The sequence below is a fragment of the Hippoglossus hippoglossus genome, chromosome 7 (assembly GCF_009819705.1).
Source record: "Hippoglossus hippoglossus isolate fHipHip1 chromosome 7, fHipHip1.pri, whole genome shotgun sequence".
Classification (NCBI taxonomy): Eukaryota; Metazoa; Chordata; class Actinopteri; order Pleuronectiformes; family Pleuronectidae; genus Hippoglossus; species Hippoglossus hippoglossus.
Window position 1 is genome coordinate 4,295,052 of NC_047157.1, and position 287,553 is coordinate 4,582,604.

Here is a 287,553-nt window from a genome sequence, read left to right on the forward strand (position 1 = left end):
TCCTTTCTTACTTTATAAACAAACGTAATTATGTAATTTCTACATCACTTTTACACACATGGGTCAAAAATGACCCATACAGTATGTATTCAGTACGGAACACCTACCATTCATTTCACACAGCTGCTTTTGCACATCTGATGCATGTAAGACTTATTTCAACAATCGATTACTAGTGAGAAAGAGAAATATGTACAATACTAACTAGCTGTTAGCTGGCTAGCTTAATTTCTGGCTAGCTAACCATAGCTAGATCAACAAAATAAAACTCGAAATATAGCAGTATATACTTAATAGACTGATTGATATGTATTTGAAAATATGCTTTTGATTGTCTTTATCCAGTGTTAGTATGGCATGTCACAATCATTTCAGACTTATGGTTTAATGGTCATAAAAATGCTGCATGAAGAACAGGATGAAGAAGATGAGGAGACAATTCTTGGCCTTGATTCTGAGTCGGAAATCAGGACCTAGACTGTGTTCTACAGGATCAACCTGGAGTTATGGGTGTTGTCTTGGAATCCAGCTCTCCTAAATGAAGATGGCTCCTTTGATGACATTGAAGACTCAAGGCTCATCTTCTAAGTCATCAAAGGATCAAAGGAGCCTTCTTCTAAATAAGCTATGAAAGAATATAGCAAAGAAACACCCAGTCATGCATGAAATAATACAGGAAATGAATACGGGGCATTTTTACCCATGTTGTTCATTAGAAGGGGTTTGCATAGCTTGTGTATGATATTAACCATTTTAAAGGGTTAGCATATTCAGAGTAATCACTTCAACAACTAAACTCAACAGTGCAGTAAATCGAGGAAGAGACCATAATGGCACACAAGATGATTGACCAACAGCTGATACATTTTCCGCTGTATCTTGCAGAACTGAGGGCAAAGGAGAATGAAGTGAAGAGCAGACAAGAACTGCAGAAGATGAAGGTGATGGTGGACTGTTATCAGTGGGCCGCGGATTGTTGATTATGATCACTACTAGATTTCTTAGATGTACAATTATGCCAAGTCACATATTCCACTATTACTGAAAATACCTCTATTATTACAATTGCCACTAACCCTTCATCTCCTGTCAGACTTTTTCTTTTGAATGAATACTTAAAACTTGTGATTTGTGAATATTAATTATACAAAGTTGATTGATCAGCAAACATGCAGACTGGCCTTAGTGCCCTTAAGCAACTCTCATTTTGATTTGAGGAAAGAGTTCAAGTAGAACTAATGACTGCTCCTTCCAGCCACAGAAAGCTTTACCAGCCAGCATGCACATCATCTCAGTCCTGGGACTGGAAAACATTGATTGCAGCGATTATTAATGTTATTACACAATTTTAAAACTGAATCAATAGTCACTGGACTGGATCAGAATTCAGGTTTATTGATTACTTCACCAAATGCTTGAAAGATTACATCACAATATTATGTATAGAACTGTATAGCACTTTCTTTTCTCTGTATCTTACACTGAAAACTTTACAGTCGGCATTTTTTCCCATTTACTGTATATATAATATTTATATATTCCCTAGCTTAAGGGAAGAAAAGTACATCCATAGTTGCGCGGACAGGAATGCTTCTCAAAAAAATATTTAAATGCACTTAAAATAATTACATACATCCTTCTTTTAAAAAAAGGCATGGAATAAACTACCAAGGATCCAGGGTGCAGAGATTCCAGTGCCTCTGTAGATGCGAGCTTTGGTTTTGCTCCGGTCCCAATTCTTCTGTTGAATCTGACAAAACACTGATGAGCATTCCAACCAGTGGTCGGTCCACTGGGTGGTGTTCATACATGAGCACACTGTCTGCAGCAGGCGAGGGTGGAGTAGAGCTGACTGATGGATTAGTGGGAGGGTTTGCAAACCAGGAGGAGTTGACTCCATGTTAAATCCTTCAGCGTTAAGGCTTAGTGGGTCAACACATGAAGGAATGTATGATAAGAGTCCTTCTACCATCATTTCATTGTAAACCAGCAATTATCCCGGAAACATTTTCATAAAACAAATGAAAGAAAATGAGCAAAAATAAATAAGTAAAATCTCATTGACAGGCAAGAATGATAAAGATGACAGGACGGTTGTGTCACAGAGAGCAAGACGTCCCAAACAAAGCTGCATTTGACCTCTGATAATGTTGTTAAGAAATGCAGATGAGAGTTTCAGTCTCTCCTACATGGAAAGAGCCCGCAACCAAATAACACACAAATAACAAGGAACATAAACATTAAAGTGACAAACAATGCTTTGGGTTCTGGTACACGATGGATATCACAACATTTTTGATTCGATCACCAAAAATCACAAGAAGGGCGACACTGATGGTGTCATCATTTTCTAACAGGCACAGGCGGCCAACAGAGATTTTTCGCAAAGAGCAAATAAAAGATTCATCAAATTCATGGTGTACCTCACTTGCTTTCAGCATGTAGATATACTTTCTTTTGTTGAGTATTAAATAAAGAAAAATCAGGTACAGGGTTCGCAACAATATCAATAAATTATCTGTTTACACTTCTTTTCTAGTCATCACAGTTTGAGATGAGTCAGGGGATGATGAATGACAACAGTCAGCAGAGAGTGCTGGTCACAGTGCTGTTCATCCCCGAGAGAAAGAAGGGAGGAGTACAGGGTGAAGACTTTTCTACAAGCCGAGTGTGGTAGAAAAGCTGAACACTTTAATGCCGAGTCCTGAACTGAGACGGAAAAGCTACGGTCTTTGTTATCTTCCTGCGGACATTGTAGCCCCTCTGTAATCTGTCTCCAGCCCAAGAGAGAAGAGGGGAAAAGTCTCTTATATGTTATGTCCACCTCCATCATTTCCATTTCCCCCATCCACCCCCTACACTCCTTTCTGCATCCACCAAATCTAGGATGCAGGAGACCGAGCAGACGCCCCCTCTGGAGCGGCGATGTGGAAGACGGAGCCGATGCGCAGGAAGAAACGCCTGAGGACGGCCCGCAGTTCAGGGATCAGGTCAAACTGCATCATTTCACACAGCTGGGGATAGTAGCAGGAAGCATGGGGCTTGAACTGGAAATAAAGGAGAAAATGAAAAAAATGTAAATTAGCAGCACGTTGAACCCCTGCTAATTATTTTTCAAAAAATGTCACCACCAAAAAAAACAGGCGGTTGCTCTGGGATGTGTGGGCCCTGCTGGGACGACAGCGTTCACAGTACGGAGTTTAAATCTATGTGTTATAAGAAAAGGCAAATTCACTCAACAACACACACCTTGCACAAGAGAATGGTGCAGACCAGTCTACTTTAACAATAGTGTATTAATTTTTGTTGATGCAGTGTTTTGTATGGCACGTTCTTTCTGTAGCTGGCAGCACTGTGCCAATATTTCCTGCTGCTTCAAGCTACGTTTTCTGACTGAAAACAAGTTTTGGCCTAAAATTCCCTGAAAAAAAAAAAAATACACTGAGTCATGGGCTGCCATGACTCATCCATGAATCATGCACTCACACAGAGAGTGACACATACAGGTGTCAGCTCGCTTGTGTGTTTACAATCACAAAATATGAAATTAAAAGAGGACATATAATTACCTCATACAATTTAAATCCCGTTAGTTTTTCCACAGAGAGCCGTGAGTCTCTTTCATTTCTGATCCTAGTTCAGATTTAATCACAGCTGGACATGTGTAGTTGAAAGTATACTGTGTGTGTCTTTATCTGAATGTGTGTGTGCATGTTCCTGCCTTGTCATCGGGCAGCCGTAGCGTCCTGGTGAGCAGCAGCATGAGCAGGCTGTTCCAAGCCTCTCTGTGGCTCTCTGAGGTCAGACTGATGAAGTAGGCCAGAGCTTCGCTACACACCCTGACAGAGACGAAACAAGGCCCATATTATTTCCAACATCATAATGACATATTTCAAACACTTAACAGACAGAGGGATTCTGTCTCTATCACCACTGCTTCTCTACAAGTATTATTATTGTAGAAAAGCAGATCGAGGCTACACATCCTGGACTAAGGCACCAACACCTTAATGATTAACACCACATAAATGCATTCCTGATGTAATAAATGAGTCAACGAGTGCAGCTGCTCAGCGACAAACACAACACAGTGATTTGTGCCACACTCTCACATGTCAGTAAATTCTACCAAGTACAGTTCATAAATCTATAATGAAGTATGAGCCGTGTGTCAAAACACAGCCAACACAACACGGAACAACACCAGTGCTGCACTTTACACAGGTTAAGTACGATATATTATATCTTGGAGTATTGTGTATCCAAAGCTTAAGATATCTTGTTCTTTTGTTGTCTACTGAAAAGACATTAGGGATCCTTCATTAAAGTGAGAATGGGCAATCCAATTTCTTACAGCTCACATACACTGTGCTGCTGCTGTAAATACTCACTAGTGAACCAAGCATGTAGGAATCGCTGCCATTATTTCTGTTTGAGTAATTTTATGTAGGAACTACAGCCCCCAACTGTTTTAGGAAATTTGTAGCTTTATGAAAAAATTCTACTTATTCGTTTGTGACAAATTTGTGGTGGTACTGAAAAGTACTGAAAGATATCGCTGTTTTGGTATCTCATCTTGAAAAAATAACAATACAGTTTTGCCAGCTTTATCTTGTACTGAAATGTTGGTCGTTTTAACAAAGACTAGATGATGGTGTTGTAGGTGGTTCTCACAGCAGCAGGCGTGTCTGGATGTCAGGCCACGAGTCCTTCAGCTGAGGGTCAGAGTACATCTTGAACAAGATCCTCAGGCTGCATGCAAGACTGCTGGTTTCCTGCTTCAACAAGTTGGGTTTGGATTTCCCTTTAAACCCTGATGGCAAAGAGAAAGGTGATTGAAAAAAAGAAACCCAGAACAACTAAAAGGGGGCAGTGCATTGCCTGAGATCCAACACTGTGACTGCAACATCATGGATCTATGTTATATCAGTGTGGAGAGCACTGACCACTGTCATACACTTACTGCTGTTGTCTGATTTTTGAATTGAAAACCTCATTTCATGTTTGTCTGACTGATTGTATTAATTGATGAAAAAGCAGCCATCAGCAGTAATATAGAAAATTGTGGATGTTTCATCATTGAAATGCATCGATGTGAATCAAATCGTTGACTACTGAATTGCAATCGAATCATGAGGCTAGTGAAGATGCACACCTCTAATGATGTCCCCCCCATTATTTCCTGGCATCTCTCTTCTGTTAACTTTCCAATAAAGACACAAAATGACCTCAAAATGACTGAAAAAAAACAAATCCCCCCCCAACAACAATAGAGGAAGAGCCAAATTCAACAAGACAGTTTTCCAATAAGAGTGATGTATTTATCTGTGTTTTAATGACATCAAAAAACCTCTGACCTATCAGAGTCACCCAGTCACTCAACAATATAAAGATTTCAGTCCAGATGAAAACAGATTTTACATTTCATGCAACAGTAAATCATTTTAGAAATGTGATTAAAGGCCCTTCAAGGTGTTGACCGTAGAAAATGTGTTGATATGTGAAGGTATTTAGACAAGACACAGTCACATAACCTCATACAGAAGAAGTGCACAATATAAAGACATGATTATATGATTCTATTTACCTGCCCTCCAGAGTGCCGTCCTCTGTTCGTTGTTGGAGTTGAAGTCCTTGGCGAAGGTGTGTGACTCCAGCAGACAGTCTAGCAGCTTGAAGAGGTGTGCAGAGGTCATGTGTCTGTACATACCCTGATCTGGACCCTGGTCTCCACCGTCCGACTCTTCCAGAGCATCTCTCTGAAGGGAGGGAAGTGTTGGGACAACTTAGGCTATAGGCATAACTGAGGATTGTATAAGCGTCATTAGACCTGATCTGATATTTAATCAAAGCTTGATTGTCTCCTCATTTATCCCTTTTCCAACGGATGTGTGTATATACACCTCTAAGACTGGCGTTTATGTGCTTTTCCCTTTAGAGCCAGATAAGATGTGTGTCTTATCCTCCATGTAAGAATTTTCACGACATGTGATGGATGAAATACATCATGATTGTCTTCAATACTTGTGGAAAAGGCAAAATAAATGAAGGGAAATGTAGTTTGTTTGTTCGTGCTCTTGGCCAGTTTGCCGGCTTAAGTTTAGGGAAAAGGCAATTATTTACAAATGTTTAAGCTATCCAATGTTTTTATTTCATGTTTCTCATGTCTCAGAGGCTGAGAAAAAAAGGTTTTTGTAAACCCTCAGGTTTTAGGTGGTTGTTTTCAAACAATGCTTAAGTTTTGGAGTGCATTTTTATGCGACACTTAAGGTCTTAATTCAGATTAGAGAGCAGCATTTCACAGAAGCCGTCGTGACCAACCTGTGCAGCAGCCATGTTCTCAGCATCTTCCTTCTTGCTGGTTGCTGGGTAGAAGACTATGTTGTCTATGGTCTGGATTAGTTCGAGCTGTACCACACATTTGATCAGCAGCCCAGCAAACAGTTTCTGGTCTGAAACTCATGTAGCACAAAAACAGCTACATCAACAAATATGATTTGAGTTTAAAACTCATATTTTCAGATTTACAGGTTCGTTTTGAATATGGGTTGGATACAGACATAAATTAGTGTGTGCTTGTGTGATCCATGTACTCACGAGCATTGGACTTTCCCTTCCAGGTGTCATCGCTGGACATCTGACTGTGTCCTCTCTCTGACAGAGCTCTGTCGTAGCTGCTCTGGGACTGACTGTCGAAATCCGCATCCTGCAGATTTAGAGTAGCAAAAACATTCAGTGCCATCCTTCAGATACATCATGGAAATAAAACATTCCTTTCATTAGCCAACAGTTGTTTATCATGTTCCAGGCCAAGTAGGCAGCATCTGCAAAGCAGATGTTAAATGGAATCGTTGTATACTCTGTGAGTGAATTTATTTGTTTTCTTACAAAGTGCTTCCCATCAGCAGTTTCCTCATCCTGTCCAGCCGGTCTCCAAGTCAACAAACTGATGTGAAAAGCAAACGCAATGATTTGAGAATCAGGTGTTGTAACTTACATCCTGTCACAGCATTAAACAACAGCAACGTAAATACAACAGCCATAAGTCCTAAATTCCCATTAACTCTGCAGTGCTTGTTTTCATAATAACAGTTAAATGTACCTTCAATGAATCAAACACGGGACTGAATTTCATTCTAACATCAACATTGTTCAGCAGCTGTAATAGAAACCGAGCTGACCTGAATCTACAACAGTGGTTGAGGACTTACGCGTGAGGGCTGGTGTTTTGGAAGATCTCCAACATACAGGAACAGGTGATTTTCCAGACCTCTGGGCTGAACTTCTCCCCGTTCAGAATCACCAGGTTCTCCAGACAGTTAGTTCCTGATCGAGCCAGTTGCTCGTTGTCTGTAAAAGAAAGAGAATGACTTCACAGCTGCTTCGTACGAGCACTGAACGCTTTGGGTTGAGACAAAGGGAGATAGTTGTGTCTTTAAGTAATATAAACTGTTGGAAGCTCAGGCTGATTAACGCAGTGACTGTATACTGTGGATAAGAGACTCTCACAGGTTTTTGAACCATCTCGTTAATTCAGAAAAAGAGCAGATATATCTTTCTTGTGGAAACAAGAAAAATATATCCGTTAACAGATTTTTTTCTCAATTGAATACAACAAAATTTCAAGCACACTGCTCATTACAAAACTACATTTTTTCATCAATAATTTATGGCACAGTTCAAAGTAGAATTGTGCTTTGTTTAAATTGAAATCTAATTCTTTTTTTGGTAATTAAATGGATTGATCAATTACACTGTCCTGCCTGGTGGCCTGGGGGTCAAAGCTGGGGACCGTTGTTGCATTACACTCTCCCTCTTCTTTGCCGGTTTTCCTGGCAGCTAATCTTTAGGTGGGAAAGATTACGCATTTTTTCTTTTGCTGAAGGGAGGGTAGCTTGAATAGTTGGAGAGGAGACACCCAACTTTTTCTTATCTGATTTATATTATATTTAATTTATTTTCATAAATATTATATGATTTTACAATCTGGGGTGGGGCAACAGAAATAGCAGAGTTTCAGCCTCAGGGTGGCCCATGTCATTCACTAACTGGTTACCAAGACAAAGCATTTTACTATATTTGCAGAAACTCTGAAGAGTGACTTGAACCTCTGCTACTGTTTCCATTAACAGAGAACTACAACACCTTTAATTATTAATGCACCTTTAGTCACTAATGACGAGACTGCAACTGACATTTCAAGAAGTCGTAATATTATATGAATATTACAAGACAAATGTCATAATTTTTCAAGACAAGGGGTGTAATATTACAAGAACAAAAAAAAAGTTTGAAAGAAAAGTCTAAATTTAAGACCACATGTCATGTTAGAGGTGGAATATCAGAAGATAAAATCTGATGTAATTACATAGTTACATGTTCCTTTTCTGCCGTAGGAGCACGAAAAGAATGTGTTTCTGCTCTACTCCACATTGAATTTAAACACCCACCTTGTCTGACACACCACTGTAGCTGTGTGAAAATGTCAACCAGCAGGATTTCACTGAGAGGCTCATAAAACTGAGTGAACACGTCACAGATGGCGTACAGTGCGTGGTTGCATGTTGTTGTCATCCACTCGGTTTTCTGGAAGCAAACAACAAACAAACATGAGCAGGTGTTTTATAAAGTGCATAAAACTGTTGACAGTAACTGCATCTCCAAATCCCAGAGGAGCATATCCTTCAAATATTTCAGCTGCTTGTTAAAACATGAACAACCAGTGAGCTCTGACCTCTGTTTGCTGCTCAGGGAGCTTCATGTTGTCAAAGATGCGGAAGACGATTCTGAAGAGGTCATGCCACCAGTGGTTCTCGAAGGTGTGGCCGTAACTCTTCATGATCTCAACATGACTGTGAGACCTCTGTCAAACCAAAGAAAGAGTTAAAGCCTCATCAGACTGATGAGCGGCAAGGAGAAACATGACTAGCACTACAATGCTACATCCTTTGTGATATCATGCTACATTCTACATGCATGTAGATTTCAGTCAAAATGTACTATTGTATCAAGGAAACAACTGGAACAGTTTCTTTTTTAAATGTGCATGCTATTTGTGTGGAGAACACTATCTATGTGTCTGTTTTTTCATCTTTCATATATTACAAATTACATATATCATATTTCTTTATTTTGTGTGTGTTCATTACGGAGCTGCATTAAATATTGACGATTTGACAATCGTCAATGACAAATCAGAGGGTCTATTCTAATCTATTCTGACTAACAACTGATACAGGGGGTAGAATGAGTTAGTTGTTAGTTGCTTAATTGTTAACTAAAGATAAATATTATTGATTAATCTGTCATTTATTTTTTTTAAATAATTGATTGATTGTGAAAATGTCAACACTGGGTCTGAGAGTTGAAGATAAAGACTTCAAAGGTCTTTTTCCCCTCTGTGTAGTAGGTCCCAAACCACAAGATACTTTTTTTCAAAAAAATAATACATACAGTAAAGCAGCAAAATCCTCACATTAAGGACTAACTGGAACCACTCAGTATCTTCTTGTATGATTAAGCAAATGAAACAATAATTAAAATAGTTACAGAATAATGCTCTGTCAATTATGCTAATAATCAAGTAATCGTCGTCACTTCCATTGATGAGTCCCATCATACACGAGCGCTGGTCGCCTGTTTATCGTTTAATCTTATTAATAATGAATGTATCACATGTCCAAATCACACCAATTTCAGCACTGCACTTCCTTGTGCCCCTAACAATACACACACACCAAGTGTGAAGCTTATAAGACAGAAGGTTCTTGCGATATGCGTTCCACAGACAGACTGACAGATTTCTGGAATTAGTATATGGAAATAAGTGAACACCGTTAAGAATAACAGTGTGAGCTACACTCCACTGATGAACTGTTTATGTACCTGGTCCGAACATCCAGCTTGCAGCGGTTGATGATACAAGAAAGCTCGAACAGAATGGGAAACCAGCCACGAACCCACACCCCGATCGCCCGGGGCAACATTCATGTCATCACTAGTGTATTCCCTCAGAGCCTGGGCAGAGACACAGTACGACACAAAATCATCAAGTGAAATATTACATCATAAGTCTTGAAGAAACCACATAGTGAGTGATATTATTTTGTCACAGTTGCCATTTTATTGAACCGGTATTGTCACAAGTCAGCTGCTCCTACCTGTGGTCTTTCTGAGACGTATTTAGCACAGTGCCGGAATGAGTCTGATAGCCTCCATGCTGGTGTCAGGAAAAGCTGCGTTGCACACAAACTCTGACAAGCACTTCACTGCATCTTGAACGAATCTATAGCAGCTGCAAAGTGCCTCCTGGAAAGTGTTTGCTGAGGGAGGAGTGATGAAGAGAAGGAAAGTAAGAAATCAAAAACAGACTAGTCCTATAAAAGCTAAAGCAAACTGACAGTGTGTCTCACTGTCAGCTGAGCGCTTTGACACATCACAACCTCTGTTAGTTGGCTTTTAGGCATCTGAGCCAAAATGGACAATGTACATCTAAATTCAAATAAATTAAATTTTTTCACAAGTTACATACATTCCAATCACAAGAGGTTTAGTAATGGTATCAGTTTTATCATTTCCTGAACAGGAAGTAGTGTTCACTGTGGATCTGAACGCAGCTGTACTCACTGACAATGTGCCCCAGTGGTCTGGAAGGCCAGCTCCACTATAGTCTCGTCATGGTCGGACGGCTGCCTGGTGAAACACTGAGAAGATGTTCTTCCAGCCTGAACGGATGTTGGCTGCTTGGAGTGACCATCTGAGCCACACACCTAATCACCATGTCTCTGATAGTGGGGGACCTGTTCACATGGGGCAGAACATCAAATTCATATTTTATTAACAAACCTCTACTTTATTTCACATATCTAGTGTAAATAACGCACACGTATGTATTGAGAAAGAACAGTTTTTCATCAGAGCCACCAATAATATATATAAAAAAGTCCTATTATCTTACCTGGTCTTCCTTCATGATGTGCTCAAACGGCCTGAGGAAGTCTTTCTGGAAGCGGAAAATTGGCCAGCTCTCCTTTCTCCAAGAAACTTCATGGAGAGCTGTCTCAGTGAGTCCACGGCAAAAATGGCTACATCCTCATTGGGGTTGCAACCCACCTGTAAGAGACACATAAATCAGCCATGGATTAAATGGACTTATAATGTTTTTTTGTTACTTTCAGAGTTTACAATCATGTTTAAACCTGCGCTACTTAAATGTTTTGGGCCCATCTACGGGCACAACAAAGTTGTTAAATACAACACTTAGAGCTGATATGGCTGGTGATTTAAAGCATTTATCTGGAGTTGTGTTTCTGGTGAAGTTATGTCCAATACTCACTCACCTTTAGTTGTTTGTGTCTACACCAGCCGCTGAGGAAGATTATCAGGCTCTTTAGCAACTAACCACTCTGTTATGTTCACTGGCTATTATCTGACTATTTGTGCTGATTGGTGCTCGGAAAGTAGCAGACAGTGAAAACAACACTAATGAGACAAAACACAGACCAACATAAATATACAACTTCAAGACCGAAACATGTCCTACCTAAGTACATTTTAAAATAAATGTTTCCCACCTGGATACTGCAAACACGCTGAGTAGACAGAATTACAGAGCTCTCACACCACTGTTATAAATCTGATTCCTCAGGGGGCACTACAGGACAACAGTAAGTGCACAGAGCGGCAGGGAGCACCAACAAAAGAAAACCTCATCACCCCTGCTACTGTCTGCTACACCACTCACTAAAAGCAGCTCCTACTTGTGCCTGATTAACAATTCTCCAAACTTTGTTTCACTGACCTTGTTAAAGTGGTCTCCTATGACCTGCCAAATTCGAGACCACTGCAGCCTGATGCGGTTCATGTTGTAGTAGGAAATTTCCACGATCTTTTGCAAGCTGAACATTCTCGGCTGGTGTGTCGAGGCCAGCTCATCCATAGACACCGCACACAACCACCGCGACAAAGTCCACTGGAAACACATAGCAACACTTGTGAATAACTTCTGTTACTTTTAAAAGATGCACAGAGATGTGAGATAAAAGAATGACACACTTACCGATTGCATTTCCATCTAGTCTGGTCGAACCAGTGAAGATCCTGCAAATATAAAAAAAAACACCTTCAGTATTTGTAGGGAATAGAAAGGCTCATTCATTACAAAGGACATAGTGTATACAGATCATGCACTTATGGTATTGATATTCTGTGTGTGGGCTCCCTTGTGAGTATTTTGTCTCACCTGTCCACAGCCACCACCACACTCTGAGAGCTGGTCTCTCCTACCGACTCCTGGATATGAGCCATCTGTCTCTTGTCCTGACTTCCCACCAGGTTTCCTGCAGCACCAAACCCATTGAACGCAGGTTAATGTTCAGTCAGGCATCAGACACAGACGAAAGGTTTATCAGACTTTTAAAAGCACACTGAACAAGGCATTAGTGCAGAATGATTGTGTTTGCTGTTTTAATTCATTAGACTGGATGCAAAATATATGGTATTTACATTTTAGACCCTGTGTGACATTTGCGCTTGTCCCTTTAGAACCGGATGATATGTGCTGAAAGGTTAATTACATTATGGGAAATGTAGTTTGTTATCGCTCTTCGTTATTAGTGTTTCAGACAATGGCTGACGATCTGAGCTAAGTGAGCGAAGTTGAAGCGGTGTATAGTAGAGTTTCATTGAGGAAAACAACAATGAAAATAACAATGAAGAAGACTCAGACCCAGACGATGTTCCTGCTGACCTGAGACTCAGTTGGTAAGAGACATGCTTGAGGAGGAGGAAAAAGGGGAATCAGAGTTTGCCTGGTTTATTGCTTTTTTTTTATGTTCACGAACTTTGGGGAAACGATGATGATTTACAATGAAAGCCAAATGTTTAAGATATAAAATGTTTGTTTAGTTAATTTCATGTCTCTATCTGCTTCAGAAAACCCTCAGGTTTTAGGTGGATGTTCAAACAATGCTTAAGTTTTAGATTGCGTTGTTATTCAGCACCTTACGTCTCAAGTTAGTTTCAGAAACAGTGTAGTTGTTTTTGCATAAACGATGAACACTGGAGATATTATGTTAAGGGTTAAATTTAGAGTAGAAGTTGTGTGTGTGTCTTACCCAGGCCCAATGGCATGAACTCCTCTGTGCCGGAGGGTAAGCCCTTAATGCCGCCCTCTTTGTCCCGCACCACCCCTGAGATGTAGCGCGTCTTCACCCCTGTGCCGATCACTGGGCGAGCTCCAGCTGACCTGATACATCTCAGAATCTATAACAAGGGGAGAAACCACAGATAACTTTATGTTACTCAAACTGCTGTGATGAATAAAGAACATTTTGGATGCAGCTTATATGAGACATGTCCTCGTATTTTAGAAGGAATCTGTAGCAGTTCGAAATATTAGGGAAGAGGAGGGAAGAGAACAGTGGGAAGATTAAACAATTTTGAAAAACAGCTGTGTAACAATAAGTGACAAAATATCTAGGTTGCAAAAATGAGACATATAATGATACTGGTATGATATTTCATTAAAATTCATTTGCAATAGGCCATAAGAAAAACACTGGTACAACTATTTGTGTTGTGCGGATTAAAAATTAATGTATAAACAAATTAAAGAAATGATCATTTTTCATGCTCTATCCAATCAACTTTTGTTTTGTAATTTAAATTTATTTAAAAATACATATTAAATACTGAATGAATGAACGACCCTGCAATGACCAGAGCTTGTTTTCCACAGCTTTCATTCCTGCAAATTACATGAGGAGCAGTAGCTGTGATGTTTCGTTATCAAATCATTACTGTTGGAGGACCTCTGCTTTTAGAGAAAGCCACAACAGAATATATTATAAGCTAAATGACATGAATACACCTGCATATCTCTACCTGGACGCCATCTACTGGCAAATCCTAACAAGTTAAGAAATCTTTGGAGCTCTCTTGAATATCAGCACAAATATCTGACATTTCCTAACTTAAGAGAGCTGAAAATGCAATTAAAAAGTAGACCGAAAATGTAATGTAATGTTTTGGCCAGTTAGGAGTTATTCCCTACTATGATTTTATTTAATAAATAAGGGTTATGCAGTGCCCCACTGCTTGAAATTATTCTTTCTGACAAGTTTCAGAATAAAACAGACAATCATGGATTTACTTTCTGTGGGTGGGAAGCTTTCTTCTCTTTTTCCCATTTTAAGAAAAAATTCAATGTGCCACTTAACTATATTCGATCAATCCTTTACAAAGGTTGTTATCTTTGAGATTCAAGAAAACTTTATCTCACCTCGTGCCAGGAGTTGCCCAGGTAGTTTCCATCTGTGTGAGCCACAGTGATCAGGGTCTTGATGGTGTCAATGTTCTTCTGCTTCATCTCCGTGATGCTGGAGCTGGCCGTCAGCAGGGTGAATCGGGCAAGGCCTGGACGTACGCATCGTCGCTCCAACTACAGACACAGGGGCCAGTTACTACATAGTCTGTTGTTATCACTGAGTCGCTTTAAAAAATGATGTATAAGTAAATTATGATGTGACTCATGGAAAACAAACAAATGCATCATCTCCTCTACATCCCCAATGTCACCAGACCTGCATGTTGAAGATGCAGGCGATCCTGATGGCACATCGGATGCCCTCCAGACACAGTGAGGCCACCTCTGGGTCGTCACAGTCCTGCAGTCCCACGCTAAATGCTGCAAGCAAGGGGGTCCACGCCAGCTACAACACAGACATTGAAAACTTAATTCTGCTTCTGTTTGTTTCCCCCCCAACTCCTCCTCTTAATGTACAAAGTTACAACAAACAGTTGCTCTGACACTATACCTTGAACATAGGCCTGACATGCTCCAGGTGTGTGGCGCTGAAGAAGGGAGCCTGAGCATGGCTGACGGCCTCCATTAGCGCTTTAGCAGTCTTTGCCATCTGCTCCATCTCCACGTTGTACAGCAGACGACGCTGCTTCTCGCTGGCCACACCTGGAGGGAGGACATAGCTTTGTTTCTCAGCAAACAGGGAGGTAAAGAGACCAAAGGATGCATCACTGTGCTGGTGCTCTCTATTTACCAGCCAATGTGTGACATACTGTTCAAAAAGCTAAATTTCAGAGAAAACCTTTTGTCTGAGAGTAATCCTGATGGAAGGTGCACGAGCTGACACACGAGTACTCACTCTGCTTGGTGGACTTTGGGGTGATTGAAAACTCTTTGCTCTCCTTCATGGCAATCTTCTTGCCTGCGATCTCATCATATATAGAAGATAGATATTCTTCTGGCAAGTCTTTACTGTCATTAATACCACGGTTCATCTTGATGTACTGCTCCTTTGTCATTTTGTTCTTTACCTGCATCGAGAACAAAATTGAGAAAGAGAGTTGGAGTGATTGCTGAAAAAGGGAAGGAATTCTGGACTCTAACAACAAGATGCTGTATGTACTGTATGAACATACACACAAAGCATTACTGTCATATTGTGCTGGACAAGATTGGGATGAAAATGTTTCAGGGTAAAATTCCTGATGATTTGTTAAAACAGTTTCAAATTTAAATGATGATTAAAAACATGGTATATTGCAGTGCTTGGAAAAAATTTGGATAAATACTGTACAGCAACCAAAGTTAGCAACAGTCTCCCTGATGCAGCTGCTAATACAGCGTGGGTTTATATGCATCAATGGCCCTGTTCAGACCTGGTTTTCACAACCCTCTCAGATGATCTGATTACAAGTGGACAGCTTTAAGTAGTCGATCCCCTGCTCTTTATGCAAATAAACTCATACATAATGCATTTGGAAAGACAAAATTATGTCTTTTTCAGTCTGATTACGACAGATGGGTCTGTTGTCAGTGTGTGTACTTGTACAGATATCTTTGTGAGGACAATTTTGAGCCTTACAGAGCGAGGAGATTTCGGGAAAGTGAGGACATTTTGGCCGGTCTTCACTCTCTGACACACTCCTGTAGGTTTATTTGAGGGTTAATACTTGATTCAGCTAAAATCAATATGTGCTGGTTACTGTTAATATTGTGATAGTTGACAAAAATAAGCAATGTATGGAAACAGTGTGTGAAAGTGTGAAAATACTTTCATTACTTTATCAGCTGAGTAGTCTGTCTTTTAATGTGGCCCAGTACACAGGTCTGAACAGGGTCTTTGTTGCTCTTTCTCACTGCTCCTCCCTGGCTTCAGTTTGTGTGTGTCACAGTGTGAAATATTTTACACCTTCTTTTCCCAGACTTTCAATTTCAGATGCAATTTCCTTTGTACAATTCAGAACGTTACAGGCCTATGTGTCCCTGTCATCCGTTTGAATGAAGACACTGTGTTCATACAGTGGGCCTGCCAATGCAGAAGGGTCTGACATAGAGCCTGGTAGATTACTTTGTAATGTGAGCAGTATTTTAATTCATGTTAATTTATTGTGATTATTTTTAAATAGACGACACAAAACACTGTCACTGCTTTGTAAGGATTTGGCATCTGACAGCACTAAAAGCACTAAAAGCTTAAAGATTTGCTTTCCTTTTCTAAACCTTGGGTTGTTTGAGGTCAGAATACTGTAAAATTCATACTGCATAAACAAAAACACAACATTTTTCGCGATGCATAAAAGAACTGTGTAGTTTTGTTTCGTACTTAACAACCATTGAACTCCTGTGTAGCTAAAGAAGGTCTGTTAATCCTTAATAAAAACTCCACATGGACAAAACAATCGACACCAGGAACCGCATACGATGACATGGCGATGCTGGTGACAAGACATAAAACTGAACAGTTCTCACCTGAGGACTGTGCAGGTCTGTGGTGAGCATAATGATGGAGTATGCCAGCACGTAGGCAGTGTCTGCACTGGCAAACAGAGTCTGTCTGCAAAAGAAGTCACATATTAGGGCAACAGATAGCAGCTGCACTGGTCTGATGTTTTAATTTTACAATAACCTAACTCAGGTACAACCTCGGAAACATGGTAAAAACTCTTCAAGCCAGAATATTTTAGTGGGAGATATATTTTACCAGTAAAGATCAAGCCTTACCCCTGGTAGCATTCCAGGTATCGAGCAGCAAACTTCTCCATCAGCCTGTCAATCTTCTGGGCCTCACCAGGAAGTCTGAAGCCTTCCAGGAACGCTCTGAGAGCCGAGACAAAGTCCCGTCCGCAGAAGTCCAGCTGGTCCACGTAGCAGTACATCACTTCTTTATTGAACTTGATATTCTCGCCCAGGAACTCTCCCACCTGGGTCTGTGGATGCAGAGGAAAAAGTGGTTGGAGGATGACTGACCTGACTAAACAGCGTTGTACAATTAAACCTAGTGTAATCGCTCACCGTGTCCAGTCTGTCCTCCTGGTGTAGGAACTGGGCGATGTCCTCAGCTGTGGATCCCAGCATGCCCTGGTCCTGCAGGTACTGTACACCTCGCTTTGGCTTCTTGTTGAACCTATGGAAAGAAGAGAGGAACAAATCTATGCTTGTCTTGCCCAAACAAGAACAAAAGGGAAATCTTACACACTCAGGGAGTGTTCTATTGATAAAGGCCAACATCAAATAAACCATGATACAAATGTTAACCAGACTGAGAAAAAGGGCTCACAGTTCGATTCCGTGCTCGATGATGTCCTTCTGCTGTTTGATGACCTCGTACTGTTCTGGATGGTCGGCCTGAGAAACATTGATGCTGGAGGAGACGGTGGAGTCCAGCGAGCTGATGCTATCTCGACGTCCAACCAGCTGCTCTGGGAGCTTCAACTCTCCTCCGTCACTATCAGACGGATGCTCCTGGCCTGCAAACATCAGTGATTATACGTTAAGACCTGAACATGTCCTGTGCATTGTTCACATTTTTTTTCTCTCCACCACACTTACCCAGGTTAGCTTGAAGGTTTGGATTGATGTACATGTCTTTGCTCCACTCGACCATACACTTGAGGATGGAAACCAGACATTCCAAACCCTTTTTACGTAGACTCAGCTCCTGTGGATATTAAAGAGCCACCTAAGTTTATTTAGGTCACATGCACACTAACACATGTAAGTGATTTTACACACAAAGCATAAGTTAGAAACGATGGCCAGAAGAATCCTGCTTCACCATTCAAAACATTACAAGTAGGCGCTTATGAGCCGATGATGTATTTAGACAACACCCTAAAAACTAGGGTACAAAATATAAGTTATAGAACATTGAATCAAAATGGGGTGCTATGATGTGGATGATGCATCATTGTGAGGCTCAATCACTGTGTACCTGCAGAGGAGTCATCCCAAGCTCCTGACCACTCCTGCCTTGAGCAATCTTAGACAGGTCGTTGACGAGGCGCTCAAAAATGTTTGCCGCGTTCAAGTCACAGTCGTAGTTTACATAGATGTCGACCACGCACTGGGCATCTGAGGGAAAGGAATGTGTTACAAAACTGGTTATCCTTCAAAAACAAAACAGTTTAAATGATACTGACCAAATATATTTCTTTAGATACAAAGGGTGACGACTAAGTGTTGGCTGTGGCGATCAGTTTTTTTAAATGAATAACTTCAACTGCAGTACCTATCAGGGTTTCCCCGTATAAGGATTTAAAGACAACTGCTCAAATTCCAACTTTCAAAGACGTGACCATGCAGCAAATAAACCTCAAGGGTTAAATGCATCACTGTCAGGGTGGCACTAGGTGAAACGATGACATGCGAGCTGATAGATGGTAGTACCAACAAAAAGCCTTTCTGAATCCACTGAGGAATCGAATTATTGGCACAAAAAAAAAAAAAGATTTCACGTAAATGAACAGGGCAAAAGGGTTAAATATAACCTCTGTACAAAGAGAGTAATAATCAGACCAACTGTCTCATCATATATCTCAAGTGGATGGATTAAAACATTAATAGCTAGCATTAAATAAAGGACAGCTAAAAATGTGTCAAAATTCGGTCTATTCTATGCTGGTGTACTGTCAGACAGTATGAATTTTGGAATCACTTGGATCCTCCTATGAATATCCTGCCATGTCTAAATAAAGATGGCAGTAATTTGAACATTTAAGTAAATTTTTCAGAATTAAAAAAAGTTTCTAAATTTTTAGTTAGATTATTCTTCTTCTAGTTTGAGGAAAACTTGTATGAGTGGATTTATACCTGCACAGATGCGTGTCAGTGTCTGGATAACCATCCACTTGTGCTCAAAGGAGCTGGTCGACGTCTCCAGGATAGTCAGAAAAATCTCCCGAAAAAACACCTGAGCCATGGTGGACAAAAAACAGTAAGTGTGACAACTGAACTATGAACTTCCTTAATCAGTCTAAGATTTGTCAAACCAACACTGTTTGCATCCTGTACCTCAATCTGCATCTTCAGGTGGACCTTGAAGTGGGAGAGCAGGGTGAGGAAGATAGCCAGGGACAGCTCAAACACCTCAGGCACTGAGGACACACCATTTTTGGAAAGTGCCACACATAAATACTGTTTGATGGCGTTGACGAACATCTCATGAGTGCGAAACACTGGCCCAGCACCCTGCAGCACAGAGAGCAGCAGCTGTAGGGAGACAATCTTGGACCGCAACTCATGGGACCTGGAGAGGAGAGGAACCGTATGAGCATCAATTATACTACCTTAAGTGCAATATAAAGTGATCCACAAAGACACTTGAGACACTTATAGCAGCATGCTCAATGGAAATTCATGTGTTTTCATGTTTTATCTATAAATACGGTTCTACAGTTTACTCTGAGTTGAGGAGAACAAACAATACAGGGGTATAATGGTGTTTCATGGTATCTAATGTAGGCCAGGCTGACGTCTCAGAGGTTCCTACTTGGCTCAGTTTACTCTGGCCTATTCAGACTGGCTGGCTCAGAGTCTAATGTTACAGTAACTAGAGATGACAGGACTGCACCAGGATGGAAAAGGGCAAGTTAACCTGCAGAGACTGAGCTGAAGCAGTGTGCGTGTGCTGAAGGCAGCTACATTTCTTTTGGCAAGCGTGTCAAAAAGAAGGGACCACATAAAAGACCAAAGGTGCATCAAAGCAGGAGTGTTCATGATTCAGGACTCAAGTTCTGGGTAACCACAGATTGTTTGAGTGTTACAAAAAAATATCTTCACGGTATGATGTAAAAAGACAACTGACTAAACTTGCTTTCAGACATGCACTGAACTCCTGGAGGGGCTGCCAGAATGCAAATATCTGAGTGTGAGGCTCCAGACTTTCTCTGGAGATTCTCCAGCCAGAGTAAAAACTCCGGACATTGTTGAATGAGCCGATGTGCGAAAACAGCAGGAGATCCTCTGCAGGATTCACCGCGAGCAAGTGTGGGTGCTGATGGTGCTTCTAACACGCAACGTACTCCAAAATGAAAAAAGCTAAAAGAATACAAATATCTCAGGATGAATAAGCAGTGAGAACACACAGACAAGGATGTCTAAACAGCTTTTGGTGATAAGGGACTATGCCAGTATCGATGTGCTGTAAACAAAAACATGTGCTCTCCACAGCAGAACTAAAACATTACATTATGCCTCTGCACCACCACTCAGCTGACGCTCCAGAGATTTATGTGTTGTTGAGAACACGTCTGAGAGGAAAATCTCCAGCTGCATTGTTCATGTGTGAAATATAAACTCCAGAACCAATTGTGCGGACACCCTCCGGAGTTCATGCCTGAAAACAGCTCAACTAACACAATGTAAAAATGTACTGGTTATGCAAAGTTATAGAGGTGGGAAAAAAAACCACTCACTTTGGGTCTGGAGGTCCATCAGCAAGTGGCTTCATGGAGAGTTTGCAGAGCGAGCGGAACACCAGAAAAGCGTCCTTCTGGAGGATGTGTGAGAATCGTGCAGCGTTGTTGGCTCCCTGCAGGGTCTCTGCATCCTGGGACAGATGAATAAAGTCAATCCCACTTTATAAAACACATCAGAATCTCACATTTCACACCTGAAAGATTAGACCATGGTCCAAACCAAGTTTGAAGTCTTACACTGTATTAATTTGATCTGGTTTTGGTTTCACATTGCAATTTAAAGAGTAAAGTACCAAAGTATTTCGTATGACATACATACGTCCTGTAATCATAACCTACATTGACCATTGATTGGTTTGAAGATGAGCGTGTGTCTGACGTCGGTGTGTTCTCAGTTCGCAGGGTAGTAGTCTTTCCATTTGAATAGAGAATATTAATGAACCTGCCACTGTAATATCATTATGGTATGTTTACCAGCATCACCAACATCAGGTGCAGTACTCAACACTGGTAACACTATGCAACAAATTGAAAATTACATTTCTGGAGAGACCAGTTAGGCTTGTACTTCATTTTCTTCTTCCAAAAGTCGAAACTATCCCAAAAAGTATTTTCCCACTGCAAACGATCGGAAGCATGCCTCAATTTAATCCAGAACAAGTCCACCTCTTTTGGTGTGCCTTATTTTGCAAGTTTGTAACCAACCCTTCACATCTGTTATTTTGGTTCAGACTTAACTAAAAAGTCTGAAGGTCTGCTGAATGTCCCCTGAATTGTCAGCCTGACCCAAGTTCTGTGTCAGAACCCTTCAATGTTGATGGTTTGTGGCAAAGCTCCACATGTTTCCCTCGCACCAGAGGTTGAAGTCTCAGTTACTCCCTTTGTCTGTTTAGATCAACAACCTTACCAACAGGGTAAACATGCTCCCCACAAGTGTCTCTCATTTTGCCTTACTCATCACATTTGTTTCAATAGTAACTTTACTTTACCATCATATACTGGCGTCCTCTGACCCGCTGCAGTTTCACAATAAACCTTAAGTATTTTAATACTTCTCAGGGTTTTGAAGTATTTTTGTCAACCACCACACAATTAACAATGACCAGTTGACCACAACATACAGGTTTTCTTTTCTTTCTTTTTCTCCAAATGCATAGAAACTTAATTCATAGTAAAGTTGCATATGTGATCTGATGTATTTAGAGCAGGCCACTTGTGATGGGTTCGCTCAGGACAGATGTTAATACCAGGTCTGAACAGGGCCTTAGAATCTGCATCTGTCAATGAGCAGTTCATTTATTGTATCTCCTCCTCTACTCACAGGTAAATATTGAGATTCTGCACTTTTGCACAAGAAGACATTTATTAAAAAACATCTACAAGCACTTTAAGATGAACTGTGAAAAGCTGAATAGTAGGTAATGTTTTTAACACTGCTCACCAGCATATCTGTGGACGACACAGAGGATCGGTCCTCAATGATGCCATTCATATGCTGGCCCTCTGCTCTGACTGTGGTGGGGGCCGCCTCTGTCTGCTCCGTGACAGGGTGGGCTGGGTGCTCGTCTCCTGGGGGCAAGGCAGGAGAAGAGATTTACAGCTCACAACCATGAAAGAAAAACACAAGTGTATTGATGTGATAAGTAAAACAGGTTAAGTTCTGACCTGTTCCACTGTGTATCTGTGTTGGCTGCTGCTCTGCCTCCTCTCCTTCAGTCATCGCTGACTCTGCTGGATCTGCTGGATCTGAATTGCTCTCTGGTTTGTCCCCCTCCACAGCTGGCTGTGATGCAGTAGGAGGCGTCTCTGCACCTTCATCTTCAAAAACAGAGAATGAAGAGTGATTAAGGTGAAAGAAGCTACAACATGAAAGATGCTTCTACCTGAGTTACACCTTCAGACTTTTTTAAGTTGAGAGGAAAAACAAAAAGAAAGATTTACAAGCTTCTCCGAAATTGGAACTTATACTGAAAGCCAGAGTTGACACACACCTCTTGATGGTGTGGCCTGTTCTTCTCCTCCATTCATCATATTGTTGCCGTTCTCAGGTTCTTCATTAATTGATGCTGTGTCTGGTGGTTGATCCTGTTCCACGTCAGGGGCTGATGGTTGGGGTGTTGAGCTGGTGGTATTGGTGGTTGTGAGGTCTGGAGTACTGGTTGCTGGAGAAGGCGAGCCTTGGGGCTCTGGGGTGGGCGTCCGGTCGGACCAGGGGGAGCCAGACCTCTGATTACCAGGGACTGGAGATGGGTTCTGTTGGGGTGGTCGCAGCCTCTCCTTCTCCTGCTCCTGAGCCTCCAGAGCCTGTGGAGTCAGGAGGAGGAGAAGAGGAGTTAGTTTGATAAAGAGAAAATGCAACTCTTTCACTCTGCCTCATGCAATACAGGCAGATGTTAATAGAAACTGAAAGAACATAAATTGTTCATTATAATAAAGTCTCTTCATATTATAAATTCTGACAAGATGATTCACATCAAAGCCCAGTGATGAGCTTATCATCCCCTACCGTTCCAATAAAAATGAAAAATAGAACTGAATCACCACCAGTGTTCAGCAGGCCTTATTATAGGGCTACACCAGCTACATGCAGAGATTGTGCGAGTCCAGTGAACTAACATTGCTCTATTAGTTGGGCACAAACCTGATAATAATAACTTGTGTAGTGTATACTGTTGTAAGAATATATATATATATATATTGAATTTTCAATATTCTCTGTTTTAGCGGCTGAGGTGGGCGGATCTGAAGCAGAGTTTTCTAATGAAAACATGGTGATGTTGATGAGAGTAGTCAGCCTGTGGCAATGCACATTTCATTGGCCTTCTTCTTCATGTTGTTTTGTCATTCAGAAAGTATCTCACAGATATTTTTGATCACTTGCATTCCTTTTGACTTCAATCTCAAAACAGCATGCAGAGAGGAAAACATTACATTTCCCATGTTTTGCCAAAAAGTGCCAAAAGACTGTATGGATAGGTAATAGGTGATAGGTGCGTAAACTAACGGCCTGGTTCTCCATGCGTGTGAAGATAACATTGAGCATCTGTGTGAGCGTGGCCTTGGCGGTGGTCTGGTTGATGAGGTTGCGGCTGGCCAGGTAGATGTTGTAGCAAGTCCTGACGGTGAGGAGCACCGTGCCCTCGTGGATCTCTATGTGCGGGGAGGTCACTGCAGTCAGCAGGGCCTGGGCAGAGAGAAAAGGAAGTCAAGCGTTGTCACACAGGATGTCTTGTTGAGAAGATGCAGCGGCTGCACCTGCTGAGTCACAACTTCACTTCCCTACTTCTGCAAGCCGCAGATATTTAGTTTTCATACTCTGTTGCCATTTTGTTGTTAGACAAACATATTTCAAATGAAAGAATTCAAAATTATTACAACAAATACCTTCAAGGCAGATTAATTTGTTTTACAATATAATTTGTATTAGTCAGAGTTCATGATGTTTATAGTCTGACCTATAAATCTTTGATCAACAGTGATAATACTGCATGCTTCTTACAGGCCAGACTTTGACCTTTATAACCAACCAGGATGTGTTCGTCATTTAAATAAAACTCTGAGTAAACTTCAATACGCACCAGCTGTGAATCAAACCTAATGCATACACAAAGACACTTCTTAAATATGCTCAAGCACTTCTGAACACTGAGATATGAACGTAATCATTGAAATCATTGAAAAAGTCTAAAAAAAACCTTGAAGTGAATTTAATGTTAGATGAGTCAGGCCACAATCACTTAACTGCTGGGTAGGAAGTAAAGGTGACTTTTAAAAGAACATACTTTTTTTTTAAAGCCAGACATTTTTGAGTGATTGTAGAAATCACATATCCAATTAGTCTTAAGTGGTTGATGTGATAAAGATGCACATAACGACAGGGCATATTTAAATATTCAACATTATATAACTTTCCTAAATTCATCACATTAGAATAGATATGACACTAAAGATATAGAAACTCGTCTTTATTGTGAATCATGACTGAATCCTCTCAAATACAGTGGACTCAGTCCTGCCTCATTGACCCAAAGATAAACAAAAAAAATGAAATAAACAATGCCACTGACAGACAGAGGATCTGAAGCCTGCCAGATGTACAGAGAGGAACTGGGGGGGGGGTACCTTGATGATCTGTAGCTGGACTCCCTCATCAGTCTGCGGGCCTTGGAAGCAGTTGCAGATTGTTTCCACCAGGCGATCAATCAGCCTTTTGCCTGGGCTTCTGTTGTCCGGGGCGTTGCCTGTGATGTGGCCGTACGCGATCAGCTTCTACCGTAGAGCAACAGTGCACAGGTTAGAGCAGCAGAAGTGTTTGATTGTGTGTTTGTTTTGAGATGTATGCGAATTTAGGGTTTATATGAGCAGCGTCTTCATTTAATTGTGAATGAGTAAAGTTTCTCATAATGCAATTCAAAGAGTTCTTAATTGGACCCTCCCTGTCTGCTACTGTAAATATTCATAGCTGGGTCTCAATTCTGGGGCTACATCCATCTATGAAAAGCTATAAATAGATTAAAGGATGCAGTGTGTGTGTGTGTGTGTGTGTGTGTGTGTGTGTGTGTGTGTGTGTGTGTGTGTGTGTGTGTGTGTGTGTGTGTGTGTGTGTGTGTGTGTGTGTGTGGTATGTTCTAGGAGCATGTGTGACATTTGAAGCAGGTGTAGATACATTCCCACCAACCCACCCCCAGGTTGTTAATACAAGAAAAACTGCTGTGAGAAAGTGAAATAACAATTTTGACATTAAAAGGGGTTGAGTGGAACTGAGTGCAACTGAATGCATGTGCGTAAACCTGTGTGTGTGTGTGTGGGCGTGTGTGTGTGACAGTGAATAATAACCTGCAGACAGTCCAAAGAGGTGCTAACTATCCGGGGGGACTTTGACTGACAGGCCAACTCAAAGGGCAGCACATATTTGTCGGCCTCAATGTAGTTGGCTCTGGGTGGGACCACTGATCCATCCCTGCAGGAATGAGGAGAGATACAATGACAGCAGCTCTTTCTATTAACACTGCTTGTTCACATACCTAAAAAAAATACTCAAGGTCCTACTAAAAACTAATGGTATGTTAATGAATCAAGTGCTGTGTAAATATTAGAGCTCTGACTTTTACCTTTAAAACCTTGGAAGAGCATAATGGCACGTAATTAAGAAAACAGCTTGCCTATAGAAGCAGACATATGACCTGGAGCCCATCTGAAGTGCTGGTGATATACTACTAAGTAGCAGTTATAAAAGCAGCAAATTGCCGAAGTCACAAATCACAGTGATCACCCGGTGTTTACGACAGACTGCTTCAGGGTAAACCTGAACTCACCTTCTTTCTCTGAAGAAAAGCTTGAACCCACTGCTGATTCATTCAGTGGGTAAAGGTATGTGCAAAAGAATACTTACTTTTGTTTATCAAGCTCTGCCTTGATTTCATCTGTAAAGGGAGACACAGGAGATTAAATGTTATTGAAGTCTTTACTTTGACCATCGCAGCTCACAGCAATGTGATGTGATTGGACAGAAATCTGGCGGTTACACGGCTGATTACAAATCTGACGACAGTAACGTGCGTTTGTTTTTCTGCATTTTTGTTGTTCAGCAAATGTTTTTTCTGCTCAATTTAACTTATTCTATAGGATTTGACTACACCTGTACTTGATCTCACAATTTCAGATCTTTAGTCTCCCTCTTCTTCCCTGCACCACCCTTCCCATCTTTTATGCTTTCTAAAGAATTCTCCTGAACCAATTTCCTATTCTTCATGATTTTCATCCCTCACCGATCAATCGAAAGTTGTATGCGCACTTCCTACCTACTGGGTGTCACATTATTGGCTACAAAGTGAGTAATGGTGTGCATTCAGGCAGATGTGACCGTCCAAATTGATTAGATTCAAACACAACGTGGCAGAGAACGCTACTAGACTCATCTTTCATAACCTCCTCACACAGGAGGACACAGAGGAAATTAGTTTGTGGAATATTCACAGTAATATCAGTCACTGTTAAAGTGAGCATATATTTTAATGCCCTGATATTTTATGTGCACAAGTGCAGTGCTGATCTAAACCTGCCTGTTTGGAATTAGCCATTTGCTTGTCCTGTGTTAAAGAGGGATAGTTCACCGAAAAATGAAGATTCGCTCATTATTTACTCACCACTATGCTGATGGAGGGGGGGGGGGGGGGTGTTTGAGTCCACAAAACACTTTTGGAGTCTCAGGGGTAAACAGCGTTGCAGCCAAATACAATACAATTAAAGTAAGTAAGTAGAAGTGAGTAGATGATGAGTCAATTTTCCTTTTTCGGTGAACCATCCCTTTAATGCTCCAGAGCTACTTGAGAACTGTTCCTTGTCATTAGTGAGTCCTCCTCAAACAGGTCTACACTATACCGTCACTTTTTATTGTTTGTGTTGGACGTTGTGTGCAAAGCTTTCTATAAACAGAGTATGGTACAGAGTGAAGTTGTTCATCCTACCTGGTTTATCAGCAGTTCATATAATGAAACTAAATTTGCTTTATTACTGTTTATTACTACCATTACATGTGTGGCTTATATAGTTTGAATGATTTACTTATTTGCTGCCCACAAGTCCACAACTTTTCAAAGTAAAAGCTCTATAATTCAGCTCAAAATAAAGCATTCTAGCAATTAGGCTTTTGCCACTGTGCTTTTACTTTGAGGACAACTTTCTGAAGAGGATGTGATTCTATGAATTTCCCTGCCACGACCTGTGAATGTGTCAGTCTGACACGGTGAAATAAAAATGATCAGATTATCAAAATCATATGGCAGGACAGATTTTATTGGTTGCAGGTTTCCAGTTGCTGACTGCTGCTGTAGTTTACATAGGACGTGGAATACGTTTCAACTAAGTCCACAGGCTTAAGGCACATTGCCCCACCCCCACTGACTGCTACAGAGCACCGGTCGCTGGTTGTTTTATTCATATTGAACATATCCATGTCTAAATCACACCACACTCTGCACTGCATTTTTGGGGCAATTTACAATACGCATGCCAAATGTGAGGCTAAATAGATAAACAACTCTGGAGATATGCATTCCACAAACAGACACAGAGGTTTATGGAATTAGTAGGTAGATGAAAATGCAAAGCCAGTTGTTTTCTCTACTTTGGAAAAACTCTTATTGGACCAAAGTATATGAAGTTGATAGTACTTGCTCTCTTTATTTTGCCAACTGGCTAAGCTATGGTGTTTAAATAAAAGAAAACAGCCATTAAAATATAATCTCTCTTTCCACCGCATGCCTGATTGATCACAGAGGCAACAGATGAAAAGGCCTGCAGTCCACAGCACAACTTGGATATTTGAACTGAGAAACAAAGATTTGGCACTGGGGACAATCTGATGAAGCTGGGTATAGAATTTACAAAGACACAAGACACACAGGCACTACCACGGTGTGAGGATAACCACAACATGGCCCAAGATGGTGGCACGGGAAGTCGAAAAGCAGTGTTGGGTTCAGCTGGCTTCATGAATAATGAGAGAGTGTCCATGGCAGACAGGAGCAGCTCACACACACACCAACCTGTTTGCCCACCTCTCACATGTGACATGCATTTCGTTGCAGTCGGTCCTGTGGTTCAACAGCCTCACTGTTCTTCAACAAGGAAACACTACCTGTTGTTTGCCATTTCCTCAATCAACAGCTCATTGTACCAGAACGAGTGTCAGACCACTATCTGACTCTCTGGTAGTGGTTATTATAAACATGGTCACATTCACATCAGCAGCTAGGTCGATCACAATGTGTGTGTGTGTAACACTATCAGTGTTGAATGGAGGCGCACACACGTCAGAGTATCCTGGAGTGAGGTAGCCTGTTTGTCTGGGTGCAGAGCAGGACCGGGCAGTCTGGCCGGGTGACAGTGCTACGTACAACACAGGGATTGGTCTGTTTAGCTAGCTAACCTAGCTAACCCTGACGAGCTAACGGCGGCTACCAGCTAGCTGGTTGGCCCGTTGACAGCTGTGCAGACTGTTAGCATTTCAGACACAACATAAAGACATGAGAGTGATAACAAACACACGCCGAGCTGCTGCTGCCCGTGAACGTCAGCGGTTACCTGAGCCGACGACGGGAGGCCACTCGGATGCTAATGCTAACACTAGCTAACTCCGCTGTCTCCCAGACACGAGCGATGAGAGGCACATACAAGCAAAGGCAGCACACAACACAGACACGTACCGAGCGCCACCTGGCAGGCTTTGCGCAGCTGGCTGTGCTGGCTCCTCTTCACCTCCTTGTCGGAGAGGATCTTCTCCAGCGCCCGGGACAGAAACATGCTCTTGGTTTTGCTGTTTTCTGCCTTCGACTGCGAGTAGTGCTGCGGCTGCTGCGGCGGCTGCTGCTGCGGAGGTGCTGGAGCTGGTGGCCGGGGCTGTGGTAGTTGCTGCTGCATCTCTCGGGTCTTGTTGCGGCTCCTCTCTCAGGCCGTCATGTTCGGCCGGGCCCCGCGGTGACAGGAAAGCTAACGAGCGCCAGACTATCGGTGTCAGTCCTGTGGAGTCGCTGCCTCAGCTCAGCGCCGCCATGCTGCCGACACGTCAGGTCACATGACTCTCAGCTGTCTGCGCCTGGTCTGCGCTGACGAGCAGGTCACCTCAGACACCGGGTCACACCCCCCACACGGGTCACTTCTGACACCGGATCACACCTTCTACACCGGGTCACACCTTCTACACCGGGTCACACCTCTAACACCGGATCACACCTTCTACACCGGGTCACACCCCCACACCAGGTCACACCCCCGACACCGGATCACACATTCTACACCGGGTCACACCTTAGACACTGGGTCACTTCAGACACCGGATCACACCTTCTACACCGGGTCACACCTCCGACACCGGGTCACACCCCCGACACCGGGTCACACCTTCTACACCGGGTCACACCTTCTACACCGGGTCACACCTCTGACACCGGGTCACACCCCCCACACCGGGTCACCTCCGACACCGGGTCCCACCCCCGACACCGGATCACACCTTCTACACCGGGTCACACCCCCACACCGGGTCACACCCCCGACACCGGATCACACATTCTACACCGGGTCACACCTTAGACACTGGGTCACTTCAGACACCGGATCACACCTTCTACACCGGGTCACACCTCCGACACCGGGTCACACCTTCTACACCGGGTCACACCTCCGACACCGGATCACACCTTCTACACCGGGTCACACCCCCCACACCGGGTCCCACCCCCGACACCGGATCACACCTTCTACACCGGGTCACACCTCCGACACCGGGTCACACCTTCTACACCGGGTCACACCTCCAACACCGGGTCACCTCAGACACTGGGTCACACCTCCAACACCGGGTCACACCTCCGACACCGGGTCACCTCAGACTGGTGAAGTCATCAGGAACCTGTTCACTGCCCGCTAAAGAGCATCAACTTAAAACTCACAAAAATAGTGATCGTTATTGTCAATAACATCAGTGGTAAAGAGGCTGAGCATTAATTTACACACATTTATGTATATGTTTTCATTCATTTAATTTATTTATTAATTAATTTAATTAATAAATTATTCTCTAAAATGATCAATATTGTTTTATAAGATTCTTCTTCTTTCTTCTCTTTTTCCATTCAATATTTGAGATTTTGTGTTTGCATTTAAATTGTTTTGTTTGGTCGACAAATGAAATAAACTTAGAAACATATAGCATTTTTGTAAGATTCTTAGTTTTTATATATTTTCTTGAACTTCCCTCCTCGTGTTCTCCGCCAAATCATTATTATTATTGTTGATTAAGTTTTATATAGAAAAAAACTCTTCAATGTTTTGTCAATGCTTTGTCTCTTGTCAAATGTATAGCTAAAAATAAATGAATAAAAACCTCACAAGAGAGTAGCTCTGACCGTTTTAACTGCGCCAATTGTACGGGAGAACAACAATGATACCATCTGGGTTTTATCAAGCGCTCCCAGAACCACAGAGGTAGTTCCTGAAATGTCCTGCAGGTGGCGCAGAAGCAGCACGGTGAATCACTGTTAGAATGTGGAAACGGTGCACATGGGATATAATATATATATTTTTAACGAGGACCAAATTAACAGACTTAAAATAACTACGAGGGAGAATCAAGAAGGTGGAAGTGATGCAACACTGGATGCAAGCTGCCGTAAAACTCCAGAGAGGACAAAGTAGGAGGAGAAGGAGATGGTCGGGAAGGAGGAGAAGGACAAGAAGATGGAGGAGGAAAAGAAAGAGAAGAAGGAGGCGAAGAAGGAGAAAAAGGAGGAGGGCAGGTACAGTAGTATCTCAACAATCACACCAAACACTGAGGGTTGCTACACGACTTTATTTTATCCAGCTCCTTAAATCAGAAATTACAGGTGTACATCTATTTAATCATTAGTCTCCAGTTGAATCTTAAAACAGTTTTCATTAAACGTGATAAAAATGTACATCATCATCATATATAGCATCGATATGAAAATACTGACAATCTTCATTATAAATCTATACCATAGGATTTATCTGGCTAGCAAAGAAAAAATCATTGCTCAATCACTTAAAAAAAAAGTAAAGACTCAAAAGCAAAGAACAAGTCGCCTCTTTTAAAATTGTACCGACACAACGGTTTCTTTTCTCCCACAAAATAATAATGATAATTCACAGTTTGGAAAAATAAAAATAATAGTGTCATGTCTTGCACGGATTCTCCTCTTGCTTCAGGAGGAACAGGGAAATCAGCGATTAAAATCGTCTCCTAATGGGCAATATCATCTACTGTACCATGAGATGTACAACCAAAACAATCAATATATAAAATAAAGTCGTACAATGTGAACAGAGGATATGCAAAACACATTAGAGAATAAATAACAAATGCCGCCATGGTTACAATCCCAGTGTCCTGTGGTAAAGAGATAAAGAAAATAAATTAACATTGATTTTTAAAAAACCTTCCTTTCAAGAGTACCATTCATCACTGTGCTTGATGTCGGGAGTGAAAGAAGCCAGAACCTAACCATCACCAGCGCGACTATAAAAAAAGGCCAAAAAAACAGTACCTTGTACATATAGCGTGAAATACAATGGCGGATGCACATACATGTCCTGTGTGTTGGTTTCCAGTCATATACATATATATATTTACTGTGAGAGGCTCAGTGATTTGAATAATAACCAGAAAATAAAAATGAGAAATGGTGTGGTATTGACTATATGGTTATTACAAGTGAGTATTGGCTCAGATGAAACCAATAGACCTTACGGACAGAGACATTGCCGATTTTCAGACATTCACCGAACTCCAGATAATCTCCTGTCATTCTCCGGAGGGGCTGTAGGTGAGAACACAAATGTGCAAGTGACAGGCTCCGGACTTTATCCATCCAGCCAGCCCCCCGAGTAAAAAGTCTGCATAGTGTCCGATTGAACCCATGTGAGAAAACAGCAGGATATCGTCCGCAGGATTCACCACAATTGAGTAGGTGTTTGATGACGGTTTCACAACATTGTATTTTTGCATAAGTGCCATTCATGTAGAAGACACCGACAGAGATGTCATGAGAGCTTTTGGTGATAAGACAACGTCGGTGTTGATGTGCTGTAAACAAAGCACGTGATCGCTGCAGCAAACGTTACATCCTGCCTCAGCATCACTCATCACCTGAACGCTCCGGAGATTCCTGTGTTGTTGTGAACGCGTCTGAGCAGAGAAACTACTGTGCCATTCTCCATGTGTGAAAGGCAAACTGCAGAGAAACTCCGGACCCTGCTGTGCAGACATTCTCCAGAGTTGTCTGAAAATGGCTAATGTTGGGCGTCAACAATGTTTTAATGAGCAATAATGTTAAAGATATCACCTATTACAGGACAGCAAATGCTAATAAAAAGACCATCTGCTTTGACTTCAGAGAGGCAGTGAACAGCCGTATGCAACGGTAATGAATATGAAGTGTTGTGGAGCCGCTTCTCAAACAAGAAGTAATGTCAGCAGCAAATTAATTTGGATTCAAGGACCAATAAATCCCTCACATACAATTTAATGCCATGTGAAAGTTTGTTGGTGGATTCAGATCAACTCTGCGACCTAAAATTCTGCAAATGGAGTCAAGTCAATCAAATTTCTACAGCTCCCAAAATCTGAAATTTGCCTTGAAGGTCACAGGGATTTTCAAACATGGTGTTTGAGAAAGGTTTATGAAAACAGTATTGCATTAAAAAGACATGCAGTACTTTCAGCAGACCAGCCTCACCTTCGACAAACAAAGAAAGTGAATCAGTCTGTGCCCAGTGTACCTGCATGTGTGTTTGTTTCAATGTGACTCAACCGGGCTTTACTTTGAGATACAGGCAGTTTCTCTACTGTCACTGTGTGTGTGTGTACCAGTCCCTTCAACTCATTTCTGTGGTTGTGTTTGTTAAAAGTGTTACAGCCCAACTATCGATGTGAAATTTAGGCCCAGAGTCAACATCAAACATTCGCTCATAGAGTGACGTTAATTGAGTTCAATGAGAACGATGATACACAAAGGAAACGGTGCAGAAACACTGGAGAGATCACTTTTCATATGTGAATGACTCAGGACACATCCAAGTGAACTCAGGGCCTGTAGATAGACAGAGATGAATATACTGTACAGCACTGAGATAAGATATATCGTGTTGTGGCCCAGACAGAACCGAGGGGGAGAGAACAAACAAACAAACAAACAGAAACAAATTTAAATCACATTCACATTTTCTCATTTGTAGACATGCAGCAGGGGAAATAGCCCTTGTCATGGAAAGGAGAGGGAGTGCAAGATTAAGGATATTACTTCTAACATGTCCCATTCCCAGGGAGAAGCAATTTTACGTGAGTGACGTGAAACAGATGGAATATGGTCTATGTCGTAACCTGTGAGATACAATAATATGTTAGGGCTGTCACTTTATATTCAAAATCAAAACTTAAATTCCAACGCGGAAGAGAAGTTAATATTTGACCTTTAATGACATTTCAAATCATCCAGTCTAGAAGCGCATCAGACGATTGCGTTGTTTTGCTACAAAAATGGAGGAACGCTAGCAAGTAAAGCCGTCTTGAGTGGACACTCACGACACCAAAGCATCTGAGAAGCTGCTTGTGAAAGTATTTTAGGTTCTGCATCACGGCAAAGTAATGAACAGAGGAGAGGCTGTTTGTAAACTTTGTACCACGCAATCTGTTGACCCACCTGTTTGCTCTCCACCCGAGTGAGGCAGCGGAGGAGACACCACACCATGTGAAGTGTTCGTCCTCATCTGACTTGTGCGGGGGGGTCATATCGTATTGGTTCGACTTGAATTTTAGAAAAAGTGACAGCCCTATCATGTATTCAAAAAAAATTACATAAACAAAATATGCAAATCATATAAAGATACAGGCCTAATGTTTATGGGAAGAATAATAATTATTAAAAATCATCAACCTTTCAGTCATTAACACAGCAGATAAAGAGGAAAAACAGCTAAAAATTGTGTTTTTAAAAAAAGCATCTGAACCAACACAAAGAGCCCAGACTTGTTTTTGTTTGTAGGTCGTTCGCCCTCTAACAAAAACTAAAAAGTTTTATTGCAGGTCTCAGCTACTGGTCAATTGTTGTAGTAGAATAGAATTCTGTTGAAAGTACCACAGCTGTTGAGCAATGTGGGTGCTGTGGTCACCTGGGGGACGTAGTACAGTGGTGGAGGTGTGGGGAGACAAGGCAAAAAAACAAAACAGTACCAGATTGTCTATAAATGGTTTGATGACAATGTCTCATCTCTGCCCTCTAGTGGAAATTCAGCAGAAATACAGTATTGGGTTAAAAACAAGTGCTTCTAGTGGTTAAAAAAATAAAGTGGAGGGTAGTGGAGAACCAAACTACACTTTTTCTTTCACTTCTGTCTGAGACAATTTTGTGCCTGAAGAACTTGGGATGGGGGCCGGTCACCACTCTGGCACACATGCGTGATTATTGGCATGTAGAAGTGCAAGGTATAGGGTGCAGTGTTTGTTGTGTACATGCTGGGATGTCAAAACAATTCACATCATTGTGCTTCTCAGATACAGTCACTGTACGATGGAACCTGTGTCTGAACTGCCGGTCCATGACTCCCCCAAATGTGTGTGGAAGTATTTGTGTTTGTTTCCAGTGTTTAGTGTGTGAATGTCTACAGAGTTATAACAGTGCCATCTTCCTCCAAGCTCCGCCTCTCCATTGCTCTGTCTGGGGATGGCGTGGTCGAAGTGGCGTTGGCGTAGCTAAGTGATCCACTGCTGCCGCTGGCTGGCAGGGTCCCATTGGCATTGATGGAATGAGCAGAAGCGGAGTTGGTGGTAGTGCGGAGGTTGAGGTGCGGCTCATACCGAGGCAGCGAGGGCATGCTGTAGTTGGAAGGGGAGCGTCTGATTGGCTCGGCCTCGCCTCCCGCCTCGATCACCAGGTCCTCGTCGTCCTCGTCGCTCTCCAGCTCCCCGACAGGGAAGTTCTGGATGATGTGTGACGGCATGGAGGCCGCAGCACCGCCGTGTGATGAGTAGCCATAGTAACTGGCCCCGCTGTCTGATGAGCGTCCTGAGCTACCAGACGTGGCGCCTCCTCCTCCACTGCGAACAACATTGTTCCGCTGGTTAGCAGGCTTCACGGTGATGATGAGGTTGTGGCTGTTGGCAATCATCATGTCCGTCACCTGGTCCAGAGACTTCCCCGCCACCTCAATACCGTTCACTTCCAGCACCTCATCGTTGACTGCTAGCAGGCCGGTGCTCTCCGCCAGCCCACCAGGCACCATGCGAGAGATGAATATCCCCGGCACCTTCTCCAGGCCCTGTGGAGTGACCCGTACGCTGGAACCATCACGGATGTAGAAGCCCAATGGTTTTTCCTGGCCATGCTTGTAGAGGCGTACACGTCGGTGCGTCTCAGGGAGGATGTCCACATCGATGATGGAGGACACAGGGCGAAAGTCCTTAGGGAGGCTGATGATGACAGGTGGTTTTTTCCTGTTGGTGTCAGGCCGTAGAAGAACCGCAGAAAGCACAGTGTTTTTCTTCCTGGTCAGCGAGTTGGTACCAAAGGTTGTGTAATCAGCTTCCTCTGCAAAATAACAAGATAGAGGAAGTAGAGATAGAGAAGAGGAAGACAAAAGGGGGAAGGTTGGCAGGAAGAAGAAGAAGAGAAAAACAAAAGAAGATATTAACAAAAGCTGGTTAATTTTCCATTAATTTCAAGCTGGGCTCATTAAACATGAAGTCATTATTCAGGCTGACATTCTGTTGCATCATGTCGTTTCAGGAGAATGAATAATGTTTTGCGATAGAACAGCTCTGAGCCTGAGGTGTCACTGCAGGGTGCCTGTGTTAAACACACACAAGACGCTGATCCCCACAACTACCCTCAGGTCGTTCTGATGCAAAATGCCACAGCAGCCAAACAGGCGCTCAGCTCCACTCCTTCATCAGCACTCAGTCGTGCTGCGGCCCACAAATTAGACTCCATATGCTGCGCACAGCCTCGCAGGTGCACAGGGTGTACAGGGATGCTGTTTTATTGATTTAATGAGCATATGTTTGGTGTGAATCCTTTTAATCTCAGGATGCATTTTTTATAATGATGACGTTCCTACTAAATAAAAGGACATAAGGCTCAATCCTGTCACTAAGCTACAACTTTTAAAGGACTAGTCTGAAAGTTGGAGAAAATGATTATTGTCATTAGTTTTGTGTGTGTGAGCTAGATAATGATCATATCTGTCCATTGAATGTGAAGATACAACCAGGATCCAGTAAGCTACAGCTAGTATTGACTGGAGGCAGAGGGAAACAGCTGGCCTGGCTCTGTCCTACATAGAAGAACCTCTTAAGATTACTAATTAAAGCTAGGGTTGGTAATCCTTGAAAAGCTAGTAAGAGCAGACTAGACTTGAAATGCAACCGAAACTCCTCCCATCAGTCCTCTCATCAAAGCTACACCCCCAAACACATGACAAAGCACTGACTGACATCCGCCAAGACGACTTTTCTGTGATTCAATCATAAACATCTGGCTGTTGTCTCTGCTTCAGTGGTTTATGTATCTCTGGCTGAAGACGCCTGTCATGCACAGTAAGAGCAGGTGCAAGATGCGCACAGGCAGGCAGGTCAGTTATTGACAGGTATACTGACCATCTTTATTTCATTTGGACTGAATGAAATGATTGGTTGCGTCCATTACGTGAGTTTATTATGTGAGCTGTGGACAGACACAAGTGAGCCATTTTCCCATTGGTTATGTCCATGTAACCATCTCCTGGCTGTAGCTTCATTTTAAGGTGAGAAAGATTTTAGTCTCAGCTGAATTGGCCAAACCTGTAATTACTGGTGGTAATGAATACAATTTAGTTTAATGCCACAGGTCACAGACTTCAATTTATTGTTGTTATAATAAAGAAGTCAGGCAATAATTGTCCATCATTCAGAACAACAGTGATCTGATTTTATGCTGCACACAGCATGAGTCTGGGAACTTGAGGCCACAGTGACAGAAACTGGAAACGTTTGACATAATAAAAGTGAGTTAAATGATTTTAATGTGAAGCTGCAGCAGTAGGAAATGTTTGGTTTGCATCAGCAGTAACTTCATACAACATTTCTTGTGAAAATATCACTTCAGACACTCAATGTGTAATACTGTAAATATTGTTATACTTGTAATCAGTGGTTAAAGGCTCTATCAATATTGTGTTACCTCATTTGTCAATAGGGATTTAGCAGACATTTATTCAAATGAAAATCTTCAACACAGAAACAAGAGTGGTACCAATCTTCTCATCCACCTCTCAGCAAGAAAGCGAATGAGCAAATTCTCAAATGTTAAACTACTCCTGATCCCAGCCTGTTCCCTGTTCAAGGTTTTGAAGTTGCTGCAGATACAATCTGCCAGTATGCAGGAACAACAGACTGAGAAACGCACTTGTCCCAGCTGCTATTTGCATTTTAAATAACTCTGTGTGAGTTTTATGTTGTATTTATTGTCCATTCTTTACTGTTTGTCAGATGATTGTGTGGTTGACTGCTGACCGTACAACAAATTACCCCCATAGCGATAGTAAAGATCCTTGATCCTTGAATATTATGGTCATATCTTAGCTGCATGAGTCACTGAGATGCCACTGAACTATGCATGTTATGTAGATTTTGCACTGGGAGTGTCAACACTGTCATGCTACTCTAGACTTTAACCCAGTGTGGCTCATATTAACACTAGGCCAAGGGCTGGACAAGTAAGGGAGGGAAAACTGGACCTTGGTTCTCTAATAGTTAACCAGCATAATATCAGCAGCTAAACATTAACATGACTTTCAATTTATTTTTATGCTGGTCTCAGCCTGATCAACTCAAGTTTTTGTCTTGTTTCTGATGTTATTTTTAACTTCCTCGCCTTTACAGCACTTTGAAATCTCCATTATTAGATGAAAGTGCTCTATAAATAAAGCTCTGGCAGTCTTACACTGAAAACGTTCCTATTTCTCTGTCCCTCTTCTGTGTGTGTGTGTGTGTGTGTGTGTGTGTATGTGTAATCTAGTAAAATGTCCACTCAGGTGGCTGATAAAGAGTCCAGCTCTCAGGTTCTGACGGGTACGCACCCCACCACTCCCCCCTCCATTCCTAAAAACAAAACAAAGGATCGATTGTCCTGAGCAGTTTCGCATTTCAGTTCCCATGAGGCACGAGTCTAGTGTATACACATTTGCTAGATCTTTTCAAGTCCTGACCTTGGTATGGGCGACAACTACATATGAGGAAAATATAGCAACAGAACTTTCATGAGGTTCCATGACGCCAAAACGCTGAAACATGTGTTTAAATCACTCAATCGCTGTCACTGTTCTTTCTACATGCAAACAAACCTGGCCATAAAAAGGAGCATAAAGGGCATACAGGTGGATGGCTCACAACACGTGGACACACACATGCCTTCTTCCAGCGTTGACACAAAGGGTGCTCTTGCGGTGCAGTCATGCACAGGAGGAGGCAACCCTACACATGTCATGTCACTCGCTCTAGTCTTCTTTTCATCTGAACCATCCCTCCATCTCGAGCGTATGAAGGTATAGGGTTATAGTTGTATGTAATGGTCCCTTAGGGCCACAAACAGGTGCACACACACATGGCCAGGAGATGCTGCTCTAGCGTCAAATGGTATCAGCTTGCAGCTTCTTGACTACAGTGTGTGTACCCACACACAGAAACAACATTTGCAAGCATCTGCAAGCCCACACAAGCCAGCGTTCATTTGAAAACACACACACACACACACGCACGCACATGGTATCTATAAGGTTTATCTGTGGTTAGTGATGATGATGAGAGAAACCTAATACCCTGAAAACACCATCGCTACATTACAGCTCATTAGCCGCAAACAAGCCAAGCTCTCAGTCTAATTGGCTACAAAGACCTATCGGCAAATCACAATACAAACAAACACATACACAGTTCCTCATTTGTTAAAGGACAAATTACCATCTTTTGCTTCCATTTCTTTTGAGAATAACACTACCCCACTGTCCCAGTGATGCAGACATAAAAATCTTTGCACAATACTCTTGTGTGCTTTGAGTGCATATTGTATGTAAAATAGGAAACTTGATGACCTATAAATGGTTGTTCTGTATTTAGAAACACCACAGACTTCATTATCAGACCAGTCATCTAAAAAGGTAATTTCCTATTTTCCAAATGTTGGGACAAAATCTTTGGGATGGTCCTGGGACTGATCTCACAGAGGTTAGTGTGGAGGCCTGTTGCACAAGTAGCGAACAGAAAAAAAACCCTGCTTGTTTAGTGGGATGTTCTACATCATTAAATCAAACTGGCGCCAAATGTTTAAAAACCTGGACAGATTTCATGTTATATCATCATAAACAACCAGCAGTTGGTTTAAGATACTGGTATTTGCCCGTTCATCCATTCTCTCAAGGCTGTCGTCACGTAGCTACAACATTTGATTTGAAATCATTCTAAAGTCTGTCTGGGTTTTTAAATCAGACTGCCTGTTACCACCAACTTACCTTGGTCATTTAGGGCCGATTATAACTTGCATTTGTGATATGCATAGATGCTTTCAGCTTCTCTAAAAGGGACATGTGGAGATATGCCACTATAGGCTTTGGAACCATGTTAAGCTGTTTACAAACACAACCTCTGGAGGATGTCCGGAGAATTGGTTCGGGACTTTCACCAGAGTTTGTCTTTCACACATGAAAAACGCAGAAGGAGATTCTCCGCTCAGACACGTTCACAACAATACAGACATCTCTGGTGACAGTAGCTTTAGTTCTTATCAATATCAACCTTTTAGGTCAAGACAGCACTTTTCACCTGACAATCTGACCTTGGCTACAAGACAGAAACATCTCAACATGAGCCACTGACGAAGCTGCTGGACCAATGGTTAACATACTGCAGCTAATGAGTGTACAGGTATGCGGCTGCTTTAGATAATAATTAATTAAAACAATCAGAGGTCAACTATGACAGAAGGTGATAGAAAACTGTAAAATGTCCAGATTTAAGAGGGTATTCATCACATAGCTGGCGTTTGCAACAAATCCATTTAAACGTGAAGAATTTGTCAGTGAACATTTCACTTCCCCCATGTGAATATGTTACATAAATATATGTCAATTGCTATGACAGAGGTGTATCACAATCTTCATACTTAAGGAATTATTCACAAACCTAGAAGATAAAGGGTAACTACACTTGCCATGGCTCTGCACAGGTTAGGTATCCCAGCTATGCAATGACTGCTTTGCTATTTCCCACGCTGAATGGAGTCAGTGAGGAGCAGAGGAAGCGAAGTAACAGAGGAGAAAATGACAACCCAGCAACACAACGTCACAAGTGAGGACACACAAGGAATTGCCTTGTCATTCTTCTCTGTAGTATGTAACTTTACACACACACACACACACACACACACACACACACACACACACACACACACACACACACACACACACACACACACACACACACACACACACACACACACACACACACACACACACACACACACACACACACACGGGGTGAACAACTAATGCATCTCCTTCCTGACATTGAAGGGACTAATGCAACTCTGCCTAAGGAGAGGCAACTACTTGTGTGTGAACTGGCATGGATTGGTTGAACACATCATCTCCCTCGGTGCTCGGTTCTTCACACACTCTGGATGCATCATGCTCAAACTGTGGACTTTGGCTTTTAAAGAGCCAGTGTCAATAGCTCAGAATAAGTGGAATGTGCAGGCATTCAGAACACGCCCCAGCTTTTTACACCACCAATCTCGGTCCGGAACTGCTTATCTTGACCAAAAGAAATTATGGAAAATATGCTTCTTTTTTTTTTACTTGGGTCACACCCTTTTCTAGTAGCACTTTATCATTACACCCACTTGTCCTCTGGTTACACTGTGTTACAATTATGATGATACAGGATGACAAGCACTGGGTTTCACTGTAATATAATGACTCCTGACGACAACACCATATATCCATGACTTCCTGGTACTTGTTCAGGGGCTGTGTTAGGGAAACCTGATACTGTGTCAGGGTAAAACAACATCATCCGGACTGAGCACTGTGACTGTCAAAAGAGAACTATGACTACTACGATTTGTATTACAACTACTACTGGTAGGAAAAATGAAAAAGTACAATATTTTATTATATGACACAACAACTCACCACTACTGTGGCTACTACTGTGCCTGGGTAATTACAAGTGAGAACAGTGGCAGACGAAACATTATGAACAAGGTCACATAACTTATCTATGGAGGAAAACTAGTAAAACACGATACAAATGCATAAAAGGTTCCGCAGCTAATTTAACAACTTTTAAATTCTTAAAACCAAAAAACTAATGCTGTCAATGAAAGCAGTCTGCAGTATTGAAACAAAACCAGTCTCAACAATCAAAGGAACAAAAACACAGACGAAAGACGAGCAGTTTAAGTGTGTAGTGTTCTGGAAACAGTCAGGTTTGTTGATGACAAGCTCGGATGTTCACCACATGGCCGGTGCCAGGGTGTTCCTGACACAGAACGATACAAGAGGGGGAGGAGAGGGGGAGTGTACAGGGTGTGTGTGTCTGTCAGTGTGAACTTGTGCAGAGAGAAAAACCAGCGGTGGAGGAAAACTAAAGATGTGAAACAGGCAGGAGAGAGAGAAACACAGCAAATACACACAGCGGACAGAGAGAGAGAGAGAGAGAGAGAGAGAGAGAGAGAGAGAGAGAGAGAGAGAGAGAGAGAGAGAGAGGAAAGGAAAGGAAAAGAGAGAGGGAGGAGGTGATTAAAAAAAAAACTTTCAAAGGAGTACATTCCCGGAGGGTTACTATTCCTGGTGTAGTGAACATACCTCCCTGGCACAGCCCAGATAAAAGTGCCTTGTTGCTGCTGATAGGAGCAAGAGAAAGAAATGGAAGGAGTGATGTCAAAGGGAGAGTGCTGAGGAAGGAGAGAAGGACGGAATAGGGACACCAAGAAAAAAAAAAGACACGCAGTCTATACAGTGTACCAATATAAGTCCGGTGTCTGGGAAAGGGAGATGCTGTAGAGGCAGAGGCGGAGACATAGACAAAGCCTTGAACTGACAATTTGAAGAATTACTTGTTAAATCCATAATTAAAAAGAGTCTGGTCATAGACATTAGCCTTTTTCAGGCCTCTTCATATAATCTCACTCATGAATTCTCTATTACACTCATCAGTCCTGCTTTATTACTCTGTCATGGCACGAGTCATTTATCAGGAAATAAAGAAACTAAAATCTACACTGCAGGGAACCCAGCTATAATTTAGCAGTATCTGATGTAGAATTAGCACATCAATGCAGATTTAACACATTTCATTTGCTTGTCTACAACACTTTCCCTGTGTGCATGTTTGTATCTCGTCACTGCGGTATGATGCAACTCTTTTGTGCTGACATAGACACCTCTCTCCCTCCTCTGCAATTCCTTGTCACCTTCCACTCTTTCTCTCCTCTGTAGCTTTACTCATATCTGTCCTGCAGTCACTCTGGTACATCCCTCAGCATGAGTTTTCTGCATCTCCACCTCTGTCTGTCCCTCTTGGTCTTGCAGATTTCAGCCTCTGTTATCCCTCTCTTCCCTTGAACTGTTCTCTCTGTCTGTCCTCCCAATGCTGGGATTTTTAAAGATGCTACCACAGCTAAATCAAACACAGGACTCAATGGTCCTTTGAGGCCAGCATGTGGGAACAAGAGTTTGTCTGGGACAATAAGTTGATGACCACAACTGGGACTGGTAGGACAAGTATGGAGTTGATGAGGTGCTGAATCATGCTGCTAATAGTCAGCATGGGGCATGGAAACGGAGCTGGTAGTGGCAGGACTACAGCTGGTGTGTGGACTCAGGGTACCTAGGAGCAGGGATATGCCTGGGGCTGAGGCTGGATTTGAGCTTGGGACAGGGAAAGGTAGGTGACAGGGGCAGGTCCAGTGGGGAGGATGTAGATTTCAGTACAGTGTTACATGAAGCAGGTGGAGTCATGGGTGTGGTGGCGAGATCTGGGTCTGATAAACCGAGCCTTTTACATAGCCGTGCTGTGGCTAGCCTCCAGGAGGAGAAGGGACATGAAGGAGGAGATATTGGGGAGGATGGAGGAGAGGAAGGGAGGGAGGAGCAGCCACGTGGAGTGGGGGAACCCAAGTCTAGCCTCACAAGCCTGTCACTCATGTGTCTGTATAAGGACTACTCTGGGAGGACAGGCATGGGTACTGCTGACATCAGCTTCTGACTCTGGAAAACAACACAGCCACCTAGTTAGATCTGGCAAATAAGGTAATTTCACACTGTCAAAGTAAACACTGAGCTGAATGCACAGTAGGTGACACAATGAAAATATTTCCAAAAATACACCAGTGGGATCAAGGTATAAAACAGGTTTCTTCATCAGATTCTGCCTTTTTCACAGAAAGCATAGATGTAGGTTATGATGACTGGACTCCGCTTTGTTTCCCAGTCCTGATAAACTGCATACTGTTCCACTGTCACATTGACATGACTTTCTGCTATACTTGAAAACAAAGGAGCGGTCGTTGTTATTGTCATCTGTGCTTTTCTTACTGTGACTGGTCAAAATGTCTGCTGTGAGATGACTACGAATCTGTGCATATTTCAAATAAGGTTGAGTCCAATTGACAATAGGAAGGTCTCAACTCAGGGGCTGCATCCTTTGGAGCCTGCATTTGAAGAGTAATTGTGTCAAAGCTTATCTCACTACTACTTAAACTAAGCAACTAATGTTACAAATATATTGTAAAAAAACAAGGGGCATTAAAGCTTTCACGTTGTGTCCTTCTGCAGCTCTGTAACCATGAAAATCCTCTGTAGATCAGACCGTCTCATTTCAGTTTGGCCTTTGCAGTCTATACGGCCCACAGAGACTGCCTCCTTCATGGACAGTGTAGACCGCATCCTCCAAAGGAGGCAGCCACTGAATTGGGACACGGCTTTTGTATCTAGGGCTGGGCGATACGGAAAAAATATCAGTCGATATGGATATATATCTTCGCCACTGCACTGAGGTGGATTACTCTGCGCAGGTCAACAAGTGACTCTGCTACTTTGATGTTTTCTAATCACTCACACTTAGAACTGATCTTTATAAAAACCTGCTGAATTCATATTTATGTTCCTGGATAAACGGGGTGTCGCTTCTTCTGCAACAATAAAGTTAAAACACAGCGTTGCGTCAAAATCTGTGGAAGGACATTCTGTCTGCAGGAGTGTGTGTGTGTGTTTGTCTCTGTCCCTCTTCAGACGAACTGATAATCACATGTATTCAGTTATTAATCAATGATGTCGGATTATGACTCTGAATCGTTCCAGTCACTTTAACCCTGATGTCCTGAATGTGCGCATCACGTTACGTCTCGTGTTGTGTAGCAGGTTTAAACGTGTGCCTCATAAACTCTAGATCGAATCAAACTTTTGATCAGTGCTGGTGTTTATTGTTAAAGTGTAGAGTGAGCGCAGGTCAGAGGAGTGAGGAGGAAGCAGACTCTGACAGACTCTGACAGACTCTGACACAGGACGACCAGACCTTTTTTGTGTGTCTGTCCTGGTCCTATTCGAGCAACATGATTGGTTTGGCGCGGCGCTATTATCATTATCATTGGCTGTTCTTGTTGTCTGTCAAAACATTGATGGAATGAGTTCTATTGATGTTCTATTGACCACGTCTTCAATTTCTATCAAGGAAAAGTTCTATCGCGTTAATTATCGTTATCGTTTTATCACCCAGCCCTAGATTGTATCATGATCTTAGTTTAAATTACCCTGATTCATAACTCAGAATTTGACCTTGGTAATTACTGAGATGGCAAACACATCCATTGAAATCATTAGGAAGAGATCTTATTACAGGAAGGATGGATAGGAAACAATCACAACAATCAATAACCTTCTCACATTACATACAGGTATGTGAACATCATTTTATTTCAGAGTGTAGAATGTAGTAGGATGAGGAGAAAATTAAGTAAAAACAGTGGCAGAAGTTAAGCAACAGTGTTTGGGAGCAGCATGTCAGAGCCTGCTAGTCTGCTCATATGTAGCCATCCAGGGTAAATAAGCCAGAATGGCGTGCTGAAAGAAATTCACAGATAAGCATATCAGTTATCAAGCTTCATATCAGTATCGCTGTAGCACACAGCCCAAGGGACAAAAACAACAGAAAGAATGTTTCTTTTTAATTAAAGCTCGGCACGAAATACTGCCTGCAAGTCAAAATAAAAAGATGGCACACATTATTACTGAGGTCTAAAATGTGATTTTCCTCATTACTGCCACCAATTCTTAGAATGGGAATAAACTGCTGATCTTCATTTCAGTTCACATCCATGATTTTCATTTTTAGACACAAATAATGACTACACATTCATATCTTTGCTGAGAAAAGCCACTATCCCTGCTCAAAACCAGTGCCGAGCACTAAAACAAGTGTCTTTGTTTCAACTCTTGACACAGTCTGAGGCTTTCTCCAGCAGCAACAACATATCAGCTCACATTTATGACGTGCATGTATTTGACTTCCAAGCTGGTAAAGTTAATTTCCAAAGTCCATTTCCTTCCCTCCCTCCTCTATCCATTCATCTTCCCAAACCAACTGAACTGAGAAATTCGGACAGATTCTTTGACAGAGCGCGTGGGCCACCACCGTTTCCCCCCTTCCATCTAAGCCGCTCTCCCTCCATCTTGTTACAGCCTGTATTAAGTCTTATCGAGCCAGGTTTCAAAGGGCAGAGAGAGCAAGGCTGTGCGCTCTCTCTCGTTTCACCTGTTCTCCTTCACTTTCTCTATCCATCTGTACCCCTTGTTGACTGAGCCCGGCTCTGTAGTCCAGTCTGGCCTGTTGTCCTGTCTAATCTAGCCAGCAGACGTGATCAGAGACTGACCACATTCCACCAAAAAAAGGCCCCCTCCCTCCATTTCTCTCTCTCTCCCACCCTCCCCAGCTTGGGCCTCATTCTGCATTCCTCCCTCACTAATACCTCTCTCTCTCTCTCTCTCTCTCTCTCTCTCTCTCTCTCTCTCTCTCTCTCTCTCTCTCTCTCTCTCTCTCTCTCTCTCTCTCTCTCTCTCTCTCTCTCTCTCTCTCTCTCTCTCTCTCTCTCTCTCTCTCTCGTTGCATTCCTATCACACTTACACTAGTCCCTCTCCTTTCCCCACATCTCTAATTACATGCCTTGCCTAAACAATGACTTATACATTACTCCCTCTTTAATACCGTTTACCCTCCCTCTCTCTTTCATCCTTCCATCTCTCTTATTAGGCCGAAGATATGTTCCTCCTCCACACATTCCTCCACCGGTGCTATGAATTCATCCTTCCCTCTCTCATTACATACTGCATCCCAGGGAATAATCTGTGCTCTGTGGACAACTTGAGATCCACGGGAGGGATGGCTGATTATTATTTTCACAGATCATGCTCTTAAACTTAACCAGCTCTAAAACCAGCACTTTGTCTCTCTTGCATTAATCCCTTCATCATCTCTATAGATCTCCCCTTCCATACTCATTCTGACTTCATGCTTTCTTTTTTACACTTGAAACACTTTGTCCACCATGTCTCCCTTTGTTTCATGTGGCTCACTGTGACTGTCACACTCACCCCATCCTTGTCACTACACAGCTACACCATCTCTCCCCTCCATGACTTCACAGACTTTGTTCAGTACATTGTTTATCACACGTTATCCTGCTCTACTGCTTACTTTGCAGGGTGGGTAGACTGTTGTGTACATTTCCTTTTCTGTGGACGAATGACTCATGTGCTGGTGACTAATTACCAAGACAGTCCCTGCAGGGATATGCAAATAAAAGCATTCCTGTCCCCCTCCATACCTTTCCCCTCTAGTGAAGGGTGAAGACACCGAAACCGCGCAAGCAAATAGAAAATGTCACCAAACAAACTGACTCCCTGAGAGAGACCGAAAGAGAAACTGCTACATGGATGAAGACCTGGAAACTCTGTGTATGTTGTGTTTGTGCAAACTCAAAGAATGTTCTGGACGACTGATACAGGTAAACATGGGAGTCTCTTGAACTGAGGAAAATCTCCTATGACAACCATGTGAACAGTCAATCATTTACAAACTCGGGCGTGACCAACAGTTTCCCTGATGTCGGCTTTGGTTGTATCAGAAACTTCAACTGGAATATGACATTCAACATTTCTCAACAGGCCTATGTAGCCAACTAAAATATCAGAAAAACAACAATACATTTCTACTGAAACTTTCTTGCAAACCAATACAATGTTTTACTGTCTACTGTATGTACAAATACACAAAGATATGTGAAACACATGGACCACACACTGCAAAGATTATCACATCAATCTTGGAATATTTGTGGCAGTTATAACATGTCAGCCAGAGCTGGAGCGCTAATTAAGCAGACAGACCAACTATTGCAGTTGCAGTTGTGTGGAACAGAGGTGCTAGACTATCTCTACACTGTCACTGTATATATATCATACCAGTGGTGACAAAATGCACTCCACATTACCCTGGCTGCTTGTCAAAACCACACTTCAAACAAGTATCCTGTTGTTCAGCAAGAAAGCCATTTTCTGTGGTAAACCTGCATTCCATTGGGCTCTGCTTAAATATATGAACAAAAAAGATTGCACTAAGAATGTTCAGAAGGGTCTTTTCTGTCTCCTGAGATCCAAAGCTAATTAAATCTAGGGTTGGTAATCCAGGCTACTAAATGCTCCTGATACATCCCACATCCCAAAAACTGCTAGAAGCCAACTTTTCTGCTAACTTCTGGCTATCATCTCTCTGCTCTGCGACCAACCGTTTCATTTGGACCAAATTAAATGATTGGTTGCGTTTATTCCTTTCCTGCGAGGGCCACAGACACGGATCTTGTGCTAATATTGTTGGCTATCAAGATGCAAAGAGGATTTGGAAAAATAAGATAAAAACTGTTTCAGAAACAATTTACCAACCCTAACTTTGATTGAATTGTAGACCTCTAAAAAAAAAAAAAAAACGCCTCAGACCTGAACCTTTTACCAACCTTCAGTCAACAAATCTCTCATCTAAAACACTGAGAGAATATATCTATATGACTAAATATGTATTAGTTTAAGGCTTACTTTACATAAGCAACAGGGATTCTATTAACAATAGATGATAAGTAATAAATAACTATGGTATCACTACAAATCAGCCAACTAGTAAGAAGAAAATGCAGTACAGGAATAACAAACTGTGTCTGAGGTTATCTGGAAGCAGATTCACCATTATATAGTGTTTTTTTTTTTATATGTCAATATTGATATTATTAGTGGCTTTAAAAAGCCAATATTTACTGGGCTTTAATCTCAATATACCTTTAATAAATTACTGGATTATTATATATATTTTTTAAAGTTTTTAACCCACTGTGATGGTGTTTTGAAGATCAGTTTTTGTTTATAATGTACTTAAAAGCAAAGTATGTTATTATCACAATACTCCAAACGAAAGCAATGTGGAAGACAAGATGTTAGGACGGCCGACTAGCTGATTAGCAAAAGGCCAGATGTGAAACAGCTGCATTTGTCAGGATTTAAAACAGCAGTCATTGACAAAACAACACTACAGTTTTGTCTTCGGCAGCTGACTAATGAACACCATGTTCTCCATTTACACTGAGCGTAGCAAAAACAGTGTGAACCAGGAAATGGCTCTGAACAGCGATCAGTGAATGATAAAGTGCTGCCTGGAGTGGGTATGAATTCAGATTTATTGATTATCATTGTGTTTATGGACTAAGAGTTTCTGTAGTTAGTCTGACACACATACTACTATACTATTCAATCAGCTGTAGCTCTGTGAGAATATCAACACACTGAAATGACAAATAAAGCTGTAGCAAGACAGCTCAGACAGACCACTTGTGTTTTCAAGTCTGAATGCTAGCGGCCCTGCTCCCAGCATGCTTTGCAGCTCTCATCAGCCTTAAAGAGACTCCAACACTGTTAATCCACCTATGAACAGGCCTCTTCAGAGCTGCCATGACAACCAGTAAACAGTGGACACCTCACTGCCAGCTCAATAGCCATCGACACATTGTTCACGCACGGAGGGCAGGGCTTATAGTTGAGTTGTAGCTGTGTGTGTGCTATGGCAAGTTTAGAAATGATTGGCAGTGACAGAGTCCACACAAGCACAAACACTTAGGCCCTTTTTCAGCAGTGAACAATGGAACACTAATGGCTGATCAGAAATGTAGCAATGATGCAGAAACAACAACAATGTGGGCATTATTCAAGACCAAGACCATAACAATACACCAACAGACACTCACAGCCACATATCCATCCCTCTGTCCATCCACCTAACCACCTGCTCACCAATGAATGTACAAAACCCACAGAGCACCTATCTTAAGATACACACAGCCTGGGATAGTCTTCCAGACAAATAACATAACATGACGCACATGGACTGAACTGTCATCATAGCTGTTTTCAGACATTAACTGTTCACACGGGATGTGGACTTGGTCCAGAATTTGCATTTTATTATGTAAAGGAGGCAGCAGGAGATTCTCGGGTCAGACGCATTTTACAGAACATTCTCCAGAGTGTTCAGGTGAGGGGTGGTGCACCAGGATGTAACATGTAAATTCCACTGTGGAGATCACATGTTTTGCAAACACAGAGACACAGTCATCAGGCCTTATCACCAAAAGCCCTTGGACCATGTTGTCTTTCCAAGTTGGGATCTTTGTAGTTGTCCTCTACATGTACGGCATCTCTTTTTCATCCTGAGATATTTGTATTCTTTTCTTGTTTTGCATCCTTTGCGTGTTAGAAACGTTATCAACACCCCCATGTTCGTAGTGAATCCTCCGGATAATCTCCTATTGATAATCTCCTATTGATAATCTCCCAGATAATGTCTGCAGCAACTGACTCAGACGTATACATTCTCACTTACAGCCCAGTTCAGGGCAGGTCTGAAAGCAGCTCATGTCAACAGAGGCTGTCTCAAAGATACATTTTTATTATCAGTGAGACTAGAGACGCAGCTTTGGTTTTATTACCTCCAAACACATTTCCCAGATATCTGTGCAATTAGACTCCACTGGGCTTTTCTATGAAGTCAAGTAGGAACAAACTTTAGCCCACACTGCTGCCTCATCTCAAGTCCTGCTCTACTGCGACAATAACCAATCTAATTGCATCTGACTACCAGCCATCTAAGACATTTATGGTCTCTAAAGGACATAGTAGTCCGATTGCATTATAATCCAGCTTGTGACTGTAAAACTGAATCACTGTGTTGAACTAAACACAAACTGGTTTGGCGGAATCACTCAGCAGTCAGCAGCTAAAAAGTGTGGTAGGGTTGCACAGGTTAGTGTGGCCGTCCCTTATCACCTTCCTCTTATGCTGCTGGTAACAAACAAGTTTGCTGTTGTCTTGCCTGATTAAACACCATCTCCTCTTGGTGGGGAGTCATCTGTGCAGATAGCACTATATCAACAAACACGGTCATGACAAAACCGATCATCACAAAAACAATTTCTCCACCTCAAAATCATTTGTTTTTCTGTCAGTCTCACATCGTGTTCCAGAGAAAGCAGAATTTAAAGATGTGAAATACTATTCAGATAAACAGCTCTTAGTGCTCAGTGTTAAACATGTTCTGAGTGGGCCCTTGGCCTGACACAGCTCACTTGGCCCCGACATAAAGAAGCCATTACCTTAATACACAACAGAGTCATCACGAGATAATAACTGCAGATATATAATAAATGATCTATAAGCTGCCAATTTGCTGCCTCTGCACAGTGTAGGGCCTTTTAAGCTCGGACCAAATGGTGCTTGAAGGGGGGTTGGCCAAATCAGGAGGGAAACCAGGGTCTGAGGGCAATAGGTCCGGGGGGGGGGGGGGGGGGGGGTTGTGGCTGCATTAGTGTTTGTGTGCGACTCCAGGATTTGCTCTATCTTTTCTAGAAGGCGGCACACGTGTGAGTGCATGACTAATGTGGGATGCCTGCTTGCCTGCTTGCCTGCATGACATGTGTTTTCGTGTTATTTGTGTGTGTGTGCGAGCAGCAGTGAGCCCAGCATGGGGGCTAGTGTCTGGGGCATGTAATTGAAACACGGTCCCATGCAGCGCTACACAGTGACCCCACTAATCTCCTCATGACAACGTGGCTTAGCTTCTATAGGGTCATATGGCACAGGGAGGCGGCTTAAACACAACACTGTGCAGCCCGCCCTGCCCCGGCCAGCAGACCTTAGGGTCCTCCCTGCATTCAACAGGTCACACTCAGAAACTCATGAATTAGGATGCACTTCAAATCAAAAAGAGCAGTTACAATATTATATTTGCACTCTGACAAAAACAGGTTCATGCAATCCCTAAGCATGTGCAAACAATGACAAGTTAAGTTCAGTTATGAGCATTAATTACAGCAAAAAAAACATTTTTCTACCCCCTGAACAGATGAATGACACCATGCAGGACCATCAGTGCAGTAATAATTGGTAATAAGTCAGCGAGGAAGTGAGAGACAATGAGAGTATTGTAACCGAAAGTGTATGTAATGAACTTTAAACCCTCATTTTTCTAGAACTATCAGTCAGCAGGCAAACAGTAAAAAACACACCTCCCGAGTGATTGCCATGCTAAACTACAGGACATCTTATCTGGTTGAGTGCCCCCAGGGGAGTTTTATGAAGGGTGTTCAGAGAGAATTGAAAATATTCCAAGAAACAGCAAAGCATTCATTTATCTCTCTTGCTCTTTATATTACTGATTTCTTTTTTGTCCTGCCCTTGCAGTAAAATTGTCTCTGCAAGGTTGCTGACCTTAAACTATGTGGGACTGAAGGGCAACACCAAAGGGATTTAGTCATTTGTTTGCAATGACACCTCAATGTGGACAAAATACTCTTACGGAATATGCTTACGAATGAAAAGGTAACATGATCCTACAATACTTTTATCTATTATATTAATCTAGAACAAAAAGCACAATAATATATTTTCTATTTAAGGACCTATCCTGTCTTTCTAAACTGCATTTACAAAGCCAACACAAGACTTTCCTTTGTATTTTCATAGAAAAGCAGATTCCACCTGACAGTTAGTGGAAACTAGGCCTCTTTGTTCAAGCACTTCCTCTGTGCTTACCTTTCCTCTGCAGGAACAGCCTGAGCAGAGGGCTGGCAGTGGAGATGGCCTTGTGGTAGTTGTCATCGTTGTTGATGGGCAGCAGGTCGCCGTGCACATCAGCGTAGCCCACCAACAAGTCCACATTGGGGATGCGGTGTACGTGCTGCAGGAGGCCATAGAACTCATCAAATCGGCCCGGCTTGGACCGATCCAGAGAGAACCGACGAAACTCTGCACCAAACTGGGATGGAACAAAAGGATATCCACATGAGGACAAGTGTGCAAACAAAAGCACATATGAATATGAAAGAGACAGAGAAATAGTCTAATTTAAGAACCAGAAAAAAAATTGTGTGAGTTCTAGTTAAAGGCATACATGCAATATTAAGGAGCATCTCTTTAAAGAATCAGAGATTTAAGGCTGTGACTGAGGAGCAGACACTACGCTGCACTGGCAGCATGTTAAGAGTCTGTCTTCCACGTGGACACACTCTGACATGCCACATGTGATGAATTATTCATGCAGACTTTGTGACTTTCTATGCTTGTGGATGTAGCATGTTCACGACTGTAGAATGCTGCCTGTCAGAATGTTTGGTACGCACGTTGTTACATGACAGACTTGTGTTACTACAAAACACTTCGCTGGCTTTTGAGTTACATCTTATTCAGTGGTGATCTGACTGGATCAATGGCTGCTCAGGATGCCTGATCGCTGGCACACTGTCCCATTGGTGGTGTTGATAAGCACCAAGTGTTGTGGTTACTGTTGCCCAGCGCTGACAAAAGATGATACATATTCACTGCCAACTGTGGACACTGGTCAGTGTATCCATTAAGGCAGAGCAGAAATTATATTAATTATAGGTTAGGAAGCCGAACAGGTCACTGGCCTGTGTCTGGGGCATGAGAAGACAAAAGCATTAAAAAAGACCTAGGACTGGAGCTGAGCAAAGTAAGAAGTTATTTGGTGTAAAGTGGTGGTGGTGGGAGGGGGGGGGGGGGGGGGGGGCAAACAAAGAGGCCACAGTTTGTCAACACCTACAACTAGCTCTAAATACTAGTTTGTAGCAGCAAACAGCGCCTTGAGGGGCCCCGCTCCTCAGCATGAGTGTCATCATGCTGCAGGCAGGAGGCAGGCTGCCTGTGGCGGAGGGAGCCGTACGACACCTGCACAGAAGGTCGCTTTTAACAGGCTAATTTGACATGAACGCCTCATGAGTGGAGAAACCTTCCCACTGGGTTCTGCTAAGACAAAGACTTAATTCAAACTTAGACTCAGTATTATCTACATACAAATTTTTACATATGACTGCCCGTCTGTATGTCCGAATGTGGGACACATATCCTGTGAACTGTTTATCTAATCAGCTTTACATTTGGCAGGAGTGTTAGTAATAGCCCAGTATCAAATTTGGTACAATTTGAATACGTTCAATAATAATAAAAAATGTGATCGGTGATCTGAAGCAGTCAGGGAGGGCGGGGCGGGGCAGTGTGCGTTTAGTCTGTGGACCGAGTTGAACGTGTCTTCTTCTATGTCCTCGGATAAACTACAGCTGTGGTCTGCAAATGAGTCAAACCACAGGTCAACATCGCAGCCGGATCGTTTTGATTATTAGTTTATTTTCATTTCACCATATCCGACTGGTTCACAGGAGTCACAGGTGCCGTCATGGCAACAACGGTCATAGAATCACTTCCTCTTAGGAAATTTGTCTTCCAAGTAAATGCACAATGTTCACAGAGCCTGTATTTTGAAAAGCTGTGAACTTGGGTCTGAAGATTGTGTTGATTGCTTAGCAGAGCCCTGAAGTAGCCGACATGTTATGTATGAAAAAATAACTTTATTAAGTAAATCACCCAAAATTTGCCTATATATATATCAACCACACATGTGAACAAAAATAACAGGTTTAGAAAGAGCGGGTTTAGAACAGACGGGTTTAGAACAGTCAGGTTTAGAACAGATGGGTTTAGAACAGATGGGTTTAGAACAGACGGGTTTAGAACAGATGGGTTTAGAACAGATGGGTTTAGAACAGACGGGTTTAGAACAGACGGGTTTAGGACAGACGGGTTTAGAACAGGCAGGTTTAGAACAGGACGTTTAGAACAGGCAGGTTTAGGGTTTAGAACAGGCGGGTTTAGAACAGATGGGTTTAGAACAGATGGGTTTAGAACAGGCGAGTGTAGCACAGACAGGTTTAGAACAGGCAGGTTTAGAACAGGACGTTTAGAACAGGCAGGTTTAGGGTTTAGAACAGGCGGGTTTAGAACAGGACGTTTAGAACAGGCAGGTTTAGGGTTTAGAACAGGCGGGTTTAGGACAGGCGGGTTTAGAACAGATGGGTTTAGAACAGGCGAGTGTAGCACAGACAGGTTTAGAACAGGGAGGTTTAGAACAGGACGTTTAGAACAGGCAGGTTTAAGGTTTAGAACAGGCGATCGTAGCACAGACAGATTTAGTACAGGCAGGTTTAGAACAGGACGTTTAGAACAGGCAGGTTTAGGGTTTAGAACAGGCGGGTTTAGAACAGGCGGGTTTAGAACAGATGGGTTTAGAACAGGCGAGTGTAGCACAGACAGGTTTAGAACAGGCAGGTTTAGTACAGACAGGTTTAGAACAGGTGGGTTTAGAACAGGCAGGTCTAGGGTTTAGACAGACGGGTTGCGAACAGACGGGTTTAGAACAGGCGGGTTTAGAACAGGCGGGTTTAGGGTTTAGGACAAGGGGTTTAGGGTTTAGAACAGGCAGGTCTAGGGTTTAGGACAAGGGGTTTAGGGTTTAGAACAGGCAGGTTTAGAACAGGCGGGTTAAGAACAGGCAGGATTAGGGTTTAGGACAAGGGGTTTAGGGTTTAGAACAGGCAGGTTTAGGGTTTAGAACAGGCGGGTTTAGAACAGGCAGGTTAAGGGTTTAGAACAGTCAGGTTTAGGGTTTAGAACAGACAGGTTTAGAACAGGAAGGTTTAGGGTTTAGAACAGGCAGGTTTAGAACAGGCGGGTTTAGGGTTTAGAACAGACGGGTTTAGAACTTAGTACAGACGGGTTTAGAACTTAGTACAGACGGGTTTAGAACTTAGAACAGACGGGTTTAGAACTTAGGACAGACGGGTTTAGAACAGCCAGGTTTGGCTGGGGCGCTGCATTAGTGAGGTAAACAGCAGGGGAGGAGGGAGCTGTGACAGGTGACACGGACTCACTGTGGCGTCAGCTGACAATAACCTCCACCTTCAAACTTCCTAGCTAGCTTAAACTTATCACTTCTACCTGATATCAAAACTACCACACGGTCGGCGTCAAAGTTTTAAATATGGCGAACAACCAAGAGCTAGTCCGGAGTGACAGGAGCCGCGCAGGCTCGTTAAGCTCGAGCTCGTATGTCGGTCATTTGTGCGACATCATAACTCGCCATCAAGCCACTTAGCAGCTAATTTAGCCTGAAGAGTCGGAGCCAGCGGAGAGTGAGGCTGTGGAATAAAGTGATGAAGAAGAGTCCGCACGCACCTTGCTCTTCACCTCCACGGCACTGAGTGAACGGCTGCTCGGCACTCGGTGGTTCTTGTTCATGTTTCGCTAGCAGCGGGTCCCGCCGCCTCGCCTCACACACTCGCCCTGGTCCTCCTGGCGCCGCCGCCGCTACTGCTGCTGCTGAGTATCCGAGCACCGCGCGTGTCAGAGCGGCTGTTTCTGTCCAGTGTCCCCCGCGACTCCTCGACGTCCCGGGGCTTCACGTCCAGTCTGTGAATGCGACAGCCCAGATCAGCCCGGAAACTTAGCTCCTCTCATGCTGACTGATGTCACAGCAGCTCCAGCGCAACTGCTGTACACTGCGTGTGTGTGTGTGTGTGTTGTCCACCTCTAACTCTACCGCTGAGTGTGTGTGCGTGTGTGTGTGTGCCTGGAGAGCTGGCGACACCACATTTCAAAATAAAAGTCGCAGCCACTGACTTTTCCCACTTCAAAATAAGAGCCCTTTACCTTCCAGTCCCATCACTGTGACCTTCACTTCAGTTCAGTTTACTTAAGTCCACAAAAACATTTTTCTACAAGGAAAGCAATAAGTTTACAAAAATAAATAGAGAAGAAAAAAAACTAATTACTGAGTGAATAGGTGCAGGCTGAAGCATAAGCTTCTCATACCGACCCTGCATACCCTGAAGAATTCAACTAGCACCCTATTAGGTCCTGAACTATTTGCCATGATTTGGTAACAGTCCCACTATAAGCAATACAAAAATGAACAAAAGTAACAAGTCAGTGAAATCATTATAACATAATGAAAATTATCAAATTCATATATTTATGGGTTTGCAGAGTTAAAACAGATACAATGATGCCCACATAAAAACACACAGGAAGCTAAGAGCTCAAACAGAGACCTCTCCTTAAAACTCAAGGCAAAACAAACTGGATAATATGAAACATACACAAATACACATACTGTGCAAATCACAAATAATTCTCACTCCAAATGTCCATCAGTCAGCTGTGGAGTTAGGACATTATACTAGCGTTTGTTCAGGATGTTTCTTAAAGGGAAAAAGATGATAAAAGAGGAACAATATGGAAGTTCGATTTCCACAAAACATTAAAGAATCCTAATTTACCTGATTACCTGAAATCATTATTACATTATGAAAATAAAAGATATGGCTAAAATGCTCTTTGTACCACGTAATGGTTTTTAAAAGATGAGAAACTTTACAATAATCACCTGTAATAATTTTGTCTGAAAATTAAAAAAAAATATCGATATGAATATACATCAATCATGTGCTACAGTTCTAAGGTCTCACCCAGTAAGTAATTTGGGATACACAGGCCCTTACAATTAAGTCAACTTCAGCATTGTTCATACAAGATAAAATATCCTAATAGTGAGCCTAAATCTCAACTTGTAACCGGATGTGCATGTATCACATTATTTATACAATGTGTGGCATTATTTGCATGTTTTCTTGAGTTACAGTGTGTCGCATACTCCAAGTATATAAAAGGAATCGTTACAATGTCAGATATAGCTCCACATACAAAATTTATGAAGGTAATAAAAATAAAATATTTATAGTTGACTGAACCATGTTTCTTATTGTATAGTGACATCTTCTGGCCAAAGCTATATAGGCCCACTGCTGCAGGGCGCTGCACAGGGTATACATGCATTCACAGTTTAGTATGTGTGCACTGCGAGGTAGGTCGTACTCTCCTTCTACTATGTTGTGATAGAAATAGCCGGGAGTCAGTGTCAATGAAAACCAGTTTATCCATGTTCACTTCTCCTTAAAGAAAATATCATTGTACCTTAGATCAGTGTTTTTATCTCGTATTGTAAAATGAATTAGTTTTATCCAAGTCAGTCAAAAGTAGGTGACCGACTAGTTGGTAAAATGATGCTAGTAAATTTTTTTGTGAGGCAGTGGAATTTACATGATTTGCATTTGTGAATATAAATAACATATAATGCCTAAATGCGTAAAAATAATTATTCACCTTTTAAAAAATACAACGATGCCACCTTAAAACACCAAAACATAAATTTAGTCTTATTGCAATAAGATATTTGAACTGTCATTCTGCGGCTTTGTTACATGTTAGGTATTTATAAGGCAATACACCTTTTTAATTTGCCATAACAGAAAAAGCAAAGGTGTTACTATTATCAACAATGGCTCTGTTCTGTTTAAATGTCCCAGTGAACTATGACAGTGACAGTGAGTCAGCATGAACAACAGGACCCTGAAACTGAAGCAGCTAAATGGAATTCAGCCATAATTCATGTTAATATTTACACCTGTGGTTTTCTGCCTGTGTTAAAATGTCTTCTGTTGAAAAATCTCAGTTTCATTTGTTTATTTAAGGAGTAAAGCTCAACAAAATTATAAAGATGGGATTTGACAGGATTCATGATATTATGATTTTATTTTTAATGCACTTTTTCCAAAATAATAGTTACAGCGAGCTTCATTAAGCAATGGAACACGGTCATAAGATCATAATAAACAAAACACAGGATTAAATTGACAAAATGTGACGACATGTTGACATGACGCAGTAGGATTATTCTATTTTATTCTTATTATATATTAACTGATACTGATAGAGCAGGGTCACAGTTGGTGGACAAGAAGTCACGTTTGTAAAAGTCTAAATGTTAATGTCATGCACTGTAGCTGCACATTCACAGTGATTCCCCTCAAGGGAATTAGCACTACACCAGACAAGGCAATCAAATACATGGCAATCAATGTGTTGCCAGCACTGCCATATGAAGGAAGCAAGAAACTAGGTCATTAGGAGATGTGTGATTCGTTCAACAGCTCCTCCATCCACTTTTTTAAAACTTTTTTATACATTGCTCCAAAAGCAGCAAAATGTTTTACAGAAAGTCAACTAGATTGCATTTGTCATTCAGGCCATTGGAAGTTGCAGTTTTAAGCGTGTGCAATAAAACGCTTATGTTCGTCGGTTGTGAAAGAAAAGCACATTTGTTTTCAATTGAAATAACATTGAATTGATCATGTTGTGAATAATAATTGTGATAATAATAACAATGATCAACGATTTTTCATGGAATATCTACAAAGGCGTACAAGGGCTATTTTCAGCCACCATCACCCTGTGTTTCAATTGCAGATAATTTTATTTATTAAAGTAGTCTCTTTCTCCCATGTATGTTAGAGATTATGGGTTTGGCTATAGCCTACATATTGTTCTTGTTCTAACTTCAGATGTGATACCATGGTGTTCACTACTACCTTCAAGAGAAGATGGAGAGCCCACTGCAAAACTGAGAATGACGACAAGCTTAGTCTCTGGATTGAGAAACAGTTGAGGGAGCAGCTGGCAGCTTCATCACATGGCACCCACAGAACACCAGTGTCAACGTCAACACTGAAGAGATGACTCCAGGATACTGGGCCTCTGGGGAGAGTTGAAATCATACCTGAGACTGGAAAGGAAAAGATTAAGATGGGAAAAAGAACACAGTGGCCAGAGGAACATTTAGGAAAAAGGGATATGGATATTATTGAGACATTTGTGAGACATCGAACAAATGAAAAGATGCTGGAGGAGTGCTTGCCCAAATCTGTGAAGAAAGGTGGAGATTTTTACAGAATAGAAGGGTTCTTGAACAAGAACGCCACACCATCTCCTGTGGAAGCTGCTGGATTGGAGCCAGTTTGCTCTGACAACAGGGCAATGACCCAAAGCACAGCTCCAAACTATGCATGAGCTATTTAGACAAGAAGCGGTCAACTGGTGTTGTGTCTATTATGGAGGTGCTAGTCACTGAATCTCTATCATATTGAGCAGCTGTGGGAACAGTTGGTATGGAAGAAGTGCCCATTGAACTGTGCTGTGATGCAGCCAATGGATGGTTCTCCGATGAAAGCAAAGTGTAAAGTTTGAGAGTAAAAAACATAATTATTTCAAAACTTTTCAATGTCTGGACCGGACATTTTTCGGGAGACCCTAAACTCCAGAAACTTTTTCATAAAGATTTTTTGTTGTCATCACTTTGGAGGTTTTATGTCCAATAGTCAATGAAATGTCTTGGCACGAGGACATATTGTATCTTTTGTTCTACTGCAACATCAATGTGCAATGGGTGGCACAGTGGCTGGCAATGTCCCCTCACAGTAAGAAGGTTCTGGGTTTGCACCTGATGACCAGCTGGGAGGAGTTTGCATGTTCTCCCTGTGTCTGTGTAGGTTTTCTCCAGGAACAGCTTCCTCCCAGTCCAAAGACATGCAGCTTACATTCTTTGGAGACTTTGAATTGCTCATATAGGTGTGAAGGTGAGTGTGGTTGTTTGTCTTTGTATGTCGGCCCTGCTGGAGACCTGTCCCGGTTGTATATCCCACCTCTCGCCCAATGTCAGCTGGGATTGGCTCTGGCCCCTCACGACCCTCAAAGAAGTGTCATTGATAATGGATGGATGGATGAACTTTTCATCAAGTCTTGTTTTAGCATCCAGAGTTTTGCAAATGTAATCGTTTACATGGGAATTCTTACGTGAGAATTGGCCATAGGAAGTTTGGTGTGAACAGTTCTCCTGAGATCATTCCGTAGCACCCCTTACTCTGACTGGTCCACTGCAAAAACTGATTGTTTGAAGTTACTCTGTAGATTTACCTTGATATTTTGAGTCATTGTTCTGCTGCATCACCCAACTTCCACTGATCGTCAGCCACTCTGAGATTATCCTGTCAGATACCTGGATAAACATGGGAATTCATTTTCTCCCTGATCATGTTGAGCTCAGCGACACTGCCTTCTTCCCCGTTAGGATGATGTTTTCACGTTGGTATGCAGCAAGCTTCTTACACCATGCAACGTGCTGCATGTTCTTGCCAGACAATTGACCCTTTGTTTCATTAGATTCACCACAAAACATTTTGCACAGTGAAGTATCAAAGTATATGATTTGTGACTGGCAGAGTCGGGACCTGAGATTTGAACCAACTCTGATGATTTGTTGCTTGTAGCTGTTCCTCTGGGGTTGTTTTATGTTTCATGCCTTTTTGGATGTCAATGGAGCCACAGAACTAAATAGTCCTTATTTATTAGAGAACTTGTGGGATGAATACGAAGCTCTTTGAGATCTCTCTTTAAGGCTTTCCAGCTTTATGCAAATAAACAATTCTTCACTCATCATTTTGTGAGGGGTGGTTCACGTCAGCAGATGCTTGTTAAAGTTTGTTGGGCCATGGTTCTTTGTGAAACCACACTTCGGCCTACATGTGCCGTCAAAGCCTGAAGCAGCATGTCCCGCCTACAATCCTTCCACAGGAGGGAAGGCTGTCGAGCCTCTTCTCCAGCTCACATCTTCTCGTCCCATCCAACTCTTCGAGAGGAGCACAAAGGTGCAGCTTCCAGCTCATCTCACCAAGGAAACCTCCTCGCCTTCCAAGCTCTACCAACGTCCTAGCAGCGATGCGATGTCCTGCAGGAAAACTTCAACCAGCAACTGAGCTACACAGCTCAACAGAAACCAGCAAGACGACACAAAACTTCGAACTGCACAGCAACTTCCTTTTTCCCCTTTCCACGGACTGGTAACACATCTGGGCTTAATAATTATACTAGGCTAAGCAAGACTGTTTATTCGATTCTGTGTGAGGTTTGATTTGTGGTGTTGTGATATTTTGGGTACAAGTTATTGAGAAAGTAATGTTAGTCTGTTATGCTCTTCACAGTCTTTCGTTGCATCCAATCTAGTAACTTTCTCTAACTTGGCACACACACAGACACATGCATATCCCTTCACCTCATTATCTCTACAGGTCGTAAACATTCCAATAGGTGGGGGAAGGGTGTTATCTCTTTGGCCAGCCGCCATTTTGGAAGCACACAGACACACACACACCTATCTTTGTTTAGCAATTAGACCGTTAGTAATTTGTGTTTTTATACTTATTCATAATAAATGTTTTTCTTTCACAAATGTTTTTTCATTAATGTTGCATAAGTGAATTTTGCCAACCTCTACACTGTCAAGAACTGTCCTTCTAACTATCTATATGGTAATTTTGGTTATAGTTATTAATTTAATTGTTAATCAGAGTTCCAAATTTGTAGTTAGAACCTTTATGAGACTTATTCAATACATTGGCTATCTTTTCCCTTCCTTTGAAGGGTGGTGCCCCGAGGTAACTTTAATCAATTAAAGTTATTATTTAATATTAATAATAAAATATGAATATTTAATATTTTATTTTGATAACCAAATTTATTGAATACCGAAAGGCACACCATTTTATGGTATCACGTTTGATGAATTATGGCACAACATTTTTCACTCAAACATTTGAGTTGGTCATATGACACTCAAATCCTTAATCCTAACCAGACTTTAATACATTTACACAAATGCAACCACAAAACAAAGTGGCATCAGCACTTCCACGGACACATACAAATGTTATCTCAATCAAAGCGAGAGCATGCAGCTTCATCTGAATTCGGCTCTAATTTCTCTAAATTCACAACAGACCCTTCTTTTCTGAGACATGATAGAATAAAATGTCGTCAAACAGACCCAGAAGTATAGAGTCAGTTAGCAAAGCAAATGTTTAACATGCATGAACTGAAACATGTTTGAGCTGTTTGATGCTCCGCAGGTTAGTTTAGAGTTTTTTTTGCCTTTTCCCCAGAAAACAGCTGCATGTTTCAGGCAGAAGTAATACGAGAGTGAAGCAAAACAGTAAAAGTGGAATAATGACATGAACAACCTGAGGGGAACTTCAGAAATGGTGATGATCTGTGAGTTCATCACAAAGAGCAACACCTTTTGCTAACAAATAGCCATGTAATCCATATGTAATCAATATCAATATTGATTGTAGCTGCTTTAGTCACTTTCACTGCATGTATTTAAAGTTTGTTAACATAACTCACTGTGTTGTTTATAAAACTGAAGAAACTTCTCATTTAGTATGCTGGTCGTTACTGGCCTGCAGCGGTCTGGACCGAATGACTATCACCACAGCTTTTCTTCAGGTGTAAGCTGTACACAACAAACTATTCATCTTGCTCCAAGTTTCATTTTTGTGATGCAGTATTCTTTTCATCCATAAACATAAACATGGTCCTTGTTATTTTACCATTTTAAACTGCATAAACAAAACATTCCTTTCTTCTTTTTTTTTTTTATTGAAAAGGATACAGCTCAGTTCTTTGGCTTTGAAGATTCAGGTAACTGAAGATATGGCCCTAACATCAACTGGCAGTAGGCATTAATTAGTGGGGTAGAATATACAAAGGGTAAATCTCCATCTTGTTCTATGTTATAAAATGGGACAGTGTTTAGTTTAAAAAGGTATTAAGAGGTAATGATGTCTGATCTACTGAGCAACCACATGGCTTACATAGTACTCCCATACAAGCCAGTAGCCAGTCAGATTTACCTTCAGCCTCAGTGTACCCTCAAGTTCAGCCTTTATCATTAATTACAAGGCCAAAACACTTAATGACGCTAAGGTGCACAACTGAAGATACAGATCGCAATCACATCTACTGGTAACTTAAATTGTGCAGAAGACCTTCAAACGTACAAGGGATAAAAAAGTCTGTCCGGTGCTTGGCGTGTGGATCTTCTAGACAGGAAACAACTCCAAGGATCCAAGCAGCAGAGTCACACAGGGACAAAGGAGACCTTCCTTCTGCAAGACACAAGTTCAAACGTCCACCTGACAAAAATCATCTTCCTATAAGGTTTCAAGACTCATATAATATTTATATTCCAGTACTTATTAAGTTTAAACTTGTGCAGTGCTCGTTCTAAACCTGCCTGTCTGGAATTTTCTGTTTTCTTGTCCTGTGTTAAAGCTCTGGAGCTACTCCAGAATTGTTCCTTGTCATTAGTGAGTCCTCCTCAAACAGTTCTACAATATACTGTCACTTTTTATTGTTTGTGTGCTGGTTGTTCTGTCCACAGCTTTTTACAAAGAGTGAAGTAAAAAAACTTGAACCTAAAATGAAACTGAATTTACTTAGTCACTGTTCATGTGTGTGGTTTATATAAGTTTGAATGATTTACTTAACTGCTGTTATTTACTTTACTTTACTTTGAAAATAAATTACTGAAGAGAAAAGTATTCTATGGATATTGTTGCCATGACAGAGATCAGCCCCTGCAGCACCCGTAAAGTCAGTGTCAGTTATGATATGGTGAATGGAAATTTGTTATCACCCATCACACACACATTCATACAGTGAATCTATGTGCTGCACTTTTCTTTATGAGATGGGACAATTTTGGGGTTCAGTATCTTGCCCAAGGACACTTCCGCATGTGTAATGGGGTAGAAAGGGATCGCAATCACAGATTTTCTATGTGCTGCTTTTTATCAATCTAGGAAATGAGTGTACCTTCACAGTTATCAGAAATACTAATGACAGATCACTTCACTGTCCCTCACCAGTTGCTCCAACAGCTCTGAACAGAAGAAGTATCTGGCCTCCCAGCAGACTCCCTCTCTCCCATTTTCCTCCCATCATACGTGCACTTTGATGCAGCAGACATCCTCTCTCCACCTTCAAGGGCAGCCTGCAGCTCCCTCACTGTCACCGTGCAGAGCATATGGGACACTCACTGTCACACTCACAAGAAATAAATGTCATATTAACATGACAATCTAAGGTACAGAGGACGGTGTGCTAGATGGCTGAAAGTTATATCTGTAGAGTTGTCTGCAGTTCTGATATATGACTGTAGCTCTCTGCTGCGTTTTCTTTCACTGTTCGGATCGAGAAGCATAAAAAAAATATGTTGCTCTCTTTTTCCATCTTGGGTAGTAAAGGGAACTGGCTGCTTCTTTGTAAAATGGTGTTGATCTGAGGTTCCCGATTTAAGGGTTGGGACACACCAGGGGGTCCCACGATAGGGGTCACCTCGTGATTAGAGGAAGAAAGATCAAATATTCCACAGAAAATGTTAATTTCTTACTGGACACTTTCCCCCTTTTGGGCTTGACATGAAATCCGGAGATTGCCTGCACAGTTTCTTTCTCCAGAGTTTGTCTTTCACATATGAGCAACGCAGCGGGGTTTTCAAAGCGTTCCCCTCTCTCTCTCTCTCTCCCTGACCAGCTGAAGAGGGTGGAAATAATAGATCCAAGCCGACTCTGTACTGACTCTGTCCAGGTGGATGTTATCACGACGCACTCAGGGTTTCGTAAATGCCTGAGGCCTGGTTTCTTGTCACCTTTTCCATGACTTCCTGTCTAACTTAACATCTCATTCTCATTCTTTTATCACAAACCATTTACTCTCCCATGTTCTCCCTCACTGTTCCTCCCCTCTTACTGTTCACATCACATTCTCTCTTCCTACTGAATGATTCAATTCCACCATATCCTTTCTATGAATCATTTGCACATTGTGTGTGTGTGTGTGCGCCACTGTGTAGTCCCTCAGACTGCAGGAGGCGCTAGTAGCGGGGATAGATCTGCAACCATCTCTCTCTGCCTCCCTCTCTCTCCAGCCCACCCCCCACCACCCTCCAGCCTCTCCCTCTGCTGTGTCTCCCCCCTCAGCCCACCACCTCTCCCCCACTCATCACCCAGCACTGCAGAAGAGGCCTCTTGTCTCCCCCGCAGTCTGCAAGGCCTGTCTTTACCCCCCCCTCTCTCTCTCTCCTATCTCTGTGCTGCTGTTATTGTCCCACTTTGTGTGGCGCCCTGATCTGGATGACCCCTAGCCACATGCGATTTTCTGAGGACGCGAAGCATAAGATACAATGCTGTACCCACAACATCGCAAGCATCTTTTATTGACACACTTGCTGACATTAATTGTTTTTTCATAATTTTGCTGAAAGGAATCTCCCCCCCCCCCCCAATCTGTCTCATCCTCTCTCTCCCCTGTCCTTCCTCCCCCTCTCCTCCCTCTCTCTCACCCGCATCACCTCTGTGGGCCGCAGGTCAGTTTGGGGCAAACACAAAACTGACCTGAGTCCAGTTCAACCAATTATCCTCCCTCCTGTTAAGTACAAGGGCTGTTTTGTCTCTGCAGCCTGTACCTCTTTGTGTCTGACAGCACACGCACACAAACACACACACCAGGGCCTCTCCATCCCTCTCCTCCAGCTGCAGGGGGCGCCAGCCTCTACACCACCATCACCACTGGCTTCACCTCCCCTCCCCCCAATCCCTACCTCTTCCTCTCCCCTCTTTCCGTCTCTCCTCCTCTTCCCTCCCCTCATACCCCTCCTCCTCCCTCCCCTCATACCCCTCCTCCCTCCCCTCATACCCCTCCTCCTCCCTCTGCCCCAAACACTTCCTCCCCTCTCCCCTCCCTGCCTCCTCTCATGGCTTCTCCTCCTTGGCGCCCCTGTCCCTCTCTGACTCCCTTTTTCCTCCCCACTCCTTCGTCTCCCTCTCTCCTCCCCCCTTTGAAAGGCTGTTGGGCGCTCCTTCTACACACAGCACTGCAGATGAGGCCTCTGCCTCCCCCACAGTCTGTCAGGCCTCTCTCTCTCGCTCTCCTTGAGCCTCCCCCACCACTCCTTCCCTCTCTCGCTCTCTCTCCCTCGCTCGCTCCTCACAACAGCATAGCAACACTGACTAGCCAGCCAAGGAGAGTCTTGCCTCTCTCTCTCTCTCTCTCTCTATTGCACTGGGGTAATTTCCCTCCATTTTAGATTTCTTGTCCCTGGGCGCAGAAGGGTGGGATTTTAATGAAATAGGTACATATATACATAGCTAACCTAGGCTTCGACCTCATTCAATTACCCTGGGTTGGTAGAACAGCGTGACTCACTAGATCTCAGTCAGATGTGATTGATCCCCATACTCTGGGAGCGAACCTTTCATCCAACGGTGCACCTCAGCAAAGGGTTAATAATGTAGTGTTCTATTTCTAACCGAGGCTTCTCCACGTCTAATCACAGGTAACACACAGACAGGGTCCATTTGGTGTGGTTTATAAAACCAGAACACAAAGGGACATATTGAAGGTCTCAGAGCGAACGCATCACACATTCTGTTTCATGTTTCCTTTAAGCAGCTCACCCAGAGAGAGGGGCATTCAAACAAGGTTCTACACAGGTGCTGTATTTTGAGCATGGCTATCACAAGTCACAACTCATAACACCTCCATCTGGAGAAGAATCTCTTAGAATGATTTCACAGATATTCAGAGTTACTGATGAGCTTTTATCCAGCTGTGAGATTTACAGTAGAAAACCACACTGGTCTTACGAGGCTTGATTGGTGGCCATCTTCTTTTTGTTACCAAGCAATGTTGGATATTCCTGGAACTATTTTTGGCTTCTTACAGACGCAACTCCTGCATCACTAATTTTAACCTCATATGAGATGAATCAAGGTTCATATCCTTTGCTGGGACGAGAGGGTGAGGGAAAGTATGCTTCACTTTCTAAAAACACTATAACTGCCCAAGATGCTTTTGGTCCTGGCTTTGGTATCTTCATTGTTAATTTAGCTCAGTATTTCCACATACGTGCTCATTTATCGTTTAAAAACATAATTTTCTTGCATTTTTGTGCCATAAATAATCTAAAAATAAATTTGTCTTCCCTGTTGGCCCATTGGTTTACACATTTAAATGACTCCTCCCTCTCTACATCACTGCTAATTCAATGTTAGCTTTGCTGTGTTTTTCTAGCAGAGCAACACATTTCAACAGAGCAGACTGTTTTGTGATAGAGATATATGTTAACATTTGGTTGGTGCTTTGGAGATTAATCTGTTGACCTTTCAGATTTATCTTGGGACTGCTGTGGGGTGTTGAAAAGCACCGCAGCTTTGTATTTCAAACAGCAATCAATGCACCATTAACCATACAACCTCCAGCCTCCACTGAGAAGTGATTTATTGCCCCTTTTTAAACCAAAAGGAGGATCAGCCCATTCACTTCTGCACTACTTAACAGGTACGGACACTCTGTAGCACAATGTTTTAGCTCGTGTGTAGAAAGTTTCATTCTGGTCTCCTAAAGTTTGCAGCATGACGTACATACAGAAGAAGGTTTAAGGAGAAGTGCAAACAGTTGCAGACAAAGCGGATTTACAATAATCTAAAAGAGAGAAAGACAGTCCATCTCTCCAACTACTGCTGTGCATCAACAAGCACACAATCTTCTTTTTGTGTGAAATCTCTCTGTTCCTCACTTTGAACTCAGAAACTGGCACACATTGCCATCAGTTGTGTGAGAAGCACAATTACAGCACTTTATTGTTCATAAATGCTTAAGTGAAAAATGAAAACGTAAAACAAATACACACAATTCAAAGAACACATACTAAACAACTCTTTTTGGAAAAAAATAATTGCTTTCACGTTTATGGATGCCAATGTGGTGGTTACCGTCCACTCTTGTGGGGCAAAGGAACAAAGTTTATGAAAATAGAAAGCAAGTACAGGACAGTAGAGGTTTATTAGCACAAGGCTGCAAAAAGTTGGTGAAACGCTCCTTTATACTGTGAGAGGATGAGAATAGCACAGTGCCACTATTCTTTCAGAACTTAATTCATAGAAAAAAATAAAATTGTCAAATTAAAAAGCGGGAACAAATCAATTCTGTTTTTCATTCATATATAGATATATTATTTTGCAAAAGAAAAACCCTAGGTTTTCGTTAAAAAATAAACTTAAACATACATGAAAATATCAGCCACCAAAGCAACACCTATCGTTAAGCATATCAATATAGAACATATGAGGCTACCTTACGCACAGGTAATAGCAAATATTTAAGGGAACATGTACAGCAACATCTGTCCAAACATGTCTAAAAGACTGTACAAATTTACACTACCTAACTCGGTATAACTACATGAAAAACAATGGATTATCTGGTCAGCCTGAAAGCTTGAACTCACAACAACTCGTTTTAAGCCACACTCAAGTTCAGTGGCTTAATCAACGTTAATCACTCATCATCTCAATGTAATAAAGTATATAAGAAGGCAAAAAACTTTTTGTCTATTCGTTTGGTGTAACTTCACTGTTGTCTTTGAGAAACATTAAAACTTCACAACTCTTTACATCGACCCTAGCTGCTCGTTGAGTCCTGCCTTTAAATGTCATTGAATGGCTTGTTTTGAGTTTCTACTCAAGGAGAGTTCTCTCCTCCTCGCTCCCTCCTTCGCAGATGTCCAATCCAACAACGCGGTGTCCTTCCGTTCAGGCGAGGCAGATTTGTTGGCGTGGATCAAATCTAAAGTGTCTCTCAGATTGTGTGGTTTGGGTTTTTCCAGTCAGACCTGCTGTTTGCCCAGCTGAGCCCCGTCTCTCCGGCTTCGGGCAGATGATGGTACAAACTTGGGAATAATGATCGGCAGAGCGTCTCTTCCTTTAGCAACTGGTCTTCCTGAGCCCTCTGTGGGCCTGAAGCCATTCTCTACATGTTCTCCTTCATACTCATCGTCATCGTCGTCATCGTCATCATCATCCTCGTCATCATCGTCGTCGTCAGACATATCATCCAGATCTGAAACAATCTTTGCCCCTGTCCTCGGCTCCACTTCCTCCTTAGCTCCAGTAAGCTGTTCGTTACCATGGCAATGTAACTCTCCCTCTTGTTCCCTGTCATCTTTCTGCTGCTCTTCCTCATCACTGTCAGAGTCAATAGCAATTGGCTCGGAAAGGTCCAGAGGAAGTTTTTGTGCTGAGGTGCTGTTGATTGTCTTGGCTTGGTCTGTGCTGGCACTGTTGGGTTTGGGAAAAGATGTCGTTGCTCTAGAACCTTCCAAAGTCTCACTGGGCTTTCCCCTTGGTGAGGGGTCCACACCACCATTAGCAGCTACAAGCTCCCTGTGTTTTCGCAGAGCCTGTTCTGACATGCCCCTATGCGTCCTGGATGTCCGCCTTTTGCTATGTCTGTCCTCGTACACACCATCCTGGATGAAAGCAAGCTCGTGACTCACTTTGCTAACCTCCTGCATACTGAAGCCGAGCAACACGCTGGCATTTAGGGTTTCACATTCCTGTGTGCATTTCCTCCTCCTGTTGACAAAGTGGCTGGAGATGTCTGACTTCCACAGCCACAGACTGGCCGCTAGCTTCTCAACCTCCCGCTGTGTGGGATACGGCGCTTGATTGAAATACTGCGTTAGAAATGCCTTCCTAGACTCGTATGACTCAGTTTCATGTCCTTTGGGGTCAAGAGCTAAAAGTACAGGTTCATCTGGATTTTCTACAAACGAAGATGGACCGTTGATATCCCGTGGGTGGGCCCTTTCACCGGGGGGTCCCGGTCTCCTTCGCTTTGGTGCACTAGTGTCTGAGCTATGAAAGCCAGCCCGTTTAAGAGCACTGCTCTGGGCCTGGCTGACCCGAGAAGAAAGAGGTGCTCGACTGTCCTGTCCATTCTGGGATTTCCCTACACCTCGACAGTGCACTAAGTGTAGAGTGATGGTGGAGGCAGTCATGTTACTGGTATACACCCCCAAGCAGTGAATACATTTGTATGTCAGTTTCTTTTCAACAGGATGAACTGTCTGAATCACCTGGTGCCTCTCTCTCAGGTGGTGGGCCAGTGAGTCTGAAATTGGGCCCTTAAGGATAGAGAAGCAAAGAGGACATAGTGTCTTGCCCACATCCCTTTTGTAGGGCACAGATGCCTGTGGAGCAGTCTTGGTTGGCACATTGTCAGCAGCCACTGAAGGTGTTTTGGGTGGGTGCTGGGGCATTAACCTCTTGCTTGATAATAGCGAGGCAGACAAGGCCGATGATACAGGGCTGTTGTTTTGAGCATGAAATGCCACCGATTCCTCTGGAGCGTCCTTCATGTTGTAGGTAGTAACAATCAACTGAACATTCTTGGGATTGCCTTGCTGCAAAGTGAGGTCAAAGGTCAAGGGAGAGTCTGTGCGTGGGCCTACACTCTCATCTGGGTGTGAAAGCCGCATGTGGGCCACCATCTTCTCAACGTCATTGAAGGTTGCCCGGCAGTGTGGGCAAGACAGGCCATGGATCAACATGTGGTTTAACAGCGTGTCACTGGGGAGATAGCGGTTGCAGTAGAGACACTTGCTGGTGAAGTTGTGGATCTTCATGATGTAGTTGGCAACAGCAGGCACCTTCTCTGCTTTGTGTTCTTTTTCAAAGTGAGAACTGTACACATTCTCTGGGAAGAGCTCATTGCAGATAGTGCAGATTTTCCACTTCTGAGTATAGGACGTGCCAAGGACTGAGGAACCACCTTTTTTGGCCGTGAGAGACGCTACAGTTGTGGCTGCTGCCTGGACACGTGAACCCAATGAGTTGGATTTGAGTGAAGAAGAGGCACTGAGCACAACTGGACTCCGCAGGCTGCCGCCAGAAATAAGCTGCTTTGCTGCATGTGACTGCTGGGGCACAGAAACCTGAGCGTTCCCTGGTAAACTAACTCTCACCTGACTGCCAACAGAGAACTGGTGGGTGGTCCCGGCCTTTAATCCGACTGCATCATGCTTCATCGCAGCCAGAAGACTCTGAGAGTTGAAGCCCGTCTTTGATGAAATAATAACCCGACCCAGCTGCTGTGAGCTAGGAGACCTGGTAGTGGCCATTACTGCACCTTTAGGGCCCATCCCAATGATGGTCTTATCTCCTTGGGTTTTGGGGGGGATCATGATGATGGGTTTGGGACGGGGGACTATCACACTGGTGTGCCCAATCATAGCAGTTACCTGGTAGCCAATCCTCTCATGGTCCTCAATGACGTGTTGAACAAGTGCCTCGTATGTCCTTGGAACAAACAGACACTTCTTACAGTGAATCTGATTACTATTAACATTGTTTGTGTTATTACTCTCTGTATTTCCCGTTGCTCCTGCTGTACCGCCATTCTGAGCACTCGTCTTCTCACCTGGTTTTGCGATATAGGGCTGGGCAACTTGCTGGAAGTGTTCCCGGTAGATGTGCTTTCGCACTACATTGTACAATGGGTCCCTATAGGTGCACTTCTTGCAATAGTACACAGCCTGTTCCATACTGTCCCCACTCCTCTTCAGTAACCCATCCTTCATCATGATCCCGCCAGCCCCTGCCACCATTCCACCAGGGCCATGCCGCACAGTGTTGTTAGGCATGTGGAAAAGTTTGATGTGTGTTTCCAGAGTCTTTTTGTTGCCATTGTAAGTGCAGTATGGGCAGTTGAGCAGAATATTGTTCTCAAAGTCCTCACTGTGGACATTGCGGAAGTGGCTCTTGTATGCAGAGAAGTACTTGGATGAAAAGAGGCAGCCAGTGCAGCAGAAAGGCTTCGATCTGTAGTCCTGGAGATACAGAGGTAGAAAAAAGTTTCAACTTTTGTTACATTAGAGATACTCTGTTTTTGTGGTGTAAAAAAAAAACAAAAAAAAAACAAGATTTAAATGGGATATTAATAGGTGTGTATGTGTTTGTGCTTCACACACCTGGCATTTGGTATGCGATGGCTCCCACATGCACACATCTTCCCAGCTAGTGTGCTTTATATACACATCTGGAGGAGTGTAGTCTTTATAGTCCTGAACAACAAGAAATGAAAGATTAATACTTGACAATGAAATATTAGATTTTTTTCTTCTATAATGCATGACATACACATTAATATTAAACTTTAAGTCACTTTTCTTGCTATTGAGTGATGCTTAACTCCAAGCTACAGCTAGCTTAAGTAATGATACAAGTTTACTTGGGGACACAGAGGGTTTGTGGGTAACTGTTGGTAACAAATTTGCTAACATTCATGAATTGTTAGAAGTGTTAGTCAATTGTTATACATGTCCAAGAAAAGCTGATTGAATGAACAAAATACGAAAATGCAGAGATATTAATCATTAGTCAGACATTTCTATTATCATATGGGACACGTGTTTACTTTGCACATTTTTAACTGAAATTGGTCAAATGATAGAAATTGTGACATAATTCCGACAGTTCCCTCTAGTCCCAGTTTAAACCCCATCAACAATTCTTCATGTTTGTGCCTCTATGAAATCCAGAGAACCGAATTCTGAATTATGTAAAGCTCTTGGTTTCTGCTTTTAAGCCTGAGGAGCATCTTTCTCGTATATTGAGTGAGATTTAACAGAATGAGGACATGGTGTCAATGAGGATAATCGCATAATACTGTATGTGTTGTAAGTACAGTTCATAGATTCCCATCATCATATATTATCTGTATTCATGCAGAAGAGCCAGGCTCCCTGCTGCTTAACTCTTATTTCCTGCAGTGAGCCAAACAGAGAAACTATCTAACTAATTCCTAAACTGACCTTATTATCAAACCAAAACAAATGTCCCATATGTACAGCATGTATCCAGACATGATCTGTTCTTAAACCCCAGCAAAGATGAAAATTTAGCTTGGAACGTGATTTTGAAGGTTATTATGGATACACTGAAAGAGAAGTTATCCGCACAGAGTGGTACTTGCTGCATGCTCACCTCTAGGTGATCTCTGCAGAACTCCAAGCCAATGTCTCCCAGCACCTTCTTGACATTTTTCCTTGCTTTCCGCAGACTGACCAGGTTATTGACCGGGAGCTGGAACATGCTGCCCACCTGAACAGAGAAGACATACAGCGTGTGATTAACAGGTGTAGGGGTAATGTATGGAAAGGTGAGTTTCATGAGTCATAAAATCAACAGTTCTCTAAAAAAATACATTTTTAGTCTTTCATTTGAGACAAGATACATAGATTAAAGACCAGAGAAGAAATAATGATGACAGATTCAGTAGTCTGTAAAAGTATTTTTGGAATTTAGACATAGCTGTCTGCTGTGTAAATGTTCACAGGATTTTTTCTGCATAGAGCTGCCTTAGTCAAATTTCGTGCCACCTCCGCCTCCTGACAAAATTCTAGTACAGTGGAAACAACTTATAGTGATCACGTTGTCCGGGGCCACATTCATCACTATAAGCTGTTGATTACTATAAACAAATTGCATAGCTTCTGTATGATCCCGTCCCAGAACTTTAGAGAAAGGTAACGGCGCCAAACAGACAGGAACACTGATTCCGCTGGTCACTTCTCTCTCTCTCTCTCTCACTGACACGCAGACAGCCCTCCCCGACACACACACACACACACACACACACACACACACACAGTGTCCTTTGACACGTGTAAACTCAGACAAACTTTGACAATGTATGCAGAGCTGGAGGAGATGGCGGGGCGCACTCTGTCTGACTTGATTCGGTTGACAGTGCACAGCAAGAATGATAAAGACAAAGAGAGGAGCAGCAAATTACTACAGAGTTGCTAAAAACTGTAAAAGAAAAAAATATTTTTGTATGAAAAGACCCCAAATTAACACAGTCAGCAGACTTAGAGGAGCTGTGCATGGCACCCTGGGTGTCTGCCCCGGACATGGTGGTGCTGTGGCCGGGCTGTGTGCTCTCTGGCCCATGCAGTGGAGCTGTCCGAGGTCCCTGGTCTGTGTCCCGGCGCTGTGTGCTCTGGAGCTGGGCATGGCTCCCTGCGTGTCTGCCCCGGGCTTGGTACATGCCCCCCCCCCCTGTCTGACGGCTCAGTACCACCCCTGCCTAATTTTTGGCCAGGAAAAACCCGGACTTGTTGGCTTTATTCAGACATAAATAGGCTACAGATGTGACAAGCAGTACAGCATCTGCAGCAAGTGTGATATGACAAACAGTGATAAATTATTCCGCAGTAGAGTATCAAGCCTAATCGTGGGGATGGCAGGGATTCATACTGAAAACAAACCGAGTTAAAGTTGTGCAAAGGGCTGCGGTGGTTGGGACATGTTATTTAAAGTGCCCCTGACACGTTGAAAAACGATGCAATAAGTCCAGTGTGAATAACAAATGAATCCAGTTTAAGATTTATCAGGCACCAAAACACTGCACAACACTTTGTGATAGATACGATTTTACAACTCAGGAATGTTACAACAGCAGCAACACTTGTATCTAACAAAACTTTGTATGTATTTAATGTTACGTAATCTACCAAAAATATGTGCTTGTACGTAGGTGATGAGCCAACTCTGTTTGCTGCGTTGCTGCAAAACCTGAACATGGGGCAACTTTTGCCAGATGACCCTACATTGTTTTAAGGTAGTCCTTTGCATTGCTCTGACAGGGTAGATCCATTCACATGACTGAGGGCTGTTTTTGGGGGTTTTTTCCACAATGCTCCAATTGGTTGGAATGCTGCCTTATTTTGGAAAGGGACATTTAGAGAAATTTACTGCCATTATGGATGTTCAATTAGATTACTTTTCTAACTGGTAGCCAACGGCCATCTACAATGAACGAGGGTCTATGAAACATTAAAACACTTTTTTAAGCAGGGGTTATTTTTTTAAGGGTAAACAGCAGTATAGATAGTATTCAGACAACACACCTGCAACTGCAGAGTAAAACAGACCAATAGGCCTAAATAATGTTTCCTATTAAATACCATTACTCTGGCACCAGCCACAGACTCACTTGTCCCACCACAGCTGGCAATTTTTTTGACACAACTCACAACAACAGGTCTTTAACTGTTTTGTGCCATTGCTTCATCGTAGAGCTGTGTGCAACACAGTTTTCCTCTCATTCTCTCAGACAAACATCTGTCAGTCGGACTTACCATTGGCAGCAATCCGGCCATGTTAGTGACCATTAAAACACACAAAGTTTTGACAGGCAGGCAGCACTCGGCACAACACCTGCCAGCTCTTGTCACACACTAGTGAATGAATGTGAATGTCCAGCATGGAATCAAAACAATAAACCCTGTTCAGCAATATGTCAGCATGCTGTGGGGTTAGTCTGAGGTGCAACCTGAGGTAGTTATCTGAGAGAATTCCATCCCAAGTATTACCAATGTACCAGGAATGCAAAGATAGCACATCGCTAGAATGGCCAGTCACTGGAAGAGTCTGATATGTGTCTGATCTATATCATATTTTTAAATTATTCTCAGACATTCTGACTTGTCATAATAGGAAAAGCACATAGGTGTTATGTTTGACAACTCCGTGGTAGCACCCAACCAGACTGCTAGGAACCTGGATGTGACACTCGACTGTCAACTTTCCCTTACTGCCAACATTACTGCAACAACCCGCTCGTGTAGATTCATGCTGCACAACATCAGGAGAATACGTCCCCTTCTCACTCCGAAGGCAGCGCAGGTTCTGGTCCAGGTTCTGGTCAAGGTTCTGGTCATCTTATGCAAAGACTACTACACCTCCCTGCTGGCTGGTCTACCTGCTAGTGCCATCCGACCTCTGCAGCTCATCCAGAATGCAGCAGCTCGATTGGTCTTTAACCTAAGTTCACTCACCCTTCTCCGCTCCTCCGCTCCCTTCACTGGTTACCAGCAGCTGCCCGCATCCGTTTCATAACACTAGTACTTGCGTACCGTGCTGAAAACGGATAGGGTCCAGTCTACATCCAGGACATGGTCAAACCTTACACCCCAGCCTATCCACTCCGCATCTGCCAATCTACCAATTTATGATGTCCCAGTAGACCAGTCAAACTGAATATCTTATTACAACTACTCTTGTACTGTGACATGTCAAAGTACTCTGTAAAAAAGGCCTATTTAGAACGCTTCAATGAAGAGTTTGATAGGCTGAAGACAGTTTAGCAAGTAAACATCCATCCATTTCCATCATATCTTTTAGACACCACACAAATGACTGAGTAAAGACAGACCACATGTCTTCCCTTCCTCCCATTGTACAAAAAGGATGCAAAAAATATCTCAGATACAGCCGTGGCCACTGACAACTGGATTGATGCCGTGTCAACAATAAAGTGGCTGTGGTACCGGACAGTTGTGGTGAAGACGGAGCTGAGTCGAAGGGCAAAGCTTGCAATTTACGAGTTGATTTATATTCTCACCTATGGTCATGAGCGACTGTGAGAGTCTGAGAGCGCGAGTTCATGTATAAAGGGTCAAGAAGAAGTTTCCTCTGCTGGGTGGCTGTGCTCAGCTTTAGAAACCAATCAGAACTATGATGAAATTTAATATATAGCTGCTTTCAGACATGCACTGAAGTCCACAGATACTCTCCGGAGGAGGTGCATGTGTGAATGCAAATGTCAGAGTGAGAGGCTCTGCAGTTTTCCTGCAGACTTTGTCTGCCTGGCCCCCCAAGTATAAAGTCCATAGAATTTCAGGAGAATTTGATGTGAGAACACAGCAGGGGGATCTTGCTTTATTCACCTTGGGGTTTAATGGCGCTTCTAACATGTGACAGACGCAAAAATCCAAATCATTAAAAACTAAAGAAAACAAATATCTCCCAGTGCAAAAGCAGTGTCATACCCATAGAACTCACCGACGAAGATGTCAAGAGAGTTTGTGGTGACAAGAGCCGATGCAGGGGTCAGTGTGTTGTAAATAAAATCACGTGATCTCCGCAGTGGAGTTAATCCGTCACTTCCTGCCTCTGCACCTGGCTGCTACACCTCTCGCCTGAATAATGCAGAGGATTTGTTGCTGTTGTGAACACGTCTGTGTAGCGAACCACCCGCTGTGTTGTGCATGTGTGAAAGACATGCACAAATTCCATTCTCAATTCTCTGGATTTTACCCACAGGTCACATCTGAAAACAGCTTTTCACCAACAAATAAAAACAAAACAATGATGTTAAAGATAAATGAATGGACAAGTTTCAATGCAATCTTATTCAACAGCCTGCATTCTTCCCCTTAGCACACGCTGTATCTCCTAAGTAGTAAATCACTGTTCACAAGATAATTTCACTGCTTGATCTGATGCACTAATAATAATAATAATAATAATAATAAGGATCACCTAACATAGTTATGTGTCTATCAGTTATGTTATCCGAAGAAAGAAACAGATTTATGGACTTCATTCACCCACGATCCAATGAGAATGAGATAAAATGTGGGGAAAAGACAGTTGAGACATTGAGTTCGGCTTAGACATTCCCTGATGCGAGCCAGTCTGTAACACTGCAGAGCCGAGTGGCATGGACAGGCTGCTACAGACACCTGTTACCATGGCAACTGTACACAAAGATGGTGACAGTTGTGGCCTCCAAAAGAATTTAAGACACAACAATTAAAATTATGTCACAAAAACTTGACCAGCTTGTCCCTGAAAATATAACTTAACTTTCTTTAGTTTCCGTCAACTAAAACTAACAAAAACCATATCACTACACTTTAACTAAAACACAATGCAAAACCAGTTGCCTTCTAAAGTTTTTGATCTCTAGTAGAGGTAATACCTATTCCTGATAATGTTAACCCTGACCTTAATGTCCCAAGATACACAGCAATGTGCCGGCAAAGACAGGTTGGACGATATCTAACTTGTAAACATGCCTATAAACAATGCAGGGTTTGATTGCTGAACATAAAAGACAGAGACCCCGCATTTTAGTGAGAAACATGATGTAAACATAACCTTGGATTCTTTGTGAGAAAGGTCAGTGGTTTGTCATTACAACCTCTAACATGCGTTATGATTCAGTGCCATATATTTTGAAGTAGCCTAGTGGTTGTATCAATGTCTGTATGAAATAAAACAACCGCCTGTTAAATAAATTAAAGAATTTAAAATTCAATAGTATTTCAAAAATGTTTATTATTAATTTAAACATTGAACTGGAGGGTACTAACGTAATAAAATAAATGTTCCTTTCTTGTTTCAAGTAAAATAAGATAAAAAAATTATATAAGATCGAGTTTGAGTTTCCCCTTTTCTTCTCTTTTCCTACATGTCACATATGAACAATCTCAACAAATATTAACAAATAGACAGCTTTAACCCTCGTTCCCCACTTTCTCTTGTTCAGTGACAGAAGTAATGCTGCCAGGATTTACTACCGTAAAGAAATAAAACTGGCTAGGTTAAAATAAGACTACCGTAAATGCGAGAAAGGCGCGCAGGTTAAAATAGAAACGCTCCGTCAAAATCTAGTAACAGTTCTGGGTCCGTATCGAACGGCGTCTGGGTCCGGACAACAATCCTCCTATTGGTGACCTTTGCTAGATGATGGTGGGCAATTTGGTTTCGCTTCAGGTTTTTCTCCTGAGGTGAATCCATGCTTTGATGAGGCGCAGCCACCTTCCATACGAAGTGTTTCCCCAGCCCCAGGGGTTTGTATATGGATGTTTCTTCTATTATTAGTAAAAACACCTTTTACCAGAAGAAGTAAGGGCTGTTTGATGCACAGTCCTAATGTGCTCTGGTCAAATATCTCTATTCAAATCAGAGGCAGATACAGTGGGGTCAAAGGTCACTGAAGCATGGCGACGGAAAGGCAAAACAGTCACAACAAACAGCCCTGTCCCAAACAATTCCTGTGAACACCTCAGCTTAATTCCCTTCTAGAAAGCACTAAACAGAAAGGGGGAACTTTGTGTGTGTGAGTGTGTGTGTCTGTGTGTCTGTGTGTGTGTGTGTGTGTCTCTTTGTGGTTCCAGCAACTGTTGGCTGAGTAGAGAGGACCAAAGTCAGTCCTCTTGTTTGTCTGCTGTCTGTCTTACATTTAGAAAAGTGTTTGGGCCAGAGTGGGTGAAAGAGACCCCTACCCAATTCCCCCATCTGCCCCTCTGTCGTGCTTCCTCCCATTACTTGCAGATGGCGCTAGAGAGGACCTCCATTATGTAAGCCTCCCTATACTATGCCTGCCCCCTTTTTTCTCCCTGCCTTGCAATGCTATCACAGAATGGCGCCTCCTATTGAGTCAGCAGCAGCCTCTCCAATATGTCTGCAGTGGAGGGGGAGGGGAGGGGGAGGGAGGGAGGGAGGGATGTGGGGAGGGAGGAAGGGGAGGGACAGAAGGAGCGAGGGACAGAAGGAGCGAGGGAGATCAGGGAAGGGGGAGGGTGAGTGTGAGAGAGAGGATGAGGTGGGGGGTGGGTGAGGGAGGGAGGGAGGGAGGGAGGGTGGGTGAGGGAGGGAGGGAGCTGGGAGGAAGAGAGTGGAGAGGGGGAGGCAGAGCGGGTGAGTGAGTGAGCAAGCCAGGGTAGGAGTGTGAGGGGAGAGATGAGAGGAAAGGAGAGGACAGAGAGTGAGTGACGGAAGTGGAGGGGGGAGGGTAGGGGCTGGGGAGGCATTGAGGTCGGGCGGACAGGCTCAGAGGAGAGGGGTGAGGAGGGAGGGAGGGTGAGGAGGGAGGGAGGGGAAGAGGCTGAGGGGGGAGAGAGAAAATGGGAGAGGGAGAGAGAAAGAGGGGGCGATGGATATGCATGCAGGGGAGAGAGGGGGGGGGGGGGGGGGGGTGTGAGGAAGAAAAGGGAGAGCGAGGGAAAAAAAAAAGCCAAGGAGAAGCTGAGCAGGAGGGAAGGGAGGGAGTGAAGGGAGAGGAGAGGGAGGAAAGGAGATAGGAGGCTGCTCTGCTCGGCTGAGGGCTGCCGGCAGAAGACAGGTTTCTCCTTCCACTGTGGTGAGAATAAAAAGAAAAAAACACGAGGCCTAACAAACCTTCAACCACAGATTCCCTGACGCTCACGCAGTCCTCCACCTCCACTGTTAACCTGTGACACGGCTGTTCACACTCCTCCTTCAGGAGTGTGGGTGAGGAGCAAGGGGGGAGAAGCTCCTGGTGACACCCTTATTCAGAGTGAGCAGAAAAGTTTGAGATGCTTAAAATGCACCAGGGTGAGTTCAGGCTCAACACCTGTCTGCAGCCCACAGCCACGGAGGCAGAGGGCGGTCTGGAATGGGAGGATGCGTGTGCATGTGTGTGTGTGTGCAGCAGGAGGAGATGGATGTAGATGTAGGGACTGTGTCCATCACAGCCCAGAGTCACCTGGCTGGAACCCAAGCACCCTGGTGGCTTTGACTGAAAGGAAAAGTCGCATGATGCAGCTGATGTTTGTAGGATTCGCACACCACGGTCACGGTCTGTAAGGAGTGGAGGTAGGTGGAGGTAGATGTAGTGACCATGTTCATCATCTGACACTTGCTCTGACTGCCCCTCTCTCCGCCCCCCTCCCCTCCGCCGGCTCAAACACGAGGTCTGAGTGCCTCGCAGCCGCACGGTGTCACCTGGCTGGAGCCTGATCACCTCACAAGTGGCTTTGAATAAAAAGAAAACTCAGAATGCAGCCGAGGCTTGTACGAATCCTGTATCGTGTGCCGCCCCCCTCCTCCTCCTCCAAGACAACACTCCATGTACAACAGCTGCACTTTCGGCGCTCGCACTATATTCCTCATATCGAAAACTCGTGGTGTGGTTGTCAGTCCAGCTGATCCACATCTGGCAGTATCCAGACCCATAGCTGTGGCAGGAGGCTGCTGCCACTGACAAAGAATGAGGACACACCGCGCTGAGTTAGCATGCTAAGCTAGCTAACTCGCAACAACAACATTGACTACTGAAGAACTGACGCTGCCATTTGTTTCACTCAATCTCCCGCTGAGCCCGTTTGCCTGGTTGGTTGTTTCTTACCGGGGCTGTGGTGGAAGCAGAGCTGCCGGAGGAGTCGTTCAACTTGACGGTGAATGGAGCAACACAAACACAGCGTCAGCCGTGTTACGGACAAGTTACCTCCGCTGTAGTTCACCGCCACCCGCCGCATCAGCGCAGGTAGCCACCGCACAGCTAGCAGCACACTGTGGCTCCGTGGGGGACATGTCCAACATTATGACAGACAAGTTTACCTGCTTTCACGTCCACTGCTCCCGCCCGAGTCAGAGGTGTCACCCCGGGATGGCTGACACGAAGTACGGCCACTTCTTCTGCTAATATCCCGCTGATATCCTCTCAGGTGATCAGTAGCTCCGTCGCTGCTCTCCCCAACCCTGGCGGTCCCTCGCCGACAGGGGCTATCCTCTCCTCTTCCCTCCGGTCGGGCTCTGAAAGCCTCCGAGCCTCATCAGACTGTTCCAGCCTCCGTTCGGCGGAGCGCAGAGGGCGGACACATGTCCTGCTGTCGGCAGCAACAACCCGGGAGGAGCCGCTCTCTCAGTCAAAAAGCTCGGAGCGCCTGAGTCTGCCGGACAGCGCACAGCGGTGAGACCATTCTCTCTGACAGACAATACACATCCAGCCTAGAAGCTGTCCGATCCAAAATGGCGCAAATAAAAGGGGCGGAAGTGACATCTACTTGATTAGCATAAATAATCTCATTGTGAGGTCCTCGCGAGCCGGGCTCATTGCGACTCCTGATTGGTTTCTCAATCAATTTGGCCAATTAAGAAAATGCCTGATAGAAAACTCACCTATCCGCTCCCTCTCAGGCCGGGGAAGGTCTGTGTTTTCTGTATGCGAGGCTGGGGGGTAAACAACCCGGGGTAGCAGTGGCAGGATCTCACCGCCAGCGGGCGTCCTCCTGGAGTGGGTTTCGCCGATTTGTGCGCATGCGCGGTGTGGCTACATCTGGCGCCCCACTCCTCCTCCTCCTCCTCCTCCTCTTCCTCCCTGCGGAGGGTCCAATGCACACAGTGCCTCAGCACTCAGCTCAGGAGTGGTGTCTCTGGTATCTCCGGTAGGTGGCGCTGTACGGTGCTGTGCTGTTAGTGCCCAGTCAAATCGACCGGAACTACTTTCCTGAGCGGTGCCCGGTGAGGGACAGCTCCCGAACCCAGCGCTGGACACCAGCACTGCAGCCCACGTGACACTGCACTGGTTAGAGTGGCGGTAAAAGTTCTCCATCAGCAGGGGGCGATTCTCATCCTCATCCTCATCATCATCCTCATCATCCTCATCATCCACCACCTATTTTTAAATAGTTCCTCACTGATGTTGCAATGTAGAAATTTAAATAAGCAATATAATAGATTTCGACACTCATCAAGACAAGGCGTGTAAACAGGGTATGTCTAGTAGTGTTTGGAGTGTGGAGCTATCAGGGTGGCCAGGGTCCCTGTTAGAAGAAAAGTGGGACATTTACTGTCCTAACCTCATTCATGCACAGCCTCCATAGACACATACTGCTGTACTTCTGTAATCATTGCCTTTCTTGTCCTGTATGTGGTATTTAAGCTAGGGGATGCCCAAAATTCCTTCGAGATCAATTAAATATACATCTACAGAAACCATCCATCCATCTACCTACGGTATCTATCCATCCATCCAGTTTTGGTATCCTTCTGTCTATCCATTCATCCATCCATCCATCCAGGTTTGACCCCTGGGTGACATTTCCATTCGTGTGTGTGAGATGACTACTACTGTCTCAGCACAAAGAACACAACACTACATACTGGTGAAGACCATAAGACATGGTTGAAAGTCAAACTACGGTGTCCAAGGTCAAGAATCAAGTAGAACTGTGTGTAAGGGAAATGTAACCTTTCGATAATGCACAATGTAATCATGTTCATTTCCCCTATGATTGATCATGTTGAATCTTATACAATGTAACCTTGATCATGTTGAATCCTGTACAACTGAATGAATCTTGACCCGATTTCCTAAACTAAGGTATTGTTGCCTGATGTCATCAGAAGATCCTGACCTTTGGCTTAGAAACAACCTCAGGCAGAGGGGGAGGAACGAGCCAAAGGTATAAAGAGAGAACCGCTTCCCATCGGTGTGCATATTGCAAACCAACCTTTGTCCTGTGCACCATGCTCTGAGCGTTAAAGTGTGATAATACTGTAAGAGATTTGTGTCTCTTCCTCGTTGTCAGAGTGGGATTGCAGAATTGCCACGACACTGTTACAATATTATCATCATGAACATACAGGAGAGGCCTGAGGTCACATCCATACACATTGTAAATGGTCAGTATTTATAAAGCTGCCTGTGTTTAAAATCAACAGCCCCTTACACTTTTTTATCAGTGATATCAATGAGAGAAGCCGGTTGCTCTCTGTGACCCAGTTCAGGTTTGGACTCACTGTAAAACAAGAGCACGGTCAGAGGAAAGAAAGAAGAAGAAGAAACCAGACAACGATACAAACTGTTTAATTGGATAGACACAATGACAGGTGGAGCAGTTCACTGTAAACAGCGTGGAGTCCACTGTCTTGACTGGAAATGACGAGAAACTGTGCTTTGTTCACCATTCATTAAAGAGGATGATGGGAATGTAAAGCACTATGTTCCTTCAGTACTCTGGACAGCTACTGACAAGGAATTACTTTATATTTACAGCTAACAGGGGACAGACATGTCTCCATGTCGTCTAACATCATGTAACTTCTGAACATTAGGCAAGTGGAGCTTGTTTTTCTCCCCTCATTACAATTCTGACATAACTACTGTGCACAGTATGTAAGAAAGCGTCATGGGATATCCACACTTCACACGGGACGTCACTGATCATCATGTTGTGGCAAAGAGTGTGAGCAGTCCTTTCACAAAGGACACAATCTCGTTCCCTCCCAGTTTGGACTCTCCATAAACTCGATCCACAAAGGAGATGGGCACCTGTTTGTTTCAATGCAGAAGAAGAAGATCATTGTTTTTTCAGTTCACACCATAAAGCAGAGTCACAACACTGAAGTTAGCTTCGGATTCTGAGGTTAATGGACAAGTTAAGCTAAATTTAAAACGAATTTCCCCATTTCTCTACTTACATAGTTGTGAAAAAGTATTAAACATCAGTTTCAACCCAATTTCAGAAAACGTACCCAAGAAAGGCTGGTTTCACAGATTTGTTTTCTACACCTGAAGAAATTAGACAATTTTTTTTCTAACTTTCCAATTCTGAACTTGCAGATCCAGCCCAGGTTTGATAAATCTACACAGAGTGTTATAAACCTGCGTTTGAGCTTAGACCTGGTCTATTGTTGTGTTGAGGCAGAAAACGCAGAGAAAAGACCCTTTTTAAAATGAATAAGTAAATCTGAACCTGGGCTTTAAAATGTCTATGGAAGCAACTCGTTCATCTAGTCCACATCTACCTATCTAATCTATATAATATCAATCTACCTAATAATTGCAGGAATCTCTGTCTCTATGTGGAACGCATAACTCAAGAACCCTTTGTCTTATCGGCTTCACACTTGATATGTGTATTGTTAAGGAAGTGCAGCTTTGAATTTGGTGCAATTTGGAGCCTTGTTCAATATTGATAAACTTTAAATAAACAGGAGACCAACGCTCTGTAGCAACGGCTGCTGGAACTCATCAATGTAAGTGAGGTTGGAGATCATGACAGCAGCGCGTTCACAGCAACTGATTCTCCGGGTCAGGGTTCTGCGTTCTGAGTCGAGCTTCACTGAACTTTGAATAAACAGGTCAACAGCTCTTTGTGCAGCAGCGATGGCTTCATGGTTCTGTGGACTCAGTCCTGCAGCTAGTCTTTACTTTCTGCTCAATTACTGCAGGTCACTTTTACAGAAAGCAAACAGCTCATTCCAAACAGGCTGGTTTAGAACTGCACTGCACTTGTTTGACAAATCTTAAGTATCGTGGTTTTTGAGCTTAACCTTGTGGCCATGTGGTCTGGAGGCTGATTGTTTTTATAATACAACACAGGTTTCACTAATCTGAATGTGGGTTTTAAACAGCCTCTCTAATCTATTTGTTAATCTAGTCCTGGCTGATAAATTGAAGTAAAATAGACCCAGAAGAGTAAAGTTTGTAAACTACACCTAGTCTGATGTGGTCTTCAACTCCCACCTCGGTTTTTACAAACAATAAACGCTTTTCAACAGAGTCATTTCACTCAGTTAGGAACCTTCTTAAGCAAATTGGATTATTCAAACACTCCCTACGTCTAGAATTTGTTATGTTTCACTATTGTTTGTTTAAATGGTGTTAAGGCCTTCACTATGATTGCTAATGCTTTCACGTCTATAAATTATGTACAATGATAATCTAGTGAAATAAATAAAAATAAAATTTAAGTTGTCACTGCTAGGTCCTCATTTATGGACGCAGGATTAATGTGAAAAGCTTAAATACAGAAATTAGTGAGAAATTAGGGCCTCACCTCTCCGATTGTGTAGTTGAGCTGTCTGGCGCGGACGATCATCTCCATCTGAAAGACGTAACCTTTGGACACGCACCGCTCAACCAGGTTCTCCAGCACGTTCTTCTTGTACAGCCTGACGGGAATGAGAATAAACGAACAGCAGGGGTGTGAAACATCTCACTTCCATGCACGTTCAGTTCAACAGGCAGCAGCGTTTCACAGCAGCACATACCTGAAGCTGCCTGTGAGGTCTGAAGCATCGGGTCTCAGCAACACTTGCGTCAAAAAGTTGGCTCCTCGGCTGTGAAAGTGAGGGAGACGGAAAGAAAATGAAACCTCAGGACTTGTCCACGTGTACACAAGGAGCATTCATAAAATCCATCCAGGGTGAAGATTTTTCACTGGTAAACATATTGTTGTCTGTCTACAAGAACCAGTTTTTTCTTCCAGACTCCTGATTGGCCATGGTGGCATTACAGATAGTCATATTGTGTCAGTGGAAGACAAATAACAGAAAATTAAGGACAGTGTACCGTCGTTACCTGATTAGTTTCCTGCGCAAGTCCCAGCCGTATACGCCACCATTGCCTCGGTAACGAGTACCAGAAACCAGGTCGTAATTACCCTCCTTCTGCTTTCTGGCAAACAAGGAAAAAAACAATCTTTAACAAAAAGATATATCGACGACTATAGTTTAAATATGGAGATTTTTCACTGTGGATATCAATTACAAAATCAGGAAAAAGATAACACTTACTCAATAAATTCTGGAATAAATTTGGGCTGAAAGAAAAAAAAAAGACAATAAAATCTCAGTCACTGACAAAAAACGAGACACGTACTACTTCTAATACAATTCAGGAATCTGTAAATCCCCCTTTTCCACTGGTATAAAAACCCACTAACACCCACTAATATCTGGCTTCTGTCTGCGATGGGAATGGATACAATCTGTATTAACTCCTGGGTCAAATGACTCTGCAGTAGACACAGATTTTTATCGACTCTGGCCCAGATCAGTAGTGAGAGAAACGAGAAACACGGGTGAAGGTGCTAATTTTGCAAGACAGTGAGGTGAGAGGGCGCCTCAGTTGCCAGTGTTCATGATGTCAGACATGATGTGCCGGGGAAAAAAACAGAAAGGCAAACTCCTCTACTGGCAATCAGTAAGGAGTACCCTATTAAAATAAAATGATATACCCATAATTGTTGTGTAAAAGAGGGATAATAGAATCAGTTAGAGCTAAAATGTGTATTATCTAGTACTAATAGTTAATATAAGAACAACAGTTATAATCGATAGTTTTAAAATAAGTGGTTTCAGCTTCTTGAACATGAGGATTTGTCTCATATCAATTTATAATGTCGCCAGTAACCTGAATCTCTTTGGGCTTTAGAGTAATGTTCAGACAAAACACCAGTTTGAAGACATCATGTTGGGCTGACACATTGTGGATCTATCCCCACTCTCTAACATTATATAAACAAAATAATAAATCCATTTATCAGAAAAGCAACTATTTAGTCACTGTCAGTTTACTGCACAGGCTTCAGCTTCATGTGTTGTGCAGCCATGGACTGTTATCATACACAGGAGAAGCCACACACACCCACAGCATGTGAGGGAACTATGAACATACTGTGTGCACACAATGAAGCAGGCTCCACTCACATGATGGGAGAGATCTGCATCCATTATAAAGATGAAGTTCCCAGTTGCGTGCTTCATGCCATGGATGTAGGCAGTGCCTTGGAAAAGAAACAGGACTTTATCAGAATTTGGCAATGGTTACTAAAGCCATTTTAAGGGATGAACTCCGGAGAATGTCTGCACAATGGGGTCTGTACTTTCTCCGGAGTTCTGCCTTTTATGTATGAAGAATGCAACAGGAGATTCTCCGGTGAGACGCATACAAATCAACACGGAAATCACTAGAGCAGCATACAGGCAGCAGGACGTAGCAGCACATCGACACCAGCGTCACTGCTTGAATCTCTTTGTCTTTCCAAGTTCTAAATTTTGTCTGGGTCTTGTTCGTGTATAGCATCTCTCTTTTATCCGGAGATTTGTATTCTTTTTGTTCTTTCAGTTTTGCATCCGTTGCTGTCTAGAAACATCATCAATGCAAATCCTCCAGAGAATCTCTTGCTGTTTTCTCACATGGGCTCACTCAGACATTATCCAGAGTTTATACTAGGGGGCTGGGAGGAGACACTCCAGAGAAAGTCTGCAGCAAGTGACTTGGACATTTGCGTTCTCACATAAAACCAGACTGCATAATTTAAGGAGATTTTCCCGACTTCAGTGCATGTCTGAAAGCAGCTCAAGATGAAACACAAATTTGTTACAGTCTCAAACTTACCGAGGCCTAATTTCTTCGCTCTAGGTCGTAGGACCTGAAACACAGAACAGAAAGAGTAAGACTGTGCATGTACACAGACATCAGAGGTGGTGCTACAGGGTAGGCAAAGCAGGAAGTAGCCTGGGGCTCCAAGCTAAGAATGGCTGATTACTTCTGTCCACAATTTTGTGAGACGCCCCTTAGATTTTATGATCAGCTTTGTACAGGAGACTGCAACAACATGATGAGAAAAACCCTAACAAGTCCCCAAGTCACTAGTTTTTTAGGTTTTAAGTTTTAATTGTAGAGGTTTGGTGGAAGACAAGAATATCTAAATGTGTGTGCATTATGTGTCTGGGATGATGGTGGGGTTTGCACTTGAACTTTATTATTTTACTATTATTCATGTCTAAGCACTGTATGCACTTTGTTCATAATATTAATAATAAAAGGACAGTTTGAAGTAGGAAATGATGTGGTTTGGTATCATGTGTTTCTCGGGGGGCCCAGTGTCAGATTGCAATTCAACATCTGACCCAGACGATCAGTTCTAGTCTCTACAGTATTTGAAAGACTTCTAATACATTCTTCACACAATTTTATGAATTGCTTGATATGACTCTTCTCAAAGAAAGACAGCAGTGATTCTTCACTTACTATCCTGTCCTCTCCATATATCTTCTGCAGCTGCTCTGCCACCTCCAGTGTTCCATCTGGGCTTCCGTCATCAATCACTATGATCTCATAGTCATATCCACTGTAAAAGCCACACATAAAAATTGCGTTGTGTTTAATGCTCCACACATGAGATCTGCTGCAAATCGTAGGTCTTTTTAATCAATGCTGAAGACTTTCCTGTTTGCCACAGCCTGCTCTCAGATCAATCAATCCCTCACTTCTTACACTGCACTGTTACACTTATTTTCTTATTTATTGACATTTTTCTTCTCAATGCAACTCTTTTTAAATGCTTCTTTTTTTCTACTGTCTTATGTTGCTTTTACAATTTGTCATGATAACTTTGATACTTCATGTAAAGCCCTTTGAGTTGCTTTGTTGTTGAAATTTGCTATAAAAATAAACTTGCCATGCTTTGCTTACTGCATGATGATTAGTATTTAAATAATTATAATCATACGGTAATACCCATTCCTCAATGAAACCGATCTGTAAATACGATCTCAGTGTTATTAGGTTCAGTTTATTTATGCAGCAGCGCTGAAATAGTGACATTAACCACAACTAAATAATAAAATATACCATTTTGACATAGTCAGCCATGTTTTTTGTTTACGTGTGACGTCACCCTGAGAAATCGTGTCCCCAACTTCACAGGAGTTTACATGAATTTAAAGAATTAATCAAGACTCTACAACTTATAGACACATGCACCTAAACCTGCTCTGAAGCTTGAAGCCAGGTCTCTACCGTCAAACAGCCTTCAGGGGTTAGAACGAGCAGCTTCTCTTAGGTGTAGTGACAGCTCCTTTCTGCTTTAGCACTGATGCTAGCTAACGTTAGCAGCAGCCTAGCAGCTCCGCTGGCTGAGAGCTCACCTCTCAGTGAAACACTTCACCAGCAGCCACACGATCAGAGGAAGGTTCTCCCGCTCGTTGTACGTCGGCAATAACACAGAGTATCTGTCTTGTCTGTCCCTGCTCGGCTCTGAGGTCTTTCTGCTCGCCATAGTGACGTGGTCCACTTCCTGTGTAAAGTCACCCACTCAACTTCCTGTTTGTCCTTTTCAAAACAAGTGGGGGATTGGCGCGATAGTATGGGTAAATGATAATGTGTGCCACGACATTTTTACAGTGAAAGTACTTAATACAAGCAATACCTCAGTGATCTGCCACAAAACTCAAATACTCAAGAAATAGCTTACATAGGTTTTTACCATCAATCACAAAATCAATATTGTTGCAGCACCAAAAATGTAAGTACTTAAAAAGAAAATCAGATATTCAGATAATATCATTATTATTATTGTTGTAATTGTCATTAGTATTGATAGTTCTTTATTCATGTCTTTTTTAAGATTCTGAATCTGCAAAATAAATATAGTAGAGTTAAAAGTACAAAGTATTATAAAATTGAACTACTCGAAGAAAGTACCTTAAATTTCTATAGTTGAGTATGTCAACTTAGTAATATTCAACAGCCATATTAAGTAATTTTTACATCAGCTACAATGATTAATCTGATAAAAATCACAGCCCCATTTTCATGTCTTCTATTAATATATCCTTTAAGTGAAAATGTAACATGTGTATTAGCCTAATCATTCATTATACATTAACAAACTGTTTTCCATGTTGCCTACTGTGTTCCTCTATTTTCTTAGAACCTTCAGATTGCTATGAACAGCCATTGTCCACCTTTATTTAAAAAAAACAAACATTTTAAACTAAATTAGAAAAATGATCCCATCACTGAAACTAACCTGACAGGTTGGAACTTCTGTGCTGCTCTTAAAATAAACCCCACTCTCTCTCCAACATGGATATGACTGTGACTCTGTTATCATAAGACCCTTGTTCATTACTTTATCTCCTCTTGCCCTCCACAGAGAACATAGAGCACTTAAGCAGATGACAAATCTGCTGTGTTAGTCCTCCAGGAGGAGAAGGGTTTAACGGTACCACATGATAAAGTTATTTTGGATAAGAAAAATACTACACGAGACACATATCAATGGAATTTTATTAACAAATTAATAAAAAAATATACATAGGAAAAATTCAAACAGACGCGCACACACACACACACACACACACACACACACACACACACACACACACACACACACACAATGTAATGCTTATTAACCAACCCCCAGAAAATCATTAAATGTAAACATTACTTTTCAATGTGAATAGATACAGTATAAAATATTATAACATGAATAACTGTATACAGTAAATATAATAAACACAAAATATACAAATTATTATACATATGGCAACAAACATTCTCACAGTATAATTTCTACCATGCGACAAAGAGGAGCTTTTACACCATGGGTGTTTTTGTTATCCTTGAGGCAGTAAGGGTTAGAATAGCCGATAGAACAGGTAGAAATGAAACACTAAACTAAACTACATCAATACAGTGCATGAGTACATTTACATGGTGTGGATAAGATTACACTTTACTGGTCCCAGTGGGGAAATATTTTCCTTAATTGATGCTATTTGTCCATCAAAACACTGATCTATATGAGGAAGCTCACCACTTGTTCTGTTAACACATCAACAGTCGGACAGAGATCTCCTTCCTGTGTTATTTCCTTTTCTCACATATGATGAAGCGTCTGCATCAGTCAGTGGCAAGTTCAACACGCCGAACCTCGTCAGTGGTGCTTTTCTTAAAGCTCCATACCCGGTCTGTCATTCAGCTCCAAAGGCAGCACGGTCATTTCAGACAGACACCATGCAACCGCTACCTGCTTCTTCATATCAGTGCTCGTAGCCATAATAAGGGTCTTCTGGGTGAAGAGAGCAAACAGAAAATAAAGTCAAGTGGAGGCTAAAAACAGAGCTAAGAGTGTTTCTCCGTGTGTGGTGGGCACAAACACAAGTCTAATACTATATCTTAATATTGCCAGGAGCTGTCCTTGTTGCTTACCTGTTTGCTGGGGAACTCGTTGGCAGCCTCCACTACTGTCGCACATGCCCGGTGGTCCAACTTCGCCTGGCTGCCCAGGATGACCAGGGATCCCCCCTGGTCCTGGTTTACCATCATCTCCTTTGGAACCTGGGACTCCAAGCTTGGACTCACCTAGAGGCCCTGCAGACACACGCAATACACAACACATATGCATCAAAACCAGTTGTCAGTACAAAAGAGTTGTTAACTGATCATTTATCAGACCGTTTTGTGCCCTATTAGTTCAGACATAATTTCTTGCAACTGATCAAATTTGGTGCAGTGTCCGTTCTAAACCTGCCTGTTCTCTTGTCCTGTGTTAAAGCTCTGGAGCTACTTGAGAATTATTCCTCGTCGTGAGTGAGTCCTCATCGAACAGTTCTACAATATACTTTCACTTTACACATGTGCAGAGTGAAGTTAGAAAACTTTTTCTTCATCCTATCTGGTTTGTCTGCAATGAACATTTTATAGTCAATGTTTTTCATAAAATGAAACTGAATTAGTTTGATTGCTGTTCATGAATGGGGTTTATATAGAGATTTGAATAATTTATTGAAGTTATTTTTTCAAACTTTTGATTTATGAGTGTCCACAATCTGAGCCCCAGCTTGCAATACTCAAGCGGGTACGGAAAAAAAAGACCCATGAAGAGATACCTGCAAATCCTTTGAGCCCTGTGGGCCCCTGGACATTGGTCCCTGCATCACCTTTCCCTCCGGGTATACCTCTCTGCCCTGCAGAAAAAGAAGATCCAGATCAGCTTGTAATATTATCATAAAATGAAAAAGAAGGTGACATCATCAAAATGTATAAACGTCAAGCGTCAGAAAAATGTGTTTGGTTTCTATTCGTACAAACCCTCGACTAGATAGAGTCTTACCCTGTTCTCCTGGATATCCAGACCTGCCAGGTCTCCCCCTCTGACCAACGTTACCCTGGTTACCCCTGACACCTGGTGGCCCCTTCGGCCCTGGGATACCCGGTTCTCCTGGGGGCCCCACTGGCTCCTCAATAGGAGCTGGCTTACGACTTATATCGTTCATGAACATGTCGAGCTTCAGCACCTCCTCTGAAAAAGCAAGAGTGTTGATTCATCTGGAGTTTATTCTAAGTTACAGCTGCATAGATAAACACACAGATACCATCACTGTAGAAGATTCCTGTTTTACCTGTGTGCTACAGACAACTTACTGTGCACTAGATGTTCACAGGCCTGTGTGACCAGTTGGAAGATCATGGCCATTGACTGAGGTTCCCCCTGTAAAACAAAAGCAAACTCAACAACTGTGGCTCCAACAAAAAACAGTGTTTCACTTTAAGAAACCTTTAATTCACTAGTGCAGCATTCTAAACCTGCCTGGTTGGAATGGGCTGTTTTCTAGGACCTGTGCTAATGCTGGTTGCAACTTTCTCTCTGAAAGTGACCTGCAGCGATTGAGCTGCGACAAGTCAAGACCGAATGCAGAACCCTAAAGCTGCGCCACCGCTGCTGCACAAAGAGCTGTTCACCTTTTTAATTAAAGTTTGCCATGAATGCGTTGTTGTCGTAGTCTGCTTAAGAAGATAAGTCCCAGCTACCACTGCTACAGAGCGCTGGTTGCCTGTTCATTCAAAGTTAATAAATCTTGAACACATCGCATGTCCAGATCGCACCAAAGTCGACACTGAATTTCCTTTGGTCCTTAACAATACACATGCCAAGTGTGAAGCTGATGAACTGCTGTTGAGATATGCAAACCACATTTAGACAGAGATTTCTGGATTTATTAGGCAGATACAAAGAAACAAGGTAACTGACTGTGCTGATAAGTCATTTTAAAACAATCTCTGTGCTGCAAGAAAAAAAATATAAGAAAAAGACATAAATTATCACCCACCTTCTCTCCTCGTTCCCCTTTATTACCTGACAGACCCTGTAAAATGAAAGACACATGTGTATAGACTATAATAAACAAATGTGAAGACAGATAATGGCTGATGCTGTCATTTGTCCCTCTGGTCTTACCGTAGGTCCCACAGGTCCTGAGCGGCCCCTATCCCCTATAGGCCCTGGGTATCCTGGCATTCCCTGGAAACCCTGCACAATACACACAGATGGATGAGTGGAATGCAGAAAAATGACAAAGCAGACAGATAGATTTAAACTCAGAGATACCAAATCCCCCGGCAACAAGGAGAACTGGGTATAATGCGGAATATGCACAGTGGACGGTACCCCACACACTAACTATTTCAGTTTAATGACATAATGTTAATGTATGTTAATACATTTGGAAACAGTGCATGTCAGAGAGGGGAATCTGTGGCATAATCTTATACTATGAACAATACAGACATTATAAAAAGGCCAGAAGTTTAAATTCCATTTATCATTATTAGTATTATCATTAGTAGGTTGCTATCTTAAAATAGTGCACGTCAATAACAAACAGCATTAAAAAGACAAAATTTAAAAAAACTGCAAACTGTTAAACTGGGCTACATGCAAAGTTTATTTCATGGCAAACTGTGTGAAAAAACGTGAAAACATTTGTGGCCTGAAGGTGGTGCCAGAGGAACGCTCATAACATCCAAAATGAAAAGGCTTCATTTTCAGGACATCTGTGCATGAGTATCATTCCATTCACTTTTAATAGTTGGGGTTGTTAAGTGTAGATTGGGCCCTTATGGTGGCTTGAGACACATATAATATTAGGAATTAGGAAGACAGATATTCACAACAGATTTCATACGATGTTTTAATATTCTGTGTTGTGGACCAAACCGTTAACAAAGGGGAAATTTGTACCCAATGCTGGCACCAAAGTGGAAAACTCTAACATTTGACACATTGATAAGAATAAAATGTAGTCTTACCCTGGGTCCAGTGAGACCAGGTGAACCGATGTTACCTTCGATCCCCCTGATGCCCTGTGACACAGAGAGGAGAACAGACACAGAGGTAGAGAGGGTCACTGCATCAGCTCAGCCAGGCGAAGAACTGCTAACATCTACTGTTCTGTAAAACCTCAGCAAAAATCTAGCTGGGCTCAAACAGCTCACCTGGGGGCCTGGGATCCCCTCTTCCCCTTTCGGGCCTGGAGGTCCCGGTAAACCCTTCAGGAAAAGACAACAATAAGAGTCACATTAGTATTTATCCAACATTACAACATTCTGTGTTTTTTTTGTGTTTTAGTGATTATCTTCCGTTTAAACTCACCTGGACTCCTGGGCGGCCAAGATCCCCCTTTTCCCCACTTGTACCCGGAGGGCCCTGACAAGAAAAACATGAAAACATAAACCAGGTAAATTTTTCACACAAATAATAGATTCATAAGTAACTAGTACAGCGTCTAATGTATCATTGTAATGTATTGAAGCATAAGACATCTCCCCACCGCTTTTCCATGGACAGTCATGCCACGTGGTCCTGTGCTGCCAACAAGTCCAAGGCCTCCCTCAAATCCAGATTTTCCTACAGGACCCACCTCCCCCTGAAACACAGAGAAAAGTAATATGAAGATATCCATTTGGGAATCCAAGCAATCCTCAGAATACAACACAAACTAATGTGTAACTAATGTGTAAAAGCTGAACTGATGTGACATGTTCAAAAAGGTCATGTGATATTTAGTGTTTAGTGTTCTGAAGCAGCAGACTTAACCTTGACGAGACTTCTGCAAGCTCATACGCAGAAATCAGAGGAACAGCTTGATATAACAATCTCTTCTACATTATTAGATGATCAGACACTGTGGTGGTTCTGTTATGGAATACAACCTGTTTAGTGCAACTGGCATTTACTAATGATTTCACTGCATTTTCTTATGTATAAGTACTTAAAATATTGTCACACCTTACATTAAAAACTGTTTCTTTTAATCGATGTTGTTAATATTGTAATTTTGTTGATTTGTTCAGCTACATGCAGCATCTATTCCACCTCTGTCCATCCTGGGAGAGGGATGCCTCTCATGTGGCTCTCTCTGAGGTTTCAGCGTTTTTCCCCGTTAATAGTTTGTTTTTGGTAGTTTTTCCTTACTCCTGTTGAGGGATTGAGGACAGAGGATGTTGCACCTTGTTAAAGCCCTATGAGACAAATTGTTATTTGTGAATATGGGCTATACAAATAAAATCTGATTGATTGATCGACTGCTGATAGGTGAATGCAGAGGTAACATTGGACATTTCATCATTTAGCAGGACTACGATCCTATACATACGGCTGGGGAAACCAAACAGCTTTTCAGGTTCAGGAGGTGGAACATCTTGAACTGCTTGAGTAAGTCACCTGATATCAGTCTAATTGAGCTGCAATCCAGTGAAGCTCTGGGATAGAATCACCAGGGGAGACAGTGTCAGCTGGTGCCCGGGTGTCCAAGACTTCACACAGGCACTGATTTAAAGGATTTCCCACAAAATAATGATATTGTTTGAATACATGTGTTATTGTTTAAACTAGTTGGACTTTTGCTTTTAGGACACTCTGCATGAAAGTGTTTGTATCTCCCCCAGTTTTCTCTGCGTAGATGTTAACCTCAAACCTCAAATTATACCTGAGACATTATACTTTAGTTTAGTATCCATTATTTCAACACATAAATGTTTGCGGAGCTATCCTTGTTAGGGCTTTGCGTTGACTTCCATTCATCGTGGACAGCCTAACCCGAAACCATATCCCTATTTATTTTCATATCACCTTTTGGCCATGCTCTCCCTTCTCGCCTTTTTCTCCCCGAGGACCTGGTTTTCCCTGTAAAAAGAAACAAAAAAAAACACAACCAAAATGAATGTCACCAAGTTATTAAACTAAAAGGTGATTCAACCAACACTTGAATGGTGACGTACATTTGGTCCAGGGGAACCGGCGGCTCCAGGGACGTCAGAGGAACAGGAACAGGTGTAGGCAGGGGCAGGACAGCTCTCCTCATCTCTCTGATGCACCCAACAGACACACAGCAGACAACAAAGACATCAAGTCTGCCCTTGTATAATGTATTAACTGTGCTCTACTACCCCTCACTGTTGCTTAAAAATAATATTCTACAGCTTATGAATAATGGTTTATTTTTGTTCTACAGTGAATTGTCAAGAGGGAAACAAGCAGTGTGATAAGAACTTCCTAAAACAGTGTTTCCCCAAGGATAGTTTACTTCGTGTTTGTTTGATTCGCTCCAGAGTTTATGAGGTCGCATTTAAACAAAATGTCAACAACAACATTTTGTGCTCAGTACAAAACGAGACGTGACACACACAGTCAGGACTCAGTGTTAAAGTGACAGGAGCGACACACATACATTAATAACTAAATGCATGATCGTAAGTTTGTCATCAAAATCATCCCAATAAAAAACGGACAAAATGAACTAGTTAATTTTTGGAACTGTGAACTGTATGAACTGAACTGTGAACTAGTTCTTTTTGAGTGTGAACTGGCACAACACTGTCCATCTTTATGTGTAGTCGATGCTTCAAATACTGTATTCACTCACAATGAGCTTATACCAAGTAAGAATGGTAGGAGAAGGTAAATGTAAACAATAACAGACTGACCACTCCAGGCAGGTCACAGCAGGTGTCCTCTGACGCCCACGTTGTGTTACAGACAATCTCGAAAGACTGCAGCTGGAACTGGATTCAGAGAAGAACACAGGATGGAAGTTGAGAACAGGGCAGAGGAAGAGACCATCAGATGTTTTTAGGCTACAGCCACATTACTACATCCTCATTTGAAAATGCATTAACTCTGCTACAGATAGTTTGGAAACGCTGCTGGCCCAGTTTTACTTTGAAAACTCCAGGGCAGAAACTGAGATGTTTGCAAACTATGATGTAGACACTTGCAACCGCTTGCTGATTGGGTCTTTCCGTTAACGACATACCCTTCGCTGATTCGCCAGGTTCCTATCACATGATCCCTTCCAGAAGAAAACAACAGGCTTTAGCCTTGGGTACCAGTGTAGAATGCAACTTGGATAATCAATTACACTCATTGCTGACCCTGTTGTCTGTGCTCACAGCTGTTGTGCAGTTAAATCCAACAGTGTAGTGTATGTGAGTGGTCACATGATATGCGTTTTCAGGTGTGTTTGAATGGATGAGGAACAAAATTGATATAGAGCCAAATTGCTCTGGTGGACAAAGATCGTTTTAGTTTGAAAATGCCAATTTCAAATGAAAATGTAGTGGTATGGATGTAGCCTTAGAAACGTTCAATGTGTACAACATTACTGACAGACTGAAATAATGAGTACTGAATAGAGAAACGGTACCGGGGCGGATCCACTGTTGGGTCCTCTGGTCTTCACCAGTTTTCCCAGCATTTCAAACCCGTCAGTGGGCAAGGTGCCTAGAGGGCGGGCAGGTCTCTCCCCCACACGCTGGCAGTCCACAGACAGGGAGACACTCACCTGGCTGACAGACAAGTGAACCTGCCGAGTGGAAGAGACAGGACTGATTAAAATGACCGACAAAATTATGTAAAATCCCAGACTGTGTTCTCATATTAGACCAGAATTTCAGATTTACTAGACCAATCCTCAGAGGAAAATGCTCCCAACAACACATTGTAAATCTATTGTTACTGTTAGGATATTTTTTCTTTCTTCATGCTTTGGAATAATTCTCTAAGAGAAAAACATGATCATTGTTAAACTAATCCAGGAGTAATGAACATCTTTTTTGTATGATTTCTAAGTAGCACGTTCATTCCCACTGGATGTGGGTGTTAGTGTAAATCACACTTAATCTCAAAATATGTGCATCATGTTTGTGTTTATATTTGACCGAGCAAATCGGGCGATAGGGTGCCAAGGGCTGGTAAGTAAATAAGTAAAAGGAAAGTAAGCGAAAGAAAGTAAATTGGCTCCATGAGCATAGAGTCACATCTGTCATTTGTGTTCGTATTGATGAAATTATGATGTTTTTACCCAGTCAGAGATTAAAGGTGTGTCTGATCTCACTGTCCTTCTGTGTGTGTGTGTGTGTGTGTGTGTGTGTGTGTGTGTGTGTGTGTGTGTGTGTGTGTGTTGGTGCAAGCAAGATATAATAGATATAGAGAGAAAAAGAGCGAGGTCAGCAGGGGCTGAGTGAATCAATGGGCTGTACACAACTCTACAATGCCTTACGTTTTTTACCCATTTGAAAAAAAGTACAAAAAATGATGTGGCAGTCAGTGTTGACATTGTGGTGGTGACCACAAACCAATCAACATGTGTGTTTATTTTCTGTTATTGCATGTCTTGACATTTCTGTTTTATAACAGTAGGGTTAGTGAGTCATGCAGGAGATAAAAATAACGTCAGTGTTTAATTTCCTGCAAAATGACGGTGGGGTCAGTTCTGTGTATGTTGTCTCTCACCTTGTGAAAGCTGCCGTAGAAGAGTCTGTAGACCTGCGGCTGGTCGAAGGTCAGTTCCTGCACCTCTCCCCTGTAATCCAGACTGAAGTACACCAGGTGCTTTGTAGTAGCTGTGGATAAAATTCACTCATTTATTACGTTATTTCTTACATTAAATCATGGGGGGGCGCTAAAGACAGGAATGTCAGCTATAGTTTGGTTTGATTTTGCTGGGTGCAGGGAGAAACTGTCTGGGTATAATAAAAAGCTTCAATACATAGCTTTTTTCTCAGTGAATTGCTTTGTCTGCAGGATGTTAGAAAATAATGAAAAATACAGCTCCAAACTCCCTAATGCCCGAGGAGACATATTCATTTGTCTTGTTTTGTCTGACCAACAGCTCCGAACCCACAGACACTCAATTTGTTATCACACAAGACAAAGAAAACCAGAAAATCATCCAATTTATTTTATAACTTCCAAGTTATTGGCTTCTTCGCTCGTCTTCACTCTTCCAACAATACAACCCTACGACAGAAGCTGAGACTAGAGGGATGAGAAGAGAAAGATAAGAGAAAGTCAGATGCATACAGTAAATGTTACTCACGGTCTAGCACCACTCCCATCTTGGGCTGGAAGTCATTGTCAGTTAGCTGCCACAGAGCGAAGGGTTCCCTGGGTGTGTCCTGCAACATGCGGAAGGCGATGCTGATGGTGTGTTCTGGAGAGAAACCTGCAGGGTGGATAAACCTGGAGCGATAGAGGGAAAGATTGATCAGTTCATTCCCAAGGTTTTCTCTTCTGAGGAAACCATTAGATGTGTGTGGAATCTGAATGATAAAATAATCATAAATACACTTCAGTCAGACAATTCACATTTAAATGTTTATTGCAACCGTAGAACAGGTTAGTGTTTGGCGTCTACGGTCTGACTTAATCACTCTCCCAGATATGATTTCATAGATATGATGGGAGTGATACGCAATTATTTTTAACCCCCCGTCGGAGCCTACAGGTGGATGCTGGGGGGGTCGAGGGGCTGAAGCAACTGGCAGCAACACTGACGCAGCAGCGGGGGCAAGCAAAGAGATTGATGGGAAATTTTCTCTGCTTAAATAAACCACAGAACCATGAAGCTGCAACAACGCTGCGGCACAAGGAGATGTTCAGTTCAGTTGTTGTCGTGAATGCCCTATTGTCATGATCTACAGCGTCCCTTACGCCGATGAGTGTATGTATCTATTGAACGTGTCACGTATCTAAATCACACCAAATTCAACACCACGCCAAATGAGAAGCTGATAAGATGAACGGTTCTTGAGATGTGTGAGCCACATACAGACAGAGATTTCTGGAATTAGTAGATAGATAAGACAGATGCCTGCATTTTAATGTTGTTCTTTTAATTTTATGAAATACTCACTCACATATATTTTAACTCACTGTTGTGGAAAATAAACCTCTGTAGATTTGTCTTTCTTCCTTCCATACTCACTCATTACACAGATTTGATTGCTCCAGGCGCATTTGGAGGTTGTCATGGCACCAACAATAAATTGCTTGTGCAACTTTTACTTTATACACAGCAAACCTAATGAAAACAGCTGTGATCATAGCACAGATAAAGTATTTAAGTCTGTAATGAAGACTACAGGCTCTGTAAATTGTTCATTGATCGAGGCTGAAGACCAAGGGTGACAGGGTCTTTGCAGGAACTCAGATTGGTGACTTCCCCGTCTGTGCACAAATCATCCCTAAAAACTCACTTTTCCAAACGGCTTTTATAAATTCTTTTATGTGCTATATCCATTGTTGTCTATGAATTTAAATGGTATTGTGTTCTTTTGTTTCCCATTTTTTAATTTCTTGATTTTTATTTGTCCCTCTTTGTGAAGGACTTTGTAACGGATGTTTTGGAAGGTGCTACATAAATAAAGTTATTATCATTATTATTACTTCGGTTAGTTAACGCAGGGCTGCATCAAGACAAGGTCAAATCCACAGTAGAGGGTGAATGAAATGTGTCTCACTTGGTGCTCTGTGTCAGTTGGACGTCTCTGAACAGGGTGTAGGTGGGGACCGTGTTGAAGACAAAAGGCTCGGCTGCCACACCTTCCACGGACGAGTGAGCGCTCTGTGTCAGACCAAATGCTTCCATCATGTCAAACCCTGACACAACACACACACGACAGAAATAAAAGAAGGCACATCATGTCGACAGTTTAAATCTGAGGTTTCAATCATTTTAAACAAGTCTTTTAAGAGACAGTTTGTAGTTCTGAGTGAGGACAGCTGCTCTCACCTTTAACAATGCTGTTTCTGATGGTGACTTCAGGGCACACTGAAGAGAACACAAGAGGGCAGTGTTGAGCTTTCAAAATAAAGGCTGACAAACCATCAGGTGAAGAAATGTTTTTTTCAGCATTTTCACTTCAGACAAAAAACACTCAATCTCACAATGCACTCCAGGTATATTAAGATAAAATTGCTCTTGGCTATTAAATATGATTCATTGAAAACTGTATCATTTTCTTTAGAAAAATATTTCAATGGCCTCAATTACGTTTGAGTGGTCTGAAGTCATGTAAGAAGCAAATTAAATTGAAACTATTAAATAAAGCATGTATCATAACGACAGTACTCGTGATTTCAACCACTTCGCTAAATCTAATTGTTACGCATTTTCTCATTGTAGTAATATTTAGAAAAATAACAAAACTGATGTATTCCTTCTTTTGCAGTGAACCTGCTGTAGTCACCTAAGGACCGCCTGTCAATGTCCATTCAATTTTAGACTGAAATGACACAAATATGCTTATTGTTCTAATCATGAGATAAAGACAATGAGCTGATGAGTGACCTTCGTTGTGGATTGGATACATCCGGGGATGGATGGGAATTCTGGCTGGAGCTGTGGCTGTAAAAGGAACAAGAAAAAAAAACAAGATGCATTCAAGCAACAACAAAAATATAAAATCTTTAATTCATTCTTGTTTAAAGATCATTCACTGTATGTATCTGTCTATAGAAACAGTAACTCAATTCAACACCTACTGATTGATTTTGTACATTATATAGAGGAAAGCAGCCAAGAAATTATGTGTGTAAATCATTTATTTAATAAGAAATTCATGAAAAGCAAATGCCAGCCTTCATGGTAATCTAAAGCTGCTTTCAGACAGGCACCGAACTCTGGACAATCTCAGCACACTCTCTGGAGGGGATGTATGTGAGAACGCAAATGTCAGAGTGAGAGCCTCCGTACTTTCACCAGAGTTTCTCCTGCCAGCTCTCTAGCAACAACTTTGGAGGATTCACCACGAGAGAGTGGGGGTGTTGATAATGTTTCTAACATGTGACAGACAAAAAAAAAAAAAAGTGTCAAAGATATCAAGAGAGCTTTAGGTGATAAGGGCTGACACAGGTGTTGATGTGCTGTAAACAACATGTCATCTCCGCAGCAGAATTATTACGTTACTTCCTTCCTGTCTGCTCAGCACCCTTCACCAGCGGCCTCATTGATAACCGTTGCGTAGGCATAAAACGGGCTCTGAAAAACTGCAAATGTTGGGATCTATAAAAGCAAACTTGACCAGAGAATGTGCGCTCTTGTACACTAACTCTGACCCATGCATATGAACATTTTGGAGACGGAAAAAAAGGATGCAGATGTTTGGAGGTGAACTGAAGCCAGATTATTGATCCACTTCATCATTAACATTAAAACCAACAGCGTTAGTTGTGCAAAACAGTTCCATAAGAACCTTCAATCGAAAAAGATATAAAACAATTTACAGCAATTTACATTCAGACACCATTAAACAGCAATTACAAAAAACTATTCACTTTCAAACTTTTCAAACAACATCCACTGATGTGTGAAGTTATCGGTCTGATTGCTATATATGAAAATATATAAATACTGCAGTGACACTCGTGCGTAAGACTTGGACCTTTGTGCTGAACTGACTCCCACTATAACGACTCGACAGAAACAAACCATCCCAGTACAAAGACAAGTTCTCACCACTCTGGTTTATTAGCCGAGAGGTATGTGTGTGGTATGATTTACACTGTATAATATTTACCTTTCTATGTAGAGCCTCTTTTAATTAATTTAAATATATAATTCTGTCAAATTTTATAGATTGGGGACATCACAGCTGTCTCTGAATTTAATAATCGTGCAGTTTTGGATAATTCAAATAAGTTCATATTCTGACAGTGTAGAGCGGTTATTTTTTTGGCTCCACCTTTGAATTAGATCCTTTATTTAATTTCAGGTTTCGTTCTTTCTATCGTCTTCACTCTAACTCACTGTATTATCCTTACACTGTATCAGTGTGTTTTCTTTATTAATGACATCCAACCAAACACCAAACAATCTGTCTTTCTTGTTGCGCTCCTTCTTCTCATCGCTTGATTTGAATGTGGGCGTGTAGAGGACCCACTTTGATGCAGATCCACGTACGAACGTTTCCAGGTGGACTGGGAGTTATAAAAGCTTTCAGTTGTGCGTGAGCACGGTTTTATAAATCGGAATCTTTTTTTGCGTACGCCATTTTTCGGCTTTTGTGCGCACGTACACTTTTAGTATGAATCCTTCACACTGTTATATACATGAAGCCGTTGAACACTCTGGAGATTCCTGTGTTGTTGTGAACGCACCTGACCGGTGTCTCCTACTGCGTTGTTCATGTGTAAAAGGCAAACTCCAGAGAAAGTCTGGACCCCATTGTGGGGACATCCTGAGGAGTTCATGTCTGAAAATGGCTGAACTAACTTCAAAATATAACACACTGTGGATGTTTGTGAGATCAAACCTGTTGGATGGAGAATGGAGACAGCAGCCCCCTCTGCTGAGCCGAGCAGCGAGTGCACACTGATGCGATACAGAGTCTCTGGTTCCAGATCAGTGAAACAGTGACTGCTGCTGGACTCATCGACACTTTCTTCCTTTGTTTCTTTGTCTACACACACACACAAATAGACATAACACACATATGTTCACACCGATGGGTAAATTAATAGTGGTTACATCAGCTTTACGAGCTGCCAGTTAACAAACTGTAACTGATTTAACTCAAGATTACCTTTGACAGAATGGATGACAATACGATATCCATCGACAGCAGACACGGGTCTCCAAGACACACAGATGCTGGAGTGGTCTGACCTGACCACGCTCACACTGCTCACCCGCAGACTGGCTGGAGAGAGAGAGTGTGAGAGAGAGAGAGCTAAAACTATCTTTCAACATGAGATCTTTTCCAGCAGGTGATGATTTCAAAAAGTCATGTGTATCTCTTCAGAGTGTTTGACTCACTGGTTTTTCCCTGAGCTGAACTGCTGCCTCCTTCTCTGTTGCGGTACTCGGCGGTGACCAGGATGCTGTAACGTGTATCTGGTTGTAATGACTCGAGCACCACCCGCTTTTCATCACCTGGGACCAGTACCTGAGGACAAGAAACTTACAGCTAAGCTTTAAAACAAAACACACATCTGTCAATACAATCACAGAGATTTTTTACAGTGAGCTCAGAGCAGCAGAATGATTAAAATGACAAAGGATGAAGGACAAAGCAGAGGAGGAGGAGGAGGAGGGGACGATTACAGTCCACTTACAGTGCTGTCCTGTGTTTCAGCTCCAGTGAGTGCAGTGTAAGACACACGATACTGGAGGACGTGAGCGTTGGGAGGTACCCAGTTGACCACCAAGCTGACCGCAGTCTCCTCAGAGACTGTTGCGCTGGACGGGCCTCCACCTGACACTGCAGTGAAGATACTTATTATTATATTATTATAAGATTAAATCAGTTCAACATATATTATATATAATATTCATATTTAATCTCTATTGTCCCACAAGAGGAAATGATGCAATAATTTTTGGCAACAATTTGGCACAATAAAACATCTGCAGAGCTGCCGTTCCCTAAATGTTTTTCACCCTGCACCCCAATGCTTGGGTGGAATTTGACCAAACTTGGTGGGAAAAGTATTTATTATTAATATTCTGGTATCTCCAGATGATTATGTTTTGCAGCTGATAGGTCAAGGGTCAAGGTCAAAATCAACAAAAATATGATCTGAAAAACACATCTATTTCTCTGCAAATAATAGAGAGACAATCTAAAGCTTAACTTGTTTAGAAATGATTCGCCATCATATGATGTCACATTATAAGCAATGTCAGAATGAAGTCAGAAAATAACGTCAACATTTAAAAACAAAATGTATTTTTCAAGTTACCTCTGCAGCCTATAGGACGATAGACACAACCCAAAGCTTCAAACAATAATATATGATCATATGTTAGAAATGACATCAGCATGACCTCACAATGAAGTCAGCAAAATGATTTTATATAGTGTAGTAATGCATTAACTTTAACTGTAACAAGTAAGACCAGAAACACATTCTACAACTTATTACCTCCCTCAAAGTGGGAGAAGCAACAACACTTAGTGGAAGGATGAAGTATGGGTCAAGAAGAACCAATTCAATCTTAGTGCAGTAATTTCTTTTCACTTTATTTAACATTTGAGTTTTTCAATATTTTCCCTTGATTTCTCAGATAATAATTTATGGATCTTGATAAAAAAGAAATCTGGCATGTTTATGACACTAATATGTATGAGTTTGTGCACTTTGGTGCAGATCCAAATAAAAATATGGATCAAATGATGTAGTGGTTTAATAAGGGAACTGTTAGGCCCTTCTTGAGGGTATGCGCTCTACTGAGTGTGGGTTTGACTCACAGGTGCTGTAGCGTATGGCCACAGCTTCACTCTGAGCTCCATCTCCATAAAGTGCAGACAGAGAGATCTGGTATTCCTTATCGTCCTCCACCCCCTCCAGGATCGCTACTTCACTCTCGCCACTAACCCTCAACTGAAACACACAACAGGGACACAACAGAAACTTTTATATTGACCATTATAACATATAATGTGCCGCAACCATCCATTTGTTCATGCTTACCTGTCTCAGGTCTCCTCCACTGAGGGAGATCCACTTGATGAGGTAGGACACTACATCACCGGCTGCAGCCTCCCAGCGGACAGTGATATCACTGCCTGAGAAGTTAGTCACCCTGAGGTCTGAGGATGAAGGCACCTTCACTAGGAGAGAAGGAAAAGGTGGGAGCATTAAAATAAAGGACACTTTATCTGCTCTGAGTTTTTTCATGCAGAATTAATTTTAGGTTATTTTTACACTATGATTATAATTCTGATTACTTTACATATGATTATGCTTGTCTTACGTGTGGTGACGTTACTGGTGAGTGCTGTAGAAAGGCCTTGTGGGTAGTGAGACTGCACTGAAACCAGGTATCTGGACAAAGACGACAGATTCTGCACCAGCACTGAGTTCAGTCCTGCTACCTCCACCTGGAAAGATATTTTGAATGAATGACTGAAACAGACCGTGCTATAGTTACAATACATTTTGGTTCTTTTAGATGTATGTCAGAAAATAAGGAAATAAAAAGAAAAACATAAAAATGTTTTGTGCGTCTGTGTAATAGTTTATTTTAAGTTAAACAAAAATGCATTTTATTCACTTCTGGATATGTGTTACCTTCACATTTCTTTTCTTGTTTTTTTGTTTTGTTTATGTTTCTCTTTGAAAATAAAGACACGCTCTCAGCTCTGAGGATGGTTTTGGAGACAGAAGGTTTAACGTTAGTGTATATTGTTAAATGACCTGCTTGACATCACTGCCGTGGTTGGTGCTGTAGGTGATTCTGTGCCCAGGGACATCCACAGCTCCAGGCACCCAGCTCACCCTCAGCATACTATGGGTCACCATAGGAAAGTAAACACTCACAGGTGACGGCAGAGGGACTGCAGGGAGGCAAAAAGTGAGGCAATAAAACAAAGAAAGACAAATGAGTAGTGAGTGCAGTGACGCAATTATTTTATCTGTGTCATTGTTAAGCTTATATTGTATTTTAATAATAGAAATGGAAGCGAGAATAGTAGGGAAGGTCTGTAAGAAAAGAATAGAGAGAAATGGTAGGAAAGGGAGATGAGAGAGACCCTGTTGAGAACTGGTTATTAACATCCGCCCTGAGAGACCTGATCACAAGTGGAAAATGTTTGTGTTATTGCCCAGTATTAAAATGTGTCCTGAATGTCTCCTGTGACCACTGGTGATAGGATCTCATTTCCCTGCTCTGCAAGCAAATATCACATACGTCATTTGTGTTTGTGAAGTCCAAATGATATTGTATTTAACCAGTCTGGGTTTACAAGTGTGTTCAAGTGGGAGACAGATACAGAGAGAAAGAGAAAGAGAGCAAGGCCAGCAGTTGCTAAATGAATCAACTATATATTGATCTGATCACTCAGGACCGATGTAAATACCACGTCTGAACAGGGTCAAAGAAAAAGAGGAAAAGATGGAATGACAGCAGAGTGAATTATAATGACAGAAGTAAAGGACAAAAATGGGAAGGAGAAATACAAAAATGTGAGATAGAAATGACAAAAGTAAAGAAACGAGGGATGGGGATCTTTTGGCATTGTGGGGGTCTTACATGTGGTGGCTACAGCAGTGACAGGGTCGCTGGGATCCTCATCATAGAGAGCATACAGGGTGACTGAGTAGTCTGTTTCCGACAGTAGCCCGGACAGCTCCACCACTGTCTGGTCTGCACTGAATTTCTCCTGCAATTATACAGATACACAGTACACATGTGGAGTTAGAGGATTACTCACATTAGTGCAGCCTGGAACAGAAATCATGTGGTAATAAACCTGCTACAAGTTCTCACGGTAAAATGACATCACAATGAGTGAAAAGGAAATGAACGATTACTAACAAGAACATGTTAATCTCTGTTAACCAGCTATTTAATTTGGTTTCTAGCAGTAAATACTCTATTGAGATACAATTTCAAGACAATGTTGGCTCTTTTGTTGCATCATATGTGTGAGGACCAAAGACAGGAGGCAGGGAGGAAGTGATAGGAGGATGAAGGGAATGACAAGAAATATATTTCTACTGACACACACATCACTCCTCCGTCTGATGGGACCGATTTTTTCCACATTAAATAAAAACAGCAGTGAGAAGTTTATTTTATGTAACTTTTCTACACATAGAGATCAACATCCATCCATCCATGCTGCTAACAGAGCAAACAGTTATAACTTTCAGTGACTTCCTACAGGCTTTCAGTCATGAGGCACCATCTTACTTCTGCTGGTTCCTAGAGGCTGATTGGTGAATTAAATCCATCTCTGTGTGAATTTCTATTTCCTTTGATTACATTTGTTTGTTGTCTAATACCTCCACACCAGAGGTAATACACCAAAATTAGAAGGTGTACATGGGTTTTTTAAACACGGGTAAACACGCAAAATCTTTTCCAAGGACACTCTGGAATGCAGATATGAGGAGCCGGACATCGAACGATCCCCCATTCAGTTAATGGACAACACTCTCTACCCCCTGAGCCACAGCTGCCCCAATAATGGGGCAGATCCTAAATTTTCTTTCACCTCCTTTAACATTGTACGGGTGTTTTTTTAAGTTCTCACCAATTTACCAAGAAATAATTCATAGATCTTGATGAAAAAAATAGGGCGCATTTAAGGGACTGATTTCTTGAAGTGTGAGCCGTTGGGCTTGATAGAATTTGAAACAGACTGAAATAAACCTTAATGTGCTTTCAACAGAGAGAAATCCATTTCCCACCTCTTTGGCGTCGTCAGGCTCTCCATGGTTGAGAGCTGAGTACAGGATCATATACTGTGTCGCGCCAGGCGTTGCACCCCAGCTTACACGCAGCGTGCTGAAAGAAGAAGGAGTCACCTCCAGGTTGGCAGGCATGACGAGGGGCACTGAGTCATGGAGACAGGAAGACACAGAGGAAATAAGAAGAGAGATGTTTCAGGAATAAGAGCGACTTTGACGAGGGCCAAACTGTGATGGCTCGACAACTGGGTAAGAGCATCTCCAAAATGACAGGTCTCGTGGGGTGTTCGCAGTACGCATCAGTTACTAGCTAGTGACGTCAGTCTTACGTGTAGTGACAGTTCCTCTGAGCGCCAGGCCAATGTTGTTTTCATACACAGGAAAGATGGACACATGGTACAGTGTCTGAGAGGAGAGGCCTTCCAGTAGCACAGTGGACTCTGAGCCAGCCAGTACCACCTGGAAACAAAGCATCGCTTACACTCACAAAAAATCCAACACTTCTAATATTCTGTAAAAATTACAATTTTCTATGAAAAGATTGTTTTCCCATCCCACACGCGAACACCAGTATCAACACAAAAAGTGCAAATGAAGCATATTTCCTCCGAAGTATAAATGTAAGTACAAAGTAGAGGCTGCTTGGAATTATTCACAGTGAAATATGAGTCTGCTTATGCACAACTACCTAATTTGGTAATAATGTGTGCATGGGGAGGTTTCTCACCTCCTGTGGTCTCTGACCCTCTGCACTGTGGTAAACCACCCTGTACTGTTGGACTGGCTGAGCAGGATTGGTCCAGTGCAGCTTCACTTCTCTTGAGCCCAGATCAGAGAAGCGCAGATCAGTAGGACTAGGGTAGGAGAGCACTGGGTCGTCTGTGGGTGCAGGCTCCATTCCTGAGGACACAGCAACAAGGAAATTGCACATTAGACCTCAGTGAGATATCATTAAAAAACAAACGTCTGACAAAATGCTGAGAATAGAAAGACAGGTGGGCAGACAGACACTAGACAGACAGTTGATTGATAGATTACGTTTTGAAATGCCACGGTCCTCTATCCTCCCACACAGGATGTGGACCAGTCGTGCCACCAGTTTACTGAGCAGAGGGAAGTCGTTGACATTGTAGACGTTCAGATCCACAGGCTCTGAAGCCACATGTCTCAACTCAGCTTCATCAGCGTTCTTCACACCTGAATAACACAAAAATATAAATACTTCACACAAAGAGCATTTAGAATACTGTACCTTCAAAAACACTGAAAACATTACAGGAGCTGTGTTACTGGGTAACATCGATGAAACCACATCAGGCATAAATTCATCATATCCCAGAGGCTGAACAAAATAGATGTAGACTACTAACAGTCCCATGGCCACAGAAATATTATATTACATTACATTACATTTAGCTGACGCTTTTATCCAAAGTGACTTACAATAAGTGCATTCAACCATGAGGGTACAGACCCAGAACAACAAGAATCAAGAAAGTACAATTTCTTCAAAAAAGCAAAACTACAAAGTGCTATAAGTAAGTGCCATTTAAGTGCTACTAAATTGTTAGTTTAAAAATGTTATTCAAGGTATAGTTGGAAGAGGTGTGTTTTTAGTTTGTGGCGGAAGATGTGTAAACTTTCTGATGTCCGGATGTCCAAATACAGCAGAAAAACCAAGCAGCCCCAGGAAAATGCAACAAGGTACATCAATCAGCCACAAAATGAAATCCTCTGATGGGTGAAGTGAAGAACACTGATTATCTCAATGCAATGGCACCTGTCAGGGGCTAAGACATATTAGGCAGAAAGTGAACAGTCAGTTCTTGAAATTGATGGATTGGAAGAAAGAAAAATGGGCAAGTGCAAGGATCTAAGTGACTTTGACAGGAGCCAAACAGCTGTAACACTGAGCAAGAGAATTTCTAAAGCTGCTTTTGTTGATGACTGATGTAAAAAAAAAATTAACAAAATATCTCAGGATGAAAAAGACACGAAGATATATAGGTCTTGTGGGATGTTACGAGTAATACAGTTTTCAGGACAACATGAGAACTGATGACAGCACAGGTAGATACTACATCTTCAGGTGTCCTCTGGAGTTCATGCCTCAACGAGTTTGAGCTGTTTCAGTGGCTCCGGGGGAATGACACAATATTAGGAAGCTGGTTTTAATGTTGTAACCCATCAATGTAAAGGCAGTTCGTCTTCACAACACCTCACACTCTCTTCTTTTCAGTCTCACCTACAGCGATGATCTCCACGCCGGCATTCTTTAGCCTGTGGGCCGCAGCAATGGCATCATCCTGAGATTTCCCATCAGTCAACAAAACCAGGAAAAAGGGTGTGTCCGACCTTGCTCCTGCCTCGGCCCTCATGTTATCCTCCATGACGTGGAGCAGCGCCTGGCCTGGGAGATGGATGGATTGGTGACACTGACAGACATGTGGTACATACTGTAGATTGACAAATAGAATTAAAGGTGCATTGTGGGATGTGTTTACCAGTAAATGTGTTTCCTCCTTTATACCTAAAGTTCCTCACTGCCTCCAGCAGTTGATCTTTAGTGGTGAAGTTGTTGAGATGCCACTCAGTGCGAGGATCTCCACTGTACTGGGTGAGACCTGGGACAAAAATATTACTTGTGCTTTATCACAATCTAAAGAAATAATGAGAAAATCCTGACTTGGCTGTTTGAGCAAACAGCAAATTCTGCTCTCTGAGCTCACTTCTTTCGTGAATGAATAAAAAAAAAAAGAAAAAACTTTTCATGTTCCTAATTAGCTCTCAGCATATAGGATTATATAGAGTGGTTGTTAAGAGGCTCCAGTTGGTTGCTACGGCATTTATAAGTTGTTTGATTGGGTGCTCTGTGCTGTTACTAGGGCATAAATAAATGACTATTTTTGATATTTAACTTCCACTTGCAGCTCAGTAACATGCAGTGACATGAATGGAGCAGAAGACAGGAAACCCACTGTGTGGCATTATGTCTACGTGAATGCAAAGAATCCAGAGAGGAAAGTGACCAACGACCTCACCACCACACAGTCTGATTCTCACCGATCTGAATGTTGTTCGGCCCGATGTGAAAAGGTGTCACAAGGCCTTCCAGGAAGTCTCTGACGCGCCTGAAGTTGGTGCGCCCGATGCTCCAGGAGCCATCCACCAACATCATGATGTCCGCCGCTGCGTTGCTGTCGCACTCAAACGGTTTCCTTGGAGAAATGCCTTAATAAAAGGAAGCATTAATGAAATATTTTTGACCTGTTCCAGAAACGTTTTGAATCAAAGCCGAAGAGCATCGAAGCTACTCCGGGGGTGGGGGGGTCATAACACCTTAAAAACACACTTCATGTTGGGTAATCCTTTCATTTGTCACCTATCTGTCTTTTAGAGAGTACAAGAGTAAACATATGGTTTTAAATCAGGAAACAGATGGCCCTCTGCATTTAGGCAGGCACAATGTCTGTGTTTACACGTGTTGACAAATATATGAACATGACTGAGTTTCTATACATGTGTATGTGTGTGTGATCCCTTGGATTATGAGGGAGAGGACATATGTGCCCTGCAGACAACAGGGTGGCCTGTCATTATCCTTTCTTTTACCTGTTCCTCCCTGTGTAAACACTGTCATCACATCTCAAACCAACACTTACTGCTCTAAAGCCGTTTGTTCCCCCTTAACCCATGTGATGATGGCCAGATGTTCCTTAAGATAAGCTGCTAACTTCCTGCTTTATTATTACAATCATGGTTTGGCTCATGAAAGTAATAAATACAAAATTAGCTATTTAGATCTGAGGCTACAGCCACATTACTACGTTTTTGTTAGAAAAGCATCAACTCTGCTGCAGAGTCTTAGAGCCACTAAAATGGAGAACTTTGCAAACGCTGCTGGCCCAGTTTTAGTTTGAAAACTCATGGGCCGCTTTTTAGTCTAGATGAGCATAAATAGAAATATTTGGAAACAATGACCGCTTGCTGATTGGGTCTTTTCAATCATGACGTAGCCTTCACCGATTCGTCAGACTCCTATTACAAGGCCCCATTCTGGAAGTAAACTACTGGCAATAGCTTCGGCTACAGATAATCAATTACAAGCGTTGCTGACCCTGTTGTCTTTGCTAACAGCTGTTGTTCAGTTAAATTCTGGATTTTACTTTTTCGAAATAGCTGCCTCTCGATTGTAGCTTAGCTCTTTCTGCAACTGACAACCAAATGCTTCCTGTGCACACTAGCACACGCATGCCCAGTGTACGTGAGTGGTCACGTGATATGGGTTTTTGGGCATGTTAGTATGGATATGGATTAAAACTGATAAGGAGCGACAACCCTCATGTGGACAGAGATTCTTTAGTTTAAAAATGTTGTTTTCAAATGATAATGTCGTATGGATGTGGACTGAGTTCATCACGTCATGTTTTTTGATACACTGAAGAAAAGAGGTCACCTGTAACTGGCTGGGTAGGGAAGGGTGTCTTCCGGGGTCTCTCCTCAGCTGGTTTACCCTGTGTTGTCCCTTGCTCCTCCTTGTTCTCCGCCTTAGACCGACCCCTATCTTTATCTTTCTTCCTCTTCCTCTTCTCTTTTGCAGTTTTCTCTGTGGCCTCGTCAGGGGGCTCAAAGGGGGTTTCTGTAGCCGGGGACGCTGGAGCAGAGAGGGAATGGCAAGCACATGGGTGAGGTTACAGTAAGATAAGCAAAGATTGTTGTTGAGGCTGTACATGACAGGAAATCTTCTGTTGACGTTACATCAATCTGATTTCCTGTGTATCAAAGAGAAAAGTGAGAGAAAACATGACTTCTTTGTTAACATATAAACATTGTTTTTATGATTAATAGGTTACATCTTTTTTCCTTTTTGTCTCGCCCCTGCTTTCATTGCGTGTCCCCTCTTGTTCTCTCAAGAGAAACACTCCCCCTACTGTTGCTGGGCTGTCATTATTGTGTGTGTATATGTGCCAAAGCCATTTGGTGTAGCCCTGCATAACTACAGTATGCTGTATGTACAGTGCACCTATGAGTTTGCTTGGCTGTTGGTGTGTTGGCAGCTTTTCCGCTTTCCGCGTCCGTCTCTCAGCATTATAATGAGAGAGGCCGTGGAAGATCAGAGCAGACAGGCTTCTGACTAGGACAAAAATAATCTCATAACATCACCGATGGCTTCAGGCTCTTTGCACTGGTTACTTCCTCGTGATAGTGAATCACTCAGTTCGAAGAAGGCTTTGTGTAGCTAGACACAACTCTTTACATGTGATGGGTTAGGCCTGTGAGCTTTTCCAGGTTAACACCAAGGGATACATTAAACTGAGCTGGCAACTTAGATTTGAAAAAGACTATAAGTTAATATTCATATAGTTGCCACTGTCTTAAACCTTAATATACATTTCTATATACTTGCCTTGGACTGACTCGATCACATAATACAGATGTTCTTCATTTATGCTGCTCATGTATTTTTTTTACAAAGTAAAGATTGGTTTTATGAGTAACTGGGGGTTTATGCAGTTTCCCTGGATATCACTTTATGATTTTGCATTATGTAAAAAAATTGTTATTAATATCAGGATACAATATCAATACAGACACCAAAGTGTAAAAAATAACTATCAAAATATAATTTTCATCAATAGCAATATAACAAAAGTTCAGAGTTTAAAACCACAACCTGGAAGAAAAATCTGCCTTTAAACTTAAAATAAATAAAAATGTGAAATTTATCATGACAATATCTACCAAAGGAACATTTTTATCTTGATCTAATTTGTTTAGCTATAGTTAAACACAAGCAACAATGAATGATTTGACAGCTGAGGTGTCCAAGTTCAAGTTTTCATACTGTCGTATTACTAAGATGTGTGTGGGGCGTTATTATCTACTCATCACACTACCTGTCGTAGTAGCAGGAGCAGTGGTGATGAGGTTGGGATAAAGAATTGTCGGCATGCCCAGCACAGCCTCTGTTGCATCGTCCAGGTCTCCTGACCCAGACCCACCTGGCAACAGCTTCTTCCGATGCTCTCGGCTCCCACTGCGAATCACCTCTTCCTCCCGCAGACCCTCCACTGGAAGACAGAAAGTGTATCTACATATGAGTACTCATGATGAAGTCATATCAATGACAATAATATAACACTTAATAATCTCAGAATTTGTAAAAAAACAGCAACTTTACATTTACATTTTTACAAAATTAAATAATTACCAGGTTATTATAACCATATTGCTTTTTAGTACAAATGTAAACCTCAGGGTGGCAAAAGAGGAAAAGTCAGATTCATCCTCTAATCCCCCTCAGATCCCCCTCCCTACAGCCATTCCACTGACGTGGCTAAAAAAACATGCCAGGAAAACATGTCATTTCAGTGTCAGTACCATAGGTCAATACACACAGCACACAACGTGATTAATATGTAACCAAACAACCACCTATGTGCTGGTATCAGTCACATAGTAACTTGACATCATCACTATTGGTAGAAACCTTATGGCAGTGGCCTCTGATTGGTATAATGTATCAATTAATTAACTTTCTGTTATTTTAGTTTCTTCATTTCACATAATTAGCTCAGTCTGATGATGAGTAAATAGACTCTGCATAATAACACAGCTAGTCGTGTTTTCATTGATATTTCAACATTTCTACAGCCATATAAACAAACAAACAAAAGAACTGTTACACCTCTTTCAGTTCATCTATTCTCTCTCTCAGTTTTTATCAAGTACTTCTGTCTTCCCCATAGTCTTTGTGGCTATTGTTGCTTCTGAATTATGTCCATTTCTTGTTTCTTGTAGTCTTATGAGTAAACTTTTCCATGACTTTCCTCTACAATCGCTTACCCCATCTTCTTTTGATTGCTTTCTTACAAGCTATCCGCAGAATTTTAGCCAGGCACCTATCCCCTTTTTGTATCTTCTCTCTGAGATCAAAGGCCCCTGTATTTTGAGTAAAACTACTGTAAAGCCTTCTGGTTTCTGGCAAAATGAGTGGTGTATTTTCAAACTTGGTTTCAGTTTTAGAGAAGTTGGACATTAGAGAGAGAGAGAAAAAAGAAAAAGCTGGAGGTAAAGACAGAGCTGTTTCATATGTTACAATTGTTCACTGGCCTTAACAGGTCTTGTTTGCTAATCCTCGCCTGGAGTGAAGAGACAAGTTCAACAGCAGCAAAGTGAGGGGGACATTTCCAGGGAAGTAAGAACTATCTTATCTCAGTGACCTACTATCACTGGCATGGCTCATAATAAGTACTGGGCCCAGAGGGGCTTTAAGCGATTGGAAAAGGCAAAGCCACATCGGAAAGGAATTCCCAGACTCCAGCTAGACAGTCCCATGTTACAAATTTCCGAGTCGACATGTTTTTCTGGCATGCCTGCACATGTTCGTCTCGACACAGTAACCTACTATCACTGGCACGGTTCGCAAGCAACCACGGGTTAGCTCCACATATTATTCAATCTAATGAGCTGGGGAAGGGTTACCTGTCTAACAGTCTCAAAATAAAATGTCATAAGTGAAAAGGGAAATCAGGGAAAATCTATAGACAAAGTGCTGTGATGAGATTAACTGTCACTGCTTTGGAAAATGACAATGATGGATCCAGCAAGTGTCTGAAATAACCTGAGGAACAATAGGTGACGATCATTTGACGCTGATCGCCAAGCAGAGACAATTACTCCAAACAAAGGTGCAAATTAGCATCCTTCCTTTTTTCCCGTCAGAAATAACCTGTAAACTAAAGACAAACTCTCTGCAAGCTGCTCGTCTGTCATCTCAGTGCAAAAGCCATTACTGAGGGTGTAATTTTGATGGTAAGGTTTCCTTTGTGATCCACAGAGGACCAAATGGTGGGCAGATTTACAACCCTGGAACATGCTTATCGACTCACAGTAAATTCAAACACAACCCACCTTCAGCCTGTAATCCAGCTTCAGTTTGTGTGTGTGTGTGTGTTTGTGTGTGTGCGTAAGAATGTGAAAAATGCACTATCCCCTCCTATATGACTACCCACTGAGTGAACAGCAGGGCTGATGGTATTTCTTTGTGTCTCTCATCAGTGTTGTACATCTCATCGGGCCTGTGGATTCTATGTTCCTCTTTCAACCCCGCAAAAACACTGTGGCGTGTTTTGTGAAATTCCACTGAATCCCAAATAAAAAAATAATAAAAAATCTTACACTATGATATGAGATGGACTATATAGATATGTGGTTTCATGCACATACCATTAACCTAACTTATTTCTCCTTGTTATTCCACACACTGTGTCTATTTCTTTTTCCTGTCAATCCATGGTGAGTAAACAGCAAACCCACAGTGAATAGTTCAACATCAAAGATAAGAACTACATTTACCATCCTTGTCTGACATATTCATATAGTAAGACTGCATTTTCATACCTTCCCACCTGTGATGATTTACCTTAATGGTTCATTTCCGTAAATCACGTTTGAGCCCAGTGGCCTTGATCCCAATAAGCTCAAATCATTTGTTCCCTTTGTGTTCATCTACCTCCCTATGTGCTCTCCCAACCACCTCACTGTGTTACTTACTAGTGAATCGTCTCTTTGCCAGAAGTTTCTCTGTGGTCCCATTGAGCACCAGGATTTGGAGGGCGTATTCCTGGCTGGAGTCCAGTCCTGCCACGGTAGCTCGGCCCCGTGTGGTGGTCAACATCAGCTCTGGCTGTGGGACCTCTGAAAGAGAAGACAAGCATTTTGGGGGATTATTGCCTTGTTTTACGTTTAGAAGGGGAATTCCAGTATTTTCCAACCTGAGCCACATAAATGTGAGTGTGCAAATTAATGGTACAACCTCTTGTCCTGTCTGTTCAGTTTAATCTGGTTTTATTTTGGTTTTGAGACATTTAGAGATACTTGGGTCTTACCTCTGTTGACACCGTACTTGTAACCGTACAGCACTTTTTGAGGATTGCTTATGGGTTGGGCTGATATGCAACAACAACCGTAGTGCTACTCACTCAAACAGCTGTTTTTCTGAAGTAATCGAGATATTTTCTTTAAAAAAAAATCTGCTCTGTTTTTCTGAATTAACAACTTAATTATATTGTTAATTCAGAAAAACAGATTAGATCTTTTTTTCTCAAGTGAATGCAATAGTTTTCCGTAGCAATCTAATGAACCAATTCAAAACGTGTTTGTTAAGTACCATTCCTTTACACACCCACAGTTACGAACAGAGGGCCCAGGTTTAAAAATACCAGAATTGTGGTTCCTGGCACTACCGAAGATCTTTTTTGTTGTTGCTGAAGAAAAAAAATCAATCATTTGCAGGAGAGAGCCTTTATGTTAGTTTAAGGGTGGAGCTGAGCTTCTTTGTATACTTTTTTGTATACTCCTTCATACTTTCTTCTGCTTTGTCAGCAATTCCACATCACATTTTCTCAAGGTTCACTCTCTTAAAACCCTCTCTTCAGTTATGACCATATTAAGTTGAAGGCAGCAGCACAAGATCAGACATCTCCCTCCAATATGCTGATTCATCTGATCCTGTGACTAACACATCCACAGCAAACATAAATTAATCAAATGAGTCATCAGAAGTTGTCCAATCTTTTGCAGTGGAGAGATTATCCCTGTCAGTTAACCACAGCAGCACATCTAGGATTTGTCTAAATCAGGGGCCATAAAGGGGCCACAATTTACACAGAGAGGCCAATTATAGGTCAAACATCCATGCACAATTCCTGATTCAGTAAGGTGCACAGATAAAACAATCCTTGTTTTCTGTTAGCTTTATAGCTTTGAACTGGGGCTGGGCGATAAAAAGATAATTAAATACAACTTTGATAGAACTCATTCCATCCATGTTTTGACAGACAACACAAACAGCCAATGATAATGAGAATAGCACCACGCCGAACCAATCATGTGGCTGGAGTAGAGTTACAGCCAGCTCAGGTTAGGATGACGCACACAACACAGAGCGTAGCAGTAGCAGCCGGCAGCAGCACACGTGCGAATGTTTGGGCTACTGCAGCCGTGCACACCAGTAAGTCAGGAGTGGGAGCGAGATAAAAGAGAATATGACCACGGGAAATGTAACGAAAACTCGAGAGACAGCATTACCGAAGAAGACACCCCAATGGACACAGACCAAGGCTTAAAAGACGGGGACATGGTTGAAAAGAAGGGTCAGAGCCATTCAGTAGTGTGGAGATATGTTGGCTATTTAAAGTCAGACAAGAAGCAGAGTAGCGTGCACTGCAAATTGTGTGGAAAGCATGCCCATCTTTTTTACCATCTTAAGCAGAAATGACAGAAATAATGATTTGATTTATAATGTGACATATATCGATATCGATAAAGAATTATCGTGATGATTTAAAAAAAAGATTTGTTTGCCCTACTTTGAACGAAGCCACACATCATTGAATATATCAAGAAAATTATTCCATATTCAAGCACATTGTGTACTTCAAAATTATTAACAATTTGTCCTATTTATTATATTGTTAGTAAGTTTTTTAAGACTATAAAATACAAGTCTTTTTTATACATTCACCCTGAAGCAAAAGCTTTTCCGTGGCTTGCTGTGTAATCCCTCCTTCCTCTCTATCTACTTTTCTAAATATTCCTCTGCTCTAAACAAAATATACACCACTTCCCCCTCTGTCCTCTAAATCACAGATCTATGTTGCAACCTTCTGCAATTCTTCTCTAATGCATTTCCTACAACTGTACTGCCTAACCTTGCCCTTTAATCTCACCCTCATGCTGCCCCCCTCCCACCTCCTCCCAGACCCTTTACCTCAAGGACCGGCAAGTCTTGTGTGGGACTGAAATCTTCCTCTGAGAGCCCACCCACCCACCCCTGTCTCTGTTTAAGACCTGTCTGGGCTTAGCTGAACAGTGTGGAATGGCAGATAAGACTGTGACAGAAAGAAAACTGTGTAAAGGAAGAAGTTAGAGGGATTGGTGTGAAGAACGACGAGGAGGAGGAGGAGGAGGAGGAGGGGTGGCTGCATTCTTATCCAGACCATCACCTGTGAAGCAAGACAGCTGACACCTTCACTTCAGTCTGGATTACAGAGGCCCTGTTGAGACCTGGTATTAACATTCATATGCAAATGATCATGCACGTTATTTGTGTTCGCGAAGAAATTATGTTGTTTTTGTTGTAATTTGCAGTATTGAGCTATCGCAGAGTGCATGCAGTGACAGTCAGCATCCGTCAGTCAACAGCTACACTACTCAGAGGAAGTTAAAGGGCTCTTTCTTTATTCTAACATTTTTTGCATTTTAGCCACAATTGTAAAAAAAGGTTAAAAAACCATCCTAAATAAATTTAACACCATAAAAATAGGTATCCTTCTGATTTTCTTTTCACCCACAGTTTGTACTGCCCTGCACACTGCCCTCTCCCATCTAGAAAACAAGGACACCTACATCAGAATGCTGTTCACTGACTACAGCTCAGCATTCAACACAGTCATCCCTGCCAAACTAACACAGAAACTGTTCAGCCTAGGACTGAACACCCAACTCTGTGACTGGATCTCAGACTTCCTCATCTGCCGACCACAATCTGTCAGGATTGGAAACACCACTTCCCACCACATCACTCAGCTGATCAGGAAGGCACAGTAGAGGCTGTACTTCCCGAGGAGGCTCAGGAAATTCAAGTTGCCATCAGGACTACTCTGCAACCTCTACCGGTGCCCCATTGAGTCCATTCTGACCAGCAGCATTACAGCATGGTATTGGAACAGCACACAAACAGACCGCAAACGCCTGCAGAGAGTGGTCAAATCCGCCCAGTACATCACTGGAACGAGCCTCCCATCTCTCCTATCAGCAGAGGGTCCTCAGAAGTGCCCGGAACAACAATCAGAGATCCCACACAGTTTCTACCCCCAAGCTTTTACCCCCAAGCCATAAGACTGATTAACATCTCCAAGCCACTGCCCCTGACCCCTCCCCCTCCCACTCTCCACACATAACCAAAAGGACTTAATGCAACTTTTTGCACATTGAACAATTTGCACACAGTGAACATTATGCACCTTGTTGTCTTTTTGCACAAACTTGAATGATTCTGCACTGACTTTTATACTGTCTTTTACTGTTTTCAGCACACCTAAATCACCCTATCTACCTCAGCTGTTATTTATCTCTAATCCCTTTTATTGATGATTAAAACCAGTATGTATATATATTTAAATGTTTCTAGTTTTCTTTGGATGTTTCTAGCTTTTTTATTTATATTTTTTATTTTAATAAACGGCGGCACCAGGCAGAGACAAGAGAACTAAGAATTTCATTGCATTGATAACCCTTATCATGGGTTTTTCCATTAATCTAAATGGCTGCACAAATTCAAAACAAGTTTGTATATCACCTGCTCTGATGTCTTTGCATTGGCTACCAAAGCAAGTGAGAGTTGCTTTCAAAATCCTCTTTTTCACTTTAGCCGCTTTCAGACAGGAACTCCGGAGGATGTCCGCAGAATTGGCTTTGGACTTTCTCCAGAGTTTGCCTTTCTCACATGAACATGATTCTCGGCTCAGACGCGTTCACGAAAACTCCGAACTATCTGGAGCATTCAGGTGAGGGGTGATGCAGCAGGCAGAAGAAGAAAGTAACACATAAATTCTGCTGCGGAGATAACATGTACGGTGGAATTTGTTTATAGTGATCACGTTTGTCCCAGGCCAAATTGATCACTATAAGCGGTTGATTACTATAACTGAATTGTGTCGCTTCTGTATGATAGTCCCGGAACTTGAGGGAAAGGTAACAGCAGATTTTAAGATAAGATATCACGTGCACGCACACACACACACACACACACACACACACACACACACACACACACACACACACCGGCTCAGCTGACTTATCTGACCCCCTATAGTTAAAACACTGATTTGTTTGAAATGACCGCCACATCATCAACACTGATCACAACATAATAATCCATACTTTTCTTAAATGAGTAAAATCTTTCTTCATAGCAGCGCACATTCAGCTTGTCTCTTGCACTGACACACACCAACACACGCACTCACACACACAAACAGTGTCAGCGGACAGATGTTTAAACTCAGACTGGGTAAAAACCACTGAATTTGTAAACTTGTATGGAGAGCGGGAGGAGATGGCAGGGGGCACTCGGTTTGGATCAATTCGGTTGGCAGTGCACAGTGCGAATAATAGAGACACAGAGAGGAGCGGCAAATTACTGATAAAATAACTTTTTTACAGTCCAAACATATATGAAAAGACTCAAAATGAACACTGTAAGCGGATTACCTGATCACTATAACCAAATTATTTAAATAGCATTTGTTAAGGAACTATTCTGTCCCAAGCTTTTTGATCCATATAAATGGTTCATCACTATATCCGGTTTCCACTGTATTTATTTACAGCACATGGAAACCAAGGTTGGCTCTAATTACCAAAATTAGAGCCAACCTTATTTTCAACACACCCACTCGCTCACAGTGAATCCTGCTGAAGATCTCCTGCTGTGCTCTCACATCTGTTCCTTTGGACATTCTAGGGGCTTGCCGGAGAAACGTCAGAGGATCTCACTCTGACATTTACGTTCACACATACAGCTCCTCCAGAGAAACTCCGGAAGATCTCTGGAGTTCAGGGCATATCTGAAAGCTTTACAGTATAAGATCTGAACAGGTATGGCTCCATTCTAAATCTCTTACTCACATCACACCCATCACACCCACTACGTTCTTTTGATGCTGTTTTTTCTTAATTTCCTTTTTATATTTAACAGTTATTACGAATTGACCACGCCCTCTTTCTAATGCACATTTGAGAAGCTGTGTGAGCTGAACTCAATCATTTCTTTCTCTGTATGCTATGGCCTCGTGTACCATACAAGAAATACATTACCACTTTAGAACACGTGAGTGGCAAGGCAGCAGTATATGGGAGAGAACATCATATATGAGCTGTGGGTTTGGAGCAGGGAAACTGATTAAATCATAAATTAAACTATATTTCCAAATACTGCACAGATGTTACTTGCCTTCCCATATGAACATGTATGTAATATTTTCTTGAAACATATGTTGGCATATCCATGATGTATGTATGAGCATTAATGAGCTCAACATACTGAAGGTTTAGGTCATCAAGTAAATTTCTTTGTATAAGTATTCCACAGAGGATTGTATTTAACTCTTCAACAGAGCCAGGATAGTCTCACCTGAGATGGGTTTCACTCGGACCTTGTAGCCCTGAACGGGTCCATCAGCCTCCTTCCATTTCATCTGCAGTCTGTCCTCAGACAGGACCGTCAGTTTCAGACGACCTTGACATTCACAAAAAAGAGGAGCAAAACAAAAAAAAAGTATGAGTGTGTGCAAGTTGCCTAGAGTCAAGGATTTGGGTCAAGAGAAAAGGAAGAGCATAACAGCTGCAGACTTTTCACAGATCAAAGAAACAAGCCCTCTCATTTCCTTCTGCCAAATTCAAATCCACTTCTTGTTTCAACTTCATCTGCATAATTTCCAGCAGGGGTTTTCTAACAAGCAGTGTCTTTCATGTTTCTATCCTCTCATCCTCCATCCCTCTCTCCAGCTGCCTATTCATCCATCAAAGCACGCCCTGTCCTCTTGGCTGGTATAGAATCGGGAACAGGGTGCTGGTTGGGGACTGGAAGGTCGTAGGTCATGTCAGAGGAACGTCACAGACTTTAACTGTGTCAGGGTTTTGTATGTACAATGTGGCGGGGTAAAAGATGGAGAGGAAGATGAGGGGGGAAGGGAAAACGGAAGCAAAGAAGACAAAGGAGTGTAGACATGAACATGAATCATAGAACTTTGTCTTCATGGCTTCTGTGGATGTATGACCCTATGCACTCAACAGATCTTTTTTTGAATCGCATGTATGGAGAACATGCATGTATGTGTGTGTGTGAATGTATGTGTGTGTGTGAATGTACGTGTGTGTGTGTGTGTGTGTGTGTGTGTGTGTGTGTGTGTGTGTGTGTGTGTGTGTGTGTGTGTGTGTGTGTGTGTGTGTGTGGGTGTGTTTGTGTGTGGGCCAGGGTCTTCTGGGGGATCCTCATTTCCCTGGGTGCCTGGTAGAGGATCAGATAGGGTCTAATGGGGATTTAGAGACTGGGGTCAAAGGTCTAACAAAAACAGCTTTTCCAGACAGGCAGACATATCAAGCATGAAGACAAGCACAGTAGCTGTGTTGTACTTCCTGATTTGTGGGGTAAGAGATTTGTGTAATTTGGACTGCTATTTATTAATTCAGCACTGAAACAGTAAGCCCTTTGATTCTTGATTGTTTTATTTTGAATTTTTAATGAAATAAAAATCTGTAATGATTGAAAATCACTGCACTGTGATGTACTCTTCCTCTAATCACAAGATGATACATTTTTTAAGTTAATCAAAAGGCTAGGCAGACTGAATCATATATGTATTATTAATTAGTAGGACTGGCATTTTTATGGTATTTAAATGTTATTACATTGCCAAATCGTAAAATCTCTGTATCAGTGGAGATTGTTCCAGTAGTTTGTTACTGATCTGAATCCTGTAGAACCTTTGGGATGTGGTAGATCAAGAGATTGGCAGTGTGAATGTGCAACTGACAGATCTGCAGAAACGATGTGAAGCAGTCATGTCAACATGGAGCAGAATCTCAGACATGTTGTGGAATCGATGACATGAAGAACAGACGGTTGTTATAGCAAAGGGAGGAATCACCCAGTATCAGTGTGGTGTTCCGAACGGCTTGGTGAGTGAACATGGTAATAGGCTTTGTAAATTGTAATTTTCTCATTTTAAATTTGCTACACAACACAGAAAGTATTTCTGCCATTTCTTTCAGTTATTCTTAGAAATTCACTGTAATTTGAATCAATCACAGAAGTCACTTTACCTTGGCCATGGACCCCTGGGGACAGCAGCAGAAGAACACTGAGCAGGAAACACAGCATTAGCCAGAGAGATGATGATGATGATGATGATGACATGAGACAGGTGGAGCCTGAAAACATGAAAAACAAAGGGATTCATTTATTAATATGCTTGTGTAGGTATATATTAATAGACCCTGAACTGTTATGGATTTTTGGGGGCTGATGCCGATACTGATATTAGGGGATACATTTTTCTGATAGAGCTTTATCAGTCAATATATTCTTAAAAGAAATTCTTGTTCTATTGATTCTTGAGATGTCATCATCAAACCCTTGTGACAAAGAAATGTAATTGATGCTCGATATTTTACAGTTTAACCATACATTTTATTGTGAATAACTTTAGATAAAAAGTAAAAACAAAGACAACCACATATATAGAACCTGAATCGAGAAAATAAACTTGAATTAATATTTTTTCTGCATTGTTTATTCTGTGAAACATTTTGTATCTGCCGACGTCAGCAAACATATGTCTGTGAAAGGCTCATATCTTCGGCCAACCGATATATCAGTCAAACTTTTATTGCTATTGTTACTTTATAAGTGTCTGCTGTGTGAAATCCTAGTATCTCCTGTTGATCATCAGTTTCAGCAACAATTCTGAGTAATCACTGATGTTATTTGTTAAGCTTAAATAAAAAAGAAAGATCTACTTGGTCTAGCTTGTCAGATGTGAAGATTTAAGGGTTTTTATTTCTTTTCAATGATAGCAAACCTAATTTATTTGGCTTTTGGACTGCTGGTCCCACACAATAGTAAATCTGAATATGGTAACTTTCAGCATTTTCACTATATTTTGATACTGAAAACAATAAAATATTGACAGACACTGTGCTTTTCTGTAAAAGTTCACAGCCTTTTGAATTGTTTTCATTCCAACGCAACAGGGAGTAGATAAAATCCTTTTGTAAAAAAAAGCACAATTTCTAAACCTGCCACCAGAAGACCCTGACACATTTTCCCATGGGAACTCTTTTTATGGCTGACTCAGACTACAGGTGCTTCAGTGCTCGTCCCCATTACAGACCCTCAAACTTCACACAGCTAATGACAAGCAAAGGGCTGTAATATTGACAAACACGCAGCACTTTAGGAAATCGTAAACCGAACATGCCTCTGTCTGGTGGCCAGAGCTTAACAGTATACAAAGTGCATCCCAAAGTATCTTCAACCAATTCTGGCTCATTTGATGGAACATATATTGGAAAGTTCTAATGTTTGTGGATTTTATCATGAACAACAGTTGCTATGAGCCTTGAGATCTATTGTTAAACATCTGTATAACATATTGTTTGTATTTGGGGGGTCATAAATCAAAATGTGGAATCACCACAGCTCATTTCTTTTATTTTCATAGGCCTGACTCCAGTATAACGAAGCTAAATGTAAAATTTGAAATACACTTGGAGAGTGTAGGAAAATGAATAAAAGATGTGTAGGCAGGTGCTCTTTAGAAAACAAGGGCTAAAACCCAGACATTGTTCTCTGTGAATAAGATTACTGTTCGACAGAAAACAGACGGGACAAAGCTGCAACTAACTGGCTGGTCGCTGGCAGACTCAGACCAGCCACTGTGCATGAGACAAGTGTTACAAATTAAATTATCTGAGTTCAGAGTAAGTGGCAGTTCAGTGTGTTCACCATGAAACTGTGAAAATGATTAAGGGAATGGGAGAAGCAAGGACATATGGCGAGAAATACAAACATGCACGAGACAGCTCTACTGAATATGAAGCTGAATATTGACAGACACATATTATGTAGTTTGTCACCATGATAGTACTCAACTTTGACTCAATCAAATTAGGAGATTCTTTCCCTAATTTTTAAATCTACATTATTTCATTTCAGAATTGGTTTTCTTTTTTTCTTTCATGAATTCCTGTCAGAGTTTTCTTCCTGGTTTATGGACACACGTCGTGATTAGTCAGGCCACCACTGTACAGTGTAAGAGAAACTTCCAGTCTGCCTAAAGGCTACTCAGTCCACTTGACGTGCAGCCATCATGTCCAGCATGTGATGTTCGCAGATTGCTCTGTTTGTATGTTTTCTCTTGTTACACATGTAGCTGCATGTCGCCAAGTCGGAATTTATACTTCAGTCATATGTCATGCATACCTGCCTGCCTGCCTGTCTGCCTGTCAGACGCTGAGGAAAAGGTGGGTGTTGTTATGCAATGCAGATGACTTGCCAAGAGGATTATCGAGCTTCCTCTTTCTCTGACCCCACTCTCAATTCATTAAGTTGATTTGATTTATATTAAGTTATCGAAGCAATACAAACCAGAACACTTAATCTAATCTTTCACCTAAAACTGTCCTCTTGATTTACGAGATTTTTTTAAGAATACACAGAGGACAATTATTCACTTTGACTGAACGTGTTGCCAAATCTCTGTCTACTTGTAAAGCATCACTTCTCCTTGATGCAAAGGAAAACAAATTTCACTCTTACACTTTTACTACAAATAATAGTGAATCTCTTTATGGAATTACAACATCCAACGTGAAAGGTATTCTATTGATTATTTAATGCTGATATTGTGTTGCTGTGATTCTGTAGATGACCTTACAACAGCAAGCCTGAACAATTCATGTTTTTACTGGCCTTACAGTGACCAGCACAAAATAGCCTGAACCCCAGTTAACCCAGCGAGTGTCCCAGTGGCCCGTGGGCGAGGGGACAGACGATACATCTGCAACACTGGACCATCTCATTCTATTTGGAGCTCGATAATATCATGAATGGGCTTCAGCTGACTTAAACAAGTAGCATTAAAGTGATGATGCTAGCCATCCATTTAGCATCTATGAACATTATAAACTCACTAAATATTTTGAAAACACTGTAACTAAGTTATAAGTACATAAAGTAAGTACATTTAATTGTACTAATTCATAAAAATAATAAAGATATTAAATACGTCTTCACAGGAAAAAGTGCAATTGCAGGAAAAACTTACTTTTATCACTGAAGTATTAGTCTACCAGTAAACAACTACATTATATTGTGTTATAAAACATGATGTATATATATATATGTTTATTGAACTGAGGAGCTTCAGGAACTGCGCACATTAGCTTGTCGCTCAATGTAACAGTCAAATGGAAAGAAATGGAAATGGAATTGTTTTTAAGTGATAATTATGTGAACAGTTATTCATGAAGTACATAAGTTCACAAAATGAAGGCTCGCAGCAGATTAACCTGTGTCCGCTGGCGGAAGTTTAGTTGTTTGTCTATTTTAAAAGGAGAAGCAGTCCGACTTTAGTGGAACAGCTGAGAGAGAAACAGAGAAAGGAGACGGGAGAGGTTTTCTTGGAGCAGCCAGGTGAGCTCTTACCTGGCCGAAGTGGGACTCCTCGTTATTCCTCCACACGGGCTCCGCACTGCAGCAGCGACATACCGCTAAACTGAGGCCAGCTCCCCTCACCGCCAGGTCACCTCCTCGGGGCTGAAACCCGAGAAGAAGGGCCCTCCCGCCGCTCCAGCATGGGCGTGGTGCTCCGGAGGAGGAGAAGGAGAAGGAGAAGGAGAAGAAGAAGGCTGGGAGCTCCGCACAAAACATGTCTGTAGAGAACACGGTCTGATTCAATGTTTCCCAAGCTGCTGTGTTGTCGGGATGTGAACTAGCTGCTACATCAGTCTGGAGGCTGCGAGGTTACACAGGGGCACTGTGGGTAAAAGTGGATGAGACCATAAGTCATAAAGTGCTTCCTGACATGCACTGAACTCTGGATAATCTCCGGACATTCTCCAAAGGGGCTGAACGTGTTAACAAAGTGAGAGGAAGGAGTTTCTCCAGCCAACTCATGTGAGACTCAGGATGAAAAAGTGGTGTCACACACGTAGACGACACAGAGGAAGATGTCAAGAGAGCTTTTGGTGATAAGGGCCGACACCATTGTAGATGTGCTATAAAAAAAACATGTGATCTCCATGGAATTGAAACTTTACATCCTGCCTCTGTCTTCCGCACCTCCACTCACCTGAACCCTCCAGAGATTTCTGTGTGGTTGTGAATGGGACTGAGCGGAGAATCTCCTGCTGCGTTGTTCATGTGTGATGGGGAAACGCCAGGGAGAGTCCGAACCCGTTTGTGCGAACATCCTGCGAAGTTCATGTCTGAAATGGCTCCCCAGTAAAAACTCTGGAGAAAGTCCAGATGTGTAAAACACAGCAGGAGGTCCTCTGGAGGATTCCCCCCCGAGCAGTGGGTGTGTTAGTGACAATTCTAACAAGGAACAGGAGCAAAATTGGAGAAAAAAAACAAAGAAAAAATAATTTAATATCTCTGGATGAAAGAGCGATGACATACATGTAGAAGACACCAATGAAGATGTCAGGAGAGTTTTCAGTGATTTCGGGCCAACACTGGTGTTATTGTCCTGTTAACAAAACATGTGATCTCCACAGCGGAGTTTGTACATTAGTTCAGACAACAACTTGCATTTACAAACTATACAATAACAAAGCAATATTTATGATTTTGCGGGTTCTGCACATGGAAGTAACATGTATCTATAGCTTCTCCATCTATAGGTGCATATTGAAATATTTGAATATCATGGAAAAGTTATTTTTTCGTAATTTAAAGGAAAAAGTCAAACTTTAATGTATTCTAGATTGTGCTTGATTGGCCAGTCAACTCGCCTGAACTGAACCATAGAGAATCTATTAAGTATTGTCAAGAGGAATATGAGAAACACCCGACCCAACAATACGGATAAGCTGAATAACGCTGTCAAAGCAACCTGGGTGTCACTAATGCCTCAGCAGTGCCACACTGCATTGAAGAGTAGTTCATGCTAAAGAACCCTGTATGTTCAACATACTTTTCAGCAGTTGGACATTTCTGTATTATAAATCCTTTTCTGATAGATCTTAGCAAATATATGACTATTTTTTTTTATACTGTAATTATAAAACATTTAAAATAAAAAAGGTGTGAAATATTTCACTTTTCCATTTGATTAAAAAACCTTTCCACGATATTGTAATTTCTGAAATTCACCTGTATTTTAGAGCCACAGCACCAGAGACCTGTGCTCCCTACAGCTCTAACAGGGAACCAAGTGTGTACAAGTTCAGTTTCCTCAGTGATAGTTATCGTTAGCATGGCATCATGGACACATTTGATCAAATGAATGGACAGGAATGCAATAAAAACTAAGTTTATAAGGAAGAATGAGAAAATGACATTTGAAAGTGTGTTTCACGTATAAGTTATCACACATTTATTCTGGAATTAAAAATATTATTTAGACTTCTTTTTCCACATCATTGCAACAATGCTTCATTTTTACAGAAAATCATGATAAAAAACAACATTTAAATGGCTTCAAACTGACAGATTTAAATCATGACAGATTTTAAAAATAGCTCTTTGAAGACATTAAAAAGGCACATAATGGTACAATTGTTTCAGATCCATTACATCCCGCAGCACTTTTTGTGAGTTCTGTTAGATTCTGATTAAAAATGACTACATTGTGATATGTGCCAGTGTTTGGACACACAGCATGGGGACTTCATGCCACCAGACCTGACATCTATCCAACCTTTGTTATGGTGCAGTATGCGTCTATTTTACTCTTAAGACTTTGCGTCTTTTCAGGGATCTCAGTCACAGCTTGACATCGGCCATATTTGAGAATTTATGAAAACATTGAGTGGGCTTGATAAATCAAATTAGTCAATCAATGGATAGCTAATCTGAATTTTAGATAATCAATTAAACATTTGAGCCGCTTTTTCAATCAAATATGCTAAACATTCCCTGCTTTCTTCAAAAGCTTCTCAAATGTGGTGACTGGAGTTGAGTTTTAAGATGAACCTTAAAGCTTTAGGTCAAGTTCTGATGGGCATTTTTTTAGAGCTAAGAATTATTTGATTAGTCAAGAAAACAACCTGCAGATTCAGATTTACTGCTCCTACTCCTGATCACTGTGATACCAATGTTCTTTAAATTCTAGTTGATTCTTCCTCAAACCAAACGCTTAAATTAGAGCATTCCCACAATGGCCTTCACTTTCCTAACAGCTAATTCTGTGCAGGGACATGTGCCACCACATGTATTTAGGTATATATAACAAATTCAGAAGATATTCCCACAGTGTGACAAGTCTATAGCAAAGAAAAAGGACCCACTACAATTCCAGGGGTCAAAGTATCACCTAAAACTTTAGAGCTCTCCTCCCCCATACATCAAACTTTGACACTTGCATGTATTAGCTACATTTCAGAAGCCCCCTAAGGCAATACATCATAACTTGTCTCACGTTCAAAGTCCACAGTTAATGTACAGCTGATTGCCGCCCAGAGACACGATCAGTCGGAGTAAAGAGCTGGAGAGACTGTTCCATCTGTGTCTCCAGAGCAGTTTTTTGGAAGTGCCGAAGCACTTATTTGGTGTGTTATGAGAGAGCTGTAGAGTCATGTGTGGTATGATGGCAGTCAAGACTTCATTGGCTCGTATCCTATGTCAGTGCAGAGTGATTTCTTGTTCCTCGTCTTCGTCGGTGTATCCATCAGCGGCTGAATCCTCTGCATTGTCTCTGTTCTGCTGCAGCAACGGCAACTCAAGCTCTGGGCTTCGACTGTTCAGCTGCCTTAACGTTGGGACCTTATCTGATGGAAAAATACCACAACGTTGACATCATCATCGCTTTTACCTCCATCCAAAAACCTGCCTGATTATTACTACATGAAAGTAGATGTTTGAGCTTTACAGAGCGTTAACGCTAAAGGCTGTTTTTCTCCTTTACCTACTGAGGAGGGAAAGCTTCACTGTGCTCATCGTTTGTCAGTCAGGTTTCTGTTAAATATGCCACTTACATATTATGATTTGGAAACTTGAAGCCTGAGGATAAACTGTGCAGTGAGGTAGGAAACATCTTGTGTACAATGGTTAAACTTACAAAATTTGAAATACTTACATGTGCACATACTGGATTTTACAGTGAAGGAGCAGGAATAGATGTCTTTTTTTTTTTACTTAAAGTACATTTGACGCATCATTAAATTATGTCTGGAGTGGATTTTTTGTAATATTGTTGCTAATACAAATTCAAACCCTATCTTAAGGATAACAATAAAACAAACACTTACTTTTTGAATAGTATGTCTTGAGTCCCACATGCAATGAAATGCCACACAGGCACACAGTGAATCCCAGCCAATTAAGCAAGCTCATTTTGTCTCCCATCAGAGCTGCTGCCAAAAGCAGAGTACACACCTCCTGCAGGAAAACAAGACAACAGAGGGTGACAGAAAGAGTTATGTGTTAGAGAAACCTGAACAAGTCTAGAATGCTGCAGCTGTGATGCTCATTACACAGCAAAAAAACTAAAAGTTATTGGACTGATTAAAAATGGAGACAACTGTTGATGTGTTCAGAACCTCAGCAGTAACAGAGCTGTCTGCATTTCAAAGCTCATCCACAATTAAAGGTTCAGTGTGTTCAGGTTCAGGTTCAGTAGAATGTAGTGACATCTACTGGTGGAGTTGCATGTTGCATCTGAATACCCCTCACCTCACCCTCCCCTCTCAAAAGTGAAAGAGAATCTGTGGTAGACTTCAGTTTTCATAAAAACTCAAAAGGTGTTTGATTTGTCCAGTCTGGACTACTGTAAAAAACATGGCGGCCTCCGTAGAGAGGACCTGCTCCCGATGTAAATATAAAGTATTCAAATATAAAGGATCCATTCTAAGAAAACAGCAATTTTTACAATTTAGATGAAACACACTAATGATTATTTTATATTAAATTTCTGCCAATTAATCCCTTTCACCTAAATCAAACTGAACCTTTAAGTATTTTAAAGCCAACAAAGTTGTGGAGTTAAAAAAACCAACAGAACCCCAAATATGCACCAAAATCAAACATGGTTCTCCCACATAAACTTCTTTTACACCAAAATTACCAAGTATAAGTATATACCAAGTATTAAATGAGGGTGAAGACGCTAAAAGGCGGTTGGCTCCTGTCCCATTGCCAGTAGAGGAGTTAGCCTTTTGTTTTTTTTGTTCGTCATGTTTGACGTCACAAGGGCACCGACAAAAGAAGTGCTCTCTCACTGTCTTGCCAAATTAGCACATTCACCCGGGTGTCACATTTCCATCAGTGCCAATCGGAGCCAATCGGAGCCGGAGTCGATTAAAACTACTGTGTCTACGTCACAGTCATTTGATCCGGGAGTGAATGTGGATTGTATCCATTCCCATTGCAGACAAAACCCAGATGTTAGTGAGTGTTAGTTGGTTTAATTGGGCTATATTAAACTGAAAAGTACCTTAAAGATCCCTGATATTGATAGAGTAAGGCTGGAGGTTCGGGAGACGAGCAGGAACTCTGAGAAGCCTAAACCAAAGGCCAGTGAGCCGCCGATACTCAGTGTGACGAGTGAGTATAGGAGAGGTGAAAGCTCCGTCACCCGGAACAACTTTTCTGAGGTACTGAGGCTCAGCCCTGGAGAGAGACAAAGAGGAGAGAATCAACACAAAGGCATCATTTATAAGACATCAATTCATATCTCGTGTTTTTCAAGGCCAGTTCCCTGTAGAGCTTGTATGAAGATGTTCTCTCAGAGAATGCAGCATAACTTTAAAATGTCACTGCGAGAGCTGCTTGAGCCTGCAGAGGTTTACCTGTAGATTCGGGAGGCAAAGCAATAAAAAGACAGAGTAAAGCATCTAATCAGTGTTAGATCTCTGGCAGGCGATGCCAAGCATCTGGAATGTCACGTGTATCACAAAACACAATCGTATTCACACAGTCAGGGAGCGGTGTTTACTCACTTACTCTCATAACAACCAAAAACCACATTAAGCACATTATGACTGGTTTGTTGGGGTGTGAAACAAATACAGCTAATGAGAAAATATTTCATCTGCAGCTACATGTTACATTGACTATTCAAGCTTAAAAGCAGGAGTGAAGAAATGTAAGAATGTGTGGCATTGAAGGCTCGGTGAAACTATGGGTCTGCCTCAGTGCCCGCACTCATAGACATCAGTAACTACTAAACTGCAATTGGAAGTCTCCGCTAACCAGTGCAGTTGCTGTCGCTCCAGTTGTTCCTGTCACCGTAACCTTGAACTTTGACCACTGAAATTTTATCAGTGAATGTTATCAGTCTAATCTGTACATACATACATCTTATTTTCTTCTTTTCTTCGTTCTTAAGATGACTTGTTCACAAGGCAAAAAAGGAATTTGGGAGGTCACCGTGACCCGACCCTTTGGCCACCAAAATCGAGTCAGTCATGAGTCCAAATTTGAAGAAGTTCCCTAAAGGCAGACTTGAGATATCATCGTCAAGAGGCTAAAAACATGTTTTTTAAAGGGATAGTTCATCCAAAAATGAAAATTCACTCATTATCTACTCACCACTATGCCGATGGGGGGTGGGTGGAAGTACTTTTTTTTTTTACTTTGTTAGAGCAGAATCCGATGCAACGTAATAAAACAACAGAAAAACCATAACATGCCTCCATACTGCTCCTGTGGTGTCATCCAAGTGTCCGCAAGCCCCGACATTCATATTCGACTCAAAGCACGGTTATTTACACCAAGTTTTTAACCACGAGCAGTATGTTATGGTGGTTGGTTATGTTGTTTTATTACGTCTGAAGATAGGTCACTAATCAGCTAAACTGTTTACCCCTGGTGCTCCAAAAGTGTTTTTGGGACTCAAACACTTCACCCAACCCCCCCATCAGCATAGGGGTGAGTAGATAATGAGTGAATTTTCATTTTTGTGTGAACTATCCCTTTAAGTTGTTCTTGAGATGTCATATTCACAAGAATTGGACGAATGGATTGAAAACCCCAAAATACTATGCCTTTCGCCAGCATGGGGGTATAAACACAGAGATGGTAACGTTCTCCATGTGGCAAAGATGCAAATACAGTATTCTTTATTATTTTTATAATCATTATATACACTATTATTTCATTATCATTGGCGGTAACAGGTCGATCAAAGAGTCTCTTTACCTTAAATATACATGTGAAGTATATGCACAGGAATCTAGATAACATCTGTTTCTGAAAACAACTCAAATTCTGTAATTAGGCCTGTGGAGGTTAGTTTGCTGCTTTACTGCAGAGTGAGGAGGACACAGTACAGCTAGAGACTGAATCTCACCTTCATTAAACAGGAAGAGGGGAAAGAGGCCAACGAACATGAGAGGTTGCAGGTGGTACATGGCGTCTATCGGGTTCTGAAGGCCTGAAGGAAGGAACAATATTAAAAATTCATGTTAAAGAGGAGGAAAACCGGTTTAGAGCAGATAACATCAACATTTCATGGCTACTGTAAAACATGAATACAAATTTAGATGTACTGAACAGTGTTGAATGTACTGTTTTGCTTGGGTTGATATTAAATAATTTATTTTTATTAGTATTCTGCAGCGCTTCTTTCAAAGGTTTCACATGACACTATTTATTTATCAATTCATTCAAGGTGAGAAGACTGTGAGGCGAACTGCACAATGATTGTTAACTGACAGAGTCATAGTTAGATTTATAATTACCTCCACCAAGAAGGTTATGTTTTAACCCCTGTCTGGTCGTTTGTTGGTTTGTTTGTAAGCAAGATTACGCAAAAACTACTAGACATATTACCTAAAAAGTGGCTGGAAGGATGTGGTATGGGTCAGGGAAGAACCCATTATACTGTATTTTGGTGCGGATCCGGCCAATCTAGCTTTTTAATTTGAATTCTAAGCTGCCTCTCTTCACAAATAGTGGTTCAACCCACATTTTTACCTAACTCAATTCATTCAGGGACCACTCAACAGAAATTCCTCATTTTCAATCTGACAGTGAATCAACACTGACCCAGCTCTGCCTTCTGCATCAGGACCTGGGTGAGCGTCCAGCGGATCCCCCCTATGAAGGACGCCAGCAGCACCATGACGAACCCCTTCAGGTTGAACTGGGTTGACTCGTATGTAAACATAAACAGACCGCTGGAGATCAGCAGGACCACCAGGATCAGGAATGGGTTCTGATTGAAAGGGACACAAAAAGAGAGAGAGAGAGTAAGGGGTCAGGTATAAGAAAAAAATCTGAATGGACAAACTAACTAAAAACAAAAAGTCAAACTAAATATGAGGAAGATTTTTCAGGAATTAGATTGGAATAACATTTTGGGAATTAAGTCAAAATGTCAAGAAAAATTTCAACTCCTCTGGTCCTTTAAATCCAGTTGTAAGAGTGACTGACAGCGATGTGAGCTGACAGAGTGTTGAAAAATGTATATCCTTGCATTATTCCAGTCCCAGCTATTCCAGTTGCAGAAATGCAGCCACCATTTGCCAGATTGTGTGGTTTCTCCTTTTTAGCAGAAGCAGATTTCTCTTCTCTTTTCTCTACAAAGCCCGGACACTGATTACAACATGTACTAATTTCCTTGTTATCAAAACTGAAGAATAAAATCACCAGTTCATCTGCACAAGGAATTATATACAGGCAGGCATGTGTTAGTAGTTTGATATATTCAAAGTTTGACTTAAATCTCCAAGTTTCTGGAAAGAATTATGTTTTATAATATCTCCAAGTACACTTTCTATCTGTGCTCAGTTTGTATTAAAAGTGAGTGAATTTGGGGTACAACTTATTTCAATATCCAGAAGAAGAATACAGCAGGGATCAGGTTAGAATAAATAATTTGTGATCAACAAAAGGTATCGAGCATGCAAATTATTCTGTTTATGTCATTGTCCTTTGATCGCTTCCTCAAAGTTAGTGAACTTTCTGTTCTTTTTTGTTGTTTTACTAAATCCAGGAAGCAGAGCGTAACTCGAGAAGAAACAATTACACAATTCATATTTTTTGCACAACACATGATTTCCACAAATGTTTGAAGTTGAAACAAAGAAATTCTCACTCACCGGCTCCTCTAGTTTGAACACCAAGGAGAAAAAGAGGATAAAGAGTACTGCTGTGGACTTGGTCATGGTGTACCTGAAAATAATAACAAGAGCCCCGCAGTGGAATGTTATAATCCAATAACGTGTTAAATATAACACTAACAAGCTCAAGTTAGTTTGTCAGTCTAACTTGAGTCATATCTACTATTTAAAACACATAATGTTCAAACTTACAAGCTAATGGTGATAAAGAGTAAGCTCCAGTTGGAAAGTCCAATATCCAGAGCTGTGGCCAAGGCTGGTGAAGACAGAATATAGGACTTTAAGTAAACATACTGAAAACACAAGGATAATAAGGACAACGGTGAAAAGAGATGCTTTGTAGTAGTTTATCAATAACAGAATAGCTTTAATACACAAAACAAATCTGCTTGTTCATGATGGTTAAAAGCCAATTGGTTTGATCAAATCTTCAACTATCCCTGTAGTGATGATGTAATATTTCTATTACTGTGGACTTTAGTCAAATGTTTTCACTCAGTCTGCTTAGTGAGACATGATTAAGATCTGTCATTTCTCTGTATTTCTCTGAATACTTTGCACTGACTTCCCAGCAGATAGGGAAAACTTTCCTAGGGCTCAAACTAAAAACTCACCAGTGGGCGCCACTTTTATGAGGTAATCTGACCAGCTCAGAATAACGCGGGATTTCCCTGTCCAGCACTGCATGGCCCTTCTCGTCAGAGACGACAGGCAGAAGATGATGGTGAGGTGAACCAACGTCATGAAGAGGGGGTAGTGGAAACCCTGAGAGGGGGAGAGAAAAACAGAAAGGGTCATCTCAGACAGGGACGGCCTGGTCCAGGTGGGTCATTTCCCACTGTTCCTACACTTCACTTTCACACATGCAAAACGCAGCGGGAGGTTCTCTGCTCAGACGCGTTCACAACAGCAACAAATCCTCCGCAGGATTCAGGTGAGGGGTGGTGCAGCAGGCAAGAGATATTTGCATTCTTTTAGTTTTTTTCAATTTTGCGTCTTTCACGTGCTAGAAACGTCATCAACACCACCACTCGCTTGCGGTGAATCCTGTGGAGGATCTCCTGCTGTGTTCTCACATGGGCTCAGTCAGATATTCTCCAGAGCCTCTCACTCAGACATTTGTGTTCTCATATACAGCTCCCCTGGGAAATGTCCAGAGATTATCCAGACTTCAGTACATGTCATTAAGCAGCTATAGATTCACTGTATGAATGTGTGTGTGAATGAGTGAATGGTAAAACTGTACTGTTATTATTATTAAAGCACTTTGAGTTGTCATCAAGACGAGGAAACGCTTACATAAATAGACCCTTTACCATTTTTTATTATCTTCTTTAATCACCAGAAGTATAAGCCGATATGTCCTGTGAAGAGGAACAGTTGCATTATAGGAAGCCAGCTGTGCTGTATGAACTCCTTCACTTACCCTCATCAGCCATTTGTTATAGAAGGTGATGCCGATAGAGAAGATATAGTAGAGGAGAACCAATCCAACGTTGCGAAGCCCCCGACAGAGGAACTGGACAGGGCACGCCATGTAGGGGTTGCCAGGATCAGCTGTCCAGCACAGACAGCTACTGCAGGGAGGTCATCTCCTAACTGACTCTGAATCCATCCCTGTTGTCACCCATGTCTGACTGCTTCAGGAGAGAGGGAGAGCCCCCGTGTGGAGGAGGAGAAGGGGGACGATGGGGGGGGGGGGGGGGGGGGGGGGGGGAGAACTAGAATCAGAGTTCGGCTGTTTTACAGTGAGCAGGCATATGGTTTTTAGAGCAGTAAATAATCCCAGTGCAGCGTTAACAGACACCGGTTTGACAACCACAGGGAGCTAGCTGCTAAACCACGTCAGCGAACTGTTAAGCTACAATCAACCTAATGTTAGCCACATTTAACCGACATGAGTTAGTTCAGAGCTATTGATCAGACAGATGTTAGCGACTGAACTCAGCAGAAGCTTAAGACAGAGGTTGCACTCACCAGATGTTGATTGAGTTTGACAGCACGGATGTTTGACTGCTTGTTATCTGCGCTAACTATCCTTTTAGCCCATTCATTCGCCTGCTGTGTAGACCAGTGTCGTGCAGGGGGTGTCAGTAAATCAGCGAGCGTTTAGCTGGACGTTGAGCTTTAACCCCCCCTCACTGTCTTTCTGCAACCTGTGACAGAGCACACAGCGCGATCGCCCCTGAGAGGTGTCATCATCGCACGGCGACACCGACGTAGACCAACCCCCTTATCAATACTTGCAGTGTCCATGTGTCACCCACAAGTCACATGCACGCACACTTAAGGCCTTAAAAGAAATGTCAGGAATCGCCCTTTAATTCGGCGTCCACACAGCCAACCAGGAATGCATACGATTTGATACATGTGTGATTTGTTTTTTTGCTTTGCTTCTGTTCACAGAGCTCGCTGCGCCCCCTTGGAGCACGAAAATCCACATACCAAAACTCCATATTCTATCTCTTTAGCCCAGGGCTGGTGTCACTCGGCCCATCACCACACACACTGTTGTTGGGATAATCCCAGGGCTATACTATTCACTGTGTTTGCACTAGCCCTGGTTCAGAGCTCATGTTGACATCCACTGTCGTGACGCGTCACTCGGCTGCTCTGGCAGGAAGCAGTCCGGTTACACACCCGGCAACTTGTACCACAGCGTTTAGCACATTACTCCAGGGTTAACCCCGCAAACCCGGGTCAGCAGCAGGGCCAGCAAGTCCTGGGCTAAACTTCGGGTCGGTTAGCCGACTTTGAAACGTGGCAGAATGATGCCAATGTAAAAGCTACCTGAGCTTTAGCTTAAGGCTAACACTCTTCTGTCTGACCCAGACAGAAGAGTGTCATATCTTTGCATTAAGCTGGTCCTCGGGTTGACTTGAACGAGGCTTGGGGGAGCGACCGAAGCAGTACAAATAGAATGTGTTAATAAAGCAACCTACCGCCAGTCATGGTGACGGGTCACTATGGTTGAGCAGCATGTGCAAACTTTGAGACGCAACAGCCATGACTTGTGGCAAAAAGCGTTTAGGCGAAACCACCACTAGGGGCAGTATTTATTAAATTGAACGTTTTTCTCCAAGGATCTCTTCCGCAGTCAACAAACCACAGGCGGAAGTAAATACAGGCTGTTGTTCTCCTGGCTGAGAGGAAAGGTAGCGCTTCTTTTTTTTTTGCTGTAAATGATATGTTATGTCTTTAACTGCATATTAGAACAGAGTTAATGTATTAGTCAGCGTCACAGCTCAGCGCCATTAAGTTGCACGCGGTGTTGACCACACGTATCCGTGTTGTTTTCCAGCAGAATGGCGGATGAGGAGGACGAGACCGGCTTCGATGAGGAGTTGGACGACGGCACCGGCGGGCTGGACGCTGGCCACGGGAAGAGGAAGAGGCTCTTCTCCAAGGAGCTGCGGTGCATGATGTACGGCTTCGGGGACGACCAGAACCCGTACACGGAGTCCGTGGACATCCTGGAGGACCTGGTGATCGATTTCATCACGGAAATGACCCACAAGGCCATGTCCATCGGGCGCCAGGGCCGCGTCCAGGTGGAGGATATCGTGTTCCTGATTCGCAAGGACCCGAGGAAGTTCGCCCGAGTCAAAGACCTGCTGACCATGAACGAGGAGCTGAAGAGAGCCCGGAAAGCTTTCGATGAAGCCAACTATGGCTCGTAAAGTCACCCCGGGACACTTCATACACACAATATGGCTGTTTAGTTTGTTTCCATGTGTTTGGACTGCTGTCGGGGACTGTTTTAAAATAAAGTAACCGCTATATTGTTTTATCACAGTCAGTTGTTAAGTTTAATGTGATCAATTTACCAGAATATATCTTAACATTAGACATGTTTACATGGACACCAATATTTTGATATCAACCTGATTAAGACAATAATCTGAATAAGACACTCATGTAAACAGCATTTTCTGATTACCTGAACAAGTATTCAGACATGTTTTCGTATTAATCACATTATAACTTCCGACTGGAGATTTCACAGCATTTTGCGACTTCGACATACATTTCCCAACTGCTTGACGGTGCATGCCCTGAGTAATGTCATGAGTCATAATCAGACTGCTCTGTAACATGTAAGCAGGAGTATGAATAGAATATTCTATTAACAAACTCGGGTAAACATAATCAAAATAATGTCTTATATTGAATGTCAATAGTTGGAATATTGCTGTCCATGTAGATATAGTCAGTGACATTTATGGCCTCAACATCACAGACACAAATAAAGTGAAATATCAGTATCAGCGTAACACTGCACCCACTGTACATGCTTTAACAGAGGCCAAAGGCCAGACAATGTGCAGCCACTGCTTTCACCTCAGCTTGGAGTTATAATGACGTCTAGAGCTGCAAACATAAGTCACTGTTTTAGTCATTGCTTTGAGGTGTTTTGTTACGTAAAAGGATCAAAGGTCTTCAGTTGCAGCTTCTTCAGTGTGACAATTTGCAGGTTTCATCTTGCAATTTTACACAGTTGCCTCGCCAGGAATTCTTGACCTGTAAAATGGATGCCCCTACCATTAATTTAAGTATCTGCAATACGATGGGTTCAGTGCTGTCATCTCAGTGGCCAGATAGATACTTGCCTCCTGCGTGATAGGGATCATGGCAGTGAATCACACCTTCACATAGTCATGAACAGAGCTTTGTTAAGGACACCCTTTCCCAGATGATAAGAGTAATCCCATTCCCATCTGTGGGGCCCTCACACGTGAACAGCTCTGATCACAATCATGACTGTTGAGTCTGAATGTTTGCCACAGAATCAGCTGATAAAGACAAAACAGTGGTTCCAACAGAAATGGACAAAAAGAAGAAACAAACGGATTTTATTGATATTCCTCAAAACCATTTTTTTTTACACTGACCATAAATATGACAGACCAGCTACAAGTGAGCATGTGTTAGTTAATTTATTCTGTTCAAGCAAATTACTTATTTGTAGAGTGAAGTGGTTGAATAAATTGGTCTAAGCAGCAGGTAACAGGCTGCGGTTCTATCTAGATTACATCTCGATCAGAGCTTTACCACCAGAGCGGGGAGGATGGTTGGGCGGGGGGGTCGCTGATGACACGTATACACGCTATGCATACTGCGGAGAATTTTCCCCTCTGTTGCCTTGCCGTCCTGTCACGAAGTACAGTTTCAGCGCAGCATCCATAGGCCGTCTGCATTCACAAACAAGTTGGGGCAGAGTGAAGCCCAGCCAGCGACCCCCCCAACCCGCACCCCAGCTGGGTGCCCGAGCCGTCTGTTGAGGATGTCAATGAGGATGGAGAAGAGAGGCAGTGAACCCGGTGGACAGGGGGGTGTATGAGGGTGGGGCGGTGGTAGAGTGGGGTCAGTAGGATAGTGTGTATTCAGAGTGGGGGGCTGACGGGGAGGAGGAATGTCCATGAGTCTTTCTGGTTTTACTGCACATTCTCCATCATCTTGAGGAATTCTGGGGAAAAAATATATAAAAATAGAACATTTCATTAATACCACGAAATTGTTTGAGGCTGAACTCTAAAATCTGAACTTCAAACTTTAAAAAAAAAAAGTTAAACATAGTCAAATATAACTGTGATTACTGAAATTACGATATTATGGTACTTTAAATTATGTGTAGTGCTTCAAACACTCCCCAGGTCCTTTAGTACTATAATCAATAGCAGATGTTCCGGTAATATTCTAACATCAAACCAACCTAATCATCATCACTACCATGGAGCCTATACATACCATCAAAGTCCAGCATGCCGTCAGCGTTCTTGTCTCCATCCTTCATCAGCTCATCAATCTCCTCCTCTGAGATGGGCTCGCCGGTGCTGCGGATGATGATGGCGAACTCCTCTCTGTCGATGTAGCCGTCGGCGTTCCTGGACAAAACAAACAAAATGTGTATGGCTGTAAATATAAACAAGCATCTATGATAAGAAAATAAGATCCTGTCAACAGAAAATCTGTGTGTATGTATGTTCTGTGGATTTTTGACCCTAATCACTCAACAGATCTTTTTATGGCATGTATGGAGTTAGTGTGTGTGTGGACTCGTGTTGTAGGGGCCTACATCTTTTTACAGTCACACAGTCAGAGTATAAGGACTATTCCTTGTGGTTCCCCATAACGTAAACCATCGCGTTTAACATGAAAGCGTGTTTTAAAGTTAGGTTCAGGTACGTATTAGGAGTGAGAGTCTGCGTGCGTCTGTGTTTGTGTGTGTGCAGCAACAGTGTGACCGTACTTGTCGAACACACGGAAGCACTCTGCCAACTCTTCCTCGCTCTTGCCGGCCTGGTCCTCCTTTAGCAGCCTCACCATCATGACCAAGAACTCCTCGAAGTCGATGGTACCGCTACCTGAGTTTAAACAAGAAGCCACATAACAGATTAACAACGGCCAGCCCGGTGCCACCTCTTCGCCACGTCTTTGTGCGCACCATTTTACGCACGAACAATAAAAGGGAACAATTTAGTAGCACTGAAATGGCACTTACTTATAGCACTTTGTAGTTTTGCTTTTTTGAAGAAATTGTACTTTCTCGATTCTTGTTGTTCTGGGTTTGTACCCTCATGGTTGAATGCACTTATTGTCAGTCGCTTTGGATAAAAGCGTCAGCTAAATGAAATGTAATAATGTAATGTAAAGGAAACACTAAGTTTAGTGAAACCCATTAAGTAAAACACCTCTATAGGTTACTGATGTAATTTGAAGCAGAACCAAGTAGATGAAGCTTTGGTTTCTAATGATGCTGTACCATGTATTTTTGGCTGCTGTGTTGCTTCTGCGTAAAAACGCTCATTGCGCACACCGGGCTTACAGTTTGACTATCACAGATACACTGACACCCGTGGCTCACCATCCTCATCGACCTCCTCGATGATCTCATCCAACTCCTCTCTTGTCGGGTTCTGGCCCAGCATCCTCATCACCTGCCCCAACTCCTTGGTGCTGATATCACCGCCACCGTCAGTGTCGAACATGTCGAAAGCGGCTTTGAACTCTGGGTGAGACAAGAAGACATGGTCAAATTCCGACAGAGATACTAGTGGTGCTGAAAGAAAATTTGAAGATGGAATTATATAACGATTACGCATAAATACCCCCCCCCCCCCTCCACAGACTTCAAATTTAGCTTAAATATACATAATCATCTGTGTGAATGACTGAAGTAAGTCATCCTAAAACTTACTGTGATGTGCCGAGCATCACTAAGTGCTAGGACTGCGCGGACGATCTCATATTGTCTCCCTTTTCTAATGGGACTCATTGTGAAAATGAGTAAAATCATAGGATGTGGAACTGGAATGGTTCCTTTTTACTTCGCCATCAGTTGTGATACCATTGCAGAAACAACTAGGCCGCTTGTCGTTAGTAATCTGATCCACTTCTCGTTCCTGTGCAAAGTAACGCGTTACTGTGGCCTTTTACTCACCAGCCAGCATTTCCTCGCTCAGGTAGGAGCGGGCCTCTTGTTGCGCGTCAGTCTGGAAGAAAACAGGGGACACGATGTCACATCATGATTCACCACAGGCTTCATTCATATAGTCCAGTTAACACCCAGTCACACTGAGTCTCACAGAAACTGTCTCACAGTAGCAACAGTCGCAATTCCCACGGACATTTAAATGCGTAAAAATCAATCCATCAAATGCGCACATGATTCATTAAAAAAACGAATATAATAGAAAACACTCTGTAAATGTTTGAATCAACATTTTAAAGGGTAAACTATATTGTTCCCTACATTTCAGAAAATGTATCTAAAATATTGTTTTATTTAAGATAGTGTATTATTAGAGTTTCTGATTATAACAATCAGTCATGTAGGATTTCTTCGCTGTATCTTAACAGGGTTTTTGTGCCGGCTGTAAATTAGTGCGGCTATTTCAGGCTCAACACATTAGACTCTGCTGTATATGGCCTGCAGACATCCAATCCCTGGGAATTTGTTGCCCAAGCAGAATCCGCAGCTGACACCCACCCGGCACCCACTCTGAACTTTCTACCAGGATTAAAAGAATTAGCAAAAGATAACTGGCTACAACTAACAGGCTGTTTAGTAACAATTCAATTCAAATGCAACTGAAATGTGTCCGAATGCAGAATTTCGGCATTTTCTAATTAGATCTAATTTAAGGGAAGCCAACACATTAACACCTAAGCATCATTTACGAAAGGAAACATGCTCAGTAGATATATTTTTACGCATTCATATTCCACTAATAGTTATTAAATGTCCACTTCACAATCTCTCATTAATATGGTTTAATAACTAATGTCTGCTTGGCCTCAATTTGAAATAGTTCATCTCAGTTGCACAACTGACTGGTCTTACCATGTTTGTGGATTAGCTTTCCCCCCCAAATATCCAAGGATAAAAGAAAAGCCCAAAGGAGTGGTCAATCCGTGTGCACCCCGACAGAGAGACTAGACGTCAAGTGATGGTTCACAGACACTTTAAACGGGGGAGCCAGGTCCCGCCCCCTGCCTCTCACAGGCCTCCAGATTTAGTATCCTGAACTTTTAGGGTTCTGGGGCCAGGGCAGGCCAATCACACTTTAGAGAGGAAAGCTCTTGTTTCTTGAAGTTGCAAGGCTGAGAATGTAAAAGAGGTAAAGCAGGAGCTTTTAGCTCAACTTTGGTTATACATGCCGTGGTACAGAAATGTACACAAAAGAACAGAGATGCAAAATACAGTTTTTTTTGAAGGGGATGACACAAATATGCAAAAGATATTTCAGGCTCTCTCTGACATGGTTTGTTCAAACTCAGACCACGGGAGGTCGGACGTGAGAAACAACTGTGACATACTGTCAAATAATCCAAACTGTAAAGCAACACACATCAAAAAACTAATTACAATTGAATGTATTGGGTTACTCTATAGAAATAGCTCAATAACATTGTTCAGTGTTGACCTCCTAAAATGGTTGAACTAAAATGTAGCCAGTATTTAAAAAGAAATAACAATAAAACCACAGATCGTGCAGCTCATCTGGGTGGTGTTGATTTCCATTTAGGCCTTGTAAATATAAGACAGTGGATGAGAAGGAGGGAGCCAAAGATTTCAAAGTAGATAACAGGTTTTGTGATGATGGCATTTCAATCTGGGTGTGCAACTCAAAACCAAAAGAAAAATGCTGGGGGCTGGACCTAAACTCACGCAACCCCCCCAACACCACCGCCTCCACCCTTTTAGCCGGGCCCTGAATAGCATGCAGGCTTTAGGGCTGAGAGAGAGAACAGGGACGCGGGACATATGCTTCCCATATACACCCGTTGCCGCTTTGCCCGAGAAAAACAACCTGCTGCTCCTTGTATGGTGGGCAGTTCCTGCAGGAGGAGGGCCCCGGGTGAGAGACGGGATAGGAGGGGAGGATGCTGAGGACAGGAGCAGTTGTGGAGAAATGGGGTGGGATGTTGCTTTTGAGAGGTGGTGGGGGGCTTGCAGGCTATATACTCGCGAGGGAGACCTCCATTTTCCAAAGGGAGAATTAACTCATCTGCTCTGAGACTGACTGTCCCAAGCTTCAAATGGCTTCACCTCCTTTCACACCGGGGCCTGGCCACTGGGGGCACTGATTTCTGTGCTGGGAGACGTCTGCGTGAAGATCAGCAACAGAGCGTTACCTATGTGACAGACTTAGGGGGAGTTGCAAGAGATGCAGTTGAAACCAGATCACTGAAAGTTTCTGCAGTGACAGTTTTCTTGTGCTGAATGAGACAGGGAAGTTGGTGCCAGGTATTATCAATGCAAACACTGCTATTTCAAAGTCCAGCATGGAGGATAGTTTGGGTCTGGAACAGAGATAAGAGCAGCTGAACAGTGTGTGTGTGTGTGTGTTTCTGTGTAAAGGGACAGTGTGGCTCGTGGTGCAGAAAGCTAATATGCTCTTATGTCTGTATACATGACCACTTTTCATGTAGTTGTGTGTATGTATGTGTATCTGAGTCTGTGGGGATCTACAAGTCCCACAGAGAGTTGAACAAAAGAATGAAACAGCCAGGAGTTGGACAAGATCAGGCGTGTCAGGCATGCATGGTAGAAAAAATTGGTAAACAATAAGCATGAAGGAAAGAGTTTATTTATTTAAAAAGCACAAGACAAGGGTGGTAGGAGAATCAGTATTGAGGACGGCGAGGGGGTGGGAGGGTGGCAACCTTGGTGGTGTAGCATTTCTGTAGAAATGGCAGCTGCCCAGCCGACAGCTGGGTGGCCCGCGCAAGGAGATGGCAGGACGGCAGGGGGAAAGTGTCTTCGTCTTAAATGGTTTGAAGGGGTATTTATAGATATCGTCACCAAACCCTGGGGCCTCGTATGAGAAGGGGGTAGGGATTAAAGGCACTTGAGTTTCACTTGTATCCTTTAAGATCACTCAGAGAAATCACGTTCATAATTATACAAGGTTATACAGCGTTTAGCTTTTGCTCCGAACAGATTTCCATCAGACAGAGTGCTTTACATTCTCTCCCAGGCAGGGTCACCAAGGAATGCAGAGCTGGTCTCATTACTGGACGTTCTCCATCATTTTCAGAAACTCTGGAGGCACAGAGAGAGGACGGCAACAGTTAATCAACCAACCCACCACCAGCGGTATATTACACTGATATAAATGATGACTGATTTGGTCTAGTGAAAAGCTCAGCGGGCAGACGGAATCTGTGCCATGTCAGGTCCAAGTCAAATGAAGGCGAGCACGTGTTTGTAATGTATATTTGGCAATGATGAACAGTTCTTCATTCCAGTCATTCCATGTCCGCTTATTTCAATTGTAATCATTTTCAAATGACTATTTATATTTCTTCTTCTGCTCTATTTCAGCTCTATTCTATAGTTTGGCATTTTGAGATCTATAAGAATATGTTTATTAGGTTATAAAGTCATGTTTTCTCTAATAAACTGTTTTATACTGGGTTATGTTCTATGTCTTGGCCTGGCAGAGTGAATTCCTGAAGAGGCAGCATTGTTGTCAGAAAAGTTTCACGCAGAATAATAATTTGAACACTTTGGTTTTTGGACAGAAACACCCAGGCTAGCTGTTTCTCCCGTTATCACTCTGAAGGCCGTGCTTAGCTAACAGGTAGAAAGCTGTGATCTGCAGTGGTAATGCTATACATTTGTAAGTTATTTATTTATTAACCTGTGAGCACCAACCAGTGCAAGGAGCCTATTGTTTTTTTCTACTAAATTAAATCACATTTTCACAAAACTCCAAGACTTATAACTGAAATGAGTCTTGCACATGGGCGTGGCTAAAAAGCTTTGTCACACCTAAACACCAACCCCCCACAGCATATTTCACTTAGATGTACGAAAACTGGTAGCCTCTTGAAGTCTTAGCTTTAATCCATCAAGATGTTGGCCATTTTGAACTTTGGGTGATTTACAGGAACTGTCCATTAGCAAAATTCTTCCATATTCAAAATTGTCGTGTAAAATCCAGCCTCTAATTTTGACATTTTCCATGAAACAGTGAGTTGTGTTCAGTGTTCACATGGTCAGATCGACCCCAAGCTCTACATGTCTGTTTCCTGAAGATATCTACATGAAAAAATGTAGTCATAGTCATAGCACCACCTACTGGACACAAGAAATCATATATTAAATAGTTTCACTATTGTACAAAACAAGGGGGAACCACCTGCTTCTTTTCAAAGTTCATAAAATTTGGCAACCAATAAAACTCACTGATGAAGACTTCATGTAAAAGACTTCATGACTTGCTGTAAAAATAGAGGCTTTAATATTGAGACGCAGTGATGTCTGTCTATCTATCTATCTATCTATCTATCTATCTATCTATCTATCTATCTATCTATCTATCTATCCTTCTATCCATCTATCTATCTATCTATCTATCTATCTATCTATCTATCTATCTATCTATCTATCTATCCATCCACATATCCATCTATTCTCCCTCATATAAAAAGGAGTTTTCCTCCTCTGCTGTGAACAAGCTAATTCAGTGAAACTCAACCATAGTCTGTTTTTCCTGCTTTCTCTCTCTCTATTACCAGATTGCGTTATCTACATGAACTCTACAAGTTGCTCACTCTCACCATCAAAATCAATCTTTCCGTCCTTGTTTGTGTCCGATTCTCCGAACATCTCATCAATATCTTCCTCTACGACTGATTCTCCAGTGAGATGGAGGATTTCTCCAAACTCCTCCCGGTCGACGAAACCATCTCCGTTCCTGCGGTGGGGAAAAATAGCAATATTAAAACTCACTGTGAGAAAACTGAACTTTAAAGTTCAAACAATACTAACACTGTATGTTCTATAGAGTCAACCAATATAGATTTTTTTAGGCATATAAAATGTATTATTTCAGGGTTAAAAAGTAAAATCCAACCATATATATACATATATAGACATAAATTTATAACATAAAATATTTTTGATCAAGATCCATTACATTTGATCAAGAATCATGACTGAAGTACCCACTAAGGTGGAAATGAATAATAAATGTTAGTGCTCTCTAGTGGACAAAAGCAAAATCATTTTTAAGGACTCGATCTTGCTGTAAAAAGTGCCTTGAGATATAGTTTGTTATGATATTTTTACAAACAAAATTGAATGGAAATGTAAATATACCATAAACCATAAAAAGTTTCCTTTTTGTTATTGTAATTTAATCTAATTTATTGACTCTTTAGTGTAGCCACAGTGCTAAGCGATTGTCATACTTGTCAAAAATACGGAAGCATTCAGAGAGCTCCTCTTCACTCTTCCCAGTCTGGTCCTCCTTTAACTGTTGCACCATCATGACCAGGAACTCCTCGAAGTCAATGGTACCGCTGCCTGAGGATGGGGGAGGTAAATGAGTGAGGAGGGGGGACATCAGAAGAGCCTAAGCCCCCATTTCCACCTGGAAACATTTTTGAATTCCACCCTCTTGGAGAGAGGCAGTTTTCATTCCCAAATGACACAAAGATGATCAAGAATGAGGGGACTTTTGACCACTTAGTGTTTTGCATGCAGACTAGAGAGACTTGTTTAATCTGACCTCATCCCTTTAGAGACAGGGTTTATCCAACACAGACTCACAAAATAACTCCTCTGCTGTATTGGCTGTATGATGAGTATATAGCTAGATGGATGGAACTTTAATTTTAAATCAGTTCTCATATCCCTCTACAAGCCACCTGTGATGATAGAAGAGAAGACGCTCAATAGGAAGAGAGAAATAACCCCAGGTTAAATCAAGTGGAATCCGAAGTATGTTTAAGCTTTGTAAATGGTGTGTTTATGATACAGAATTTCTTCCCAACAGAGGAGATAACAGATTTAAATACTGGATCGGGAAAGGATCTTATCTCTGATTTACACACAAGAGCACAAGTTTTTAATCTTTTGTTGCTCTCAGGGTAACACTACAGAAAATCATTAGAAGACATGTCATGGTCACACACCAGGGAAAATGTGGTTCAGTGGAGGAAAACCACCTCAGAATATTCTGTGACAGTCCCAAAGCATATATAGGAATTCAGTATTCAAATCTCTGGACACTCTTTTTTGCCACGTTTTGTTCTCCTTTTCAGGGTTTGCAGGGGGCAAATCCCCACTGACACTGGGCGAGAGGTGTTCCCTGGACAAGTCTTCAGTGTAACACAGGGGCCAACACATTAATATCTATTTTAAGTTTCCAAATCATCAAACCCTAATTTTCAAGTCTTTGGACTAAGATAAACCAGCATGTGTTGGAAGGTATTGTTGAATATACACTGGATCTAGTAAGGGCTTACATTGTTTTGGTTAATACGGTACCTTTTTTTGTACATATGCAGATCCACTCTCTGATAAATATTTATCCAGATAAGAATTAAATTATCATATGCAAAGGTGTTGGGGCAAATTTCCAAATGTCAATGCACTGGGGACAAACACTAACTTGCTTTCGGTAGAGACTGGGGCCTCTTCTGTGGTTAAAGAATTGAGTGAGCTGTGTGATCCTGTTAATCATCCTTAAAAGTCTTTGCATTAAGATTTGTCAGATATTATATACAGTCTATGGTCAGATCCCACAATGACCTCACCATCCTCATCCACCTCCTCAATGATGGCGTCCAACTCCTCCCTTGACGGGTTCTGGCCCAGCATCCTCATTACTTGTCCCAACTCCTTTGTGCTGATGTCACCGCCACCGTCGGTGTCGAACATGTCGAAGGCCGCCTTGAACTCTGAAAGGCGCAAAGAAATTGTTCCAACTCAGAAAGTATCAGCTTTAACCGGCAAAACTAAATCAGAGTATAAAATGATCTCTTGTGCTCAAACGTTACATTTGGGAAGCTCAGAATGTCTTGATAAATGCAACCATTTTCAACTGCGGATTCAGTCTCACTGACTTGCCATTCATGATTCATTACAAACATCAGAAGGTTGAAGACAGTCAGAGGAGGACCCTCAGGTAACTAATTCATGAAATAGAGTGGATAGAGAAGGACTGACCTGCAATCATCTCCTCCGTCAGGAAGGAGCGGGCATCACTTTGGGCGTCAGTGGGCTTCAGACAAGGAAATGGAAAAAGGCGGGAGGGGCAGTTGTGGAAGGATGAGAGGGGACATGGAAAGAGAGATAAGTTGATCTTCCTCATCAGCCATAAACAGTACACCTGCAGCTGCATAGTCACATCATTGATCTAATGACCTAACAGAGCAGGATGTGAGGGTGATAGCATCTTCCTCAGTTCTCCACACTCTCAACCGGCTGCTGCAGTTCCACAGGATCACTGGTGTCACATAAGCTGAAACAGCTGTTTTTATGTCTCAAAATCTGTCAGCCTCCTGTGGTGAGACAACTTGTCAATCTGATCTCTTTTGTCTCAGCAGGCGGGTGGTTTCCTCCAAAAAAGCATTTCTGAATCTTCTTGCCCATTTACTGCAAATCATATCTATACTCGTGGTCTTTGTACGAGTGATCATTGTTTTTCCAGACTCACTAAAGTGTTTTTCTATCTTTCAGACAGCGAGACGAAGATTCATAGTCTTAAATATTGTTTGATTTAGTAATCCATCTTTCTCAAGTTTTCACCTTAATAATAATAATAAAAAGAATGTAGTCCAATCTATTAGTACTGCCCACTCATTTGATAATGAGTGCTACTGTAATAATACATCAATGACTGCTGAGTGCCAATGTAATAATGTAGCAATGACTATTGAGTGCTCATTTAATAAAGTGGTACTTAATGCTTGTCTAATAGTGTATCAATCACAATTGAATGCTGGTGTAATAATGTAGAAATGACTATTGAGTATGATAGTGTAGCAATGACTGCTTAGTGCTAATGTAATGATGTAGCAATAACTACTGACTACATATATAATAATGTGGAAATGTAGCACACTTAAATAATCATAATATAGTAGAATAGTATGCTGTGTAGTAATACATAATAAAACATGTATTTCTTTTGCATCCTTAGTGCACTGAAACACTGGTACGATCCCTCCTCTTTCAAGTTGAGCTGTGATTTTCCATCCAGCTTGAACAAACCAAAGGAGAAACCTAAAGCCAGAAGTATTGTTGACCGCCATGGACTTGAAATAGTGTTATAGGTCAGGTAAGATGTCATGTTTAATCCCCCGCCAGCTGTCTGCACCAGCTAATAATGGTTCTTAAAGGGGAACGCAGCTCAGTATAAAAGTCACTCATCACAAATTTACGACTTTTTGCTCATTATCTATGAGGAGACAATAGTTGAGGTTTCATACTGACACTGGTTTTGTTGAGCTCTACTTTTCCAGACTGGACCAACCATTTGAACTTCAACCCGTTGGCTTCTTAATTTGTCCATTAATCCAGACTTGATGAACATAATACTGTAGATCATACTGTGCATGTAATAGGAATCTTTCTTGACAGCGTATGCCATTTTCTCAATGCATTTAATTTTAATTCAGAAACAGCATGAAACACCACTGGGTCTTCTGCGAAGTACTTCTTCAGTTTTCTTAGAAACATTACAGTAATTCAAAGTGTAACAAAAGTAACAGATCCTTAAATTGAGTGCTGGTCCCCTTTAATTGTTATATAAACCATTTTTTGTCAGTAGTTCAGGAGGAGGGTAAGTTATTTTCATCGTTTACTTGACAGAACTTCATCAATATTGTGATAGTTCTCTTTAAAGCTAATTTTAAGGTGACACTTGGGAGAGGATTTGAGAGGGATTTTTCTCAAGGTGATTGTCCTAAGTTAGGACACTCAGGCAAGGCAGCATGTCCTCTCACTTTACTCAGCTGTGAGCGTTCTATATTTAGTATCGCCCCCTCCAATCTAACTATCAATCATATTGAGCTAAGTTACAAAGAGTTGTAACACCAAAGCAGAACGAAATCATATTATGCTGTGAACAAAGGGGGGTTACAGACATTGAACAGAGGTTTCCAACTGCAGGTAAGGTAAATGATTTCTTTTGTCTATAGTGGGCATCATATAATAAAAACTAACAGACAAAATTTGCAAACCACATTAATCTCCCAAAAACATTTCAAGAATCCAAAGAGATAAAGCATCGCTTGCAGTGAAATCCAGCCATGCTGCAGATGAAGACTTGCTGGATGACTGAGGGGGAGCAGAAGATGTAATCATCTCCATCCTCTGTCGTCTGGATTTCAATCCTCATCAATGGAAAACAAAAGCAAATCTCCACAGAACAAACAACATTTCCTTCTTCTCGTGGCCCCTTTTACCTCCCTCTCAGTTGTCGGTCTCTTACCATGGTGGCTGGCTGTGCTGAACAACAGACACCGGTAAAAACAACAGTCTGGGGAATAAGGTCTCCACTCCACACTGTTCAGGTAGCACTGTGGGTTTTTACTCCCCTCCCTAAGTACCCTCTTACCCCTCTATACATTTACTGAAAATGATCAGGATTGGGTAAGAGCCCCCCTCCTCAGACAGGAGCCAGCCAATCAAAACCAACTTTAATTTGCACCCTCTTACAATGTCCTGATGGACATCCCCTTGTGTGGCACACTCTCCAATCCCCCACATTTAGATAACAGACAACCTCAGTGACATTCATGTGAAAAAAAGAAAACAGGCATCACAGGCATTGGGCAGCTGGAGGTTATTTTGGCAGAGGATCAACTGGGCATCACAGTGCAGATGGACACTTGATGTCACATACTGTAGAAGAACCAGAGTTCATGAACGCTTGCGCTTGCACACTCACTCACTCACTCACACTCACACACACACACACACACACGCACACACGCACACACACACACACACACACACACACACACACACACACACACACACACACACACACACACACACACACACACACACAGAGATTAACACCTCGCTGCATGCATGGATTCTCTGACCCCTTCACAGTGTCTGTTAACCCATCTATCTGCCCGCCCTCCTGTCTTCACCGCTGCTGTCTGTCCTTGCACTTATGACATCTGTAACTTAAGAGGTTTGCAAATGGATTCGTGATCTGACACAGCTGTACTCCATCTTGAACCTCGTACTCAATGAAACACTTGCTTATCATGTTATGAAACTGAAGAGGCCGCAGCAAAGCTAGTGACTGTAAAATTAGCTTAAATGCTAACATGCTCCCAATGACAATGCTAATCTATGTGTTAATATTTGCTTATTTGCTAAGTAGCACTAAACACAAATCACAGCTGAGGCTTCGAATGTCATTTGTTCATTGATCATATTTCCCTTTGTCACAAAGTCACTTTGAGAGGAATGTGAGCGCCTACACACACAAAAAAAAAGAATGAGGAGCTTGATTTGTCTGATAAATGCAATCTAATATCAAATGCACCATGTCCATGATTCCTTTCCACTTCACACCACCGAGTCAGCTGATGGAAACTCATGAGTTAATTTGGAGTCCCTGCTGATCTTGGTGTACACTGTGGAATTTTAAGCAGTAAGGCTCCGCAGCCTATCGGATCGCTCTCTGGAAATCTATTTACGCCCAGTGTTCCGTTTCATTGCCATGGAAACGAACGCTGTCCTTGCTAATAATTAATCAGGCTTCTTATCCTGAGATCCAATCATGCACACTGTGTGCTAAATTCATAATTCACAATAGCCTTAAAGGTTAAAAGTAAAGAGGAAAACAACAACTTTTAAAAAGACATCATGGATTGAATAGCTCACATTTTAAACGTCCAGTGTGTAGTAGAAAGATATTAAATATAAATCTACCTAATCCACAATCGTCTGTCTGTCTAAAAATGAACAAAACAACAAATCTGTAGCGGTCAGTTTGCTTTCTGTCTGTGGACTGAGTCGAAGGTGTTTTCTTCTATGTCCTCTGATAAACTACACCAGTGGTCTGCAAATGTGTCAAACCGCAGGTCACAATGGCCGCTAGATCATTGAGATAACTTGATTATTTTTATTTCACCATATCGGACCGACAGACATTCACGGGAGTCACAGGTGCTGATCTCCATCATGACAACAGCCTTTACAGAACCACTTCCTGTTTAACAACCTTTCTTCAAAGTAAAAGTGCACTGCTGTACACACACAACCCATTCCAAATAGGTAGGATAAGAACAGGCACTGCACTAGGGTTCATATTTAGGGTTTTTATTAAGGTATAATCATCTCAATCTGAAAATCATTGTGAAAATCACTTGAGCCTGTGGGCGTGGAAGTGACTCAGAGAGCACGTCCAGCAGTACACTGCCCATCCCTGGAGGGAGAGCTATTCAGCTGGTTGTAATCTGCAATTTCTCCCCTCGATGTCCCTAAATCCAACACACTAAACCTTCTGGCAGCCAGTAGACTGAAAATGAAAAGGAGCTTGAACAGAACATTAAATAATCCTCTCTTATAACAGTAAGATAATCTTTTGTTGACAGATTTGGTCAGTTATAAATTTTTACACCAAATGAGAAGAAAGAATTTTTCTCCAGTCTATTGCTCTTGACCGTCTTCCTTTTCTCACCCATCTTATCAACACTTCCCTGTCAACTGGCTGTTTCCCTAACTCTCTGACGGAGGCAAGAGTAAACCCTCTCCTGAAGAAACCCACCCTCAACCCGTCTGAAGTAAACAACTACAGACCTGTCTCTCTTCTTCCCTTTCTTTCCAAAACTCTCGAGCGAGCTATCTTTAATCAACTCTCTTCCTATCTTCACCATAATAACCTTCTTGACCCTCACCAGTCTGGTTTCAAGGCAGACCACTCAACTGAGACTGCCCTCCTTGCTGTCTCTGAGCAACTTCACACTGCTAGAGCAGCCTCTCTCTCCTCTGTCCTTATTCTTCTCGACCTTTCTGCTGCATTTGACACAGTGAACCACCAGATCCTTATTTCCTCCCTTCAGGACCTGGGTGTCCGAGGCTCTGCAGTCTCCCTGCTCTCATCCTACCTCAACGGCCGCACTAACCGGGTAACTTGGAGAGGATCTGTGTCTGAACCTTGTCCTCTCACTACGGGGGTCCCTCAAGGTTCCGTCCTGGGTCCCCTCCTCTTCTCTCTGTACACCAACTCTCTCGGCTCTGTCATTCACTCACATGGCTTTTCCTACCATAGCTATGCTAATGCCAACTAATCCTCTCTTTTCCCCAATCTGAAACACAGGTAGCAGCACGAATCTCTGCCTGTCTGACTGACATCTCTCAGTGGATGTCCGCACACCACCTGAAAATTAACCTTGACAAGACTGAACTACTTTTCCTTCCAGGGAAAGACTCTCCCACCCACGACCTGACTATTACCTTTGACAAGTCCGTGTTAGCCCCCACCCAGACTGCTAGGAACCTGGGTGTGACACTCGACAGTCAACTCTCCCTTACTGCCAACATTACTGCAACAACACGTTCCTGTAGATACATGCTGCACAACATCACTCAATAGGCGGCGCAGGTTCTGGTCCAGGCTCTGGTCCAGGCCCTGGTCATCTCACGCCTATACTATTGTAACTCCCTCCTGGCAGGTCTACCTGCTAGTGCCATCCGATCTCTGCAGCTCATCCAGAATGCAGCAGCTCGACTGGTCTTTAACCTAAATTCACTCACACTACTCCGCTCCTCTGCTCCCTTCACTACCAGTGGCTTCCCGTATCCGTTTCAAAACATTAGTACTTGCGTACCGTGCTGAGAACGGATCGGGTCCAGTCTACATCCAGGACATGGTCAAACCTTACATCCCAGCCCGTTCACTCCGCTCTGCATCTGCCAATCGGCTTGCTGCTCCCTCACTGCGAGCTAAACACTCAACAAAATCACGACTGTTTGCTGTCCTGGCTCCCAAATGGTGGAATGAGCTCCCCATGGACATCAGGACAGCAGAAAGTCTACACATCTTCCACCGCAAACTAAAAACACACCTCTTCCGACTATACCTTGAATAAAAGTTTAACCTAACACTTTAGTAGCACTTAAATGGCACTTACTTATAGCACATTGTAGTTGGGCTTTCTTGAAGAAATAATACTTTCTTGATTCTTGTTGTTCTGGGTTTGTACCCTCATGGTTGAATGCACTTATTGTAAGGCACTTTGGATAAAAGCGTCAGCTAAATGAAATGTAATGTAATGTAACTAGCAAATACAGGCTTATTGTACTCCATCACAATCTCAGTGTATGACGTTTATGACCTATTCTAATGAACCTGACATGTGGATACGTGGGTGATGTTTTGTGAGTAAAAAGAAACATGACATAACACACATTTCTTTATGTCTTCTGAAGCTCTACTATCTCAGCTCAGGAGCTCAGGTTGATGTTGACGTTGTGGGAAGTGTTGGGTGTCTTGAGATAATGCATTTTAGGATTTGGTGCAATACAAATAAAATTCAATTGAACACACAAGGCGCATAACAAGTTAGTGTGAACTCATTTAAAAAAGGCTGCAGATAAGAGTAGATAAAAGAATAACCAGTCATTGTAGATTAGATTAGATTAGATTTTTTGTTAAAACTCTATATTAGACCTCAATCAATAGATCAGTTTCTTGCTGCTCCTATTAAAGTCATGTAATGAGCTGAAGCCACAGCACACCTTGTATTTTACAAGCACCACTGGTTGTATTCGTAACACGTTTTTCCCTGGCTGGTGCTGGGAGAGGCTTATTGGTTTTCTCAGAATCCAGAACCTTAACGGTGTGTTTATTGTTGTTACCACGAAAACGAAGGGTACACCACCTGCTTCAGCAGGTTGTATTATTGTTACCATAACACAAAGGTTCAGTTAGCCTATCTATGTAATGCTTGAAAGCAACCTATATATATTTAGCTTGGAGGACTTGTACATTTGAAACATGCACAAACAGTTTTGCCTTTAAATTTGAACAAAATAAACCTCAACAAGAGCTTAAGTCTTTCCCAGTCTTAACACACGACATAAAGGCTTTTTGTCTGCCATTCCAAAGACCAAACCATTGTGTTATTAAAGAAGAATTGCAGCCTCACGTTTCTTTGCCTCTGCCAACCAGTCAAGTTGCAGGAAACATGGTCATAAACTCCCCTTGGCCAGAAGTGTTTTTGCAGAGGATAAAGATGTCACAGTGAAGTTGAACTACGCCTGTCATCACTTCATCATTTGTAGACATTTGTGTTAACTATGATCATGATAAGCGTATAAATTCTTGAGTGAAAAAATATTTTTTGTTTGTCACGTAGACCTTTGACCACCAAATTCTAATCCGGTCATCCATGAATCTAAGTGATGTTTGCTTAAATCACACTATTACACTTAACCATCAAACTCTAATCAGTTCATCTTTGAGTCCAAGTGAACTTCTGTGCCAAATCTGAAGAAATTCTCTTGTTCAAGATGTCAATAAACATCATGAAATCACAGAGATCTTGACCTTTGACCACCATAATCTAAACTCTTCACTCATGACTTTGAAGCTTGAGTGGGTAAGTGAACCTTTGTACCAACTTTGAAAGAAATCCGTCACAGTGCTCTTGAGATTTCACATTCATGCGAGAGGGTTAGACAAACAAATGGACGAACAAATGAATGGACAGACAAATGGAAAGTGTACGGATCAATAGACGTATGCACAAACAGACAACACAAAAACACAATGCTACAGGTGGAGCCAGCACTGAGGGAAAAAAATTGCGCCTCTCAAGAAAACAAAAGTTGATGGGAACTATAATTGTTTCCTAAAGTAAAGGACAAACGATAAAGACCAGTCAGTGTGCTTATCGTTTAGCAGGGGCATGCTCAGAGTGATGAAAAAGGACAGTCTCAAGCACCCAACACACCCTTTCTTCAATTCTATCCTTGCTCTTTCAGACAACACTCCTCTTTTTTATCACCCTCCTACTGTTCTCTAAGTTTTGATCCTCACCCGTCTCCTCTTTCCCTCTTAACCTCCTCTCACCCCTCTCAGTCGTCACCCATGCCTCCCCCCAAGGGCCACAGCGCGTTCAGCCTCCATGCCGTTCGACTTATGTCACCTCCTTCATAGAGTGCCTGTTTGCTGCCTGACTGACAGCACCAGCTGATGCTCTGCCCAGCTCAAGATTTTTCAGAGGCACTCTAGTTGGGTGACACAAATAGGCGCAGAAGGGTGAGACAGAATTTTGGTTTAATGAAGAAGAGCAAACAGCAATGAGGAAAATGCTTCTTGACTTTTTTGGTCCTTTTCAGTTTTTCTATCTTTCTTCTCCTTCTTCCACCTTCATCTCTTCCGCCACTCTATTCCTGGACATTCCTGGGGGGGCAGCCGAAGCCTCCAGACAAACACACCCTATATGAGGCTGGAGGTATGCCATCACTCCTCCCCCACTGTCCCAATATCCCTTTATCCTGATCCCTGTTTCGCTACTCTTTTACCTCTGTGCCCTTCTTCTTCCTTCCTTACTGTCGCTTCTAGCCGCCCCCTCTCCTTTTCCTCTACAACAATCTATTTACACCTGATTTAAAAAAAAACACACACAAACAAATACCATATTAATGAGGCCTTGCAATTTTGTATTTGTGTTGAGACTGCGTCAGAGATGTGTTAATGAAACCCTCTATGTATTAGTATTGTATTATTTGCAGTATTGTTATAAAACCCAGGTGTTTGCAGATGTGTTTTCCACAGAATGAGAGGAGAATGCTCATATTTGTTTAAATACTATTATATGTTTCAATTTGAATCATGTTTTAATTACACTTTTTATATTGATGACAATTGGGAAGGCAGAAAACGGTTTGATAACCGGTTATAGATTAGATTACAGTTTACAGCCACTGTGATCTAGTGGTGTGGCTCAGCAGCCCCTAAATTTGACCAGGCCAAAATTTAGTCTAGTCATTGTTTCCAGACTTTACCCAGTGGTGACTTCACCTGACTTTTCCTCTAGCACCACCAACAGGCTCACATATGTGACTTCAGAGGCAAAATGACACTAATTCCCCCCTTCACAGTAAAGTATTATAACTTTTGTGAACCCTAAAATGTCTGTACATTGATAGCCGTTGTGCAGTCTCTGTTCCAGGGTCTAACCACAGCATTTACTGATGTTTTAAGTGAGACTGAGCACCCTCTGTTCCACCCTGTGCAGTCCCACCAAGCAGTAACTGGCCAACCACTGCCATGCAACGGGACGTGCATGAGTTTAGGGGGGGAAGATGTAGCCCACATTGGAAAAGTAGTGAAAATACATTGAGAGAGAGAGAATGTACACTTTATATGACACTGTAGTGGCTCATTGGGTGACCTGCTGTTACATTTTCTAGCCAGTAGGGGGAGGTACCAGCCATCCTCCTAATCTACTCTTTTTTTTTACCTGTCTGCATCCTGTCGGCCATTTTGCCGCTCAAGCTAGAAGCATACTCCCTGCTTTGCTCAGATCGTTATCTGAAATCCCGTGTCGATGTGTGAGGTAACCCTGCTGACCTGTTGAAAGGTGCAGGGATTCTCATTATTCAACGAAGTGTAGTAAGAAATCCGTAGTTGCTGATTAAGAGGAGATTTACAGTAGAACACGGAGCGAAAAAAGTCTGCTAGCCGCTAGGCTAACGGTTACAATGTGAAAAATTCCATTGTCATTCGCTAATAGCGTTAGCATGTGAGATATGGGGAAATAGTTATGTCGCCTCGGATCTTTGTATGTTAATTGTCTATTGTTAAATGTGAATATCAAAAGCTACCTTGCTAGCTATGTTGTTTATAGAGGTTATTAGGGCAGATTTAAAGCACTGCTCCATGTTCATTTACTTTTTGCCTAATAGCTGTGGAGTTTCTACTCATTGAACTTCAGTATTAGCATGTAGCCATTATGTGCCTTGCATAAAAAACCAAAGAACTGATAATATGTGTATGAATGTATGCCTTAAGTCAATGTGATTCTGTTTTGATATTAATACTTGAACTTTATAGTATTCTAATTTAATTTAGCATTGAGTTTGTACTAAAAGATTTATATTTTGTTGTACAACAGAGTCAATTATAGGCCATAACTTGAAGTGGAGACTGTATTGATATGAGCAATTGTTCATGTTAGCAGATATGGTCAAGATATGACTGTGTGTGGATGACATTCCATATACACCTGTGACATGTCTATAGGTCAGGTTTTTGGTGAAGAAAAGAATTCTCCAGTGCCAGAGAGGACATTGAAGAAACAAGATTCCAGTTAACTGGATGGCGAGCCAACCTAAAGATCTTTGAGAGAAAGTTTTGACTTCCACGTTCTTCACTCCATGGTGTGGTAGGACAGACCCTGTACAAAGACGGATTGGGCCCCAACAAACAATCCACAAACTTGACATTTAAGACGGGACTTACGGACTTTGAAGTGACTTTTATGTGCACACTTTAAAAATTTTATTTATTTATGTTTATTATTTTGGGGAAAATTGATGCTGTATTGTAACTGTCCAACAAACTTGAACTGCAGTTTGTGTTCAAATACAAGTTCATTTAAAGCAATCCTGTTGTGTAATTCTCATTACTGATTCTCAGGTCCAGGGCTCCTACTTACCTAGAATCTCCTATCCTGGTCCACATTTACACTCTTTCTAGTGTAACCAAGGGTTACATAATTGGCGAGCCAGCCAGGAGCTCAGGGTAAATTGAGTATCAGTACTGGGAGATTGTAAAATGGACTTCATACAGCAGTCCGTTGTTAAGATTCCCAATGCAGTTATTTTAAGTGGGACAACCAATTCAGAAAGGGATGAAATAGTCCTTGATTTCTTGAAGAGGTATGGTAGTATTCAGAGAATAATACCAGTTGATGATGCTACCTCAGAGTTCTATCAAAACCTGATCGTTGAATATTCAAGCAGCTTGGTTATAGAAGCCCTAGAACCCCTTTTGCCATACAAGCACACACTAGATGATGATCCAAGTGTTGTATACCATATAAGGATACTAGCCAGTGTTTATACTACTAAGGTGGGGGGGGGGGGGGGGGGGGGAGTTTACTAAGTCCTTCCTTGCTGAGTTAAAGGACATAGCCAATCTTAGTGGTAAAGACTTCGAAGAAGTATTAAGGGAGATGATGTCACAGATCAGTGAGACTATTGAGACTGTTGAACCTGTAAAGGAGGCACCTGCAGGTCCATTGCAAACTGATTTAGTTGATGTGCCACACTTGCTCTCAGACCCCTTTCAGAGAGACAAAAGTGGCGCAGTCACGGTTACACCATTTGCTGGACTAAAGTCTCCATCCATTACGATAAGTGATGCGAATCCACCAGAAATTCAAAAGGTCGTGGTTGAGCACATTGTAAGGAGAGAGGACATAGGGGCACACATTCATTCCCCAGTGCGGCTCCTCTCCTTCTTTGGAAAGACCCCCAGGCCCAATAATGAGACAGACTATGATACTTGGCATTCACAAATCAAACTACTCCTCAGTGATCCCAGCATGCCTCCTCTTCAGCTATACAGAAGGATTCTAGAGAGCTTGCTCTCCCCTGCAGCTGACCTATTTAAGGGACTGAGCCCCAAATCCCCCCCGGTAGCCTAACGCTATTAGACTCAGCTTTTGGTGTTGTTGAGGATGGGGAGGAGCTTTTTGCTCAGTTTATGAACACTCTCCAAGATCCTGGTGAAAAACCTTCAACTTTCCTTCATCAACTGCAGTTTGCACTAAACCTAGCTGTAAAGAGGGGAGGGGTTGCACCTGAAGATGTAGACAAACACCTCCTTAAGCAATTCTGTAGGGGGTGCTGGGATAGTGCACTGCTTGGTATACTGCAACTTGAGCAAAGGAAAAGTACTCCACCATCCTTCGCAGACTTTTTGCTGATGCTGCGCACTGAAGAAGACAGACAAGCAGCAAAGGCTAATAGAATGAGAAAGCACATTGGCTCCACAAAACAGCGAGTCAATGTTCACTCTCAGAGGGATTGTAACTGTGTAGAACCAAAAGAGGAGTCAGAGACTCAACCCAGTGCCATCGAAGATCTTAAACGGCAAATGGCAAGTCTGCAGAGCCAGTTAGCTTCCTTTGTATCACAGAAACAGACAAAGGTCTATAACACAAAGGGAAAAGCCTGGGAAGTTTGCTGGTGAACCAAAGCTTAGTGGTGCAAATGCAGAGGTGCTGAGGCAGACAAAGGAGAAGCAGACCAGCAAGCCTAAGCCCTGGTATTGCTTTCATTGCACCAATGCTGCAAACCCCGCTTTAGTGAGTGAAAAGAGGAAGCAGTTGGAGGAAAAGCACCATGCATGGGACAGGCAAAACTATCCCAGGGAGTCCAACCCAACTTTAAACTAGATTCAGTCCCTGTTGTGGGACAAACAAGGGCTGGAGTGACTCAGCAACGTCCCTCAGAAAAAACTATTGAAACCAGAGCTCAACTACAAGTTAATCTAGCACATCAAAGCTGTAAAAGGTATCTTTCCAAACTTCCTGAAAGGTTAGTTGGTACAAAGAGTACAACCCAGGTGACCATTAAAGGTGACCAGTTCAACTGCCTACTTGACACAGGCTCACAAGTGACTACAATTCCCTAATCCTTTTATGAACAACATTTGTCAGAACAAGACATAAAGCCCCTCTATGACCTCCTAGAGGTTGAGGGTGCGAATGGACAAGCTTGACCTTATTTGGGCTACATAGAGACCAGCATCACGTTCCCAAAATAGTTTTTGGGTATGTTCATTGAAGTATCCACGTTGGCTCTAATAGTTCCTGATGTTCGGACCACTTCAGAGTCTTTCTCGCTGATAAGTACAAATACTCTTGATGTGGTGTATGACATTTACCATGAAGCTAGTCTGACAAGTCACCAGCCAGTTCCTCATGGCTACAGAGCAGTAATCAAAGTACTAGAGCTAAGGCGCCAACAGTCCAACATCAATCACCATGGTGTTGTGAAATTGCAAGGCAAGAATTCGCAGTCTATACCAGATAGGACCACTGTAGTGCTAGAGGGAATTGTTATGGCTAATGGCCTTAAGAACAAGAAAGCTGTTATTGTAGAACACCCCTCCCTGTCTTCCTTGCCTGCTTGTCAAAGGTTGCTTGGTAGATTTCCCAAAGCAGTGGCCTTTTAAGCTGCCAGTTGTAGTCAGAAATCAATCAGATCATGACATTGTCATTCCAGCGAAGTGTCAGATTGCAGAAATCAGTGGTTGTCAAAGTGTCTTGTCACAGGAGCATAGTGTGGTCAGCTCGCAGGAGACTGAACCGACCCAAAGGTCAAGCATGAGTGTCAACTTTGGCTAGTCCCCAGTCCCATCAGAGTGGAAAGATCACATCGCTCAGCTCCTTAACGACATGCCAGAGGTGTTCGCACACCACGAACTAGATTTTGGCAGAACAGACAATGTGACCCACAACATAAAGCTTTCGGATGAAACCCCTTTTGAACAGCGTGTACGACCAATACACCCACATGACAGAGAAGCCGTCCGAAAGCACATTCAAGAGCTTCTTCATACAGGGGTCATCAGAGAGTCAGAGTCTCCGTTCTCGTCACCAATCGCGGTCGTACGTAAGAAAAATGGTCCGGTTCGATTGTGCATTGACTATAGGAGACTAAATCTTCAGACCATAAAGGACGCTTATGCACCTCCAAAGCTAGAGGACACCTTCATGGCCCTCTCTGGGTCACAGTGGTTTTCCGTCCTTGATCTAAAATCTGGTTATTACCAGATCGAGGTCGAAGAAGCAGACAAGCCCAAGACCGCTTTTGTGTGTCCCCTCGGCTTCTGGGAGTTCAACCGTATGCCCCAGGGGGTGACCAATGCGCCAAGCACCTTTCAACGGCTTATGGAAAGGTGCATGGAGGATATGCACTTGAAGGAGGTACTAGTCTTTCTCGACAACATAATTGTGTTCTCCAAAGCTTTGGAGGAACATGAGGCAAGGTTAGTGAAGGTACTCACCCGTTTGAGAGAGTTTGGGCTGAAGCTGTCCCCTGAAAAGTGCGTTTTCTTTCAGACATCTGTGCGTTACTTGGGGCATGTCGTCTCCCGAAATGGAGTTGAGACAGATCCTGAGAAAGTTTCTGGTCTCCGAACATGGCCAGTCCCTCAGAACCTGCGAGACTTGAGATCTTTTCTTGGGTTTGCTGGGTACAACCGGAGGTTTGTCATGGGCTATTCCAACATTGTAAAACCCCTCCATAATCTAACTTCTGGTTACCCGCCTTCCAAAAAGGGCCTCAGAAAAAGGGACAACACAGTCCAGTACCACAATCCTAAGGAACCCTTCGGGGGTCGCTGGACACAAGCTTGCCAGCAAGCATTTAACCTGGTTATTGAGAAGCTCACGACCGCTCCTGTTTTAGGGTTTGCTGATCCAGAAAAACCCTATGTGCTCCACAACGATGCAAGCACCATTGGCCTTGGTGCTGTTTTGTATCAAGAGCAGGAGGGGCAGCAGCGGGTCATTGCCTATGCAAGTAGGGGCCTGTCACCGAGCGAGTCTCGCTACCCAGCGCACAAGTTAGAATTCCTGGCACTCAAGTGGTCGGTGACAGAGAAGTTTAGTGACTATCTGTATGGCAACCATTTCACTGTAGTCACTGACAGTAATCCTCGAACGTACTTACTGACATCTGCAAAACTTGATGCAACCAGTTATAGATGGCTTGCAGCTTTGTCCACCTTCACTTTCAATCTTCTGTATCGCCCTGGGAAGCAAAACGCAGATGCAGATGCATTGTCCCGCAGATCTCATGGACCTCTTGTTGATGACCAAAAATCACAAAAAGAGCGAGAACGCATCTATCAGTTTGCAAAGGGTCATCTTTCTGCTCCTGGGAACATTGATGCAGCGGATCATGATGTGGTGCAAGCCATTTGTGAGAAACAACCTGTCTATAGTGTCAGCAATGTCGACCACAGCTGCGCCAGTGGTGTTGCTTTTGTTGAGGCTCTTGCTATGTCCCCTGGTGCTGTGCCTGGCAGCTATGGGGAAGAGGATAAACTTGGAGGATTGCCAGTAATTCCTTATCTAACCGAGGCAGAGTTGATGGTTAAGCAGAGGGCTGACCAATGTCTCAAGCATGTTATACTTCAGATCGAACAGGGAGTGAGCCCACCTCCCACTTTGAGGCATGAGCTTCCAGATCTTCCACTCCTGCTTCGAGAGCTAAGTCGCTTAGAACTCCTTGACAACATCTTGTACAGGAAGCGCCAAGTAGGGTCTCAAACATTGCACCAGCTTGTGTTGCCAGTTGAGCTCCGGTAGACCGTCTTGACCAGCCTGCATGACCACATGGGTCACATGGGGATTGACCGCACGTTGGATCTTGTGCGTACTCGGTTTTACTGGCCAAGAATGGCTTTGGATGTAGAGAGGAATGTAAAGACTTATGGCAGGTGTGTTCGCAGAAAGGCTGCCTGAGAAAGCGGCACCCTTAGTCAATATTAACACCACACGACCCCTTGAGTTAGTCTGTATGGATTTTCTCTCGCTTGAACCAGACAAAAGTGGGACCAAAGACATCCTTGTGATCACAGATCACTTTACCAAGTTTGCGGTTGCTATTCCAACGCCGAACCAGAAGGCCCGCACGGTTGCGAAATGTCTTTGGGACGATATCATTGTGCATTACGGGTTCCCTGAGAGGCTACACAGTGATCAGGCACCAGACTTTGAATCACGCACTATAAAGGAGCTCTGTCAGATGGATAACATACATAAGGTGAGGACTACTCCATACCATCCCCAGGGTAAACCTGTGGAGCGATTTAATCGCACCTTGTTGGATATGTTGGGCACTCTTCAAGAACAGGAAAAATCTCACTGGCATGATTTTGTAAAATCCTTGGTACACGCCTACAATTGCACCAAGAATGAGGTGACAGGATTCACGCCTTATGAGCTAATGTTTGGGCGTCAGCCCCGCTTGCCGGTTGACTTGGCATTTGGGTTGCCTGTGAAAGGGGGGCAACACACATCACACTCCCAATATGTGCAAAACCTCAAGTCCCATATTGAAGAGAGCTACAAGCTAGCCACGGGTAATACTGCCAAGGTAGCAGAAAAGAATAAAACCAGATTTGACAAACGTGTAACTGCTTCAGATTTGGAAGCTGGTGATCGAGTGCTGGTCAGGAATTTTCGTGTTCGAGGAAAGCATAACATTATGGACAAGTGGGAGTCAACTGTCTATGTAGTAGTAAAAAGGGCCGGAACCCTCCCAGTCTACACCATCACACCTGAAAACAGGGATGGCCCACTCAGAACCCTGCATGGGGACCTATTACTCCCTTGTGGCTACCTCTTTCCCTGAAACAAGTAATGAGCCTGTTAAGCAGTCCCAAAAATGCAGACCAGCAACACGACTTAAGCCTGCTGCAGATGTAGAACAGTTCTCAGAAGAGGACGAGAATGGAACGTACTGGTTCAGTGAGTCCCCCAGTGCCGAAACCTCCATGTGAAACCTGGAAACCCATTGATAGCCGTTGTGCAGTCTCTGTTCCAGGGTCTAACCACAGCATTTACTGATGTTTTAAGTGAGACTGAGCACCCTCCGTTCCACCCTGTGCAGTCCCACCAAGCAGTAACTGGCCAACCACTGCCATGCAACGGGACGTGCATGAGTTTAGGGGGGGAAGATGTAGCCCACATTGGAAAAGCAGTGAAAATACATTGAGAGAGAGAGAATGTACACTTTATATGACACTGTAGTGGCTCATTGGGTGACCTGCTGTTACATTTTCTAGCCAGTAGGGGGAGGTACCAGCCATCCTCCTAATCTACTCTGTGTCGAGTTTTTTTTTACCTGTCTGCATCCTGTCGGCCATTTTGCCGACAGGATGCTCCCTGCTTTGCTCAGATCGTTATCTGAAATCCTGTGTCGATGTGTGAGGTAACCCTGCTGACCTGTTGAAAGGTGCAGGGATTCTCATTATTCAACGAAGTGTAGTAAGAAATCCGTAGTTGCTGATTAAGAGGAGATTTACAGTAGAACACGGAGCGAAAAAAGTCTGCTAGCCGCTAGGCTAACGGTTACAATGTGAAAAATTCCATTGTCATTCGCTAATAGCGTTAGCATGTGAGATATGGGGAAATAGTTCTGTCGCCTCGGATCTTTGTATGTTAATTGTCTATTGTTAAATGTGAATATCAAAAGCTACCTTGCTAGCTATGTTGTTTATAGAGGTTATTAGGGAAGATTTAAAGCACTGCTCCATGTTCATTTACTTTTTGCCCAATAGCTGTGGAGTTTCTACTCATTGAACTTCAGTATTAGCATGTAGCCATTATGTGCCTTGCATAAAAAACCAAAGAACTGATAATATGTGTATGAATGTATGCCTTAAGTCAATGTGATTCTGTTTTGATATTAATACTTGAACTTTATAGTATTCTAATTTAATTTAGCATTGAGTTTGAACTAAAATAATTATATTTTGTTGTACAACAGAGCCAATTATAGGCCATAACTTGAAGTGGAGGCTGTATTGATATGAGCAATTGTTCATGTTAGCAGATATGGTCAAGATATGACTGTGTGTGGATGACATTCCATATACATATACACGTGTGACCTGTCTATAGGTCAGGTTTTTGGTGAAGAAAATAATTCTCCGGTGACAGAGAGGACATCGAAGAAACAAGATTCCAGTTAACTGGATAGCGAGCCAACCTAAAGATCTTTGAGAGAAAGTTTTGACTTCCACGTTCTTCACTCCATGGTGTGGTAGGACAGACCCTGTACAAAGACGGATTGGGCCCCAACGAACAATCCACAAACTTGACATTTAAGACGGGACTTACGGACTTTGAAGTGACTTTTATGTGCACACTTTTAAAATTTTATTTATTTATGTTTATTATTTTGGGGAAAATTGATGCTGTATTGTAACTGTCCAACAAACTTGAACTGCAGTTTGTGTTCAAATACAAGTTCATTTAAAGCAATCCTGTTGTGTAATTCTCATTACTGATTCTCAGGTCCAGGGCTCCTACTTACCTAGAATCTCCTATCCTGGTCCACATTTACACTCTTTCTAGTGTAAGCAAGGGTTACAATATCATCCAATGAATGTACACTATCATTCACTCAAAAAAACGTTTTACGTTATGACACAGCCAGAAATAATTGTGCCACCACTGAAACATTTTAGTAACTCAGTAACAGAGATGCGTATCTTTAGTCCAGGTGATCAGGTACTAGCTCTGTTGCCTGTGGTTACCTCTCCTTTTCAGGCCAGGTTTGTGGGGCCCTATACTGTTGTGCGGCAACAGGTCCACCCAGCTTTGCCATATTAATCTTTTGAAACCTTATTTTTCTCGTACGTCCACAGGAGCAGTGGTCAAACCGGCGGCGGTGGCAGTTCCTTTTGGGGTAGTAGACTTTTCCCCAATCCAGGTGGACGGGAAGGCTGATGAACTTGATGTCACCGGCTGCATGACACAAGGCCGTTTGAAAAATTCTGAGGTTCTGAGTAAGCTTGAGTCCTTAAATGGCCACCTGTCAGCAGATAGAATAGTTGAACTTTGCACTTTAATCAGATCATATGACAATCTTTTCTCAGATGTTCCTTCACAGACACATCTGTTAAAGCAACCCAGTCTCATCAGAAAACGTACACCACCTACGTTGGTCCACTTGGAAAAACGTAGTATTCTCACAATTTGGCCTCTCAGATTGTGAGATACCTACGTTTTTGTCTGCCCATTGTTTTGCATTGGCCTGTGCCCACGTCACGTGACTTTCAAGTTCCCGTCTGCGAAAACGAAAACATGGCGGACATTCCTTGTATTTTCAGATAAAAATGTCATTTTATAATATAGTTTGGGCATTAAAATACATTCTGACACCATTTCTAGCGAGAAATATGCTCTTTGCTTCCACAATCTTCAGCCAGTTCATGCTTACGATCTATATTTTATTAGTTATCACGAATATTTTTCAGATCTCGCCAGAAAAATCGTAGTAATGTAACGTTTTTATCGTTGCTATGGTGGTTGCTGTGAACGCTGCCATGCCGTAAACCACGTCGTAGCGTGCTGTTTGAATCATCGTCCGTGCGTTGCGTCGTTCAGTGAGCGTGAACGTTATTCACGTTATTTGATATTAATATTTGATGATAGATTACACCTCTAATTCGAAGGATCTAAGAAGTCCCCGCAACTACATTCATACCGAGGCGGGCCCGAGTGCACATGCGTGAGCGGACCTGTCATCTTGGACGGCTTAGTATAGCGAGTGCACATTTTTACAGTATATATGCCTATTGTGTATTTGATAAATTTGATATGGACTGATGATGAACATTAAGATTATTTTTCGTATATCATTAATACATTTTTTATCTTTACTTTTTTCTTATAACTTTGTATTTGTATTTCTGCTATGTAAAGAGTTGTTTGTACATACTGTTAATCTTCATGTGCTCTGTAATAGCGATGAATAATAACAAATCTGCTGTCTACTTGAATTTTAATTTTTTTATTTTGTATTACTGTATAGAGATGATAGACATACTGTATAAGGCAAGGGCTAAATCAATTATATAATTTATATATAAAATTCAGCAAACAATTCCAGCAGCAAATGGTTTCAGCAGTTCACACAAGGCGTTGGGGTTTGAAGGGTTTTTAATGTACCATACATACAAAACAAATTTGACTACATTCCTAAAATATAAATTAACAGTAAGCTAAAGAAACAGCAAGATAGTCTTTTCAATTAAACAAATACAAATAATAGTAATATTACATTATTAATATATACTGTATATACAGTATATATTGTATATACAGTATATATACTGTATATATATTGACATGCTCTGTTGTAATACATCTATATATCTATCTATATATGTGTATATATATATATATGTGTATATATATATATATATATATATATATATATATATATATATATATATATATATATATATATATATATATATATATATACACATGAGTGTAATATTAACAAAAACTTCTTGAAAAATAAACACTTAACATTGAACCTTTTATGTCACATTTGTGTGCGTGTATGCGTTTTGTGTATATTCATGTTGTGTGTATGTATGTCAACTCCCGGTGTTCTCCTTTGGCACACACTGTAAACATTAAGTAATTTTAGGGACAATCAAATCCAATTAAGAGACATTGTACATACCACATGGAACAGGGCTCCCGCTCCACCAGTTCCATTACGTTCCCCTGAAACACATTAAAACATGTTTACCATTAAAAGCAAACCTATGGTCAGATGACTTTACAGTTTGAAGTTGTGGTGATTGTAAATCCAGTTAGTATCTCTGTAGTACAACATTTTTTTGTATATTACAACTAAATTTTTTTACCTCAAATTACAACAAATAAAACCTTCAACCTTTTGCTTTTCAGTACCTTCTTCACCGGGTAATACTTCTCTCCTCCAGTGATTGAACGGTTGCTTCTGAAAGAGCAAAACAAGAGTACACTTACTCTCAATCTGACCTCATATATTTTAATATTAGCATTGTTGCACAATTTGATAATCAATTGTCAGTGAACATCCTAATACTCCTACCAGAGCTATGTATTTAGCACATGCATCATGGAGATCATGGGAACCTACTGGAAATGCTAAAAAACTGGGTGTGTCAATCTAGGGCTGCAACAACTAATCGATTAACAGTCGACTTCCACTCCAACAAAAAACAATAGTGTTTGGGGTTCCACAGGGCTCCTTCCTGTGCACTTTTAACTTGACATGATTCCCCTTGGCTTTATCATCAGCAAAAATAACATGATTACGTTGATGACCAGCAACATTTCATCTCATTATCCGCTGATGACTTCAAACCCATTAACTATTCAGCTGGTTGGAAAGAAATAACCACTAGATGGCAGCAAACCTTATTTGGCTTTAGAACAGGGAAAAAAACAGATCATGCTTATGGGTTTTAAATCATAGACACTAGGGCTGTACAAGATATCTAAAAATTACGGTCATCGCAATATCAACATGGGCGATGTACATATCACAAAAGACTGCTTGGACTGCGATAAATGGTGTTCAATGTGCCATGTATTCACGCTCTGCATGTCAATATATTTGGCCAATTAGATGGAGCCCTGCTGCCCTAGATAATAAATTAAAGATATTCAGTTCATTGTGCGCCGGCTCTGTCAAATTTCGTACTGCCTCCTTAAAAAATTGTTAGTAATCACGCTTGTCCCGGGCCAAATTGATGTCTATAAATGGATGATTATATAAAAGAATTGCACAGCTTCTTTAATATAGTCCCAGAATCTGAGGGAAAGGTAACGGCACACAAACACAGACTCCGCTGCTTACTTTTCTCACTTTAGTCGCCCTACGACATATGTTTGTGAGTCCAAATCCACTAAAAATATGTGAAAAGATAAAAAATCTAAAGAGTAAACATGAATGATGAGCTCAGTTTTAGGGATCATATCCATTCACACACTCAGATATATATATATGAATATAATACTCCAATTTATTACCACAATATCACAACTCTAGCAAAACAAATTTCCATTTACATAATGTGATGTAGTGTCATGACAATTGTAGAAACAAAGTTCACAAACATCAGTCATCTTTAGGAAGATTTCAAAGGTTAGTTACTCTGACCTACATGTATGTATTATTTACTTGTGTAACACCTTAGTAAAAATACAACGTTATTGTGTTCGTTTTCTAAAAATGTCACCACAACATACCCTGATTCAACATGGCACTGGGAGGCTGCATGTCAGGACTGGTGGAGGGTTGTTTGAGAGGACAAGCGGCCAGTTGGCTGATGGGTGGCTGGTTGGCAGGAATGATGGAGGGTTGGTGAGTGGAGGGATGCTGGTTACTCCAACCTCAATGGAACAAAAACACATTAATATCAGAGTAATGTTTTGTGGTGCATACTAGCATATTCATTATTTTCAATACATATAAATAAAATACATCCATACAACTTAATTTGATCTATGCTTTAAATGTGGTGTTTATGACTTTTGCAGTAGACTGAGCTATATGTTGAGATTTCACATTCAAGTTAGTATACACATACACACTACACTATACTATACATTCCTAACGTTTCACACCAAACTGAAACGTTAGGAACCAATATAAACTCTGCTCCATGGTAATTATTAACAAATGCCTAATACTTTTCAATGCTGAAATATTAAAATTCATAATTGCTCATCCCATACCTGTCCAGGAGCATCAGCTGTTGTGGAGCGTGTCAGGATTCCCGCGATGATGACAATGCCCGCCCCCTACTCTGGTTCTGATTGGCTAACCCCTGACCCTAACTCTGAAGGTCCTCATTCCTAAACACCAATACATAGCTCTGGCGCCAATCAGGATTACTAGCCAATCAGAGGGAGAGTAGGGCGGGTGATGACTTCGTCATCCCACAGGCCCCCCCCACCACCACCACCATCCCTAACTTGCAGCCACCCCTCCCCCACACACACTGTGTACATACTCTCTGGACTACTTATGTATTCTCTCACAACAATATTTATACTTGTGTCCATATATTATGTCCATATACTTACACCAATACTCTTCTGCATGATATATTTTGAATACTTCTGAACATTTTTTATGTGTTCATACTGTATGTATCTTAGTGTATTCATTTTCTACTTTCACTACCAATGACATTGACTCTGTATAAATCTATGGTATCCATCTGACTTGATACATATATCTGCATTCAATTTGGGCAAGTGTAGACCTAATTTTCCTTGTGAAACACTTTTCATATCACAGTCTTCCCTTTGATTTTTAACATTGCTACTCCCTTCCCCTAGACCCCAATGCAGCATGGTCCCTGGTTTTCAGGATTACATTATAGAGTACCTAGTGGGTGCATGTTTTAAGAGGACCCAAATATGAACTACTAAGACGTCACATTGTTTCTCTTGAGCTCATGGAAATGACCTTCAACTTCCACCTACTGTCACCTGAACCATACCGTACTGGGTGTGATTTGAGGTTTTGACTGTTCATACCTGGACTATATCTTCACTCCAAGTGGTGGGACAGCCTCACACTTGGATGTAAACCAATTTTAGAACATATTTGCTTATACTGGAGATCTTTTAAAGTAATGTCCCAGAAATGATTTCTGATAGAAACCCCTGCCTCATTACCGCTTACCAGCTACTGATTTAAAGTGAAACATCTATTGCTGTACTGCTGTGTTCATTTCTTTGATGTTAAGAATGTTTCTCATATGACCTTATCAAATTGCATTGTGAAACATCTGGGTCACCTAATTTTAGTGTAAACAAGAGGGTGGACTCTGACTTATGACTGGATGTATTTAGCACTGATACACAAGCTTGATGTTACACATCTTAAACAATATGATATGGGCGCCACTTAGACAACCAGACCTGTGTGCTTTGCTGTGACTATAAATGACTGAAACCTCAGATAAAGAAAGTAATTTTCTGACTTCAGTAGCTGAGGTACTCTCTACAGAATGTAATGTGCCCATTCTACTTCAAATCCATTTGATCCTTTTGTGTTTATTTTGCTTAAAGCAGAGCATTCACTGCTTTAACTCAATCAGCATCTTATCTGCCAATAACATGGTGTAGAAGTGCAAGGAAATCCCAATATGTTATGATCAATCATTTATTATGCACAAAAATTACATTAAGGCAGTTGCTGGAAATGATATGATCAACAATTCTCATGCAAAAAAATACAAAAATAGTGTTTGGGAGAGGGGGTTTCAGAGGGAGGGGGCAGCTATGGAGAAAGTTCTGTCACTCCAGGTTTGCTGCTTGGTGTGATGGAGACAGGAGGTTAGCATCAGGAGCGGAGGCTGCAGGAGGGAGTGTGGAGCTGGAGCACAGTGGTACAGCTTCACTTGAGAAGAACACAAACAAACCATAGTGTTAAATTCTGAAGATGGTTCCCTCTGATTGTTTTTTTTTTTAAAGATAAACGTCAGACAGGCCACTAAACACTAAATATGCTAAAGCTAACAGCTACCCAACACAAAGCTAAGGCCTTCCTAAGGCTGCCAGGGAGTAGCAACAGTAGCAGTGCAGCAACAGAGTTATTCACACGTTTACCTAATCACAGCACTCGCAGTTCTTGAGCAGCGAAGAAGTAACTCTCCATGTTTTCCTCTTCAGAGGAGGAGTCATCCAAAGACATTGTTGCCGTTCCAGAATATGTCGGACCCACTGCAGCCTGCTGAGCTTGAACTTTGTGCAATCTTCTCTTGAGCACGCAGAGTAGACCCTCATGTCCCGTCTCCGTAAATGCCTCAGTACTGCCTGAGAATATATGATAAAAAACAAAACGTTTTAATAGTGCGTTTGTGTGTATGTATATGTACACACATACAAGGCTTTCTTTTCTACAGAAATCTTTTTCCTGAGTTGATGTCTCTGCTTATTGCCATCTAGAATGTGAAACCAAACACTAACATTTTAATGCCTCTGCAATAGCCAGTTGCCGGAGGCATAACTGTATGTTTTCGGGTTGTCCATCTGACCATTTGCCTTAAAGACAAAAGGTCAAGGCCACAATGACCTCATCTTACGGTATCAGTTGTCAAGAGGTTACAGTGACATTTATATGAGAAAAAGTATGTAGAGATATGTACACAGAAACTGCACTGGTTAGCAGAGTCATACAACCGCAGTGCGGTAATTCTAGTTTTGTTTTTTTTATAAATGGGTTAGCTATTTTTACAATCTACAAATAGTAATCAATACATTTTGTCACAGTATATTACACAAAGAAATTGGCATTAAAGTTGGCATCTTGTTGTCTCACCAGCCTGACGATACAGCTGAAATCTTTGCTGCTTAATGCTCAAATAGAGTCCTCAATGGCGTTCTGTAAGTCATTTTGATTTGTTGGTCCTTGTGAAGAGGAGAATAAAATGAATTAGTGCCAATATCAGTTAACAATCAAACCTTTTTGTGTAGACCTTGTGTAAACAGAGTCAAAGGACATTGTGCAACAATGACATACATTTTTTCCACAGTACCTGTCGTCCACTGCTGAACATCTGACACCCATTACTGGACTGTGTCTTCCTGTAGAGTGGTGATGTTCTCAAGGTCCTTTGCACAGTCTGTCAAAACAAAATCAGAGTTACAAAATGTTAATGCTGCACAACCCTTTGCAGATACGGCTAGTATTTGCACACCACATCGGAGCAAAACAAAACTGCAGTCTGTGAAGCAAGCAGTTTTTGTAGATATAAGGGAAGTGCAAATATTTCTGCACGGAACATATTCAGTCCCTTAAGCAAAAAAACAATGGCCGACAGCAACCTCAACGCCTTCGTCTACTTACAGACTAGTGAGTCTCGTGCTGCCGCCCACTGACCGATACATCGCCCTTTTCTAAAACTAATGAAGGCAAATTCACACATGTAGACAGAAATAAACAGTATAAATTAAAAAGGTGTAAATATTGCTAACATGATGTTTGATGGGGTCATCATTATACATAACAGAGGAAAACTTTGCACATCTATTTCGTGAGACAGGCGACAGGTGCGTAGGAGAAGGATAAATTCAGAAGGTGGTGGGGTTTTTGTTTTCTACTTTCCAAACATCATTATTCATAAATAAAATTGGTAGGGTACAAGAAAACGTTGCGTCGTAAAATAAGGGACAATGTAATATAACTTTACGTGTTTTGTCGTCTCATGGATGTAGTCAACCAAGGAAGACACCTCAGAATCCTTGGCCAGAACAACAAAAAATCAATCAAGTCTCAAACATATAAAAATATATACATATTTACAAATGTACTGTTTATGGCACTCTAAATTTTTTACCCTGGTTGGCTCTTAAAGCCGTATAGTTTACGGATCCCATCCACTGCAAAAGCCAACATGGAGGGTGTGCACGCAGGGCACTGAATGCTGCACCTGAGACAGCCTCTCAACTTCAAATTTGGCATAGGTCTATTCCAGTAATGCATTCTGCATGGTATCCCCACATATCTTAATCTGCTAGAAAAAGACAAAAATCCAACACTATATTATAGTAAATATATGGGAAACATATTGCAAGCAGTGGGTAATTAGTTCCATTTTATACTCACCGACCTAAGACTTTTGTGCGATGTTCAGGCATGCTAACAAAAGCTTGCCGTGACATTCCCAGAGCCGCAATCTTGAGATCCTCATATTTAGTGAACCAATCCACTGCATACAAGGTTTTAAAATTGACTGTTGCTGGCCAGTACCCACTTTCAACTAGATCAGCAATGTCCACTGAAAAAGTCTTTGAGTGTATCGCCCTGAAATTCAAAGACAAAAAGCAATTATTTCAATGCACAAGCAATCTTAAATGACATTACTGCATATATTTTTTTTCCCCAAAAAACATTTAGATTCCTTCCAATCAAATTTACTTGCCTTCCTGTGGAAAAAGTTGTTTTCCCAGTTGAACAATCACAGCAGGGAAGCATGCTTGGTCAAAAATCAACCATTCTAGGAAGCAAGGGAAAAATAATTTGATGTACTAAATTCCAGTAACATCAACATTAGTCAGCGGAGGTATTCTTTCAGTGTGATATTAACTTATATTTCACCCAGCGTACTTTGGGGATTTAATAAAAAAATTATATTTAGTATATTATATAAAATGGTGTTTGTGGTATGTAACTTAAAAGTACCTCTTTAAGGGTAGGAGAATTTCTCTCCCTCATCTTCCTCGATGTATGTGGATGGTGGCAGTGGCTTAAACCCGGCTTCTGTTTCTCTCCAGGTCTCCTTCTCTTTGGGAGAGGCTGCCCTTCCTGTTCCTCATCAAGCAAAACAAACTGTTCGGTCCCAGTTTTTGACATTGCTGAAACTCCTGTACTTGGATCCTCCTTGATTAAAAAACAGAACATACCAATTGTTACTTAAAATGTATCGCAACGCCCGAACATCTTGTTTTGAAAACATTATTGTCATATTGCATACTATAAATTAAACCAAATTGATCTGATATTGTGGAGTAATGGTAGACATCTAAATCTAAAGCATTCATAAATCAAAGTTCAATCATAAACCATCCTTAATTTGAAAGACGAAATCAAACTATCACACTCCAAAAATAGGGAAGCTCTCAAAACTTAGAATGAATGTATAGTGAAGGCCCCACAATGGGCCTTTCACCCTGCACCCTACACTGTATCGTGTAGAACTATTTTATGGGCTGATTCGTGGTTTCTGTTAGTTTCCTTATACCATTACATGATCTGTTTATGTTTATATTTATATTGTAGCGTCCCTCAATGATGAGCTAAGCGTCTGGAACTGGTCTCACCAACCATGTATTCACATCCCAGGTAACACAGGCTACAATGGGCCGTAGCCTGAGTACAAACAATAGAATATTAGCAAATGAATAGCATCCATTGTCTGTATCGACAGACTCCACATTCGCTGTGTCAGCACTCTTCATAACAGTGAAGAAGTCTAATTGAAAATTCAATTAGAAAATTCATAGTATTGCACATCAGATGAATCTGCCTCCAAAAGGCCAACACAACATAGCAATACCAAAATAAATGTACAGTTGACTAAGATTCTGTAAAACAAAAACGACATTTATCTGACTCTCAAACACCACAAATATTTAACGTTTTCCTTGTTTGTAAAAATTATGGATTTTAACTGAAAGGCTCTCATAGATGTATCTATTGTTGTTTTATACATTAATCTAAATACTTGATTTCACGGTAAAGGAAAAAAAAGGTGTACTCCCATCTTCTATATCTTTTATAAAGGATAATGCAGATTCAGAAGTTAAATAAAATTCCCAAGTAAATCTGTTTTTCTTAATTCCTTTTAACCAGCTTGTATTTGTTATAGAAGCTGCTGCAAAGATCATTGCACAATTACACAACTGTAAACAACTTTTATCTTTATATTGCACATTTAAAAACAGCCTGATATTGTATGCAGTAGGCTATTTCTATTTTGTATCTTATTAAATGTTGATTGTGATTCTTATCTTTATTTTCTATCTCTGCAGAGGATCAATAACTTATCATAACTGATGAGGAACAAAAGTGAGGGAAAACATATTAATCTGTGGACGTTATGTCTCCAACACGCAGAGTGTAACCCTCAGCTGAACGGTGTTCAGCATCAGTCGTACAGAGGCTATGGTGCGTAAAAGCGCATTATGGAGCGCTACTTCCACGTACTCAACCAAATACCTGGATGCTAAGCTCACAATGTGGAGGTTGTCACACAGTGTGCGTATGTTTGCATGTTGTGTGTGTGAGTGGTGGGGGGGGGGGGGACGCTGCCAGGTCAGAGTGGATGGAGATGCTGGAGGCTGCGGACCAGAGACGCGCACAACGCTTATGCCGAGAAGGAGGATGATAAGACGAGCGCAGTCTATTTCCCATCATAATGCTATCTGTGATGACGAGCACGGAGGCAGACAACCTCACCGAGCAGTGCGACTGGTTCAGCGAGGAGAACCGAACTGAGCCGCGCGTAACCGGCCAGCTGGACTCGGCTGGCTGCCTCTTTCTGTCCATAATGCCCAACGGAGACGCGATTCCAGCGCTGATATGCATCTTAGTGCTGCTGACCATCTTCTCGTTTCTGGTTAACGGGGTCGCTCTGTTCGGGATCTGGCGGTCCGAGGACCTCTCCTGGGAGCCGCGCTGTGCTTTCCTCAAGAACCTGATTCTGAGCGACCTCATGCAGACTGTCAGCATCAGCCCGGCGGTCATCCACTCGTTAGTCCAGCGCCGGACGATGGAGTTCAGCACCTGGTGTTATGTGCAGTACTTCACAGGAACCGCCAGCATTTTCTGCAGCCTCGTCACCATCACCTGCATGGCGCTGGAGCGCTACTTGTACGTGTGCCACGCCATCCACTACCTGGTCATCGTCACTCAGGTGCGTCTGCGGCACACCCTGAGCCTCATCTGGGTCTTCTCCATCTCCATCGGCACCATCAACATGGTGCTGCTGCACACGGGCCGAGGGCACAAGATCGAAGGGGCCACCAAGGGGCTTCTGTGCGAGCCGGACGTGGTGGAGCAGCACATGGGATTCCCCCGCGCCTCAGCGGTTTTTCGCAAACTCGTGGGCTCCTGCACTCTGCTGCTGTGCCTGTTCGTCTACGCCTTCTCTTACTTGAGGATGTACCGGGATGCGCGCAACGCGGTGATCCCGTTCAACACGGTCAACACCAAGGCGCGTAAAACCGTGCTGTTTCACTGCGGCATGCTGTTCCTGCAGCTGCTGCCGCTGCTCATTAAGACCACCTCGGACGCGGTGTGGGAGGTGGAGGGCACCGTGGCTATGATGGGGCTGTCCTCTCAAGACCAGGGCGCCAGCAGCACGAAGATGACCCCCTCGACCACGGCGGCCAGGCTCCACATGTCCCTGCTGGTCATGCTCATCGTGCCCCCGTGCATCAACCCGCTGGTGTACGTGCTGAGGACCGCGGAGCTCAGGCGGGCGCTTCTGAGACTGTTCCGCCAGTGGACGCAGAAGAGGGGCGCGGGTGTGCGCGAAGTGGAGGGGGTGAGGTTCAGAGAAGTTGTGCCTCTAAACCGAGTTCAGGCGGGTTAGCGTGAGTTCAGTCAAAGTGTTTTTAAGAACAAACTGATACATGGCTCAGACGCAAGGAGAAAAATGAAAACACAAATGTCATTCTGTTCTTATTATTCATCCTGTTTTGATAAATGTGAGACAATCATAATAATCTGTTTGTGTTATAGATTTGATTTCAAATCAGTGTCCAGCAATCTACCACATGCCCGAATGATAAATGGAAAACATGTTTTTTTATTTTTCAAATCAAAACCTGAACCCCTGCTACTACACCTTGCCCCATGATCTCTAAATCCTCTCCAGCTTTAAGCATCAGGAGGTTCATCCCATTCTCTCCCTGGCAGATCCTCTCAACCCCAGATAGGATCTGCTGTCTCCACAGATTATCTGTGTCCCGGTGCAATCAGGAGAAGAGACAGGTTCATTGCTCATCGATTTGGTGGTAATACCTCGGGTCTTCAGTAGGGGGGGATCACGCTCCTGTCGCTGACCTCCAGTGAAGATGAGAGTTGTGTGTCGTCCTCCCTGGTTCCATGGCACCACCACAGACTGTCCCTCACTGAACTGTTGCGCCAGTCTGAGCTCTCTGCACCCTCACATCGAACCAGTGTGCTATAGCACCTCAGAGGCCTCTACTACGAAGCGAGTTCAACAGACCCAGGATATGTTCCCGAGATCCAGCTGAACTTAACCTAAGGAACCCAGTCAGGCTAAACTGTCACTTAGCTAACCCAGGTTTTCCTCCTCAAGATCTGAGCGCGTGCACATGAAAGGGGCGGTGTTTACTGCGTATGACCAATCACAGACATGGATAAGTTTGACTGGCAGCAGAGCCTCACATTTAACAACCAGGAGCAAACTGTTATATTATAAAATATGAGGAGAACAAACACATCATCCAGACTAAAAGAAACACAGTTACAGCTGCGGAATGCAGGAAGAACAGCTGGTAAAACATCTCTGATTGTGTGAATGTGTCAGTTACAGAGCCCTGTGACATTTGGGGAAAATAGATTACGTGACCACGATATAATAACGTGTGGGAAACGAGATAAATAACTCTTTGCCACGAGATATGAATCTGTTCTTTACTAACAAGACCTGTGGAACTGAACAGAAGAAGCCTCTTGATGAGAGATGAAACGTTTCACTTAATCACATGATGTGGCCTCTATAATGAGCATTGGTTTGACACACACTGTCTGCACTGACTCTGAGGTGGAAACCTTTGCCATTACATGTCACTAAACACATGTGGGCCTTTTTTCATGCGTCATGGCGCATGGAACGTGACTGAGCACATTTGGTAACTTGTGACTGGATGCGCATTTGGAAATAGGGAGAGATTGAGATGGTTTTTAGCGGCGGAGATTTAAACCAACCAGACATTGTTTTAAACTTCCCTTATTCATCCCTTTAAGGAGAGTGTGCGCCATCACTTTAGGGAGGACTGACTCAGAGAGAGAGAGAGAGGGAGGGATGGGGGCTGTCACAAGGTGAATCTGTAAACTATCTATCCCTCAGTCCAAATCAATATTTAATTTCACAGGATAAACCTAGTTAAAGGAAAAAAGTATTAAACCATTTCTGGTTATCCCCCCAAAAACACTCCCAGTACATTGATATCAGTAATTTAAGCAAAGAACCGTAGATCGATGCAGACAGTCTGTGTTACTGTGAGCTCCTATGTCAGGTTGGTTATGTTCGGCTCCAGCAGCTGACAAAGGTTTATCATTCCCTCTGATGAGGATCTAGATCTTTCATGAAGACAGTCATCAGAGTAGGTCAAAGGATTTTGTGGGTCTCTGAGGACCCTTGTCCTCCTCAGAGACTTGAACAATCCACACCAGCTCCCAGGATCCTCTAAGAACGCTGATGTCATCTTTCAAAGGAATTGATTGATCAGAGGGCGGAGCTTTTGTACAGGTTGATACTGTACTGACACTATGATTGTCAAACTTTGCTGTGTATTTGCAGTGTTTTGTATTTTGTTGTGTTGTTGGTATTTTCAATGTGTTTTTGTATTTGGTTGTGTTGTGTGTATTTTCAATGTATTTTTGTATTTGGTTGTGTTGTGTGTATTTGCAATGTGTTTTTGTATTTGGTTGTGTTGTGTGTATTTGGATTGGGTATGTTGTCAAACATGATGCTGTGTGTTTTGTGTATTTTCATGTTGTGTTGTACTCTCAGGGCCACCGTACCAGAAGGATTATGTGCTTATGACACCTGAAACACTTTGCACTTTTTTTATTATTATATTGTTTTAGGTTTGTGTATTAATGCTGTAGTCTATGCCTTAAAATTTTAATATATAAATATACACACAAGTTTTACATATAAGTTAAGAGAGCATATACTGAGCAGGGAAAACATCTTGAATCATATCATCATACCTTCAGCCTCTTCGGCGGCAGATGTAAGGTTTGACTGCTAAAATCCTTCAAACTGAAAATGATTAATGATATTTGGCAACCGATGCTTTTTTTTATCACAGTGAGTTCGATAAGAAAATGAATACCTTCTTGCCAGTGTGTTAAACTCAGAGCAAGACCCAGGGAGTCTTTAGCTTAGCTTAGCTTAAAGACTGGAAACTGGGGGAAACAGCTAGCCTGCCAGTGTCTTATTTAAAAACATCAGTGGAGATTTGTCCAAACTTCACATTATTTTCATGTGATCCTTTCACTCACCATTTTTTTTCATATTTTTTGTTGTTCTTGTCATAGAGAGTATATATTATATGGTGAAAAAGAGATGTATTTTTCTGAGCTTTGTACTGTGAATAAAGGTGTCAATCAATCACCGTACACTTCAGTAGTTTATGTTACACATCAGCGGGCCTCACACATCCTGCTGTGATCCTCTGCTTTTCAAACTTCAAACTGTCCCACCAACATCCTCAAACATGTCCAGAGCTGTGGTCGTTTACTGAAGAGTATAAGAGTCGGGCATCAGAAAAAGAATTCGGAGAAGGAATTATTTTTATTAGGGCCCGAGCACCTCCGGTGAGAGGCCCTATTGTATTTCAAAGGATTTGTATTTCCCTTTTGGGGCTTTTTCAGGGCCTAGACATGCTCAAATTGTTACCAAAAGTTTGCAGGGAATTCAAAACCCCAAAAAGTCATTGTATTCTGGAGTAATTTGAAATGGGCGTTGAAAAATTGCTCAACAGCGCCATCTAAGGAAAAGCCCCTCAGTTAGCTTTCACCGATCTTCACAAAAATCGTAGCCCAGGTGTATCATGACCAGACAAACAAAAAAGGTCAGAGGTGCAATTGGAAAAAAGCAACAGGAAGCCCGCCATTTTGACTTTAGTGGCCATTTTGGCCATATTCCACATTTTTTATTTGACGAACTTGTCCCAGGGCTTTCATCTGATCAACTTCAAATTGAGATGAGTGTCATCACAACAAGATGGAGATAAAAATTAACTCAAAGATCGATTTTTCATCACACGGTGTGACCGTGGCGTGGCATCAAAGTTTGATTACACGCCATCAAAACATGAGGTTCTGTACTTCGGACATACAAGGTCCAATCGACTCCAAACTCAGATGGTTTTAAGGAATGGGCGTGGCAAAATAACTGACTAGCGCCCCCTTGGTGCTTGCGAGGTTGCATTTAGGCCATGAATTGTCCTTTTTCCATTTTGCCGTGGAATATGGGCTGCCACATATGGAGTGGTGTATGCTGGAAGCCTGTCCACATCCTCCGCTGCAACAAGGTCGGAGTCTGGATAGAGGTTAGGGACGGCTGGAGCTGCTGCCTGCGCCCTCTGCAGCGGTAGCAGCTGAGTGTCCGACTGGTCATCAGGCTGCACCACTGCTGGCTGTGGTTGTTCTCTTGGTGGAGCTGAGTCCAGATCAGGGTGTAGTCGGAGACACTGAGACTTGGAGATTAGTTCAGTCCCTGATATTCACTTCAGTTAAACAACATTCATACGCTCCCCAATCCGGCACATTGCAGTTTAGTTTTGAGTTGCTATAACTGAGTTAAACTCAGACTTCCCATGCTCGGAAAAACCACAGTCATCCTCTCTATTCTTAAACCTATTTTCTCAAATAAGTTGTCTCAGTAGTTGTGAACCCGACTCTTATTTTTTATGAATTTAAACTCGGTAATGTAATTATTTTTCCATCTTTAAATCTAAATGTGGATGCTTAGGATACTGAATACCTGGGCAATAGAATGTAGAAACCTTAAAGGTTTAGTGTGTAGAATGTACAGGCAGCATAATGTTCCCCATGTGTTCAGTGTGAACCTGCTCTTCAGCTTTTAGTTAGTTACTGGTTGGTACATATGCCACTACTGATATTTCTGTGAAGAGCTCGTATTGTTCAGGTTTTAACTTCTTGGCTTGTGTGATGCTGCGCTAAATCAACTTGCAACACAATCAGAATCAGATTTAGTGTCACTTCTATAATATTCACTCAGCATACACAGGAATGATGAAGAAGAAAATGCCTTTCTCCACAGATCAGTCATACATAGTAAAAACTGACATTTTGAAAAAAGCAATAGAAAACAGGACTCAGAAGTCATTTGTATTTGGAGTTGACAAAGTGCTTTGTTAAATATATGCTTAATACAAACCAAGTTTGGTGTAAAATATAAATATAAAATAGAATATCAAAAATTTAAAATAGAAAATAAAATATATATATCTAAATATATATATACACCTAAAGAAAAAAAACAATAGTGCAATTATGTGCAATAGTGCAAATATGCTAAGGTGCTGGTTTAGTGGAGTTATTGCAGATTGGAGGAGTTTAAAAGTCTTATGGCCTGGGGGATGAAACTGTCTCCGGGTGGTGCGGGCCCGGATGCTGCGGTACCGTCGGCCAGACGGCAGCAGGCAAAACAGTTTATGGTTTCCTTTGATCTATTAGTCACATCATAGTCCTTTAACCCCCTTTGTTTGAATTTCTTAAACCTCCTTTGCTTCAATTCCTTTAACCCCCTTTGCTTCAATTCCTTTAAACTCCTTTGCTTCAATTCCCTTTCTATTCTTTAAAGGTGCTCTTTATCTCAGAAAAATAAGAAGTGAAGAATCAGTCTGCACTAACCAGCGAATTGGTAGAACAAAGAAGATAAGAGATTTTTCATGAGAATTTGGAAAACAGATCTTGAACAGCGAAAATAACAATTCGTAACACACATTGAAACAAACAACAGTCGCAATGGAGATCACTCGGAGAGTGAAACAAATGGATATAGAGGTAGAGACTGTCCGCCCGTACTTCGAGTCCTTTTTTACGAAGATCACTGCAGAGCAGTGGGAGCTGTTGAAGTCATGCAAACCGGATGAAGCTACAACATTTATGTTGGCAGATCTTCTGCTGAAGTTAATGACGACCGTTTCAAATGCCATTGCAAAGCGATGTCCCGATGCACCCTTGTCTGAGGAAGAAGTTCGGTCCATTCTGGGCGACACTCTCAACGACAGTCTTTCACCAGGCACAACAAAGTCTAAGAGTTTGGATAAGCTCACAGACTTGGTTGTAGAGGAGGTGACGAAGACTGTCAACTCCACCTTGTCTGCAAGCTCCACCTGTGTGAGCTCTGAGAAGCCTATACCAACCCGCCTCATTAACCCCGCTAAAGTCCAGAAGATGATCTGTTATGCCTGCGAGACGTTAAAGGCAGATGCAAAAATCCAACTCTTGCTCGAGTGTCAATCGCGCAGGCGAAGTCGGGCCATTTCCTCAGAGGAACAGGACGCTTCAGATGATCCCATTCGGATGTGTAGGACCTCTTCAAGCTCCCACTCTTCAGGAGTCAGCTCCAAGTCAGGTAGTTCCTCAGAGGGAGGTTCAACAACAAGCAGTATGGACAGTGGGAAGATGCTTGTCCAGGAAACAATCAACAATAGTTTGACTGACATCACAGACTTCTTTAATGAGTTCAATGACAGCCTCTTTCTCAATTCATCGTTTTCTCCAGAGATTGATATGGCTTTAGATGAAATTATTGAGTCAATCAATAAGGAAAGCAAAAATGGAAAGGAATCTCCACAGCCAAACCTCTCAATCAGTAAAGGAATGAGGACGATCAATAGTCTTTTCATAAAGACTTTTGCCACAGCAGGGACGCTTCAAATACTGACAGGGGTCGCGAAAAAATTCAAGGAGGAGACCAAAGTCAATAGGAGGCTGACGATACAGTCATTGATGGCTAGTATTGACGCTGTGCTTCTGGAGAAGGAGAAGCCGGGAGGTGGAAATGAAAGTTCTGCATTCCAAACACTGAAAAAGCCTCCATCTGAAAAGGTTCTTGAATTCACAAAACAGCTTTCAGATCTCATCTATGCGCACATCGCACCTGGCAGGAATTCAGACATTAGTTCAGGTCCAGTGAAAAAGGTGGCTGTTCCTAAGGCACACAGGGGCATATATGCAGACATTCAGACCAGGGTGTTTTGTTTTCTGTCCTTGATAAGCTGGTGGCTGAACAACCAAGTTAACTGCCACACAAAAAGGGTGTCAGAGGCTTTTATGGCCATCGACTCACTGGAAAAAAACAAGCAGTCATCATCATCAGAGGTCAGCAGCATTGAGGAGAAAACATCGAAGCAGTCAACATCATCAGAGGTCAGCAGCGGAGGGAATGAAAGACCGAAGAAGTCAACACCAGCAGTGTTCAACAGCATTGAGGAGAAAGGATCGAAGCAGTCAACATCATCAGAGGTCAGCAGCAGTGGGAAGAAAAGATCGAAGCAGTCAACACCAGCAGTGTTCAGCAGCATTGAGGAGAAAGGATCGAAGCAGTCAACATCATCAGAGGTCAGCAGCGGAGGGAAGAAAAGATTGAAGCAGTCAACACCAGCAGTGTTCAGCAGCATTGAGGAGAAAGGATCGAAGCAGACGTCATCATCAGAGGTCAGCAAAGAAAAGGAGAACTCAGCATCATCAGACAGCAACTCCAGGGAGAAGATTGCAAAGATGCTGGCAGCAGACAGATATAAAATGTATGTCAGTGTTCTCTTGGACCAGCTCATCACACGAATCTATAATAAGGCAAAGGTGACCCGGACTGATGTCGACATAACAGACACAAGTCATCATCTGCTGGAGAGAATATGGGCCGAGGTCAAAGACATTGACTCAACTTTCAACCCCAACACAATCCTTGATGAGGTCATTTTCAAGGAGTTGTGTAAGAAGTGGCCTTGTCCAGAGATGCTATTGGTTTCCTTTCTTTTAAGAGATCCAGAACTTGAGATATCAATTAGCTCCTCTTTGAAAAGACGCCTGTGCAAAAAGCCTGGCGTCTTCTCCTCTTTCAGAGCAGGCTTCTCTTCCTTCTTCCGGAGATAAAAGGTGGATGATGTTATTCCGATAGCTTCACTTTCAAATTTAAATATGTTTTCTCCAGGTGCTCCTGTTATCCCCACATTTATAAGAATGAATAAAATGTATAAAATGGAATTATTTGCTCTCAGTATTTATTCCACTCAGACTTAAGTCTTGTTGTGGCTTTTCTCCAGGTGCTCCGGTTCCCTCCCATATTTAAAACAATTATTAAAAGATTCAAAATCGAATCATTTGTTCTCAGGATTTATTCCACTGAGACTAAAGTTTTGCTGTTTTACAAGCTGAAAATTCACTGTTTCACAGGTGCAAGTTTAGTTTCTTCCTTTAATTCATCAGCCATCAGCACGTTCACCTGAACTTAGCTCCAACAAGCTGTATAAGGCAGAGTAGAGTGACCTCATTATGGCTGGTGATCAAATAGCGAGAGTAAGCATCTAACTGTCAGATATTTTCAGAATAAGACACAGTTGCTGCTGACTATCACCGTAAATCGATACAGTGTTACTTGATTGTGTTTGTCTTAATTTTGAAGGAAATTTGAGATCTCAACTAATTCAATTTTGGAGTTAAATTTCTGCAGGAAGATGGAAATATTACAACTGCAACATGTTTTTTATATCTCACTTATGTAAAAAGCAACAAGAGTTTATATGATTTAATATATAGGATAAGATGTAGAATATCCCTTGTACGTCTGAAGGTCTTCTGCACAAATTACCACAAAAAAAACATTCGATGTTAGCAGGTGTTAGGGGCCACCAGCGGATGTTAGGGACATAACTTCAGTTGTGCACCTTAGCGTCATCAAGTGTTTTGACCTTCTGATCAATGATACAGGCCGAACTTGAGGGTACGCTGAGGATAAAGGTAAATCTGACTGGCTGCTGGGTATTATGGCAGTACTATGAAAGCCATGTGGCTGCTCAGTAGATCAGACATCATTACCTCTTCAGCCTTTTTAAACTAAACTCTAGCATCTTAGAACATAGGACACGATGGAGAATATTCCTTGTACGTTCGACCGCAGCAATTAATGCCTATTGCCAGTTGATGTTAGCGGATGTTAGTGACCACCAGCGGATGTTAGGGACATATCTTCAGTTGTGTACCTTAGTGTCATCAGGTGTTTAGGTCTTTTAATCACAAGACTTCCTCTTTTAAGGCAGGCCCACCACAGGTTGATCAGACCTGGGTGCATGTCCCTAGCATATTGGGGCCCAGTTGGGATCTTTCCTCCTGATCCAGAGCCATTGGCTGCAGCGTTCTGCAGTGTGTGATGTTTCTTTTATGGTCCGGTGCAGGGCTTGTCGATGGATCTCCAGATCTTTGTGCAACCTAATGGTGCAGCCAACCTCCACAGGGCAAGCTATTGCTTTCCAGCCACATTGCTGTGCCTCAAATGCAAGGTCTGCATATCACAGCCTTTTCCTCTCATTTGCTTCATCAACATTATCCACCTAGGGTACTGTCAATTCTAAAAAGTAGACGATGCACAGGGTATTAGACCAGATTATCAGGTCAGGTCTTAGGGTGGTAGTGACAATATGTGATGGGACTGTAAGTCGCTGGCCCACATCCACCAGCATCTCCCAGTCTCGGACTTGCTCCAACTGACCACTACTGGCCAGTGGAGGAGGCCCTCTCTTTCCCTGTTCCCTCTCGCCGATAAATGTTGTCCTTTAAACTGCATTCGATGTTTTGGATGGCAAGGCATTGGTAGCAGTTCACTTAGTTTCTAGTGTTGCTGCAAGGCATTATCTGGTTGTGTATCAACGTATACCTACCTTAGGAGATACTTATTTTACAACCAGTGAGGATGTGCCTGACCCTAGCGTAATAATGTTAGTTAGTTGTCTCTATATGAATCCATTCATGACACAAAATGACTCGAGTGAAACTGATCTGACTTAAAGGGGACATAGCATGCAAATTCCACTTTGTTAGTGCTTCTACACGTTAATGTGGGTATCTGGCATGTCTACCAACCCAAAAACTCGGGGGAAAAAACACTCGCGCGTTTTGTTATAGTTCCTCTAAGTCAGAAACGTCATGCTTGAGCGACTCGATTGCGCTTCCTGGGTATTGTGTTGTAACAAGGAACTGGAAGTCTCCCTACATGGTCTTGGCCCACCCGTCCCCCCCCCCCGTCCCCCCACACTCGTTACTTCCGGGTTTACACCGGAGGCTGCGAGGCAGCGCAGCGCCGTTCCCAAGCACGCAGCCGGGCTGTTCACACGGGACGAGCATTTCTCCGCTGGTCAGCCCGCGATTCACTCACATGTGGCATTTGTCTGGATCGTTGGGACTGGGAGGCTGCAGCAGCTGCTCGGGAGCGACCGCTCGCTCTCCCGTGCGTGAGCTGGAATTTGTGTCAGCGCCACACAACCAGCAGTGTGGAAGACTTCCGCAGTGTTCAGCGCTACTGTAACCCCCGAACCCCGACATTCAACGGGTACAACAACAAGCGGAGAAAGCAGAATCGCGGGCTGACCTTATATATACAGTCTATGGGGCTGACCAGCGCGGAGAAATGCTCGTCCCGTGTGAACAGCCAGGCGGCTGCGCGCTGGAGAACGGCGCTGCGCTGCCTCGCAGCGGTCTTCCACACTGCCAGCTGTGTGGAAGACTTCCGCAGTGTTCAGCTCTACTGTATGCCGGGTTACAGTAGTTACGCCGGGTTACAGTAGTTACGCCGGGTTTACACCGGACGCGGAAGTGCCGCTGCGAGGCAGCGCAGCGCCGTTCTCCAGCACGCAGCCGCCTGGCTGTTCACATGGGACGTGCATTTCTCCGCGCTGGTCAGCCCCATAGACTGTATATATAAGGTCAGCCTGCGATTCTGCTTTCTCCGCTTGTTGTTGTACCCGTTGAATGTCGGGGTTCGGGGGTAAATGATGGTCTTCATAGCCCCCCCCCCCCCCACCCCTCTCTTTCTCTCTCTGTCTGTCTGCTTGTGTGCTTGTAGTGGATGGGCAGAGGGGGACATTTAATTATGTGATTGGGAAAATTAAAACTCCAGGACAACAGAAGGGGAATACAAAGTATGGGATGCATATTTGATAATTTATATCATATAAAATATGTAATTTATATCGTTTAAAATCATGGGGGGGAGGGGGGAGCTGGCTCATTAGCATTTAAAGGAACAGGCACTCAAAACAGGTCACTCTGTGGAGGGCTGTTTTATACAGGGTAAAAAGGGTGCTGTTTTATATGATCCTTGTGGTATTTTGACCAAAGTATGTTACAGACATTTCATTAAGACCCCAAGGAACCATATCAACTTGTGGTAAAATGGGCATGCTATGTCCCCTTTAAATGATCTGATTATTTTACAACCGTAGACCATACAACAATTGACAGTCTGAAATAAAAGATATCAAACTGAACAAATTTAACTTTTAACATTCTTTAGTTTTCAACATGATTCTAAGCTGACTTCATGTTATCATTTGATGCAGTGTTAACCTTTAAACTCTGATGTTGGACAACATACTGCAAATGTGAAGAGGAAACATCGGACATTAGCTTTAGAGAACAAACAAATTCAGATTAAATCCTGTAATTCCACAGGCAGACACTGGTTATTTCGTTGATTTACATTCACGAAAAGAGCCAATGAAATACATCGTTTATTTACATGGAAACATAACATTTTATAATTTTTAGATCTTTTTCAGAAAGGCACTTGATCAAATTCTTGTTGCAAATTATCAACAAGATTAAGGAAAATTCTATTTGGTAAAAGGCACATAAAAAAAAAAAACACACGAGGAAAAGACATGGAGGGTGTAAACAAACATGAACAGACCATTTTCAAACTTTGAATCACAGACAAAATGGCAATCACGACTCTATCCCAACACATGTAGGTGAAACAATGGATTCTACTTCTAATCTACAAAACTTCTGCTTTGTAAATGCATTTTTACTTTGACGAACTTGTCCCAGGGCTTTCATCTGATCAACTTCAAATTGAGATGAGTGTCATCACAACAAGATGGAGATAAAAACTAACTCAAAGATCGATTTTTCATCACACGGTGTGACTGTGGCATGGCATCAAAGTCTGATTACACGCCATCAAAACATGAGGTTCTGTACTTCGGACATACAAGGTCCAATCGACTCCAAACTAGACATCTAAGACAAGAATCCCGGCCTGATGACATCTACACAGAAATCATTTCTTAAAATCACAGCGCCACCTGCTGGCTACAGGAAGTGCCATGTTTTATACTTTGATGCACTGCTCCTGGCTGCTTAACAATATACAGCTCAAATGAGCTGAGACAAGTCATTGGACCATGGTCAGAATTGTGACATTTCCTCAAACCGTGTAAACATTGCGGTGCGGCGAAGGATCATCCTTCGCCAAAGGACACGATGTTGTCATAACTCCAGTGTGCATAGTCCTATCACTGCCAAACTTCTGTCTCATGAGTCCAAGCCTGAACAGCTCTGTGTCAATATTTCCTCAGTGTCATAGCGCCACCTACTGGCAACAGGAAGTAAGCTTTGTTTTACAACTATCATTCGATTTACATAAAACTTTCACAGTGTGATGTGCAATTGATAGCGTGGACCGTAATGAGCAATTAGCAGGCAAGGATTGACATCGCTCGACGGACGCAGGAAGTGAAGCGTTTGTCCTTGCCGCAGTGCGCAAAACACATGCAACGCAGAGACGTGCGCTTGGTCATTGATCGCTCTCTCCACTAACCGCAACAGGCTTCACAATGCCTGTGCTCGGGCCCGTTAGTGCTACAACGTAGCCCTAGTTATTATTATTATTTTTTTTTTTTTGCGACAAAAGAAGGGGCTTTTTGAGGGCTTCAACATGCTCAACTTCTTACCAAACTTTGCCGAAAATTAGAGAGTGGTGAAAATTTACGTATTCTGGAGTAATTTGAAATGGGCGTGGCAAAATGGCTCAACACCGCCACCTGGAACGCAGCCCCTAGGTTTCCCTTTGACCGATCTTCACAAAAATCGTAGCCCAGGTGTATCATGACCAGACAAACAAAAAAGTCTCAAGGGGCATTATGAAAAACACAACAGGAAGCCCGCCATTTAGCATTTAGTGGCCATTTTGGCCATTTTTCATTTCCTTTTGTATTTTGAAAATAAAGTGGAAATATCGAGAATAAAGTTGAACTAAATCAGACGAAGATATCTCATTACTGTTCGAAACTAAAGTTGAATTGCTGAGTGACTGACAGTAGATTTATGTGAGCTGCCAAGGTTCCATCTTTCCAAGCTTGTGCGGTTTCTCCTTCACAACATTTTTCAGCACAGTCTCGTCAAAGTCTTACTACTGATCACCACACTGTATTTATGTTATATGTACTAAAAGTGAAAGAATTTCCATGTAACTGAAACTGATTCTTAAGTACAATTTTACCAATTCACCTATACAAGGTATTTTGTAGAAGTAGCGGAATGCAATCACTTTAGTATTTTGATAATTTCTCAAAAGTTAATCTTCAATCTTGAAATGAAGTTACATTTTACAGTTTGACTTTTATTCAAAGGACATTTATTCTTTATCTTTCAAATGCAAACTGAAAGAAAATATTCCTCCTCTCATTTTATTTCTTTCCTTTCCCTCCTGTTCTTTTTCAAAAGGGAAATCCCTTCTTTTGTCAACTGAGGAGGACAATTTCATCATCACTGAATGATACCAAACTCATCATGTTTTCTGAAAAAAGTCATACCTAAAGTTTAAATTAAAAAAGACTTGCAAAAGTTGCAAATTTGCATCGCTGCAGTTAGGAATTATTTTGTAAAACTCACATTGCAATGAGCTTGTTGGTCATTCCCTATAGCTTTGCAATACTAGATATAACTAAGCTGTCATCACAGAGTATCTCTGTATTTATTAAGCATTTGTTATTATCACTCAAAAACAGCAGGGGGAGGCATGTAGACATAAACTGTTTACTGCTATGATTTTCTTTAGGTGCTGGACCCAGGTGCAACACACCAAAACACAGGAGCGGGTTTGAAGGGTTTACTTTTCCCAAAAAGGCAACTGGGTAAGTTGAGGAGGAAGGTGTCAGGTCCAGTGGAGATAGTGGAAAAGGAGGGATGAGCAGTGGGAAAAGGCCGTTTGTCATGGCAGAGAACTGGGTGGTGAGGTGGTGGCTGGCAGGAAAAACACAAAGCAAACATGACAACGTTCTAGAAATAAAACAAATCACACAGAAGCAAACTGAAAAACTTGAATACACAATTCAAGCGGCCGCCTCTCACTACCTCTGTAGGTGAGCAGAGGATCATGGTGAAGAGTGGATGAAAGGCCGGGAGTTAAATACACTGCAGGGTAAATGTAGATGGGAAGCAGGTGTGTGGCCAGGGGAGGAGGAGGAGGAGGAGGCATGCCTGACAAACAATTAGCCACGCCTGCCACACAGATATACACAACATAGACACGCAAGGCAGAACACACTGACACAAGGGTAAACACTGGTAAACACAGGGAGAGCTGAGGTTGCAGCAATGGCCGTAACAATTTCGACTTTATTCTTGAGATGCAAAGTGACAAATCTTCCTCCTCTCGTTTTGTTTCAAGTGCCCGGCCCCACCACTCTTCTGTAGAGGTAGAACTCTCCATCTCCTCCTGTACTCCTGTACTGTAAAATAGGAAATCTCTTCTTTTGTCAAGTGAGGAAGACAAAATGATCATCACTGGGTGTCATCAGAGTACCAAAGTCATAATTCTTTTCTGAAAAAGTCCCACCTAAACTTTCTTTGGAAAAAGTGTTGCAAATTTGCATTGCTGCAGGTAGGAATAGTTTCAAAACCCTCGTTAAAAATTAAAACAATAGCTCTTCAACTATTGACGCTGCCTGAATTGAACAGCACGTCAAGCTGCCGACACAACACAGAATCATTACTCCACAAAAGAAACACAAAGCAACATCAGCAGTCACTTGGAGTCATGTTTTCAATTTCATCTCTCAGCTTTATGAATGTAAGTCCAGTCCTCTCTCTCATACTACATGTGGTCTGTCTCCAACAGCTCCAAAGAAAAACTTGGCGGGTCCCGTTTCCTGAGTTGTTCTGACTTCAGTGTTATATGTTTACAGCATTAACAACATACACCTTGTCACCTTGCGGCAGAGTCCCTTGCCACCATGGGTCTTCCCAACACAACCAGATGACAGCTGCTCACCAGAATTTATTTTAATATAATAACCAGAGATCAAAAGAACAAACAAATCCCACTAATCAACCTAAATCAGACTGGCTCAGATCTGTCTCAGTCTCTCTCCGCGTGTTTCACCTTTTAACCAGGATGAGTGATGAGCCGACTGGACGTCACCCTCCCTGGAACAGCTGAGGGTCTCTGATGAGCCACCTCCACACTAACCCATTACAGCAAAGAGCAAAGAATAAGGATCAGCTCTGAAAGGCGCAGATAAATAATTTGTTCATGTTAATCATAAAATGTATTGTATATATAATGTATTGGCTATAGGTGCTTGCAAGAGACGGAGATGCAGTTTGCAAGTGACAGTTTGACAAGTTTGACATTTGACATTAAAAGCTACTATTTAGAGGTAATTATAAAATGATGTTGTTTGTTTTATACGCAATGATATTAGCAACTGATACTAGCTCGCCAACTTTCAGAGTTGTTGATCTGACTTATAAGATGAGATCATCTGTTATTAGTCCCACAACAGGGGGAAATTTGCTTTGTTACAGCTGCAAGGGCAGTCAAAAGTTGTAATAAGTTACTAATAAGTGTAAGGAAAATAAAAATATATAAAAATATAAAACTATAAACCAATAACTATAGTAAGTACAGTGAAATGGATTGCACATAAACCATTGAATTGCACTGACAGAAATAATATTGCACAGCTCAGAGAGTTAGACCTGAGTTTAAGTGCAGTCCATAAGAGGTGCGTGTAGTCTACTGGCACCTGTTCACGTGATTTTCAATTATTTCGACACCACAGGAACCTACAATATGTTCACCAGATAGTTGCTACTTGAGATGAAACTGTGGGAATATTTTGTATCACGATCATAGTCCAGTTGATGCTGGACAGTATCAACCAAATCCTGAATGTGTATAATTGCAACCTCGAGCCATCTGCAAGAACATCAGGTAAACGTCCTCTCGAACATCTGTCACTGCTCCTGTTACAGAGAAGAGGAACAAAGTGACAAAGAGTACAGAGACCAGGGAGGATCATTGGGCACAGGTGAAATACAAAGGGACAGATAATCGTAAATGAGGAACACAAGATCAAAACAGGAAGTAAAACAATCAGATAAATAAGTTAGGAAGTGTCAAAATAAAACAGGAAATAATAAATCCAAAAATTCCCTTTAAAGTCCTTTATTGCATCATAACATTGAGACAGGATGCATGAACGTGCTACACCTCTGTTGCATTTCTGTTTTTTTTCATTTCAGATGAAGTACTGTGGAATGAATGTCTTGGACAAATTGAGCAAGCATGGACTAAAAAAAGAAAATAGACAAAATGTACAGACAGAGAGGAGACATAGACACTGATACAAAGTCCAGCTAATTATTAAATTGGTGCATGTGTAGAGTTATTTAGAGGAGAAACAGTTAAAAACAGTTAAAGTGGAATTCTGGTATTCTTCCACCTGGCCATATGTTTGTAAATGTAGGTGCGTAAATGAATACCAGACATGTTGCCAGACTTACAGGACATTTCGTGAACTGCTGGACCTATTTCAAAAGTTATTTTACCATTCATTGACACACTCACTTTCATAAACAGATGGTTGAATGAAAAAGGGAAATAAATCAACTAAACAACAAAGGGATGGAGAAAGAGAGAAAGCAGATTGGTGGCATGACAGGGCAAACAACACCAGGGTGTGAGGGTCTTAATGAGTCCTTGCCTCTGCGCTGAGCTGAACCCTGACCCTGAGCCCTGGTAGAGGCCACATCCATCCCTTTATACAGTGGACTGATCTCAGATAATCATGGTTGAGGTCTAGAAACTTTCGGGAATACATTAGGGTTGTTCATTATTGTGTTAATGTAACTTTTACCATTATCATTATCATTTCCTCTCTTTCCCTCCATTCCTTTTTTTCAAAATCCATTTACAACTTGTGAATTCAGATTTTTTTCTGTGAATTTTACTGGCTGTTATTTCTTTATTTAATAAAAAAAGTATTGTGAATAATTGTAAAAACAACATAGGATCAAATATAAATACAATATATAAATACAAAAGTAATAATGGTAATAATGACCACTTGAAAAGCATGCATGCTGGCTTTTCCTCTTGTATTTATTGTAACTTTTACCCTTTGATTTCCACAAGAAAAGTAGTTTCTGTATGAAGTTTAATGTTGCTTAAGTGTTTTAAAGTGTGAAACAAGCGCCACTTGAAAATCCCCACTGAGACATTATCGCAGATTGAATATCATTAACTTCAATTGAACCATTGTGAATTCAAGGTCAACCCACATTCCACCCTGCAGTGCCTTCAAAGATGAACAAGTCCAGACAAACCAAACAGGTTTGGGGCACTCCTGCAACACTTTGAATACAGCACCTTTTTAATCTGTTTGAATTAAAGTACACAGAAGTTCTCATTTTCCTTCTCTTTGCCATCATCTTTGAGGATATAACTACACTTGACTGGTAAACCAGGGGAAATACATTTGACTGTGTGTTGTATTTCTTTTATAGCAGAACTACCCATTTACCCTGGCCTTTTACAGTGAAAAAGTCATGAAAGGTTAGAAGTGCTCTAATTTATAAAAGGAAACTAGGAAGTCCAGCCCTTTACAGGATCAGTAGATGCTTTGTTCGGATTTTTTTCTGTGCTGGTGTTTGAGAACAGGTATTAAAGAATGAGGAAGTCTCTAGCAATCACAAAAACAACTCACTGTTTCACACAGTCACACGGATACACACTCACACGGACTGCACCGAAACGCAGGTTTGTTTGGTTTCTAGTTGATTTGCTTTGTTCACTTTATCTGCAACACCATATCAACAACCTGTGAATCATTCTGCAGGGATAGACCTAAAAACCACATAGATACATATTTAAAAATATGTCTTTAACTTCAGGTTTTGCTCTCTTGCAATATCCATGGATTTTGGATTGTTCGTGAATCACAGTCCATCTGCTGTGGAGCCTCCATCAGAGATGTCGACTCAGAGCTGCTCTGAGAACAACCTGAGGTTTGTCTGTGAGTTTAAGCCTGTGCCTGGTCCACCACCGGGCGGTGATGAGGGCTACAATGCTGATATGGATTGCGAGTCAGTGTCAGTCATCCTCCCTGCACAGTGTAGCATCTACCAGCTGAGGCTACGCATCTGTATGCAGGTAGGCCCACACATATTTGATGGTCTATAAACAAAAAACAAAGGTTGTATTCATGTTTTTTAATATATGCACATTCATAGCTGGTCATTGTAATAAAGTACATTCCAGAGTACTTGATAGATAGATATCGTCGTTTTGTTTAGATGGTGGCATAAGTGGTGGTTGGGAATCAAGAATAAAGAATACAGGATGAGGAAAAGTCCCGGTAACGCTGGTCGATCCATCACCTTGGGCCAAACATGTCTGAACAACAATCGGATTGATTGTCTTGAACTTTGGTCCAGTTTGAATCCCAATGACTCAGTTGATCTGCTTACTTTCTTTATCTAGCACTACCATGGGATGCACATTTCTTTGTCTGCACATATCCTGACAACTACTTAATAGTTCTCTATGGCACAGATGTATTAAATGTATAGGAATACATGTAATGACCTATTATTCAACAGCAAAAGTAGGTTAAAAAAAAAGGCAGCAAAATGTATATCTGCAAATTTTGGTGAAAAAGATATATGAGACCATAGGTGTGAATGTGAGTGTAAAGTGTTATCTGTCTCTATATGTTGGCCCTGTGATACCCTGGTTACCTGTCCAGGGTGTGCCCTGCCTCTTGTCCAATGTCGGCTAGGACTGGCTCCAGCTCCCCCCACAACCTTAAAGGATAATTCAATTCTATTCAATTTTATTAGTATACTGCCAAATCACATCATAGATTAAGATTAAGATATAGTAACCTTACCTTACAATATTATAGAGAAACCCAACAGTTCCCACAACGAGACTGTGGATAAGTGGTATAGATAATGAATGAGTGGATAGATGGATGGATGTGTCTAAATTTTAATTTGTCCAATAGAAAATTTCTAAAATTAAAGCCATTCCTAGACTCACAGACCTAGCAGTACTTCTCCACCTCTATGCTATGCTACACTATCTTTATTCTAATTACAGTTTATGATACAACCTCACAGTGTTGCTAACATGACTGTAAACCATTGGTCTTGTACAAACATATTGTCAAGCTGAAACCATCAACATTGTCTCTTTTCCTACAGGCCGAGGAAAAAAACTGTCATCCAGATCCACTTGCTATACTTGACCCAGAGAGATACACTCTGCTATATGCCAGGGGGGATGAATGGTACGAGGCCTACGATGACTGTCAGGTTATCAGGACGTTGGACATTCTATGGTTGCGTGAAGACACTGAGCACCTCTCTGCACATATAGTGGTAAAACCTGTGGTGGCAGTTGATTCAGAGGAGAAGAAGAAACAGCAGCAGAGTCTGGCCTACCTGATTGGACACAACCTGGAGAAAGAAGCGTCTGACCGACTTGGTGAGCTCACATTCACCCGCAGGAAACTGGCATCTCCGAGGAGACAAGAGCTAAGAAATCGAGATGACAAGTTGTATGCCACCGAGCCTTGGGTAACATGTGCCCCCATTCCGTGTGACCTGCAGGAGCGAATAAACAGGAAGATTCCTGTCACCCTGCATTACATGAGCAAGATCAGCTTCAGCATTCAGGTGGATTTTAGTGCAACCCCAGATGTTCTTCTTGAAGTTCTCAGAAGGGTGTTGGCAGACCAGGGGCTTCATGCTGATACTTTTGATAGACTGGTATTAAAAGTCTCAGGCAGGGAGGAGTATTTATCAGGGCATTACCATCTCAGTGATTTCCTCTGGGTTCGACATTGCTTGAGGACCAATCAAGACCTTCACCTCTCTGTCGTGCCTGACTCACAGCTTGTTGAGGAGACCGTCCAGTTTGTGGACTGGCCACTCGTTGATGGTTTCAGTGGCCAGTTCAGCTCCCATGATGATCTCTGCCTTGAAGGGAAGGATCTGGATGACATCTTCATGATATCTTTGTGGGACTGCAACAGAAAACTCAGAGTCAAGTTGCTTGGCTTTGACATCCCAAATCTTCCAAGCAAATCCCCCCAGGCCGTTTATGTCGAAGCTTCTATTCTTTATGGCAACAAGGTCCTCTCTTCAGTCTCGTCTGTTCCCAAGGCCTTCGCAGATGAAGTACTGTGGAATGAATGGCTCAATTTTGATGTTCTCCTCAGGGATCTGCCACGTGGAGCTAAGCTGGCTTTCACCATTAATGCAAGTGGGGGTGACATCTCCCCAATGACCAAAGACTCAGGGGAGGGGAAGCTGCTCTACTTTGTTAATCTTCTCCTCATAGATCACAGGTCAGTCTTTTTTAGTATCAAATATGGCTTTGTGACATATCAGCAGTGTCTTGCTAGTGTCAAATGTCAAAAAAGAAAAAAAGGGTAACAATTTTCCCAGTAGGCCATGGGAGCAATTTGTATATGAAATTGTCACTACTTATATTTTAGATTCAACAAAATTATGGCTTGAAAAGACCCTAACCCACCAAACTTGTTCATCCCTGCAGGTCCCTCCTCAGCCAGGGCTCCTACACCCTGCACATGTGGTCCTACCCTGGCCAGGAGGAAGAGGCCATCACCTACAAGGCAGACAAACTGTCTTCTGCTACTAACCCTGACGTAGCAGACTCCATGGCTATCAGCTTCCTTCTAGACCGCTACAGCTTCCCCGTGGTTCTGCCAAATAGCCTTGGTTCCCCTGAATGTTCTGGCAGTCCCACCTCAGCCTGTTCCACTCTAACCAGCACAGACTCTTCCTCTCAGTATTTGAAACCTCCTGAGGGCCCATCAAGTGACACAGTGGCTCTCAGTTCCTCACCCCCAGTTGTCAGAACCAAAAGGCCTTGCCTAAAAAGGTTCCGGGAGGAGAGCATCCGCTACGCGTCCAACCTACCCCTCTACCTGCGCAATGTTGATTGGATGAACCGCAAGGTGGTTGAGGATGTGCACTGGCTACTGGGAAACTGGGATACTGATGAGCTGGACGTTACACTGGCCCTGGAGCTGTTAAGCATGGACTTTGCTGATGAGAGAGTCAGGAGACTTGCTGTCCAGAGACTGGAGAGCCTGTCCAATGATGATGTATTGAAGTATCTGCTCCAGCTGGTGCAGGTATGTGTCAAAGAGAACTGTGAATATAACAAAATATATGAAAGCATTTTCTATTGGAGGCTTATGTCAATATTTTGCATTCAAGTGCTAAAACCCACAGCCTTTGCATGAAAACTTTGCATAGTTATATATTCAAATTTAAAAACTCAGCTCGGAAAAGTTTGTCAAGCAGATTCAACACCTGCAATTCTAAGAATTTAATTAATATTTTTCAAAAACAGTGTATCTTTCATTTCTGACAGAGATAAACAAATATGGACTAATCGTTCCTGTCTGCCAACCGGTGATTTTGCCAGCTGACTACTGACAACTGCCATGTTTGATCAGCTGTCCCTAGTAAATGTACACTAGTGTTTGCTTTGGGATGTAGTAGTCTTTTATGGTAAATTGATTAATGCATACCTTACAAAATAAAAAAATGGATCCTTAATTTCTCAGAGAGATGCACAAACTGTCCAATTTGCACTATTTGCTAAACTTTTGTACAACTGTAAAACAACTGTGGAAAACTTCTCTTTCTAATGTTTAATCTGAGAAATGAGATTCCTGGTAAAGGAATCTTCATGTGCACCAAGGTCTGTGCAGCATCCTCACCAGTCAACAAGCCAAAATGCATTGTTGTTTAAAACAGTGTAGAGCTAGGATTCCAATGTGTGTAGATATACAGACTGTAACTTGGTGTCTTTACTTACAGTTTTTTTTGTCCTGTAAATTCATACAGACCCTTAAAGTGGAGCCTTACCACGACAGCTTCCTTGCTCGGTACCTCATCCAAAGAGCTCTGCGGGTGAGTTATGCAGCATTAGTACGTACAGCATCATATAGTGTTAAGACTAAGAGGCCAGTGATCATTTTACCATTTTTGTTGGTATTTATTAATTTCTTTAAAAAGAAAAAGCCACAACATGATATTTTTATTTAGTGCATCGTGTCTCTGAAAAACTACTAATCTGAATACATTTCATGTTTACTGACAGGTTATTGACACAGTAACCAGACTGAAATGCACAGAACATCCTTCAGATCAGGTTCTAGGATAAAAGACATGGACTTAACTCACAGTCCTAAAGATTATAACCAAGAAGTGTTTTTGAGCAGTTTTTCTGCACACCTTGTCTGGATAACAGAACAACTGTGTCTATTGGATTTATTATTTTGTAGATGTTTGCTTGTGCAACCTTCTAATCTGCTTTCGCAGGACCAAGCAGATCCTTCACTTTCACTAAATCCATACTCATGAACACGAGGGGTAGTCGAGGGGCAGGTGTCTGTGAAATACAGGATCTAATTTTAACAGTGAATATTTAATCATTATAGTTCCTGCCCTCGGCTACTCCTCTTGTCTGAAATTCAGGGTCTTATTGTCACTGACTGACTTCACTTATATGTTGTCTGGGAGGTTCACACAATAGTGATACACTTAAGTCTAATTGCAGTAAAATGTGGACTCATTCACATCTTTCATTGCAGAGCAAGAGAATCGGCCACTTCTTCTTCTGGTACGTCCGCAGCGAGGTGGCTGGGTGTCCTTACTTCCGCCAGCGCATGTCAGTGATTCTGGAGGCCTACCTGCTGGGCTGTGGCCAGGCCATGCTCGACAGCTTCACCCAGCAGGTCCAAGCTGTGGAGGCTCTGCAGGAGGTCGCTTTAACGATAAAGAGACTCTACCCTGACAAGACTGACCTCCCTCCTACAGGTGGGACACAACCAAGAAATACATCCTTATGTGTTCATATAATGTATTCATGCATTCACAACAGGATAGAACAAACTCAAAATACGTATTGTTAGATGTGCATTTGTTACGTTATGGTTATGTTTTACAACCTGTCAAGAATTCTGGCATGAATATAACCACCCTTTTTCCATCTTGTGTTACAAAACCTGTGGTCACACCATTTGTCTAGCAACTTGCTTGCCAGTCCCAGTTAATATATTCATTTCATTATTGAGTCAAATATTTTTCTGTGGCAGGTACTCCTGTCTGAAAAAAACTGGATAAATCAGGTGAAATCTTTTAGTTAATTTCATTTTTAAAAATTGTGTGTCTTTTGTTTCTTTTTGCCTTTGTCTTAGCTCCCATCAGGCTCCAAGAGCTTCTCAGGAACTGTAATCTGCCAAATGAATTCCTGTTGCCCTTTGACCCCCGCATCAAAGCTGGAATGATCCTGGTAGGCTTTGTCAATACTGTTTTTGTTTGTGTGCAAATAAGGTGCATTTGAGTTGAATTATGGTGTTCTTGTTTTGTTTTTTATTATACTTTTAGCAAGTTTAGTTTTGCGTAAGTCTCACACTGACCATAACATATAAATAATACTTCCTCTTCAGCAAAATGACAACAGAAAGTAGCTACTGAAAAGTTTACAAAGTGAAAGGTACTGTATATTGCAAATGTCTTATTGTCCAAATGGCACAATCCCTTTTCGAGTGTTTATCATATTTTCATGTTTTATATTGTTTCCTATTTTCCTATTTCCCTATTTTTTATATTTTTTATATTTATGCTTGCACAAACACACCACAGCAAATCCCTCGTAAACCCACAATAAACCCAGATTCTGATTCTGATTCTAATCATTATGAGCATAAATCTGAGAAAGACGAGGCACAGCTGAGTGCGTCAAAGTCACAAGGTCGTCTTTCTCTCCTCATCAGTGTCTGTCTTTGTGTCATCCTGCTCGTCTTTTTATCCACTTCCATATCCCTTATGTTGAGTTCTTTTGTCTGACTCGTCTCCTTCCACTCTCTCTGTGAGTTTGTTCTTCTGTCTCTCTTCCAGGACTCTCATACCTCTAATTATTTGCTTGGAAAGGATGCTTGTGTCCTTTATTTTACACTAATTCACAATTCAAAATAATCTCTTGGTTAAAATTTATGTTTTGTAGGAAGATGCTGTTAATATGTGTGTAGTATGAGTGTTAGACTTCCAAAATACAATGATGACTGAAGTATGAGAGTCTGAAGATGGAGCCAGTTTAGGTGCATGGGTTTATACAAAGCACATTTTTAAATATACAGTTGTATGAAAATGACATGTTGTTGGCAAACAGAAATTAAAGGTAGGGTTGGTCATTTGTTCCTGTTTGTTGAAATCCACTCTAACTCCCGACAGCCATCAATAAATAAAGTCATCTGAAAAAAATAAATTGCCGGTGTCTGTGGCCCTCACAGGACTTTGATAAACATGACAGATAATTAAATCGGACCAAATTTACAGAGTGAGTCATGGAAAAGCCGGCCTCTAGCATTTTTCAGTGAACGTTCATGTGTTTTAGGGGCGTAACTTTGACGAGAGGGCCGATTGGAGGGGGTGGGATTTATCTGTTGCATTTTTTCAAAGTTTAGCCTTCTCTTGCTAGCTTTTCCACGATTACCAAACGTAGCTAAGTATTGGTCTGAGTCAAATAAACAAACAAGCAAACAAACAGATTCTCTGGTGTTTGTTGTGATTGTTGCTTATTTGGTCAAGTTTTCAGGGGCTTCAAGTTAAGGGAAAGACAATGGCATAGTTATCTTTTGACAGAATCAGTGGGCAGAGAGTTGTGTGGAACTTATCAGTAGTGGAAATAAGTTGATTTCAAGACATTTCAAAGTTATTTGCATTAGCAAAAAAGATCAGATCTCTTTCTATCCCACCTGTCCAGCTGGATAAATGCAAGGTGATGGCCTCAAAGAAGAAGCCTCTGTGGCTGGAGTTCTCTCCCATGCCGTCGCCCACCTCTGCTACACCTGTCGGAATAATCTTCAAACAAGGCGATGACCTCAGACAGGACATGCTGGTCATTCAGGTGAGGGAGATTGTTTTTTTGCCACAATTACTCAACGGACTTTTGCGTAATCTTACTCTTGTTGTTGTGTGGTGTTGATGAATGTATTTTATCTTTGGGTGAAGTGACACATGTGCATCTTCCTGTTTAGACATTGATGGTGATGGACTCTATCTGGCAGGAGAAATCTCTGGACCTTAACCTTGTTCCATATGGCTGCATCTCCACAGGACACAACATAGGTATCAACATCAGTGTGGTTTAGTAATACCCCTCTCTAACATTTTGTACATTTTTGTATTTATTTGGATTTTTTTAATACATGCTGTTTAGTTGTATTTTCTGCAGTTGTCCTCTGAACCCTACCGAATTGGGGGTGAAGTGTTTAAGTCTACAACTCACTTTTGGAGTTTCAGGGGTAATCAGTGTTGCAGCCAAATCCAATACAATTGAAGTAACTGGTGATCAATGCTTCCAACGTAAATATAACTAAAGAAAAAAAACATAACATGCCTCCATCATTTACACCATGTTTTTAGCCTAAAAGTCATCTGATATCCTCCTCTGGAGCTGCGTTTATGTTCGTAACCATAAACTGCAAACAAGCTCTAGCCCAAGGGTGCGCGTTAGCTACATCCGCTAGCATTGTTACTTTCGGTAGCGTACTTTTAGGCTTAAAAGTTGGTGTAAATGACGCCATTTCGAGTCGAATTTGAATGTCGGGTCTTGCAGACACTTGGTTGATACCAAACAAGCAGTATGGAGGCATGTTTTTTACGTTTGAAGAAGGAGTCTGACGCCACCTTTTCAGGTTGTCCTCCAATTCCTCGATAGCAGAAGGCAGATGAATGATGACATCTCATTTGAGATGTAACAGTTGATGTTTCCACAAGCTTTATTAAAAATTGCTCCAAGAAAGAGGATAAGCGCACCATCAGCACATACTGTTAATGACAGTTTAGAGACCTCCATCTTGCTCCCACTATCCCCCTTTTTTAATCAAGTTTTTGCTTAACAGGTATGATTGAGATAGTGAGGAATGCAGCGACCATTGCTGCAGTGCAGAGGAGCCACAGAGGAACAGCTGGAGCTTTCAGAAATGATGCTCTGTTTGAGTGGATCAAGTCCAAGTGTCCACTCCAGGAAATTGTAAGTCATATGAAAATATGGACAAGATTCAGAACAAGGTTTTATACAATATTTTGACCCAGATTTACTGGTAATCTAAGTTTGCACATAAACGCCTCTTATTTGAGAGGTGTTGGCCAAATAACATGCTGGGTCATATTGGTCTGGGCAGCTGCCAAAAGGTCAGCAGAGAAGACCAGATTATATTTATTACAATACATGAAACACATTCATTGTATAAAATAGTGTGTGAATGCTCTTGATCTGTCATGCTCCAAAATCATTGGATTTGAAAGTCATTCTACTTCTGTAATCTCATTTCACTACAGCACTATGAGACTGTGGAGACGTTTGTGAAGTCTTGCGCTGGTTACTGTGTGGCCACTTATGTAATGGGTATCGGAGATCGACACAATGACAACATCATGATCACAGACCAAGGTACGCCTCACACATCCCTGTTCACATCACACTGGCTGTTGATTTAACTCATTAGCTGACTAAAATTTGCATTTGTGCAAATGCAAACACTTTATCTTTCAGTCCTTCCCTTATTAAAATGACACTACGAGTGAATGACGAACTAAAATGAACAAATGAGACTGAATTAGGAAGATGAATGTAGATGAAGAGTATGAACTTTCATGTTGTTTTTCATCAGGGAACTTGTTTCACATCGACTTCGGTCACATCCTGGGTAACAGGAAGCACTTCCTTGGTATGAACAGGGAGCGTGCACCATTTGTCCTCACACCTGACTTCCTGTATGTCATGGGCAGGGTCAAAGGTCGCAACAGCCTCTATTTCCAACGGTTCAGGGTAAGAGGACCCGATTATGGGTGTGTAGGTGTGATTGTGTGTGTTTTTGTGTGTAGTTGTTATTTTTGTCCAGTCATAAAGCCCCAAGCTCACTAGATCCTGTTGATGATGGAAACAGGCTACATGATGTCGTTTCATATCATTTATTCATCCATTTTAACAAGTCATTTCCTAAAAACAGCAGGGAACTGTAGTTTTTTTTAAACAAATATTATATTGGGACTATTTTCAGAAGTGGATTAATACTTATTTGGTGTTTCCAGCAACATATGTAACTGACTCAAAAATAAAGTACAGTATATTGTGTTCATGGTATTGAACATCTCAGCCAGTACAATGGAGGGCCTTATTATTTTCAACAGGCTTTGGATACACAGACAATACTTGTTTGTTGGATAAATGGCTCGTCTTTCCATGGGGGTTTGTTGACAAATATAAAAAAAGAGAAAATAAGCATCCATAAATAAAAGAAGTAGGCTCCGAGATGTATTTCAACTTCATTTTATGGAACATCAGCAAATTATGAAATGTGATGCTTAGATGGTGAAGTCTTTAACTTTGATGAACTGTGATTATCAGATAGAGATGATTTTTCAGAAATCCCAAACACATCTTTTTAACTCCATTTACTTGAGTACTATGACTGTCATTATAATATTGTTTATTTTTATTCAACAAATTAGCAAAAAATTACAATCCCCCCAAACTTACACTGTATGGATGAATTAGGATGGGAAAGTATGTGAAATGTATGTGCAGTGAGCTTTCAAGTGGTTCCACTGTGCATGTGTACTGGCATTTTATGTGTCAAATATTCAAAATTAAAACCGTAAAATTATGATTTCTTGCATCCTATTATATTTTCTCTTTATTCCCTCAATCTTTGACCTTGTTCTCTCTTCTACTTTTTCTTCCCCACTCCATTTACCACCATTAGGACACTTGCACACAAGCCTACCTCTCCCTGCGCTCCCACTCTCGTCTGCTGGTCACTCTTTTCTCCCTCATGCTGCTGACCGGCATCCCAGAGCTGAGTGCCGCAGAGGACATGCGCTACCTGCGGGAGGCGCTCCAGGATGAACAGGGTGAGGCGGAGGCCAAGGAGCATTTCCTCCAGCAGATCTCTGAGTGTGAGAAGCTGGGCTGGACTGTGCAGGCCAACTGGTGGATCCACATGGTGGCAGGCATCAAATGATTGATTTGTTCTGCTCTGGTAAAACTCTGGAGGTGATGAAATACATGTTTGAATGTCTACATGTAACACTGACTTTTACACTTTTTATTTTTTGTATCATTGTCGTATTTATGTATTTGTGTAGCAAGTTTAGGCTGTTTCTATATGCATTTATCTGGAGGAGGCTGTGTAGCAGCCAATAATATAATAACCACAGATGACATTATATCTGCCAATAACGTAATAATTTTTCAGTTTTCAATGTGATAAAACCCGATAATGTAGTAACTTGCCAATAACGTGATAACATTTCTGAACCAATAATATAATAACTTTTTGCCCATAATTTAATAATTGATTACATTTGTTATATGATAGGTATTTGAAAGAGGAAATAGTGAGTGTTAGTGTCATGGAAGTGTGACACGAATAACCCCCCCCCCAAAAAAAAAAATGTAATAACCTATTAACGTAATAACAAAAGTTATTACGTTATTGGTTGAGAAATGTTATTACGTTATTGGCTTGTTACTACATTATCGGCTTTTATTACATAAAAAATGGAAAAGAAATGATGTTATTGGCAGCTATTACATTATTGGCTGCTACAGGGTGGAAGATAATGTCATGGAAAACATTAACGTGATATTTGTTGCATTGTAAATCTATGTAGTGTGCAGCTTCCTTTATCCCTGAAAACTCAGATATAACTCCTGCCTTGTAAACCAAAGCAGCAACACCAATGTAAGCAGCATTACATGCATTTAACTAACTTAAAGGATCAGTGTGTAGGACTTAGTGGCATCAAGTGGTGAGTTTGCATATTGTAGACATCTGAATATGGCCTCTCAAGATTTCTGTGTTGGGGTTGTCCGCTGTGGGCTACTGTAGAAACAAGGGGGTGCAACATGGCAGACTCTATGCTGTGGCAGACTGTCTATTGGGAGCACTGGGACATTTCCTGGCCTGAGGGGTTGTTTTGGCCAGCTGTAATAAGTTGGGTTCACATATAGTACAGTAATCAGAGTGTAGTCAGTGATCAATTTTCAATATTAGCCTCACACGTAGTTTGCTTTCTTTGTACAAAACAGAAAAAACACGTTGTCCTCCAAAACCTTGCGTGTCAATATGCTACCGCCTCCTTTTTTGGATGTTTCGTCACACAGAAGAGGATCAAGGTAGTGTGTTACTCCCTTGTTAGCATTGTTAGCAAACAAACTTCTTCTTCTTTGACAAAACACCAGTCTAGACCTGGTCCAGAGGAGCCTATGCAACGTACAGTGTGAGTAGTGAGGTCGTGTCAGACAATCGGACCAAACAGCGTGAGCACATAAGAGGATTTACTCTACAACAACAAGGAAGAATGATCATGGTCAATGTTGCAGGTTGAGTTGCTATGTCTACACTGGCAACCCATTAAGATTTCTTTAGAATGTCAGATAAAGCAATTATAATAAAAAAGTATTATTATTGTGTGTGAGTCATTTTCCCTCTCTCAATCAAATTGTCTCCAGTCTCCATGTTGCTATTTTCACATTACCCAGGTTACAAACTGGCACACAACAAGTAAACACAACATGTATATGTCTTATTAACACTTAGAGCCAATGATTGCCATTTACACATGTGAAAATATTCCAAAATGTAAGCATTTATTTGGATTCATGTTTCCAGTCAATTGGCAAGTGTGATTTTGGTATTCTCTCTCTCTTTTTTTAACTTCTGGATATCTTATGCTGCTAAACTCTCTGCTCTCTGGTTTGGTGTTGAGGTTTATCAGAGGAGAGTGAATCTAAAAAGTACAAAGTTGCAGGCCATAAAACTAAAATGATGAGCAAAAGGATACTCCTAGTATTTGAGGTGGATTGAGATGACATCATGAAATAATATGGGAAAAACATCTGTGTCTTTGGGTTGCCCAAGGACCAAACAAAAGAGTATATATAGTAAGTAGGTAAGTATTGCCTAGCAAAAACAGAATTGAATAAATCTGAGGGAAAACCAACGTACAGAAACAGGTCTAGGTGCTGTGCCAAAATCGTGGTCTGTGTTGTACAGTTTGAAGTGAGTGTTGCAAAAGACGACTCAGATCCCATCTACAGACAGCCTGACCACTTCATGCCTGTAGAGGGCAGTCACGAGGAGGTCCTCCACTGGAGTGAATGGAGCTAAACAGCTAAAAATAATGATTTAAAACTAAAAGATCCACATTTTATTTTAATTTTGGTCAACATAGTATTGATCATATGTTAGATTTGAAATAGAAACATACTAATGTCCCTTAGTTTTTCTTGTGGGGAGGGATATTTTGCCCATACAGCACTAGTATTCTGTTAAGGGTATAGAACTGATTGGGACTAGACATTGATGGCACTCTGAGTCTGAGGAAAGTTCATAAAGTTGAGTGATCATCTAAAGCACTGATTCTCAACCTGGGGGTGGGGTTTAGTGTGCAACAGTTGGGTTGAGAACCAATCATCTCAAAGACGACCAAGAGGATCAGGATATTTGACAGACAAATGTAAAACTGGTTAATGTAGCAGCTGCTAACTTGTTCATGCTGGCGTTAATAACTATATTCCACACTCACACAAAAACAGGCTGTGGGGACACCAAAATGGTGATTGTTGTAAAGTGTCTTGTTGTATGTGACATCACGTTTTTTAAAACATTTTGGGGATAAAGCTGAGAAGTGTTAGCCACATCCTTTATCACCAATATTGGTTAAAAAATGTCTTAAATTATCTTGAACATGAAACTAGCAGCGACCAGGAAGGCTAACGTAGGCATGTACCTCCTGCCAGTTTCCTGTCTTCAGTTACTTATTTAACCCACTTGAGTTCTATCAATGGTTACATACAGTGTTTGTAATTTGCAATGGGTTCTTTCCAGACCCAATCCACATCTTTCCACAGAGTTCAGTGGTGATCTGTCCGGCAGTCTTTGTGTAATCCTGCTCACTAACAAACAGTAAAAAAAAAACTATAAGAAACTAGAAGGGATCCCAGAGAGCATACAGTAGCTCTCTAAATAAAAGGCAGACAAACGAATTAAAACATAACCTTCTTTGGTAGAGGGAATCATCTCTTGTTCCAAAGATTCTTAGTTTTGAAGGAACTTCATTGTGACTCTCTCCCTTGTTAGTTGCTGGCTGTGAAGTAGCTTTACTTGCCTTCATCATTAATGATGCCATTGCATTGAACATGTGCATCATCACCAGTGCATACACTGCACATGGTTGCTTAACCATGTGCACATGCATGCAAATGTCATCAGGAGCTTTCACACTGAACTGAAGAACTGGCTGGCATATGAATGAATGATGAGGAGAAGATATTATGTGAGGAGAAATAAGTAGAGGGGAAAAACCTTCCTAGACATTATAGTCCCACATTATCACTTTTGGTCTCTTAGGAGATTTGTCTCAGGTGATCACTACACACTGAAGTAACAGTGAAGTTCAGCTGGAGCCTCCACATGGAGGCCAGCCATTGGATGTGTTTCCTCACTAGGGGGCAGACCTTGGTCATGATATATCGATACCAATAACACATTTAAGGTGAGTGAAGTGAGGAAGACCTTCAGTTTCATAATTAGTCAAACACAACCTTTACATCAGGACTCAAAAGCAAATGCTGTGTTAGAAATGTTTGCTGGGCTTGTTTTTGTGTTTAAGTCTGCGTGTTTTAAAGTGCACACATTTGCATGATTTACTATGCAGCTGGATTACCAGGAAAAAAACACATGAAGGGTCCATTTTAATGAATTCCAAGCTGATTTACGTTCTGCTTGACTCACTACTGTTCCCACTGTAATATAGTTTTAAAGGTGGTATGAACTACGAGACCTTAATGACTACGAGACCTTAATTCTTTGTAAGGTCGCGGCCTTCCCATGTAAAGTGATAATAAGTGTTGTGATTCAGCACCATAATAATTTAATTGAAAAAACTGAATTGAAATTACTCACTGCTGCTGATCCAGAATCATGAGTATATCTTGTCAAACAAATCTAAAACAAATGGAGCTATTTAAAAAACATTGGACTAAAAAAACATCTTGGCGCATTCCTTTCACGCATGCACTCTATATAATGTGACACACACACACACACACACACACACACACACACACACACACACACACACACACACACACACACACACACACACACACACACACACACACACACACACACACACACACACACACACACACACACACACACTGTAAATTACGTGAAAGCATGTGAAGAATGAAAAGAAGAGGGTATCCCTGGTTTTCAACTGTTCATTTTCGCTTTCGGAGTGTGTAGCAATCATGTAAAACACCTCCTCCAGATGTTTCCCTATTCAAAGAGCATAGCTGTGGACAGATTACAACCTTCCTCCAGCATTCTCACCTCTCTCATGTGTTTATCATTCCGTCTTTTCCCACAGATTTTCTCTCACGGTTTCTTTATCTCCTCACAACTATTTCTCCCAAACAGTTTTCTTTTGTTTATTGCCGTGTACCTTTTGCTGAACCGCTGCTTATCTCTTCATGCGTTTGTTGATCACTGTCCTTACTGCTTCTAAGTTCTGTATAATGCCTCTGATTACAACCTACAATATAAAGTATCTGTTGTTTTTGTGCTTGCTGTTTACTTTCATCTTTGTGTTACACTGCGCAGTATAATTATGGATTCCAGCCTTGGATTTTACCTTGCACAACCTGCACTGCTTCCTGACAGTGGGTCTTTAAAGCTTCTCCTCTTTCTACCTGTCTTTCTTTCCCCACATCTTACTCCGTCTCACTTCATTGTAGTTCTACTGGGTATCAGTGTTTACACATAAACAACATGTCTCTACTCCCATCCCTTTTTATCATTTCAAGAGAGCACGTGCCCATTAGCTGCTCGATCCGGCCCATACCAGGTCTAAACACAAACGCACACTGACCTCGGGTAGACTGTCGTCGTATGAGGCGGCTGCTGGTTAGGGATATGTGATGTGTATCAGTTGACTCGACTGGCACCATATAATGAGCTCGGCGATGGAGACTGTCATCTCTTGATAATTCCCGTGGCTCAAATCCTGTCGGTGATGAGCTATCTCCACTATCCTCGTGCCATTGAAGCAAGACAGGGGAACACACTATGCTGGCAATGCCGCTTTCACGTGGGAAGAAATGACATTGGTTGAAATATCTAATCCTTACACACACAACAAACAACAAACACATCTTATTATGAATGGAAAAATACAAATCCACTATTCAGCTGTTGATTTTTGCTGCTGATTCATTCATTGCTTTGTTTTCGTCTCTAGCCAGTTTACCTCAAGGTTCTCTGAGAGATGTAAAATATTCCACATCACCAGTAAGTAAAAAAAAACTGTTTTAAAACCGTTCCAATCATGCGTGTTGGTATTTCAGTCCAGTTTATTATTGACAACTCTGTTGTTCTGCTGTTCTTCTCAGCAGTTGGTAACCCTAACCCTAACCAAAGTTTTACTGATATTAATAAAATATAATAGGCCATATTATACAAGCCAGTGCCTTTTCACAGCAGGAGAGGTTATAAATAATCACATGAATGATGGTTGCTTCAGGATCCTGGTATTGTTCATGTTGTCACAGCTTACTGGAACCAGGAAACTTGAACATAACCAAATGTGATAAAAATCAGACTGCCTGATGTGAAAAGGCCCAATTCAGGTGTGTTCGGGCACCTTTAATTTGAATCCTAAGGCTTTTTTGTGGAAAGTCTATAAGGGAATCATCCCTTGGTCACCCTGGGGCGGGGCCCCTAAAGCGCCCCTGGCCTGGTCACTTACTTACAATACCGATTATTCTTTTTGAGGGTGGCTTTAGCCAATAAAAGACATGATCTCCAGAGGATGTCCGCAGACTTGGGTCCAGACTTTCTCTGGATTTAGCCTTTCACAGATGAGGCAGGAGATCCTCCGCTCAGTCGCATTCATAACAACACAGAAAACAACACACTGATTTTTTACGAGGGGCCCGGCCGGAGAAAGACTGCAAAAAGTCCAGAGGCTCTCAGTCTAACATTTGCGTTCAAACATGAAGCCCCTCTGGAGATTATCCTGAGGTTCTCCTGTGTTCAGTGTATGTCTGACTGCTTTTTTGAAGTACACAATGACCTTGAACAAGGTATAATTTTCCAAATGTATACAATGATGTGTGGCTTTGCTCAAAGCTATAGAGCTAACAGTAAACAAGGAATGACTTCAAGGTTCAAGGTTCTTCATTGTCCCTGAGGGGCAACTTGTTGCGCAGCCAGCCGAGCAATCGCACAATCAGTGGACAAGTGTACAACACAAAAACATTGACAATACTACATACATAACAAGAGTATTTAAAAGGCCAGTGACAGGAGGGACAAATTAGTTTTTACATGTTTGTCCTACATCTAGTTAAAATATACTTAATGATTAAAAAAATATAATATACTATATGACTTAAATGTGGACCTTACTGAATTAGGAATTGAGCATGGATGTTGGATATATAATTGTAGCCCCTGATTCAGAAAAGTCCTAGATAGGCCACTGGAGGAATGTGCATGTGGCTTTGTGTTTCTCCTGTGAGAAAAGCTGTCCATATTAATTTACTTTGCTGTATCTGCTTCCCTGACATTCAAGTTGACTGGTGAGTAGTGAAGCACCGAGGGATTAGTTGACGGTAATGTTTAACTGGGGCAGTGGGAGGACTGGGTGGGGACCTCCTCACCTGCCGCTGCTCCGCGGTGCGAGGCCGCCGGTGACACTTCAGCTCCGCCTCCTCCGCTGCTCGCTGGGTTTACCGCCGGGATTAACGGAAATACACGCACACACATACACACAGAGGCGGTGCTGCCGGACGGTGCGTGTGTGTGTGTGAGAGAGAGAGAGAGACAGAGGGAGAAAGTTAGTGTGAGTGTGTGTGAGACAGGAGCCGCTGAAAACTACCGAGCAGGTGAGCACTCCATCTAATCTTCCGTCTTTGCGAACATTTGTGTCCGGACCACACCTCAGAGAAACCCCATGTCAGCACAGTGGATTCTCCACTGAGTTTATATGGAGGCTGTGCTATTACTGCGTTACCTGCCAATCTTCCTCCTGGAGCTAAACATTTGAATTATGCTAGGCTAATTTCATCATTTTAAAGCCTTTAGCTAGTTGTCATGTTGATGTAGACAGTGGAGCAGTCTCAAAGAAAGTATTGGTGAGTAAACCTAACTTAACTTAAAGAAAGTATTGGTGAGTAAACCTAACTTAACTTAAAGAAAGTATTGGCAAGTTAACAGTGCAATTTTACCTTAACTTAAAGAAAGTATTGGTGAGTAAACGCTGCAATTTTACCTTAACTTAAAGAAAGTATTGGTGAGTTAACCTAACTTAACTTAAAAAAAGTATTGGTGAGTAAATGCTTTAGTTTTAACTCAACTTAAAGAAAGTATTGGTGAGTAAATGCTGCAGTTTAACTTAACTTAAAGAAAGTATTGGTGAGAAAATCTAACTTAACTTAAAGAAAGTATTTGTGAGTAAATGCTGCAGTTTAACTTAACTTAAAGAAAGTATTGGTGAGAAAATGTAACTTAACTTAAAGAAAGTATTGGTGAGTAAACCTAACTTAACTTAAAGAAAGTATTGGTGAGTAAATGCTGCAGTTTAACTTAACTTAAAGAAAGTATTTGTGAGTAAACGCTGCAGTTTTACCTTAACTCAAAGAAAGTATTGGTGAGAAAATCTAACTTAACTTAAAGAAAGTATTTGTGAGTAAACGCTGCAGTTTAACTTAACTTAAAGAAAGTATTGGTGAGAAAATGTAACTTAACTTAAAGAAAGTATTGGTGAGTAAACCTAACTTAACTTAAAGAAAGTATTGGTGAGTAAATGCTGCAGTTTAACTTAACTTAAAGAAAGTATTGGTGAGAAAATCTAACTTAACTTAAAGAAAGTATTTGTGAGTAAACGCTGCAGTTTTACCTTAACTTAAAGAAAGTATTGGAAAGTAAATGCTACAGTTTTAACTCATCTTAAAGAAAGTATTGGTGAGTAAACGCTGCAGTTTTACCTTAACTTAAAGAAAGTATTGTAAAGTAAATGCTACAGTTTTAACTCATCTTAAAGAAAGTATCGGTGAGTAAACACTGCAGTTTTACCTAAACTTAAAGAAAGTATCGGTGAGTAAACGCTGTAGTTTTAACTCAACTTAAAGAAAGTATTGGTGAATAAATTCTGCAGTTTTACTCATCTTAAAGAAAGCATTGGTGAGTAAACGCTGCAGTTTTACCTCAAACTATTAGTGTTGAGATGACTGGTGATTAGGTTTGGTTTGCATCGCAGCATGAGTTTAATGTTTTGTCCTTATTTAACTTTCCTGGATGAGTCACTATTACACTGTAGTTAGCCTGGAGCAGCAGAGGCTTCATGACAAGTGCGGCCTCGTGTTCCCCTCTGCTCAAACATGTGTGTTAAATGAGGCTGTGTGGTCACTAGAAAGCAGTTGTGCATTTGTCTGCTGTAGGAGAAACTCACTGTGTTTATTCCTCAGAGTTTAAGATGTGATGTGCTGGAGAGCAGATCCAGTATCAGACAAGTGTGGTGCACTGATGAATCTGTGGTTCATCAGATAAACATTTGAAATGTATTTGAATGTGGATAGGTTCTGGATTTAACTCAAATTTTAATTATATTTGTACAAACCATATCCACAAATCACAATTTTTCTCTTGACAATCGGTACAAGGTGCGACATCCTCTTTCCTAACTGCAGGCATTGTTGGAAAGGGATTTGGAACCTTATCAGATTTGTCATGAAGGGAATGGCAAAAACATATCAATGCAAAAGCTGGGAAGTAAAAAAGAGAGCTGCCAAAAGTTGTGTCAGACTTCTGCTGAAGGAACTAGAAACTGGCAGTGTGTGTGTGTGTGTGTGTGTGTGTGTGTGTGTGTGTGTGTGTGTGTGTGTGTGTGTGTGTGTGTGTGTGTGTGTGTGTGTGTGTGTGTGTGTGTGTGTGTGTGTGTGTGTGTGTGTGTGTGCAGGCTGCTAATGGCTGGGAGGCTGATTTGTGACACTGTTGCACACATTCCTACCAGATTAACCAGCAGCACAGATTAATGGAGAGCAGAGCTCACATTCACCGTCCAGAATAGTTTGAGTAATATTCAAATGTTTGCTGCAGGTGGAGAACAAACAGCTTCACTGACAACATGTTGTGTTGTTTCTGTAACAGCTGCACCCCTGAGCTCACACAAGTTAACAACGAATATCAGTGTAACCTCAAAAAAGCATGTTCTCCTTATTGGTGCCTTTTGTGTGATTAACAGTTTTTTTCAATTGAGGAAAAGTTGGCTCTCCTCCTGGGAGTTCAGGAATTCCATATCAGAAGTGATTTCTTTTCAGCAGCTTGTCAGGGTCTTGAGACGTGTGTGTGTGTGTTTGGAGGTACATGTTCTCGTGGCCCTTGCAGGCTTAGTCTAGCTTTAATCAGCTCAAGGACATGGCCTCTCGCCCCACTGCTGAGATCAACTCTAACCTGAAGGGTTAAGAGGATCCACGAGTCTCTCAGACCCCGAATGGTAGAGCTGGCCATGTGGGAGAGCTGGCATGTTCAAGTATTGTTGGATTTGTTGGATTTATCAATATTTGTATTTGTCGGAAGTTGAGTAAATCTTTAAACTCAAGTCTTGAGTCAGTGTACTTTGTTGTCAACTGAACATTAAAAAACACTTCTATAACATTAGCTGTCTTCAGCGATATTAATGATATTTTCTGAAATTACTTCTTTAGCAAGCTAAAGCCTTCCTTCTTCAATGTTAATATTGTCTGATATGGTGTTACATGGTTTTATACTATTTTCACTTGTAATAAATGTATTAACTTACATTTTAATAATAATACCGCTATGATACGGATAACCATGATAATTTTGGTCACTATAATAAAACCCAACCCGAATGATACCCTGGCAAATCGTTCTGTTTTGTTATTGCTGCACAGCTGCTCCCATGGTGTGTTTCTTAACAATGTTTGCTGTGTGTAAAAGGGTAAAAGCTTTGTGAGTAGTTATTTTCTTTTATTGGTCTTGGACATACAGTATAGCCCTAGTTACTGGGAAACAATGATAGAAGAAGTAGTTTTGAAATAAGTCTTTGATATTGGAGCCTCTGTCAGGGCCTCTTCAGGCCGAGACACTCATAATTACGTCCCCTGATATAAATCAACCCCTTCTCTGCCGCACGCTGACAAGAGGTACTGATGACTGCTACGCCTATTTTTCAGTCTCTTGCTCTTGTCATCCTGTCTGAACATTATATCAGGCTAATTTATCTCAGCGTATCTCCAACAAATGGTACTTTCATAGTCAGGAGATGATGAAAAGATTTACTCTTGGTAGGGGGTTAAAGATAATGGATGGATCGATGATGTATGAATAAATGGATGGATGGATGGATGGATATTGACCGTGGTCAGTTATTACACACACGCACATGTACACACACACACATCTGAGAACAGGGTGTTGGACATTGTGTATAATAGGTAGAGTTATAAAGGTCTGCACAATGTGATAATGCATGTTTCTATAAATATGTACATGCTGTGAGAAGGTCTCAGTCTCAGGCTGTAATGCAGATCGTTGCCTCTACGATTAAGTTTCTTATGCCCTCTCCTGCACACACACACACACACACACACACACACACACACACACACACACACACACACACACACACACACACACACACACACACACACACACCTCGACACACGCACACACACCTCCACAAACACGCCTGTAAGTCACATCAGAGATTTTCTCTTCAATAACAGGAAATGCAATTTCCTTAAATCTTACTGGGAAAAAAAAGCCAAATATCCAGCTTGTCATTCATGTGGACAGGAAACACTGATTGCCCCTTTGCTTGTTAGATCACACGAGACATCATCTGTACTTGTTTCAAGTGCAGAATGTTTGTCATTTGCAAACCAAGTCTATTTAGCTAAGTCATCAAGCATGAGACTTCAGATTCAGCCCACTGTTATAAAATACAAACCCGCTGAGTTTACTGGAGGTGATGAATGTAGGTGAGAAGGAATGTCAGTTTACACAGTGCAGTGTCGTTATATAAGTGATGTCAGCGTGAGATGTGCATGCAGGTGGGGTAGAAAACTAGATCACCCAGAGATCATGAGGAGGGGAGTGGTTTTTGTGCCTGAAATTGCAGGAATTGCAGGAATGAATGGCAGAAACATGTTCATTGTCCCAAGAAGGAAAACCTCCTTGTTAGCTCAGAGTAAAACTTTTGATATTAGCATCCTAGTGATATGATATCTAGCTACCGTTCCTCAATGGTAATCCATACATTATGTTTGCTGACAGATGCCTGTCATCATGTGGTGCGAATAAACACTACCGAACATTCCAACAAGTTCCTTCCTATCTAAATCCTATCATGCCCATATACAAGCTTTGATGTTCTTTAGCATTGTACCTCTGCCGGGCTTATCTCCACATTACTGACCTTCTCCACAGGCATTTGTCCTGAGCCAAACTCTGAGTCGCCCCGTTCACCTCCACCACTCACCTAAGGATTCTCTGGCTTTCTAGTCCAAACATGAAAAGTGGTGATTGTGTTGGTTGGTGTGTGTCTGCACTGAATTTAATCACCTTTAAACCTCCTTATGTGCCACTGCCCAGTCATGCCCTTGCATGAGCTGTTGTGGGCCTTGCAGGTGTGTCTCCCTGAGTTAAAGATTAATTTTTATGATTAAAACAAAACACCCTAAAGGACATAGGTGATATCAGAATTGATCAGGGAATTGTTTAGAGAATAACAAAGGCAAAAAACCAGGAGGAACCCACATACACAGTGTGTATGTGTCTGTTTCTGTGGAAGTACAAAGGTTGCATGGAACAAAAGCCAAGTAAGATCAACAGTATTTATGGTATTTGGTATGAGGTGTGCTTCATGAGGTATTTGGGGTCATTAGCAGTGAAAATCTGCAGTGAATGGAAGATTGAACTCCTTTTTGTTATCCCGAAATGCAGAATTAACATTGACGGTAATCTTTCTTTCGCTGTGAGAGGCAAGCAGAGATAAATCATGTAGCCAGATAGTATTATAAGATATCCTATGGCTCCACAAGTGATGATCTGACATGTATGTGGCGGTTTGGGAAGTTGTTTGATGGGAAAACGTTTGCTTTTTTGTTGCCATGGTTAAGCTAAATCCCTTCAGTTGAAGAGGTTGTGTTTGGGTGGTCTGTTGACTTGTAGTCATTGACTCACTGTAAGCTCTTATGATTTTTGGCTCTTTGAGTGTTTTCGCTGAGAGTTCTCATTGTTTCCTTAGCGTTGCTTAAAGGTAGGATTGGTTAGATTCTAAAACACTTTTTATTGTATTTATTGAAATCATCTTCACGTCCCAATAGCAACCAATAAAGAAGGTTGTTTGAATATTGACTGGTGTACCAGTCAGTCACTTACAGATGCACCCTGCTCTCACTGCACATAACTTTAGCCAGGGAGATGTGCACCGCTGAAGCAGAAACGATAATCTGAAGTTAGTGAGACAGTCATAGAAAAGTCATCTTATAACAGTTGTCAGGCAGTGCAAGTTCATCTGTTTTGGGGGCGTAGCTTTGACAAGAGGGTCGGTGGGAGGGCGGTGTATCAGTTGCAAATTGTAGCCTGCTCTTTCTAGCTTTTATATGCTGACCAACCACAGCTTTAAATCTAACGGAGTAGAAACTGGGACGCCCCCAAACAATTTAGAATAATTACAACCTCAAATTTTCAAAGTTTTCATACATTTTCTATGTAATTGAAAACCACTGCTATAAATTTGATGCATGCTATAAATCTAAGTTGAAAAGTGGAGTGCTGCCTAAAAGGCGTCATAAAGACTGCAATTTACTCTCTGCCTAATCTGGGTAGAACCACTTATTGTGGTTTTAAGGTGTGCTACAGTAATTTTACGACAGCTTTGACTATTTTTTATAATGTGTAACATAAGTGCAATCAAATATTTTTGTGTATGTTTATATTTATTAGACACAGCTAATTTACTCTATGTCTTAGTACTCATTTATTCAATGAAATTATACATAATGTGGCACTGAAGTAGGAATTTTCCACCTCTATATACATAATCCTGTTTCCTTGGCAATCACAATTATTTGCTCAGAAGTAATGCGATACATAATCCGCCAATGAAATCACAATTTTTATTTTTATTTTTGTTCCTGCGCTAAAGCTAAGCTAAGTTAACCAGTTGTTATCTGGAGCGTTGTATTTGTCAAACATACATGATGAGAGTGGTATCAATTATCTCATCTGCGAGCAAGAAATGTCCAAAGTGTTTGCAGACACATTTGATATAGTCTTTTAAACACTGCTGATAAAAAGCGCTTGTTTTCTGAATATGGGTCAGACTCTGCAGTTAAAATTCTGCACTTTGTATCACAGCTCAACATTTAACAGGAAGATCTGAGCAATAAGGTTCCACTTCATTTACAATCTCTACCTCACACTCTACAGATGAATGGTGCAACTTCTCATCTCGTCCCCCAGGGAAGCTGAAAGTATTTTTCACAATATTTGACTGATGTCAAACTCAGGAGACAGCAGTCAATTATTTTGTGTTCATCAAAGCTTAGATCAAAGCTTAGCTTTTAAGGAATCCTATCCTGAGCGCACGTTATCTGCTGCTCGCTGCACACTGCAGGTGTATTTGTGTCAGATGCATATTTTAGAATATTCATTGTTAAAGATTAAACCAGTGTGTCCAATCTTCTAATGCCTTAAAAAGAGCAGTGAGTAGCCAGGGTCACATTTCAGATGTACATTACTTGTTAAGAACTCCACAAAATAATTATGTTTCTCCCTCTATATCTCACATGATTTTGTTTAAATAAATGTTCATTATCTAAACAAAAATGTAGCAATAGACACTAAGTCAAAATGCTGAAAACGTTTTTTCCATTTCTTTCCTGTCCTATTAATTATCTCACCAACCATCTGATTTATAAAACTGCATATAAAGGTGTAGCACAAACTAGCTGCTTCTCCAGCAGATACATAAGTAGCTCACATCCTGATGCCTCAGTATTAATCATCTAATGATACATTAGTCAGTGAGACCAAACTAGTATTATGTTTCCTTTTGCTGGTAATACTTAAGTGCTTTTACTTGCATTTTCTTGGAGGACCTTTTCTTAAATTATTATAAGATAAGCTGTCGCTTAAAATACTCAAAACAGTTCAAAGTCATTTACAGTTAAACAGTTATCTAAAAGTAATGGATTAATAGATTTAAAAGTTCTGAATAAAGTGAAAAAAACTTTAGCTCCTTGAAGTAAACATATGAATGCACACTTGCTAAACTGAGTTTAACATTGGTGCACCAAGATGTATGGGCATTTGAATTAATCTGGCTGGACAGTGGTGCAGGTTTCAATATTGAGTCACCTGCCTGTATGGAAAACAGACTTCCTGCATGATCTCATCGGTATGATCTGATCCCATTTCCAGCCCAGCCTTGTTTTACAATACCTTAACAACAGTGTCTCAGCCTGCAGCGCGTCGGCAGTGTTTTCAGTGGCTCAGTCTGAAGCCCTTCATTTGATGTGTACACAAACTCATGTAGACACACACACGGAGAGTCAAGCTTATCATGTTATGGTGTGCAAGGATCTGGGAGTCTCGGATTGTTTGGACTAGTGTCTCAAGATTTCTTGTCTTTGTCTGACTGCCGCACAGAAGTTATACGAGTTTCCTCTTATCTCTTTGTAGTGATTGTGTGAGTTTGTCACAAAGTCTTTGTTCAAGGACATTGATTTGCTGCATTAAACAAGCCTTCTCACTATGACAATCATTGTTTCATATGTCTTATTGCCTTTACCTATACATTTACTTTATTTATACATTTAGAACCATATTAATGTGTGCATGTATACAGTGTATCCATTTTAACAAGCAGACACATACAAGGCATCCAAAACCACAGTCCACTTACAATCAACAAGTCTCTGATATTTCAAAAGTCTAAAAAGACAGAACAGCTCAGTCACATGTAAAACTTTATTATCAATACAATAACAAATCATACAATCAATACTAAAAGAGGGCTCAGTAGAGCACATACCTCCACCAAGGCCCAACACTCTTTTTATGTGGATCTGCAGCAAATTGCATACACTATAATATCAGTCCCCTAAACATGCCAAGATCCATGAATTACTGTCTGAGAAATCAACGCAAATGTGGAAAAACGCATACAAATATCGAGCAGTTTTTGTTGAAAGTGAACTGGATTCCAGGATATACAGTAAGATTCTAACTCTGAAGGGGACCTCGGCCCTCTCATCGCGACTCTGATTAAGTTGAAATTTAACTCGTTTGACTATATAGGTCCTCCATAATGGATTCTTTGCTCATTTGTACACATGTTCAAATTTTGACTGTATCAACACCCAAACAGTGCAAATATATATGGATGCAAGATTGGTGAAAAAATGTCTGCCATCCACTTTGCAAAGGGCAATGTTGGACAATGAGACTGGGGAAAACGATCTGTGCACGCTCTGGGGCAAAGTATTAAACAGAATCTGAAGTGCCATTTTGAATGGTGCAAGTGGGAGTAGCCTATCACATTGCTCATAAAGAACATGCCTTCTTCAACCAATCCTGATTAGACTCTCCGCAGAAATCCTGAGATACCTCCTGAAAATACACCTCCTGGTTTGTGATGAAAAGGGGACAAATGGTGTAGCTTTGAGTGTGCAGCGATTTCTTTGCTGCAGAGTTTGTGATGATGAAAAAAGTGTGATTGTCTCACTTAAAAATAATTTAACTTTGCTTGGCTTTGTCAAGTCTCAAATGCACTTGTTGATGCTCACAGCTTTAATTTGAGCAGATTGAGCTGCTTCTCTTGAGCACAAATGGGTTAGAACCTGTGAATTGCCACTTGCACCTGTATTTTCGAAATTATACATTGCTCAGGCTTTAAGTTTGTGATAGCAATCCTTTTGGCTGTTGCATTGATACACAAAGAAAGCAATAATATAGATTTCTTTGGAGTCAAAATGAAATTACCAAGTACGCAACATGTGTGTGTTAGAATGTAGTGATTGACATGACTTCTAAATTATCACAGCAGATGAACATTTGAGAAAAACTCAACATAACTCAGCCCTTAGCTGACAGTTTGCACCAGAAACTCCACTTCTCTACTCTGTGCCTCCTGTGTGACATGTTAATTCGGTCTGTCCTTCTCGCTCTACAGCAGAGGTCAAAGGTCACGTCCCAAGAGCAGTATGAGTGTGAAAGCTGCTTTGTTCTCTCCTGCAGTTCATTCATTCTCTCACCTAAATCTCACCCATGTCGATAAATATGACCTGTTATGGTGATTTTTTACAGGTACAAACACGCACCTTCCCATTCCTCTCTCTTTCTTTTTTCTCATTAAGTCATGGCACCAGAGCTGCCTCAGACTTGTACAGTCGTTTGTCATTTGCCTTCATTGTCCTTCATATACCATAGCGTGAAAGTCATGTTATAAGAAACAGTTAGACAGTTTTGGATGAATGAATATTGTCTCTCTGACAGAGAGTTTGGTAAAGATTGATACCAATCCTTCCTCTCTATGCAAAAGATAAAGCTGAAGGCAACAGCTAGGTAAGCTGTAGGCCAAGTTCAGAAACAGCTTTCAAAGTTGGATCGCTGAGCATTTCACACTACACTCATTGGGAGTCTTGCAGTTGTTGTGACGGGTGAAAAATCAGGGGGCACCTCATAACTAACTACATGTACCTTCACCACCTTTGCACTCTGATTGGCAGGAGATAGCCAGAGTTTTCTGCCGACTCACACTCGATTTTCAGCAGGTTAGAAATCAGATTGGAGTCTGCGACATGCCGGGGACTCGTTGGCTAGTGGCGACTGCCTATCGAGCACTAATCTGGGCTTTTATCTGTAACTTGCAAAATTAAATTGCAACTGGCAAATCAGGCTCAAAATCATGTAGTGTGAACTAGGCTTTAGCTTCGCACTGTGACTTGAAACAAGGGTAATAAGTTAGTCTGCTTTTTCGAACAGTAACAAAGTTAGGATTGCTACCAGCATAACAAAAAGTCAGTATATAGTGCATCTTGTTTTTTAAATCTATAGAAATTTAAAAAAGTGTAAAAAAAATGGCATTACATCTTCCTTATCTCTGCTGTTCTAACAGCTGCACGCCCTTAACACTTGTGTGCAACTTGTATCCACTTAAGAGTTGCATCAATCTTGTCATTGGACTCTCCACCATCAAACTAAAAAGAGTATCTGCCAAAAATATGTCTTACAAGTCTACTCCAGCTTCCAGAGAGTTTCTTCTACTTCTAGATCTTGACTAGTTTTTGGAGGTGTACGTTTCATGGTTTCGATTACATCCATACTACTACGTTTTTGTTTGAAAATGCATCAACTCTGCTACGGATAAACCTGGTGTCCACACTACTCCTACAACTTTTAGAGCCACTAAAACAGAGAAGTTTAGAAATGCTGCTATCCTCGTTTTGGTTTGCAAACTCTTTTTGGGCTTAGTTTTACTCTGGACGGGCAGAAGCTGAGATGTTTTGAAACGATGACACTTGTTGATTGGGTCTTTTTGGTGAAGCTCTTTGGCCTAGTTTACCCCAAACAATCTGTCACTGTCGCTGTCCCTCCTCTCTCCTTTCCTCATTTCCTTTTCCCTCCTCATCTTCTGTCTCTTCCTCTTTTCACCATCTCTCTTTCTACTTTCTCTCTCTGGCTTCCTCTGCCTCTCTTGCCCTTCACTCTCCCTTCGTGTCCAGAAGAAAGGGGTTGTGCATTCCAAAAGCCTGGAGACCATTCCCCTCTTTCAGCCAGTGGCCCACAGAGTGACAGAGGAATTAGAATAAGAATAGCTGCCCATTCACCCCAGTGCCCCAGTGACGAGCTGGAGGGAGAAACAGAGGGAGCCGGAGGGAGGAGAGGAATGAAGGGGTGGGGGTCCCGCAACATACCGTGTTCCCATTGGCCGGTAGTGTTCCCTCTGTTTTTACATCGCTGCCGTCAGTTCTGCTTTCAAGTTTGTTTTACACATTCTGGCGCACATACACACCGCACATGTGCATGCATGCGTAAATATACACATTGGGGTCCCGGGTTTGCACACGTGCACACTGGAATACGGGAATCTACACACACACACATACACGCTGTCAAGCAGCATTGGCCTGCAGAGACACAGAGTGAGCAAATCTGACCACGCAGTGCAGTGCAGAGGAGAGAGAGGTGTCCTGTGGCTGTGTGAGTATGAAGCTGGAATCACTTATTGCCAAGAATGGATTTCTAATGAACATTTTACAGTGACTGCTACATTGTCATCTGTGTGTTACTTATTTCTGTATCAGCAGGTGAAGTCTCTTGTGTTTTCTTGACTAATCCACTCTAGCGTCAAATTTGAGATCATAATGCGACCTTGTGCTGTCACCACCGCTGTAGGTTGCCTGTGGCTAAACTGTAAACTTTTAACTATGTAGCTGTTAAAATGTAACATCGGTGCAGCTGTTAAACAGAGCAGCGAGTGCTTTTTCCACTTCCTTAGCAATGGAATGTGTCAAAATATAAATTTTATTTGAGAATGATTATTATCATCATGTTTCAGAGTTTTTATACTTCAAATAAGTGTGACACAGGAAGGTGATTATGTTGATATATTCTTGTTTTAAATCATATGCCAGTCACATCATCTCTAGAGGCTTCAGAGCTCTTCAGATTTCTGCACTCAGATGGGATATGTGCTATGAGGGTCCCTTTTGCACCAGGGCTGTTGTGGTAAAAAGTATAATGTATCATTCTATCTCGATCCCTCTATTGACAGATGAGGAGATAGACCTACAGTCTTGACTCAAACAATATTTGTATTTTAGACAAATAAAAGTACAATGTATAGTCTGAACAAGTGAACATTTTAACTTAAAAATAAAATCAGTATTTTATGTTTCTCCACTGATCATAATGTAACCTACCTGTTCTGCTGTGCATCACTAAATATATTCGTGGGGTAGTGTTCGTTCCTTTCTTAAAAATATATCAATCATTTTATAGCAGGTCCCATTGTAGATTTGGATTGAAAATATTCCTCGTGACATCAGCCGAATCCAGGGAAATCTTCGAACCACTCTCTGATTGTCTTCCTCCTTTATCGCCTCTAACTCTTGAATCAGTCTCACCCTCTTTTCTTTGATTATGGTTTTTGCACTTTTACATCCTGCATTTGTCCCTCTCTAGAAATATAAAAAGGCTTTATTTTAAAAATCGGTCAGTGAAGCAGGGATTTATTGAAATGGACAATTCAATACAGAAATTATGTTTTGTTTTGTGGCATTCTTTTATCTTACAGCCTTGTATCTCAAAGAAGATAATTTATTGCACAATATTCTTCGTGAAAACCATGTAACTTCAAATCCAAATTTTCAAGGAAAATGGGTGATACTTAACCTTTTCACCAGTGCGATTCCCCTTTGAGGATGAAACTATTTTGTTGTTGTTAACTTTGCCACTGCAAATTGATTTTGATTCCACTCTACTGCATCAGTGTTTAGTTTTCAGTGAAATACAAAACTACATTCCACTGCGTTCCACTGAGATGAGCCTTTACTTATATCTGAAAATGATCAATGTCCAGATGGGTGAACCACAACGACAGTTCTGTGATCCATGCTTCAGTTGTCAGAGAGCCTCAAGAGTGATGAATTTAAGTAATTATTATTACTCTATTTTTCCTGTCCTGCATTCAGATCATTAAGTCACCTGAAAATATCAGCGAGTTAGGTTTGGAAGTCATTTTCAAACAAATTTTTGTAGCTACCTTTTTTCCAAAAGTAAGAGTAAAGATAAAGAATTAAGAACTTTTTCTCTGGAAAACCCCTGAGTTCCATACTGGTCAAGGTCCAACGTCTGACTGAAGCTGATTAGATGTTGCTGTGTCCAACCAGACAAGTTAATTAACATATTATCAAGAGTTTCTCTTAGTGCTTTTATTTCATATTAACTTATTTTAAGTCCATTCCCATGACCTCCTTGTGATTCTTTTGTGACCCTCCAAAGGGGTGGGGGAGGTCCAACCCCCAGGTTGAGGTTTATGGCAGTATCACTCTGGTCAGAGGCATAAAACTCTGAATGCAGACTCAGAGACTATCAAGGTCTTTTATACGAAGGTTCAGTACAGAAAAATCAGGCCGAGACGTAGCAAAGGTATCAGAATCATCGGGCAAAAGTCAAAATTCACTAGAAGGATCAGAGGTCATACAAGTAGGAATTGAACTCAAAGGTGTCAAGACAAACTGACAAAAAAATCTCAGAGGCTTTGTCAGAAAATCACTCACTAATCACTCCACTATATAGTGAATTTGCCATTTTGTAGTACTGTCTGAATGTTAAAGGTTCAGTGTGTAGAATGTAGTGACATCTAGTGGTGAATTTGCATGTTGCAGCTGAATACCCCTCAGCTCACCCTCCCCTTCCAAATGTTCCAAACAAGCCTTCAGTTGTCATACAAACTCAAAAGGTGTTTAGTTTGTCCAGTTGGACGACTGTAAAAAACATGGCGGCCTCCGTGGAGAAGGCCCGCTCCCTATGTAAATATAAAGGGTTCATTCTAGGTCAAACAAAGTAACAATCCGTACAATTTAGATAAAACAGACTAGTGAAAACATCACTAGGATTATTTTATATTGAATTTCTGTCAATAGATTTCTTTCACATAAATCTTACACACTGAACCTTTACGTGAATTTTTATAGCCTGTACTCATTGTATCCCACAGTGCATTGTGAAAAGTAGTGTACAACTGATGGTCACTAACCAAGCAATATATACTATACTGCATTGCACTTGCGGCGTTGACAGAAAGAAAAATGTTGGAGAGATGAGAGGAGAAAGGGAAAGTACGTCTCAGCTTTCTCTCTCTGGTGAATCTACTCCTTCTTATTCTTATCAAAATTATCTGAATTATCATGAGGTTATAGCTTTAAATGTGCCAACATTTTCACAGACCAATTTTAAAATAGTCTGTTTTTACTATTACTTTTTAAATATGGTCATTCAACAGGCTTTTTACATACAAGTATTATAAACATATAAAACTTATTATATATATATATATATTTATTTCCACCGGTAGACGTTGTTGTTGCTGTACGTCATAATCCTGTGTAATGACGTTATTACTTCAACGGATAAAATTATCAGAGTAGTGAATGAAAGCATTTTTGTCTTTTGCAGATGAGCGCATTATATATTCTTCTATATAGAAGACCTTATATAGTGAGTAGGAGGTAGTGAATGAGTGGTTGAATTCAGGCACAGCCACTGAGGCTAAATACTTAAAGAAGAGGGGAGACAACGAGACATAGTTCGAAACAGAAGGGGCAGGTGTGGATAATCAAGAGAGCAGAAATATATATATATATATAATATTTTATTAAATATAATAAAATATTTGAATGTCCTGCTCATGCACAGTACCATGTACTTTGAGCAGGAATAAACAAGTAAAACTAGCTGTTTGAATAGTGATGAAGCTAAATGTAATGTCATCCTTGAAGGTAGAGGGTAATATGAGCACAGTTTGAGTAAAGGCTGCACAAACACTACCCCTGGTGTGAAAGATGGACTGCCCACTATGATGACAGTGTTAGCGGGGTGTTTTACTAAATGACGATTGACCTCCTTGTCTCACTCTAAAATTGCTTGTGTCTGCTTGTTACAGCCAGAGACAGCTTGTTGTCCATGCATCCAGACATCCTGATGCCCATCATGACTGTGCAGCTGAGCCTCCTCATGCTGGGTGAGTTTACAAACCAATACAATCAATGCATCACCTGTCATTCTGTGTAACTTCATGTCAGCAGCGCTTGGTTTGTTTGTGAAAGGGTTTTATTAGCATGCACATCACCAGAACTGAAAGACAACCATGTATTTTGTAACACAACTCATGACATTTTGTCCTTAGTGCTACCTGGCTAATGCTAGACACGACAGCTCCACAAATGTGAAGCCAAACTGTAGTATAGGTCATAAATCCTGTCTCCTCCATGTTAGATGATGGGACATGACATGGCATTACATAGGACTAAATAGTTAAAATACACTTTTTTTTTGGGGGGGGGGGGGTAATTAGTCATTTAATGCTATAAAAATAGGGTGAAAAGTCCTGGTTGAAAGCTGAGACTGACTCGTGATTTGTCAAGCATGTGTATCGGCGGGATCTTGCTAGTGTGCAGAAAGGTTTTTTTCATTTCCAGGATATTTGGCTTCATTTCTGGATAGTGTTAGGAAGTGGGGACGTTTCGTCCATCTTCATATACAGTCTTTGGTGCAGCAAACTGAAGTGAACTACAGGGATAACAGTGATCCGTAGAAAAACTAAAGAAAAAACTAAGGCTACATTTTACCAGAGATCAGTAGTTCTAAGAAACAGGTCATCGGAGCCGCAGTGCATCAATATTGACAGTGGTCACATGTTCTTTTGGGACAAAAAGAAGAATCCAAAAGATGCGTGTGGGTTGTTTCGGCTTCTCTGCTGCTGCTACTTTGTCTTCCTGTTTAAAAAAAAGACGAAACAAAAGACAAGCCAACTGTTACCACACTGCAAAGACACATTCTTTTTTTTCAAACCAAATGCTCCCTCAGTGGCGCAGCAGCAGTATGTAAAGTGTGGTATTTCTTACTGAACCTGGTTTTGAACTTGTTTGTGTGATCACAGTATCGTCTCATTCCGAGCCTTCAGCCCTGTCGTTGGGGTTGTTGCAGGTTTTTGCTTTAGCAGACTCCCATCTAAAGGATATCCTCAGTGACTCTACTCTCCCTGTGTATTATCATTAGGTGTAATCCATTATTGTTTCATGTATGCTTATCACAGGATTGAGCTGGAACCACAAGTGTTTGCACTGGATTGCGTTTCCTGCACAGAACAGGAAATGAATGTCTTAAGTGAGATTTTAACTCTCCTCTATTGAGCTGATGCTTCCAACACAAACCCTAACCCCGTCAAAATAACAGGGTGGCTGGTCCCTGAATGATGATGATAATAATAGTTATGTCATAATTTATTGGCCAACATAAGTCTCCATGGCTCATTTAATGACATTTCAACAATATGGATGCTTTTAAATACACTTTATCTGAGTAAAATGTGTCATTCAAAGTAATTCACAATGGCCCTAATACACATATTATTTAGTTTCTTTAATGTCAAGGACTATATAATTTACTTAAACAGCCAGCCATTGCAGTTTGTTTTAAAATGTCAGCAATTGTGCTTGTTTCAATGATGTATTTGATGCACTGGTGAGTATAATGAATTAATGTCTGTAACAGTGTTGCTCAATGATTTGAAGTGTTTGGAAAATAATTGAGCTCTGTAGCCCTCTTTTAATTTATGGATCTTGATGAAAAAAAGTCAGATGTATTTAGGGAACTCGTATCTATGAGTATGGGGAATTTAATGCTACTTAATTGAATTCAAGGGACCGTTTGGGCCTTGGCAGATGTATACAATCTACTGAGTACCAATGTAGTTTTTCATTGGATTTGTCGACAGTCATAAAAATAAAGGCAATCATTAGTCCTTAGTCTTTAATGAAGACATTCTATATTTAAATGAAATCAAATTCATGTGGATAAGGATCTTCCTATCAAACAGAGTGAATTATTTTCAAGTTATTATTTATACATGTTCAATGAGAGATTGTTTGTACTAAGTTGCACATTTTTAAGGATGAACAAATTAGGAATTTTCTGCTGCCACTGTCTATTTTCAGTCGGACTTCACTAAACTGTGCTTAAACCTGTGAGCCCTGTCACAGTAAGGAAGTTGACTGGGTCATTACTGCCCAATATACCATCAGTCCAAGAATATATTTCACCTAGTTTCAAATACATGCTGTAGTGTTTCTGTTGATATATAAATTCAGCAGAGCAGCTCCTGATGTCGTTTCTGCCTTGGTCATTTCAACCCGGTTCATTAGGTCAGGTCGTTGGGAAGCTCAGTGAGAATCTGGGGTATTTGTGGAATGTGTATTAGATGATGGGCTACTGACAGCAGCGCTGGATCCGATGCAGCATGGGCCCTCACAGGGTTAATTGGTGACTGAGGGGCATTTTTCAATAGGGCCACACACACACATAGTGTATGTACACATACAATGTTTAACTGGTAGGGTTTTAGCCCAGCGCACCCTATAACCCATGTGTTGGATTCTCTCAGGAGACTGATTTTATCCAAGCTATAGAAAAATAACTCTTCTGGCCACCCACACACAAAGAAATGGAGACTGATTATACTTGCTTTTCCCAACTGGCCTATACACAGGCATCTGGGTCAACCAAGTATATTAATTATTGACTAGAAGGAGCCTTTATTCTTTATGCCTTTTATGTGTGTGTGTGTGTGTGTGTGTGTGGAAACGGTTAACCTCAGTAATGACGAGCTTGTGTTCAATTCCGGCTTGCAATACGACTCATCTGCTTAAACACACCATACGGAATTACACAATGAAGCAACCCTTAAACTTTAGAGACCGGAAATGACCGGCCCATCAGCGACTGTTGTGCGGCAGGTCCCTGTCCCTGTCTGATTCGTTCCACATTGAATATAGGTAATTTTTCTTCTGGACTTGAACGAAACACAGATACTGCAAAATACCTGTAATAATCACTGCTAGCTGCCATAGGGACTTTGCAATATAACAATCTGGTTCCTGTCATGGAAAAATCTCATCTCTATTAACAGCCTCCCCTCAACTCTCCTGAACAGGTCTAGTTCCATAATCACCATCATTACCCCTCAAAGACCCTCTGCTGCATGCTCACAATCACAGCCCCCTAGTGTGATTCATAACCACTCATTAAAATACCTCCACAACCTCTTTTAATTCCATAATTTCGATGCCATGATCTTCTAACTACATTATACACTACAGTCCTGTTATTGAAGCGACCCCCCCTAATCTTTCACACCTCCATCAACCCTGACTGTCAGGTGGGGGAAAGGGAGTTGCTGTCATTTATAATAAAAATTTCAAATCTAATCCTATTTTTCGCAATAGTTTTACATAATTCAAACACCTTGGTTTTATAATTAACTGCAAAAACCCAGCACTAATTTTAATAATCTATAGACCGCCCAACCCTAACAGTTTTTTTATTGAAGAGTTTGCTGGTCTTTTATCACTTTCTGTACTTAACTATAATACAATCCACATCATTTTGACACACAGATATACCTCCCTCTGAGACCTGATGACCCTGGAAGACTAGCTGTTGTGTTAAACTGTCTAAATGATGTAAACTGTTGGATGGCACAAAACTACTTGCAATTCAACAATTTAAAGTCAAAAATAATATTATTCAATCTACGAAACCGCATCAATCACATTGAACATAGCCTTGGTCCCTGGTCGATCAATGTAAAGCCTGTTTCCAGAAACCTAGGAGTTCTGTTTGACCAAACACTCACTTTCAAACCACAAACTAAAAAAGTTGTCCAGTCCTGCTTCCTACAAATCAGAACCATCTCCAAAATCAAATTAGTACCTTCCCACCCAGACTTGGAAAAAGTAATGGACACACTAGTCATCTCTAGACTGGACTACTTTAACTCCCTCCTCTCTGGCATTAGCCAAAGTCACTCTCCAATCTCCAACTAGTTCAGAACGCAGCAGCTAGGCTTCTCACTGGTTTTAAAAGGCAACATCACATCACCCTGATGCTTGCTTCTCTCCATTAGCTCCCTGTCCGTTTTATAATAGATTTTAAGATTTTACTGTTCACTTTGAAAGCATGCAGGGTCTGGCCCCAAGCTACATCACAGAATTATTGACCCCTTATGTACCTGCACGCAGCCTTAGATCCTCAGGTGGAGCCCTTCTGGCTGTTCCAAAGTCGAGGTTAAACTAAAGGTGAGCTTTGGAATGGCCTACCCGAGGAGATAAGGCTAGCAGAGTCAGTTAAATCACTTTTCAAAATCGATTTTTATAGATGTGCTTTCATGCTATGTCGATTTTATGTGTTCAAGTTTTCACGTGACATAGCTCTAAATTTATTGATTTAAAGGGATAGTTCACCCAAAAATGAAAATTCACTCATTATCTACTCACCACTAGGCCGATGGAGGGGTGGGTTAAGAGTTTTCCACAAAACACTTTTGGAGTTTCAGGGGTTAACATTGTTTCAGCCAAATCCAATACAACTGAAGTAAATGGTGACAATTCTTCAAACGTAAAAAAACAACAGAAAAAAACATAAAATGCCTCCATACTGCTCCTGTGTTGTCATCCAAGTGTCCGTAAGCCCCGACATTCAAATTCGACTCTAAACGGTGTCATTTACTCCATGGGTGATATATCGAATATACTCTATGTATTGCGGCTTGTTCCACGTGAGATATATTAAATGATTATATCGCGACCATCGAGAGAAATTGTCACGTGAATATTTTAAGCACCAGGAACTTCTTTTTGAGTTTACAGCAGACAGCTCAAACCCCCCACCCATCCAGAAAACTCTCCAGCGTGCATGCGTGTTTTTGTATCAGGAGTGGAGGGATAAGAGAACATGGAGAGAGCAAAAGAAAATGAAGAGTCCCAGCGAGTTGACGAGAGTTCAGAGACGGTTATTGACAGTGTTGTTCATATTCTTTGTGAACTCTGAACCGCACAAATCAGTTTACAAATGATAAATGTGAACGAGTGAACGCTTTTGTGTGTGTCTGTGCCCGGAGCGAGTTGAAGTTTACACACAAACACACACACAGGCCTCGGGGCTCCGCTACCACTCACTCACAGTGAAGTAGTGGGCTGAGAGGTGCGTTCACGTGAAGCAGCCGGTCAGTGACTTTGTTGAAGAACAGTAGAAACAAACAGTGAAAACACAGTTTCCTCTATGATCCACAGCTGCTCAATGATCAGAAGGCCCCGACATTTACATTTGACTCGAAACGAGGTAATTTACACCGTGGACTTTTATGAATTTAACATTTGTGCAGTGATTTAGAGGAGATTTAAAAATAGCGAGATATAAAACGTGTATCACGATATAGCCTAAAAATATCACAATAATTGTTTTAGGCCATATCGCCCAGCCCTAGTATAAGTATCCTAATAAAATACATAAAGAGATTGGCAAGTGTATGTGCAGAACTAGAGGGTGTGTTTGCATTGTTTGTGTCCACAGCGCTGACACCTGGAATGTTTTCTCTAATAAATAACATCTTCCTCTCTGTCCCTGCATTCCTGTCATAGCGCTGCATTCAGGGGGGAGATGCCTTAGCGTGTGTTTACCTGCGACTCTTCCTTGGTGTGTAGGTTTCATAGCCACGTGCTACACTATAATCACACACTGGTAAACCAGCTGGTGTCAAAAAACATCTGTACAACAACTGGCTTCACTTCAGGACACAACTCATGCGTAGCCTCACACTTAGAACACAGGAACTCTTTTTGTGTGCATCGGGTACATTTGTTGGCTTGTCACTGGAGACTCACAACAGGTTTCCATGTTCTTACTTTCTAAGAAATATAATTTTATTTACTTTGTTTATAGCTTTATTTACAAAACACAGTTACAAAGCGCTTCACAATAAGCAAGGACAGAAATATAATTAAAAGCCCAGATAAAATCAGGAAAAGCTAAAAAGATGGCACTGTCTGTGGCAGCCTAATTTCCTCAGGGTCATTCCAGAGCCTCTGAGCCCTGACTGCAAGGGTCTGTCTCTTTTAGTTATTAGTGTGGTCTCTTGAACAGAGAAGGCCACAGGGTGATATGAGATTAAAAGGTCTATAATATAATGAGGAGCCATGCCATGAAGTGCCTTGAAGGTAATTAATATTAACTTCGAAAATCAATCCTAAAGCAAACAGGGGCAAGTGTTACATGGCTAATACATGTGTTATATGACCGAACATCTTAGTTACAATTGAAAGTGGAGCAGCTGAGTTTTTGACAATTTTCAATCCTTTAGGCTAAAGAAAGTATCATACGTGCTTTTGTTGTCCTGTGAAATATCTTGAAAATAACTCTAAAGATTACAAGTTATAACAAGGAGTGTCATCCCACCCACCCTCCCTGGTGTTACGTGCCCATTATAGTTGTGCTGTTTTTTCATTCCTCCAATGAAATCCCAAATATCCCAGGATCGACTCTCACAGTATGTGCAGGACACAGTGTATGCAGATACAAGTATGTTACAGATACAGATGCAGAAAGAAAGAAAAACCTGAAAATGTTGACATCAGTGCACATTCTGACGTTCTCCTTGCTAGTCGGGGCAGGTCAACAATATATCTCCTACAGCCCACACAGGGAGCAGGATGAATGCCACTGTTGTGTCTCAGATGTCACAAGGATATTTTGAAAAGTGGGACTGGTTTGCACGTGAGTGTGAGCATCGATGACAGCTTTGCCTTGTACTTATCAACACAAACACCATGCTTTTATGCACAGTGAAACAGATTGGAGAAAGCCATTAGACTGAGAGCCTCTGTGGACGGCCAACAGTGTAGCAGCAGCATTCCATGTATGTGTGTTCTATTTCGAACTCACCTCAGTCACTAATTAAAACTGAGTGTAAATTATGACTGCTGACGGGTACATGTCTAGACAACATGTCAGGAGATGATGTCATAACACATCTGGAAGTTCCTTTCAAACTCTTTATGAATTGATAACTCTAGTGCATTCCAGTGCAAGTGTTCCTCAAAAGATAAGAGCTTCAATTAATTGCAACCTTAAAACAAAAAATAATTTGTGGTCACAACCAGATGAAAATTCAAAGTGCAAACAACTGCTGTTTGTTGGGACCTGTCATTTTTGTGACATCCTTGATGAATTGATTTCATGTTCAGACGTACCATGAAAATATATTTGGTTGTGCCAAGTTTTTGTACTTTAGTTTCTAAGAAATCAGAAACATTTGTTGCTTTAATTCTTATAATGGTGTGCACATTATTCTAGTAAAGTTTCATTCACTTTTCCTAGTGAAGTGGCTAAATTAAAATCAAAAAGAAGTGCAGAAGCTATGGCAGAGGGACACTTAAGAAATAATTGCACGGTCACACATATGCAAATGTTTCAAAGTTCACCAAAGCTGAACTCCACATGAAGCCACTCTGTGATTTGCCTCACTACAGGAAGCGAATATTGGATTTACACCCTCACTTGCACTGATTGGAAGTAAAAAGGGGAAAAATGTTTGCCAATGAAACACTTGTGTGTCAAAAGACAGAACAGGAATGGTTTTCGATGTTTTTACTTTTAATCCTGTTTATTCTGCACAGTACCCTTAATTTAAAGGGGACATCGTATGCCCATTTTACCACAAGTTGATATGATTCCTTGGGGTCTTAATGAAATGTCTGTAACATACTTTGGTCAAAATACCACAAGGATCATTTAAAACAGCACCCTTTTTACCCTGTCTAAAACAGCCCTCCACAGAGTGACCTGTTTTGAGTGCCTGTTCCTTTAAATGCTAATGAGCCAGCTCCCCCCTCCCCCCTCTCCCCCCATGATTTTAAACGATATAAATTACATATTTTATATGATATAAATTATCAAATATGCATCCCATACTTTGTATTCCCCTTCTGTTGTCCTGGAGTTTTAATTTCCCCAATTTTCCCAATCACATAATTAAATGTCCCCCTCTGCCCATCCACTACAAGCACACAAGCAGATAGACAGAGAGAGAAAGAGAGGGGTGGGGGGGGGGGGCTATGAAGACCATCATTTACCCCCGAACCCCGACATTCAACGGGTACAACAACAAGCGGAGAAAGCAGAATCGCGGGCTGACCTTATATATACAGTCTATGGGGCTGACCAGCGCGGAGAAATGCGCGTCCCGTGTGAACAGCCAGGCGGCTGCGCGCTTGAGAATGGCGCTGCGCTGCGCTGCGCGGCGCTTCCGCGTCCGGTGTAAACCCGGCGTAATGAGTGTGGGGGGGGCGGGGGGGATGAGGTGGGGGGTGGGCCAAGGCCATGTAGGGAGACTCCCACTGTATTGTGACGAGAGAGTACATAGGAAGCTCATTCGCAGTCACTCAAGCATGACATTTCTGACGTAGAGGAACCATAACAAAACGCGCGAGTGTTTTTTTTCCAGAGTTTTTGGATTGGTAGACATGCCAGATACCCAAAGTAACGTGTAGAAGCACTAAAAAAGTGGAATTTTCATAATATGTCCCCTTTAAGATCCTTCTCGTGAAATGTTGAAAAGTGGATTGTAAATCAAACTCACCCACAGAACATTTCAATTCATCTCTCCAGGAGAGTTGCGATTATGTCTAGACTGAGTTTTCATTGTGTGTCACAACCTAACGACAAAGTACACACACTTGTTTTAGACAAGTGCAGTAATATTTCTGTGCATGCATCCAATGGTGCCTCATGTAGGGCAGGTTATTTGACCAGTGAGTGAACCCGTTGTGCAATGTCATACCTGTATAGTGAGGTTATCTGAAACTCACTCAGACTCAGTCAGTCTGTCTGTAAAAGGGCTGTTTGAGGAGACGGGTGGCTACACACCAGGTTTATACTTCTGCTTATCCTAAAATGTGTTTGCTATGGAAATGCATTCTTGCGTTTACCATAATAAGATACAGCACATTCCTTCATGCCATTCTTCTCCATGCACAGTCTTGTATCTGTATTACATCCTCGAGTTTCAGTAAGTGTTTGGTGTTTGGTCAGGGTGTGATTGATCTTTATCTACAGTCCATAGGTTTGCCTTCCAACCCATTTATGTAGAGTTGTGCAAGTTTGCACTATACATGTGCACACCTGCATGTACAATACTTGTGGATTTTTCTCTCATTTTACTGTTATCCCTGTTTACTGTGTACATTATATTCATACAGTCATACAATAGGTAATTAATATCAATAACTTTATTTGTAGAGTACTTATCTAAACAAGGTTACAAAGTGCTTCACACAAAAAATCCATGGCAAAATGAGGAATGAAATATAATAAAAGCTATTTAGTTCAGTTCAATTTTAAGAGCCAGATCATAAAATTCATTTTATAGAGAAACCCAACACTTCCCAATAGAATAATAGGCTGTAGAACTCCTGACAGTGTAATCAGTAGAATTTCTTACAATGAATGCCAGGCTTTTCAAGAATAAACTTCATAAACTCTGCCCACTTAGGTACATCTTGTACATGCACATCTGTGTGTGTGTGTGTGTGTGTGTGTGTGTGTGTGTGTGTGTGTGTGTGTGTGTGTGTGTGTGTGTGTGTGTGTGTGTGTGTGTGTGTGTGTGTGTGTGTGTGTGTGTGTGTGTGTGTGTGTGTGTGTGTGTGTGTGTGTGTGTGTGTGTGTGTGTGTGTGTGTGTGTGCGCGCAGGTGGACTAGAGGAGCTGCAGTCTTTTTTACTATCAGGAAACTGAGAAAATCTTCTGGCATTTATTACAAAAATTTTACATAACATTATTGTATTTTAATCCTCACAAACTACTCTGCTGCACACTAGGTTTAGTAGCAGTAGTGCAGCAGTAGCATATAAGTAAGTGCCTATGTATTTTCATGTTTTTTCAGTGCAGTTTTATATATTATCTATTTAATATCAGACTGATGCCACAGACAGAGGGGTCTTAACTGTTATACTGATAAATGTTTTGGTAATAAATAGAAAAATTTACAAAATAACAACCACAACAAAACAAGTAAACAAGGAACGTCCTCTTACAGAATACCTCTCCTTCCCCTCCCTTTGGAAGGAGCGGTATAAGGAGAGCCTAAAAGGCGCAACCCAGCCTTTTGCCCTGACTCAACCTCATCTGTTCAGCCTCCTTGGCATCAGCCTCCTCCAAGCTAGTTCGCTCAAGACTTACTCTAATACATGTACACGCCACTGATTTCCCAAATCGATTTAATTCCGATTCACAAGGTTTCGATATTTCAGTCTACGATACAATACATTTTTGCTTGGATATCAAAGAAATTCTCAGAGAACTAAAGCTGTAAACTGTAAACCTCTAACTTGGTGCATTGTTCAAAATGTTACGGTAGTATGATAACAAATTTTGCAAGAAGATGTATTGTCCCAGAAATGATTGTGATAAATTATATTATTGTCATCATTTTGAAACAATTTTATACCACTGAAAAAATAATAATTATAAAGCATAAAATAAACCGCACCCACAACCAAAACAATAAATAAAATGGACTCTGTGACTCTGTTAACAAAAAATGCTCTTGAATAATTAAACATTTGGCACAGGGTATGTGTAAGAAGCTTGGGAAACAGGATGGTTATGAATTAACCTACGACAAACCTACGATCATGTATTTAGTTTGTAATCGATGGTGTTGGATCATGTATCTGTGTTGCTCCGGTTACTTTAAGTCCTGACTCTTCGCGTCACGTCTCATGTTGTACTGAGAGCACACAAGATGTTCACAGCAAATTTTTGTTTAAATGCAGCCTCATAAACTCTCCAGCAAATCAAACAAATCCTAAGTAAACTTCATGTACGGATCAAGTCCTTATAACTTGTGATGAGTGTTGGAGTTAAAGTGAGTGCAGGTCAGCAGGAGTGTGGAGGGAGGACACAGGAAACTCCAGCTCGGTACAAACCAACTGCTGCTTCTGCTCTGATCATGAAGCAGCGGCGCTGATCATTGCGTGTCAGTGAGTGGGGGCGGGGCCCCTTGGCCTGTATGTGTGTCTGTGTGTATAGACTCCACCTCGCTCCCAGTCTGAGGAGTTTGGGAGCACACACACAACATTTTTCCCCCGCTCCTGGTATTTTACTTGGTAGCTTATACAATAATGATTTTAACAAAAAACGGGGGGCATATTTGCAAGTTCCAGTGGTACGCCTAGTTATGAAATTTAGTCGCACTCTCCAAAAATAGAATGATAGCAATCGAGAGTCCTTCTTTTAAATATGATTTGAGCAAATTCTATAGACTTTGTCACTTTCCTGAGGATCTCATGGCAAGACCAAAGATTTATGAAAGACATCACATGACCCTGATCCAGAAAAAAACTACCAATGTCAACCTTGTCTACCAGTGTAGAGCGCAGCATGGATAATCAATTACAAGCGTGGCTGATCCTGTTGTCTTTGCTTACAGCTTTTGTGCACTTAAATTCTGCATTTTACAATGATAAAACTGATAACATGCCAAGGACACAAACTATTATTCAAGCAATTACTGTGTATACAGACAGCATGTGCATTAAATTAAGGAGTATCAAATATAATCTTGATTTTATCAGGAAATAAGAAGGTTGTAAAAAATGTAAATGGGACCTAAAGCTGCCGTTATACAATTAAGAGGGGGGTTGAAAAACAAAAGATGACAGTTAAATAAGCTCACACACCAACAGCTGGATCATTTCCTCTATGAAGAGTCAATTACAAACAATTATGTCTTGGTTTTATAGACATACCAGTGTTTAAGAACCGGTTTAATCCAAAGAAGCCCCTTTTTCCTTTAGAGGATGTTTTTGATTCCCTCTCAAACAGTCCATTTCTCTCCCATCATGCCTCAACATGTCAATGCTCTGTCTCCTGTACAAGAGCAGGATGAAAGGGCCACATAAATCTCTCTCCACGTCTCTCATCCCCCCCATCACTCTGTGTGCTGATGATTATAGAGCCTCAGGTTTTTAATGTCTGTCACATTCTCCTCGACTCATTTACCTCAATTCCCCTTATTGTTTATTAAAACATCACACACTCTGATGGTTGGTTTGTGATGTGAGGAAAGGTCCATGTCAATGAATGATACGTTTTTCTGTCTCTACTCTTGTCTTACTGAGGGAAATCTTTTCATTTAGTTTTTGTCCATCTTTCAGTTTTGCTTCAACATATTTTAGTTCATTGATTTTCGCTCCTCCCCTCACTCTGTCTTTCTCTCTCTTTCGCTCTCACATGTCCGTTATGAGGCCTGTTATTCAGAAGCAGTGATGCAGAGAGAGTGTTTACATGGGTGAGGGGGAGAGTTCCAGCGAAGAGAACCAGAAAATAGTTATGGTTAAAGGGATAGTTCACCGAAAAATACAAATTCCCTCATTATCTACTCACCACTATGCCGATAGAGGGGTGGGTGAAGGGTTTGAGTCCACTAAACACTTTAGGAGTCTCAGGGGTAAACAGTGTTGCAGCCAAATCGAATACAATTGAAGTAACTGGGCTTCCGGACACTTGGTTGACACCACACAAGCAGTATGTAGGCATGTTATGTTTTTTTCTGTTGTTTTATTACGTCTGAAGAAGAGGTCGCCTTGGCTGCAACACTGTTTACCCCCTGAGACTCCTAAAGTGTTTCGTGGACTCAAACACTTCACCGAACCCCTCCATCATCATAGTGATGAGTAGATAATGAGGGAATGTTCATTTTTCGGTGAACTATCCCTTTAATGTGTTTCTTGTACACTGATGTTATGTTATTAAGAGTATTACTTTCTGGGATGTCAGGAAGTTTTTTTTTTGTACTTCTGTTAGCGTTTTAATCAATTCATATTTGTATCCTCCCATTGAGAAACACAGGCCATATAATATTTTTTAGGAAACAGTATATTTCTATAGGAAACACTGATTTGAGAGAGAGTCAGAGATAAAATGGCACAACTTTGGACCTGGACCTGAATGTAGTTTACCTGTTTAGTCGATGGTGATAATAAATACTAAAATTAGAGTAAACCGAACCATATAATGATCTAATTATTTTGTTGACACCAAACAGATTCAAAATATAAAATTAAAATGAATAATTATTGAAGTTCATTTTGATTATAACTTCTTAAGTGTGTTATGTTTGATGACCATTATATGCACGAAGCAGAACACTTGACTAATGAAAAAATAAATACATTTGGTAAACTAACAGTGTGACCCTTGAACATATCTTAGACATTTCTCTACAGCAAATTCTTGTTACTTATCAGCTGACAGATAGTACACACTATGATAAGAAATATACTGCAACAATCTGCAGCTGATATTGATGCATTGGTCTGACGGATGCACTTGTGTTTTACACTTGTCTGTTCCTTTTCTGTGCTCCACTTGGCTGGGTGTTATTGATTAAATGGAGTGTAGGCGGCATCTGAGGCATTATAATGAATTTATCGGCTGATGATCGATTCCTTTAACAACAGAAAAAAGAAAAGCATAAAGACTGAAAGCAGCCCTGTACTGAAGCTTATTCTATGTTCAAATCAGACCTTTGGTCACCTGAACCATGGCCTGCCCTGGAGGGGGAGAGACTTAATGACTCTAACACCAAATATTACAAATAAAGCCAAAAAAAGCTCAAGTCGGGACCTGTTTCTAGTTTCATATGTAAGAAGAGGGGGCTGATAAGATGAGAGATGCTGCTGAACAGAGGTGCTCTCCAGTAGCTGATCATCAATGTCATTGATCTGAAACAAATCAATGCACGCTAATTATGAGTAGGTATTAATACATGAAAGCCGACCATGAGCCATGATAAACAAAAAAACACACTACACACGTCCTGATGACTCATGTTCCTGGTATTCCTGACAGCAGATGAAGGCAGGGACACTGATCTGAGCTGCATACTTTCAGTACATTTAGAGCAACTGCAGGCAGGATATTAGATTTTAATGAGACTTTAGTGAACATTTCTGTGATCATTTATCGTAACATTAGAAATGGTTATTGTTTTTAAGGATGAGATGTTCTCATGGTGTGTGCTCACGCATTATTAAGAAATTCACTGATATTCTCTCCTTTATTCTCACTCTCCATCCCTCCTCTTCCAGCTCTCAGTGTCTTTGGACAAGACCTCCCATCAGGCCCTCATGGCTGCACGGACGGAAGCTGCTACCCTGCGACAGGAAACCTTTTGATCGGACGTGCTGTCAACTTAACTGCCACATCCACATGCGGCCTGGGCGGGCCTGAGCACTACTGCATTGTTAGCCATCTGCAGGTCAGGACCCACATAATTGCACATAATTTCTTTCCTTTTTACAGTTTTATTTCCTGTGATTCACATTAAGTGTTGCTATTATAAAACTCTGCCTCTCAAAAGTCTCTCCTATATCCTCACCTTCGCTCTCTAACCTCCCTGTTTCATCTCTCAGCCCCGCGCCCCTCCCTACACACTGCATGGCCCCCTGCTGTCAAAATGGCAGTTTGTTTGTTCACTCTTTCATGCAGTCGTCCGTTTTCATGCCTCAATCTGCCCTCGTCCATCTTCATTTGTTCATCTGTCCATTTGTTTTTAGCCCAGTTTCCATGAGCGAGGCCCTCAGACACTGCACAGCCAGTCAATATAAGGGCCCAGGTGTATAAACACAAGTCCGCCACACCTTTGTCACACTCTCACCCTCCTCGATCGCTCTATTTCCTCCCACTGCATCTCTTTGTCTCCAGCTGTTTTGACCTTGATGTTCTTATTTGAGCTGTCGTAGAGTCTTCACTTTTAAACATCTCTCTGTCTCTGTTTTTTAACATGTCCAAGTGTTTTCTGCTCAGGTTTGTGGCACACCACAGCAGACCCGCTGGTTTGCATTAGTTTAAAACTTAAGCATCTTGAATTGAGGTGCAGTCAGGATGTTTTTTAAAGATGTTTTTTGTGGTCTAAGTGTAGTGTCTAAAGTCTGAAGCATTTGGAAAGTTACAATTGAGTCACAACTCACTAACATAAGAGACATCAAAGTCCTGCTCGATTTTATTTGCCCCAGTCCCTTCTAACCTGATCTGAGTTACCTGTAGAGTATGGTGTTCACATACAAATTTAGCTTTATCATTTGACTAATTCAAGAACATGATTAAACTATGTTATTTTGAATGTTTTGTGAGTATCCATCCATCCATCCATTTTCTCTACTGTTTATCTTTGGATGGTTGTGGGAATTGGAGCTAATCCCAGTTGACATTGGGCAAGGTACACCCTAGGCAGGTCAACATACAGAGACATATCACAGGGACACATACAGAGACAAACCTGGAGAAAACCCATGCAGAAACATGGGGTAGGTCCGAACCTTCTTGCTCTGAGGCGACAGTGCTTGCAAGTGCATTTTTTTTGAGCATCTAAGATGTATGGGGATGGTAACAGGCGAACAGGGTTGAACATATAAATCTAGAATGGCAGTAAAATACCTTCAAGGCTCAACAGTCCCCTGAAATTCAATTATGAAACACCGAATTGCACATACTCATAGATATCAGTCCTCTAAGTTTATTTCATAAAGATCACTGCTTTGTTTCATGAGAACTTTACAGAAATGTTGAAAAATGCCCATTTCTCAATCTCACAATGTTAAAGAAGATGAATCCTGAATTTGCACTATTCATCAAATCAGCTCCCAAAGTTAGCAGGATCTTCCTTGGCCTATAATCCCATCCTCCACCAAGTTTCAATAAAACCTGTTCAGGAGTTTTTGTGTAATCCCGCAAACAGACAGACAGACAAACAGCAAAGAGATCATAACTTACTTGGCGGAGGTAATAAACCAGGACCCTAACAATCCCAGCATTAATTTCTGACATGATGACACTGACCTCTCTTGTATCCGCACAGCACACACAGTATATGTACTGTTATACATGCCTGTGAGATATATCTCACAGACATGTATCTGCCTGCACTTCCATATCCTCAGGGAAGGAATATCCTACAGTGTCAACTTTCAGGGGAACATGATTGACATTGTCTGATTGGTGAGAGGCCCTCAACCACTGTGAGCGGTGGGGTATGTTGACAAACGGTCGGACCATAAATCTAGGTGCGGAAGATTGCAGGTATGTCAGAACCTACCCAAGAGGCCCACCCCAAATATTTGTGTCTCAGCCTCTAAACGTCAAGAAGTTCATCAATCATTCCTAAAAGACACAGGCTCTTCTAGGTAGTGGTTTTGTCACTTGTGAGATCGGATTGCAATGCTTTCCTGCTCAGTTTTTACTACTCATTTCTGACTTGTCAGTCATTTTCCTCAGGCTCTCACTCAGTTGAAACAGAGTCACAAGTTGATCCCCCCAAAATCAGTACATTCTCCCTCACCGCGTCCACACCAAATGGCAAAACACTATAGTAGGTATATAAAGGATTTTTTAAAGTATAATAATCCGAGTGTAGCTAGTGATCATTTTACAATATAGTAGTAGTAGTAGTAGTAGTAGTAGTGGCCTCAAACATATTTTGCTTTCCTTCTGCAAAATATACAAAACAAAATGCCCACGTCTTCCAAAACCTTTGTCCATATGCCAATGCCTCTTTTTTGGACGTTTCCTCACACAGAATGACACATATTATCAAGTCAGCATATTTCTATCTTGTTTTCATTGTTAGCAAACAAACACCTTCTTCTTCTTTGCAAAAAAACCCAGCTGGTCAGGAGAAGCCGATGTAACGCACAGTGTGAGCAGTCAGGTCAGGGTGGAAAATCGGAGCAAACATTGTGACCACATAAATCGTAAGCTTTGGCTTTCTATCTCAGATGATTTGCTTACATTTCTTAAGTAGCACAGTATATGCCTAGCTTATGTCGTCGGAAGGTTTGTGCTTCAGTCCTTGACTCCTCCTGTCCACATATCGAGTGTGAAGGGGATGTGTGAGGAAGTGGATGCTGACAAGGGCAGTGGTGTGACTAAGTAAGGGGTTTTATTGTAACAGGTGAATAATTGTAAAGAGGAGCAGGCAGGTGACTGGGGCTGGCTTAGCAGGATGCAGAGAGATGATGTGGGCTGCACGGTCTGCCAGCTGGCTAGTGTGTGTGGCTGGCTGGCTGGTGTGAAGACAATTCGGCACAAGGTGAGCTGGAGGAAGGCTCACGTAATGAGGCTCGCAACCGGATCCTGAGCATAGAGAAAAACAGGCAAGTACTGGCACAAGGTAACTCAGACTGGAAACAAGCTACAGAGTTGGCTGAGAGTCAACTACCACTTAATATAGCTGAACAATCTGGTGATTGTTGAGGAATTTTTGACCAACTTCAACTATTTTGTGTATTTCACCAGTGGCAAGATGTAAGGACACAATGTGATTTAGGAATGCATATTTAGACTTAACTATCCAATAGGATGCGAACACCTACATGTAACAATTGCTCATGTTACTCTGTTAGTGTTTGTATATTGTTTCACCTTCTGGTCTCCTTGATGCATCAAGTTGACATTAAAACCTTCTGCATAAGACATCAGCTGCTGCCTGAGTTCAACTTTCAACAGCTTCCAGAAAACTTCCACAACAGTGATGAGTGATTGTGCACAACTGTGCTGCTGCTCCAAGGTGCCAAGAAAGAGAGCACACCTACTCACACATTCACACACACTCTTATACAGAGACATTTTATTTGCCACGCTTGGAAGAATAGGCAAAATATTTTGTTTAAAAATTAGTTGTAATATAATAGTTCACTTTGTAATACAATGCAATGTTTAAACAGTGCAGTTGTGCCTCTTGGTGTCTTGTAAACCCATGGGGATTGTGCAATCTGTGGGCATGACACAAAATACAATTAACTGTATATGAACGAGAATGGCACTCAGTACAGTTTACAGTGTGGTGCACCTGAAAGTGTCTTGTCTGGTTTGTAGTTTTGTTCCCAGTGGTTTTGTAGCTGCACATTTTCTCTCCCGACAAAACCACAAACTCACCTTTTCTCTCTGTGGCGTTATATTTGAAGAGGCTCTTTTCCCTTCACTGCGTGTGTTCCAATATCCTACAGCCACAGTATTTAATAGTTGCATATTGTATATGGTCACAGTAAAGCTGCTGTGATTACTCAGTGCTTAGATGTGTGTTTGGATGGATGGTGCACTGTGCAGAGTGAAATGCCCTGTTCGTCTCTGAGATGAGGGTGGACAGTTTCATGCTGGGTTTGGGGAGGGCAGGTAAAGAAGGCAAGCATGCATGTAAAAACACACACACCCGATTAACACGTATAGATGTAAGTGGGCGTGTGCGCACATGTGGTCACGCACAACCACGTACGTCCAGCACTTCCAGCACGCTTTACTGCATTTCTTTTCAGGGTCTCTTAACAGCCATGTTGTTGTTAGCTGCTTAATCACCCCTGACAACAGCCTAATTAAGAAACACTGCCCCCGGAATCCACTGTTTTTCTGTGCCAACCTACCCTCATTTCCCCGTGCAGCCCTCGTTCTCCCTCCCTGCTCCCCTCTCTGTGGCCCCCTCTCAAAAGCACCCCCCCCCCCCCCCCCCCCCCCCCCCCCCTTTTAACATTTTCAGCATCTCTGTCGATCTCATTCTTTGTCCTTCACCCCTGCTAAAAGCCCTCTTCACTGCATACTCACGTATCTCACCTATTTCTTTCCTTTCACCAACCATCCTCTCTAACTATTTTCATTCACCCCATCATCCAAGCTCCTGCTCTTGGCCTTGGTCCCCACATTGTTGTATTGTTCCCATGCTCTTTGCCTTCACACTCATCTACGGATTTCACCATTCCACTCTTGCATATTAATTTCCTGGCTTACAAATCACTGTGGTGGACTTTGATCGTGTTTGAGATTATTGCTTGTTATCTGTGTGTCACCACCATCTCACCAACTACTAAATAACGAATGTGTTGCTAGTCATCATTATTGCCACAGAATGCAGTGTCCCGACCTCAAGCTGGTGTAATAGGCTCTCCGCACTTGGCAATGATCCGCGCTGCACCACTGGGCTCACAAGAATAGAGACCGGCCTGTTGTTCGCCATTTATCTTCACTCCTGCCTCCATCTCTCCCACTGTCTTTCTTATTCTCATAAACCTCTCCTCTCTTCCTCCCCCTCTTTTATTCATTGCTTTCTTTTCTCTCCCTCCGACTGCTCTTCCTTTTTAATCTTTTGACCCAGTGGAGACACAATCCAGTTCTTTCTGGCTTTTTTTCCAAAGTGCTACTGGCACACAGTGGCAATACAGCTTGACAGCTGAAAGGCCTAATCTTAACATCTCTATGACACTGTACAATACAAGACACAAGCTGACAGAATGGAATCAAGGAGGATCTTATTGATTGAGCAATTTCAATCTATTCTTATTGATTCATTCAGTATTATAGCAAGATGTTGTAATTGAAAGTAGCTCACTACCGATGGATATTGAATATTTCTGAGAATCTCTGAATTTTACTTTTTTCTTTTACTCTTCTTTAAAAGGAGTCAGACAAGTGTTTCGAGTGCAGCTCCCAACACCGCTACGACCCGTACCGCCACAGAAACAGCCACCGCATTGAAAATGTGATCAACCTCATGGACAACATTGGAAGCAACACCTGGTGGCAGTCTGTCAACGGTGTGTGTGTGTGTGTGTGTGTGTGTGTGTGTGTGTGTGTGTGTGTGTGTGTGTGTGTGTGTGTGTGTGTGTGTGTGTGTGTGTGTGTGTGTGTGTGTGTGTGTGTGTGTGTGTGTGTGTGTGTGTGTGTGTGTGTGTGTGTGTGTTTCTCTCTCTGTATGTGTGTGTGTTTGAGGAACTTGTTGTTCTTGTGATTGTCAGTTTACTCAAGGAAAGCTGCTGAGATGCAGTGATATCATGAAAAATACTTTTATTATTATTTATACTGTAGCTCAATCTATATCTAAATCTAAAGATTGATATTACTTTAGGAGAGAGAGAATGAATGTAAAGAAAGTTTGAAGAGTTATCTCTATAATCAGTCAGTAAATGAATTGTACATTGTAAATTGTATTGAAAAAGTTATTTCCTCGACAGGACAGGAGAACGTGAACATCAGACTGAACCTTGAGGCCGAATTCCACTTCACACACCTTATCATGAAGTTTAAGGTAAGCGGTAATTTTTTGCATGTGTACGTGAGTGCCTGCATGCATGTGTGTGTTTTTGCAAATGTTGTCTAAAATCCTATTTCATATTTAATGAAAGTAGCGAAAAAATGGTGGTTAGTTGGATTAAATGTGTATCATGATATAAATCATTGAGTGATGCACGTGTGTCTTTGTTATTAGTTTAGGAATTAAAAGTCTTAAATAAAATATTTGAACATGGTGTAGAAGCTTTATACAAAACACGTATTTTCTTCTACTTTCATTTGCTTCCACAATTTTATTGCACATTTTTAATAAACATGTTAAACATCGCATCATACGAAACTTGCAACTTCTCTACAATCTCTACAACTTCTTTGACTGTTTCTCAGTCAGTCCCAAAAGGCCTTTAAAATTCTGGAGGAACTGAATCCTGAATATGCTGAAGCATGGTAGGCTGTGTTGGTTATGTACACTCTGCACTTGGCATGAATCCGTAGTAAAGCAAACATGAAACAAAAGGTCCAGATAAATCAGCCTGCGAGCTGCTGTAATCTTTCTCTGATAGTCCATATGTTACTGATTGATGTGATTATTAATAAATTAATTAGTTGGTACTAAGTCCATATTATTTTCTCTTTGTCACCTCCTCAGACGTTCCGACCTGCAGCTATGATCATCGAGCGTTCAGCTGATTTCGGGCGTACATGGCGCCCCTACCGATACTTCGCCTCCAACTGTACCAGAACCTTCCCTGGCGTCTCTTCCAATGGCCTTCACCACATCAATGACATCATCTGCGAGGAACGCTACTCTGACATTGAGCCCTCCACTAATGGAGAGGTAAGGTGGAGGTGATGGTAGAGACGTGATGGATAAGGCTTTGTACTTTACAGTTTTCCTCCCATTTCTCTGGTTCTCAGCTCCTAACCCCACTGATTCTCACTGTATGCAGGAATCTGATAATGTTTAAGATACAGTATCTTATAGCAGTGTTGTAGTGCTCCCTGAATCTAATGGTTAATTTTTCTCTCAATTCCCCACCTGAAAATGTCTCTTCTTTATTCAAGGTTATTTATAAAGTGTTGGATCCTGCCATTCATGTGAGAGACCCATACAGTTTGGACATTCAAGGTCAGTGAGGACTTTCAAACTCAGAATATGGAAAATGTACAGTCATTAGCAGCTCAGCGTAGTGTATCTCTGACAGATTCCATAGCCTATGTGTCAGTCCTGTGATTGGGTTATGTCAGCTGGCTGATTGGCTCCAGCCCTTCCTGTGGAACTGTTAAAGGAGTACCCGCTTCTTATTCACTTCGGAATTCTTAATCAACCTTTACATTTATAATGGTTTATAATGGTTTCTGTCTTAACAGTGTCTGACGTTTGCAAATGCTTTCATGAAATTGAATAATACAACAATCCGATTTAACTGGTCTCATTTTCTTCTCTACAGAACTTCTGCGAATCACCAACCTACGAATCAACTTTACCAAGCTAAACACTCTGGGAGACGACCTGCTGGATCGACGTTTTGACGTCCTGCAGAAATATTATTATGCCCTCTATGAGCTGGTGGTCAGAGGGAGCTGCTTCTGTTATGGTCACGCCTCAGAGTGCGCCCCAGTGCCAGGGGTTGACGCCCGGGAAAACGGCATGGTGAGTTACTAGACTGTGTCACAAGAGTGTTATTTTTACTAATATACTGTTGAGACATTTTTGACCATCCTCACACATTACTGTATATGCCACTATATATTATGTATATAATGTATATTACATATTATATCTGTACAGGAGAATAGTGCCTGTTTAAATTCTAGAGATACTCCCTTCTCTCTTTAAGCAGTACCAAAGGTCAGGTTATAGATAAAGGACCAACCAACAGTACATATAGTGTCTACGCTTAGGGACTTTCATATCTAACTCAGATGCTCCAGACAGAGAGGCACCAACTTCAACTCTTTTGTGTATTTCACCAGTGGCAAGATGTAAGGACACAATGTGATTTATGAATGCATACTTTAGACTTAACTATCCAATAGGATGTGAACACCTACATGTAACATAGAGAGTGACAGCAATTCTAGCCTTTCATGGATGTGCTGTTAGAATGGGTGATACAAGTAGAGGAAGATATATGTGGAAGCTGTGCTGCTGCCTGAGTTCTCCTTTCACCAGCTTCCAGAAAACTTCCATAGTGAGAGAGAGAGAGAGTACGGCTTCTTACTGTATAGTTCTGGTATTTATTTAAGTATGTAGGACTAATTCTAACAAGGAAATACAGTATTCATACCAGAAACCTAAAAGGCTGTAGTTGTAATAAAAGTTAACGTAAAAAACAGGTGATGGGCGGTAGGCTCTCTTTATCTCCGTCTGTCTCTCTCTTTCTCTCACACACACACACTCTCACAAACACACACACGCACACACGCACGCACACACACACACACACACACTGAAACTTACGGGTGTAAGACAGGAACGCAACTGGTGTTGCCGTCATCAGCATCATAAAGAACTCGCCCAGAAGCTGTCATCTGATGACTTCAATTAAGACCAGGAAATGCAGACGTGTGCCTCTGTAGAGCTTCCTGCACCTGCTGAAAATGCCTGTTCTGTAGTGCAATGTATACTGTCTTTTGCAGAGTTTGTAAAGTTTCATAACTTTTCTTCTGTTTTGTGATTTTTTTGTTTCCGTACTTAATTTATGTGAACTCAAGTCCAAGTGTTCTTAAGTGTTCTTCTCTTTACTGTTCCAAATGTTGGTGATTTAGTAAAACCCATAAATTTCCCACTGCTTTTTCTTAAGCACTCACGACACCCCCCCCCCCCCCCCCCCCCTCAGGAAAAAAAATTTTGTGAACCGAACCATGGATTTGCCTACCTCAACATTTTCACTTATCATTTTGCTGCATTCTGATTGGACAGATTCACGGTCGCTGTGTATGCAAGCATAATTCAGAGGGCCTGAACTGTGAGCGCTGCAAAGACTTCCATCATGACCTGCCCTGGAGACCAGCGGAGGCAGAGAACCCTCACACATGCAGAGGTGGAGCACACACACACACATACAACAAAACTATAGTTACTACTTACTTAACCCCTTAAAGTGATAGTTCTCTGAAAAATGAAAATACTTAACTTTAACCTAAACCTTTAAAGGTGTCTTCACCTTCAAATTTCATGATTTATGTTATGGGGACTTTTTAAAAGTTTTTTTTTTATACATAATGTGACTGTGTAAACAGTTTAGGTCCCCACAACATAGGTAATATGCACACACACACACACACGTAAAACATGATGCAGATGAGGATTTATTTGTATTAATTTTTATACTACTGCCTGTTACTGGCTTTTTCAACTGTTACTCTAAGACACACACACACACATATATACACACTCACAGAAAGCCAGCTGCCAGCACAGGTAGTACAGACTACTGTTGGAAAATACAGAAGCGGGGAGTTCCTGTTCATTTAAATTATTCTTGCTGTCAACAAAAAAAACATATGTTACACCTGCAGTTAGCAGTTTTTTGATTACACACCTTCTTGTATTGTAATTGTACATGTACTGTCAATGTATCCTGTTGTGCTCCGGAAAGCTGAATTGATAAACATTCAGATACTGATAACATGCTTTTGTACTGTAAGTCTCTGTCTCCTGTAGAAGCAACTCCTCCCTGAGAGGCTGTATTGAACTGTCTCCTCGGCTCATGGAAGTCTACTGTTTTAAAAGATGATGAGACGAGTTGATGGCCGTTAATGAAGCTCTTGAACTCTTAAAAACTTGTAGTTCCTTCTTACAGTCACAGTAATCTTGTCATCTTTTTCCTTGCTTGTTTCCTCAGAGTGTAACTGTAACGGCCACTCGAACCAGTGCCACTTTGACATGGCGGTGTATTTGGCCACGGCTAACTATAGCGGAGGAGTGTGCGATGACTGTCAGCACAACACCATGGGACGCAACTGTGAGATGTGCAAGCCGTTCTACTCCCAAGACCAAATCAGGGATATCAGGGATCCACGGGTTTGTGTTGGTGAGTCATTTAACAAAATTCTGCAGAACTGTGCACTTTAGAAGCAGTAAATGGCTTCTAAAATAAACCCAGTATTGATCATTAGTATTTGATTTTCCCAAACAGAAATCTAGCAGAGGTTTGAGAAACCTTCATATTTTTCAGAGAAAATCTTCTTGTCTAAAGTTATTGTTATTAATTTGTGTCATTGACACATTTCACTTGATTTCAAGTCAGTAAACATCTAGATCATCTTGAGACAGCTTTCAAAACAAATGTAACTTATCGAAAGACATTTTCATTTGCTATAAATGTCAGTTTAAAATGAATGAGAGTAAATGTGGTTACATTTTAAATCTATTATAATAATGTTGATACACATGAACATTTCCTTCATTTTTTGAAGATGTAGACAATCATTGAAAGTACAAAAAGTGCAGGCCTGCTGTGTTTTGTGACACAAGTGTATTCTCACCATATGAAGTATCCTATGTGGCAGCCATTTTATAGTTAGTGCTGTTTGCTGATGTTTTTGTCGCTCATTATTTCTCCCCTTTACTTGACCTCTAGCCTGTGACTGTGACCCTGTGGGCTCACTGGAGGGGGGTGTGTGTGACAGTCACACCGACCCAGACATGGGGATGATCTCAGGACAGTGCCGCTGCAAAGCCAATGTGAAAGGCACGCGCTGCGACGACTGCAAAGAGGGTTACTACGGACTCAGCCAGAACGACCCTCTGGGCTGCCAGCGTATGTATATGTGTGTGTGTGTGTCTGCCACTGAAACCACACACATTTAAAGTATGCATTTTCTTACTCTATGTGTGTGTGTGTGTGTGTGTGTGTGTGTGTGTGTGTGTGTGTGTGTGTGTGTGTGTGTGTGTGTGTGTGTGTGTGTGTGTGTGTTTGTTTCTCCCATCAGCTTGCAACTGTGACCCTCGTGGTATCATTATGATGGGAGCTCCTTGTGATCAGATCAGTGGGGACTGCTCCTGCAAAAGATATGTCACAGGACGCTACTGCAACCAGTGTCTGGTGAGTAACAGCTGCTCTCCTTTCAATCTGCGGCTAATTGTAGATTTTATAACATAAGATTCTGCACAAGGCCATCGATTAGTATTTCGAGTTAGTTGTATAGTATTTTCAAGGAAGAAAACCAGGGAACGTCAAACTGTTTTTAAATGTTGCACATGCAGTTGCATTTTGTGTATTTTAATAATGAAATTATTATTATAATTAATATTGTTTTCCTCACTTTATGAGCTGTTGCATCTGCCACTTTTTCAGACCTGTGTAATTTTGTCACACTTTAAAGAAGATACTCAGTTTTAGAGTGGACCGGAAGTAGTGATAAAGAAATATACAGTTTTACTCTACAAGGTCAACTGAGCTTCAGACATGTCACTGTACATCCTGGTGTTGAGGCTTCTTTCCCTCCCTGCAGCCTGAATACTGGGGGCTCAGTAACGACTTGGCCGGCTGCAGACCCTGTGATTGTGACTTTGGTGGAGCCTTCAACAACAGGTACGGACAGAAACAGTTCTTTATCATTATTCGAATTCATCTCCCGATGCACCTGAACACATCATCAGTGATGTAAGCTGGGGTCATTGGGTGTTTTGGGTCTTTTAACATCAGACTCCTTCATACCAGGCGACCGAGCCGTGGTTGGTCAGGACATAGCTCATTATATATGCTTTTTGATATGTCTTATAGATTGTATGAAAATGATGGAATAATTTACTTTGATTAACTTTGAAGTGAGGGTATGAATCATTCAATCTGCTCCTGAGTGAAGACCGCAAAGAAAGGGAGAAAAGAACAAAATGTTCAAACATTTATATACTTTTAATTCACCGTTTTCTCTTACTTAAGGTGCATGATGGAAAATGGCCAGTGTGACTGCAGGAGACATCTGATTGGTCGACAGTGCTCAGAAGTGCAGCCTGGATATTTCTGTGCTCCGCTGGACTACTACAAATACGAGGCTGAAGACGCCACCGCACACTCCCCCAGTGACCCTGCGCTGCCGGTGAGCACAGCAGTACAGTTCAGTGTCGATCAGAACAGTTCACATTGCAGTCATTGACAACAGAGCTTGGAGTATCGTGCCAGGGTTCAAGAATTTATGAATCCCAGTAAGAAGGAAACAGGTCACAGACCACATAGCTTCATATCGTAGACACATGCCTCAACACCATTCACAGTAGATATAATCTTCCTCTGTCTGTTTTGTATCTCAGACAGACTGTACAGGCTGTTCCAACAATTTATCTGATGACATTGGATAATGTGATGCTATGACTTTTTCAGGAGGATTTTCATCATTCTGACTCCACCAAGGTTGTGGGCAGATTTGGAGGAATGTGCTTGTGTAGGTGCTGAATTAAAAAGCAGAGGTGATGAATCTTGGAGTTATGTCATCATCATCCCTGAAAATGCTTTTTCTGGGTTTAGCCACTGGGTCGGCTTCTGTGTGTGGGTTGGGGGTCAGGGTGGGGTGTGTATGTTTGTTTAGGACATTCGTGCATCAAGAAAATATGCTTTTTCACATAATGTTGGACCAATATCATTATATCTATACAAACACATGCCGGCCTATTGTTTTTCACAATGAACGTAGGCATTGTCAAGAAGAAAAGCAAAACTAGATGATGATGCTAAGATGCTGAATTGATTTCCTCTGTGGCAGCAGAACATATTACAACATTTTTCCAAACCAAGGCAGGTTGAGCTGGACCAACCTCACACTTGAAATGCTGATCAAAGACTCACTAGAATAACTCAAGATACAAAATAGCATAGCAACATAAAAAAACCTGCAAATAACCCATTCAGCATGTTGCACCATGTGGATAATGTAGCACTTCACAAGGCCGTAATCCCGCTGCCACTCTCTTCATTTAATATCTGTTGTAATGAATAAAATCATGTTTGTTGAGCACGGACAAGACAACTCCCACTTTTTAAAACCTAACTTTTAAAAAACATATTTTGTCTCTCCAGTGTGGTGGAGAACTCTGTGCATAGTTTTGTCCATAGTTTACCTGGACTATATTTCAATAACCCATACTCAAATTCTATTATGTCTGTCTATCCATATCTGTCAAACATAAGCAAGTGACCCATTCAGATTAGCTTGATTAATTTATTTCTATTCAGATGTAACATAATGTCATATTTATTCATGATTCACATCTTTATAATAATATTATCTTATATAATGTTGTTCAAATGAAAACATTTTACCAGTTTGAATAGTGACTCGCCCGTTCACAATGATCAGCCGAATCCTCACCACAAGACCCGTACATATTGGATTTGTCTGGATTTGATTCAGTCCAAGTTCATTAGAGAAGTTAGATTTATGCCTGCTTGTTTTGGATCATACTAGTGCAGTGTAGTTGGGTTTACAACTACACTGCACTAGTATGCCTGTTTGGACTGCTGTGGTACGGCTGGTTGCAGCTTTCTTTCAGAAACTGTAAAAGTTACCTGCAGTGGTTGAGCGGCAGCAAGTAAAGACCAACTGCAGAACCCTGAAAACATCGCTGCAGCACAAAGAGCTGTTCACCTGTTTGTTTAAAGTTTGGTAAAGCTCAACTCTTTACGCAGAGTCCCAAACCGGGGAATCACTTTTCATTGTTGTAGTGGTGAACACACCTATTGTTGTAAACTCGCTGTTGAATGTCACCTATGCTGAAAAGTCCGAGCCACCGCTGCTACAGAGCACTGGTCGTATATCGTCCAAGTTTATTATTATTGAACATAACACATGTACAAATCGCACACTTTCACCTTTAACTCACGGTGACCATGATCCACCATGATCCAACACAGAGCCCAACACTGTGACAAGCCTGTTCCTGCTGTCACTGACTAATCTTACCTGCATTTCGACACACCATCCTTGTTTCTATCCTCTGCCATCACTGCTCTCTCACATTCCTTCCTCTTTCTGTCAGTCTTTATCACTACCTTTCACCCGCCTCCATCCTCACTCATAATAGACCTCCCCAACTCTGGCCCCTCCTCTTCCCCCATCCAGCCCTCCGGGCAAGCTCAGGCAGCCCTTGGCCTTGCAACATCACTGCCACAGGAATGTTGACAGAAAGACAAGTATTGACTTCAGAATGTTTAGAGAAAACAGTGACACGAGACCCTAAGAAACAGGAGATGTGTCTTTGACATTTTGACATCTTTGGCTCTTCAGGGGGTGAACTTGAGACTGGATGGAAATTGAGTGTATGTGCCGAAGAACGTAAGAAGAGTTTCAGAGTCAAAGTCCTGCATTTCTTTCCAGACTTCAAACTATACAGCTAAAAACCCAATAAAAAAAAAACACCTGATAGAAGAACAGATGCCATACTGTCTCAATTAATTATTGCTGCTTTGCACACACAAGACACACACAGAAAAACACACTCACATTTTTGTTCCTCTTCAACACTCTGGTAATTTCAGCACAGCATGAGTCTCTGCTCTATGTTGTCATTTTCACTTGTGAATGAGAAAGCAGTAAAAGATTAACCATGTCCTCTCCTCTCCTCTCCTCTCCTCCTTCCTTTCAGGGCAAAGTTCGTCCTCAGGCAGAGACCGACTGCGTTCAGCACCTCAGCAACCAACTGAGGCGTCACCGCCGCCACCGCCGCATCACCAACTCGCAGCAGCATCGGGCGGCGCTGAGACGGATCCGCCAGCTTCAACAGACAGTGTGATATTTACTTTGATTGATACATTGGTTTTATTTATGGTTGATGAGACACAGAACATGTCCAAGTTAGAACACTTGTTTCCAAAAACAGTCCTGAAGGTTGTAGATGATAGGTGGATATAAATAATGAAGTCTGGTGGTTCTCAGCCTTTTTGGCTTTGGATCCCTGCCCCTTCATCACAGGTTGAAATGAGCTTAATTGGCTCATGGGTTGAATGTCTCTTAATTACGGAAGTTTGTACTTGAGTTGCTTTCAGACATGAACTGAACTCCAGAGGTGTGTGAATGCAATTGTCAGAGTGAGAGCCTCCCGCAGTTCCTGCAGACTTTCTCCGCCGCCCCAGTATAAACTGGGTTAGGGTTAGTCCACAGAAGTTGATATGAGAACACAGCTGGAGATCTGCCGCTGTGCGTTGTGCTGTAAAAAAGATAGTGTGATTTGAGCAGTGTAATTAATACAATACATCCTGCCTCTGCCTGCTTCCCCACTGCTCACCTGAGACCTGTGTATTAGTTGGTGTTGTGAACGAGTCTGTGCAGAGAACCCCCCCGCTCTGTGGTGCATGTGTGAAATGAAACCTCAGGAGAAAAAACATGTCTGAAAATTTCTAATTTGAACAACATTCAGGCATGTAGAGGTGGAAGTATCCAGTACGTTTCCCTATAAGGTTCCTTTTAGAAACCTTTGTTTTTAATGGTATAAGGCATTGAATTATACATAGCAGTAACAACAGCCTACATAAAATACTTTCATAGAGAGCAACATTTCTAAGGCTGACATTGTCACGGTTTTGTGGTCATGTGCTGTTTGCACCTCTCTGCAGTTTGAGGTTACTTTCCCTAATTAAATTCTTGCTTGTCAAGTTAATTATGTCAGCACAATCTAGTCAAGCTTGAAGCTGAATATGTAGTGTATATTGAGTGTAGTGTTGGAGTCAGGACCACCAACACTGACACTGACAATATAAAGTCTGAGACCCATGATGTTCAATCCCAGCGTAGATCTTGGAGATCAATGTTCGTGTGTCATAAAGTGTGTATCAAAATACCGAAGCCATTTTCTCTGCCGGATTTTAAAAAGGAATGGTCAAAATTATTTGCACTAGTTTTGATAAATGGTTTTAATATCTGCTAGTGGTGACAACACTAATAATTCAGATGTTTTGGTAAAGGGACATAAAGTAAAGAAGTGAAATCAGCAAAATGTACTAAAGTATCAAGGTACAAATACTGTGAATTATACAGTAAAACATATGACATTCTTAAATTGTAAATACTGAGCATTTTAATGTTGTATCTGCTCATGGCAAAACTGGTTTTAATTACTTTATATATAGTTAACTAGTTAATTTCCCTTATTTCCAAGTTACAGCCTCAGAGTCCAAAAGAAAATTATTTTTCAAAAAGGTGAATTCATTTTGTTGTTGTTTTTCTCTAACCTTTGCTTTTTCATGAAATATAGAAAAGCTTCAGTCGGTTATTGAAATGAAATATTTAAGTGAAGAACTAACAACTAACAGACTTGCATTTGACAGGATACCCCATTTATTTTTAAGGTCTCAATCTGAATAGTTATAAAATAAAGATATTATTTGTTATCGTAACTAAATATTTGTCTACCAATAGTTACATGACAAAATTAGCCTCTGGAATGTAGTGGAGTAGAAGTAGAAAGCAACATTAAATTAAAATACTCCAGTAGAGTACTTGAAAATTGTTAGTATGAACACTGTCATTGAGTAATAGAATGTTGTTAATTAGTTTCCACAGAGACATAGTCAAGAATGAGTCATGCATTGTCCAAACAAGCTAGAGAAAAAAATGGGTGTGCTGATATGTTACTCAAAAGTAATGATCATCGCTCAGGTTCACAAATAGCTTCACATCTCTATGGAGATATCGTAGCTGTTGTGATGCATTTATATATATAGCAGTGCTGCGATCGCTAATTTATCACCAATCATTTTTGGTTGTTTGTGGTAAATCTCACACAAATTTTGAATTAATCTTCATATGTAACATTTTAAAACCAGGATAGACACTATACGAAACAATGTCACCCTGTCAAGTTTAGTTCCTACAATTTTAAAGCATTCAAACTGTTGATTGTACGTGTAACTGAGCAGACTCTTCATAAAAGCTGCTTTATAGACTTCCATGAACCTATAATAAAGAGAGTCAGTGATGTGAACAGATTGGAAAGTAGAAATGGTAATTGTTAGAAAAAACATTTGTTTATTCATCTGTCTCTCTCAGCCGGATGTGAGGACCGTTCACAGAGAGCACTCTCCGAGCCACATGGTGACGTGGACAGGACCTGGGTTCGCCCGCGTCAAAGATGGTGCTGGCCTGGTCTTCACTATCGACAACATCCCCTACGCCATGGAGTACGACATCATGATCCGCTACGAACCCGAGGTCTGTGAGTGTGGGGAGCATGACCTACATGACTTTCTCCTGTAGACTCATGTTGCTAATTAATGAAGGACTTCTGAACTAAGCGTGTGTTTCTCTCTCTCTCTCTCTGTGTGTGTGTGTGTGTGTGTGTTTGTGTAGTCGACAGAGGACTGGGAGGCCGTTGTCAGTATTACTTCAGTTCTGCTGCCCTCCAGTCTCCGGTGTGGAAACCTTCTCCCAACTGAACAGCTCTACACTGTAACACTGCCACACCGCAATAGGTACCAAAACTTTTGTGTGTGTCTGTGTGCGTTAGTGTATAAGTCTAAGACCATTTTTGCCTGTATATTTATTCAAGTCGCTGAAGGGCTGAAGGATTTGTCCAAGCATTCACAGGTGTTGATCTGGGTTGTGTTGTTTTACAGCTCAGGAAAAAATTGCATCATTACATTGTTGTCACTTAGACTTGCCCTGGCTTGTGTGCAACTGTGTGAGTCGGGCTTTTTGTATTCCACTGTACCCTGCTGTAGTTTTTTCCTATTGGTTTTCCATTGGGAGGGCAAACATACCAGGAAGCCTGTGTAATAGTCAGCCACAGCTTTATGAAAAGAAAGCAGCAGCTTTGTTTACATAGTGAAAAAAATCACATGACCTTTTAGAGACAAGCAGATAAAAGTAAATTCTGGCACAAACGTTTCTATATCCAACCCCAACACCTGGCCCAGGTTCACAGAGTTTGTCTTGGCTCTTGTAGTTGTTTAAATTCATTATCAGATCAAAGATAGTTGAGACAAATGTAAATCATCAGTGTAACCCATTATCATAGACTATATATAAAAATGAAGCTAATGCAGAAGTGACTGAAACCTGTATTCTCTTGAATGAACAGCAGAGGGAGACTCCAGCGATTGCAAAATGAAGTCAGTTGCTATAGAAATTGTATTTTCTGAGGTCAAACTACACCTAGCAAAGAGACTTGATAACTCTCAGTACAATAATGATACTCAGATTTAAAAAATAATATTTCAAATCACAGTGTTGTTATGATGCTGCTTTGTAGTGTGAAGGCTTGTTAAGGAAGATATGTTATCTGCTTCAGCAAGAAGATCACTAAAAGCCTCAAATTAAACGATTGCAGATTACATATTGAGCTTATGATATAAAAAGCTTATTACACAGATGCAGAATCAACACATTAGACCGATTTTTGCAGATCAGACGAAATTAAACATTATTCATCTCTGTGGTGAGATCTAAGCAGCAGAGAACAGGATATAGGATGAAGAAGAGGGAAAGACGAAACACGAAGACTGTTTAATTTCAACCCGATGAAAAGCTTTTCACAGTCTGAACTGATCTGGAACTAAGTGGTCAGACCAGGCCCGGATCCGCCTGTCTCAGTGGACCGTATAGCTCGGCTTCCGCTCTCTTCTGTGGTGGGCACGTCAGCCAAAACCAATTAGCAACGAGAGGCCAAAATACAGACAACAGGGGTGGAAGCCCGATGCAGAGTCTCCCCCTGGTGAACAGTGACTACTCCATAAACACTGTAGTCAGACATGGAAGTGATGAACATCCTGCCACTAACATATCATGCTCATCAGTTTCATTTAAAAACTGCAAGTGCTATTTCTGATGATTTTGATTTCAGTGTTAAACTTTAGATTAAAAAAAAGGAATTCTTTCATATTGTATTTGCATAGTCATTGAACTCATTTAAATAATATCCAAACATATGTTAGATTAAAAAACTAAATTGTAAAAAAAGATCTAATAAAAAGACTAAAACCCTTAAGTTACACTCACAATCAGCCTCATTTCTCTTAGGTATAAGTGCAAAAGTGCATATGTACAAGGGATATTAACACTGAATGGTTAGCTAGGGCATGGGGCTGCATGCCTACAATCCCCCAAAAACTATAAATAAATATATGTAAACATTTTTATATGTAAATATAAATAAACTGAAATGGGGCTCCTTCTATATGCAGTAGCCACGGCTTGTTGTTAGACATTCAATTCACAAAAAACACTTATCTGGACCTTGTTACAAACCCTGTGGCTTTGTAACGTCACAGGCTACATGAATGTCCCCTTTTTCCACAGGGAGTGATAATGATTGAGGTGTCATTGGCCGTGGAAACAGAAGAGTCATACAAACGTTGTCTTTTTGTGTATTTTAACAGGTATATCCAGATGCCCAGGCCATTCTGCTTCGAGCCCAGCAACCGTTACGTGGTGGCAATTAGGTTCCAGCGCCACGGTGTCTCACACAGACATCTTACAGCCTTCATTCTTATTGACTCGGTGAGCTAAGAATTTCAGCCCACTGCCCTCATTATCCACCTCTCACTCTGCTTGAAAGGCTGCATTGGTCTCGGGAGCTAATTTCACCGGGCAACATGCACGCTGCAGTAGCCTTCACAAAATTAGATTCCCCCATAGTGATTATAAAAACCGCAAAACCCCAGTAAAGACACCAAAGCCATTACATGAACTTTAAACAGGAAACAGATTTCAGCAGTGTAGTATTTACAATATCTGTCCACTTGTGTAATCACTGTTTTTTCTTAATATGAATATAAAACACATTTCAAGAATGAACCATTCAAATTTAGGGAGACCCACACAAATACGTTTTATTTTATGATGCTTTTATATCCATACCTGTTTCAGGAGCATTTAGTTCTTTAATATTTGATAGATACTACCACACAAATCTGGCTTTTAGCGTTTATCTTCTTTTTGTGAGACCTCCTCTCAAAAGAACTGTTTAATTCTTAATTTTTCTTTCTGCATGAGTTCATTACTATAGCTTATCAACTTTATCAGCTTTATTGCATTGACTATAATTACTTCTTTAATTTTCTTTGATTCTTTTTTTTTTTTTTTTATCTACATAGCTGGTTCTGATTCCCAAATACACTGAGCTTCCTGGTTTCCAAGGTAATGAGCCAGAGGCCGAGCAGCGGCGGGAGGAGATGATTCGCTACATGTGTCTGGATTCCTTCATGATCACACCGATGCCTGCCCTGGCTGAGATGTGCTCCAAACTCATCTGTAGTATTTCCTCCATCATTCATGACGGCGCTCTGTGTAAGTACAGACGTACATAACTCACATTTAGTGGAAGCAAGTTCAAATCCATTGACAGCTCAAGTCTCAAGTTTACGCGGCTTTTTTAATATTTTTCTGTCTCTATTGTATCCAGCCTGTCAGTGTGACCCACAGGGTTCCCTCAGTGGGGAGTGCGACAGAGTGGGAGGTCAGTGTCAATGTAAACCCAACGTCATGGGTCAACACTGTGACCAGTGTGCCCCAGGAACCTACGGCTTTGGAGTGAATGGCTGCACTGGTGAGTCTGTTGTATGATCAGCTAACTCTGTCACATGGTGTAGCACTTAATTACAGATCAGAGCATAATAAGTAACATTTGTTTTATCAGGTAGTCTAAACTTTTGCAAGAGAGACCGGATTAGAATAGATGAAAACTAAATACTAATCCAATCAAGTTCAATTACACCATGTAATTTCAAAAACATTATATCACATTAGTCATATAAATAATTCACATACATAATTCAGTTTATTTTTGTTCAAAATTCCAATAAGAAGCACAAATAGTGAATATCAACAGGGAAACAGTGAATAACCCTTCAAATACCTCCCCCTGTCCAGCCTGCGACTGCCACTCTGAGGGTTCATTGAGCCACCAGTGTGACCCAGTTACAGGCCAGTGCCAGTGTAGGCAGGGAGCCACTGGACGGATGTGCTCTGACTGCCAACCAGGCCAGTGGGGCTTCCCCAGCTGCATCCCCTGTCAGTGCAACGGCCACGCAGACCTCTGTGACCCCAGCACCGGGGAGTGTCGAGACTGCAGGGACTACACGGTTGGACAGCTCTGTGAACGGTAAGGTTATAACACTCAGATCAGATGTCAGACTCTGTTCCTTTCCCCCTGGTGGTAAAATACCTTTCCGTTTTTGCCCTAGTTGTGTGGATGGCTTCTTTGGGAACCCAGTGCTTGGCTCAGGGGAACACTGTCGGCCCTGCCCCTGCCCTGGAAACCCCGGCTCAGATCACTTTAATGGACACTCCTGTCAAGCTGACCACAGCACTAACCAGATCATCTGCAACTGCAAGCAAGGCTACACTGGTAAACTATGACACTGTGGTGTCTTTGGTTGATCACTTTTTACCAGGCCTGGCAAAATCACTGTGGCTGATTCTGCAGTGAACTATTCAGAGTTTAACACTCTGCTAATGTTTTACATCGGTGCGAAGCAGTTTTGAACCCAACTGACATGTGCCATATTCTCTGTTTACTTACCAAGGATCCCGTTGTGACCAGTGTGCCCCTGGTTACTATGGTAATCCAGACCAGCCTGGGGGGCAGTGCCTACCATGCGAGTGTAGCGGCAACATCGACACCCAGGACTTTGAGTCATGTGACCCCAGGACCGGCCAATGCCTTAAGTGCCTGTACAACACCGACGGCCCCTCCTGTGCACACTGTCAACATGGTTACTATGGAAACGCTCTGACCCAAGACTGCAGACGTGAGTAATGATTGCACATTTTTCTTTGCAAAGTTATTTTCGATGGCGTTGAAGCTAAATCTATGTCTGTGTTTTGTTAGATTCCAGCTGCATGCCTAAAAATTTGTGGGTGATAAACGACCAACCTCTCTCTGAATTTTAACTTTATAGAGAAAATGAAGAAGTACATGTATTCAGGGTGGAACTCTTATTAAACATGTGGAATTTGGTCAAGATCTGACTTTGTGGAGTTACAGTACTTTATGACAAAGGATCGAAATTCAACAGAGCACCAATGATGAAAACTCACAATATTCACAATGAAGGTCAGCGAGGTCTTATCGCTTTTCTGACCTAATTGGAAGTGATATGCTCAACCTGCTCGGAGTATATCCAAGAATAAAATGATATTATCTACTTCACAATATTCAGGCTCAGGCACTTTGCCACCTAGTGGCACTGTTCAGGCAGAGATTTGACCATGTACAGGCCTGTTGTAAAGTACATCTTGTTTAATCTAAAAACAACACAGAAATTCAACAGACCTGCCGTTCAAGGGAAGCTAAGAACGTTCAATTTAACAGTAGACTGTTATTATTTAATTTTATCAAATTACAAAGTGTGGAAATTCGACTTTGTGTCTTCTCTCTGTGTGTCCATTAAATATATGTTTTCTTGTCAGGTTGTACCTGTGTGACTGCTGGCACTATACAGTCTGCTTGCAGTGATGGACAGTGTCACTGTGACCGGCAAACAGGAGCCTGTCCTTGCAGGGAGAACGTGGCTGGAAACAACTGTGACCAGTGCGCTCCGAACCATTGGAACTACGGTCAGGACCGAGGCTGTGAGCCCTGTCACTGTGACTCACAACACGCTCTGGGTGCTCACTGCAACATGGTGAGGAAGTCTACAATGAAAATGATCAATTGTTCATATTTGTATTTATTTTGTATCCATATCTGACTGCCTATAATTTCTGATGATGCTCTCTCTCTTTCTCTCTCTGTCTCCTACAGTTCACAGGCCAGTGCCACTGTCGTCCAGGCTTTGGAGGCAAACAGTGCACTGAGTGTGAGCAGTTCCACTGGGGCGACCCTCAGGTACAGTGTCGAGGTAACTCACCCTGTAACAAATACCATAGAGCATAAAGCACTTGTGAACAGGAATGCTCATCATATTTTAAGCTGGTTATAACAGTGATATTTAGTGACACTACAACAACAGTCCATCAGTGTATACAAAATGTACTTGCCATTCCTTTCAGTTCAAGGGCAATTCTGGTATCTTTCATCCTCGGCCTCTGATTAGGATGTGACATGTCTAATGCCGACAGACTCCGACCAAAGACCCAGAATAACAATTTGAGGCTTTTATTGGTGAACAAAAAACTTTTACAGGAGATTTCGTGGACTGTCGCAGTTGCCCCATAAGATTACATTGTAGCCACTGCTGCCATGTTGTAGACCAATTCCAAAGTTTTTATTGTAAGTACAATAATAGTAATAATAATAAAAATACATTTTAGTATGTTAAAAAACAGTGAAAGCAAATGCATTCAAGTGATCGTTGTGCACACGAATGCAAAGATTTGTTAACAAGGTTTGATAATGTATTACATCAACAAAAGAGATTTAGACTACTCTGTAGTGTTAGGTCCTGATTTCCCACTTATATTAATCTAATGCAAGTTAAACAATGATGATGACTAAGATTCAAAGCCAAAGAATCCCACACAATGTCCATCACTTGAACTCACCTTGTTAACAGACATTTTCAGACTTCAAAAAACACCGAACCAGTCAGAAGATACCAGCAACATCTCCGATATGAATACAAATTAAATGTCTTTCTTCGCTTCCTTTCCTGGTTCCTTCCATTCAGAGTGTAACTGTCATCCGCTGGGCTCAGAGATGGCCCAGTGTGACAGAACGACGGGAGTATGCGAGTGCCGGGAGGGAGCAGCGGGGAAGCAGTGCGATGAGTGCGCTCGAGGCTTCACGGACGCTTTCCCAAAATGTGTCCGGTGTCACCCGTGCTTTCAGCTGTGGGACGATGCTGTGTGCCAGAACAAAAGGGACTTGGATCACATCCAGTACACCGTGCAGAAGATCCTGGAGAGCGGGGTCACGCCAGGAGTAGATGACACGCGCATCAAAGAACTGGAAATGAAGTTGAAGCAGGTGCAGGATCTGATCAGTGCGGACGACAACGACAGGATCCACCAGCTGATTGGACAGAGCATTGATGACCTCAGGTGAGGATGTCAACGAATATGTCTTCTTTCACTTCTTAACAAACAATGTAGTTTATGTAAATACACCACTTTTTATGTTCCAGGGCTGAGATTGCACTGACAGATGGCCGTCTGATGGGCGTCACCCGAGAGCTAAATACAACAGCAGCAGAAGAGGAGGCACTGAGACGTACACTGAATGATCTGGAAAGAGAACTGAGGGACATCAACACCACTGTGGCTCACAAACAGCGTGTGATCGATGACTACCTCACCTCAGGATTTGCAGGTAGCAAACTCAATTATGTCAATGAAGCTCAACAGCACAACGTCTCATGACAACAAACAAAAGAAGAGTAAATATATAATGAATAATTAGCTGTCAATCATAACTGTCAAACACCAACTCGTGTTCTTGTCTCATCCCAGATCAGTTTGAGAAAATCAAGAAGTACTATCGACAGTCATTCGAGGCTGAGCAGAAATGCAACGCTTCAGTGTACAGCCCCTCCGGTGCGGTGGAACAGTCCAAAGAAACCCGCGCTCTTACTGAAGGCCTGCTGGATGCCAGTAGAGACAAGTTCCTCCGCTCTCTGGCTGCTCAGAACAAATCATTGAACGAGCTGCAGCAGAAGGCTCACAACCTGGATGAGAAGGTTCATCTCCTCAGCCACAAGGTAGACAAAGTTTCTTTTGTTCTTTCGATTGTAATTGACTACGGTACTGATTTGTCCAATTTGTTATGAATGTAGTCAATGTATTTTTATGATGAGAACTCTTAATTTATTGCAGTTACAGTGACATCTAGTGGCCTTAAGTCATACGTAGTCGCTAGTGGAGGGTGGTCACAGAAGCAGCACTCAATCACACACAGATACACATGAGTGGATGGTCTGAAATAAGCTAACTGAATTAAAGAAGCCTCTTTTATAAAAAAATAAAGATGAATCACAAGGAAAGATTGAGATGAACTGGATGTATTAGCGGCAGGAATTGTTTTAACCAACCAGACATACTTTTATACTTTAGGTGAGGGCTGATTGCATTGTGCCCCCGTAGATCAATGTATTACTTAGTGAAAACATATTGGAAAAGTAAAAGTCGGCCTGTTCATACCGTGTATTAATACCTAGATCTAATTTGATTTAACTTTATAGAGCTAAACATGGATCATAAATTCTTTTCAGATTCCAGATTATTAATTTCTTTTCTTATTGACTGACCTAATCATCTCAAGGTGAGAGATAATGCATTGTTTCTCCCTTCAGGTATGTGGTGGTCACAGCAATGACAGCGTAAATGGCAGTTGCCCAGACAGCCAGTGTGGTGGTGCTGGTTGCCGAGACGATCAGGGTAATCGTGTGTGTGGAGGAAACGGATGCAACGGAACGGTGAGCGCCTCCGTTGCTGCCCTTAATCAAGCTGGGCTCGCCAGAAACGGTTTGAACGCTGCCAATGAGGAGCTGCAGGGTGTCGCAAAAAAGGTACTGAAAAAAGTTCAAACATTCTGTATTTCCTCTGGATCTGAGTGCCAGTGCATCCTGGTATCTTCCACGACTTGAGACGATAAAAAATAATGATTCTTTGTTGACTTGACATCTCGGTTTCCTGTGTCCAGCTCCAGGACATCGCCTTTCTGACGCAAGATGTGAAGAACCAGGCGATGAACACGCTGGAGAAAGCCCGGAAGAAGAAAGACCAGTTTGAAAACAACAACAAGAAGCTCAAAGATTTCATTAAGAAGATCAGAGATTTTCTCACTGGTATGTTGATCATGATTCAACTGGTAACTCTTCCAAAAGATGGATCTTAAATCAGCTAAACTGAGTTCACCTGCAGGAGGAGAAGTACAGCATGATGTGGTGTTTGAGTGTTTCTGTATTTTGCATCTGTTGACTCTCCTTCCTCCCTGTTGTGCAGAGGAGGGAGCCGATCCAGAGAGCATAGAGAAAGTGGCTCTGCAGGTGTTGGCGATCAAGCTGCCGTTCAACAAGACCACGCTGGACAACATGGTCATGAAGATAAAGGACGGCCTGTCCAACCTCACCAACATGGAGGACATTGTCAACCAAACCTCGCAGCACATCAGCAAAGCCAAGGAGCTGCTTGAAAAAGCTCAACAGGCCAAGTAAGTAATCCTGCTGTTTCTCAAAACAGTAACCACATTCACCATAAACTATGTTTGCTTGCTGTTAGAAGAAGCATATGAAAGAGACAGCAAAAACTAGCAGAACATTTCATTCTTCAGCATCCACCCACAATGCAAAAAATTGTCAGATTGTATTTTAGAGTCACACTTTACTGTTAAAAACACACAACACACTTTTTCAATTCCACTCAAATATTGCTGCAGTATTCCTGTACAGACTGGAGTAAAAAGCTGCGAAGATCTTTTTTATTAACTATGCAGAAGAAAAATCGCAAAATGAATTCCTTCAATGGCAGTAGTGTGAGTGCATGCACAAGAACAACTGCAGCTGAAACTACGAAGATTGACTGTGTGTGTGGATGGTAACAACTTTATGGACAATAGTGTGAGCGAGCGCGGCAAATAGCACTGCACACAGCTCTGCACACAGCTCTGCACACAGCTATACAATGATACAACAGAGCAAAACAGCAAGGTAGAGATCTTTTATGTTGTTATGTTATTACATTTTTTTCCTTATGAAACTGGTGCAGGACAAATTACAATGTGGCGAGCCACCACAGTCTAGATTAGAGGGAAAAACTGATTATGGATCACTATGACATTGAAGGTGTGTTAGAATGGGTCTATTGTAGTAATGTAGAGCGTTATCACCAGACTCTGTAGGTTCCCTCAGCTTCACTGTTTCGTTTCCCAGTGACACTTTCAGATGTTTTGTTCAGACACAGCAGCCGTATGTGATCTGCCCAGTAGCAGAGAGTGAAGAGCTACAGGTATTTCCCTCAGGAGTGTTACGGCCACAATCTCAGAATTTCACTGTGTAAGGAGGACGCCATGGCAGAAAAAGCAAAATTATTTTATCAACAGAAAGGTGCCATTTAATAACCAATAGGAGTGTGGAGGCCTGGCCAAAAATAACAAAACATGTGTAAGACCCAGGGTGTTGGAGCCAGAAACTTCCCCCTGACGACTGAACTACCAAACCCCCAACTCAAAAGGAAACTAACAAACAAAAATAACAATTAGGATTTATCACATTAATGTTTCAATTACAACCTTTTTCTGTTTTCTCTGGTGACGTCATGCAGGAGGCGAGCAGAAGGAGTGGAGGATAAAGTCAATAGCACGAAGCAGGCGTTGGATGTGTCTGAAAAGGCCATCGAGGAAGCACGAACAACCCTGGAAGAGTCCAACAATAACCTGAACAGCACGAGGCAGGCGACTGCGGAGGTACAGCGTGACTCCACATTCGATTACTTAGCTGCAATGTGCCAAACTGCAGGTGCACTTCCATCGTTTCCATGGTCGACCCCTGCCTGTATAGTGCTTAATTTAATTGCGGCTTTTCTTTTCTTTTCAACATAGAAGAGTATATTCTCTCAAATTGCTGAAGTAATGTGTAATTTTCTCTCAGGTGGAGGAGAGGCTGGACCAGCTGGAGGATAAGCAAATGGACGTCATGATGCGTTTGAACAACCTCTCTATGGGGGTGGAAGCTCTGAGGAACAAGACGGAGCAGAACAGACAGATGGCGAAAAACGCCAAAGCCCTGGCTAACAACGCCACTGACATGGCGTCCTCACTGGAGCAGGTAAGCACAGTATATGTTGTGGGTTTTTTGTTAACCCAAAATGTATGAAAGGATAAAAGATTCCGAGGCCTCAGCGTTTCCCACAGAATTAATCAAATCTATGGTGGTAGCCTGGGGTGCACAAGCACGTGCTCAAACAGATTCCGAGTGACAGGGACACAGACTAAAAAGATCTCAAGCAAGAGAGAGAACTGCATTGCTTGGTGCATATGCTCACAGCTGCAACTGAAAATATGAGGCCTGTCAGTCTGCATGGACGGTGAAAACACCAAGTTAGAGATCTCTTATGTTATCATGAGACGTGTCACAAACTGAAACTATGGCGGGAGAAATTAGAATAGGGCAGACTGCCACAGTGTAGATAATTAACGGGAAAGACTTAACCAAGATTTATTTAGAATAAATAAGGTGAAAATGTTACAAGATATTGTGTTTCCTCCCAGAGCTTCAATCACACAGAGAAGCGGTACCGTGAGCTGCGGATGAAGGTGGACTCTCTTGGTGCTGAGTCAGGAGATTTGAACAGCATCAACCAGATGGCGAAGGATATGAAGAAGGAGGCAGACGACCTCTTAAACAAAGCTAAGAACGGGATAAAACAACTCGAGAGTGAGTACATGAAGCTGCTCTCCGTCTTAACAAGCTTTTTATTAGTTAGTGTGGTTTGGCTGCGAGAAAATCTGTTGCTTTTTAGCGTAATGCAACAGTTCACCTCTTCTCTTTTGTAAATCATTTACTGTGAGAATGTGGTTGTACTTGTCAGATCTTTTAAGTTTGGCGGAAGTGTCTTTCCCTGGAAATTGAATCAAATACCTTTACGATGCAGTGATGTTTGGCCGAGCTGAGACACACCTTCAACACACACACACACACACACACACGCACACGCACACACGCACACGCACACGCACACACATCATACAGGCTCTGACTCTACATCAGCTTTGGCCCTGCAAGGTCCAAGATGGTTTGTAGCATTATGTGGCATTATCATACATAAGTAGTTTTTTGTTTTAAATACAACTTCTGTTATAAATGTGATTTTAAACCTACATAGATATATCTATCAAATAACATACAGTTAAGTTTACAGCTCCAAAAGCCCATTAAAGTATGACGCATCCCATAAAGAGTGGAAAGTGTAACCTTCTTCTCATTAGTGAGACGTTCTCAGACTTTGAGGTGAGGGAGAGTTGAAGACGAAGAGCGGAGGCAGAGATACTGAGTGAGGTGAAAGGGACATATGTATGCTTGTTTTCTGAAAACAACAGCAAGTTAGTATTCTGCTTCAAAAATATAAAAGAGTTGACCAATAAGACGTCCGCTCAAGTCTGTGTGTGTGCGTACAGGTCGCTTCAATGTTGATGTGGGCTTAAATCCGGCTCAGGACTGGAATAAGTGAAAGTCTGATACTGATCATCCTCGTGCAGCTCACTACGCAGACGACAGAACGTGGAATGAGGAGTTACTAGTGCACAGATAACCAGAAACCTGCTTACTGTCAGAATCAAGCAGGGATTAATAACCAGGTTGTGTTCCCCATCATATCCTGAACAATAACCAGACAGAGAGGACAGTTTGTGCATATATACACCTACACACTGACAGACCATAGTGATGACATGACAAAGAAGTTGAATTAAGTATTATTTAAAATATTGAAGTATCATAAGATGATTATGATTGTCATAAGAAGGTTTATCCCCTGAGTGGGTGGTGTGCAGGGCTGCTTCCTGTGGCTCAAAGTAAATGATTAGGTTTTAAATAGGTTATAAAATAAATACATATAAAATAGGTTGTAACATTCTTACTCAACATTGTACAATTTGCCTGCTTGGGTTTAACAAGGTGCAACATCCTCTGCCCTCAACAAGAGTGAGGGAAAACTACCAAACAACTAGCAGAGAGAGACACATTCCTCTCCCAGGACAGACAGAAGTAGAAAGATGCTGAGTGTAGCAGAGCACATCATCAGAATAACACTGTCTAACATAAATGGAGAGGTGTATCAATGTTTTTATACCAAATGACAGATGAAGGGAGCAGTAATGACAATTGCAATAATAGAGGTATTGCAATAATAGAGGTATATGTGAGGAGGCATATGGTATATCTAAGCAGCAGTCTAGTTGTAGTAATAATCCACGATCAACTGTCACCATGATCCCGATCCACTGATCTGATGAAGGCAGGACAGTTGAGTTCTCAGGTTGTCGTCTAAACCACTGTCTTACTTTCTTGTGATTCCTGTGGATGAGTAAATGAACTATAAAGTTTTCCAGCTGCAGAGTCCCCTCCTGCTGTCGCCCATGTTGACCCCTGTGTCCCTCTCTGCAGAACTGGAGAAAAAGTTAAAGAATAACAAGCAGCGGATGGAGAGGCAGGGCCTGGAGCTGGACGAGCTGAAGGAAAACGCCACCGTGGTGCGGGACGAGATCCGGGATCAGGTGCAGAAGTACTCTAACTGTGTGTGAGGTCGTCACGCTCGCTCGCTGCCTGCTCACCGTTTGCTGCTGTGGTCCGGAGTCCAGTGTGACTGATGCTGTGCCTTGGACAGAAAACTACAACGCTGCTCTGGTTCCTCCATATTTTCACTGCTACTGTAACTTTTACACTTTTAGCCGTCAAGTGTTATATCACAGAAACTTCCTCTGTCCATGTACTGTACCACTGTTTGACCTAGATGTCAACACCACCCTGGGTGCTGTTTGTGTCTTTAAGCTATCACAACAAGTGGATCACTTTTTGTTTCATTTTATACACCATGATAATTGATGTCATACATAATAATAAAAAATATATCAGAGTATGTTATTAGAAAACTGTTATTTGACCAAAAGTGCTTTTAGGATTTTGTGTGTTTTGCTGTAATTTGACCACATGGTGGTAGTTTGCTATTTACACTGACATTCCTATTAAGAAATATATAGAAACAGATTTTGAAAATGAAATGTTGTGTTTATTTTTATCACTAAAAGAAACTCTCAATTATATACCTATAAAATATTCTTATAAACAAAATGAAGTCTGACTCACATGATGGAGACAAATAAATTTGATACATTTTATGTAAATTCATGACGGTGTGTGTGTGTGTGTGTCTGTCATAAAGTGCATATGTTGTTGACAAACCCAGGTATGAGTTGGATGTATGTACATACACATTTGTTTTCTAAATAGTTTTAGCTTTACTTTTCAGACTAAAGGCACGGTCACACATATGTGAATGTGAGGCGATTACTGCCGGTCAAAGTTCACCGAAGTAGAATTCCTTCCAAAGCCACAGGAAGCATTTGTTTTATGTCTACTCATCTGCTAATGCTGAGTAGATGAATGAATTTTCATTTTTCAGTGAACCATCCCTTTAACTTTAATTCATAGTCACAAGGGGGCGCCGCATACTTAGTAAGACAGTCTGTGGTTTGCAGACAAAAGCTTCTGCACCACCCAGCTGTGGAGATGGATACTGCATCAACTTAGAGAAATGTGATGGACATGGTATTTTGTCCATGATATGAAAGTGAAACTTTTTGACATCACAAAGAACAAACTGTAGAAACCCTTGAAGGTTTGTTGACACAATTACCACTCTTGTAATACTTCATCCTACCACCAGGTGGAGACAAAGAGGCAGAACAGCCTCCTTTCTTCCACCTCACATCATAAGAGAAAGACACAGTTTTATGTATTTTTCATGACTTTATAAACATTTTGATTGGATGCATGTTCTGTTGCTCTCATTTTTATTTCATATGATTAATTAACAAAATATATTTTTGCAACTTTTTGTATTCGCATTCTAAATTAGATGTAATGACACAAAGACGCTGAGTTTAAAATAAGTATAATTACGATGATGGTAATAATATCCTTGTCAGAGAATCTTCAATAAATCTTCAAACAAAGAATTGAATTGTCACTGTACATAACAGTAGTAAATAGGTTTCCCCCCCAATAATATTGCAAAGCATTAAGTACATAAAACACAACAACAAAGCAAACATTGACTGTCTTCGTCCCTCTGTCTGTGAGAGCTGTAAATCTGTGTGTGTGTGTGTGTGTTTTTACATGGGGTTCACCATGCTGCCCCTGCTGTACACATCAAACTCCTTGAAGCGGAGGTAATCTTTCAGCCTGGGAGGAAGAGGAAGGAAGTTGATGAAGGCCGGGGATCTCAGGCGCAAGCGGCTGAGACGCTCCCTAATCCGCAGCCGACACAGGTGCTTCAGGCTCCGAGCATTTCCTGAGCGTAGAGAAAAAAATCATCAACAATACACTTTTGCTGCCAGGTAAAACAATAAATGGTCCAAAGAAGGATCGCGGCAGCTCTTACTTTGAAGGTGGCAGATCTCCTGCCACTGTTTCTGCTCCTCCAACGTGTCCTTCAGTTTGGTGCAGAAGGACACGTGGTCGGTGTAGTCGAGCATGATGCGCACCACCTGAGCAGACAGGTGCTTCAGCCACGACACGGTTATCACCTCACAGAACTGAAAGGCCCAAAGAGACACGGTGTGAGAGAAAGTCTTTACCTCCACGTCCCCTCCTGTGTCTCTCGGAAGCAGCTTCGTCTCACCACCATGTCTTTGATGACGGAAGTCGTCCAGGGGGCGTAGTCGTGGGAGCTGTCGCCATAAGGACAGTCAAAGCAGCGTTTGACATCATACCCATGGTTCAGGATCATTCTCAGCATGACCTCGTCTTTCAGGGCGTACTGCAGTGCCGAGGGGAAGTGAGTGGTGTTGATGCGGGAGTAGTAGTTCACATTTGCCCCGAACTTCAGCAGCGTGTTGATCAGTTCATAGTTGCCCTGTCTGAGGGCCACCTGCAAACAGTTGATAGGGTCCTGGTTCACCATGGCCCCGGCCTCTAACAGCAGGCGGGTGCACTGAAGGTCATTGTTGGACACCGCGAAAAAGAGGGCCGACCTGCGATCGTCGTCGTAGCTGTGTCGCAACCTGGAGTGCAGCATGAAGTTTGGGTCATAGGCAGCTTTGAGCAGTATCTCCACGCAATGGGCATGAGCCCCGGCAGCCGCAGAGTGCAGAGGACTCATCCCGCTTTCCTTCACAGCGTCCAGTGTAGTCACTGGGATGAGCTGCTCCAGTGCCCTGTCAGAGAGGAGACCACGTTTAATAACACACACTCTGTTTGAAAAGATGCTGAAACATTTCAGACCCGAACTGCAGAGGACGTCCACAGAACGCAGCAGGAGATTCTCCGCAGACCAATCACAACAACACAGAAATCTCTGTGGTGAGGGGGGGAGGGCAGCGGACAGTGGCAGGATGTAATGTATTAATTCTGCGGTATAGAGATCATTTGTTTTTGTTTATCGACTCTTTTCACCATAGGCTCCCTTGACATCTTTTTGTCTTTAACGTGTGTCGCACCGCTTTTTCATGCGGCCATATTTGTATTCTTTTTGTTATTTTAATATTTGCATCTTTCGCGTGTGGGAAACATCATCAATGCTGTGGATCCTGAGGAGGATCTCCTGCTGTGCTCTCAAATCGTCGACTGTGGACATTGGACGTTTTACTAGTCGCCCGCAGAATGTCCTCAGAGAGTCCGGAGGCTCTCACTTAGACATTTGCAATCGGAGTTCAGTGCATGTCTGAAAGCAGCTACGGATTGTCCTCACAGGCGGTGTCCGTGGTAGGCCACACGGTGAATTGGCAGGTGGCCGCTGTAAAGAGGTAGGTTGGGATCGGCTCCGTTGTCCAGCAGTAAGGTGATTATGTCAGGGTTTCCTGACGCCGCTGCGTCAAATAAAATAGTTCCCGAGTCAGATTCACACCACACATGGGCTCCTGCAGAATAAATACATAGGAGGAAAAGAATGGGTTTAATTTGCAGAGTTGAAAAGAGGAGAATTCATATATTTTACAACATTTATCCACAGATTTATGACTTTTTAAATTCATTCTGCAAAGCTTAAATAAGCCAAAAGGCTAATTGTGTTTTAACCCTTTACTTTTCCACCATAAGTTTTCAGAGCAACTCAAATTGTGATGAAAGAATTGTGATGCCACTATTTCCGAAAATATCTCCATTATTACAATTGTCATCGCTGCTCCCTTCTTTTTTTGTATAAATACTTAACCTAACCCTATACATCTATGTTACACACTGTCTTTTCTCGTGAATGTTGTAAATATAATATGTTGTTTTGTTACAAACGACATCTATTGCACTTCTGTCCGTCCTGGGAGAGGGATCCTCACATGTGACTCTCTGAGGTTTCTACATTATTACCCCCCCCCCCCCCTGTTTTTTCTGGTACTCTTGTTGAGGATTAAGAACAGAGGACGTCGCACCTGGTTAAACCCTAGGATACAAATTGTGATTAGTGAATTTGGGCTTTGACCTTTCTGTAACAGGCCCTCCACCACGTTCAAATGTCCGTTCTGTGCAGCCAGAGCCAGCGGCGTTTTCTTTCTGACGTCACATGCGTTTGGGTCAGCACCGGACTCCAGGAGCAGGTAGACAAAGTTCTCCAGGCCTAAAAAAGCACATTCATGTAGAGCGGTCCTGTTGAGCATCCCGGTCTGGTCCACTGTGGCTCTGTAGCGGAGCAGCAGAGTGGCCAGGTCGTACTGGTCATTAAGGATAGCTGCAAAATTATGGAGTAGAAGGTTGTTGTTTTTTTTTATCTTGTGTAAAATGAAATGCATTTTGCATTCAGATGAATTCGCTGTCAGATACCTGCCACTAAAGGAGAATCCTGCTCGTCGTTCTGCAGATCCGGGCTACAGCCGTTCTGCAGCAGGAATGTGGCGTTCTCTCTGATTCCATGGACCACGGCTAGAAACAGTGGCGTCTCACCCTTCAGAGTGCGACATTGGGCGGCCCCCGGGGGTGAGGCTGGAACACCAAACTAATCAACATGCAGAATTTAACAAAAAGAAGATGATTCATTTGTGTTTTAACTTAACTACCTGAGAAAATGATCTCTAGTATCCTTTTATTGAGCTGCACTGCAGCCTCATGCAGAGGGATCCATCCTCGCTCATCCACTCTGGACAGAGTCTCTGGCTGCTCGGCCAGTCTGTTCAGTGCATCTTCATCCCCTGCACATAAAGACACATTATAATAATAACTTTTGATGAGATAAATAATCTGATTGAGCTTAATCAGATTCAAAAATACAACATTTTACCCTCCTTGATCGCTTTGAAAATCCCATCAGGATCATCACTGGGTTTCAGATCACTGCCAAATAACAATAATTGAAATTAACAATGAAAAGAAACAGACGTTTAACACTGCGCGGTTAGAGATTTACCTCGGATTCAATCCTTTGAGTTTCCTATACTGAACCAGACTTTGTTCAATTATATACTGTGTTGCCTCATCTTCATCAAAGTCATCATCTGATTGACAAAAACCGTCCTCTGTCTTTGTGGTCATCTGAAATGCACAAGGAGTTCCTCTGGAGAGATAGAGTAAAGATCACCATTAAACCAGACACCTGAGAACAATTGGTAAATAGGTAGGTAAGTAGGAAGGTAGGTAGGTAGGTAGGTAGGTAAGTAGGAAGTTAGGTAGGTAGGTAAGTAGGAAGTTAGGTAGGTAGGTAGGTAGGTGGGTGGTTAGGTGGGTAGGTCAGGTAGGTAAGTCGGTAGGTAGGTAGGTAGGTAGGTAGGTAGGTAGGTAGGTAGGTAAGTAGGAAGTTAGGTAGGTAGGAAGGTAAATAGGTAGGTAGGTAGGTAGGTGGTTGGTTAGGTAGGTGGGTAGGTCAGGTAGGTAAGTAGGTAAGTAGGTAAGTCGGTGGGTAGGTAGGTAAATAGGTGGGTAGGCAAATAGGTGGTTGTTTGGTTTCGGTAGGTAGGTAGGTGGGTAGGTCAGGTAGGTAAGTCGGTAGGTAAGTAGAAAGGTAGGTAGATAGGTAAGTAGGAAGGTAGGTAGGTAGGTAGGTAGGTAGGTAAATAGGAAGGTAGGTAGGTAGGTATGTAGGTAGGTAAGTAGGAAGGTAGGTAGGTAGGTAGGTAGGTAGGAAGGTAATATAGGAAGGTAGGTAGGTAGGTAGGTAAATAGGAAGGTAGGTAAGTAGGTAGGTAGGTAGGTAGGTAGGAAGGTAATGTAGGAAGGTAGGTAGGTAGGTAGGTAGGTAGGAAGGTAATGTAGGAAGGTAGGTAGGAAGGTAGGTAGGTAGGTAGGAAGGTAATGTAGGAAGGTAGGTAGGTAGGTAAGTAGGAAGTTAGGTAGGTAGGTAGGTAGGTGGGTGGTTAGGTGGGTAGGTCAGGTAGGTAAGTCGGTAGGTAGGTAGGTAGGTAGGTAGGTAAGTAGGAAGTTAGGTAGGTAGGTAAGTAGGAAGTTAGGTAGGTAGGTAGGTAGGTGGGTGGTTAGGTGGGTAGGTCAGGTAGGTAAGTCGGTAGGTAGGTAGGTAGGTAGGTAGGTAGGTAGGTAAGTAGGAAGTTAGGTAGGTAGGAAGGTAAATAGGTAGGTAGGTAGGTAGGTGGTTGGTTAGGTAGGTGGGTAGGTCAGGTAGGTAAGTAGGTAAGTAGGTAAGTCGGTAGGTAGGTAGGTAAATAGGTGGGTAGGCAAATAGGTGGTTGTTTGGTTTCGGTAGGTAGGTAGGTGGGTAGGTCAGGTAGGTAAGTCGGTAGGTAAGTAGAAAGGTAGGTAGATAGGTAAGTAGGAAGGTAGGTAGGTAGGTAGGTAGGTAGGTAAATAGGAAGGTAGGTAGGTAGGTATGTAGGTAGGTAAGTAGGAAGGTAGGTAGGTAGGTAGGTAGGTAGGTAGGAAGGTAATATAGGAAGGTAGGTAGGTAGGTAGGTAAATAGGAAGGTAGGTAAGTAGGTAGGTAGGTAGGTAGGTAGGAAGGTAATGTAGGAAGGTAGGTAGGTAGGTAGGTAGGTAGGTAGGTAGGTAGGTAGGAAGGTAATGTAGGAAGGTAGGTAGGAAGGTAGGTAGGTAGGTAGGAAGGTAATGTAGGAAGGTAGGTAGGAAGGTAATGTAGGCATCCAGTAGCTTAAAACACACATACAGGACGAGAGAAGCACTTAAGAAGTATGGAGGTAAAGTAAAACGCTTTGCAAATAGTCAACAAACTGTCAATTATCATATTAAAATGATTATTATCTACTAATTATATAGAAAAAAACCTAAACTAATGACGAAAACTTTGTGCATGGGGGGTTACATATATCCAGAAACAAAGATTATGACGTGGAATTGAAATCAACATGACACAGTAATTTGACAGCTACAAACTCGAGGGCAGCAACTAAATCTCTCCTGCAACAGCAACGGCCTGCAAGCTCCACTATACTCATTCTAGTTTTAATAATAATACAATTATTAACTTGATTGTTATAGCACCTTTATAGAGACATGTATCACTATAGGGACAAATAAAAAAAAAGAAAATAATAAATGCAACGTTTGTATTTGTTACCTTCAGTCAAAACGTAGTCCTCCTGCTCCTGTGCTCGTATCTTTCAACAGTGTGGTTCCTCAGTGTCCACACATACTGGAGCTATTTATATCTCCTCCACTATAAATACCAGATCACGGGGTCTTTGCTGCCACCACCTAACTTTGACCCACTGCTAACTACCACCAATCAGCTCACAAACACATTTACAAAGAAGAAAGGCAAATATTTAAAAAAAGAAAACACTTGGTGAGACTCCTAAGGAAGAAAAATCTAGCTTTTTTTTATAGTTGTATCAGATCCAATTCGGATAGTTTTATTACTTTCAATATTGAGCCTGAGATTGCTTTTGTTTACAAATGCACAAATTAGTGTAATAAAATCCCAGAAGAGCAGAGGCTCTCAAGCTACTATTAACTGGTGCTTCTATCATTCATTACATCTATAAACATCACTCTTAGATTTTTTATCGGCCCTATCAAATACAAATTACAAAATACTCAAAAGTAATTGAAATACGTATTTCAAATACAAGTAATAGAAATACTGCCCATCTCTGCCCACAACGAGCAATCACTTCCCTTTTAAGTGGAGAGAGAGGAAAGGTGGGTAGGTTCAAGACTGGTTCTCGTAATAAAAATAGTAACGTAATTTGTAACAAAATACTTTAGAATGGAGTAATTTTGTATTTAAAATACTCAAAATACTTTCAGAAGCAGATTTCAATGCCAAAAAAAGTGATCTGAAAGAGAAACTGAAGACGGTGCAATATGTTTGCACCACGGCTGACATCTGGTCCACTAGTAAGACTAGCTTCAAGGGCGTAACAGCTCACTGGATCAAGCCAGATTCAACTGAATGTGAATCAGTCGTTCTCGCATGCAGACATTTCCCAAGTCCACACAACTACAACCGCATTGCTGAGATATTGGAGGAAATCCACTCAGAATTTGGCCTGTCAAATGAAAACATCATTGCAACAGTGACTGACAATGGGTCAAATTTTGTAAAGGCCTTTAAGGAGTTCAACATATCTGTTGTTGCAGATGAAGACGAGAATGATGACACAGAAGAGGATGGACTATCCTTTGTAACCATCAATGCTTCAGAAGAAGAAGTGTCTGAAGGTGCAATCATCCTACCACCTCATGTGAGATGTGCCACTCATACACTGAGCTTAGTGTGTACCACTGATGCGAAGCAGGCGATGAAGGACTCTCCCACACTCTCCCGTCTGAACCACACAGCCATGGGAAAGTGCTCAGCTCTGTGGAATGCATCAAAAAGACCCAAGACGGCAGAGCTCCTGTCAGAAGTGACAAAAGAACAGTTGAAAACACCATGCCCAACACGTTGGAATTCTATGTATGACAGTTTGAATCAGCTGGCCACTTTAAGAGACAAACTACCTGAAATGATGGAAAAGCTTCAGCTCCCTCCATTCAAAGAGGTGGAGCTTGACTACCTGGCAGAGTACTGCAAAATCCTGAGACCTATTGCAGTAGCCATAGATCGGCTACAGGGTCAGATATCCTGCTACTATGGTGAACTTATCCCTACCCTTTTTGCTGTGCAATCCAAACTCCATGGCCTACAAGCCTCCAACCTAACACCTCTCCCCTTTTACAAGCCATCTTGGTAGGTTTTGAGAAAAGGTTCAGTAGTTATCTGGAGTTGAAGACGGATGTGAACGAAGCCATCTTGGCAACAGTCACTCACCCATTCTTCAAAATGCGCTGGCTACCACCACGACTGTCAGGAGAAAGGAGGCGAATCCACCAGCTTATGCTCCACTCGGCTGAAGATCTTGGCCTGGTGGCAGAGAGTGAAACGGCTTCCTCCAACCTCCAAGATGATGAGGAAGATGACTTCTTTGTTTTCTCAGCTGAAGAAACTCAAGTCCAGGAAAGACAGGAGATCACAAGCCACAGCAAAGCTGAGTTAGAGACCCTTCGTTTTCTGGAGGACACCAGAAAAGACCTGCTTTCTCTTCAGCAGTACCCACTTATCAAGCTCCTTTTTGTTCGATTTAACACAACCCTCCCCTCTTCAGCTCCGGTTGAGAGACTGTTCTCGTTTGCAGGAATAATATTCCATCCGCACAGGAGGCGGTTAACACCAGAAATATTTGAAAAGTTAGTTGTTCTTAAAGGCAACTAAACTGGCCACTCAGTGGTTGGGTCTCAAGAACCAAAATGGAAGGATTATTATGTCATAAAGATGTCAGTGTGAACCTGTATGACACACTTAACACTGTAATATAGAACTATGTGGCCTACCATGCCACTGGCCAATGTAAGAGAGAAATAAGTAGGCTACCATGCCACTGGCCAAGGTACAGTAAAAGAGAAGTGAGTAGGCTACTCACTTGTTAAGTTACCTGTTCACTTTTGTATTGATTTACTATTTACCTTTTATTTGTATTCATTTTTCTGTGCAGAACTTGATGTACAGTAATTTATTTAGGCTCTTTACCTGTGTACAACTGGTTTTAATTCTATATTTTGCTTTTATAGTATACATAGGCCAAAGTTTATGGGCTGTTAAGTCCCATTAATAAAAATATATATATACATAATCAATCAAGTTGTCTTTTAATAGCTTTGCTTAGTTACACTGACATTCTGTGACTGTTCTTCCTTTTTGTGGGGTTCACCAGAGCTTTGTGTACATTATATAGCCCAAACCTGAATGCTCTGCTATACCAAATTGTGAGAAAACGGAAAATCCAGAAAAAGTATTTCCTATATTTTAAATACAAAATACATGTATTATATTTTGTTACATTTTCTGGCACCAGTATTTTGTATTTTATTTTAATACATTTATTTGAGGGGTATTTTGTATCAAAATACATTTTGATGTATTTTTGCCCATCTCTGGTTGTGGGAACGTTTGGCTTTATCCATATTTTCTGGATCTTACTATGTAAAGTGCCTTGAGAAGATGTAATAAGGATTTGGCACCATGCAAATAAAATGGAATTGTGTTAAAATAAGTCTGGGGTCATGACTCTGGCCTCTTGTGAATGATTCAAAGACTATTTTGGACCTTCTTTGTAAGATTTTCTGTTTGGACTTTTCTGCAATGTGTCAATTTCAGGATTTGTCTTCTTTGTTTGGCACACTGAGTTCTTTGTTTCCTGTTTTATTTTGAAAGATCTTCCCTTATGTGTTTATCTCTCTTAATTTCCTGTCGTTGTCACTTCCTTATATGTTTCACCTGTTGAGAAAAGGAACAGAGACCTCGACATGTAGGGAAAGAGAATCGTTTTTACACTGAAGCAGCAGTTTATACAAGCAGGGAAATTAAGCTCAGCAGCACCAGTTTGTCTAATGTCAAGTTTTCTTGTTACATGAAAAATAAAGTGTATGTGTCAATATATTTCAAATGAAGCTATTACCTTTTTATTGACAAATAACCATGCGTCTTTCTTTCAGTTTCTCTGTTTTTGATTTTCCTCTCCATATGCATCCACACCAGTGCTCTATCCAGTTTGGAAACATACGTGTTGAAACCGTAATGATGTTTTATTTTTCGCATTGTTAAGAAACTGAGTATCCACAAGCAAGTGTTTAACGTTTGACAGTAAAGTGCTTCAGTCTTAAACAGTGTGTCGTCTTCTCTGTGACAGTAGGAGTTGTACACGTTGTGGCATCACAAGGGGACAGGTTGTGGAGGGGCGCTACATCCTCACCCAGGATCAGTGCCCACAACCCAAAATGGCCGCCGGGCTAGAGACTACAGCTCCCAGACTGCCTCATCGTGCACCCAGCTGCAGGTGCTTAAGGCCCCTAATTGAGGCAGGGCTGGGAGACTGAATAAAGGGCAGAGGGGAGAGCACCACGAGAGAGGAGCTGGGCCCGGAGTAGGAGAGAGAGGACGCCTACATGGAGGAACAGCTACCGAGGACCTTGCAGGGTTGGATTACTTTTGTTTGGTGAAGAAACCACTTTCTCCTCCGGGAAGCTTTATGTTTATTCATGGACTGTTGTTTATTTTTTGATTGAAAGGAACTGCCAGTGGGACGGACCAATAAACCTTTATTTTTCATTTATACTGTCTGATGGTGCCTGTTTTACGCTCTCTTTTGCACTGCCCCGCCCTAGGGACAACCCGTGACACTACAACGTGTACAGAGGCGACTGGATTAGCTTGTGTTTCTTGAAGACATTTCACCTCTCGTTCAAGAGGCTTCTTCAGTTCTAACTGACCAATGGGATGTTTTAATCTGTGGGTGTTTACCAGTCCTGAGGGTCGTTATGTTAAACATGCAGCACGTTGAGCACCCAGGTAGTGAGTCCACTGAGTCAAGCCCCTGTTCCAACCTGGTATTAACATCTGTCTGGAGAGATCTGATCACAATTGGGCAGCTCTGAGTTCAAATGCATCCTGGGTGTCTCCTGTGACCACCTGTGATCAGAGCTCACTTCCCTGCTCTATATCCTAATAAACACGTACGTCATTTGTGTTTGCAAAGACCAAATGATTTAGTTTTTACCCAGGCTGAGTTTACAGATGTGTTTGATGACAAAGTTGTGTGTCAGTCCGTGTGTGTATGTCGGTGTGAGCAAGAGATGTATAGAAACATAATAAATTGTCTGTATTTATATAGAGCTTTTCTAGTCTTGATGATCACTTCACAGAACAGTTTTGCCATTCATCCATTCACACGCATTTTAATACAGTGCATCTATGTACAGCACATTGGACACAGGCAAATCCACACAAGGTAACTTGTGAAACTAGCGTCAGCGGAGTAGTTGGTCCTTCACATGTGGCCCAGGACACATTTGTGTTCACAAAGTGAAAAGAATGTGGACACATGTTTCCCAGATGTATTAAGAGCTGTCCACTTGTGATCAAGGACTGATGTTAACACCAGGTCTGAACAGGGGCTCATGCCTGTTTGGCTCAACCCCCCACAGGACAGGTGCTAATCCCTACTAGTCAGTTAGAACTTGGATGAGAGAAGAAATGCCTCTTTAAGAAACAAAGCAGCCCAGGGTGTTTTGTTTCAGTCATCGAGCTGGCAGAGCATGGCCACACCACGCTTGATCCAGTGTTGAGGGGGTCTGCTGGTGGTTAATGTCATGGAAATGACAAAGTTGGTGGAGTGGCCTGTGGTGGAGAGGGTGCCCTTTCTCTCACTGGTCTTATAAAGAGGGCAAACGTACAGATCCTGAGGCTGATCACTGCTCCTCTTCTGAGCTGCGTGGGAGAGAAGGAACAAAGTAACACAACATAATAATTAGTGAGAGGGAAACAGCATTACGTTTACAAAATGAGAGTTGAAACAGACACATGAAAACATGAATGGCGTGCATTTTATCTGTAAGTTAATACATACTGGGTTTTATCCAGATGATGGGCATCATGTCAAACAGGACTTTGGGGAGCTGCTCAGCCAGAAGTCCTCTGATGATAGAGACAAACAATCATCGACATTTGTTAAGTCTCCTCTTATTTCTCAATTACAATCATATACAGTAACTATTATTATAAAATATATGGACATCTACCGCTCTTTGTCCCATCGAGCTCCATCCAGAAACAATCCAAAAATGTAAACACCGTCCTCAGGTGATGTGTCCGACTCATTGATAGGAAGAACCTGTAAGATCATAACCACATATCAGTGTACACGTCAAGACGATGTGAAGATCTTTGAGTTGGGGACAAAAGCTTTATTATAAGTGTGTCCATTTGACCTCAAAATCAAAACTGAGCAGGTCGATGGGGACGTGGTATTTCCTGGCGTAGTTCTGCATCGCCCCAGTTAGAAAGGCCTGGGTGAAGAAGAAGCCAGACAGCCAGAACACGTTGGGTTTACAGGTGTCGCACCATCCCTACAGACACACAGAGGAAAAGATACCAGTGTAAAGGTCCAATTTAATCACATTGATGAATATACTTTTACGGTTTTGTTCCCTCTTATGCACTGCAACCCTCCACAGCTTTATTTACACACTCAGATAACACACCCACAACGATGGCGGTAAAATGTCATTTTCAACATTGCAACTGGTATTGGAGTGATGAGGAGAAATCCGAGAGCAGACATTTCAAACATTCGAGGCATGAGTGCAAAGAGAAGAGCTGAAGCAAAGGGAATCTGAGTGCAAGCGGAGCAAGTGTAAGCACAAGCAGGGGCTATTTGAGAGTGCGTACATGGTTTTGAGTGAAATATTCAAAGTACAATATCTGAACATGACATCAATAATTCCTGCATCAAAATGCAAGACCACACTCTTGAATAAAGAGCATAAAAACATGTAATGCATTTTCCTATCTCCGGGCAAATATCTTAGTATCTTTGCTGAAATAGTTTCACCTGCAAAAACTTCAATCTTGAGAGAAAGTCAGAAATGTAGCTGCCCAGGGGTTTGAGGCTCGGGTAGGAGTGCTTGGCCCATTTCTCTGGGACCTTGCCCACCATCAGACTGCTGGCAACAGCCTCCAGATCCGCATCCATCACCACCAGACCCTTAATGGCCTTCAGCAGGTTCTGTAGACTCACACGGATCGTACTGCACAGCCTGACACAGAGGGGGGAAACAAATGGAGTCATATAAAACAAATGGTGATGTTCTGTATTTCTGTAAGTTGTGACACTGAGCTCTTTGTCCGTACGTGTTGTAGCGCTCCATCTCTTGGACGAGGACGGTGTTCATACTCTCCTCATAGAGCACTGGGAACTTTGAC

The 287,553-nt window shown here is 41.7% G+C and overlaps 15 protein-coding genes and 3 long non-coding RNA genes across 33 annotated transcripts in view; 6 read left to right on the forward strand and 12 right to left on the reverse strand.

The window, feature by feature from the left end:
• Positions 1 to 1,375: 1,375 nt before the first annotated feature.
• On the reverse strand, positions 1,376 to 29,357 carry arfgef2 (ADP-ribosylation factor guanine nucleotide-exchange factor 2 (brefeldin A-inhibited)). The gene is given in 48 exon segments (XM_034591293.1): positions 1,376 to 3,047; positions 3,722 to 3,839; positions 4,675 to 4,813; positions 5,588 to 5,759; positions 6,322 to 6,458; positions 6,598 to 6,706; positions 6,889 to 6,946; positions 7,212 to 7,350; positions 8,451 to 8,586; positions 8,735 to 8,847; positions 8,850 to 8,863; positions 9,886 to 9,965; positions 9,967 to 10,017; positions 10,161 to 10,196; positions 10,198 to 10,322; positions 10,627 to 10,639; positions 10,641 to 10,685; positions 10,687 to 10,747; positions 10,749 to 10,805; positions 10,965 to 11,014; positions 11,016 to 11,042; positions 11,044 to 11,112; positions 11,801 to 11,959; positions 11,961 to 11,971; positions 12,059 to 12,099; positions 12,242 to 12,338; positions 13,116 to 13,263; positions 14,282 to 14,440; positions 14,583 to 14,711; positions 14,817 to 14,968; positions 15,162 to 15,333; positions 16,772 to 16,856; positions 17,024 to 17,229; positions 17,315 to 17,426; positions 17,580 to 17,769; positions 17,852 to 17,960; positions 18,234 to 18,373; positions 19,112 to 19,211; positions 19,313 to 19,547; positions 20,716 to 20,849; positions 22,160 to 22,287; positions 22,384 to 22,545; positions 22,710 to 23,022; positions 23,723 to 23,902; positions 24,841 to 24,987; positions 25,555 to 25,678; positions 26,111 to 26,141; positions 28,926 to 29,357. Coding segments are annotated over 48 exon segments (5,592 nt in total). The 5' UTR covers positions 29,140 to 29,357; the 3' UTR covers positions 1,376 to 2,882.
• Positions 29,294 to 30,148, forward strand: LOC117764893 (extensin-like). Its single transcript, XM_034591028.1, has one exon. The coding sequence runs from the start codon at positions 29,294 to 29,296 to the stop codon at positions 30,146 to 30,148; it is 855 nt and encodes a 284-aa protein (XP_034446919.1).
• A 901-nt stretch (positions 30,149 to 31,049) lies between these two features.
• On the reverse strand, positions 31,050 to 56,351 carry pard6b (par-6 partitioning defective 6 homolog beta (C. elegans)). Its single transcript, XM_034591311.1, has 3 exons — positions 55,942 to 56,351; positions 52,450 to 52,672; positions 31,050 to 35,822 (listed from the first exon to the last, which is right to left on the reverse strand). Exons 1-3 carry the CDS (start codon positions 56,002 to 56,004, stop codon positions 34,897 to 34,899), a joined length of 1,212 nt encoding a protein of 403 aa, XP_034447202.1. The 5' UTR covers positions 56,005 to 56,351; the 3' UTR covers positions 31,050 to 34,896.
• A 12,189-nt stretch (positions 56,352 to 68,540) lies between these two features.
• adnpb (activity-dependent neuroprotector homeobox b) lies at positions 68,541 to 82,179 on the reverse strand. 2 transcript variants are annotated; one of them, XM_034591298.1, is made up of 4 exons: positions 82,056 to 82,179; positions 73,323 to 73,439; positions 72,308 to 72,400; positions 68,541 to 72,166 (listed from the first exon to the last, which is right to left on the reverse strand). In XM_034591298.1, exons 2-4 carry the CDS (start codon positions 73,428 to 73,430, stop codon positions 69,164 to 69,166), a joined length of 3,204 nt encoding a protein of 1,067 aa, XP_034447189.1. In that variant the 5' UTR covers positions 73,431 to 73,439; positions 82,056 to 82,179; the 3' UTR covers positions 68,541 to 69,163. The 2 variants fall into 2 exon arrangements, with proteins under 2 accessions (XP_034447189.1, XP_034447188.1); XM_034591297.1 differs by lacking the exon at positions 82,056 to 82,179 and adding an exon at positions 81,495 to 82,039.
• A 1,550-nt stretch (positions 82,180 to 83,729) lies between these two features.
• Positions 83,730 to 89,773, reverse strand: dpm1 (dolichyl-phosphate mannosyltransferase subunit 1, catalytic). The gene is made up of 9 exons (XM_034591326.1): positions 89,601 to 89,773; positions 88,702 to 88,801; positions 88,066 to 88,099; positions 87,375 to 87,451; positions 86,460 to 86,485; positions 86,245 to 86,340; positions 85,935 to 86,003; positions 85,721 to 85,835; positions 83,730 to 84,210 (listed from the first exon to the last, which is right to left on the reverse strand). The coding sequence occupies exons 1-9, from the start codon at positions 89,729 to 89,731 to the stop codon at positions 84,106 to 84,108; spliced, it is 753 nt and encodes a 250-aa protein (XP_034447217.1). The 5' UTR covers positions 89,732 to 89,773; the 3' UTR covers positions 83,730 to 84,105.
• A 960-nt stretch (positions 89,774 to 90,733) lies between these two features.
• LOC117765058 (collagen alpha-1(XX) chain) lies at positions 90,734 to 128,206 on the reverse strand. 3 transcript variants are annotated; one of them, XM_034591296.1, is made up of 42 exons: positions 127,995 to 128,206; positions 124,610 to 124,717; positions 122,919 to 123,023; positions 117,275 to 117,418; positions 114,616 to 114,789; positions 113,175 to 113,372; positions 111,782 to 111,949; positions 111,223 to 111,342; positions 110,964 to 111,128; positions 109,757 to 109,915; positions 109,446 to 109,618; positions 109,048 to 109,177; positions 108,719 to 108,864; positions 107,556 to 107,685; positions 106,721 to 106,860; positions 106,278 to 106,404; positions 105,995 to 106,134; positions 105,772 to 105,904; positions 104,636 to 104,781; positions 104,337 to 104,466; positions 104,104 to 104,220; positions 103,834 to 103,980; positions 101,871 to 101,927; positions 101,313 to 101,351; positions 101,041 to 101,179; positions 99,618 to 99,760; positions 99,032 to 99,141; positions 97,944 to 98,102; positions 97,225 to 97,302; positions 96,520 to 96,606; positions 96,371 to 96,424; positions 95,070 to 95,165; positions 94,892 to 94,945; positions 94,735 to 94,788; positions 94,549 to 94,602; positions 93,698 to 93,769; positions 93,570 to 93,605; positions 92,884 to 92,950; positions 92,573 to 92,761; positions 92,349 to 92,426; positions 91,669 to 91,830; positions 90,734 to 91,525 (listed from the first exon to the last, which is right to left on the reverse strand). In XM_034591296.1, exons 2-42 carry the CDS (start codon positions 124,701 to 124,703, stop codon positions 91,500 to 91,502), a joined length of 4,740 nt encoding a protein of 1,579 aa, XP_034447187.1. In that variant the 5' UTR covers positions 124,704 to 124,717; positions 127,995 to 128,206; the 3' UTR covers positions 90,734 to 91,499. The 3 variants fall into 3 exon arrangements, with proteins under 3 accessions (XP_034447187.1, XP_034447186.1, XP_034447185.1); XM_034591295.1 differs by having other exon boundaries at positions 90,734 to 91,528; positions 124,610 to 124,720; positions 128,007 to 128,204; XM_034591294.1 differs by having other exon boundaries at positions 90,734 to 91,528; positions 127,995 to 128,204.
• Positions 128,207 to 129,856: 1,650 nt separating this feature from the next.
• Positions 129,857 to 139,620, reverse strand: slc35c2 (solute carrier family 35 member C2). 7 transcript variants are annotated; one of them, XM_034591318.1, is made up of 10 exons: positions 139,519 to 139,607; positions 138,003 to 138,213; positions 137,191 to 137,341; positions 136,769 to 136,832; positions 136,556 to 136,628; positions 135,501 to 135,669; positions 134,803 to 134,886; positions 132,946 to 133,121; positions 131,762 to 131,891; positions 129,857 to 131,281 (listed from the first exon to the last, which is right to left on the reverse strand). In XM_034591318.1, the coding sequence occupies exons 2-10, from the start codon at positions 138,111 to 138,113 to the stop codon at positions 131,136 to 131,138; spliced, it is 1,104 nt and encodes a 367-aa protein (XP_034447209.1). In that variant the 5' UTR covers positions 138,114 to 138,213; positions 139,519 to 139,607; the 3' UTR covers positions 129,857 to 131,135. The 7 variants fall into 7 exon arrangements, with proteins under 7 accessions (XP_034447209.1, XP_034447206.1, XP_034447210.1 ...); XM_034591315.1 differs by having other exon boundaries at positions 131,136 to 131,281; positions 138,003 to 138,216; positions 139,519 to 139,618; XM_034591319.1 differs by lacking the exon at positions 139,519 to 139,607 and adding an exon at positions 138,966 to 139,108 and having other exon boundaries at positions 131,136 to 131,281; positions 138,003 to 138,216.
• On the forward strand, positions 139,606 to 140,371 carry taf13 (TATA-box binding protein associated factor 13). Of its 2 annotated transcripts, none has more exons than XM_034591331.1 (2): positions 139,606 to 139,731; positions 139,878 to 140,371. In XM_034591331.1, the coding sequence occupies exon 2, from the start codon at positions 139,882 to 139,884 to the stop codon at positions 140,254 to 140,256; it is 375 nt and encodes a 124-aa protein (XP_034447222.1). In that variant the 5' UTR covers positions 139,606 to 139,731; positions 139,878 to 139,881; the 3' UTR covers positions 140,257 to 140,371. The 2 variants fall into 2 exon arrangements, with proteins under 2 accessions (XP_034447222.1, XP_034447221.1); XM_034591330.1 differs by having other exon boundaries at positions 139,610 to 139,731; positions 139,881 to 140,371.
• Positions 140,372 to 141,412: 1,041 nt separating this feature from the next.
• On the reverse strand, positions 141,413 to 145,549 carry tnnc2 (troponin C type 2 (fast)). The gene is made up of 6 exons (XM_034591329.1): positions 144,921 to 145,549; positions 144,018 to 144,069; positions 143,442 to 143,585; positions 142,827 to 142,941; positions 142,325 to 142,461; positions 141,413 to 142,043 (listed from the first exon to the last, which is right to left on the reverse strand). The coding sequence occupies exons 1-6, from the start codon at positions 144,921 to 144,923 to the stop codon at positions 142,012 to 142,014; spliced, it is 483 nt and encodes a 160-aa protein (XP_034447220.1). The 5' UTR covers positions 144,924 to 145,549; the 3' UTR covers positions 141,413 to 142,011.
• Positions 145,550 to 146,650: 1,101 nt separating this feature from the next.
• Positions 146,651 to 153,483, reverse strand: LOC117765074 (troponin C, skeletal muscle-like). The gene is made up of 6 exons (XM_034591328.1): positions 153,313 to 153,483; positions 151,044 to 151,098; positions 150,632 to 150,775; positions 149,282 to 149,396; positions 148,649 to 148,785; positions 146,651 to 147,125 (listed from the first exon to the last, which is right to left on the reverse strand). The coding sequence occupies exons 1-6, from the start codon at positions 153,313 to 153,315 to the stop codon at positions 147,094 to 147,096; spliced, it is 486 nt and encodes a 161-aa protein (XP_034447219.1). The 5' UTR covers positions 153,316 to 153,483; the 3' UTR covers positions 146,651 to 147,093.
• A 3,527-nt stretch (positions 153,484 to 157,010) lies between these two features.
• Positions 157,011 to 174,838, reverse strand: LOC117765080. The gene is made up of 3 exons (XR_004614497.1): positions 174,650 to 174,838; positions 159,283 to 159,291; positions 157,011 to 157,023 (listed from the first exon to the last, which is right to left on the reverse strand). It is a non-coding gene; the product is annotated as an uncharacterized LOC117765080 (long non-coding RNA).
• A 222-nt stretch (positions 174,839 to 175,060) lies between these two features.
• Positions 175,061 to 177,155, reverse strand: LOC117765079. The gene is made up of 3 exons (XR_004614496.1): positions 177,021 to 177,155; positions 175,951 to 176,037; positions 175,061 to 175,228 (listed from the first exon to the last, which is right to left on the reverse strand). It is a non-coding gene; the product is annotated as an uncharacterized LOC117765079 (long non-coding RNA).
• A 2,053-nt stretch (positions 177,156 to 179,208) lies between these two features.
• LOC117765066 (olfactory receptor 14I1) lies at positions 179,209 to 180,897 on the forward strand. Its single transcript, XM_034591313.1, has one exon. It carries the CDS (start codon positions 179,332 to 179,334, stop codon positions 180,508 to 180,510), a length of 1,179 nt encoding a protein of 392 aa, XP_034447204.1. The 5' UTR covers positions 179,209 to 179,331; the 3' UTR covers positions 180,511 to 180,897.
• Positions 180,898 to 197,699: 16,802 nt separating this feature from the next.
• Positions 197,700 to 208,479, forward strand: si:rp71-17i16.5 (phosphatidylinositol 4,5-bisphosphate 3-kinase catalytic subunit gamma isoform). The gene is made up of 13 exons (XM_034591334.1): positions 197,700 to 197,754; positions 197,878 to 198,147; positions 199,203 to 200,350; positions 200,560 to 201,163; positions 201,885 to 201,950; positions 202,634 to 202,859; positions 203,240 to 203,334; positions 204,808 to 204,951; positions 205,082 to 205,172; positions 205,949 to 206,079; positions 206,388 to 206,499; positions 206,720 to 206,877; positions 207,815 to 208,479. Exons 2-13 carry the CDS (start codon positions 197,911 to 197,913, stop codon positions 208,070 to 208,072), a joined length of 3,270 nt encoding a protein of 1,089 aa, XP_034447225.1. The 5' UTR covers positions 197,700 to 197,754; positions 197,878 to 197,910; the 3' UTR covers positions 208,073 to 208,479.
• A 6,384-nt stretch (positions 208,480 to 214,863) lies between these two features.
• Positions 214,864 to 274,949, forward strand: lamb2l (laminin, beta 2-like). Of its 6 annotated transcripts, none has more exons than XM_034591339.1 (36): positions 214,921 to 215,007; positions 227,851 to 227,880; positions 229,824 to 229,901; positions 243,864 to 244,033; positions 249,218 to 249,353; positions 249,771 to 249,844; positions 250,478 to 250,666; positions 250,894 to 250,957; positions 251,280 to 251,482; positions 252,755 to 252,875; positions 253,680 to 253,868; positions 254,418 to 254,597; positions 254,770 to 254,882; positions 255,292 to 255,371; positions 255,723 to 255,879; positions 258,419 to 258,559; positions 260,818 to 260,979; positions 261,118 to 261,239; positions 263,145 to 263,265; positions 263,862 to 264,054; positions 264,170 to 264,313; positions 264,637 to 264,868; positions 264,951 to 265,114; positions 265,293 to 265,517; positions 266,179 to 266,393; positions 266,513 to 266,609; positions 267,378 to 267,750; positions 267,834 to 268,018; positions 268,159 to 268,406; positions 268,998 to 269,213; positions 269,348 to 269,492; positions 269,650 to 269,857; positions 270,967 to 271,108; positions 271,293 to 271,469; positions 271,913 to 272,078; positions 273,807 to 274,949. In XM_034591339.1, exons 3-36 carry the CDS (start codon positions 229,844 to 229,846, stop codon positions 273,941 to 273,943), a joined length of 5,547 nt encoding a protein of 1,848 aa, XP_034447230.1. In that variant the 5' UTR covers positions 214,921 to 215,007; positions 227,851 to 227,880; positions 229,824 to 229,843; the 3' UTR covers positions 273,944 to 274,949. The 6 variants fall into 6 exon arrangements, with proteins under 6 accessions (XP_034447228.1, XP_034447230.1, XP_034447232.1 ...); XM_034591338.1 differs by lacking the exon at positions 214,921 to 215,007 and adding an exon at positions 226,176 to 226,357; XM_034591337.1 differs by lacking the exon at positions 227,851 to 227,880 and having other exon boundaries at positions 214,864 to 215,007.
• An 82-nt stretch (positions 274,950 to 275,031) lies between these two features.
• On the reverse strand, positions 275,032 to 281,029 carry asb14b (ankyrin repeat and SOCS box containing 14b). The gene is made up of 11 exons (XM_034591346.1): positions 280,870 to 281,029; positions 278,755 to 278,901; positions 278,629 to 278,681; positions 278,408 to 278,539; positions 278,175 to 278,333; positions 277,837 to 278,082; positions 277,111 to 277,279; positions 276,043 to 276,577; positions 275,803 to 275,956; positions 275,445 to 275,712; positions 275,032 to 275,410 (listed from the first exon to the last, which is right to left on the reverse strand). Exons 2-10 carry the CDS (start codon positions 278,877 to 278,879, stop codon positions 275,534 to 275,536), a joined length of 1,752 nt encoding a protein of 583 aa, XP_034447237.1. The 5' UTR covers positions 278,880 to 278,901; positions 280,870 to 281,029; the 3' UTR covers positions 275,032 to 275,410; positions 275,445 to 275,533.
• Positions 281,030 to 282,652: 1,623 nt separating this feature from the next.
• LOC117765093 lies at positions 282,653 to 283,606 on the forward strand. The gene is made up of 2 exons (XR_004614501.1): positions 282,653 to 283,143; positions 283,184 to 283,606. It is a non-coding gene; the product is annotated as an uncharacterized LOC117765093 (long non-coding RNA).
• A 2,093-nt stretch (positions 283,607 to 285,699) lies between these two features.
• dnah12 (dynein, axonemal, heavy chain 12) overlaps positions 285,700 to 287,553 on the reverse strand; it is a 25,875-nt gene continuing 24,021 nt past the window's right edge. The window contains exons 69-74 of the mRNA XM_034591336.1: positions 287,482 to 287,553; positions 287,183 to 287,387; positions 286,560 to 286,697; positions 286,371 to 286,462; positions 286,199 to 286,266; positions 285,700 to 286,059 (exon numbers count right to left, since the gene is read on the reverse strand). The exon at positions 287,482 to 287,553 is cut by the window's right edge and continues 32 nt beyond it. Of these exons, the coding sequence (XP_034447227.1) occupies positions 285,866 to 286,059; positions 286,199 to 286,266; positions 286,371 to 286,462; positions 286,560 to 286,697; positions 287,183 to 287,387; positions 287,482 to 287,553 (769 nt within the window). The 3' untranslated portion in view covers positions 285,700 to 285,865. The remainder of the gene's footprint in view (positions 286,060 to 286,198; positions 286,267 to 286,370; positions 286,463 to 286,559; positions 286,698 to 287,182; positions 287,388 to 287,481) is intronic.

Bases quoted from the DNA above. Each gene is read 5' to 3' on its own strand.
- LOC117765058 (XM_034591295.1), bottom strand. From the start codon at position 124,703: ATGTCATCATCATCATCATCATCATCTCTCTGGCTAATGCTGTGTTTC. The intron at 108,865-109,047 runs GTAAGACTGACG...TCCATGACTCAG, and splicing joins CAGAGGAACTGTCACTACAC to TGCCCCTCGTCATGCCTGCC. The intron at 95,166-96,370 runs GTGATATGAAAA...TCTGTGTTTCAG, and splicing joins AGGGAGAGCATGGCCAAAAG to GGGGAGGTGGGTCCTGTAGG.
- lamb2l (XM_034591337.1), top strand. From the start codon at position 229,844: ATGCATCCAGACATCCTGATGCCCATCATGACTGTGCAGCTGAGCCTC. The intron at 249,845-250,477 runs GTAAGCGGTAAT...TCACCTCCTCAG, and splicing joins ACCTTATCATGAAGTTTAAG to ACGTTCCGACCTGCAGCTAT. The intron at 250,667-250,893 runs GTAAGGTGGAGG...TCTTTATTCAAG, and splicing joins AGCCCTCCACTAATGGAGAG to GTTATTTATAAAGTGTTGGA.
- LOC117765074 (XM_034591328.1), bottom strand. The intron at 150,776-151,043 runs GTCAGTCCTTCT...TGCGCCTTTCAG, and splicing joins GACGGAGGAGATGATTGCAG to AGTTCAAGGCGGCCTTCGAC. The intron at 149,397-150,631 runs GTGAGGTCATTG...CCCCATCCTCAG, and splicing joins TGAGGAGGTGGATGAGGATG to GCAGCGGTACCATTGACTTC.
- si:rp71-17i16.5 (XM_034591334.1), top strand. From the start codon at position 197,911: ATGGATTTTGGATTGTTCGTGAATCACAGTCCATCTGCTGTGGAGCCT. The intron at 201,951-202,633 runs GTGAGTTATGCA...CTTTCATTGCAG, and splicing joins TCATCCAAAGAGCTCTGCGG to AGCAAGAGAATCGGCCACTT. The intron at 203,335-204,807 runs GTAGGCTTTGTC...CCACCTGTCCAG, and splicing joins TCAAAGCTGGAATGATCCTG to CTGGATAAATGCAAGGTGAT.
- dpm1 (XM_034591326.1), bottom strand. From the start codon at position 89,731: ATGGCGAGCAGAAAGACCTCAGAGCCGAGCAGGGACAGACAAGACAGA. The intron at 86,341-86,459 runs GTAAGTGTTATC...CTTGTTTGCCAG, and splicing joins TTTATTCCAGAATTTATTGA to AAAGCAGAAGGAGGGTAATT. The intron at 86,004-86,244 runs GTAACGACGGTA...TCACTTTCACAG, and splicing joins TTGCGCAGGAAACTAATCAG to CCGAGGAGCCAACTTTTTGA.
- tnnc2 (XM_034591329.1), bottom strand. The intron at 142,942-143,441 runs GTGAGCCACGGG...GTTTAAACTCAG, and splicing joins CGAGGAGGTCGATGAGGATG to GTAGCGGTACCATCGACTTC. The intron at 142,044-142,324 runs GTATGTATAGGC...TTTTTTCCCCAG, and splicing joins CGGCATGCTGGACTTTGATG to AATTCCTCAAGATGATGGAG.
- LOC117765066 (XM_034591313.1), top strand. From the start codon at position 179,332: ATGCTATCTGTGATGACGAGCACGGAGGCAGACAACCTCACCGAGCAG.
- adnpb (XM_034591298.1), bottom strand. From the start codon at position 73,430: ATGTTCCAGCTCCCGGTCAATAACCTGGTCAGTCTGCGGAAAGCAAGG. The intron at 72,401-73,322 runs GTGAGCATGCAG...CTTGTTGTTCAG, and splicing joins TCTGCAGAGATCACCTAGAG to GACTATAAAGACTACACTCC. The intron at 72,167-72,307 runs GTGTGTGAAGCA...CTGTATCTCCAG, and splicing joins CATCGCATACCAAATGCCAG to GACTACAGATCGAAGCCTTT.
- LOC117764893 (XM_034591028.1), top strand. From the start codon at position 29,294: ATGACTCTCAGCTGTCTGCGCCTGGTCTGCGCTGACGAGCAGGTCACC.
- asb14b (XM_034591346.1), bottom strand. From the start codon at position 278,879: ATGACCACAAAGACAGAGGACGGTTTTTGTCAATCAGATGATGACTTT. The intron at 278,334-278,407 runs GTAGTTAAGTTA...TTGGTGTTCCAG, and splicing joins ACTAGAGATCATTTTCTCAG to CCTCACCCCCGGGGGCCGCC. The intron at 277,280-277,836 runs GTCAAAGCCCAA...TTTATTCTGCAG, and splicing joins GGAGGGCCTGTTACAGAAAG to GAGCCCATGTGTGGTGTGAA.
- slc35c2 (XM_034591318.1), bottom strand. From the start codon at position 138,113: ATGGCGTGCCCTGTCCAGTTCCTCTGTCGGGGGCTTCGCAACGTTGGA. The intron at 133,122-134,802 runs GTGAGATTCAGT...GTCTCTCTCCAG, and splicing joins CCTCTTCCTGTTTAATGAAG to GGCTGAGCCTCAGTACCTCA. The intron at 131,892-132,945 runs GTACTTTTCAGT...GTTTTCCTGCAG, and splicing joins CAATATCAGGGATCTTTAAG to GAGGTGTGTACTCTGCTTTT.
- pard6b (XM_034591311.1), bottom strand. From the start codon at position 56,004: ATGAACAAGAACCACCGAGTGCCGAGCAGCCGTTCACTCAGTGCCGTG. The intron at 52,673-55,941 runs GTGCGTGCGGAC...GTTCCATCCCAG, and splicing joins CCGTGGAGGTGAAGAGCAAG to TTTGGTGCAGAGTTTCGTCG. The intron at 35,823-52,449 runs GTAAGCACAGAG...GTTATTTTGCAG, and splicing joins GCTGTTCCTGCAGAGGAAAG to AGGAAGCTGATTACACAACC.
- taf13 (XM_034591331.1), top strand. From the start codon at position 139,882: ATGGCGGATGAGGAGGACGAGACCGGCTTCGATGAGGAGTTGGACGAC.